Source organism: Mugil cephalus, chromosome 15 (genome assembly GCF_022458985.1).
Source record: "Mugil cephalus isolate CIBA_MC_2020 chromosome 15, CIBA_Mcephalus_1.1, whole genome shotgun sequence".
Lineage (NCBI taxonomy): Eukaryota > Metazoa > Chordata > Actinopteri > Mugiliformes > Mugilidae > Mugil > Mugil cephalus.
This window is the reverse complement of record NC_061784.1, coordinates 20,709,637-20,953,429: the sequence shown is the minus strand read 5'-3', so window position 1 is coordinate 20,953,429 and position 243,793 is coordinate 20,709,637. Positions and strand designations below refer to the sequence as shown.

Genomic DNA, 243,793 nt, shown 5'->3' with positions numbered 1-243,793 from the left:
TCTGACATGAAACAAACCAGAGTAAAGTCTAATGTAGGTAAATGTCTCAGTGCCAAAATATGCCTAAATGTACCAAAACCTTTCCGTAAAGTGGCACCCAATTTTTTTTTAAATCATGATCAGTATCAAGTTTAAACTCCACTACACATTAAGGAAGTGCAATTTACAAGTATGATAGATCTTGACAACTTTATTTGTACAAAAAAGGTGGTGAATGAGACATTTTCTTTAAGAACTACTAGACCCCTTGATGGTCTACGTCACTGTGACGTCACAACATTAGCTGGAGGCAAAACAGAGGGAAGCTCGAGGCGAACGCTGTCACTTTCAACCACGAGAATGTCGTCTTTCTGTATTTTCTGGTGTCAAAACCAAAAAATTAAAAGATTCTGGATATCATTGTGGGTTAGAATAAACTGTGAACGAAATTACATTAAGTTAATCATTATTTGGGTGATTCTTGTTACAGATTGATGCTAGTGCTAACCGCTAGCTAACACAATGTTAGTTGTAGGTCCAAGCAGAAATTGCATTTACTACGTTACCCTCCACAGTGGTTCCACTTACTTTTTGTAATATCTTTGTTGGAGAGGCTTCACTTGATAAAGACAGACCAGACTTTGTCCCCTCTATGTCCTCCTTTGGTCAAATTGTCCATCCAGTGAGTGAGAGTGTAGGGGTTGCTTCTTTTTAAGATAACACTCACAGTCTCGGGGATTGAGTGTATTTGTATATTCTGTAAAATATGTGTTTTCTTCGTCCATTGTTGCCAAAACAGTCTCTTGAAGTATGCTAACTGGTGTTAACAGGATTTTTTTTGCATCCAGCTAAGCCCCACCCCCTCAAAAAAAACGTCACACTGTTTATAAACTGTGAAGGGATCTATTTGTTGCCGTGTGTGGTTCTTGCTTGAGGCCCATTGTGTTGTTCCCAGATGTGTGTGTCCAAATCATTTGTGTTTCTTTCTGCCAAGAGAAGCTCAGTTTCTTACATTCACTGGTAAAAAAAAAAATAAATAAATTATGTAATATAACGTGGGAAGATTCCAGTTTTCTAACTATATAATTTATTAATCCTTATCCGCGTAAAGTCGAGCGGCGTTTGAAAAGGGTTTCGTAGGAGATTGCAGATTTAGCACAATACCAGAATCAGCCATGCGGAAGAATTCTTCTCCCGACGTGAAAAGATAAAAGTGGAAGAGAGAAAAAAAGCCATTGCCCTTACACTGACACCCATTTCTTCCTAATATGTACGAGCCATAAAGAGAATTCACACGATGAGCGACACGACTGTCAAGAGGCAGGAAAAGCGACAGAGAGATTACGGTTCGAGTAATTTCTGAAAACACTGTCACATCTGCAGAGAAGCTGACATGCTTCCTTTGCCGCTAATGGAGCATTATGATGATTAGTGCAAGTGGAAAAACACAGTTACACACACACACACGACGATGCAGTTCAGCCACAGACGGTAAGTATGCGGCGTTCTGACGTGAAGAGTTGCTGGTGTTTGTTTTTACAGCCTCGAGGTTTCAGTTAGTTTTCAAAAGTAGGCACATTTACAGTCGTTTATGTAATTTGACGAAACAATTCCTGAAAAACAGGAATAATGTTTAAATACAGTACAGGTCTGTTAAAAATGTATCCCTACTTCTGAAACAGGCTGCTGGGCTTTGAAATACAGAACACACACACCGATCAGGCATAACATTATGACCACCTTCCTAATATTGTGTGTGCATGCCTCGCTTGTGGTGACTCATCAGAGAACAGGGTGTATTAGCGGGGGGATTTAGAGGGTCTGGATCATCCTACGAGATACGTGAATTTGATGTTGTCTAGACGGCGAAGCATCTTTCATCTGTTACTAATTACCTCGTGAGAAGCGCCGGTCCGATTCGGAGTTTGATCTTGAGAGGATGCACAAATGCTCACAGCCAAGGAGTCGACGCCGCCTCTGTTTTGGCCTCGGCATATGGGTCAGTGTATAAGCTGGAGTCATTACCCTGAGGGAATCTGCTAAGTGGTATAAGTGGCATTTTCAGGCTTCACAGCACAAGAGCTAGTGCCGCAGGTTCGGAATAAAAGTGAGAGACAGCTGGGGACAGATTATACCGCTGCAAGAGACCGCAGAAGATGTACTTTTAATTTCTGGTGGGGCTTCCTCTGCGACCGAAAACAGCCGTTGTCGGCGGCTAATGGACCGACTGGGCTCTTTGGATAGACAATGTAAATAGAGGGAATACACATGTGCATAAAGCCAACCTCTGCCGGCATGAGAATGAAAGCGTTCAGTGGGAGAATACAGTACAATACTATGACGAGAGGCGAGTAAACGGATGGTGTCGGTAGCTTTTAAGAGGACTCAGAACACGCATACACTAAAGGCAGACAGGACAGAGAGACAGTTTGTGGTGATTATATGCAGCACTGTGAAAACGACAAACATCGTTGAGATAAACAAAAAAAAAAAAAAAATCGGAAAGCTTTTTAGTCTAAAAAAAGTGAGCATTGTGCATAGTTCATAGTTCGTTAATAACCCTCTTCAGGTACCTATTTGCTGTGATAACATGGAAGGAAGTGCAATAATGTACAATTCTGTATAGTTAAGTGCACATAGATCACTGTTGCACTGAACGGCATTGACACTTTCTCCCAATAGAAATATCACAACAAGTTTTCTTAATGTTTTCTCAATTACTCTATTTTTTTAAGTGTACTTTTGTTACAACAAACCCAGCCATGTTTCCCTCGCGCTCAGTCCCAGGGTTGAGTCCACAACTTATGTTCACATAAATCTTAATAATAGGTAATTTGGCCTTCCTCTTTTCCCCCCTAATTCTACGTCTCTTGCTCTTTTATTTTTTTAAATTTTTATTTTATTTTTTTTAATTTTTACTCATACCTCGCCAACCCAGACAACTGTGTTCCCCCTCTTGATATCTGACACCTCGCAGTGCGGCGTCCTCTGTTTGCCGTTCAGGACGAAGAGGGACTCGACCGATGGCGTCACCAGGTACTGTCCGAACAACCCGCTGGAGACCACCACCCTGTTGGGGCCTCCCCACGGCCAAGCTTGGGGGGCCAGGGGCTCTTTGAGGCTCCGGAGAACCTCGGTGCGACCCGACGACAGATCGGCAAACAGCAGGTCCGTGCCTGAGCCCGAGGTGGCCACGACCACGTGCTGGTTGGACTCCGTGAAGGAGGGCTGGAAAACCAGGTCGGAGACAGCCACGGGCTCGTCTACTTCCTGGTTCAGGCCCAGCTCCCCCTGGAACGACACTGTCTGCACCGTGAGCCTCGAGCTCCGCGGGTCCGGCGTCACGATGTAGCGGCCGTCCGGCGACACGAAGGCCTGGCCCGTGACGTTCAGGTTGGGGCCGATCACGGCGTCCGTCACGCTGTCGATGAGGAGCTGGGGCGGCGCTTGGAGGAGGCTCTTGCTCTGGCACTGGATGAAGTAAAAGCCGCTCAGGTGCGTGTAGGCCATGCTGACCGGTATGCAGCTGTAGTTCTTCAGGCTAATGGTCTTGACTCTGTGGAAGGTCTCCAGGTCAATCTTGTGCACCGCCGGCTCGTTTTTGAGGAAGACAAAGGCAAACCTGAACGGACAAAGGTCATAGGAAAGGTTAATAGCCTTTCTAAATTTTTTTGGCCGGCGATTAATACACGTCGGGGGTTCTCATTAGAATTCATTTGCACTTTTCTCGTGTACTTTGGAGAGACAGCTGAGACGAGTGACAGCGCGGTCGCCTGTGATCTGAGGTCAGAGGAGCCTGAACGTGAGCTGCTTTACCTCACGTGTGTGATGATGAGGTTGGTCGGAGGAATGAAGAAGTCGTTCACTCTCTGGAAAGTCGTGCGGATGGCGTGATGCACTTCACCCACGCTGGCTTGTGGAATCACCTGCAAAAAAAAAACGTAAAATATTAAGTCGCATACTTGAATTTCTTAAAGGGCTCCTGAGAAGGGTTTTTAGTGGAGAGAAGAAAGTCTTTAGTTAGTGACACTTCTTAATATTTCTGGTTCATTTTGTTTCATTACTATTATTTTTAATCTTTCTGTTTGTTATAAAATGTGTCTTGGTCAGTTTATCATTGAATTCTGAATTTAGAAAAGGACATTAAAAAACAAAACAAAACAAAAAAAGATATGATGATTTTCATTTTAAAATTCAAAAACTGAAATTGAAATTCAAGGCATTTTTTTCTCCAGTGACGTTTACATTTAACTGATTGTGTGATCAGTGTTTTTATATTCACACTGACGAACATACTGTATGTACCTAAATATATATATATCTATATATATATATATATATCTATATATATATATACATATATATATATATATATACATATATATGTGTGTGTATACGGGGGCATTGATGAACATTATATCACTTTGCCACATCCAAAATGGCGGCGATGTCAGCGTACGATTCAGCGCTCAGTGCGGCATCTCCATATATATGTCTATGGTTTCTGTCTTCTAACGATTTTATTTTTAGAAACATAATGAAAATCAACCACTTTTTAACGTTTTGTTTATCCCTTCTCGACGCTGATAAAGAAAAATGCCTTGAATTTCAATTTGAATTTTAAAATGAAAAAAGCTATTGTAGTTGTACTTGCAGAAATAATCAAAATAAAACATTTCAATCGAATATCTTGCAGATTAATGTGAAAAATGTTATAAAACTTCCTGTAACTACACAAAGTTAATTACAGTCCAATGTGACGCTTTCATTTCAGTTGTTTTAAGGGTCCAACATTGCACTGACACAAGACCATTAAAGACTGAAGGTAGGGACACTTCTAGTAGAGTGTTTTTTTAATATTCTTTAATGCAGAAGTAATTTTTTGTTTGTTTGTTTAAAGGATCCCTGCTTCCTGGTAGTCACCCTGTTTTTATCTTATGCTTGTTGTAGAGGCTGCAGCGTTGCGTCCCTCTAAACAGTGATATATGAACTCACGCAGGCCGAGCTGATAGAAATCTAACTACGTGACTGCATTCAGCAGGAAAACCACACGGACAAGACTTGGACTTCAGCCGTTTGCTCTGAATGTAGCTCCTTTTATTTATAGAACAAGACATAGTAGCTAGTACGAGTCTCTAGGGGCTGATTCATGGAGAATCTGCATGTTTTAAATATATCTGATTCATCTGAGCAGTTGATCTACAGGAATCTGTTTCATTATTCACAACATGATTCTATGTTTTAATTTCTTTTTACTGAGCTCTGTCGACAGATGCATAGTTATATTTTAGCTCTGATACACACACAGGATAGACACCCCTTTTTCCTTTTAAGCTAAACTACTTTCACAACAACACAAACATGCAGCAGGACTAACAAACAAGCAAACAAAATAACAACAAATAAATAAGAAATCTCCCCCACAGACAACCAGTTTTACTGGTTACTGATTCTGACTCTACATTTCTAAAACCCAAACTTTTTGTCTAAAGAGAAAATAGCATCAAATCATAAAGCTGGACACACATTTTTGTTAGTTTAGTAGACATTTGGTTTCACTTTTGCGAATGTGTAAGGGCCGGGTGGTGTGACCAAAAATGTATAATCACGTGTTCACAACATTTTCTACTGGTTGAGAGAGGAACTAATGCAGTAGATTGACTAAGGATGAACTATTTTACTGTGATGACGAGTAAATAATGCAGGGACATTTACAGCTCAAATATAATTTTTTTTTTTTTTTTTTACAATATTACGCTTGCATTGCATTTATATTGAAATTCATATTTAAAATATTTAAACTGCTATGTCTGTGGCGTAAAATTGCAGTGCGACCGGCTACCGTAATGACTGTAGTCTGTGCACAACATTTTTTTCTCATTCATAAAAAGCTAAAACTCGGGACATCTTGGTGGACAGCTTTAGCCGGGGGACAGGTCATCTAAAACTGGGACTGTCCCCAGAAATAGAGGACATCTGTTAAAAAAACAAAAACAAACAAACAACCGACACGGCACCTTTTTTCTAAACTTTCCATCTTCACCACAGTTCACAGTGACACAGTTGCACCATGTGTTTTTGGACGCACTACATTGAAAATGGTCCAGTCTGAAACAGTGTCTTGTGGTGCAGCATTCTGAACACTGTGTAATCAAATACTACTCCAAATATTAAGAATTCATATCATAATGAAACAAAATACCTGTATTCGGTATGAACCCATATACCGCCCAACCCTAGCATGAACTTCAATTTAGATTGCATACTATCACACTGATCACATCAACTGAACTGGTGAATCAGCAGCAAATGAAATCTGCATCAGCCTCGTTATTCAGCATCGGTTTGTTCGTCTAAAGATCCACCAGAACCTGACTGCTAGCTAACAAGACGTGTGCCCCTTTTAGCTCCACAAGAACAGCCTGCTGCTACATCCTGTAAGTGAAATCAACCCTCATACAGTTTGTCACATCTTAACAACGCAGGCGCTCGTTCCGGTGACGTCCCCCATTCATCCTGGAGTGGATAAACATCTACAGTATGTGACCCGAGCCCTGCCTCCCGTCTTGTTCGTTGTCTCAGGATTTGCACGGCTCAGTAAAAGCCCCATCTCTCATGTCACACCTGGCACTGAATCAGCATGTTTCATAAAGTGCAGTCATGCAGTCAGTGAAGTGCATTCGGGGCCTGTCTCTGCCCGTGACACGAGCTTCATCACGTACGGCCGCGTGATCGGGTCACGGCCAAGGACGAGGTGAGGACGTCTTAAAAGCAAACTTCTGCCACTTCCAGACTTCTTTTCTTTCTCCTTCTGCAGCCTTTTCAGGTCCTAGGTTTGTACCTAAATGTAGCAAATGTTGCAAGTGTAAAATCTGTTTTGACGTCTACGCCCACACCACTGAAGCTAAACCTCTACCTGAATAAAAAATAAAAAAACGCAATTTAAGTTGTTACTTTTGGCTGCGACGCTCCTCAGAAGTGGTCTCTCTTTTTTCCCCCACCGCTCCCGAACATCTCATCTCATTTTTAACAAAGCAGATCGGCCCGTTTCCTCCTCTCCTCTCCCGCTCGCGAGACATGAAAAGACTCCTCGTTAACAAAAAGTCATTACAACAGTTCCAGAACACAATGACGGGAAGTTAATGAGGTTCAATGCGCTATCACTCATGTATTATTAGGCAGCTGCTGTGGTCTGCAGGTGCTCTCGACAAAAAGGGGAAGCCGGCGGCATTAAGTTATCGCTCATCCTTGGGTTTCATATCCACACACTCAGCACACGAGGCCCAATTGAGTTTGGCTCTGGCCCTCACGCCTCGCTGGCCGGCCTAATACCTGAGGGGGATTTCTGTTCTCACTGAGTAGCTTTTGCCTTTCAACAGCATTCACTCCGCGCAGGGATTGAGTATTTTTTAATTTCCCATCCAGCTCCCGTACTTCAAGATGAGATGGGATTCCTCGCGCGCTCCTGTGTATTTGTCATTCAGGAAAAACCTTACAAGGCATTTTAATATGACCTCGTGCGGCGCATGATGAACGACTACGGCGATTGGCTTTTCTTATATACTCATCTCGCCGCTCCTGGGGAGCAGTAAAGCTTTTTATGGATCCCTTGGAAGACTCAGAGGCTCCAGATCAATGTCTGATGCAGAATTTAAGTGAATAATTTGTGTTTTACTCCCCAAAGCATTCATCATAAATCTGAACATGTATACCCGCTGATAAATAGACCAGAGATTCACGTCAAGTTCTTTCAATGTGAAACATCTTTTTTTTTTCAAACAGCGGCGTAAATTGAGCCGTACCAAGCATGAAATAAAGGCAAACGCCTTCTGATTTCATTCCTCCTCCCTTCAGAAGCAGAACTGTTACAAATCGCCTCTGAAAAACGTCTTTATCTTTCTCTCTTTTTCTTATTTTGGGCCGTTAATAAAACACCACCAAATGAGGAAAATCTGCAAAGTGTCACAACGTCGTCCAGGACTGATGATGTCAAATGACGCCACTTTCGAAAAAGAAACGTCAACTCAAACAGAGTCAAATTAGTTCTTAGCGTGGACATTTTGAGCTGTACAGACATAATGATTTGTCGGTTGATTTTTTGCCAGCAATTTAAGAACATAAAACAGATTCCATGTGAATGGTTGCATTCACCGTTTTTTGCATTGTTGCACTTTTTCAAATAGTGATGATGAAAGTATAAGCTGTGTAAATAGAGAGGACAGGAAATTAGAGAGGGAAGAAAAACACAAGACGTCAGAATTTCTACAGTCAGTAGCAGCTCGACATGAGTTCAACCTGGTACTTGAACAAAGACTGTATTTATTACAAAAAACCCATTGTGACGTCACGCACTGGGCCGAAGTGGGCAGAGCTTGCGGTCTCCACGTTCGATGAGCTTTGCTCCGCCCACACTCTGATACTCCAAATATGGAGATGGGGGACGTGTCATGTCAGACACTGAGACCCGCCCACCCAACTCTCCGCTACCTGTTAGCTCAGGCTAACACCTGTCACTCAAAGCTGGAACACCCTTAATTATGAAGAATTTTAAACTTCCCCTGGTACATTTGTCATGAATAGTGAAATAAACTATTGAGACCGTTTTTTGTACCAGGCTGTAAAAATGTTTAATAATGCTGTAAAGTTGGACTTTTTAACATGGGGGTCTATGGGGATTTTCTCAGCCTCTAGTGGCCACTCGATGAACTGCAGTTTTTTACACTTCTGCATAGGCTTCGACCTGGAGATTTACCGCTTGTATTTGACCAGTTTGTCAGTTTGCTACAACTCACTGGACTTTATTGACATTCTCTCTTTCCTACATTGCTGCTAGTCTCTTCCTTCCTGTACCTATGTCACTTAAAAAGAGCTAAATCTGATTAAACAAAATAGGAAATACAGGTTTTCTTAGATTCCTGTTTTGACAAACTCCCGTACTAATGTTTTAGAACATTTGGAGATGACAATGGAGAAAACAAATGGGAAACACAAAGAAAACCAATGTGAGTTAAACATCAGCTCTACGGACCGACTGTGTGAAAGGGCGCGTCTCACTCCGCCCGGACACAGATCCCTCCATTTGTCTTCTCAAACGAAAGAGACCGCGAGCCGTCCACAAACGTGCTCAAACACAACACACACAGAGGTGGAACGCACACCTACACACAGTCATACACCTACGAGCGCCCAAAGAGAGAGGCGCGCTCAGGCGCACGTAATGATCCGCTGAGGCGAAGCGAGGCCTCCGGCTGCTGCTGAACAGGTCAATTACTTTCAGTCCAAATGATGATGACATTATCAGATCATTTATTTGTGGTGTGATCCACGTGGCCTCCGATCCATTACGTGGTTTCCCCGCAATTGCATTTTTGATTGATTCATGCCCTGCTCACTAATTATTCATTACTTCTGAACGACTGCTGCAGGAAAGCGCGTGTGTGGGGTGGAGGGGGAAATGAACACAATGGAGAATATAAAAATATGTTTTCTGTCATTCACCTGCAAAAAAAAAGGGGAGAAAAAAAATAAAAACGTCATTCGGATCTACTCTAATATTACGAGGTGAAAACCATTAAACACCTTTGCGTGAAATTTTCAGAGCATAATCAACACGAGTGCGGCCATTAGCATCATTAGCTTCGACGGCTCCACAGAAGCAAATTATACACCTGTACACTGAAACCATGCAGGTTATAAATCAGCGGAAAACTGTGAAATCCCACACACACAGGTGGTCGTCTGCTCACCACTTTGTGCTGCCAAAGCCGTAGTAGTGGCGCCTTCACGTCCAAACAAATCTCTTTTAAAAAAAAAAAAAAAAAGTGTAAATAAATGATAGCGTAGCACGAACGCTTCACACCATCACCAGGAGCAAGTGTTATTTATAGAACCATTTGACCGTTAACACAAGCGCTGATTAAATATTAAAAAATCATATTAAACCACTCGTGTTCCAAACGGATACCGAGGACGTGGCGGAAAAAAAAAAAAAAAAAAAAAAAAAAAAAATCATTTAAGCATTCAATTTTCCCAATAAAAAACGGAAAAGATCCGCACTAGAATAATAAATCTAAGTGTATCATCCCTCTGCAGCGCTAATGAATAGGCGCAGCACGTAATTATAACAGGATCCTTCTTCCCTCCGCTTCCCTCCAGTGGGAGGAAGCAGAACAATAAACATGTTTGTGTCTTTACAGACATTACAATGCGATCCCTCTGTGGCGTTACTCACGGCAGCGTCCTGCACCGAATAAATACCGGCCCTTTAAAAAAAAAAACAGCATCACACGTCTCCCACGGATACCAGCTCCAGGTCCCTTCCCTCCACCCTCCATCTCCTCGCATCCTTTTTCCTCCTCCTCCTCCCTCACGTCACCCAATCCCCAAAGGTGGATTAGATACAGCCACACCTGTGATCATTTCTCATTTGTGAAGCCTCCAACACCAGCGGTCCAAAGGGACGCCGGGCGCAAGGCGACGGCGCCGCACCTGCGAATTGCTGTTTTTTTTCTGTTTTTTTTTTTTTTTTTTTTGGTAAACGCTCTAAAACATACATAGATTAGATGTTGTCACGTAAGCAGGGATGTAGGTACGGAGCTAAATTAGCTGCGAGGCGACTTTCTCCTTTCCACACATCATATAGATGAGATTCTCCCAGGAAAATAATCCCTCTTTAGAGTTCACAAATACACTCAGATGTAGAAATAAGACGATGCTAAAGAGGCGTTTTACTGCTGCTCTGAGATTATTTATGCAGATTTATGTAAAATAATCACCAGCCTGATTTGAAAAAAAAAAAAAAATGAAACCGTAAGAGACGATGTTCCTCAATCAACAAATCTGATCAGATTGTGGTGTTGGAGTTTTATGTGTAAACTCCCCAGGAAAAAAAAAATGGTTAAAGAGGTTTAAGAAACTAAACACTCAGTCGTCTTGTTTCTGTTTAGCTGTGCAGTGCAGCTTCACGGAGAACTGTTTGGCTTGTCTTTGAAAGGGAAACAAAGTGCTTCACACTTACCTGAAGCGTTGGGTGCGTTTTGTCCATATCCCCCCACGTCAGGACCCAAACCTGGTCGTGGGATTTGTCGTAGAGCATCTTCACTGGAAACGGATCTGTCGCTACTGCCTGAAGATATAAAAACATATAAAAAATACATTAGAATAAGTTTTTATTAAGTCCAGGTGGTGGTAACATGCAGAGAAATACACTGTTATTTTTGTTTTTTGGGGCCATTTATTAGATTTTTTTTTCTAAAGCCTTTAACAGGAAGAATATATCTATATATCTATATAACTGTGTTATTTGGGGCTGTTGAACCTGGAAGATTGAAAGATGGTTATGAAGCGCAGGCTATCTCCTCGTCAGCACTGTTCCAGAAAATTGCTTCTACAATTTTGGAAATGTGAGAAACCAGGGGGCTAGGAAATGTGTTAGATTTAGAAAAGAGTAGATTCCTTATGGCAAATAGAGAGCGGTCATTTTACAAAATCTGGCAACCAGTAGTAAATTATTAAGAGGCTGAAGTGATTTGGTTAATGTTTGATGTCATTCATTGTGTCTTTTCTTTTCATATTTCTTCTTTGTTTGTATATTTGTTGTTGCCGTTGCTTTATCACTAATAAAGAGGCTGAATAAATTGACTTTTCAAAGGTTTCAGGAAGTAACTCCGGCCATTTTTTAATCAGAAATAGGTTCGTTCTGAACCTAAAATGTTGGTCCCAAGAACAAGATCCCAGTTCAAACTGAACAGTAGTGGGTTGTGTGATAAACCTGCAATAAGATGTGTTTTTCCCGGCCGTCGATATAAACATTTGCTGACTTTCAACAACAAATTTCTATCCGAGAAAAGTGAATGCAGAATGGGTTTTGCCATCTACAAGATCAGGACCTGTAGTGGAAATCTGTCTGTTTGCTACAGAGGGTAGTAACACCAGTCTTGCAACGACGTTTACAACAACATGTCTCTGATTGGTTGTAGGACTATCCAATTACATGCATCTATATTGGTTAATGAAATCCAAATGGCGTGTTACTAGAGTCGTATTCTGGTCTGACTACACCAGGCTAAGAAATAAACCAAAAAAATGAATTGCCTAATAAATAAAATCAGCAGAAATCAATATTTTGGGAGTAGAAATAATACCAAATTTACAAATAACAAGTTGTAGAAATTATTTAGCATGGATTATTGTGTTTCAATAGTAGAGCTTTTATCGTATCTGATAAATATCAAGCGAAAGAGGAAAAAAAGGGTCGACAAGGAGAAGAGGGAGCAAGATGGAAGAGGTGGGCGAGGTGGGGATATACTCCGCCTCAGATCTGCTGGAATGTCAACAACAAGGAATAACACAATCCATTACCCTGCTTTTGGCCCGGTGGACCGGGGAGCTGCTGACACCCTCACCAGTGGAGCGAGACCACGAGCTCTGTGTTCAGTAATGGGAGGTCCAGCCCTCTGCTCTGCACTGGTCAGCCGAGTGTCAACTCAGCATGTGCCTATGTACGGGGCCGGGAGGCAATGGAGTTTTAAATCTAAGGTTGGAGGTGGGGGCAATGTAGGTTTTATGTATAGACTGTATATAAATATGGACAACATGTCCCCAAAAGGAGTTTAAAAAAAGACAACTGGACTTGTAGAGTTCTGAGAAGACGTTTCGCCACCCGTCTGAGTAGCTACTTGGATGAAACATCTTCTCAAAATTCAACAAGTCCATTTGCCTTTTTTTTTTTTAATGTCTTTTGGATCTGCCATGACCTGGATGACTGCAAACTACCTCCACCAGTTACAAAGAAATGTTGGTTTATACACTGTACTTGTTATTTATTATTTATTTCCCAAATTCTCACATTCCAATGGGAAAATGTCAGCTTATAAACTTACACTTTATACACTTGTTATATATATTTTTGTGTATTTTTATGTGTTTGAGTGGTTGGCATGGCAACTAGTAGCCATCATGTTGTCACACCCTGTTTATATAGTGTCAAATAACTAAAACCTCAGAATGGACACTTGAACATACAATAGCATTACATTAACTTACTAAAATGAAAAAAAAAAATTGATGTGTATTTTAGTTTGGCCCAAGTCCCGCCCACTAACATGGAGGGGGTGGAGTTTATATGACCTATGCTGCACCCCGTCACCAGGGGGAGCTCTACTTGCTTTGGCTTCACTTTTGAGAAGCTGTTACATCGTTCATCTTACTACAGTTTAGGGTTTTATGCAAGTATAAATAAACGTCTGTGTTCTTAGAGTTGTTCCTTTTTGTCCTAAGGAAAAAAAAAATCTATCAAATCACTTTCAAACCTATTTTTTGTTGAACATTTAGATCGCAAATTCTTGCCCTGGACATTCTTTTGCTGATTAAAATGACAACAACCCACAGACTGGTAGTTCATTGACTGTAATGGTGTTTCTGTTTTCTCTGGTTTTGTTGCCTTTTTGTCTCTACCCTCTCAGCACTAACCAACCAGAGACTTAACTTAAATGTGAGTTAACGTAAACCTGATTCAATTTTAATACAGAATCTACACGGGAGCTGCTGTTAAACCATAAATCCCCATCCATGTAGCTGACTACAGCTTAGTTGCGATTGGATGTTCAGGTGTCTGGTTGCCTAGGTAACCCTCTTGGTGGCGGCGTTTCTCAGCATCATCACGCTGTATTTGAGAAGAAAATAGCGTCGACTAGCTAGTTGGTTACCCTGATGCTCTAAGCCTGTTATCAGAAGATTCCTTATGTTCCTTATGTTTTAGGAAATATCAGAGTTTGTTTCATACATCATCTAGTTTCTTTCTGTACAGATGCTGTAGATATAACAGTCTGAGGTGAGCAGACATCAAAAGTACAAGAACTCTACAAAGAATTGATGATGTACTGTTTGTGTTAGCTGATCTCCTGATGTAACCTGAGAGTATTTAGCACATCGGCGCTAAGGAGGACCCATTGCATCCCTCAGGAAAACCCAGAATCTCTTTACTCCCTGGGACATTTAGCATTTTCTGAATAGTTTGCACATAAATGCTCAAATGGGCTCACTGACAAGATGAAGCACAATGAAATTCTGAATGGTGACCAGTGAATGCCACCTCTCACTGACTCACTGCAGCCTCAAAAGGAGACACAACAGTAAGTTTAAAGCGGGTACAAAACCAGAGGTTTTTGCCATCTGCCGTTCCGTTTAATTAGCTGATGTGCCGTTTGTTTTCAGACCCAGTGGGAGGCTTAGCCGGCACAGGTCACACGCATCAGAGTCAAGGTTAGAGAGATAACAAGGGTGTTGTTTCCTTTGCTTGGAACAGCATGAAAAGCCATGATAGCCTTTAATGTTGTAGCTTCTCCACGTGTTTACAGCTTTCATGACGCGTCTGCTGGGAATTACCAGAAGTACCTGAAGAGTGAAGGGTACAGAAGAGTTTGGAAGTGTTTCGGAAAAGGTGCACGCGACAGCGTTTCCCAATCGTAGGCAAAATAATGGAGTAAAATACAACAATTTGGGCTTTTCCTGGAGTCAAACATCTGTTTTAACCTCCCTGTTTTGACTAGATGATATTTAGGAGACTTCTATTCCCAACAGAGACCAAAACTTTGCTGATCATATTTTTTTTTTTTGGTAAGATGACGCTGCTGTACCGTACAAACAAAAAAAAGGTGCTTTCCTTCTTTCTTTTCTCAAAATGTGGTGATTCAGCATTATTTCTTTCACTATTAAACACAGACCTGTTCCATTTCCCTTGTTCCTGACCGCTGCGTTTCTTATCTGTGAGAATAATAAATGCATCATCACGACTCCGGCAATAATAAATTAAAGCTGCTGGGCTGTTTACGCGCTCTCTCTCTTGTCAGTCGATAAAGCGTATTCTTGCATCTTCACTCGTGTTTTAGGAGGAGCTCCTGAAAAAAAAAGGGCCTTGAGATAACAACGAAAGAAAAGTAAAGCAACAAAAAAAAACACAGATGATGCATTAACCTCCTGCACCCAGAGGCTGGAGAGGTTCTTCCAGAGAGTGAGAGGGCGATGAAGAGTGGGGGAAGCAGTTTTAAAGTGGTGGATGGAATGAAAGAGGAAAAGAGGGAAGCTGATGGGTCAAAACACTGAATGATATGACCTGAACTTTAAGTGTCGTGAGGATTTCTCCCAGTGCACTAAAACAATAACAAACAGGCATCGGTGATAAAAAATGAACAGGTAAATAATGTCAGAAATGTCTCGGTGGAATTTGTTGTATAAATATCTCATACATGTTCCCTTCCTCCTATTAAACTGTTTGTTAATAATGTTTCCACGCTGCTACGTCCACCATCTCATTCTCTCTTCTCAACACTCTTTGCTCATCTCCCGGCTCCTTCTCCTTGACTTAGGCCTATTTCCTCCCGTCCTGCTCCTCAGTATAAATGATGCTGACCCTGGGAAGGACCCCTGAGGGATTTAGTCTCTAAACAGCCGTTACAGGTAAGATAAATGGCGAGGCAGCGAGCACCCACCTGGGCACCATATTGTTTCAACTGCTTGAGGTGCATTTGATGTATTTTTTTTTCCTTTGCATGCGGCTACTTCAGAAGTGCGGATGCAAACATGAGGTGAGCCTACCTCACAGTGTGATGATGTCTGACACGCGGCCAAACACCGGGGCCTGAATGTTTATCGACGAAATGCACATTTGCGAGATGTTGATGTAAAATGTATTGGTTTTAAATGTCCTAAATGAACAGCGGGGACTTGCGCCCTCTTCTTCTGCTGAAACACCAACGTAAGAAATAAGCAGTTTTTACCCTGTCTGGCTAGCTAGCATCATAACGTAACCGACTTAATTTAACCCTTCATGGGGAGAGGAACCATATTTGGTCACTTCCATGCACATGTGCCTCTCATGGAGGTTTAGTAGCAGGTGGTTTTCTCCCAGAGAAGATCAAGGAAACATCCTCAGGTCAAATCAGCATAACTGATTTATTCTGTACCACAAAGAAGTGGCTTGATCTTGTCTAATGTGAACATGTGTTTGTTGACATGAGCCTGAATCAGCACTTATGCTTTAATGGTGTATCACTAGTAACGTTAATAGAGATATCAGACCGGGCCTTGTTGTGACCTCGTTTGGAGAGTTACACTATCTTTATTCCTGCAATTTGATGCAGTCTCAATTTGTAAAGTAGTTGGACTGACATTTCAGGCTTGTTATTTATCATTCCATTACCAAACTAACATCGCTCTTACTACCCGTGGCCTCTAGCTTGAATTAGCAGGTTTAACCCTTTAAAAGTGAACTCATTCAAACATTTGGAAATTCAAGTGTTATTGTAGTAGATGTTTTCACTTTTATGAAGAGATTAAGATTAATGAATTTACCATAAATGGTTCCTTGCACCATAAAGCTGGGGGTCTGTGGAGGTAACGCAGGGCAAGGTCGCAAAATCTTTGGTTGATTAGACATTTTTCTATGTTTATTTTTTAATTTCCCTTCACAAATTTAAATGTCTTTAAATACACATTAACATGAATCCAACATAATTTAGTAAAGGGATAAATGGAGGCATCACTTGCACACAGAGCACCACACTAGACCTGTCAATCTAAGCCTCCAGCACACAGTAGGCCCCGCCCCTATCACTGCTGAGCCAATCACCTTAGCCGAGAGCTTATTGAGTCCCCAGGTGAAATCCCAGAAGCACTCTGCAATATTAGCAGAAGAGAAGCTAACAGTACATGGCATAAATATATATATATATGTTTATGTCAGTTATTTACGAAAGTTCATTTAAAATAATAATAATAAAAAAATATTTGAACCTGTGCATTATGTGAATAGCTTAATATTGAATGCAAAATGATAATAATATATATTTATAGGCACTAGGCCGAGTTTAATATAGAACAAATATAGTAGGTGGGAGGTCCCTTTGAGCTCCTTGGTTGGACATAAAGGGTTAAAAAGACTGAAACCTACTAAACATCATCCCTTATGCAAACGGAAGATTCAAAATGTCAGCCGCTAACTTGGAAGATGAATCATTTCCGAGACGTCGTGAGACCTTTGGCGTGTCGTGACCGGCCTGCGCGATAAGCCGCTCCGCACCCACCCACCTGCACCACCTTCTGCGCCTGAATATCAACGACCAGCAGTCGACTCTGGAGGGGCTGGGTCACGTAGATGTACTTGTCCCGGACGTTCACCGCCGAGGACCACACGCAGCGCTGGGGCGACACCCCCTCACCTTTAGGGCACATCTCCTCCTGGGAAGAACCAACAGAGGAGGACGGAGGGGGATGGAGAGAGGAGGGTAAAGGGTGGAAGAGGTCGGTAAAGTTGTTGCAGTTTTTACTCCACAAATGATTAAGGATAAGAAGCAATTTATTATTAATTCTTTCTTTTTTTTCTTCTACCTTTTGTGATTAACTAAAAGCTGCCATGGACAGATGTGTGGAGAACAAATGTAGGATGATGATGAAACCACTGGCTCTTTTAATTACCGACTGTATATTTTTTTTTTGGAAAAAGCTTTAAATACGAGCCAAATTATTTTTCCACCTTTGCGCAGCTTTTCCTTGATGAAGGACTTAATTAATTACAGCTTTAAAAGCAATTCGACCAACAATTTCACCATTTGTTGCTACATATTATCATAATGTCGGGTTTGAACATATTCAATGATGATGATGCTTTCAAAGCAAAGCGTCGTACTGATATAGCTTCAGTAGGAATTAAGAGAAAACCAGCATTTCCATTCTAAATGTTTAGCTTGACTCAGACTGTGCTGACAAGACACTTACGCACGGACTTGCACTATAAAATCATTAATACACAGGCGTAGAGGTAATGCTTCAAGAGGTCTCACCTCTTCTCAATCTCACCAAAGTGCAGAAACGGTTGTTTATGTGCCTTATTGAGTTTGTATCGATCCCTAATACAATTACAGGCGCCTGTAAAAACCCAAATCCCTCAGAGGAACAAGCAACTTCTACCACGTAAAGCCCCCGGCTCCGGGATGTGGACGTTCTCCAGTGGATTAAAAGCCCCGGGGTACGTGGTATAGACCCTATACATCGTTGTTGCGAGTGGTTGACTAATGGACACGAGTAATCCCATTACATTTAGTGAGGCGAGGAGTCACACTGTGACAACAGGGAGGAGGGAGAGGAACGGGGCGAAAGGAAGGACGGCCTTGATTTTAGTGGAAATTTGCTTCCACTTTGACTGAATAACTTCAGTCTAGAGATGATTCACTCTACATTCAATGAACTGGGGTTTTAATTGATAGTTGTTTTTGTCCCCGTCACGGTTTAATTGACACCCTTTATTAGGTGAGATGCTCACAGCATTGGACCTGATGTGATGACCACACGCCACCCTTCATAATAATAATAATAGTAATAGTAATTATTCCTTTATTGATCCCTCATGGGTGAATTGTATTTTATTCTTTATGATGCTATGATTTGAAATACCACAGGTTTACCACAAAATATCGGTATCGGATCGGTATTGCCGATACCAGCCTGATTTTTACCCAGTATCGGATTACAAATGAGATCACATGGTATCGAACTAGTTTTCAACACTATTAAGTGAAACTTAAAGGGAGCTTGAAGCAGGTAACTCATTAACTAAAGGGCCTTTGTTTTGTTTTTTTTGCTTTTTTTTTTTCATTCCACTATATAATTCGCGTCCACTTACGTATGTAGCCACAATCCTCTCCGTCCGCTTCATGTGTCTCCGTATTTCGCATTCACTCGGCTGAAGAACGGTGATTCCCTCGTCAGAAAACACGTAGAACATGTTCCCCACACTCAACCCTGGAGGATGAGACGGGAGGTTAGAAGTACGTGGATAAAACGGGTTCTTATAATGCAACACGTTGAGAATATTTCCTTAGTGGGGACGGGCAGCGTATGCAAGAGGCGACACATCCACAGTCTACTGTAGCAACAGGTATTAAATTAAAAGCACTGACTGCATCAGTCAAGTAATGTCAGTATATAATCTGCTTGGTGTAAACGGCTCCTGATTTGTTAGCAGGGATCTTAGTCTCATGCTATTACTGCCGTCAGGAGATGATAAGCAAATGAAGTTTGCACAAACATTAGGAAGATGTAGACAAAAAACTGTGGCTGTTAGATATTATTTTCTGCACTGATGATGTCAGAAACGTACGGAGCCCCGAATGGGACATGGGGGAGAAAAAATAAATAAATAAATATCGATAAACTTCTGCGAGATCTCACCAAATTCTTTGTGTTTTTAACACTATCTGCTGAAAAGTCTTTTTAGATGTCTGTCACTAATATCAAAGCTGTGCCTACTATGACACAGTGTTTTAATATCTTTGTATTTTACACCCAGGACAAAATAAAACTCAGTAAACTTCTCCCACTCCGTTGTCGTGTTTGTTTTGTTTTCATTCTGAGCATGAATTACCCAGAAGAACATTGCTATTGGTGTAAAAAGTTTGTCTTTTTTTATTTATTTATGTCCCTTAGGGGGCTCCGTAGCTTGTGCACCACCCAACATACTGTGTGGTCTCTGACAAAACACTGACACATAAAGACATATGCACGAAGACAGAAAGAAGTATTTGCTTACACCGCACTCTAAACCACACCTCTGTGGTCGACTTCATGTGGAGGTGATGTATATAAACACATATTAGATTCTTATTAAACTCTAAGCAGTGAGCCAGTTACTTGTGGCCACCACTCCACGGATATGTGGTATTATACATAAAAAAAAAAAAAACTGCACAACTGTTTTCCTGCCTCAGGAGATCTGAAATAACACATAAGAGAAGCATGCAAGCAAAAGGATGAAAGACCCTGGGCATGCAAACGTGGAAAGCAGGACATAAAGAAAAGTTTTCCTGGGGACAAAAGTCGTAAACATCCAACCGCAGACCCCGGAGACTCACAAAACACGTCCACACACATTTTCTTATTCATGAAAAACACAAATGCACGTATTTATTACCTTCTTCTCTCCACAGAATGTTTGCGACTGCAGGAATCGGCCGTTGAGCAATCGTGAGGAAAATGAGGGAAAAGATTAATTCACGCTACGGAATAGAGTGCTGCGATTTCTCTCATGCCATGTCAAGACAAAACATATTTGACAGCTACAAAATGTTCCTCACTGCCGTTGACAGGTCTATATTTTCTCCAAAATCAAGAGATCACTCGTCTCGAGAGAAGACAAGGCATCGATTATTCTGTTAAATCTCCACTGGCCCGATAAGCCCCTTTCTAGGCTGCGATCGTTAGCTCGTCAAAAATGATGCAATAGGATGAAAGGCCCAATATCAAAGAAATATAACAGCAGTGGCTTAATTGTTCCAAACTTTGTGTTTCGAGACGGGTAGAAGCCTCAACACTGTTTAGCATTATGACAACAGTCAAAAAATCACAGACAGAAAGAAACCACAGGCTAAAAGAGCCTAAAACTAAAGCAAAAATGTTCCTCAGTGACAACCGTCCACCAACAACACTTTAATAATTTCTCTCAGAGACATGATTTGTGAAGTTACTGCAGGACTTACGAGTCTTCTTGGCCGAATCCTCGACAAACAGAGAGGAGATGTCCTCGTCCACCCCCACTTCGTTTTTGGCGATGCAGGTGTAAGCCCCGGTGTCTTCGTACCGGACGCTGCCGATAAAAAGCTCGCTGCCATTAGCTAGGAGACAGAAGAAGAAGAAGAAGAAGAAGAATCAGAGGAAGGTCTGCCTATGCCAGGTCTGTGGGGGAAAGACATTTGGATAAAATAACTTCCACTTGCATCTCGTGACCTCGTTTGTTCTTTCGTTATTGGCTAAAATAATTTAACTGCTAGCAGAGCAGTGAGTCCAACTCTTGTCGACCGTGACCAAGTCTGGTGTGGACATTTTTGTCCCTGGAGCCGCGATAAACTCTAGAATTGCTGCTGCTGCTTTAAGGAGACGGAGGAAAATAAACAGTGGCTCAAAGACTCAGGCTGGTTTTAGGTTGTATTTAGTTGAGTAAGAAAAGAAAAAAAAGATACAAATAGATATAAATCTTACTGCATTTCAGATAGTTGAGTTTATGTTGGAGGAAATTCGGCTGCATTATCATCAACTTGGAGGATGTAGTTTGTGGTGCGTTGTATTTAACACAGAAATTATACAAATGTGTCAGCACAACACAAAACAAATCAATAGTACTACAAACCACCGTCTCCAAAATGATGATGTTCAGCTAAAACCTTTAAAAAAAATTACTCTTTCTGTTTGGTTTCTTAACATGATTAGTAGAAAGTCTTAAAATAAAAAATAACCTTGACACATATCGATCTAAATATCGATAGTATCGATACCAAGGCCAGTATCGGTTCGATACTAGCGCGATGAGATCAGTTTCTCTTCTATACATCCAGTAAATTAATGAGCCAACATTTCTCTCTCTGAGCAGTTTTTATATTTATTATTACATTGTTGCTTATTTTTACCTTTTTAGCTGAACTGCTACTGAGTTTATGTTCCAGTGTTGTTGTGTTGTTTGCATTGTTATATTTATATTTTTGTTATATTGTTCCTTTTTCTTATCACTTTTTTTCCTCTAAAATAACTGTATTTAGAAAAAGTGAATTATTTAAGTTTTATACTGTTAAATTGTTTGATATTGTAATTTATTTGCCTAAATATTTGTCCTGTATTTTATCATAATCTACAGGGAAAATTATGAAGTTATTCAATGATCACGACGATTTCAAGAAAATTTTTTTTGGTAATGCTCGCTATGTATTTACTTGGTATCAGATCGATACCAAAATTCCCAGTATCGCCTACCCCTAGTATCAACATCGTATTTGCAAGTCTGCAAATTTTTATATTTAATTTTTTTTTTTTAGCACATGCTTTATAACAGTTGTACGTCTCAGGCTGCGGTGGCTGCAGCCGATGTCGGTCATCTGAGCCGAGCTCTCTGATGTTTGCCGTAGCGTCCAGCTCTGTGATGTACAGCTGCACTCTGATCCTCCCTGTGGAACTCCATCGACCACACGGCTCGCGTGTGTCACGTAGGAGCTCTCAAAGGTCGTCTTGTGAAGGAGGACATTAAAGAAAGATTTAGTTTTCATCCCTCTCTCTCCCTCTCTCTGTGTCTATTGGAGTAACTATAGCAACCGCGCTCTGTTACACTCATCTTCCTCCACTTTCAGACTATTGTGTGTAACATTTGTCTTGCTTTAGAACCCGTGATTATATGAACGGCTCAACTCATTTCTGCACGAAGATCTATCTCCACCTCCTAATTTACGTCGACCCTTCTTGTAAAATAACACATTACAGATGTCGACTTTTCGCATTAGCGAAATGTATTTTGGATGCTGATAATGATTCTCTTTTATCAGAGGAAGAGTGCGTAACGCTTTGAAGTGAAAACTGCCTTACAGCGGGGCCTTTATCCGACGAGACACCACTCGTAATTCATAATTACGTTCTGATCAGTGCTTATTAAAAATCTGAATCAACCGCTCATTAGTCTCGAAATGCTTTTGTTCCCTCCGTTCGTGGCACTTTCTAGACAAAGATTTCTTTTTCACGTCGAGTACAATGTATTCCCTTAAACTATTCCTCACGCCGTAGATGGATTACTGCATAGGTGAACAGGACACGTCACCTGACTCAGCAGCTCCTTTTAGCTCTCCTGAGCTTTAAAGCACATTATACCACACTGCTGTAGTACGTTTTCTCAGTCCACCACCTACACTTGGGGTTAGTGTCATGCTGCAGAATGGGTTTAGGGTTCTTTAATGTAACACACCGAACATAATCACCAACTTTAGAACTTCATATTGCATGTAGCTTAACCTCCTGAGACCTGAGCTTTTGTTTAGTATGCATTTTTAACTTTTTTAGAAGTTCTTTTATTAGGGATTAATAGAACGTAAGAAGTGTAAAAACTAAGCATCATGTTTGAACAGGAAGTGGTTTTGGGAAAAAAATTATAAGATAATGAAGTCCCAACGTCCTCAATCGAGTACTTGCTAATTAGCGAATTGTTACTATATTAAACTGGAAGAGTTAAAAAACATAAATAGAAGTTTTGTAGATTGACACACCAACTAGTATCTAGCTATGAGGATAAAGGTTTAAATGAAGTAGAATTAAGCTTCCACAAGCCTGAAACTTAACGTCCCCATATGAGGACGCGGGGTCTCAGGAGGTAAAAAATGACCAAGTATGGAAAGTATTGAAAGGCTTGGAATTTGGTCTGGAAAAGTATGGAAAACGAAAACTAGTGGATGGAAAAATATTCATGTTTCCAAGACTGAAAACTATGAATATCCAGTTTCACTGATGCTTGGACAGACAGGTGATGACCAACACGACTTTGTTTTATGATTTATTCATTTATTTTTGTATTTGACGTGTTAAAAAGTATTTTAATACTTTTTTGATGTTTACGAATGCCAGTGAGAATGCAAAGTCTTTTGTAACATCGGGTTATTTCAGCTGTTTATGTGCAACAATAAAAAAAAACAGAACTGAATTTATCTTTAACTCAGTTGTATGAGCTACATTACCTAGCTATAATCTTCTAGAAATCATTTGGTGACATAACTGCATATATATTCAGAACAGTTATTCCATAACTTATTTACATGATGCACAACTATTTACTTAAATGCCCTTTTTTTGTCTGGAAATTGGGGTCTGGAAAAAGTATGGAACTTTGAAATTTCTTTGAACGCTGGTGCTGGGAAAGGCTGCCGTCTGCCATAAGATGATTTGAAGGACTGCAAATGCAGCTTGAAGTAATCAGGTGATTAACTAGAAAAGTGACAACAAAGGTAATAAAACACGGCTTTGTAGTCAGAGAAAAGTACAGTATGACATGTCGACGTATCCCTGTTCCCCTCAGTTTATGGTTCAGCACCACAAAAAGTTTCATTTGCTGAGCAGCACAAAAAATTTTCTGCAACTTCTTGTCCTCTGGAGGACACCTAGGGGGACTGGAGTCCATCCCAGCTGTCACTGGGCAAGAGGTGGGGTGCACCCTGGACAGGTGTCCAGTCTATCTCAGGGCTAACGCAGAGGAAAACAACCATTCACACCTACGGCTGGTTTAGAATCTGTGCTGTAATGTGGGAGCCCAAGAAGGTCTGAGGATGTACCAATTGTGGAGCTCGTGGCAGAGGTGCCAGAGGTGCCAAATATCACACCTTGGGCTCCATGGGGGTCAGTTGCCATGGAGAATAATCCCCTGGTTGCTTGAGAGGAAGCATTAACATCTCGCACCTTGGGCATCATTCTTATGCGGGATTGGTGGTTTTGCACAAACTGGTCCCACCACTATTGGTCAAATGTGTAGAGAGGGGCTTATTTTACATGCATATATTATCAGTGATTATTATCAGTGCAATCAATCAGTCAAACTTTCTTTATATAGCACTACGTTGTTGTAAAACGTTTGATCAGCATTGTACGCATGTGATGTGGAAATTTGATTCAGTTTTGCGAAAAAAAAACACAACAAAAACCTGTAAATCTACACTAGTTAAGCTATTTTCTTACTCCATTGCCAAAGTGTTTTCAGGAAGTTATCGCTTTGAGGGAGGGCTCCTGCTCACTGCCCACATTAGTTGGTAAATCTGGAGCTGCAGACGCTGCAGTGTTTATGTGCTGGTGAACCTTGCAGAACCTCCCTTGTTTGAGTGTCGGCGGGTTGATAACAGGCTATTACCATAGGCAATGACCCACACATAGCCAATAAACTCTCCCTTAATGAGAACTAGGCCATAAAAAGGAAAGTCGTACTCCTTCCTGCTCCTTCTCCTATATTGAGTGCAATAACAACAACAACGAGAAAAAAAAACAAAACCTTCTTCTTGCCCAGATAAGTAGCTGCCACCTCCTGTCACACAGTATATTTCGTTTTATCTTCACTCTCTTGATCTCTTACCTCTTTCCCTTCTAAAGAATGAGTTTGTCTGAATTGCTGGAAGAGCAAAAACATGTTGAAATGTAGCAGTAAATACAGTGAGACCGGGAAAAATGTGGATTATCAGATCAAATTAAGGACAATTAGACTCGACAATGATCAATACAAACTAGTATGGATTTGTAAAAGTGGATTAACATCAGTTTCATTTAGTTTATGGTCATTTCAGTTGAATGTAGCTAAATAAAAGATGCTAATGCTAAGAGCTTTACTGAGAAGTAACGCTAGCTATACAATACTGTAGCGTTAAAACGGTGACGCTTATTGTTTTATTGTTATTTATTGTTGGAACTGAAATGGTTACTGTCGGCTGTAACTACACCAAAACAACCTCCACAAACTTATCTGACAGCCCTCCAGAACGTAACTTAAGAAGTAACTTAAGGTTTGACTTTATCAGAAGAAATACAGCATAAATTAGTATTACCTGACACTAAATGAGAACCACAACTGGATTCCAGTTGTTTCTTGTAATGCAGCGATCCACTTCTCTGTTCTTGTAAAAATATATCTCTGACTGTTTTTCAAATCTGTTGGTTCAGTCAATTGCACAACAATCTTCGCATTTTTTATGATTAATTTCACAATATAGACGCTTTTAAAGCCTATGATTCAAGCCAACGCTGCTAATCTCCATGCTCAGCTGTCACTTTTTGCCACTCAGTGGCCGTAACCATGGAGACTTCACTGGCTATGACGTCACGTGTATTATACCCTCTATAAAATGGACTGTGGAGTCCCCCAAGGTTCTATTTTAGGTCCAACACTTTTTAATCTTTACGTTCATTTCATCACTTTGGTAGCACAACCGTTGCTGAGTTTTCCAAAACAACAGACAAAAAACTACTTTAGCTTATAAAAAGACCAGCTCGATTTCAACAGTTTCATTGTTTACATGCATTGGGTTTGTATATACAGATTTATGCAGCGTCGGGCATACTGCAGGGCTGCTGGTATGTAACACTGCAATACAACAACAGCGCACCAACGAGAAGTGACACACTGTTATCTGCGAAAAAAAGGCACAGTATGCTGACAGCACTATACCCAAACTAATCAAAGAGTCCTCACCTATGAGAGAGAGCTGTTTGGAGGATCTGGGCAGCAGATCCATGCCGTTCTTCAGCCAGAGGAGTTTGGGATTGGGGATGCCGTCGGCGTGGCAGTGAAGACTGGCAGAGACGCCAGGCTCCTGGGCCTGCGTCTCTGGATAGACCAGGATCACCGGAGGGACTGGACGCACAAACACAAACAGAGAAAAAGAAAAAACAAAGAGCAGAAAGAGAGAGAGAGAGAGAGAAAAAAAATAATTACACACTGTTTCATGGTAGACTGTAAGTCCCGGGGGAATGTAACACAAACACCCACACACGCAGTGGGCAGAGAGGAATTTGTCTCACCCCAGCGTGGAATATATTCACAAATAACAAGAATCCAAGAGCTCTGTGGCAGCTTTATTATAGCTCGAGTCCTGCATGAAATAGATGTTGGACGTATCTGCCACTTACTTCCTCCTCTGGGGAGAAGGCCACATATGAAAGTGGAGAAATCGAGAGGGGAACATGAAACATGAGGTAATAGTTTACATGAACAGGTAAGATTTTTGGATTAAGATAAACAGCAACGTTGGAGCATCTGCCAAATCCTGACAGCACCTTCTTCCTGCTCCAGTGATCACCTGGTATCTCTGTTTTATTGTTTTCTTTCCCTAAAGTGAGATATTTGATCAATGTGAAATACCTGTTTACTAGGGGTGTGAAAAATATCGATATGGCAATATATCGCGATAGTTTGTCTCCCGATACAATATCGATTTTAAATGTCTTGATATTGATTTTGAAATAGAAATAAAAAGTCGTGTTTGGGGCCAATCGTGAACGACTTCCACACTTCCACCATCACTTTTTCTGTACAAGTGCAATAAATTAGAAATGGATCATTTGGATTAATATTGTTTTTTTGACTCAATTCGTGCAATGAATTATCACTGTCATCTGATGTTCATATACACAATGAGTATTTTAAGCTGCATTTCAAATTTCTCAGTGAACTATGTAGAATATTGTAATATCATAATATCATAATGTATCGTATCGTGACTCAAGTATCGTGATATGTATCGTATCGTGAAGTCCTTACCAATACTCACACTCACATTTTTTACGTATTTTTTTCAATTTCCCCCCAAATTTAAAGTCCTTTAAATACACATTAACGTGATTCCAACATGTTTTATTAAAGGGATAAATGGAAGCAGAAGACGTTATCTTTCAGTCAGCACTAGCGTTGTGGTTCACTGTCCATCAAATTTTTCAATGTCATTGTCAATTACATACACACACCAACCAGTTCGATATGTTGATGTTTACGACATATAGTACATAGCCACCGTACTGTTGCACATGAAATAAATGAAATGAAAATGAATATCTGAACCTTTATATTATTTGAATAGCTTAATAGTGAATGCAAAATGATAATGGTAATGTAAATTTATAAACAGCACTAGGCCATGTTTAGTATAGAACACGTATAGTAGGTAGGGGGTCCCTACTTAATCTTGTCATCAGTTTGGGGAGCTGAAAAACCATCTCCATTTCCATTAAGGAACAATAGATCAACCCAAGAGCTACTAATTATTCTGCTCTTACTCCAGAAACTTTGTTTTTGTATTTACACGCATTGCAAATACAAACACACACACAAACACAGATGAACCTTGTACGTCCACCTATGCTGAAAAATCTCTGTAATGCAGCAAGTGCTCCTCTCTCCTGTGTTGTGTTTATTTATTTCACATGCAACAGCACTGATATCACGCTCTAGGGTGCTATAACACCCCACGCTAGAATACTACACTGTGAGCGCGTTTACTCCACCGACACCGACACGGAAGCTGCAGCCTCCTCTCATCACGACAAAGAAAGAACGTTATTGCTTTAATGGCGCAACGGGATGCAAAAGCGGCCCACTTAGCGTAATGTGGCACTTGGCTCCTTTCCATTTCACCTTATCTCACCTCGTCCCACCTCGTCAACACAAACACGCATCTCTATCTCCTTCACGTCGCTCCTTTCTCCCTCTGCGTCTTCAGTTTCCGAGCTCTAAAAATGCAGCTGTGCTTCTTTTCAATTAGCATCTCAGACGGACGAAACAATCACCCGCATTGTGACTCGTTAATTGAAGTGAATCAAAAATGTCTCTCGCTGATTTGTGATGTTGAAAGAGGGGGCTGGTGTAAAATCTTTCCCTCTATTGATATTTTTTTTCCTATTTTTTTGGAGCGATGCCTACCAACAACTCTAAAGTAAATGGTAGTAAAATTAATGCTCTAATGTGGATGATTAATACCAGCAACGCAGCGCTGAGTCCCTGCTGATGCGTGAACGTGTTTTAGCCTAAGTAGCTTTTATCTGCTGCGTATAACATGCTGCATGCACTCACAGTTTCCTTTTTAGCCTGATGTAATGATGCGGTTGTTTCATGGTACGAGAGGAACTTTGATGCAATGCTCTCACTGCAGTGTTGTTCGCAGCTTACGGGGAGGCTCTTATCTTATCCCGGAAAGTAATCCTTTTGATTAGCAACTCCTCAGACAAAAAGGAAACTTTCCCCCGTAATTACATTATAAAAGAAGATGTACGTGATGTGGAGAGACCGCGTTATAATGAATGGATGAGTGCTGAACTGATTGGTGCATGGACAAAATTAATCAGCGGGTGTTTTTAGAAATTAATTAAACACTTCTGCTTTTCGAGTAAAAAAATAAAAAATAAATAGAGAATGGTAAAGGTTTGATGTTTTTCTTTCTCATAAATGTTAATAACCTGAAGGGTTTGATTGTTGTGGAGACAAAACGGAACAAATTATTCAAGGAAATAATGGATTAATCAATAGTTAAAAGCAGCTGTTAGATAAAACAAATTATTTAAAAGAAATGCACCACCCATCACTGCTTGTGACAAATTAATTACAAACCAACATTGTGAATATTCACTTGCAACCAGATTAAATTTGTGGCCCTAAAAGTTACAACTAGACAGTGGCTCATTGCACCACATGACACGGACCACATGGTCCGTTACCATTGATTATCATTGGGGTTTTAGTTGTTCACCTTTGTTTCGTATTGAGTCGTTTGTCTGCAGGACTCATTGCAGCTGAAGCTATTCTTCTGTGTCTCTGTCTGTATTTTTGTCTGGTCAATGTCTGTGTGCTGCATAATGGATCTGGGATCCATAATACACGCCTCTCTGATCTAAACATCTAATGTGGCTTCAGCCATTTGTATAATACTATATATAGGCATGTACTTGTGCTTTGAAGGAGACATTTCAGTTTTGCCTTAAATGCCTCTGAAACTGTTCTTTAAATTAAAGTTAATCCAATTATCACAGATGACTATCACTGACCTGTTTTCACAAGACACATAAGACATAAGTTCAGCAGAACACCACACTGCAGAATAGGGACGTAACGATTACCGGTTTCATGATAAACCGTGTCATTAAAACCGTGTCTGATTACCACATGATCACTCTCCTGGAAGGCGCAGGTAACACTTCTAATTTCATGAGCCATCTTCATCAACACCACCATGCAAGATGTGAGAATTTATGTCCTGGTTTGTCTGTCAAACTTTCCTATAGTTCGTCAATAAAGGAAACTGAAGTTACTGAAGTTTTACATTAACGTTTCTCCTGTAAAAATACATGTTATTGACACGACACGTGCAGCAGCAGAGCAACATGTGTTTCTGTTTTGTTTTGTTCTGCCACTTAATTATGAATGTTTTTTTTTTTCAAAATTTCAGACATTATTCTTACATCATTGTTTCTCCTTCTCTTTTTAAAACATGAGTCGTACATTATCAGTACAGAAAAAAAACAGGAGACAGAACTTTTTATCACCAATTTGGTGATAAAAGTCCTTGGGGATCGTTATATCAAAGACAATTTCCATAATGGCCACAATGACCATAAATTTGATACATTTCAGTATTCTCATAACAAGAAGACTTTGAACAAAAATGAAACTGAACATACAAAATTACACAGTAACAACAGTTTAACCACTCTTCTATGGTGGGAGGATCTGGTTTTAAGCACCTTCTGGAGATAGACTTTTTTTTTTTTATCTCTAAAGTCCCATCGGTCAAAAGTAATAATCCCTAAATACAAAGTGTCAAATCTATGAGGGATGTTTACCCCAAAAACAACTTCCAGATGATAGTGTATTTCTCTCCAGAATACAGTTAAGACTGGACATTCCCAAAAGATATGAAAGTGGTTTCCACAAACTCTCCAGGAACCCTTGTTTGGTGTGAGTGTTGCAAGGGTGTAATGAAAAATCTTGACAAATTTTTCCAACTACATTCTCGCCGTGTATTTGAGCGCGTTGTCCGCCACTGTAATTTACATAATCTTTTCCACTCATCTGCAGACAGTGAGAGGCCGATTATGAATGTTTGGTCTGTTTCTGCTCCACTCCCAACATGAATGTCAATATTCGAATATGCTTCGAATGGGGATCCTTAAAATATACAATGAACAAACAGAAAGTCCCACACAGATCCGGTAAAATTTTGAGCAGAAAAAGTTCTGTGTTAGCAACAAATCGTTAAAGTAAAGTAAAGTAAAGTAAAGGAGTAAAGTAACAGGAGTAAAGTTAATAATAATAATAATAGTAATAAATTTGCTTTTCCATTATTTACAGAGTGAGTGCACAGCAGGTAAACCCAGCAATGCTATGGCTGCTACATCCTCGAGTTCATTGTGTTCGTTTTTTAATTTGTTTTATTAGAATAAAATTTGATTAAATGATTTCAGTGTGTGTATAAGTATTTTTTGAACATTTTGAGCACAGAAGAGTATTAAGGCCACCCATGAGAAAAAGAATTAGAGGAGGTAGATTTTTGAGAAAAAAGTTGAAATTTCATGAAAAAAAGTTAGATTTTTTTAGGTAGATTTTTTTCTTGAGAAAAAAGTTGAAATTTCAAGAAAAAAAGTTAAATTTTTTTAGGTAGATTTTTTTTCTTGAGAAAAAAGTTGAAATTTCAAGAAAAAAGTTAGATTTTTTTAGGTAGATTTTTAGGTAGAGTTTTTTTCTTGAGAAAAGGTTGAAATTTCAAGAAAAAAGTTTAAAAAAAATCTACGTCCTCTATTTTTTTTTCTCATGGGTGATAATTTTTCATCACAGTAATCGCGATATGAAATTTTCATACCGTTACATCTCTACTGCAGAACAAACAAATCTAAAATGTTTTTTTTTTTTTTCCCACCACTGTAAGTAAAAAAAATGAGCCACTACTGACCATTCACCTGCAGCACATGTGTCTGATAGAGGTCTTCATATCCGTAGGCATGGCAACTGTAGTTCCCCATGTGGATGGTTGTCACCTTGGTGATGTAGAGGGAACCGTCGTCCCCAAAGTCCTGTAACACGGGCAAGAGATGGAAGAGGGAAATAAAGTTAGGGAAAGGAAACTCGGTAAAAGACCCCGTACAAGAAGGGAGCAGGGAAGACGGGGGGAAAGAGGAACAGGAGGTACGGGAAGGAGGGAATAGTGGTGAAGGATGGGATGCAGAAGACATCCGCAGGGAGCGAGGTTGGGAAAAATGAAGGTGGCTCGGTCAGAAAACACGGGGACGCTTAAGAGGAGGCGCACAACAGCGGGGAGTGATGGGAAAAGACATGAGAGCAAAAGAGTGATGTGAAAAGGAAGAGGGACCATGAATCAACGGTTTCCCTGTTGAGCTGAAGCAGGCGTTGGGGAATTTGATCCTCCTCTCTCCCCTCATCACGCTGCCTCAGCCTGATAAATGGCAAGGGTTAAAAATATAAAGCCCATTAGGTTGATGAATGGAGCTGGTTGTTGTTGGTGCAGCATGCGGCAGTCACCAGGGGGTTCCAGCCACAGCTTAGGGCGGATTAAGGCATTAAATAGTTTGCTGTCCCACCAAGTGGCGGAGCAGATGTCCTGACGAAGCTCTGTCTCGACACGGAGACCGCGGACGGCGGGATTCATTTCTACTCTTTACATAAATCTATAAATTCATGCCACTTGACAAGAGTTTGATTTGTGAAAAAAACAAAACAAAAAACAAAATGTGTCTTGACTAGATGAGGGAGCTTAGCTTAGTTCATAACATCGATGAGGACACTTAAAGCCAAAGTATTGACTGTAATACATCTTGAAGACTGAGCCAAGCCTGACCTCATGTTGTTCATAAACACTGATTATCTATCGATGTATAAATACAGCCAAATTCTCCATGACGTCACCAACAGGATTCCCCGAAGAGCATCCACGCTAACGCCCGACTGCTTCAAAAATGGACAAAGAGGTGGAGGTTCAGTGGAGCTCTGGCACCCAACCATCAAATAGCCTCTTTCTTATGCATAACCTAAGCCAAAATACAACTTAAACACTTTGCATTCACTTGTCAAGAACGGGAAAAACATCCAAATCCACGTTCTCTGCCAGGCTGTAAACAGGTTTATTTCTGCTGTAAATTTGGGCCTTTTTTTTTTCCATGCAGGTCTGAGGGATGGACCTGCTTTTGGTTCATTCAAGTAACGGCAGTTTTGACACTTAAATTTAACTTGGAACCAAACTGCACCAAACCAAACCAAACCAGAAGGAGGATTTGAATGGGGTTAATTTCACCGTGTGCTAATCAGATGTTTTCATTTCACCGATGATGATGATGATGAGGCTTTAATCATGTGAGTGCACTCGACGTGTTGACTCATCTTCTTGACTGTAATGCAACAAGGCGACTTCCATGTAGCTTTTATAAAAAAAATATATTATATTAAGATTGATTAAAATAATTATCTTTATCTGGTCAAGCTAACATTTCTGTATTTTGACTAAATTTGACTAATATAATGTGGACATTTTTAAGAGCAAACTAAAGACAGAAGAAACTGACTTCTGACTTCTAACTGAATTTTACTTATTTTTTTTATTATTTTTACATTTTATTCTGGTTATTAATTTATTTTTATTTGGTTATTTTATTGATTTTTCATATTTTATCTTTTTAGTGTGGCTTATTTTTAGTGTTTTTTATTTTTTGTTCTTAGCTCCTCAGTGTTTTTAAATTTTCATGTGCTCTATAAATAAGGTTTGATTGTTTGACACCACAACCTTCCCGTTCAGATTTCAGTGTCTGAATGTCAAGTTAATTTTATTTTCTATAAAGTGCCAGATTACAACATGAGTTGTTTAAGGTTAGAACCAGTCTACACTCTGTTCTTTTATCAAAAATACTAAATAGGCTCATGTTACTTATCTAATCTACACAATGGCACGTCATTACTGTCTCTTCATGACTGTGCATTCATCCCGATTGCGTGCAAACACAGACATTGTTGAGTTGTTATATTGAATGTTGTCATCTGTCCATCTACATCACAACCCCCACCTCCTCCGTCTAAACCCCAGCCTCTGAAAGTAAACCGTAAACCTCGGGTAAACACTGGATCGTGTCTGGTAGGTGCTGTTATTACTGAAAACATGAATATAAATGGGAGATTCCTGCTTCCAAAGTTCTCATTACATAAGGCTATTAATTGTTAATCTTTCAGTTTGTGCAATGTCCCCTATAATAAACCAGAAACTCCTGGGAGAAAATTACAGCCTTTTATTTTTTACTCAAGTAAAATCATGTGCTTTTTGCACCGGAAAGAGCAGTAGAAGAATTATACATGAATACAGCCAGTGGCCACGTTCAAATGAAAGAAACTTAAATCATTCATTGAAGTTTTGCTTTTCAGATGCAGAAACTAAATGAGAGTCTCCTTTGACCTGTTCTCAAACAGTAATCATCGATGCCTTTTCATGAAACACAGAAAGGCACTGATGCAGCAAACATCTGCCGGCATATACATAAGAGCCGCATTCATTATATGTTTACTGGCAATATACATGCAAATAAAAGTGGGTGCATTGTAAGAAATATACAAATATACAGTACTCATTTCCAAATTATTCATTTTCCAAGTGAATGATGTTGTGCCAGAGTGATCTAAAACGCTTTCAAAGGTCAACGCAGGTCTGAGCCGTCCTTACGTTTTGGAGTAAGTTGCTTAGTTTTGTGATTGAGAGAAAAGAAAACAAAGAGAAGGGAGTCGTGACACAGAGAGAGACAGGTGGAGAGCAGAAACAAGCAGCACTGATTGTAATGGACGCTCCGCTCTCAGGAGTTTGGAAGACTTCAATCACTCTTAAATGAATCCCGTTTCCATTCGACACAGTTCTGCCGTGAAAAACAAAACATTGCGCTGAAAGGGAATCTTAGCTTCTCTTGTTTCACTCTATCACAGATCTGACCTTAGTTGAGCTATGACGGCTTAAATATTGTTAGCCTAATAACGTAATTGCCTAAGTTATGTTTGAATGTTTTCAGAAAACAACAGTAAGTCAAAAACTGACTTAGGTAATAATGCTATTAAAATCTATCGTTCTTCGTGGTTCTTCTTCCCCTTATCGTCCTGATGTTTAGAGATAAATGTCATGATGTCTTATACACTATCTGTTGATCGGTGAACCTGCCTAAAGACACTGAAGTCGCTCCTCAATCAATAAGCATGTAAAGATTAAAAAGCGTTGGACCTAAAATAGAACCTTGAGGGACACCGCAATCCATTTTAAAGGTTCTCGATGAACGTTCTTCTAATGTAACATACAATTCTCTGTCGCTAAAAAAGGATTTAAACCAATTAAATCAATGCCAACCAGATTTTGAAGTCCGTCTAAAAGTATTGAGTGATCCACTGTGTTGACCAATGTAGATACTTTTCTCATATGAATACTGGACCTGAGGTCATTTAAAACGTTGACTAATGCCGTCTCAGTGCTATGGTTTGCCCCGAAATCCTGATTGGTATGGTTCATAAATATTGTGGTTGTTTATAAAAATCATTTAACTCATTAAAAACAAAATTTTGCGTGGGGTCTAAATTACTTCTCTTCAGAATGGGTTTAATCATGGCCGTCGTTGAAAGTGGTGGGAAAAAACACCCATCTGAAGAGAATAATTTACATTCTTTATTACGCAGGATGAGATGTTACAATCGCTTGTGCCAAGATTTCAGGCAAAACACATTTAGAAGCCCAGTCCAACTTAAAACTGACCAGCATGCTAACATGCTAGTTAGTCAGCTACTAACTAGCAACCAACAAGAAGACACCTGCTAACTAGCGTAGCCAACAGTAGTAGGCGACTTGTGGTTGTTTTGTTAAGTTAGCCCCACGACACCTCAGTAAGACTTAACAATGAGTTCCAGCATCCTGGAGTCACCCTCCTCCATGCTGCCACCACAAAACCACGTGACTTTCAACCACGTGGTTTCAACCTTAGTCTTTTTTTATTGCTATTCACCAGAATACACAGTTGTGTCTGTTGGGTGTCCAAGCTACCTTTCTCCACGGAAGGGAAGAGGTGGGATGAGGATACAAACCCTAGTTTAGGGCAGGGGAGGTACAATGTTACAATATTAAGAACGTCCTCATTTAAAAATCTGCAAATTGATTAAATAAAGAATGTGGGCATCTCAGCGTCAGCCAGGACAAACTCCTCTAGCGTTTCCTCACATATAAACAATGGTTCTACATTAATATTCTGTGGCTGATCTGATATCTGATCTGATATTCTGTGTTTTACTGCTGAAGTGGACTGCAAATTCCTCACAACTGGGGCTGGCTGACATTCTGATAGAAATTATTAAAATTATTATTAATTAGGCGATCAACTGTTGTCACCAGCTTTGAAAAGTCTGCCCGTCTTGTTTGTTTAACTGCCTTGTTGTAGATGGTTTGTTTTTCCCAGAATATTTGAAAATTGGCCACTATTAATTCGTTCTTCCTCCATCTTGTTTCTGCCACACGACAGTTTCTCTTTAGTGTTTTGGTTGCTTCGTTTCTCCAGGGAGGTCTTTTTCACTTTTAATGGGCCCACTGTGTCAAGAGCTGCTCTTAGTTTTCCTGTTAAAAACAAGCCACAATAAAATCACAGGAGGAAGGTTAAAATTCGGCCACTTCAGCAGTAAGATTGCGTTTCCTGATAGTTCGTCCTGGGAGATTTTGTAGCATAAAACTATTGACAGTAAAAAGAAATACACAGCAGTGATTAGAAATACAAATATAGATATAGGGTATGTCCTTTGTGATGCGTAGGTTGAGTGACATATAGGATAAAATTCATGCAGTTTAGTAAATTTATATTATATTAACCCCGGAAGTTACTTGACTGGATAAACAAAACTATTGCCCAACAAAATGTCCCCTATTATTTCTGGAACTAACATCAATTGTGTGCAACAAATAATCCACACACAAAGCTACAAGCAATGACGACACTAATTTAGTGATTTTTCTTTTAAAACTTTTATCTTTGATTTGACTGAAAGTCAAACGTAGCCGCAGGCTCGTCCCTCCCTCCTCCACTAAAATCACTGTGCTCTGCAGAAATTCATTATGCACGGTCAAGAGCCCCGAGGGACCTCTGGTGCCATCGCCTCCCCCACCAGTCTCCACCTTAACACTTGACATTGTTTATTGGCTCATCATCACAGCGGACCAACAAGGCCGCTCATTAACATGCAATTAGTGAATTGCGATCCGGTGGTGGATAAAGCAAGGTCCGGGGCCGCGCTGTCACCTGTGCAGATGTGTCTGAACAGGAGCATGACTGCATAGTTCATTAGGCAATGAGCTAATGTCGTAATGCTTCACGGGGGCTGCAAGACGCCCCTTGTTTCATCAGTTTGATTTCCTTCATTGAATCTTTTGTACTTTGTACTTTCTGTGCCATCCTGTACACCCTAAAAAAGTGTATTTGTGTAGTAGTTGAAGTTTTGCATGAGTCTCACTCAGTTTTCTGCTTTAGTCATGGAAGTGCACTTTTGTGGATTAGATCAATTTAAAATTACACTTTGTTCGATTAACCTGCTATTCTTATTCAAGTGTTTGAGTTAAGTTTCTTTAGGTTTCATTTTTGCGACAAGTATTTAAACGACAAGTGTAGCATATTTGCTAAATGAGTCTTCATACTTAATATGATCAGATATGATGCAAGATGTCTGTATTGTAATGTGTGTCACACAGTGAGTCTATATTTAATTAAACTGATTTTTTTTTCAAATAATAAAATGGAATTTTAAAATATGGATTGATTTATTCCATATTAGTGGTTGTTTTTGTTTTATATGTCCCTCCTTCCTTTCTTCCTTCCTTCTGTACTTCCTATTGTACTTCCTACTTTACTTCCTTACTTACTAAGTTTACTTCCTTACTTCCTTGTTTACTTCCTCACTTCCTCGTTTACTTGCTTACTTCCTCCTTTACTTCCTTATTTCCTCTTTTACTCTATCCTTTACTTCCTACTTTACTTTCTTACTTCCTCTTTTACTTCCTCCTTTACTTGCTTACTTTCTTTTTTACTTCCCTCTTGACTTCCTCCTTACTTCCAGGTTTACTTCCTTACGTCCTTGTTTACTTCCCCCTTTATTTCTTTGTTTACTTCCTTGTTTACTTCCTCCTTTACCTCTATGTTTACTTACAGGTTTACTTCCTTGTTCATTTACGGGTTTACTTCCTCACTTCCTTCTTTTCTTCCTCCTTTACTTCCTTGTTTACGTACTGTAGGTCCTTCATCCCTTCATCATACAACATCAGCCTGAGTTAACAGTAACTCACACCTGAGACTTGTCTTTGAGACCTCTTTTGTCCTTTTACAGATTCAGAACTACGTCACTGCCCAGTGTCCACATTTACTATCTTAGAAATGATTTTATATTCCAATTTATTTTTAGAATTTCTTCAATTCCCAGCTCACACTGTATATACTGACTGTCAGCGTGCTGTTATATCCTTATATATTTTGTACATTCCTTCAAATGTATTTTTATTGTTTTTTTTTCCCGCACTACTGTGTAAATAAATGTTGTCTTATGTCTTACTTTCCCTCTTCCTGTCTTTCCTCTTTAAGTTGCTGATTATCCGGATTTTAGAGTTTCTTAAAAAAGAAAAACAAAAAGCATAGGATTCTCAGCACATCTCCTGACAACTCTGCGAAAAACAACAACATTGTGCGCATAATTAGAACATGTTATAAGAAACTCCCCGAGTTAAATTTTACTACTTTTCACTCTAGCTGCGCCCGCTTGCAATATATATAGATTAATAAGACTCTTCAACATACTCACTTAGAGAACCCTTTCAAACCTTAATGTCCCAAGTGTGCGCACTGTTTGGAAAGTTTGATGGTTCCTCCGCATTTTGTGACTAAAATGCTTCACACATGATTAAGACAAATAAACAAGTGACTACTGCATAACTCTGTGTGATATGGATTGATTGGAAGGAGCCGCTCACGGCAACGGATTCTGAAAATAGAAATTTCGGTACACGCTTCACCCACTGCATTCACCTCATTTTCGGTAGCAGCGGGCAGCCAGCGAATCTTTAGACAGAAAACAAACAGAAAAGACACGGAATTTGATTTCCTCTTCACCGAGTGAGCACAAACGAAACACCAGCGGGAGATCATTTTCCCTTTTTTTGTCTTCCGATGTGTTAAATATGTAATTGCTTCCTCACAAATCAACCAGAATGGCTTGAATTCGTCCAAGCTGTGAGCCTCGCCAGGTTGCTGCTGAGCTTTTATTTCTCGCCCCTTTGTTGCATAAAGTCCTTAATTAATGGCGACATTAGTTTTCCCCAGTAATTATCACAGCCTTTTCATAAAACAAACTGATGCAGTAAACGTCTGCCGGCACACACTGACGACCTACATTCATTATGTGTTTGCCGAGTGCTAGTAATATATATATACGCAAATAAAAGTATGTGTTGTAATAAAAGAAATGTCAGCTACAGGTAAAGCAGCTATGCTAAGTGCCAATGTTTGTTGATGTTGTTCATTTCTGTTCCGCTCTCATGCAATCAAACGCTGCGACATGAAAACATTGGCACTCAAAAGACATTAGCAGTGATCTATTCCAAGATGTTTTTGTCACATGATAAGCTGTTGCGAGAAATTTCATCTGGCAGCGAAAGCTCATTTTTGAAAATTTTTGCAAATAAGCAGTTGTATTATCTCAAAGCCTTACAATATTGCTGTTAACACGGTGATAGAATACATGAAATCTCCACTTGGGAAACGAAAAGCCTCACGATTTTACAGAAGTGCTTATTCTTCCCTCAGCAGTGACTCTAACCAGATAAAAACGATGTGTCATTGGGGACCTTGGTGGAGAGATTGAAGACAATAAATGGGCAATATTTGTGGCTGTTAAGGGGTTAATTTACACAATATAACATTACACAGATACTATTACACAACATCTAGATCATAGGTCTTCAACGACCTTTAGGGGGTCCGTGGAGGTGCTGCAGGGGGGTCGCAAAATCTTTGGTTGATTAGACATTTTTCCATTTCTTTTTTTTATTATTATTTTTACCTACAGTTTTTACCAACAGTATCATGAATGTGTGCTTAGTAGATGGAGAGACGACAGGGAGGTGGGGTGAATTCTTTGGGACAGGTTTTGGGATTACTTAAAGGTGGATAATGACCCTCACTACGATTTATATATATATATGTTTGCTGTCTTATCTTGCACAGACAAGAGTCTGTCGCTAGGGTTACTTAACCTCGTGAGACCTGAGCTGCATTTTTATTTATTTGGGATTAATAGGACCTAACAACTATAAAAACTGAACATCGTCTCTGAACAGGAAGTAGATTTTAGAAAAAAATTACATCTTCATATGAGGACACAGGAATTATTTCATAGAATAATATTATAATAAATATTATATCAATGTTATGATAAAGTCATCAATATGTAACAAAATATAAAACTGTTAATTCTCATATCTGAATGTTTCTGTGCAAAAGCAGAATTGCAAATAATGAAGTCCCAGCGTTCTCACTCGAGTAGCTGCTAATTAGAGAAGTTACAGCTCGTTACTACTGATAGAATTATTAATTATAGAAAGTTAATAATCATAAATTGAATTAGTTGAGGTTTTGTACCTTGTCTGCTTATGTTGCCTGATCGCTCATGTTTTTACACCAACTAGTGTCTAGTTATGAGGATAAAAGTTTAAATGAATCAGAATAATCTGCTACAAACCTGAACCTTAACGTCCCCATATGAGGACGCAGGGTCTCAGGAGGTTAATTGTATATCATCGGTTCATGTATGGAGAAACTTACCAAGCTTGCCATGTACCAAACCTTTGAAAAACACAATAAAAACTTGCTGACTTTACATTAGCAACAATTATTCCAATTATTCATTGTGTTGAATTAAGGAACCAACAACAACTTGTACCTTGTAGCTGCAGCAACAATCCACAACAACAAACACTCACGTTGATATCCTCCAGGTCCAAGAAGTTCAGTATGATGCCGTTCCTCTTCCAGATGATCGGCGGCCGCAGCGTCCCCTGGATGGCGCAGGTGAGGACGGCGCTGAGTCCCACCGTGACCGTGGAGACGCTGATTTGCTGGTCCTCCGCCAGGCTCAGCTGGACAACCTCTGTCAGAAGGCGGGTTTGAAGGCGCGAGATAAAGAGGCAAAGAAAGGGACGACAGTAAGAAGAAAGGGGGGGTTGGGGAAAATGGAGAAGGAAGGAGAAAATCGCAAATCAGAAGGAGTTCGCTGAAGTGGAAGAACTGTAGCCAAGCTTAATACATTTCTAAAGGATCCATCTCATTACTGGTGGACCGCGGAGGATAAACAGCTGTCCGGGAGTGAAGGATACCTAGAATGAGAAAAGACCATGTGTCAGAGGACACACAGCTAGCCAAATATCATTCTTCTCATTAAGGGAAATTTATGTTCATTGAAATGGCCATCCAATTCAATTCACCTTTACGGCGAATTAAGAATTATACTCCACCGGTTCTCGTTGGCACCATAAATAGTATCTGTCGCCAAGACGCGTGGCCAGGCACAAAGTCTGAAGAGCCGCAGTTACAGACTGAAAACGTACTGATTCTCGTGCTTATTAGATCTTTAAACCCAGTCCAGCATTTTAACAAGATATTTAAGCATTTTCTTATCTGTAAAGCAGATTTTGTAACATAGCAAAGTATTAAACTATTAAATCTATCGCATGAACTTTAATGCATTGCACCATATATATAAATTTATATATATATTATATATCTTTCAATTTTGTCTGCAGACACTCTATAAAAAGAAGATGGTGTCTTTTGTATGGGGGTAAAGCGGAGGACAAGTATGATGATGACTTTGAGATATCGCATCAATGTGAGACTCAGACACCAGTGACATGATATAAGTCAGCGCGGGACCGTGTGCTGATACAGGCCGGGGCAAGAGGATGCGCTTGGTTCAATAAATAATAGTGACACAAGGACCTAAATGGAGCCCAAATAATAATAATAAAAAAAGTGTAATATAACACACATAAAGAGCATTAATCAGAATGAAACTTAGTTTATTACTGAGATATTAAAATAAATGACACGGCATTAAAGAAAATCAGTCACTATGTTTGTGAATCAACTGAGAAAATATCAGCTACACTAAAGAAAACACAAAACTAAATTTATTTATTTTACTTTTATTTTACCAGGCTGGTCCCATTGAGATCTGACCACAACAGCAGCAGCACCTGTTCCAGGTAAAAGGAGCCGAGCACTTAAAGACTTTTTTTTTTTTACTTAATTCAGTCTTCATACCTGGTACATTCAATAGGAGAACATCTTGTGATCTCAGGCTACAGCGACCACCAGTTCTCTGGATCAATCAAGGAGCAGATTATCGATGTCTAGATCGATACTGAAATATCGATACTTACGATACCAGGTCTTTATGCTCTAAAATCGATTCTCTAATCATCATATCGATACTTTGGATACTCCAGTCGTTGGAGGTAATGTAGGAACACAGTGGAAAGTAACTAAACTATCGAGTTGTGGCAACACAACAAACCTTGTGAAACACACAAGATTAAACCACAACACAGAATACGATGAGGACAGAAGAGGAGAGAACAGTTTTCATTTTATAGTAGTTCTTAATAGTTAAACAATATATATATATTTAAATAAATGTAATGGTTTTATTATTGTACTGTTTATGAATTATAATTATTGTATTCTTTATGAAGCTATGAATTGAAACACTTAACTTAGAGTGTATTTTCACACAGTATCGGTATCGGCTCAATATCGCCGACGCCAGCCTGAATTTTACTGAATTTTAGTGTGATATGAAAGGAAACGAAATCTGTGGTTTCGAACATCACTAGATATAAGAAGGAGCTTGCCTTGTGTGGCGTCCTCAGTGAGGACCAGCTAATCCTGGAATAGCACAGTGATGAGTCCGAACTGGTTGCAGGAATTAGTTTCTTTCTGACCCCAAAGGAGAAACTGTCTCTAAATTAAAACTCTAACTTCAACCTCAGCTTTTTAAGAAGCTTTTTCACCTGAGGTCTAAAAGACAAGCAGCCGTCTGTCCATACGCCTACATATTTACAGCAGGAGACTAGTTTCCTTCCTTGAGTTGTAACAATATCTAAGGTTTAGCAAAAGCAAAAGCAATTTTAGGTGAGTCTGCAATTTAGCAATGAACTTAATAACATTTGTTAGCTGTTCCCAGAGAACGACATTATGTCTTCTTGTGTAAAATCAATCCCACCATTATCACAAATATCAACTGTGCCTTTTCTAAAAATGCTCTAAGGATCAAAATCGAATTACTTACTTGAAACATAAAGTCACACTGTGTGTAAAGGAATAAAATGTACTGTATTTCTACCATTCAGGGTAAATTCAGTCGGCTCATTCTAGTGTTTTTTTTTACTTTGAATCTTATTTTATGAACAAAAAACTCTTTTTGTGTTTCAGTGGAACTTTAAAACTGTCCTTCAGTTTCTAAAACCAGCAAATAAACTTGAAACTCTCGCTGATTAAAAATGAACTACAGCGACTGTTCTATATATTTAATGGTAGATGGACGTTAAGACACAATCGTTTATAATCTACTCGTATGCTGACGCACAAATTTATAAGACGAAGGATCTGACCGCAACCTTTTTAAGATCTGTTATAACAGCGATGAGGTCGGCATCACAGTAAATCCTCATCTCCACGTGGGACACAACGCTATCGTCCAAACAGACCCGGAGTAGCGGGCGAAACAGGATTTTTGAAATGTTTGCCCGTGAACGTCTCGTCTGAATGCAGACTTTTGACGAACGCCGCTGTAAAGGACCCCTGGATATTAGCTGTCTGCTTGGCGCAGCTCTCCTGGTGACAGATACATCCGCGCTGACAGCTCGGTCTGTCGGTGATATTTCAGAACGCCCTGGGTACAGTACACTGCCAGGTCCAACAAAGTTATAATTCAGCAGATCAGTAATTTGGGTGGCAGAACAGGCTTTGAGTGCCACGTGGACAGATGAGGGGTGAAGTGCATTGATCTGACACGGCTTGGAGGTGGTGCTTTAAGGCGCTGCTGTGAATTTCAACTAGACCTTTCCTCACACTGAATTTCATACAGAGCCTGTAAAAGCAATGCGCTGTGTGTGTGTGTGTGTGTGTGCGTGTGTGTGTGTTGCGGTGTTTTTTGTCTACTCAGATGGCCATCTAACACAACTTCGTATTGATTCATTTTTAGGTATAGAGGTGAGTCCACGGCCTGGAGAGGAAAATCTTATAAGTTCCCTCTGTGCAGAAGTACAACCTCTAATTAACTACGACTACGGCAGATTAAACTCTTACTTAAGCGCTCGCTGTGAAGGACTGTGGTTCTTTTAACAGCTGGAGCCGGTGCAAACAGTAAGCATGTGCTGACGGTGTGAAGTGGCTTTGACGTGTCGTTAGCCTAATAGCATGTTGGAACATTTCTGGAAAGCAAGGAAAACATAATTGTGCTATTAGGCTAACGACATGCAAATATGCATTTATTTCTGAAGTCAAACAACTGGCTCACAACTTGCATGAAAGAAATTTGAATAGAGCAAATCATCTAAAGAGTCACGTGTCCCTCGGACGGGCTTGGACACGGTTCCCAAACATATTCTCCTCCTGAACTCAAAAGCTTTCAAGGTCTGGAGAGGTACTGCAGAGAGGGTTGCAAAATCTTTGGTTGATTACACATATTATTTCCCGAAAATTCAGGAGCTGTCTCAACAACGCACTGTTGCCACACTAGACCTGTCAATCTAAGCCTCCTGTACACAGTAGGCCACGCCCCTATACCCACTGAGCCAATCACGAGGCTGCATGTTACACGCGGACTCTGTTTAGGGTCCCTGAAATTGGCTGAAAGCATATTCAGTCCCGTTATACATACATACAGTTATATGTTTGTTAATGTCCAGTATGTTCATGTTTACGACAGTTGCATGTTTGAAATTACAAAAATGAATATTTGAACCTGTGTGTTATCTGAGTAGCTTAAGATTGAATGAAAATGATAACAGCACTAGGCAATATATATATATATATATTAACATTATATATTCCTTATTATTACTAACCTATTTATTTTTAATTGATTTATATTTCTTACTACCTGCCAACTCAGATACTTATGCTTCTTTATTGATCTGATTAGTCTGTTTATTTATTTTATTGAGTATTTATTTTTTATTTATTCATACATTAGATCTGTAATTAGAACACTATTGTTTTTCTAATATGTAAAATCCAATGAACAGACTGTTAAAATAAATAAATAAATAAACTAGTTTAATACAGGACACATACAGAAGGTGGGGGGTCCCTACTTCCTCTCATCAGTTTGCGGGTCCCATAAGATTTACACTTATACATATTCTCTCATGAGCAATATCACTGTGTCCTCATGTGCAATATTACAATGTCACTCTTAATTTAATCCATGCTTCACATATTTATTCCTGCACCAAATCTGCTATTTTATATTTTTCATATTTATTTCATATTCACCACCCAACTGTTTGTGTTACTGGCAGCAGGACTGTCATTACACACAATATGCTGCTTTTGCCCCCGTACCTTTGTGTGTTTCTTCTCTTGCTCTTTAATTGTACGTTTCGCTCTTCGCTGTCCTAACAGACCCTCAGGGATAAATAAATAAAGTTTTTCTCTGATTCTGATTTACAGGGTTTTAGAATGAAGCCTGGCTTATTCGTCACTTAGATTTCCATCAAAATGAAATTTCAGTGCAGTGGCTCAGAGCACAGCAGGAACACTAAACCGAAACAGAACATACACCCATACGGATATAAATGTAAAAACTTTGTATAAAATACCCTGAGCCAATAGAAAATGCTCCATCAAATCAAAATGGGCAGCTGGACTTTCCGCCCATATTTCTGCCAAAGCTTCAGATAAGGGCCAGTCTACAACTTTTAAACTTTCTGCTGAAAGTCCACCCTTTTAATAAGTTGGAAAAAAAAGAAAAACCTTCGACCTTCATGAAAGACGGACCATTTCAGAAATGAATCCTGACACTATGAAATTAATTCCTAGGCCTCCGAACTCCACCTGCTCAGATGAGACCAAGAAAAAAAAGGAAGAAAATGTTCTGCTTCTATATGGGATAAGAATAAAAAAAAAAATTAATTATAAAATGTGATAATTGATATCCCTTGTATCGGGAAACGGGGTCTAGGAGAAAGAGGATTTTTTTTTTTTTACTAAAACAGAGCTGAGCTGACTGAAGGGAAACCTCCTAAGCTGTGATGGTTTATGGACCCAGATGTCTGACACTCATCAGAGACGTTTACCTGTGATAGGAGATTAGGAGCTGCAAGGTGTTATTTTAAAACGGTGGAGTTTGTTATTCTGAGGAAAAACTGTTTCACTCCCTCAGAAACTCAGATTAAACCAAATACTATAATCTCCGAAACAACAGAGCGTTCATTTAACGGACACTAGTTAGGCAACAGGTTAGCATGATTGCTCTTGCAATCAGCCGCAACATTAAAACCACCGACAGGAGAAGTGAATAACATTTAAACCATCTTGTGACAATTTGATGTTCTGCTGGGAAACTTTTGGACCTGGAATTCATTCATGTGGATGTTATTTAGACATGTAGCACCCACCTAGACCAGACCAGACACCCCCACCCCCAAACCCATAGCAATGACACTCCTTGTGACACAAAAACGCTTCAGGATCAACTAAAAAAAAAAAAAAAAAAACATAACCTGGCTTCCAAATTCACTAGATCCCAAACTGACCAGGTATCTGTGGGATGATCCACCATAGAGGCCCCTCCCCTCAAAGGTCCCCCACTAACAACATTGTGTTTCCAGACACCACAGGACACCCTCAGAAGATCCACGTCCACTCTCTGATGACTTACAGAAGACTCAACAGAGACCTACACAATAAGAGGAAGGTGGTCATAATGTTATGCCTGATCTTGGCATATTTCACTGCTGTTTCTCCTTCTACCCTAATTTAGTGCATCTTCTGCTTTCCTCACCGCACTCGTCACCCCCCTGATCTCCATCCATCAATGTCCGAGGTGTGTACGAACTCCTGAATAATAGTTTCGGCTATACTGGTATACAGGTAGAATAAAGGACACAAAATTTTACAAAAAAATTCCAGATTTATTTTATGTGTTCTGAAGCCATGTGTGAACAAAGTCATCTAATTTTATGACAAACAGACAAAATAAATCTGCATTTTCCTAAGAGAGAAAACTTGAAAATCAATCATATTTGACCCAACACAATACTGAAATAGCCAATACCTGATTTAACAAAACCAAGAATTAGACTGAGCTTTCTTAATCCAGTTCCTGATACAAGTTCATCTCAACCTAATTAGCTGCACCGAGTTGAACTCATTCATAAAAATGATTTTAATGCAGAAAAAAAAAAACACGCCCCGCGTTCCGTCTTGTTCGCGGAGGAGCCCAGACAAATTATCTATCCACAGGCAGCGCTCGCTCTGCCCTGGCTGACTGGGGAAGGTTGTCATGACATTAGCTGGTTAATGATTCTTACAGTTTCCCCATTTCACCCAAAATAGCTCCAACGTGCAAGTTAGTAATTGACTCTCTGGGGAATTCAGGAGCTCCGCTGATCGATCAGCACCACTAACCGAGTTATGGAACGGACTGACAGGGCCAACGGGGAGGTTTCTTCTATTCAGGTCTGTATGGATACACTATATATACTGTAGGAGGGAGGTGGAGGAAGGAGAAGCGATTTAAAGACTTAGAAATAGAAAAAATAAACGAGTAAAACAACTGCGAAGAGAAAGGAAGACGCATCAGATGTAAGAAAAAGTCAAATGCAAGATGAGGTGTTGACTGACAACACAGGGAATAAAACAAGGAGTGGAAACGTGTGCGAATGTGAACCAGGCAGAAAGACGAATTAGATGCGGAGCACGTAGAACGTCTTGCAGGGAATAACTAATGCGCTCGGAGCTCGAGACTGCGGCTCAGAGAAGTCGTCCCCTTCGACTTGTATGAGAATGACCTCTCTCATGAGCCGGAGTGAGACGTCAAGCCACAGCGCAGAGGAGCAGAAAACCATGACTCCTTCAGAGGGTGAGACAGATAACATCCGCACTGTGGAGGAAGGAGAAGGAGGAGGAGGAGGAGCAGCGACGAGAGAGAGGTGGTGAGGGGCAGAGAGGAGCGAGGAGATAGAGACGGACACGTGGAGACGAGGTTATGGGTGAAGGAAGCAGCAAAATAAGCTGCAGCTGCAGCTCAGATATGTTGATTTGTGGGTCAGAACGTGTGTTGGGTCAATAATTGAAGTCAATTTGAAGTCTCTGCGATATATCTTAGCATATATTTTATTAAAAGTTAAAAGAAAAAAAAAGTCATGTTTTTATGTTCGTTATGATCATGTCTTTACAAAATCCATAATTATTTATTATGGAAACAACCACCTTCTAATTAGTTAAACAATAATGAAATGAGCTTATTCAAAATTAGTTTTGATTGTGTCTTTTTGTTAAGTTAAGATAGTCATGACAGATGTTTCTTTTTTGGCAATGTCTGACAAACACACCTCTCAAGGAAGTATTTTAAATCCAAATCGCACAATCTGCTCCAAGGTTTGTTCTTCCTTCTCTTTCTTCGTTATTTAATATAAAGTAGTGTGTGAGTGAAGCTTGGATTTATCCACTGACTGTTTATACTATGGACAAACCCATCGTGACGTCACCCATTGGATTCTGAACCTCAACAATGAAGTCCAAAGTGGGCGGAGCCTGCGGTCGCCATGTTGGATGAGCTTTACTCCACCCACATGCGGAAATTCCAAATATGGACATAGGAGGGTCATGTTGGACGTTGAGACCTGCCCACCCAACTCTTTGCTACCATTTAGCTCAGTTAGCTCTTTTGATTATGTAGAATTTTAATATTTTTAAATTTTTTGAGACCAAAACCATCTTTTTGCACCAGGCTGTAAACATATTTAATAATGCTGTAAAGGGCTTTTTAATATGGGGGTCTATGAGGATTTGCTCCCTTTTGGAGCCTCAAGTGGCCAGTTGATGAACTGCAGTTTTTTTGCACTTCTGCATGAGCGTCATTGCTCAGACCTGGAAGTTGCTGCTTGGATTTATCGCACTTCTGCAGTGTTACTACAATATGTTTTTAAATGGCTTTCAATTTACTCAATATTTAGAAGAATCTTTCCGTAAAAATGTCATGTGGTGATTGGTTATATGTTGGTTTTAGGCCTGAAAATAGCCAAAATGTGACCAACTATGATACCTGTCAATTATGTTAAACTCAAAAAGTCCCACAATTACAGATTTAACCCTGTGAAGATAATAAAATGGAAGTGAAAAGTCAACAAATGCATGTTGAGAATTTTAGACAGATTTAAATGCTACAAACAACAAATCCAACCAAACGTCTAAAAGCTTCTTCTTTTTTTTGAATTATTGTTATTATTTTAGTATTCAGGTTGATTAATTTCTCCACTTCACCACCTGCAAATTACCAGTGTCAAAAGAACATCATAAAAGTAGCTTGAGAGGATAATTTAATTTTAAATTACACGAAGCTGAATGTCCCAACAGAGACCCAGTATTTCATAAGAAAACACGATAATCTGGTGTAACTGGTCTCTCCTGATTGAATCTCCCTGTAATGGGATTTGGCAATATGCAAAGTAATTGTGAAGCTAAATTAAATTTGCATTTTGAGACTAAAATGAAAAGTAAACCAGGAAACCACAAGATTCCTGCTGTCTGTCCAATAATTATCTTAGAAGAAACCATTAAAATATAAATTTATTGAAAGGTGTTTCCAGTAATTCTGTTTTAAAATTCAATTGTGAAATTCAGTTTTGTGGAAACACAACCTTTTTTTGACCAATATTCACCTAATGAATAGAGGAAGACACTGTCAGCAATGTGGCCACGCTGGTATGTTAATGGAATTCAGATAGTCGTAGCGATTATAGGGAAAATAATAATAATAATACTAATAATAATAATAAGACAGAGTTTCCCCCAATATTCATCCCAAAGAAACACCATCCATGACTTTGGTTCCTACCACTAAATTCACCATAGTATTAAAGAAGGAAACCAGGGCTTGGAACGCCCACTAGCAACCAACTGTTGCTATGAAGCAATGTGAGATGAGCAAATCAATTTATATGTGTATGGGCTTTTCTATGTTTTAAAGACTTCTATTGTTTGATTTATTAGAATGCATCAACAGAAATACATGTTTCTGTCATGGTTCTGTTTGGTTTACTCTGTGTTTACTGTTTTATTTTGTAAAAGTCCCTTGGTGTTTCTTGTCTTGTGTTAATTCTTGTGTTTTTTGTTTTACCCCTTTTGATTGTTTGAATGGTTTCTCCTTGTGTTGCTGCGCCCTGTCCTACTCTGTGATGTTGCCCTGTTTGTCTTTGACCCGTATTCTTCTTCTTCTGTTCTTGGATTACCCTGCCTCTCAAATACAACGTCTTTACTTCAATGTTTTTTGTAAGTTTTCATTAAATGCATTTTGTTTCCAGCTCCTGCCTCATCCCGCTGTGTGTCTGGAGGGTCGTTTGGGTCCCATTTCCATCACCGTCACCAATCGTGACAGTTTCATTCATGACATTTTTCACTGGTTTCAGATGAAAACTTCAGTTTACTACTAAACAGAGAAGATTGTTGTGGGTTTTATTACGACTGGGTGAAACGTGCATTAAAAGTTACTGTTAAAATCATTTTTACTTCCAAGATGACACCGTGGTAATGATGTTTTGTTTACTTCTACCTTGTTATCTGGATTAAGGGTGGTTTACACCACTTCAGGATATAGATGGCTTAAGCTACACATGTAGCCAATGCTGGTGTGAGATATTTTCAGTTGTGCACTTGTCAGTCCATAAACTAGTTGTTAATCAGTGCGTTAACATGCATCTGACTTTAACTGGACAACTTAAGTGCATCTAAACACATCACTGTGACTAAAATTGGAGTTTTCCTTATATTAAGACACCCAGATAATGTGACTAGAAATTGATTTTCTCTGGCATGTATATGCCTTAATCTGACTTTAACCGGACAACTGCTGTGCTGGCATATGAACCCTGAACAAAAACAAGAAAACTAGTCGCAGAAGAAGAAGAAGGTAAACAGAGTCAGTAGAAGAACCACCCGAGAGATAGCACCATCTTATCTGCATCTGAAGTAGCGCAAACATTACGTACAAGATTAAAAATCTGAACTATTATCCATCTGGTTGTTGCTGTAATAGGTCAACCGGAGAAGGGGCCAGAAGGTTATTGACCGGCTAAAAAGACACATATCACCACCTTGTGTGGAGGAGGAGGGCATGTTCACATGTATGTGCATGTCAACGCACAAACTGTGTCAGGTTAATTATTGCTTCACATTCAACAATGGCGACTGAAATTTTCACCGAAGACGAGTCATACAATTGTTTGTATCCCCGAACCTCCTCATTTAACCTTTCGTAGACGCATTTGAATATTGCAGAGATGGCGAAGCAGCTAGAAATACTAAAGTGGCAACATGCTACTACAAAGCGAACCAATCACACCTACTGCGGTCTGTGTTGACATGACTCGTGGTTTGATTTCTGTGGAAGTGTACATCAGGCTACGCCGTTAGGGTCTGAGTACAGTCTACAAATTGGTGCAGAGGTTCTGTATAAACTGTGTCAGTGTTTTGTTTTTTTTTTACCCGAAGGAGGAAGACACACAGGAAGAACCACACACTGGATCACTCTGCGCATTAAATCTTCACTGCCTTGGGTTATGACACCTTAGACACCTCATAGTAGAAAATCAAAGTGCTCTCTCTCAGTATATTTATGAGCCTCGGTGAGGGGAATGGTTGTGTGTCACTTGTGTGACAAGTACATCCACCTTCCTTCACGTGTCACGTATGCAAATAGATACACACTCGATTATTCATATTTGACCCTCATGAAAGAAATATCCTCATTCAGCCTCATTTGGTAAATTAAGATTCAGGCATTAATCATTAAGCTGACAGCAGAGTGAAAAGCAGCTGCTGGGGTAAGTGGACTTGAATCACTAGCCTTTGCACTTCCAACATGCAAACCCAACCTCCACTAATATCACATTGTTATAAGGCAACGACATAGACTTTCTCATTCATTGTTGCTATAAAGTGACCAGTGTGGGCAGTGCTGCACATCAGACTGATGCAGTATTGCCCACACTGGTCAAAAAGACCACAAATGCTACACTAGATAACTGCATCAATAGACACTAGTCTTCACCATAAGTTAAAATAACTGCTGGGTCAATATTTCATTGGATGACTTTTGAAGTCCCTGTGATTTATCTTAGCATATATTTATATGTAAAATAAAAAGACTCATGTTTTAATGTTCCTTATGATCACATCTTTACAAAATCCATAATTATTTATTATAGAAAAATGAGTAGATATCACCAAAATAAAATTAGTGTTGATTGTGTTCTTTTTTGCTTAGTTCAGATAATCATGACAGATGATGACATGACAGATCTTTTTTGACAATTTATATGGAAAACAGCAAATTGTGTTCTCGAGAAATGCCTTTCAGTTAAGTTACTCATTACAAACACATGACACTACACCTCTTAAGGAAGTGAGTTAAATCCAAATCACACGACCTGCTCCAAGGTTTGTTCTTCCTCCTCTTCATTAATTATTTAATACAAAGTAGTGAGTGAGTCAAGTGTGGATTTATCACATGTCAACAATGATACTACAATGTATTTATAAATAACTTTCAATTTTAATTTACTCAGTTGTATATATAATATTTAGAAGAATCTTTGCGTAAAAATGCCGTGTGGTGACTGGTTATATGTAGATCTTAGGAATGATGATGAATGATGATGCCTGTCAACTATGTTAAACTCCCACAATTATATATTGACCATTCACTCCTAATCATTTGGAGATGTGATGAGTTTGCAGGAAGGATGGAAACATGGCGACATCAAAATAAGGAACTGTTCAAGCATTTGAAAAGATGCACTAAGCTAGAATCGATGCTGGAAACACAGATCCTCCTCGACTCAGTTTTTCTATTGTATGTTATTTTCAGTACGATGTGGTCTGTGTTACATTTCTGATAGATTCTAAACTTTGTGGTACAAAATGTACATTCTGCCCAGTGTTTGTTGCATGTAAACACACATGTCTTATCAGATCATCTTATTTAGGATTCATGTGAACGGCTCAGTTGTCCGTACAGACGTATCCTATGTCAACTGTACATAACTGAACATAACGACACCGGTGGGGTTGTACGTGCAGGGAGACAGGAGTTCCTGCTGCGAGCCCACGGTGCTCACAAATGATCTTGGCGTGTCACTGCGTTCGGTCTCCGCAGGTGAGCTGCAGCTGTTAGCAAATACATCATCCACGTGTCAAACACACTGACACGCTGAATTAATGTCACGCTCTGCATCGCGCCGTACTCACCGAGTTTGTTAATTCTATGCATGCACTCCATGCCACAACCGCGTAATGAACACGCTGCTCACACACTGCGTCCCGTGCACCAGGACTCTTCGCTTTTCTCCATCTCTTATGTGCACGCAAACATTTATTCTCTTTCTCCCACACACGCCCAGAAATGAATGCTTTTTCTTTGAGACTGCTGTCCTGGTGATTATTCATGGGAGGAAGAGTGGGGATGAGCAATCAGCGGCCAGCTCATTAATCACTCTGGATGCAGACCCTTAATCTCCTCTACAGGTACAGAGGAATCTTCTGCTGCCACTCCTCACTGCCTTCCCCCCTTCCCTCCCCCATCCTCCTTCTCTCTTCCACCCACAGTCTCATTTTCTCTCTGATGCTGTGTTTGCATCTTCGGCTGTTTCCCTCCGTCCTCCGCTGAGCCTCTAACCCTCGTGATATCTCGGCGACTCTCCCGCTATCTGTCAGTCTTTTCCCTCCACCTCTCTTTCACGTTTTCCTTCTCTCTATGGTTTTAATTTGCCTCTCTCCCTCTCCGCCCTCGTTCTGCTTAAAGTGTCTTCTTCTCTGGCTGTCACTCAACCGGCTAGCAAAGCCATAATGGCTCTTTTTTTTTTTTTTTTCCCAGCAGGACCCCTTAACCAGGCAGCGAACAAGCCTGGTAAGGATTTGCAAAGAAATGGCCGAGAGTGAAGTAAGAAATGTACGGAGGAAGGAGTATTTTAAAACATTACAATTAGCTCCACATAGGCTGGGACAGAGGCACAGTTCATATTAGTGGTGGGCGATATCGATCCGATACCAAGTTAATACATGGCTGGTATCGCCGATATCGATACTTTTACTTGAAATATCATGATCATTGAATAACTTTGTAATTTCCCCTTTAGTTAGTTGATTATGACAAAACACAAGATGAAATATTTTATTCAAATCAACATATTTCCATTAACTAGTTAAGCATATAAGTAAACAAAAGCAACAATGTAATAATAAATATAAAAACTGCTCAGAGAGGGAAATGTTGGCTCATTCATTTTCCACCAAAGAAGTGGATCCTGTGTGATTCTCTTCCGAGTACCGACTCTATTTCAATAACAGCATCAGTTCCAGATGTGTGATGCTGCTATGAAGCTGCTAATGCTACGATTTGAGTGTTAAACTCTGTTTATATCCACCTTTTGCTACAGGTGAAGGTGGAGAAGTTCCTGACGCACACACACTTGCAGAGAAGCTGCACTAACATTAACTCTGTGAGGAGTAATTTACTGGACGTATAGAAGAGAAACTGTAACAAAAATATCGATCTGCAGTTCACCTTATACTTATAGTGCAAACCAACTCTTTGACAGTATTGAAAGAACATCTCATATCGGACCATTAAAAAGCTTTTGAGCCTCTGAAAATAAGAAACCGGGAAGGAAAATGGTTGTAATTCCCAAATGGTTCCTCCGAAAAATCTCAAATGAGTATCTGGCAGTACGAACCCTACTGTCATTACTTTAATTAAAAAAAAAAAAGAGGTTGGGGATACCTCATGTCGTTACCTTGTTCAGAAGTTTATTGGAACCACATGTGCTGCTCTATATCAAATCAAAAATAATAATAGATATTTATTGATGAGTGCATGTTAATTTCAAATACCTCTTGCTGTATTTAAAAACAACTTAGAGTAGAATACAAAAGCACAGATAAAGGACAGATAAAACACACCTCTGTCTTTTGGGTTAACAACACCTTTGTGGGAGTATAATATGACACCTCCTCATGGCGTTGACTAAAAATAATGCCGCTGTTGTCAAGGGTGTACATTACTCAAGAAATCTACCGAAGCCTGCCTCCTGGAACAGCGTGCTTCTCAGGCCATTTAAAGAGAACAGTTGTCTCCCCCACATTATTTAATGACCAATTTTGCAGGGACAGGCTGCTCACAACAAGAGCCTTTTTCTTGGTGTTGCTACTAAGCTACCTGAGTGCAGTGCAAGGCGACAAGCTGCTATGCAGAGGCTGAAGCTCAATAATAAAACTGGCATCAGGTCGGTGTAGTAATGACAGGGCAGAGTTTCTTTGATGCTTACTTCTAAGGCGGCGCTAACCTGTCAGGAAAAGAGACGGATTAACTGCCTGACTGAAGGTTAGCGCTCACAATCCACGCGTACAACTTTGATCGCGTTACTGTACGCTCAGGGTTTGGTTGCTTATGATCAAATTTGTCATTGGTAACACATTTGCTAACTAAGTTTTGTTGACATTAAGTGCCACACACTCTAAAAGGGGCGGACAGTGTGGACACTGTTCTCCCTGTGTCTGCATGGGTTCTGCATGAGTTCTCTCCTGGTCCTGTCCCAACAAGTGGTCCTTAGGTTAATTGGTGATTCTGAATTGTCTGGAGGTGTGAGGTAGGTTATAGGAAATTAATAAATAAATTAATTTGTCTTAACTTCATGATGATTTTGTAAACAAATATGTCAGTATATTTAAGTGTATTTTTTTATAATACTGACAATACCATATGTTATGTAGATTATTATATGTATTATCTGGATTACCGCCGATAGCGGCGAATGTTAGCATTAGCATATACATGCATTTTTCCATTGACGTTAGCCGGAAGCTAACGCATCTTTGCATATCGGTATTTTCCGGTATATAAAACTAATTTGTATATTTTGCTTGTCCAGTTTTACAGTGTCTCTCAAGTAAAGACTCTCTGCCCAACTGTGGTAGTGGGGGCAGAATAATAAGATTAACATAAAAGCATGAAAAATAAGCATCATGTTTGAGCTGGAAGTTGTTTTTGAAAGAAATTACGTGAACACAGGGATTATTTGAGTATATATGACAATTTAAGTCACCAACGCATAAAAAAATATAAAACTGGAAATGATGAAATACCAATGTCCTCAAACGAGTACTTGTTAATTTGTTACATGTGCATATCATATCAACCTAGAAAAGTTAATAAATAGAAATTTCTACCAGTACATGGCAGACAAAAGTCTGTCAGGTCCAAATTAAGCAGAATAAGCTGGCACAAACGTAAAACGTTTCTCAGGAGGTTAAGCGATATCAACATTTGACAGCAAGCCAAAAATATTTTCCATTGGTCTGACAACTGTGTGGTATATGGGGAGTATGATTTGTGTTTTCACTTGTTCCTGCTCCAAACTAATAAATATCATTATTGTATTTGCAGGTTTTATGCCACCATAACAGTTTTATCTGCTTGCAGGCAAAAGCAAAAAGTGGTTGACATCACTTCTTTGCTTGTTTCGCCCATCCAAATTCACCGTTTGAGAAAAGAAGAACTCAAGTGCAGGATAAAACTTAAAAATGATCTTTTATTAATATGCTTTGGTTTAACAAGGCAGGACATTTAAAGTCTCATAGCCCGCCCCCCCACCAAAAAAAGTCAGCCCGCTTCAAAAGGCTTAATGGAAACAGTCTGGAGCTAATCTCCCATACTTCATTTGGTCGGATGAAACCCAATTCATTAAAGTCATGCTCTCATCTGATAGTAGCATAAGATCTGACAATCGGAGTAATCTTTCATCTTCATGGAAAGAAAGAAACACCCCTTCACCCCCCCTCTTCCCAGTATGCCTCCGACTGTAGAGTGCATATTCTGACAGAGTTTGCTAAAGTGCTCCTTCTCTTTTTAAAGCCTTTTTAGCCTTGTGGAGGAGGAGGGTAAGAGAGATTAGCGACCTGCAGCAGAACTCTGCACCGCAGGAGCTGCAGTTTGACCTGACCTGAGGGTCCAGCTCGACAGAGACAGAATGAACAATGAGTTCTACTCAGAGTGGGATGTGTGGGCAAAACATGAGCCAAAAAAAAAATGCATTCGAGTATATCCTTAATGCATGCAAACACTAACTAGAAATGCTCTGACAAGAGGTCCAGGATGGAGGAAAAGAAAAACCAATAATTGTCTTACTGGAACTCCCATGAGGGTATTTTCCTAGTGAAACCACTCCAAGGTTAAAGAGGTCAATGTACTCTTGAATTCAGACTGCCGGACTGGAGAGAGCACAACAGTGGATATTGTGTTTTGTATTTGACATGTAATAATTTGAAGAGGTTATATAGGGTTTTTCTTCTTCTTCAGGGAGAAAGAAAGAGGTCAGTGTTAGATAGAATTTAATATAAAAAAGTAACCCACTGTAATAAGACTCAACATCTACAGAGACAAAGGAAACAAATAACAAAGCATTTTCCTCTTTTATTTATCTCGTCTCTGTCTTCAATTAAGTACCGTTACTGTATGCGCTCTCTTTGACTTAATCTTGTTTTACAGTTATGACAAATTGGAAACACTTACCCGGCATTACGCTGCTGCACGTATGACTAAATTTGTTAAATCGATGAATTTTCGCTCCAGGATTCCAGTGTTACCCTACTTTGGTGAAGCAGGATGGTCCCACAGCCTTAAAGTACAAGATCTAATAACCAGTGACAATTTTGACTTGGAAATTCTGCTGGAGCCATGTAGGAAACTACAAATACAAAATGCAATACATAAACACCACAATCAATGAAACTGAAAAAAATTGCAGCTGAATAAAACCATCAGTATCAGAAAAATCTTAATTTATACCTGAGTGGCACACAAACAATGCCAATCTGACGACATATATTGTCATACCAATAGCGCCACCATTCGGCAGTGTTCAAGATCTCACTATATCAAAAATTCAAGATAAAAACAATAACGTGACAACAATAGAAACACATCGCACCACTCATGGCGTGAACGGCGCACAACCAATACACAGCAATCAATATACAAAGTCACCAAACACATGACCACACATCAGATTTATAAACTATCAGTTCCATTTAGATTAAAAAAATAAATCACCAAGCACCTTTTTGACAAGCTCCCTGTTAACCGAGTTTCCTCCTTAAACCACTCCTGGTTGAATGTCCACTCTAAATGGAGAAATGCTGCAATCGAGGATGGATTGGTTCACCTTCGTCTCTCACCTCTTCGTTTTATGTGCTTAAATGCGATATGAATATGTTCTTTGTTTACATTTTTGTGTAGCTGCTGCACTGCAGGCCTTTGAGGAAGATCATTTCAATCCTGCATTGTGTTGCACATGTCAGAATTGTCAATTAAATTGCCTTGACTTGAATTTTTCCTGTATGTGCCATGTGTGCAGAGTGTGAAGCAAATTTCCCCCCAGGCACAATACAGCATGAATCTGACTCTGAAAAACCTGGAGCATACCATATCTCCAGCGGATGTCTTCAGACTTTAGGATCACTTTCCAGAGCTCACTCAAAACACAAGTCTTTCCAATTACTCAGGCAGCTCTCTCATCCCAAAACAAAGTCGACATTTTCGATTCATAGTGAAAAGAAGTGGAAGTATTTCTAGGTTACACATCTGCCCTTCGTTTTATTATATTATTAAAAACGAATGTGTTTGTTTTAAGTTTCAAACTGACTTTGTGATCTAAGGTTCCGCCAAGTAAGGAAAGAAAAGATGACTTTAAATAGGGACAAATTGCTATCTTTAAAAGTAGGAGACATCTGTGATGCAAATGCAGCCACTGAGGCAGGTCGTCTCCATATGATGTAAAGTTTGACTCTGATTCATTCTTTTTCCTTTCATTTCAAATCATTGCTGAGCATACATTTTCCTTTTCAGCAGTGCTATACATCACATTTACACAGCTCTGCATGTGTTCACGCATGGGACAGACTTTGGTGGAAGAGTGGATGACCTGAATTGGCTTGCTTTGGATGCCATGCTCTACAGAAGTACATAGGAAGAAAAATACCTCCAGGCTGACTGTAGCTGACACAGTAGTGATTTTAAAAGGATTTAAGTAAGTTTCGGTCATATACGTTAGGGTATCGCTGTGTTTGGATGCCATGGGTTGGTTAGTTTGAGATCTAGAGTATCTGGGGGTCAGGGCAACACCTTATGCTGTCATTCATGTTTTTTGAGTTGTTCGTAAACTGGGAACTGGGGTGGGGGTGCCTGGTCTGGCCTAGGTGGGTGCTACATTTCTAAGTAGCATCCATGTTAATAAATGCCAGGTCCAAGTTTCCCAGCAAAAAATTGGCACAAGATGGCCATAATGTTACTGACTTCACCTGTCAGTGGTCATAATATTGTGGCAGATCAGCATAACTCTGCAGAAGTTGGATTTTTATTAAATACTGTAATAGCAAACTAAAACGTATAAATATATCTGCTTCTATTATGTAGAGACCTACCTGATGCTTAATATGTATCTCTCAGTAGATGCATCCTTGTGATTGTAAAAGTGCTTTGATTACTAAAGAGAGTAAAAATAACCCTAATGCTTTCATAACTAAAAAAATGTTTTTTTTCAAATTGAGATGTACGTATGTGATTCCCTGGTCTAACCCCCCTATAAGTAAATGTTTCTCTCACATAATTTATTCCTAACATATATACAATTTTTTTTACACTTAAATATTAATTAGCGGAAAAGTGAAGGAAGTAAGCATTGCTACACAGCTCCATTATAACCACTAACGGTTTTTAAAAAGATGCTGATGAGTTGATGAAGTTGATTAATTGCTCCTTCTCTCCCCACGGAGTACAGCCTCTCTGCTGTCTCTCCCCGAGTACTTTCTACTGTGTAATAAATTACATGAGAATAAACTTTGTCTACACCACCACACTACGTACACTACACTACACTACCAAATTATTATGGACCCTCCAAGCATGACAGGAGTTTTGGAAACAACCAGCAAATGTTTCAGGCTAAATTCCTGCACGCTTAATGATTAAACTATATGTTGCCAGCGCTGATGCTGGAAGGTAGAAATGTCAGCGTAAGGTGAGAATGACATGGATGTGAACCCTGGCTGGACCTTTTCTGACCTCAAGTGACCTGTGTGTTTACAGGAGATAGCGGGCTAATTTTGGCCCATACAGTCTGTCACATTAATAATGCAGGTGGCTAAAGGCGTATGTTGAAAAAGGAGTGACGGCACCAAAGCTCAGGCTCTTATTGATTCAAACCATTTTTATGACAAATTTAGGCGCAGATGAATTTATCCGGAATTGTGTCAGACCTTCATCAGACAATGAGCAAATAGGGAAATTTGTTTTAAATCTGTTTCCAAGTTGCAGTGTCCAAGTAGTGATGTTTTATTTTTATTATTATTATTATTTTTAACTTCAAACAGGAGGTGAACGTCTAGCCAAAAGCAACTGGCAGCATGATGAAGAAATAGGTTGCAAATGTTACTTTGGTTCTACATATTCACTTGCATTGGCAGCTGGGTAGAATAAAACAGAAGCTGGGAAGCGCCCAAGAGGCTCTAGATTAAAAGGAAACTTCCTGTTCAAAAAATGAATCATAGCCTTAAAAAAAAAAAAAAAGAATGACGGCAAGGACAAACATGGATCACCACTGGTGCATTTAATTGTTTTAGACAGTCTTTGTGGAATTATCTTTATCTGCAGAAGATTCAGATTCAGAAAGCTTTATGAAAAATTGAAAAATGCAGCGTGCGGTGCAAAAACAGGAGCCGTGGGCGGGTCTATTTAATCCTGCCATGAACCCGTGAACCTTAAGTCTTTATTGTCACTCAATGACAAGCTGGCTATGCTTGAAAATTCAACTTTACATGAAAAGGAGAAAATCAAATAACAAACAGGAACGTGTCCTCCTCCTCCCCACTAGGTGGCGATATGTGTCTTGTCAGTGGGTTAATACCATCTTAATACAACCCCCCTTTCTGGCAGACCGGCATTTCGAACAACAACCAGATGCATAATAGTTGATCTTTTTTAATCTCATACGTAATGTGTTTGCTACTTATGGTGCAGATGAGATGGTGCTGTCCCTCAGGTATTTCTTCTGCAAACGGCTTTCTAGGAAGTTTTTGTTCTGGGGGTGTTGTGGATCATGCACACACAAGCGTTTCCAGTTAAAGTCCATTTAAGGTGTATACATGTCGCAGAAACTCATTATCTGAGTCTTAATCGGAAGCTGTCCAGTTAAAGTTGGATTAAGGTAATAATTTGTTTTTTTTTCACATGCATGTAACTGACTGCAATTTGCCAATTGTGGGACACATAAATGTATTCCATTCTATTCTTCCCATCACGTACCGAAAAAAGCTACACACTGAGGATTTAAATATAGACATGACATTCTACATTAATGTATCAAAAAACATGTTTAAAAGTCAATAGAGGCACAAAATCGAGGTAATCACAAGAAAAAATTGTGGTTTAAAAATCTGAACATGTATAAAATAACGGTGATAATGATAATCAGTTTTGTGTTCATGTAACGCTTATCCTATTTGCATTCAAAGTGCTTTGCAGTCACAATGACACATTCCTTCACACAAGTGCACACACATTCATACAACGGTCCCACTCAAGGTTCAGTGTCTTCGTCAAGGACGCTGAAGCATGTGGTGAGCCGCCCCTTCAGGTCTAAGGTGATGTGTACAACATTTATGTAAAATCCAGTCGGATAGTGATGTAACGGGTAATGCTGATTGTCACAGCTCCGCTCTGCGATATCAAAGCCTCAAACTGAAAAGCTTTCTCTGGGTTTCAGATGAGCAGTACATCCCCACATCAAGGTGTTCCATCTGCATGCAGCTTGTAACGGGGATTTAACCTGGCAAACCCACAACACAGCTGCATCACCGTGGAGCGAAGGGGCCTCCGAGCTCTAACCCTGGAGCCAGCTTGGCGCATGTTGTCTTAGAAGTCTGGGTTATACAAGAGCTTGTTGCCACAGGAGATGCTGTGTACAAACACTCAGCTGGGAGCGCGCAACGTCGAGCCGAGCCAGAGAATCAGACCGTACTCCGGAGAATAAAGACTTGGGAGATTTGGGATTACTCGCTCCCCATCTTCGCCCTCTCTCGTATGCACACTTCAAAACCGTTTGGGCTTTCTGAGGCCGTCAAGGCTGCACTTTCAAGGTCTGCTGAACAAAAACTTTGACTCCAGAGTTTTCTGAAAGCCACTAAATGATATCGGCTCCTGGTGTGAGTTATTCTTTCGAAACAGCCTCCGTGTGTAAAGACTAGAAGAAAAACTAATCAAAACTTTCTCCATAAAACAAGAAACTAATCTGCCAGCTTTGGTGTATTCTTCCACCAAATCACCTTCTACTCAAACACACCAACACTGACACTGTCTCAATGACACAAGGTGATATCTATAAATAATGTCAGGGAGACGTCGCATTAATAAAATCTTCCTTTGTGCAACAAATTTGTTGCGTTTGGCATCATTAACCTCCTGAGTCCAAAGCTTTTTGTTGTGCATTTTTAATTTCTCCGAGGCATTTGGCCTTATTGGGACCGAAGACGAATAAAAACTGAGCATCATTCTTCTGTTTCTCGTCACCTATGATCTTTCATACACTCCACTCCACTTCTTCCTCCAGTATTCACTGCTTCTCCAAACTCTGCTAAACATGTGTATTACCTCCGTGTTCCTCCTCTCCCATTGTCCTCCACAAAGTACCTGATTACTCCTTACTCTTGCCTCGCTCCTGTGCTCTTCTTGAAATTGAAGAACGTGTGCAGACATCTAATTATGCATCACCTGCACTTCTAAATCCTCTCATTTTGCCTCTTCCCTAAAACCCATTCTCTCCTTCCTCCCGGTTAAACACACGTGGACAGGCAGAAACGTGGCGTTAACATCAGCATCTTTCAGCTGTTCCTGCACAACTCATCAAAACGGGAACTTCGTTCACCGCCTGAGGTGGTTGTTTGAGGTCTGAATATGTGCATTTCAGCTGCGAGCCCACACATCCAGTTACTTATCCTTTAATTCTCCACTTGTTTTACCATGTTCCACTCCCTCTCATCCCTCCATAAGATCAAAATGCGTTTGCATCGTGTGTCGAGTTCAGCTTGGTGACGTCAGCGCTGGCCTCAGTTCACATCTAAACAGAGGAGAAAGCAACTCTTCTATTAAAACCCGATCACTGCAGCCATCTGGACCGAGTTGCCGATGATTTACACAGAACAGATGTTTGCCCAGAGAAAACAACAATCCTTCTGTGTGCATCTATGGAAAAAAAAAATACATAAAATAAATCTTACTTTCTCACACGGAAACACTGTAATGCAGGGGTCTGCAACGTTTTTCAGGCCATGGACCCTCAAACTGATGGAGAGATTAAGAAGGAACCCATTACTTAATATATTAAACTCGGCCTAAACTCGGAAAATGATATATATACGTTGGTATTATTATCATTCTGCATTAAAATATGTTGGATTCATGTTAATATGTATGTAAAGAAATTTAAATTAAAAAAATATATATAAAAATATGTAATCAACCAAAGAAGAAGCCAGGGTGGATTACGTGTTTGTGCTCTCTTGTACTATCTTGCTCGGTAGTCTTATATTCGATAAATCTGCTGCCATATTCTTTTCTTTTTTTTCTCCTCCTTCGTGCTAAAAACTTCTTCTTCCTCTTCGTCTTCTTCTTCTTCTTGCCCTTCTCCGCTGTGTTTATCTCCTTTTGTTCTGAAAGCTGATGAAGGTGGACGCTGGAGGGGATTCTGTTGAGGAGATGAGACGAGGAAAGAGCACCACTCCCATGCAAGCAAGTAAGCACACACTAACACACACACTAACCCACACACACACAAGGATGCACACTTGTTTGAAATTGCAGAAGGGGTGTTAAAATAAGAAAAAAAAAAATGGGGGGAAGTGGGGCGGGGAGGGGATTGTTCCACCGAAGAGGCAGGAGAAAGAGCAAATCAATGGAGGAATGATAATGAATTATATCCTCACAAGAAGGGGGAGTTATAAGAGAGAGATAAAAGCAGACCACATGCTGTGCCGCTAACAGCCTGGGGCCCGCTGCCTGTGAATTATTGTGCAGTGAAACACACTTGCCGCCCCCGGGACCCACTGGTTGAAACGAAAGACAAAGAGGGGGGAAAAAAAAAATAGAAATAACAACGTCACGGAGTGATGGGTGGTGGTGGTGGTGGGAGCGAAAAGGAAAATGTCGGAGAGGCTACTAGGTCAAATCAAAGCTCCTCGAGGCGCCGCGAAGCGCAGATTTACATCTCTACGGCTAATTAGAGACATAACGATGAAATTAAAGTGGAGGAAATGAAAGAAGGGTAGATAGATGAGGGACTTTCAGAAGCGAGGAGGGCAGCGCTGGATGGGATTATTCAGCGCCTGTAATTATAAGAGAGACGTCTTGTAGAACAGTCAGCGTGTCACCAGTGAGAAGTCATGTCTTAATGGTCCTGATACGATGTTCCCGATGTACTGAGACTTTTACAAGTGTATTTCGCCCCCGTTACAACATTACCAGCACTTAAGATTCATCATCATCACTTTATTTAAAAAAATAAATAAAAAAGACAGTGTACTGTCTAACTACACAGACACAGATGAATTACTAGCAGAAGTTAAAGCCGGGCGGTATTACCGAAAATCTATGTCACTGTATTTTTTTGTTTTGTTTTTTCATACATAATCACAGTTTAACAACATTTTCTACTGTTGAGTAGGTTGAGAGGAATTAATGCAGTAGATTGGACTATTTTACTGTGATGATGAGTAAATATTGCAGAATAATCCCACACTAGTAGGAAAACAGGTTAGCGCTACCTGCTGATGTGGAAGTCCAGAGACATTTACAGCCTGGAGATTTAAAAAAATGTATTAAATGTTATCAAGATGAAATGAGGAAACAGGGACAATTACATTTTCATTTACTTTGACATATTTAATCATATTTTTTCATATTTAAACTATGTCTGTAATGTCAAAAGCAGCACAAGCGGCTACTGTAATAATTTTAACTTTTTTCCCCCTCATTCATAAAAAGCTGAACTTGGGGACACTTTCAGGGACAGCTATAGCCGGAGGACATGTCATCCAAAACGGGGAGTGTCCACAGAAATCAGGGACCTAAAAAAACCCAAACAACCGACGCGGCACCTTTTATTTTTGGCACAAGTCTTCTCGTTCTCGTGCTTCATTTTTCAGACATTTCCATCTTCACCACTCCTCACAGTGACTCAGTCACTGGGATTCCAGTATATTGAAAATTCATATCGTAACGGGAAAAAATACCGGCATTCGGTATGAAACGGCCCTAGTAGAGGTGCCATTTTTCTTTATTGCTCCATGTTTCGCACATCTAAAGCAGACATTAATCTATTTCCTTTGTTCTTCTCCAACAAAGACATCCTGCTGAGGTAGTCCAAATTTACCTTGTTAAGATTAAACTCTTACAGTTAAAAATGTGTTTTCAGGGAAGTATATTACGGTTCAGTTTTGAATTATGGGGGAGGCTGCAATCTGTTCGTGTGAGATATTTTTGTGAAAGCATGAGAAGTGCAACAGTAACCTAAACTGCACTTGTTATTTAATTAATATACTTCTTTAAAAAAATAATTTTCTACTGCAAATTTTTACATCTTTTACATCATCTGTGATCTTAACTTATTATTCTGTTTTGCTTTACTCATTTTTTTCATTCATATTTGAGTATTTCTTTCAGCTTGCCTCATCTGTTTCATGTATTAATTCACTTCGTTTCCTAAAATTAGCTTCAACATCCCTCAGAGAATCTCTGTGAATTTGATACATTTTTTTCTTTTTTTTATGTCTACATGCAATAGTGCAATAAGAGCGACAGAAGCGAGGTTTGAGGTGTGAGTCGTCTCTGTTCCCCGAAATGTTTTTTTTTTTTCTCCAGGACAAAAAGTTCTACAGTGAAGCAGTGGTTTTATGAAACATGTATTCCTTGTAAGGTCGGTGGTGTAGATGGTGATTCTGACCCCGGACAGATTTGGCTGGTGTCTAGTTGCAGCTGGACTAAAATCCACATACAACATTTAAAGAAGAGGTGTCAAACATGTGGCCTGTGGTCCAGAACCGGCCCGCCGGAGGGTCCAATCTGGGCCGTGGGATTCATTTGCAAAGGAGAAGAAGAAGAAGGAAGGAAGGAGGAAAGAGGATGAGGAGAAGGAAATGGAGAAGGGGAATGAAGGTAGAAGAGGAAAAGGAACATAAGATGAAGGAGGAGAGATTTTACACAAATGATCACCTATTAATTTGTCAACTAAGAGTAGGAGACATAACACAAACCTGGGCGACCCAGAACTGAACAGCAGACGGTACCAATGAGGCAAAAGTGCACTTGTTTCCAAAATGTTTGTTTTCTATATTACAACATTTTTTGTTTTGTAAAAGACTTATTGGCACTGAAGTACAAAAAAATATATATTTTATTTAAATTTAATGTATTTCCAGGTTATTATGCTACACAGTTTGAGAGCCCTGACTTAATGTAACCGAAAACATCAGCTGAATGGTGTGGATTTAAATACTAAAGCATGAACTGGGACTTTGTTTGTGTTGCAACATGTGCAGTAAATGCAGGTTTTCTTCACAGTCATCATAAGCATGATTGGTTCTGTAACAGTAATAATAATAAATGTCAATGAATGCAAAAACTTTTTTATAATCATCATAATTTATTTTTTTATTTTTTAAAGGAATTGTTTTTTGTGTCTTTTTTTAAATCTTTTTGCACATTCATGGACAAACACTGTTTTTATACACAACCAGTCAAAAGTTTGGATGCACCTTCTTACTGAATTGAACGATTGTGATTTTACATTTTTGTCTGTATGTAGATTAACGTTTTCATTTAATTTGCCATCTTTTTTTTTTTTTTTTTTTTTTGCATCCTGACTCCAGCTACATTAAATAACATATAAAGTAGAGACATGATAATGATCTTCCATGAACTTCTTCTCTAACTTTTCAAAGACAAGCAAAATGTCATGGTGGACCATTCGGACATATACTGAGAGCAAAGTGTAGGGACGGAGGTGACTGGAATGACACAACCACAGCAGGACGGTGTGATTACATGGTGCCACTATGGTGGTGTGATTCATTTTCAAGGAACATAGAGAAGTGCATCACACATATATAAGGGCAGATAATGGAAAGGATCAGATTAATTTTTTTCCGGTTAACAAGACAAGATAACACCAACATCACTCCGACAAAGTCAACCTTTCTACTGCTTTTGTGTGATTTTTTTTTTCTCCCTCCCAGAGGTGCCACAATCCAAACACCGCACAAAATAGTAAGTGTGTCAAGCCTGGCAGATGGGTACAAAGCGACAGTGCTTGGGCTGAGGGTTTCACTGAAGAGTGCTTCACAGTGCCTCAGATGCTGCACACATTAAGTGTATTTGCAATACCATAAAATAAACTGATGGCCCGCTATCTCTCGCCCTCCACTGAGGGCAGCACTCGTGTTTGTTTGTTTGGAGCCGCCACTTTACTGGTTTTTGGATTAAAGAGCCTCGACAGACTCTGTCAGAATGTCTTTCCCTCCCGCTCTTGCTCTCCTCACGTTTTCCCCTGATGTACGGTTAAGATGTCCACCTCTCTCTGCTGTGTTTGCACTTAGGGATAATAGAGTCCTGTATCTCACACCCCACACGTCTTTAATCCTTAATTGTTGCGCGTGCGCCGGGCTCATATTGCTTACTTTACTGTACCTCCGGCTTGATGTTTCCTCCCGTCTCCTCCCCTCTCTCCCCCCTTGGGGAATTAGCAGCATCGGTAAGTGTTGCACCAAATAAATGATTTCGAGATTAAACAGACAGCCACTGTTGCCGTGGCAACGTGCTGGCCATCTCTCACTGTTGCGCTCAGAACGGTGCCTTCTGACCGACCGACGGCCGTGAGGCTTGCACGCGTTTTTTTTTTTGTGTGCATTTCACCGGATGCGAAACGCATATTAATGTCTACACGAGCGTGTACACGAGTGAGGTAATTAGGCAGACCCAAAAAATTAACTGGCTCATGGCTCTGCGGTGTTTCGTGCTGGCAAGATACAGAATAATTAAGAGGAAGCTGATGAATTAAATGCATGATGAAAGCTGAGAAAAAAAAATGAAGGTTTAAAATACACATTTTGCTTCTATTTATAACCGATTCATGTAGAACCTATTGTCAGTCATTGGCAGATGTTAATACACAGCTTCATTGCAACTAATTCCAACCCAAATAGAAAAAAAAAAAAAAAAACGACCTAATACCTGCCTAATCGGATACAGAACCTGTACAAAACCATAAATCTCCCTCTCACCTCAGCATGTAAGAACTTGGACCTAAGCCTCAACAGTCCCTTACCTGTTACCGCGGCTACCTGGCACCGGGTAATTACCCAGGAATAGAGATGACACTTGGAAGAAGCTGGAAATCCCCTTATACACACCGGCAATTAGCAGTAAAGGTCCATTGAGTGGTAATGAGGCACCTGGCACTAGCTGGGGGAGCGTGGGCAGAGGAAAGGAAAGGAAAGGAAAGGAAAGGAAAGGAAAGGAAAGGAAAGGAAAGGAAAGGAAAGGAAAGGATTTGTAAAATGATTGATGAGAGGAAAATACAAATCGGAAAGTTGGAGTGGAGAAAAGGCAACAATATGTGTAGAGATAACATAGACATGAAACAATGCGAAGCCGAGGGGAGCAGTAGGTGGAGGGAATGCTTTGTGTGGGTGCAGAAGGAAACTCCAAGACCTTAGGTTCAAAGTCACTTTTGCTGTTGACAGCTTAGCTGGAGGTCTCTCACCCACTTGGCTGTCAGAGAACAACAGGCTCCCCTTGTAAAAGTGATATCTGATCTCAGCAAGATCATTTGTGCAGATTAAGGGCAAACTCGGCTAACGTAAAAGAACAAACCTTGACAGCAACTGCCGGGCAGCAACACCCAGATATTATCTTGCAACGCAGGCATCGGGACTCATGTAGAGCTCCTCTGTACCTACAATCTGTACAAGGCGTAGCATGGAGGCAGAACCCAGCGGGGGAACATCTATGTTTAAAAAGGCACGGGAATACATTTAAGGCAGAAACAAACTCCTTTTTCAAGGATAATTAAAGGAAAATACTCATCTGAAAATGAAAGATTTGAAAACAGACGGGTTCATATTAACAATTAGAAAGTACAAAACAGTATATGAACAGAAAGAAATGGTTTGTACAAAACTGCCTGCCTCTCCTCTGTGCTTCCCCTCATATCTACCATCATTTACTCATCACCCAACACTAGAATTGTTTCATCATACCCCAAAACTGCAGCCATCACCCCAATCATTAAAAAAAAGGCTTTGATCCTAAACAGCTACAATAATTTCCGCCCCCTCCCCATCTTACCTTTCATATCCAAAATACTTGAGAAAGTAGTTGCCACACAGCTACATACACACTTAAGACAAAACTTCCTCTATAACACTTTCCAGTCTGTTTTCCACCACATTACCAAAACTGCCTTCATAAAAATTACCAACGAATCTCCTTATTGCAGCTGACTCCGGTTCACTCTCCATCCTCATTCTCCTCGACCTTAGTGCATCCTCCTCAGTAGACTCTCCTCTATCGGCATCACTCACACCACTCCTATCGCTCAGACCACACCCAGTTCATCCGGCTCAAATCTTTCAAAACCGACCCCTCCCCATTCACTACAGGTGTCCCCCAGGGCTCTATCCTGGGACCCCTTCTCTTCATCATTTATTTCCTCCCATTTGGCACTGTTTTTTCATAAATTTAACATTAACTATCACTGCTATGCCGATGACATCCAGCTCTACCTCTCTGGTGAACCTAACTCCCCACCAACTTCCAACTTCCCGAAATTAAACAGTGGTAAAACTGAAATTCTTGTAATTCCCATCGCACCCAAATCATCACCAAAACCCCTTCTTTCCCTTCTGTACACCTTCAAAGCGATCCATAACCTCGCCCCTCCATATCTGTCTGATCCTCCTCCACATTGCTCCCTCAGATCCTCCTCCCTGTTTTCAAAACCAGACTCAGAACCCACCTGTTCAGAATCGGTGGCGGGACAATCCCCACGTTACCTCCTCAGGTTTTTCATTTATTAATTGCTTAATATTGGGGGTAATAAAGAACCTCAAACTATTTTTTCTCTCCACAGATGTGAACTAGAGGTAGTAGACTGTGTTTTACATATATTTAACCATTCTTCTTCAGCTAACTTTATATATATATATATATTGTGATTTTAGCTATTATTTGACACATACATATTTATTAATTATATAGAACAAAAAATAACTTGGAATACGTGTTCAGACGGGTTTGTTTTAATTAAACCCTTTGGAGCTGCGCTTCATTTAGAAAACACAGGCTGTAAAGGAGTCCAGTGTAGTTTCACATAAATAAAAACAAATCAAATCCCACGTGAAAATCCCACATCCATGTGGTTTGTTTCTCCACAACCCATCACCATACCTATTCTTTATCTATCACCTGCTGACCAATCACAGCCTCCTGCTTTTCTCCCCTCTATTCTCACTTCGACTCATTTCCAGGAGTTTTGTCTCCCTTCTTCACAGAATTCTTACTTCTCCCTATGATACTCTCATTGCAACCCATCACTCCTGTATCCCATTACCTCCTCCCTCCTTGTCTGCACTTCATTCTCCTGATTAATTAGTCAGAGCTGCTGAGTGGCGCTGCCCCTGCAGCCCAGCATCTCCATATAATTCCACTCTTAACTAGAGTCGTGGAAAACAAATAGACTCAGAGTGCACGGTGAGCTTAGCAGAGAAGAACTGCTTGTGGGAGCCTGGTCCTAATTAGATGCGTGCCAGCTGTGTGATTTTGAAATAATTAAGAAAATGGCACCATTGCACTCCACCTTAAAAAACGAAAGACTCCTTTTTAAATATACAGCAGCAGCCTTTAACTGTGTAGTCAGATGCCAACACAGAATCTGTAAAAATGAAGTTAGACTGCTCCACGATCAATAACTTTCGAGGTCCATTATACATGTTAGAAACTAAAACTTCTTAGACAGCAATGTCAGCACTGGATGATGCAAGCAAAGAGGAGGAACAAAAGAATAAAAAGTTATCTCTTTCACTTTTCTTTCGAAACCTTCCTGCTGTCTCTGCTGCCGCCCTGCTGCTTCCTTCTCGCATGTCATCACTCTTCCACTGTTTTCCTCCCTCCCTCCTCCTCCCGGTGCTCTCCTGATTGGTTAGCTTGATGACCCAGAGTCAATCAAGAAGATTTAGAGGAGTAAACAAGCCAGTGGGCTGACATCGGAACATATGTGGCCATCAGTGTTTGTCTTTGTTCTGCTGCAGGCATGCTGGCCTCGGCAGGATCTGGACGGTTTCCAGCTGTCCCGAAGATTTTACCGCCTTTAAGTCAACTTTTTAAGTTGCACTTAATCCCCTCGTTTCATAGCAGGAAAATAGTGGCCGATCCTAAAGTGGTTGTGAATAATACAAATTTTTTATTCCATCGAAGGTTAACATTCATTCTGCCTTAATCTTATTAGGAAAGGTTGTTTACTTGTCTACGAAATGATGATTGTCATCTGTAAAAATTGTCACTTAAAGAGTAACATAAATGGAAATATATGTTGCTTAGTTTCTAATTTATAGTCTATTTGTGGCTTAAAAAATGCTCACAACGTGCACTGGAAAGTAGCATCCCCCCTCTACTCTCCGGACATTTGTGTACTGTACATGGGCTATGTCATATTTCTCTTTTTAGGCTACTTTGTATATACACAATATATTTTTATATTTCATGCATTCTCAACTGTTGCACATTTTGTTTGTTTAATTGCTGCACCGTAGGCCTCTGAGGAAGATCATTTCAATCCTGTATTGTGTTGCACATGTCAGAATCGACAATAAAGTTGACTTGTCTTGAATTTATAGTCATGAAGACCTGAGCTAAGACTTCCTGACTGACTTCTTGTTTGCAACCCAACAGAAAAGGACACATATTTGTCCTGCTGTCTTTTTCGTCTTGGCGTCTGAAAGTCCTGGGACGTTCTTTATTTTGTGCTTAATACCGTGTATTGTGTTGTGCTGCGAGCAACAGTTGCACAACTGTGGGAATGAATATAAACATTGCGACACATGTTCCATGCAAGCCAACAAATTCACACATTTAATATAACTCATTCTGTCCATGCAGCCCCAGTGATTATGACTTTCCCCTCGATGTTCACCTTTAAACAAAGCAGGTGCATCTGTGACACAAAACTAGACACGTCTGTTCACCTGATGAACCGAAATATAGACTAAAATATAGACTAAAATACAGCCGTCCCTGTAAAACATATTGAAATCGTGTGTGAAAAACACAAATGGAACATTTCTTGTAGCTTGAAGCATAAAATTTAAATATTTTTTCACCTTTGAAAAGCTTAAATTTTCCTTATTGTTAAGAACACAGCGAGACATCCATTCATTATTTCCTGTCTCTTCTCCCTTTGCAGCCAAAAAGCTACAAGGACGCAGTCAATTATGAAAAATCCAAATATGTAAAATCTTGCACATATATCCCCAGATTTACAAAAAGGTTACGCACCGAAACAGAGCGCACATGCAGATCAGGTATCACCACGGGGGAGCTTTCTATACTACTCACACTACTCATGTACTCACAGAGGAGTTCTGACCTTGTGCGACCGTATATGTATTATATCCGCGGGCTACACATGACTCTCCATCAGCCTTCTCACTCATCAGCTTTGATTCTAATGCTCTGTTGCCTTTTACCGAGCACGATTCATGTGAATCACTTCAGCTCCGGCATCAATGGGAATGTCTGCGGGGCAGATTCCTGCACATTTATTATTGCGTGATTACAGTGGTTTTAATTCAGACACAAAGGGCGCACATGCGAGTCATCCGCTCCTACACAGTGTTGACACTGAGACATTTAGGAGAGAGGGAACCAGATGAAACCATGATTCACATCATTAGGAAACTACAGAGCCCTCGAAGCTCTTAAGCAGCTACCTCTGCCCTGTTCTATGGAAACGTTGATTATTCTTTATCTGGCTTTACTGAGCAAACCCTGAAAACCACATAGAGACACTCCACTACCTCGGATTAGATGTCCTCTATTCTTCTACTGATGTGCGGATTGATACTGAAATACACCAGGTCTTTACGCTCTAAAATCGATTCTCAAATCAAAATATCGATACTTTGGATACTTCAGTCATTTGATGTAATGTACATCATTAACAGGAACACAGAAGATAATAACTAAACTGCTGAGTTGTGGCAACAACGATGAATTGTGTACAAGGCATTTATGATGCAAGTTTTAACTTTAGTTCTTATTATACTTATTTCTTTTTCAGTGTTTGAAACAGCATTTTCATATATTTTGTATGATTGTGTATGTTTGGTTTTTCTGATGTCGTATTAGCTCGGCTATATAGTAAACCAGGCCACTACCTCAATATACTTCAGAGTTTAAAATACATAAATAAATTACGCTGATGTCCTGTATTCTTTAGTTATTTAGACACATTAGTGTATATTTACACAAAGTATTGGTATCAAATCGCCGATACCAGCCTGAATTTTACTTGGTATCGCATCAGACATGAAATCTGTGGTATCGAACATCACTACTGGACATGCAAATGGAAATGTGACTGTGTCGCTCCAAGAAATCACCAATTATCAGTGAGAATACGTTGGTCGGATGCAGTGTGACGACCACAGCAGTTGTCCACCACCAGTATCAGTATTTTGTTCTCAGTGGTTTCAAATGACACTTTATTCCATTTACAGTTTGTTGATTTGCCGTTCTGTTCATGGTCTTTAAGTTATGTGTTGATGCTTACCTTCTTTTTTGTTTGAGCTCCTCTGGCAAAATAAAAACTATATACCTGAAGCCTGGCTGAGACGGCCTCCTAAAGGACAGTCCAGAGGAAGTGGAGGAAACTAAACGCTGGAAGAAAAGGGGAATGGACTGGAAACGCCTTAAAGTTTCCTTTAGAGAGATTTTTTTGTGTTACGATGATCTCTTTTGTGTATATATTTGTATATAGTTTCTCTTTTCATTCTCTGCACTTATGCTTAGTTTAAGTATGTTAGTTGTTTTATGTTAATTGTTAAGTTTTCCCCTGAGTCGGTTTTATAACCTGTGTGTCATTTGTCAGGGAGGTTAGGTTTTGTTTCCTTATTGGTCAGCTGACCTTTGACTTTAGGGCCCTATGTTTCTAGAATTTGTTAGGTCTTTATATTAGAGGGCGTCCTGCAGGGACTCGGTCTTTGGTTGATTAGACATTTTTTATATATATTTTTATATATTTTTTTTTAATTTCCCCTGCAAATTTAAATTTCTTTAATAACATATTTTAGTAAGGGAATAAGGGCTAGCTTAATATTGAATGCAAAACGATAATAATAACGTATACTTATAAAAGGCACTGGGCCGAGTTTAATATAAAACACATATAATACTAGGCGGGGGTCCTTATTTAATCTCTCCATTACTTTGAGGTCATTGGCCTGAAAAGTTGATGACTTGAAGACCTGTACTAGACTTCATTATTTTTGTAATTTTCTCATATTTTTGAAACTTAAATATTGAAATTATTTTTTAAACCTTTGTCCTCTGCTTTTCTGTTTGATTGCTAACAGAAGGTTAGCCTTATTTTAATTACAAATCCATATCCTCTGAGAAAGAAATGAGTATTTAAGTGTGTGCCAAAGAGGGAGCCAACTAAAAAAAAAAAAAAAGAATGAATAGTCGACAATAACAACCTGCTGGCCTCGTAAAAAAAAAAAAAAAGTGTGTGTGTGTGCAGCGGGGTCAATAAGAACGTAATCACCTCAGGAGTATTCTCCAAGCATATTCCTCTCTATTCAATTTGTGGTACAGAATAAAAAATAGATTGAGGTGGCAACAGAACAAAGCTTTGTAAAGCGGCGCGCTTGTCAAGATTTATACCTTAAATAAGGTAAACACAACACAGGGAGGGGGGCACAATTAGAAAATCAATATATCAGAACAACAACACAGAGCACACGTTCTTTGACTGCGGTAACAAAAGTGAAGCTGGAAGTAGCAGCCTGGTTATCTGCCTGGGAACCGGCCAAAGGGTTTTGATTCTTAGATCAAAGCTGCAGAATAGAAAGATAATCTCAACACGGTGGAAGCATGAAAACCCCAAGCGCTGAGGAAGTGCTGAGGATGCTTTCTAAACTAAACCACGCACGTTGAGTCAAAGGATCTTTAAAGCATGCCTGAGATCAGGTGAACACTGACGGACGAATGCAGCATCTTCCGGGGGAATAATACCCTTTCACATCATTTTCACCTATTATGCCTTTTTTCTGTTTTCCAAGCTTATGTCCATATTGTAAATTTCCACCCTGCTACACACACCTGCGATTCCTGGCTGCTCTGTTTCCCCTGGAAGCTCACTGGAGATGGCACTGGCTACGTCCCAGGAAAACACACATGCACTCACACACACACACACACACGAGGAAACTTACACAATTCAACACCATCAACATTATGCAGAGCACCAGATGTGCCACTTAAACATAACTACTCCCCCTTGGTGCTGCCTTCCTGCAGCTTAACAGTTAACCTTGAGCATCATCTGATCAATAGCTTGTGTTATTGGTCCCAGCCCACTCCTTCAGCTGTTTGTCCAACATAAAAATGCATTGATGAACGCGTCCTAAACCCGTGCAGGTAGACAAATGCCACGCAGCGTCCACTCGGTGCCCATCTGCAAGGCGAAGGCGGCGTAACGGAGTAATGGCAGGACGGCTCCCACTAAAACCAGTCACCAGGAGGCTAAATGAATAGATACGACTTAATTGACCAGCACGGGCTGAAGGTAAAGCCTTGGAAATGGACACCTGCCATAGCTAACTGCTGGATTCATCACCTTTATTGGACTTTATCGCCACTTTTGAATCCAACCAAGGGTATTTCCCATGCTTGACAGTACATATGGGCAAAGAAAAAGAACAAAAGAATGAGATTGGCATCAAAAAGGTTTAGTAGGCAGCCATGATGTCCAGCAATTTTGATGCGGCAACAGGAACATTAGCGATGGAATTGTGATTATTGGTCTTAATAGGGTGGAACCTGCCTAGGCTCTCAGCTATGCCAGAACTCGAAAGGCTATTACAGCTATTCCAGATGCTCTAATCGAGGCCGGGCACATGGGCTAGTGTGCAATTATCAATTTATCTGTGGCTTTTATCCACTCTAGCTGCTGTGGAGGGGCCGACTGGATGAAAGGTCGTCAGGTCCAGGGTTGCAGCGATGTTACGTTGTGTTTTTACATTATGGAGGATATTCACAACTATCCAAATTAACCCAAAGGCTGCACAAATGCAAGCCGGGCATTGTGTTTCTTTGGACACGGACATACACAGGGACGTTGGGATTACACATTTACACTTTACAAAATAGGCTTTATTCACGATTCAGCTGCTTTTCCTTGTGCCGTGGAATAAGGAGGAGGAGAATATAAGGACTCACGGAAAGCTGTGTAGAACTCGTGTAGGCTGAGGTGACCGTCGTTGTTGTAGTCGTCGTAACGTAGCAAGTCTTGCATGGTGCACTCCAGCAGACTGTCCTCCAGGTGCTCCTTCATCGAGATCTAACACGCAAACACAGGGAATACATCAAAAAAACTGCGTGGAGAACATGTGGCAAGTATCACAAGAAGGTATAAAAGTCGAACACATTATCACAGTCTTTGTTTGTGTCTTTTTTTCCATTCAAAACTATGTGCAGAACCACATTATGCACATATGGTATGAATGTAAATATGTAATTTTCAAAAATACATATAATTTCAGTAACATTATATTTAAAAATAAGCAGCACAGAATCTTTTATTTAATAAAAACTATACATTCCTACAGTTGATGTTGTTCATGTCAGCTTCCCATTTCCCAAGAGATAAGGTTTGATTTCCAGTATGAGCAATGGTCATTAGAAATAGATTACCAGCAGAATATGGCCACCATCATAACCAGTGCTGAGGATGCATCATTCTATCAATAATTAGAAACGATTTCCCTTCAAAAGGAAATGGCTCGTGTACATAAACACATTACGCTTTCTGGGGTTATTTTCATTCCTCTGGGTTAAATGTGTAATCTGTTGTGCTGGTGCTTTTCTGATTGCTTCCCATTTTAAAACTCTCCTCTCCTGCATACCTGAGGTAATTCAAAGATGTTCCTCCCCCCCTCCTGGGAAGACACACCACTCGCTCCTGCATCGTTTGTCATTTGCGAGTCGTCTCTTTCGCAACAGTTGTGCGCTTTTCTCAGGGGAACCATCTTTAGATTTGCGATGTTAAGTATTTTTCAGAGAGATAAACAGAGGGCTCGGGTTGTGTTCAATAACTCCGGTTGCAGTACGTTCTTTTAAACAAAAGGATAGCGACGCCTCTCAGAGCAAGTTTATATTTGTCAAAAAGCTGCTCATGCTGGAAAGCTGGGATTCTGCGTTTAGGTACTGATGGAGCATTTAAGCAACAGTTAGTGCACATATGTCTCTATTGAGGAAAATAAACATGGCATGTTCATATTTTTTTAGCAAACATCTGAAGAGATCTCTACAAAGATACAGACTATAGTTTGCATTCAACAGTCAACACTCTAGTCACCTCGATTGAATTTATTATTTAAATGTTTGTAGCCAAACTTTCAGAAGCAACACAAAAGATAAAAAAAAGTAAATGTAACTTAGATGTGTTTCCATTAACTGGCTCTACTGAAATATTATTATTTTCTTCTACTTCCACTTTCACTTCACTACATGTTTTCGTTGAGTTTAAGACTTTTACCGATGTATTGTTTATGTGCTGCATCGTTACTTGTTACCTTTTGCAAAACTCCACCCCCAAGCAGTCATTGTCCTAGCAACCGTTACTATGTAAACAAGGCCCACTGAGCTGCCGACCTCCGACAAGCTAAATGGTGAAGCGGTCAATGGGTCAAACACTAGGTACCCCAACAGTTTGGCTTTTGTCGTGTTGTATCAAACAGTTTTGTAAGGCCCCACTTCAGCTAAATCTGAAGAAAATAAACAAGCATTCATACGTCTGCTCCGAGGTAAGGCTAGAATGGGCTAAAGCCATAGGGATAGCTAGCTAGCTAACGTCAAGCTAACAAGATGCTCATATATACAAAACTGAATAAAGTTATGGTTACTATTGGCGAATATTAGTAATATTGGTGCCTAACTAATGTTAGTTAACTTAATGTTAGCTTGCTAGCTAGCGAGTTCGCCAGCTACTTGTTGCGTCGGGTCTCGATGCTGGGAGCTCTCTCTAACATTATGTTTGGTCATTTTACATCCAAGTTGGAAATAACATGCCAACAGGCAATTTATACTTATTTCATTATCATCTTTCATGTAGTATTTTGTGAATGGACAGTCTACTCCTGAGGCCACTGACTATACATGCACATGTACACGTACTCTATCTTGTACATTCCTGTCCTTGTACTGCGGCTACAGCTAAATGAATTGTGAGTGTCCTTCAGGCTTAAATAATATAAACAATGATATACAAACTTTTGACCTCTTTCTTTAATACATAACACAATACTTGTACTTTCACTTTCAGTACTTGAGTAGTAAATATTAAAACAAACTACTTGCAATATTTACACTTTTTCTCAAGTCACTTTTTTGGATATAGCACTTGTACTTTTACTCAAGTCTGGGTCTCTGGTACTTTATACATGTGTGGCTATCGGCTACGTTACACACGGCTGTAATAAACAGACTGGATGGAGTAGAGGTTAAAATGTTTTAAAGACATTTTGATTTCAGTATGTTGTAGTGACATACATGTTGTACTTGTTATTCATTCATTTGTTGAATCAGAATTTAAAGACATTTTTCCTTTTTACTTATCATATTTCTGCTAGTCAGCATTGAGAGAGCAATGAGCCTTGTAGGCAGACAGTGAGTCATTATTAAAGACTGTATATAAAAAGACTGATGCTACCGGTGCATCACCTTATCCAAAAAATATATTGACCATGCATCAATATTATATTAACTACCTAAAATGACAGATGAAAAAATATATTTGACGTGCATTTTAGTGTTTAGTTCCAAGTCCCATCCACTAACATGGAGGGGGTGGAGCTTATGACCTATACTGCAGCCAGCCACTAGGGGGAGCTCTACTTTCTAATATTACGATAAACTACACCCGTTACACGTATGAAAATACTAGCTAGTGTACCGTAAGAGCGTTTTTAGTCATAAAGTTTTTTTATAATCTGTGAAAAATATAGTTTTCTGTTTATTAATGTAAAATGTTTCTTTTTTTAGGTCAAAATGCTAACAAGACAGCAACTTGGTAAGTTATGTGTTTAAGTCCTGCAGCCGTCCAAGTCTGAAAATACCATCGTCTCCAACTGATTCTGTATGGAGCTGCACATGTGACATGGCAGATTAGAGGACGCGTTATAGGAAATGTCCTCTTTTTTCGGTCCTTCTTCTCATGTCGCTGCCCCCAGACGAGTGCTGTCATGTATCCACTGTGACAGACTGATCTGTCCCGGGGCATTTGAATAAAATATTTCAAACACTAAGTACCGGACTTTACCCTCCAACACCATCTGTGACGGTAGACAGATCCCAGTCTGGTTGGATGACTGGAATCCATCTTTGATCCCTCACTAGCATCATCTCTGTGAAACTGAGTTTATGATATGATATCCCACTAGCACAGAGTGGGTTATCTAAAGATTTCCTGGTAACATTTCAACATTATTAATTATGCAGTGTTTTTTAGTTGTTGTTTTTTTGAAATACGGCTTTGCAAGAGAACAACTAAACCTTTTTCATTTTAAAAGCCTAGTTAAAATTTACAATCCCAGTGAGATAAAAAAGGATTAATTACTGTGGCATTTTCAAGAATATATTTACTTTATGACTTATAAATGGCCGGTGTCTGATGAGCTTATTTTTCCTTTGGCATCATTCAGCCAGTATCCACATTATGATAAAGAGCTGCGGTACATTTAATCATTAAGACCATATAGAATTTGCTCTTCGTGTAGCAGTCTGCAGTCGGCTGTGGCTGTAACATGGTTCACTGCGTCCTGGCAGAATCACAGTCACTGAGATCATAGCGTTGGCTGGGAGGAGCCTAATTAACACCCATCTCAGATGCCCATTTCCTGATACCAGATGATGCTCATCATAATTTAATTTCCTCACCGTGAAAATGTCAATGCCAATTCTTGCTACAGTTCCCCGTTCCCCATCAGAGCGTGATGGGAAAATAACCTCAGCAAACATTTTTCATGGTTAAACAAGATGACAAAAAGTTCCAGCCACATGCAAGCGCTCTCCTCCTCCCTGTATAACTTGACCACATGGTCTTAAACAGTCAGTAATAACATTTTAAAGTTACAGATGCATCAAACTACTGGCAACAAGCAGCGCCGTTACGTCGCCGTTATGTCTCGTGCTCTGGTGTCGTAATCTGATCAGATTGTTGAAACATCTGAAAAGCTGCCAGCAGGGGTCCAACTAGTCTCAAGGGTTCACCAAAAACTAGGACCACAGACGACCGAGGGCTGCAGCGCTGGTTTATCAGAAGTTCTAATTAAAACCAAACAATTTCTTTGCCATATTCTTCCATAAATTACTTTTGATAATATATTTAGTGCTTTAAGTTTCAGATTTTATTTGAAACATGTAGTTTCTTTCAAACACTCAATCAATTTAAGCCAGTGGTTCCCAATCTTTTTTCCTTGGAGCCCTCCCCCCAACCCAAAAATTTACATCCTAACATTTAATATTAGTTATTATTATTGTCACATTCTCCTAGCTTCATAAGTTTACTCTCAATGTTTCCGACAACAGTGAAAAAATTACACGTAGATGATGCATTAATGAAAACTTGGAAATTCTAATTTCCAACTTGGAAATTTCCGACTTCCGATATCATAGAGTTCATGTTACAGGTTAACTGTAAGAAAAAAATAAGTTTGGTTTATTGTCACTGTTGCTGAACAATGAAATATGCGTGGCAGCCATTTTTATTTTACTTTGGAAGCAGTCATTTCTGAGTTTGATAACTCAAGGCTCATTCAAGTTGTCTTGAATGCAGCAATGAATTAGCTGCAACTGGATCTCAACCGAGTTCTATTTCATCCTTACTGACCGCCAGAGGCGGTGCTTCAAGCACTGAATGCATCCATCTCGCGCATGCGCAGGTCGAGTATTATACAAAGTCACCTGTGACCCCTGATGACCCCGGTCACCTATATCTTCCGGTGACATCAGAGGATCGGTTCCTTTTCATCTTCTCGCTTCGCAGGTAACTGCACGCCACTACGCTAGCTAAAGCTAAGTGGCTATTGCTTCGTTGCCGGTAGCCTTGCGACGTTTCGTCGGAGCCGCGAGCTGCTCGCCCCTCCAAAGGCTGCAACGGACTCCGCCGAGAGGTTTGTGGTTTGCCGCGGACACATCCGCATCGGCTTTTCATCCTCGGTTGGATAAGTTTATTTCGTTCTATTATATACATTCTTAAGTGCAACCGGTTACTCGTTGGTTGTATTTGTTTGTTTGTTGGTGGAGGTAGTGTTCCCGCTCCCTCTCCCGGCATAATATTATGTGAATCAGCTGTTGGCATTGCGTGTGCTTGCCATTAGTGCTGACTATCGGTGCAACCCTTTTGCATTCGCTTTGTTTTGTTGTTTCGTTTGCTGGTGAAGGCAGTGGCCTCGCTCCCTCTCCCGGCATTCGTACCGGTATATGGTTGTATTATATATTTGTATTATATTTTCAATTGTTGGTGAAGGCAGTGGCCTCGCTCCCTCTCCCGACATTTGTACCGCTATATATTTGTATTATTTTTCAGTTGCTGGTGAAGGCAGTGACCTCGCTCCCTCTCCCAGCATCTGTACCGCTAATGTTTGCCAATTAGCTGTAGGCATTGCGTGTGCTTGCCGTTGACTATCGGTGCAACCGATTGTACTCGTTTTGTGTTGCATTTTTCACTTGTTGGTGACGGTAGTGATTTCGCTCCCTCTCCCGGCATTTGCATTGCACTTGGTATTTCAGTTGATTGATGTGCATCAGCGGTCATTTTCTTGACCGTTTGATACTTTTCTTTCCCTATTAATTATTACCGGCGTTTTTCGCTCGGCCTACCTTAGTTTGTGTATTGTGGTGCCATTTTGACTGTGCCCGTTTTGTGCAAATACCCCTAACTGGTGAAGGCAGTGCTTACGCTCCCGCTCCCAGCATAGGTGTGATTTTGTAGTTGGTAGCAGTGTTCCCGCTGAGGCTAACTCATCTCCTGCAACATTTATCTGGTGACGGCGGCGGTTTCGCTCCCTCTCCCACTGTCTGTTGCTTTCTGTTTGTTTTCCTGGTTGTCACCATGTTTGGCAACCATTCTTGTTCGGCCTGTATGGCTTCTCTGCAGCCTGAAGATGGCCATGATTTGTGTCCCTCATGCCTCGGCCTTGAGCATCTGAAGGAGGCTCTTTCAGATGACGCCTGCATGAACTGCAGCTTCATGCCCCGGGCAGTGAGGGCTGCCAGACTAGCTGAGGTAGAACAACTGTTGACCCTCAGCCCATCAGCTGAACAGCTGACCCCAGCACAGGGAGTGGTTCCAACTCGGTCTGGCAGGCCCAAACGTCGTGCTGCCGAGACAGCAGTCCCCACTTCCAGGAAGAGGGTTAAGGAGTCCAGCCTTGCTTCCAAGGTGGACCAGTTAACAACAGAAATTAATAATATGAAATCCCTCTTCCTAACCTTCCAGTCTGGGACTAGTGCAGGGGAGCCAGCTGCTTCAGTGCCTCCAGCGGCCACCTTGGAGCCGGAGGAAGATGTGCTTTCCATGGCGGCGTCAGCCACTCAATTTGCTGAATATGAGCCGGAAGTGGTTGCGCAGGATGTAACCTCCCGTGCTTCCGCGGCAGGCTCCTGCTCATCGACCCACAGCTCCGCTGGTGGTTCTGATGATGGCTCAATGGGAGCCATCATTCGTATGGCCCTGGCCCGTTTGCAGTTAGACCTACCGCAAGCTCAGTCGGCTCCAGCCAGTGCTTTCTTCAGGCGTGGTCCATCCCACACTAACTTTACTGTCCCCCCATCAGAAGAGTATCTGAGGGAGTTGCATGCATGTTGGAGGGATTCTAGAACTCTCTCTCATGCAACATCTGATGGCCGCACCCTGGCAGCCATGCAGGATGCACCCAGATTTGGCTTGGGCCGCATGCCAGCAATTGAGCCCCCTATAGCTGCTCTGATTGTCTCGCCTGATGAGGCTCTGAGGCCAGATGCGAGGTGTCCTCGTCCCCAGTGTCGGGTTACGGATGACCTACTCTGTAAAGCCTATGACGCAGCGGCACGCATGGGACGCATAGGTAATTCTATGTCCCACCTGCTGCTCGCGCTATCAGCATCCCTGCAGGAGACTACAGTGGATGCTCCCGTCCACAATTTCAGCGACGCTTCCCTGCAGGCATTCGCGCTGATGTCTAGAGAGCTGGGGCGATTGATGTCCACTCTCGTCCAGGCTCGCCGTCAGGTTTGGCTGGCGCAATCTCCTCTGACTGATGCATGTAGGAGAACTCTCCGCAGTGTTCCGGTGGAACCTGGGGAGCTATTTGGGTCTGCGGCTCTAGAGGCGCTTAACCGCACAGTTCAAGCCAGACAGACTCGATTTCAGCTGTCTGAGCTTCAAAGGAATATGCCCCCTCCTAGCGGCCCTAGGAGCTCTTCAGTTGCCCCCCAGCGCCGGCCTCATCCACAGGCTTATCCCAGTAGCTATCGCAGGTCTCAGCGCACACCTTCACTGCCTGCCCACCAGCAGGCACGGGGTTTTCGGGCCTCTGAGCAGCTGCCCTCTAGGCAACCTCAGGCCTCTCATGCTGCCCGTCGTGCCCCCAGAGCCTCTAGAGGCCGGGGGACCCGGCGCTGAGGCCCAGGGGCCGGTCGTCGGCTGTTTTTCCCAGCAGCAGCTCAGTTACTGGGCTGCTTCCACCAGGGACCCCTGGGTGCTTTCCACCTTGACCCACGGGTACAAACTTCAGTTCCGACGCCGGCCCCCAGCCTATGGCCGGGTCAAGATGACCATCATACGCGACCCGGCAAAAGCCCAAGCCCTCAGCCAGGAGTTGTCCGTCCTCCTGGACAAAGGTGCCATCGAGCCAGTAGATCCCCTGTTGCAACCAGGGGGATTCTACTCCACTTACTTTCTAGTAACAAAGAAAGACGGCGGACTCCGTCCCATCCTCGACCTGAGGGGTCTCAACAGATTCCTGAAGGTCTTGAGGTTCCACATGCTCAGCAATGCAGAGGTTCTGCGCACTGTGGCCAGAGAGGAGTGGTTTACATCAATAGACCTGAAGGATGCCTACTTTCATGTCCCCATAGCTCCAAACCACAGACAGTTTCTGCGGTTCGCTTTTCACGGGCGTCATTACCAGTTCAGGGTGCTCCCGTTTGGCCTCTCCCTTTCCCCACGGGTTTTCACCAGGTGCATGATGGCAGCCCTCTCACCCCTGCAGTCGCAGGGCATGAAGGTCCTCCCATATCTGGACGACTGGCTCATCTGTGCACCGTCCCAATCTCAGGTGGCCCTGGACACGACACATCTTCTGTCCCACGTGGCCCGACTGGGCCTGAAGGTAAATTTTACCAAGAGTTGCCTGGTTCCCTCGCAGAGCACACTCTTTCTCGGAATGACTCTCGATTCAGTCGCCATGAAGGCCTGTCCGTCACCACAGCGGGTGGACGACATTCTCCGCCTCCTTCTCTTGTTTCAGGAAGGCAGGTGGTTGCGCTATGTGGAGTTTTTGCGCCTCCTCGGGAAACTGACGGCTGCTGCCAATGTGGTTCCTCTGGGACTGCTGTCGCTACGTCCTCTTCAGAGGTGGCTGCACAGCTTTCATTTCGATGTTCGATGGCACAGGCACAGGAGACTCAGAGTGTCACGCTGTTGCCTTCTTGCTCTGGCCCCATGGAGAGAGAGATCATTTCTCCTTCAGGGCATGCCCTTGGGTTCCATTGCATCCCGTCGGGAAGCCATCACAACAGATGCCTCCCTCTCAGGGTGGGGCGCCGTGTGGCAGAACCGGACAGCTCAGGGGCTGTGGTCTGCTCGAGACCGCTCGGTGCATATCAATGTTCTAGAACTGTGGGCTGTGCACAGGGCACTGCTTTTCTTCCTTCCCTTCCTGAGAGGCCGACATGTGCTTATACGGTCGGACAATGTCTCAACCGTCTCCCACATAAACCACCAGGGGGGCACCAGGTCTGCCCAACTGTTGCAGGCATCCCGGGACCTGCTGTTGTGGGCAGCCCCACGTCTGGCCAGCCTGAGAGCAATGTATTTGCCCGGGGAAAAGAACCAGGCTGCCGACTTCCTCTCTCGTTACAAACCGCCGCCAGGGGAGTGGCGGCTTCATCCAGAGGTCGTTCTCAAAATCTGGGAGGTCTTTGGCAAGGCAGAGGTGGATCTGTTTGCCACGGAGGAGTCGACCCATTGCCCTCTCTGGTTCTCTTTGACAGAAGAGAGCAGCCCTCTGGGTCAGGACGCTCTTGCCCACGATTGGCCAGACAGTCTTCTCTATGCGTTTCCGCCAATCCCTCTGATTTTTCCAACGCTACAGAGGGTCCTCCAGCAGGGCCACAGACTGCTGTTGGTAGCCCCCTTTTGGCCAGGCAGGACGTGGTTCCCATTGCTGAGCAGGCTCTGCCGCAGCTCACCATGGCGCCTCCCCGACAGGAAAGATCTCCTGTCTCAGTTACAGGGCCAGATTTAGCATCCCGACCCTCCTCGCCTGCAGCTATGGGTCTGACCGCTGCAGGGCCCAACCCCCTACTGACAGAGTGTTCAAATTCTGTCTGTAATACCATATTGAATGCCAGGGCGCCTTCTACCCGGTTGCAATATGAAAATAGGTGGCAGCTGTTCACTGAGTGGTGTTCAGACAGGGGTGAGGACCCTGTGAACTGTTCAATCCCTAAGATTTTGGAGTTCCTCCAGTCACTCTTGGATAAGGGTCGGTCCCCGGCTACTCTGAGGGTGTATGTGGCAGCCATTTCCTCTCGACATGCTCGGGTGGAAAATGACACAGTAGGGTGCCACAGATTGGTGTCACTTTTTCTGAAGGGGGCGTGGCGGTTGCGACCCCCACGAGCACAGCGTGCCCCAGCATGGGATCTGCACCTGGTGCTAGATGCTCTGTGTTTGCCTCCCTTTGAACCCCTGGAACAGGCAGAGCTGAAGTGGGTCTCTGTTAAGACTGCCTTTCTCCTTGCCATTGCTTCAGCAAAGCGGGTCGGAGAGCTACATGCTCTATCCGTCAGTGATTCATGTCTGAGGTGGAACTCGGATGGTTCAGGGGTTACTCTTTGGCCAAACACAGCCTTTCTCCCGAAGGTTCTGTCGTCATTGAACCTCAATCGACCTATCCACCTAGCACAACTTGTCCCCCCAGCAGGGAGGACAGGTTAAGACTGCTGTGTCCTGTGCGGGCTCTGAGAACCTATGTAACTGCGACCGCAGGTATAAGACGGTCAGACCAGCTCTTCCTCTGCTATGGTGGTCCTAGGAAAGGCTGTGCTCTCTCCAAACAACGACTGTCTCATTGGGTTGTTGACGTCATCACCCACGCATATAAAGGAGGTGGTCATCCCCTGCCGTCAGGGGTGAGGTGCCACTCTACCAGGGCCGTCTCAACATCATGGGCGGCCCTGCGTGGTGTGCCCCTGGAAGACATCTGTGATGCAGCATCATGGGCATCACCAAGTACCTTCTCCAGGTTCTATCGGGTGAATGTTGCCACCCCCCATCCGATGGGTGTGGTCCTGTTGCCTGACTCTGCTGTTTCCTCTCAATGAGGTATGCATTGGAATTCTTCGTGACTTTGTTGTTATGGGTCATCCAGTGCTTGAAGCACCGCCTCTGGCGGTCAGTAAGGATGAAATAGAACGAAAGTTACGTATGTAACTACGGTTCTATGAATCCTGGATGACCGCCAGAGCGTTCCGTCACTCAGAATCCTCGTGCACTCGCGAGAAGATTCTGCAGGAACCGATCCTCTGATGTCACCGGAAGATATAGGTGACCGGGGTCATCAGGGGTCACAGGTGACTTTGTTGGTATAATACTCGACCTGCGCATGCGCGAGATGGATGCATTCAGTGCTTGAAGCACCGCCTCTGGCGGTCATCCAGGATTCATAGAACCGTAGTTACATACGTAACTTTCGTTTTCCCACCCCCACGCTACTTCTGATTGGCTAGTGATGCTAGTTTGTAGAGGGAAAACTGATCTTTTTTTTTAAAAAATTGCGATCAAACGTCAAACACCACTGGTGAAACGGATGAAAACTGATGAGACCAGTTGTTGGTGCACCTCCTGTGATCTCTGGCGCCCAGGTTGGGAACCACTGATCTAAGCTAATGAAGTTGCTCTGTAATTCAGATACAGAAACATTAGAAGCACGGATGATGTTTATATGCCCTCTTTAGTTCCCCAGCTTCAGACCCACCTTGTCCAGTTCATCGCTCACCAGCCGTCCATCCTGGTTCACATCCAGGTATTTAAACATGGTGTCCACCAGCGACCGCTTCTCGTCCATGTCTCTCTTCTGGTTCTTTTCTCCAATCTTCAGCACTCTGGGCTGCATTTCCAGCAGCATGTTCTTCAGCTTGTTGTACTCTGACATAGTGCACGCATTGCCTACAAGAGTAAACACACAGATATGGAAGAAAAGACATTGCATTAACCTCAGTTACACAAACCGTAGCCTGTGGATTGTAGCTGTAAATTGGATTTATTGTGCTTGCGTGTTTTATAGTGGGAGGAGAGGAAAAGAGGGCATTAGAAATAGATAATGTGTGCGTTTGTTCATGCGTGTGTGGGAGTCCTTGAGTGTTTACTCATTTAAAAAATGTTAGTTTTTTTGTTATGCATAATTTGTCTGACAGCTTTTCGGTGCAGGGGGTCCAATTAATTACGAGTAATCCTTGAATCCACATGAAAACAAAAGGTAAACATCCTCATTTGGATCCTCTCATGCTTCTTGTCCTGCTCCGCTGCGGGATTAGAGCTCGCGTTTCAAACCAGGCCGGGCGCCTCGCTCACGATTTTCTTGCGAGGCTCCGCGTGATGAGGAAGGGAGGAAACCGGAGACCACAAATTAATCACGGGCGGCACTCGCTCGTTTATTTTTCACACTTGAAATCAGTGATTATGCAAAACACGTCTGTCACATGCTGTGAGGGACTTGATAATAATGGAGAGTGGGTGAGGAAGTAAGCGGCAGAAACTGGCCTTTTCTTTTTCCCCTTTCTTTTCCCTGTGTCTTCTTCGGCGAGCTATCGCCTGAACTCGGCCGGTTGGCAGCATGACAGAGGCTGGAGGGAGGGAGGGAGGGAGAGAGGGAGGCCTGCGTGCAAGTCAGAAGCAAGGTGACGTGAGAACAAAATATGAAAAAAACTCTCTCGTATGAATAAACCATGAGGTGACATCCCTCCACAATCATTGCAGAGCAAGAGACCCCCCTCCGAGGATACACGGCAATGGATCTCATTGCCAAAATGTTCTCTGACAACTCAACTAACATGAAAGCGAATGAATGCAAAAATCGGGGAGACGTCGCGGGCTTTAACAGACTCTCGAACTTTAGTCCCGGCGTCTACTTTTGATTCCAAACCCGTAGCGGGGGGGAGCGCTGTCAAAGCGCATCTACATTTGTTAGCACCAGTGTCCCTACAGCAAAGTCAGTGAAGGTTCAGCCGAGCTACGGCAGAAGGACAGTGTCCCTCCTGTTGTACTCAGTACGTATTAACGATGCACATATTTTTATTTTTATGCATATGTATACGTGCGCAAACAAACAGTGGGTTTCCTGGAGAGCGAAATGTCTCAGGGTGACCCCGCGATTAAGTCCTCAGCAACCCTCTATCGTTCAGACAGAAAAGAGACACCTCGCCACCGGCCTCCCCGAAGACTGACACGCCCGCACGGCGAAGACGACATGCACTCCTCTCTACGAGCAGGCAGTCACGTCAAGGTCTCGGCTAAATCCCCGTTCAATGTTATTCCTGCGAAGGGAATGAGGCGTGAGATGCCTCCGACATGAGGGATCATCACCCGACTGTCATCTCTGTCCCTTCGCTGGAAGGACGGAAATAAATTCACGCCCTGACTGTGATTTACATCTCGTCATATATGGAGAGAACAATCCTCTCTTTGCTTAGATTTACTCTGGGCCCACGAGAATCTGCGCCGAGGAAAGAAAAACACGGAAAGGACACTTAAAAGGAGGTTTTACCGTTGTACGCGCTGTATTCATGCATTTATATTTCATGTTGCTGACTGAGGTTGATTAAAGTCATACATTATTTCAACGGCTTAACCAGATACAGCGCGGCTTTTGTGAATTTCTTGCGGAGGGAACGTGAGCGCTACGTGCGGAGGTTTAATCCTTTCCTCCTTTGCTTCGGTGACTGTCCTTTGATTCACTCGTTTTCATTCTGCTGAGTGCAGCAGCTGCAGCGGTGGCAGAGAAATATCTGTCTGTACCGCAGCGCATCCACCCCTGACTCTAACACTGTTTTATTGTTCTAGAGGGACGAGGACTCTCTTTATTGCCCGTTTGAAGTGTTAGCTGCTTAAGTGAGTGATCCGAAGCTGCTCGCACCACGGACGCCCAATGTCCCGGAGACGGCAGCTTCTTTTCCAGCATCTTCCGAGCTCCCGCTTTGTAAATGTCAGGCAGCGGAAAACAAACAGAGGAACCAGAGATGAACTTCTCCGTTGATAAGATAAGATAAATCTTTATTTTTTTTTGCTGTAGGAAGTCAATAACCTACTAAACTAAAAGTTAATTTCAATTTTTTTTAACACATATCTTTATTGAATTTTAACTTTTAACACTTTTAACACCTCCACCACGCACCTGCCCACCCCAGGACCACCTATGAATCCTGCAATAGCAGTCAAAATAAATCACAAAGCAACAATAATTCAGAGACGATATAACTGATGATGGCTTGAATATTTGCCTTCATTCATTTTTGTATGTCTGACACATAAACATTAAAAGAAAAGCAGCCATGATCTCACTTTCTGAGTTACATCCTAAACTGATGAAATATCAGGCCTTGTTTCTAATAAATTGAGGAGTGAACTCCAACTATCCTGTGGAAGATACGACTTTTCAATACACTGCAAAAAAGGAATTTCAAGAAAGCCAAACATCCTATATTTTCCGATATTTTGAGGCAAGAACTTTGCGCTTATTTTTAAGAATTTTTGCTTAAACCCATTGGCAGATGTTTTTTTTTTCTTGACACAAGGTGATTTGATTGAATGTAAGAATCATTTGCTTCTTACTAGTAATATTTGGACAGTGCAGCTATGCAGGATGAATCCACGAATTCAACGATGGACAATGAATTCTTCCAAAGTCTAGCAATAAGACGTATGTGTTAGACAGGGGTTAGACAGATGTTCACCAGCTTCGATTCAGTTCAGTTTCATGAGTTCTAAGTGCTACAAGTTTCAGGAATAAGACCCAGAATATAAATGCACAATTTTTTTTTAAATGTGTCCTTGAATCGTTTCAACGATATGGACTAACCAGCAGCTCCTGCACACGCTTCACGTTTCTTCATCTGAACAGAATTCCGCTGCGTATGAATGAACACACCTAAAAGAATTTCTCCTCTTGGCTCCGGCTGAAACACAGAGGGGGTGGGGGCCAGGCATCAATCCCTCAGATGATGAAACCTCCCCACAATGCCCTCCAGGACGTAAAACTGCTCCGGTTTAAATTTATGTCCGTCTGACCTCCTCCGGGCTGAAATGATGGGATTATTTACTGCCGTGCGTGTCTGTGTGCTGCTAATCTGCAATAGTGATGGACTTCCCCTCCAGATAATTATGGATATGATGGACACTCTTTGCTCCTGGGGGGCAGCGAGGTCTTGGAGAGCAGAGCCAATCTTGGAAGGGTGACACAAGTCACAGGAGAGCCTCATATTGCATAATCTCTCTTGGCAGCTGTTTAAATCGGCTTACTGTGAGTCTATCCAGCATTTCTCCTGTGACTGTAAATGCCTAAAACCTTTAACTTTCCCAGTGTTCAGTATCACTATACTGTATGGTTTCGTATTTATAAATTGAGGCAACCTCAAAGAGTCCTATACTGACTCATGATAACCACTAAATCAGTGGTGGAATCGCTTCTGTTTTTATGCTGCACGCTGGATCTGGTTACCTCACTGGAAAGTTGGGTGTGTGCAGCCAGTGTCATTCACATAATGGCATTCGTGTGGATGTTACTTAGACATGTAGCACCCACCTAGACCAGACCAGGGCCCCCCACCCCATAGCAATGCAGGATGCAGCCTGACGCACAGACACACACAAAAACACTTTAGGAACAACTCAAAAAAAACATGAATAACAGCACAAGGTGTTGACCTGGCCCCCAAACTCACCAGATCCCAAACTGATCCCAAGTACCTGTGGGATGATCCACACAGGCCCCTCCACTCAACCCATAGGACCCAAAGGCCCCCCACTACCATCATCCTGTTACACCTGTTCTGATCCTACACAATAATGTTATACCTCATCAGTGAAAATGGTCAATAAAATGACATTAGCTGGATTTAAAAACTATTAATAAGTCAACTGGTTTCTCACGTGGAAGAATGTTGTTTTTGTATCACTGTAAATTGAATACTTTTTCTTTTGGTTTCTGGGTATTTGAGTGAGACTAACTGTGAAAGGCTAAAGATTAGACGCAAAGCAAAAAAAAAATCTGGATATTTTTCAACGAATGCAGCAGTTATTATTACAATAAATAGCAGACAGAATCCTGCTCCTGGTGGCGCTCACAATATGAACCCATGCGGCATGAGAGTGAGACATTCCACACAAAGTACACCTAGAAAAAACAACATATTTTTCCATAAATACACTAGGAAACATGGCACAATACCAGCCATTATTCAGAAACAGCTTGCACAGCATCCATCTACACAGAACAGCAGGAGGAGGAGGAGGAGGTGGTGGAGGAGGAGGGGGAGGAGGAGGAGGTGGAGGGAATTTGCAGCAACCTGGGTCAACAGCAACAGCAGCATAAATGAACAGCGGAGGGTTTTGCGCGAGCTGTCAAGTCATAAAGAACTCACCGACTGCTGGAATATGATCGGGGACCGGAGGAGTCGGCGGATAGGATCAGCTGTGAGCTGTCACAGCTGATCGTAAATGACACGTCATAGTCCGGAGTGATGGATTAAACAGCGCCCCCCCCCACCCCCCCCCTCCCTCGCTTTCTGAATTAATATCTGGCGCGGGGCCGTTCTCGGGAACTTGTTAGAGCGGTAATCCCCTATCAGAGAAGTAAAAAAAGAGAGGCCGCATAGTTTAAAGCGACTCCCACTTTTCTCAGCATAACGCGTAACTCGCGTTGATTTGAAATGACGCCTCTAGATTTCCTGAGCACGGAGAAGCTGTCTGAACAGTGCGCCTCTCGCCGTACATTCAGCGGGGCGGATCAGTGTGCGCTCAGGAAGCCTTATCAGAGTCTGTGCAGCTTGGCACCGGCTAAATGAGAAACCCATCGCAACACCCAAGTTATTGGCTAAGCAGCGAGGGAGAAATAGTACAGTAGCTTTTCCGTCTTCGCCCGTCTGTCTGTCTGTCTGCGAGCCTATCGTCTAGAACTGGCTTCTCAAACTGCACATCAGCACTATACTCATCGCCCCTATATATCTTCCTCTCTCCCCCGACTCCCTTTCAACGTTACAGTCGCTCAGAGAATCCCATCAGTCTGAAGAAGGCTACGACTTACAGGTACAAGCTAAGTTTAGCACCTAAAACATTTCCTCTTTTTAGTTTTCAATCAAATAAATACTCACTACAGCAAATGTTACTTTAGGCGTTGTTGTTTTAATAATTAGTGTTTTGTGAAACCCTAATCTAGCAGTATGGCACATTTTTGCTGTATTTTGCTCGAATGCGACAGCAGGTACAGCTGCCTTGTGATATTTTCCCTGAAATCAAGGTTGTGGTTGTAATTACTCACTTAATTAGCATGGAGCTGGAGCGCGCTGCACGGAGGCTGTTTGTAGATTAGGTCATGTGAATTGTTTGTTTTGAGGCATTTGAGTGATTATTTCAGTAGAGGAGTTAATAGGGCGTACCGTCGTATCAGATATGTCAGCGCGGGTAAGTAAGGCTTCATACTCTGTGCTGCAAACTGCTCACGGTGATGATGGTCGCAGAGAGAGATCTCACTTCAAAGGAGCAGAATGCACAACAGCTGAGTCATTAGGACTGCACATTCAGCAGCACATTTATATCCAATAACTTGGAGGGGAAAGGGGGGGATTCACAGCAGTTGTGTGGATGCACAAGTACTTATTTTGTATCAAATGAGTCCACGCTTGTCCATGATTGTCTGTCAGGCTAAAAGGCGGTTTAGACTTATGCGTCAGTTTGACCACGTAGCTATGGCGACAGCGTGGAGCCTGAGGTGCACGTCCCAGAAATGTAACTGCAAGAGCTGCGATTGGTCCCCTTGATAGTGGCGAGTTTCCCCTTTAGTATTTCTACCTACTTCTCCTTCAGGGGCGTCACTAGGTTTTTAAGGACGGGGGAGGCTTAGCCCCCCAGGACATGTGCAGGATGTGAGCTAACGTAGCTTCTGAGCACAAGATTTCACAAACAGCTTACAAAGTTTACTTATGTGACTAAAATGGTTGCAATTTCAAGCCCTAAAAAATATTACTTAATTACTTAAATTAAATTAATATTAATGAGTGGATTGGATAAGGACGCAGTGAAGGGGCTCGCTCTATCTTACACTATGAAGTGAATGGAAATGGACAGATTTATGATCATATTTAAGTGATTGTATATTATTATTATTTAAACTCATATTCTGGACATTTTATATTGAATTTGTCAACGTTTTTGCAAAAAATATATACTGTATATAATGTATACTATATATACTAGTCCAGACAGTAGCTGCTGGTTGCCAGCCTTAACCAGACTTTCTTGTACCAGTGCTCCCTGTAATTTTTAAATGACTGATAAACTGGAAGGCAAACAACTCTATCTGTCTATAGATCTGCGGTAACTTACACGTTTGACCATGCATGCTGGGAGAGATTTCTCAATCTCAGACTGGTCGTTTATCAATCCGTCCTTGTATTGTACGTCAACCAAGTGTCAAATGCCATATTGAGGACAGACGATAAACTCATATTTAAAATGTCATTATTATTTTATTTTTAATGGCACGTAATCTACCCGCACCATCATGGGATCCACCAGTCGATGGCGAACCAACGTATTGGGCGCCCCTGCACTACGGCGTCATGAGAACCAACAGAGACAGAAGACAAAGCTCTAAAAATACAAAACCTGCGCTTGTTACAAAGTCATTTCCACACGTAAGCATCATAGTCATAAATGAAACTAGTATATATTACACCCCACACATATTTCCTTTTTCATTTTCTGCAAGGACGTGGAGAATGAAGAACACAGTACATTCACTCATTCCGTGCCTCCATTAGCTTGAATCGCCTAAGCTTTCAAGCTATTTCCTTTAAAACCGTCTCTGGAGAAATGTGATATACCTGTAGTTCTTAAACTCTTAGGAGGCACGACCACTTCTGAGGATGATGATAGCTTGTGAATGGCTGAAGGCACTTTTATGCAAGTATGCGTTTTGATTTTGGTTTGGTTTGGCTCATACAGTCTCTGATAGTGATGGACGGACAGATAGAGGAGTAAGTACTGTTAACTGACTGTCATCTGCTTCCTTTTAAACACCATATTTAACAATATGCTGCACTCTGTACTCAACACAAGACAAGAAGGTCACACTCTGATGAGATGTTACGTCAGTTTGTACGGTTTCTAGCTCTTTGAGTGTCGTTGTGTGTGAGTGATCATCAGGTTCGTCCTTGCTCATCTGTCTCAAAGCCAACCCACCTCCACATATCTCGATCGAAAAGAAAACAGACAGAACATTTTGTTTGTTATAGGGTCAACAGCACAAATGATAGATCCTCAATGGCACAGATGAAATATAAACACAGTTGCACTCGCACCCTCAGCCCTAGTGAAGCGGATTTAGTCCGAAAATAATTACCAAGCCCCCTCTGCCGCTAATAGGTTGAGGCTGGGAACAAGCTCAGGGGTTGATTACACTTCTAGCATTCATCCTCCTCTCGCCCCTACACCTGCAGTGCAACTTACAGTAATCTCAAGTCCTTTCACAACCCTTTTCTGAGGCTCGCATGCTGCTGCTGCTGCTGCACAAAGATCCCATGGGTATACAGATTTTAAATTGCCTGAATGAGGGGACTGGAGGAAATGGCCGCCTCTGGCTGTGTGCGCCCTAACTGAACCCCGCTAACAACAGACAACCCCCTAGCCTAACATCCTACATCACCCTCCCTCCCCACCCAAAATGCTGCAGTGACCTTGTGGGGAGAGTTTTAGACATCCAGACCAAACAGTGGAAAAAGTGTGACGCAGACTGAAAGTCGTTAAACAAATAAACTCTTCACAGTTCATTTTATTGTCCTGTTTGTGTCCTCAATGCACATGGATGATTATCAGAACCTTAATATTTGATCCAGACGCTTCTTCAGTTTTGTGCTGCTAATAACAACTATTGTGTAAGAAAGCTCAAATGTCTGTTGGTTGGTTTCAAGAGAGTCCTTGGTAACTGACTGAACCAAGATCCGCTGGGTCAACGAGTTTGTTTGAGCATACACCAGTTTGTTTAACCACTTATGTGTTGCAATATTTTACTTATTAGACTGGATTCACTGACTGGAGTGAAGCTGAATCTGAGCCTGTGGTGTTTCCAGGGAGCCCGCTAACTCACTTTGTGTACTTAGGAGCAGCTACTGATGGGAAGTACGACTCTTTTCAAAAAATTTGACCCCTCTGGCTCAGCTCCGTTAGAAGAGCCAGTTCTTATGGCTCCTAAATGGTTCTTCATTTAGTCACACTCAGATCCTTCTATTTTATCCTAATTTAGCCATTTTGGATAATTTCACCAGTGTTGTTTTCATAAAAGCCTTATTTAGTTTGCTTTTGTTACAAAAAAACATAGTAAGACCCCCGTCCTTTTTTTTTTTTTTTTTTTTGACATAATGCTATGATTAAAGTCTGTCCTCATCATAATAAAGTCCCACATGGATTTGAAGAACCCACTGAAGCTTCGGCTCTCCCCTCAATCGCTATAAAGAATTGGTTTTTAGAGCTGGTTCGTTTGTGAACGACACATCAACAGCAGCAACCAGCCAAAGGACTCAGTGGATCCAGACCTTGGTGTTAATGAATGATTGATGATTAGTTTTACAGCAAAATGGCTGCGATTGGTCCTAGGACCAACCATTCGCATATCGTGGTATTTTTTTTTTTTCTTTGGATGAGCAGAAACCCAAACCCTAGTGAAATCCCAATGCTGTGTCACCAAATACCAGGCTACAGGTAATAAAACCTCACTACATCTACGAGAGACAAGACACAGTCCTGCTTCTGGAGGTCACGTCGATGATCGTGCATCATTTGTGGGATTCCTGCATAAAGTAAATAAATAAATAACAGTACTACACTTATTGTATCTCAAATATATATATGAGTCTTTTCTAAATGGTGTCTCCTTTTAATGAGCGTTCTAAAGTATGTAGGAGAGTGTGGGATGAGGACTAAGGATTCTGGGCATGTTTCTGTTCTTTATAGTCCTTATATCATCTTCAACACTTTATCATCAAGCACTTGCGAGAGAATCAAATTTAATAGAAGCCCTGGCTCTGTGACTCAATAACAAGCAAGCCAGACTTCTCAATGCCGCTGACTCACATCGCGGGATATCATTACAAAAATTAACTTTTCACATTCAAGGGTAACCCAGGATTTAGTGGCAGGGAAAACGCTTTAAATGACATCCAGTGTGTGTAAAATAATGAGGGCGCGTTGCATTTTTCGCAGAAATTCTACCCGATACTGACACTTAAAAAACAACAAAAAAAAAGGGAACGACAGGGATGTAAGACAAAAATGACGTTTTATTCTTTCTCCTGGTTCATCCCTTTAATCTGAGTCTTTCTTTCATCTGAATGCTGTCTCTGGATGTATGTTTTTAGAAGCCTTCATCTTCCATTCTTCGTTTTTTCCCTCTACAGGTCAAAACCTTGCTTCAGTGGCAAAGGCTGAAGCATTTCATGTGGAAGTCTCTTCTGACAAGAGACGCACCTTTTTTTATTTATTTTTTTTTATTTTTCTTCTCCACCCAAAATGTGGCAGCTTCAGAACTTAACTACGCATCAACTGCAGCTCAAAGTGCAACAATGACACTTAAGTGGAATCTAACTTATAGTTTTGTTGTACTTCTTTGTCAGTGAGGAAAAACTTATCACACTTTTCAGTGGTTATAAAATGAGGCTCTGAATGTAATAACAATATTCAGGGGATTAGCTGTCGTTCAAAGTTACACAACATAGAAGTAATTCAGCCTGTGATGTTTTTCCCGTGGGGCAAGATGAATTGGTCGGCAAGATATGAGACTCCATTAGCATCAGATGAAGCAAACATGGGGAACTAATTTGAACTTTTTGACAGCCCTCAGTTATGATGAGGGCTTACGTTGAGAAGTAATGCACGGTCTGTGCTTCTGCATCGAGACCCTAACCACGTAGCCTGACGTGCACCTCCCCAGAAATGTAACTACGCGTCACAACGATGCAGACCGCAAGAGATTCGTCTTATTGGTGGTAGCGTGTTTCTGCTTTAGTGTTTAAAGCTGCTTCTTCATCTCCACGATTGATTGAACTGGTTGTTTTGGATCAATAAAGATGGACGACGTCGAGTAAAGGTTAACTGAGGAAGTTCAGAGATACAAACTTTAGCATGACCCATCTTCAGGGGAAATCTTAGCGAAATTTCAGCAAACTTTTGTTGAACTTTGGTGAACAAAGGTAGCTAGTAGAAACAAAAATGAATCCAACTGGTTAACTGGGTAGGTGAACATTTTTATAGGGCATCGTTTACATGCGTAAATTACGCCATCTATGTCCCTCAGAGGTATAAACTGCATGTCATTGTGTGTAGTTTAGTAATTGTAGAATTAGTATTTCTACAGTTGTTCTCAAAAGGCACTGGTTTCCCACATGGTTTGCTTAACAAACTTGACTCTTAAAATGTTCTTTCATTTGCAACAAATTAGGAAATTAGCAAACGTATTTCAAATGGTACATCGAGCAGATTTGCAGACTGTCCACCGTGATCATTTGTTTTCGTCTTTGCGGATGGTATTTGATCAAAACCGCGTCTCAACCCTTTATTGACGACACCGAACTGTGATGTGAAGCCGGGCTAGTCGCCTGCAGTCCTATGCAGCTCCCCGTGCGACTGCTTTTGCTTTTAAAATTCCTCCCTGCCGTATTTAATATTGATCCACTGACCAAAATGACCAGATTATATCCAGATTTGATTTGATAGACCTTTCTTTTATTGAAGGACAGCGCCGATAATAACTCCCTGCCGGCTCTGTCATAAACAAATTGCATTTTCATTAAAGCTCTTCCAAATAAAGACTTAATGCCCTTGGAAGGTTTGTACAGTGGATCAGCAATAGCAGGAGATGTCCTGTGCATTATTTAAGACTGCTCCAATATGGTTGACAGTAGAAGACCACTACAAGGTAAAATAAGGCTGATGTGAAGAGAAGCAGAAGTTAACTCTTAGACATTCAGAAAAAAGCTACAGAGAAAGAACAGAGCTCCCTCGCTTTGGGATGTTTTGTGATTTACCCTCAGGCATCTCTTTAATTTACTACCCTCTAGTAACCTCAGCAGACAAAAACGTCCATGTCCAAAAACTGCTGTAAAAACGGATTAATATTTTTTTCAGATTTTTTCTGTATAAATCTCAGAGCCTGCTAGGCTCAATAACACAAGCATAAAAACGAATTAAATAACAAACATTTTTTGCATAGTCCCTATAATGGGGAAATTGCTGATTTTAGTGTTGAAAAATGACAAACTTGACCATTTTTTCTTATAAATAAAACCCTAATATTGCAGAATAAATTATTTTAATCGTGTCATGGCTGAGTGATTGAAAAATCTAGTTTTGATGGAAGTCAATGGGACATTTTCGTCTGCTAAGGTCACAAGAAAGGAGTAAATTTTAAATCTGATGCTACACAAAAACTAATAATGCAATCAAGTCGATATTTTAGGTAATCTCTGTCATACCCAAGACGGATTTGAATAAAAGAAAGAAAGTCCCAGCCTCCCAACATTGGTTTTATGGAAAATAGCTAATTTTTCATGTTTTTTCGTAAAACCAACAGTGACTTGAGGTAATCAAACTGGGATTTAAAGGGTTCAAATTCTTCAAAACAATTGAATTTTTGGTAGTTTTGTAAAGTGTCGAAGTGGTTTAAGAGATTTATGCAGAAAGAAAATCTGAAAAAAATATTAATCAGTTAAGTATTTATAGCAGTTTTTAGACATGGATGTTTTTTTCCACTAACGTCACAAGAAGGTGGCAAAAAAAAAAAAAAATTCACAGTTTTCTGTTGACCCATTAAAAATATTACTATTATTATTATTTTTTGTTAAAAAACTAATTGTGCCATATGTACTAATAAAAATGACAGCCAAATAAAGAGGAACATTTTGCCTAAATGGACAAAAATGTCCATTGACTGAGTGTGAACATTCGTTGATGGTTAATGACTTATTGTTCTGAACCAAACGTGTTCCCTTTTTGGTAGGTAAATAAATAAAACCGAGTAAGACATCACAGTACATTTGACTGCAGTGTGTGCATAATTATTTGCCCCAAGGTACAGTGGCAACAGTGGACTGATATTGACTCATTAGAGGTTTACAACCAGAGCCCTTCTCTCTGCCACCAGGTAGAAATAGTAGCAGAGCAGGTCATTAAGCAGAAAGCGAAAGTAATGAAGGGGGAAATTAAAGAAACAACACGTGTATTTCTGAATTCCCTCCCTGGTTTCCGTTGATATGATTTTCTTGTTTGCACACGGCATTTTCCTCCTCATTACGACAAAAATATCTGGGTCACACACATCTGCCATCATTGGGGAAAGCTGTCAAAACCAAGAAGGAAAAAAAAACAAAAAAAACAGAAACACATTTTGAGGAAGTTGTAGTTTACGGTTAATAATGAGGTGACCTGGATGGACTAAGAGTTATTAAGACCTTTCTGGCAGCGAGCTATTTATGGAAATGACCAGAGTGCAAACGTAGAACAAGTCGATTTATCACCGGGGCAGTTAAGAAACACATTTCAACTCTGTATCCCCTCGGAGAAACGCTTCTGCAATTGTTGAATTTCTGTCTAGTTTTGATATTTTATTCATTCTTTTTTTTTATTATTATTATTAAATCATTTCTTAACTGTCCTTTTCAAGAATTCAACACACTGTCAGGGCTGACGGGCCGTCTGACAACTATTTTATAACAGTGGGGAGATGGTACTTCAGTCGGCAGCTTGTCAACTGGAATGACATGTTTCAAAGCCCTGGATCCTCAGCTATTTAAATACCCACTGGCTTTCTGTTCCCTCCGGATCCAGGGCCAAGCCTCCATATCCCTCCCCTCATGCCCAAGACTGTCACTCACCAACAGGCAAACAGGATGAGCCGCCTTTGAGCTACCATGCACAGATTTATTTCATGTCATGCCATGCCATGCAGTTCTCAAATAAATCTCTGCTCCGGTCCAGTGATGTACTGATGCGTTTCTCTTTCACAGAATTCATTAGAATACATTTACGAGGGAAGACACAGCGGGGCTGAATGCAGGCAGTCGCGTCCAGTGCTACGTTAGTACTCATTTCAAGCTTAAAATGTCTTTAAAATACGTAGAAGCTCTGGATTTTTCAAGGGAGTTTTCAAGCCATCTGCAAAGTTTATTGGTGAGAACGCGGTATACACTCTCACTGTGTGAATGAATAAATTAATGCATACGTGTTCCACTTGATAAACAGATGCTTGTAATAGACTTAAAAAAGGAAGGGGGGGTAATTAAGTGGCAGAATATATTATAACATGGGGAGGCGGTGGAGCAAATTTAGGCCAGTTGGTCACATGTACAGTACAGTCTAGTGTAACACTTTGTACCCTGGAGTACTCCTGCTTGTAGCTTTGACTAATCTGAGAGCATTAGGGAAACATAGTTCATCACTGTACTCTCTTTAATTACCAAAGCCCCGCTTCCCTCCTGTGTATGATGAATTATAGTTGGTAAGCTCAGCTTCTCCATAATCATGTCAAACTCAATCCTATCAACATTATTCCGCTTTAAAATGAAGAAATTGGTTTAAAGCCTTAAGCCTTAATGGAGAACCTACCTACGACTTTGGTCACAAACTACATACTTGGACATATATTAAAATAGTGCCTCTAAACAAGTCTTTGTAAGAGCAGATAAACTGTATATCGTTGCATTATGCATGGCTTTAATAAACAGAACAGACAAATAAAATGAAACCAAAACCAGCTGTTTGCCAAACACTGGAAAAGAAGACAGGAAACCCGTCACATTGGCCGTTTATCAGTCAGACGAATGGCAGCTGCTATGGAGCATGTTCGTGCCCAGATGATCCTAATGCACGAAGCCAGTACTGTGCTACTGGTGCAAATACACACACAGGACACACTCTTCTTCTTCTTCTTCTTCTTTTTCTTCTGCACGAATCGGGAAAAATACTTCCACCTTCCATTAAGCGGGCTAAATTTATCCAAATGTAAAACCACCACAAATGGAGCGCAGAAACGTTTCAAGTGCGCACATATGTCCATAAACACTGGAGACGCTGGTGGAAACGTAACTGCTGAATATAGCTCAGTGTTTTTACTTTTGCATTATTAAAACAGTTTGATGTCAGTGGGTCAGTCCTTGGATTCATGCTTAAGGCCTGCGATGGACTTTTCCAGGGTGGACCCGCCTCTCGCCCAATGAGTCTATATGGCTCTATTTTTAAATGACTGTTTTACAACCTGGAGACACGCAAAAGAAAGTCCAGTAAAACCTATCAAGTCTCTCTTTAAGAAGGCAGTTAAACATTTTTAGACAGGAAACATCTTTAATTTCATTATTGTAATGTCCTAAAAAAGTATAATATTCTTGATCTAGACAGCTACCACGTCTTTATGGATGTCTGTCTAATTTTCAAAGTTTTACATGCTCTGAGAAAATACACTGAAGACGAAGAACGAGAGTTCTTACTGGAGGCGACTGTAATGCACTGAGGCGTAGAACTAAATTCACCCAAATGGTCTCATCTGTAAGAGGAACACATTCCTGGGACAAGTTACCACCAAACATCCGAAACTACTTACTTTAAAAATCTCAAACACTGGTTAAAAGTAAAGCAGACATTGTCTGTTTGTGTCTACTTCTGTGTCTCTGTTGTGTACCTGTCTTGGGACTGTGGCTTTATACTGCAGGCTAATTCATAGCATGTTTGTTCATGGATACTATACCAACAGACAGAGTAAAGGTAATTATACAATAAATTCAACTTTCTTTTATCTATATGGAATAATTAGTTAATCTACACAGAACAATTAATGCATAATGCAGAAAGAAAAAAGCCAAGTTGTTTAGCCAAAACTGCGGATTAAGCGCCATCTTCCTTATGGGTGGAGAACAGAAGTACATTTCAATTATCTGTCTAAAAGCTCCAGTACGTCTTCAGTATGTCTTCACTCTCCTTTTAAGCCACTGGCACATCTCAGACTCCCAGTTAAACATATCTATTAACTACTTAATTAACAACAGCGTGCATCACATTGATGTTATGTGGTACACAGAGAAGAATCTGTAGCGCATGTTCGTGGCAGCTCAAGCAATCAACACATCCACTGTCACATATGATTAATCGTACTGGCTTGTGAAAACACCATTGTTTCATGTAAAAAAAAAAAAAAAAGAAACAAGAAGAAAAAAGAGCTGGTAAATGTTTATAGTTTGTTCTTCCACTAATCGATTCGAATTCTAAGCCAGTTTTTTCTTTTTGCGCCAGCATCTATCTTGATACTGTGTTAATTAAGTACCCGAAAATTGAATTAAAGAGTTGTTCTAAATTTGATCTACTTTCCACCGCATCCAACACTGACAGACATTTACAGATGTCTGCGTCTATGCTGTCAATACTTAGACGCTCTCAGCAGCTCTAGTTAAATTAGAGCCTTACTCAGCAGAGCTTTATTTAGCAGGTCAATACAAATTAAAAGTGTACTTATTTCAGCTTTTTTTTCAAAAATGATTGTTTCTCAATGCACTTAACTGCATGCACTTAATTGTATTTTTCTCCTCTCTCTCTCTCTACAGTCTTTGCTTAAATTTATGCAGTGTCAAGCTTGGAAAAATCTTTCATTTTCCGCAATCAGATATTAAGTGCCTGTGCAGATGAACGTAGGGTGTTTTTACTATGCAAGATAAATCAACGCAGCGAGGTTCACAGTTGGACAGGCTTAATATTCGAAAATGAGGGTGACAGACTTGTTACATGCGGCAAAGGAAGTGAAAGAAAAGTTCAGCAAAGTGAGAAAATCTCATTGCCTAAGATCTGTGGAAATTTTGCTGACACCAGTTGAAACCTAATTGGCAGAACTCTGCCTCCTGAACCATATTTTACATGAAGTGGGAAGTCAGACGTGTAATTTTTGTTGCATATCAATTTTGCTTCCTGCAGAGAAGCCTCTCATCCGAGAGAATAAATGAATGTGCTAACAGTGCTATCTGGAGCAAAGCAAAATAGCAACACTGTTGAAGATGTTCTGTAGTCTAACCTCATTAGAAATGACAAACACAGTGTCTAAACACACACACACACAAACACGCACAGTACTAACACTCTGGCAGGACTAAGATCAACAGGAGGTAATCCTGCCAGCGCCAGGTGTTTCAGAACAGGGAAGGTTGATCAGGACACCAACATGAGCCTTGTGTACGAACCAGACCTCGTAAAATAACGCTCTACGACATTTTAATGACAGTTAACATCAGTGTTCCTGTTATTACCTCTGGAGGGTACGGCACATGCCGCCCATGCTAATCACTCTCCGACATAGCAGGCGATTCAGCCTCCGCTCCAGTCGTCAAACTCTTCTCTCTTTTATTTTTTTGTTTGTGCATTCTCCCGTTAATACTCGTCAGCCACAAAAAAAAAATGATACATTTTGATTTAATTTTTTCTGCAGCTTTTTGTTTGGAATGCACCCAACAAGAACTGGCTGCTAGCCGGAGCAGAAGGACCCATCATGACTAAGATGATTAAGATTAAGGATGGTGAGCTTCATGAACCAAAAAAGAAATGGTAATATTTATTGTACCGCAATGATCTGCTTATACCCGTAACATTTTTGTAACCTTGAACATATTGGATTGATGCCCTAATTATGATCGAAATCTGGTTATATTCACTAACCGCTGAAAATGAACTATATGGGACAAGAGAAATTTCTTCTTCATGTACAAAAGATTCCGGGAAAACGATTACAGCTGTAACAGGCTTTGACCTTCATGTCAACAAGTCTGTGCCCACCCATGGAGACAATTTGGATTTAAAATTGGGTTTGAAGTAAGCCTTTCACTGCCTTTATTAAGCATGTTACGTACTCCACAAGAAGCAAAAATTTGTTCTCGTTCTCGGGGGGTGAGCAGGTCCTCATAGGGCCCTCCCACTGCAGCATGCATCACAAATGCACTAAGCATTGTGGGAGATATGGAAGATGGACGGGTATTTTAGGACGCCGGCCAGTCATTTTGACAACCGCGTCTGTCGGATCACGCTGTTCATTCACCACGCGCCCACACACAGTATGTCGATCTCTACCCAGAAGAGATTAGTGGTCACACTGTGAATATTAGCATCTGGGAGCTCAAAGTAGTGGCTCATAGTGTTTCTGCATTAACCACGCCCACTTCCAATTAATGACCAGTCATTCAATGTAAAGAAAACGGCTTTAGTCTCTATAGAGGGTATGCATGTGACATCACAGTGGAAGTTTCCGTGGTTACGGCCACTGAGTGGCAAAAAGTGACAGTTGATCATGGAGATTAGCAACATTAGCTTGAATCATAGGCTTTAATAGCGTCTAAATGGTAAAATTGATTGAACCAACAGATTTAAAAGAGCAGTCAGAGATATATTTTGACAGATAGAATTACAGATACATTCTGGACGGCTGTCAGATAAGTTTGTGGATGTTGTTGTTTCCACGTAGTTACAGCCGACAGTAACTATTTCAGTTCCAACAATAAATAACAGTAAAACAATAAACAGAATATTTGCGACCATTCCTCGTCATCCTTTTAATGTCTGGTCAGACGCTACAGTATTGTATGGCTAATGTTACTTCTCAGTAAAGCTCTTAGCGTTAGCATCTTTTATTTAGCTACATTTATCATAACTGAAATGAACTAAAACTAACTTAAACTAATTGAAACCGAGGCTAATCCTCTTTTACAAATAAGGGGTACTCTAGTACACCGTAAGTAAGAATTACAAAAGAAATATACAGTCCAATCTACAGTCCTATTTACCTGGAATATACAGTATTTATGTACAGATATGGAATATGTCGACATTTTAAAGTGTATTTATATATTTGGCCACATGTCAAAGTTCGTGGACCATTTGGTAGTTCGTTTGGATCGTTGTCGAGCCCAATTGTCCTTAATTTGATCTGATAATCCACATTTTTCCCAGTCTCACGGTATTTACCACAACATTTCACCATGTTTTTGCCACTCAGGGGGGCGTGGCCTATTGACAACTGTGTGTCTGTGGTTTTTTTTTTATACAAGTCCCACATCTTTGCTCATTTTTGAGTTAGTAGTTGGAGTCAGGCACTGCCAAGATGGCGACGACCAAAGTATGCCATTGGAAAATATATCAAACCAGGTAAACACAAAGGTACACGATCCTTGTCTAGTAACACTCCAAACTCTCTACTGAAGCATTCACAAGGTCAGGTGGGGAATCAAACCCAATGACAAACTGCTACAAGATTTCCTGTTCCGCAGCGCCTCTGATTCCATAATGTCCTTGAAGGCACCGGCAAGGACAGCCTGTTTACAACAGGAGAAAAGACTGGACCTTTGAACACCTGTTGCGATTTTTAGCACCTCATAAAAATCACAATTCTCCTGAGGGAGCGTAAACATATGTCTACAAGTGTGTCTGGAAGTGTGCACCTAAGCACAGTCTGGAGAAATGAAGCCGCTCGTGGCAGTCGTCAAAAGCTGGATCCCAATCCCGTTCTGGTTGGGACTTTCCAGGCAAGAGACCAAATGAGAAATGATATTGTGATGAGAGAGTTTTTTAGTTTAAATTCCCTGGACAGAGCTCCTTTCTTCAACCAGCACTATCAAGGTGTCCTTGTCCAAGGCGCTTAAGCACCTACGAGTTTCACTGGAACTGGACAGCGGATTGGACGGAGATCTTACCCTGAACGTCCCGGGGGGGGGAAGAGAGTGTAATGATGAATTAAGGTTAAAAAGAAAATGTTCAAAAAGGCACACATTTTAGAGATGTGAGCCACTGCAGATACAGGGATGCACACATTACTTTAACGGTGCATTCTTGTTTTGCCTGTTTGTCCAATTCGGTGGTTAAAAAAATTTAATAAAATGATGTATAAAAGATGCACAACCTCATAAATTACTCTAGGATTTAATTGCCACAACAAATAGTCAAAGATCTCCTTCAGTGACTTCAAGATAAATAAAATAATACTGTAGCTTTTAATAAGTGTGTGTCGTCAAAATGGAAATGTGCCGTCGCTGTTCACAGTTTTTGGGATGTGACTGAGATGAGACGGAAAATAAATCAGCTTCTGTTTGTTTGCCTTTGATGGAGTGCCACTTTAGCAGACGAGAGACTGGAGATCAGACCTATAAAGGCACACACACACACACACTCATTTCGCAGCTTTTGCGTATTTATCAGTCTCCCTCCCACTTCTAATTTCCTCTGCTAAAGCGTCTGTGATTTCTTTTTCCTTGGAGTGCTGTAGTATCAGCCTGTGATTGGACATATGCCTGCAACTGCTGCTGCTGCTGCTACTGCAGCCACTTCATGATTTAATCAGGATGAGACACACTCTGCCATTGTTTCCCACTTTGGTCCTCTGCTCTCCTTCCAGCACCCCCCCCCCCCCCTCAAAAAATGTTTCATCCTGTTGCTTCCTTCCCCAAACTCCATCTGTGTGCTTTAGTACGGAGACTGGTGACAGAATTATTCTCAGCGGCTTCTTGTAAATAATGCAAATCAGCGTCACTGTACACAGAGGATAGCACAAACACACACACACATACACACACACAACGTCATACACGTTTCTCTAACCCATAAGGGAATCTCACAGATGTCTGGGCACCTGGCGATCCTTTCTAAATGCTGCCAGTTGTCGTGCCCAGGATCAAATTTACAGCCTAGGTAAACAGTTTCAATCCCACTTTGCTGGGGAAACTGACATCAATCTCGGGTTAATTGTTTGCTCTTTCCTCGAGGAGTCCAGAGCAGTGTTTGGGGGCCGTCTGTGTTTACGCTCAAAGACAACTGTGTAACCGTGGACAGCTGAAGCATCACCCGGCAGCACAGTATTTTGCAGCATGTTGTCTGCGGAGGTTATCAGTCATCCAGGTAGACGCCATATTCCAAGACGACAATGCCAGGATTCATCAGGCTCAAATAGTGAAAGAGTGGTTCAAGGAGCATGAGACATCACTTTCACACATGGATTCGCCTCCACAGAGTCCAGACCCATTCAGAATCTTTGGGATGTGCTGGAGGAGGCTTTGTGTGTCAGACTCTCCCATCATCAATACAAGATCGTTGGTTTTTGGCCACGCAATGTACTACTGTACAAACTTGGAACCTGATCCAAAACAAACCAGAAATCAAAAGATGAAATTGAAATATGCTTTTTTTTTCTTCATCTGACTATCTTTAATGAACATAATATTTGAAGAACGAGCGCTTCACCTGAAACTTTTCCACATGTGCTACTTCTACTTCACCACCACATCTTAGAGGGAAATATTTTACTTAACTACATCAATCTGAAATCACAAGTTACTAGTTACTTTACAAAAGAACAAACGTCTGACCACTACCTTCAACCACTGGTTTTAAGGAGTTTTGATCAAGCATTGCTTTGACCTCCTGAGATCCTGTGTCCTCATATGTGGACACTAAGTTTTCATTTAGACCAGTTGTGCTCATAAGTGGACGCTTTAGTCTGCCATCTAGTGGTAGCAAAGGGTCTATACGCAAGTCGGTGTCAGAACAGGATAGCGGCCTGATTTATTCCTCAGCCGATCACGGTAATTAGCAGGAACTCGTTTGAGGACGTTGAAGTTTGTTTGCAATTCTGTCTAAGGTATTAAAATAACACTAAGTTTTATGTATTGTTGTTACATATTGGTGACTTTTATGTAATGTTCCGAGAAATGTCCACATATGAGGACATTCATAGGTTCTGCTAATCCCAACATACACACCAAAGTGAAGCTGAGGTTAAAGACAACATGATTTCAAAAATGTTAATTGTGATACGAAAGACTTCAATGGACCACTTTTCTTTTTTTCTGACCAACCAGCTCTTCTATTTGCCTGTTTAAAGGATTTAATGAGGAATTATATCAAGTCTGAACAACAAAATGCAAAATTTGAAAGACTATATAACTAGATCTACTCATTTTTTTTTTTACCATTTCCAAGTTTTCAAAAAGCAGATAATTGTGAATTGTGGCCTTTGTGTTGCTAGGTGAGAAAAAAAGAAAGAAATGACACCTAAATGGACATATCCCAAAAACTAAATGTCTCTTTCCAGATGAATCCATGCTTGTGCAAACCAGTATGCACAAATGAATAATCTGTACTGCACGTTTTACAACGGAATCTGAATTTTAACGACACGCATAACGTGAATGGTAGGCTTCCCTCTTCAATTACCATATGATTGGCATGAATTTATGCAGATTGATCTGTCTGAGAATCACACATCCAACGTCTTACGGGGGAAACAATGATACTAAATGTCATCAAATTGGTCTTTCAAGCTTATTTTCCATTCACACTTCAGGTGTGAGGCTGTCAGCTATTAAAGTGAAGCAGCTACCTTTTAGCCCAGGAGCAACATGCAGCTAGAAGGATTCAAGGATTTTTATTTGTCATTCGCAACCAAACAAAAACATGAGATGGAATGCATTCAGGTCCTGGATTATTTCCCATAGTAACAATAATATATAGATACTAAGTAAAACAGTATAGATGTAAATAAACAGTGTAGATAACGTTAAAGATGAATAAAGTGGAAATGTCGATTAAAACGGAAACAAAGCAGCATGAATTTGTGCAAGGAAATTTGTGCAAAGCAGCATGAGTTGTGCAATTCACACAGCTCCACCCGAGAAGAATCACTGTCCACTTTTATATTCTTTTTATTTAACTTTCTTTTTGTTTATATTTGTTTGAGTTTAACAATGATTAAATTCTAGTTTAGCGTATTTTTTATATTATACATATGAGGAAAAGCTTTGTAACTGCTTCAGCTTTCAGTAAAGGTGCATCACTACTTCACTTACTTTGTGAACATAGAATAACATGTTAAGAAATAAAATGTCTTATGTAAAGGAACATATTCACTAGATAAACACAATTTGAAGAGGAAAGGAGATAACAAGAGGGATAAGAACTTTTAATTTGCTGGTTAAAGTGGAGGAGGTCGTGGCAGTTTCATTGGAGACTGAAGGTTATTTGAGCTTTGGGAACTGGGTTATGTGGCGACAGGTCTTTGTACTGATGGGATGGTTGAGATGCCAGGGGTGACAGCAGTAAAAAATTTGAGGATGGCAACACATTACCAATTACCATCAGGAAAGAAAGACTATTTATTTTTACAGACTGAATTATAGGGCTCATTTTATGGAGCAATAATACTTTACCCTTCATTTGGTTAATTTAGGCAGGTGAAAACAAAGTCATTTGAACTTGCACAGAGTTGATGAAAATCTTTTCGTTCAAGTTGCGACCAGGCTGTTTAAATATGGAAAATGTGTCGCCGCTTCCTTGCATCGGTTTGCATTGAGTTTGGATCCCAGTTTGTAAACAATGTGACGTTTTTCGAGGGGGCGGGGCTTAACTGGAGGCAAAACATCTCAAACTCTATAGCCTGTAAACAGCAGTTAGCATATTTCAACGGACTGTTTTGGCAAGAATGGATGAGGAAAACACATGTTTTACAGAATATACTAATACACTCACTCTCTGAGACCGTGAGTGTTATTTGAAAAAGCTGACTCTGACTGATGGGACTATATTCACCGACCCCTACACTCTCACTCATGGATGGACGATTTGACCAAAGGAGGACACAGAGGAGATAACGTCTGGTCTGTCTTTATCAAGTGAAGCCTCTTCTACAAAGATATTACAAGAAGTAAGTGGAACCACTGTGGACGGTAACGTAGCAAATGCAACTTCTGCTTGGACACCCCTAAAACACTAAACTAACTACTGTGTTAGCATTAGCATTAACAAGAATCCCCTAAATAAGCATTAACAGGACCTATTCTGCATCCAGTCACCAGGGGGAGCTCTACTTGCTTTGTTCTCACGTTTGAGAAGCAGTTCCATCTTTATGCTATCGATGGTTGCAATCGACGCCATGACGTTGCTCCAAAACCTCTTCAAATGCTAACCTGAACATGCAAGTTCTTTCTGCAGATGTTTCACAATAAGAGCATTATTAAGAAATTAATGCTGTATTCCCACTGAAACAGTACGAGCCTCATAATTTGTGTTAAGTTTGTCTCAACAGCATCATGCAGTAACTTTGAACAATGCAACTGGGAGCGAAATCTCTTAATATAATACAGTAAATTAAAATTCCCCTCTGTAGTTTAGGCAAATAAAGGTGTCAGTCACATATAGTAAATATAGTAAAATAATCCTACTTCTATAAATGTCATATGATCTATTTAATGCAATTACACCATGGACCACTGGGGGTCCACTGACCCCACAGTTGAGAATCACTGATGTAGGTGATGTCAGAGAGAGGGTTCGTTCATCTTTACATACAGCCAGTGGTCTAGATCCAATCTGAACCAACCACTGGGAATAAACACTAAAACACCGGATGAAAAGGCTTGAAAACGACACGAACTGAGGTTAAATTTCAAGGCGAGTGGAAGACAACATTTTAAATTTTAGACATTACCGCAGGGAGTGCAGACAACATCTTGCTCGTATGACTTTCCCTTCATTTAGAAGCACATGTACTTTAAGAAGGACAAAGTCAATTGGTTTCACCACAGCTGCTTTCAGTATCAGTATCTTTAAATTCAGCCAATGCTGGATGAGTAAGGGAATAAATTTGCTAAAGTAGCCTCACATTTAAATCATTACACTTGGTAAGAAATATGACTCTAAAAGCAACATTAAGCCGGTGCTATTACTGTACCCTATCACAGCTTAATGACTTTGATCAAACGGTAATTATAATGAAAGATTCTCAAATGTCACATTGGATCGCTGAGGAAATCAAAACTGAGGAAAACGTGGCCGGGAAGTGCGAGTTGAACTTTAAAAGAAATGTCACTCATTTAAAAGTGACTCAGTTTCTGTAATGAACAAAAAAAAAACAAAACAAAACGTGATTAGATCCAAGACAAAACAATAAAAGTGAAACAGGAGGAGATGGTTTTAATAGCATGGCGAACACACGCCTGAACCACACATAAACAAAAGGCTTTAGAACATCAAAGCCATGTCTCAGTGTTTTCATCATGTGGAGAGCCAGCTGCTATCCTATAACACAACCACTGTTCTTTGTTCACTGAAAAGCACGGGGCCCGAGATGCAGTAGGGAAGCAACCCGGGAGGCATAATAAGACAACAGTATCCTTCAGAAACTATCCATCTGAACAGGTCATTTTTTGAGAGTTGAGTGGTTAAGAGTGCGCCTCTTGAAAAGAATACGTTTCCCTGCCAACCTGAGATTTAATCCTCCCAGAGCATTGACTCGCTGCTACATCCACACTGTCTGAATAGACGATACCTATAGCAAGAAACGAGTGGCCACCGACACAAGGAACAGAAAACGAAACGGACTTTTGAGATCCAGAAGATCAGTACACTTTGTTTTGTATGTAAACTCTGTGTAGGAATTATAAAAGTTGAGAATTATAACACGACTCCTGAATGTTCTCCACTGAGGATGAGCTGTGGGCCAAACAGGAACACAAATGACACCAGCGTATACAGCAACCCTCTGGGAGAGACACACATACAAGAACATGCATACGCAAACAAGCCTTTTCTCATTTCCACACGCTCACGTAGCCAGAACAACACTTTCCAAATATTACCCGGGTCCTTTATCAGCTTGCCGGCGGGTGTATCGTGATGAACGGTGTTTGCCTAGTTGGAGGCCATCATCCGCTACCTGGGGAGGTGTTTCGGAGCTACGAGAGGCTTGCGTCCTGGAGTCCCACCCGCCCTTTGAGAGGGGACATCCTCAGGCAGGAACCGCCACCACTGCCTCCCTCTTCCACCCAAGCGGAAATCTATTCATCAGCTGCTATAATGAGCTCAAGGCAGTGCCATGTCTACTGTATGTGTGAGCCGCTAAATCCAGAGATTAATGCATTCAGACCAGATTCAATGGACAGTCATTGTGGTTTTTGACGGGGGGGTAAAAAAAATGTCCACAGCTGGTCTTTTTATTTTTTTTTTGTAGTCAGCTGCCATGTTTGCTTGTCGCCTCGCATAATTATTGGCTACACAGTGTAGACACTGTAAAAATGATATTTTTTGATCAGTTTTAAAATCAGTAAAATCAATAAATTTTAGAGAGTCTGGAACGTCTGATCTGTCCCTCTATGCTGATTGGTTCTGGGCTGGTCACGTGTTTCATGGGCGCCATGTTTGCTACATCTAACCAATATTCACCCATAGAGAAGTGGCAATAATAGAGAATAAAGTTGGATTAAAAGTTAAAATATGCCACAGTTCTCAGACTACGGCTCCAGCACAGGATCAGGAAAACACGGAGGAAACTTCACTGTTTTCCCAGTGAACAAAAACAGAGAAAGTTATGGAGCAGAAGATTAAAAGGAAGAACTGGATGTCAGCTGATTTCTCTCTATTATGTGATGAGGTAAATGTCAATGTCTCTCTTTGATGTCTGTTAATATTTTATTTAGGAAAAATAAGGTCATACCATTATTAATGTGAACCTTGATCTTAAAAACAGCCAACACCACTTTACAAATGAAGTTTGAAGTTAACCTAGCCTTATGCTAACCTTATGCTAGCTAGTTATCTAGACTAAAGGCTTAGAAAAAAAGAAAAATAGCAGCTAGCGTCATATATACTGTGAAACCCATGCGTGCATGTTATTTATGTCCATGTAGATAGACACATTTATTTGACACATAACTTTGCCTCGGTTACTACTAAGATAATATGGCTAGCGTGCTAACGTTACAAAGACTATACTAATGATAATAGTAAATAACAGTAAGACTAGTTTAATTTTCACTATTTCTAAGTATTTATATTTTTTTTTCTGAGTAATTTCAACCTTTTAACAGTGATCGATGAACACGGGAGACTGAGGAGAAGGTAAACACAGCTTCGTGACTGATGAGGTGATTGGGCTACAAAGCTTTTTACAGGCTCATTTGAAATATTTAAAGTAAGTAGATGCTGGGACATTTAAGTGAGGACCTTTCACATATTGACAGACGTTGATAAATAACATTTATAGGCCCGTTAATGGTGAAAATAAGACATTTATTTCAACATAGCACATCCGCCCCATAGGGTTACACTGTAGAATCCTCCTTCCCATGTAGCAAACATGGCGCCCATGAGTTGAATTGGCCTGACTCTCTCTAAGATACATCTCTGGTTTAGAGCATTGACTGGTCCACAGGATTTCTGAAGAACCGTTTTGAGGCTCAATGTGGATGCCTCTAACCGGCGCCATCTTGAGGTTAATTCCAAAATGGGCCGAAAGTTGAAGTAAATTGAGTAAAAGTAGGTTAGACAGACGACAAGCAGCATGAGGCGGACCCACCTGTCACTAAAAGTAATTTAGTTGCATTAACTTAATAAGTAATAAATAAAACTAGACCGATTAAGAACCAGACAACAGCCATTTCATAATATTGGAAATCAATCCAAAAGTGCATTAAGATGAGTTTACAGAACTTGACAGGATCTTAATTATGTTTCTTTGAGCTACCACAACTGTATGAATCCTTAATTTAAAAAAATAAATAAAAAAGACTGGTGTAATCGTATATCAAAGGAAGGTTTCAAGAAATACTTCATGTTTGAATCAAAGGCTCTGCATCTTTAAATCTTTAAATTCTTTAAATCTGACCAGGAAGGGCTTTGCAGCGCAGCAGCCTAAATTCAGAGAGTCCTTTTTAATGATTACAGTACAGGATGCTGGTGGGGAAAAGTGAGAAAAGGTGGATCAAAAGCGTCGAGGTAGATAAATAAGAAATCAATGCACGGGTTCACTCACAGAAAAGATGAGTAACTTCAGGCAGAGAGAGAGAAAGAGAAAAAAACTACTGGAGTTGGCTCTAAAGGACAATAAGAAAAAGGACCACATGAGGAAATCATAAAAAAAAGATACGAATCATCCAGAGACTTGACATTATTCAGTCCGGACGTCGGTTTTCAAAGAGCATCCCCGCATGCCGAGCGACCTCTGGTCCCTATTCTCTCGTAGGTTTCTCGGGTCAAGCGGGGCTCCATGTGTGGTGTTCACAACTTTTGTGGAGGAGGTCACTGCACTGTAGCCCCGCAGTGTCCTTCTCAGACGGGACAAAAAAGACAGAAACCGTTTCCTTATGTGCAGTAAAGACAAAAATAACGCTGGACGGTCGACACTTGACTCGAAAGATTATTTGCACAACACCCTAATGGAGTCGAAACACTTTAAGATGATATATTTTTAATTGAAAAAGAATCTAAAATGATCGATTAACAAGTCTTAGGAAAAAATGCCCCCCTCGTGTTTGGCACATGCTGGAAAAGTCCTCCTCATAACTTTGGACTCCTGCAGAGACGGACCGATGATTAGGCTGATGCCACATATCAAAAAAAAAGTCTTGGCCTAATTTGAGACCCGCAAAGTTCAGCAAAGAACTGCAAAGAGCATAGAAGTGAAGTTAATGCGATCGGTTCCTGATTTCTCTTTCACCCGCCCATTTTCTGCTCCTCCATTTTTAATTTCGAGCGCCTCCAGAAAATTCCTTATGTTGCAGAGTTTAAATGGAATCTATTTGATCTACGCTGCAGAAACGAGGTAGACGTCTTTGGCATGTCTTAAATGGTCGGCGCGCTCTCTCCCCTCGCTCTCTTGGTCTCTCTTCCTTCTTTCCCTTCCCCCTGTGGCCTTGATGAATTGGTATTTAAAACACAATGTTTCATGCAATAATTTGCCATTTCAGGGGGGAAATTAACATTCCTTACGTAATGACAAGTTTGGCCTTTCGCAATAATTGAGGCTTTGGGGAAGGTAGAAGTGGAGTAAAGAAATGTGAGAAAGCCCTTCTAGACAAAAGAGAATTTAGTCTTATTTCTAACAAGTGGGGGAAAAAACAAAAACAAAACAAAACAGTAAACAGCCACAACATTATGACCACTGACCAGAGAAGTTAATAACATTTTGACTATTTTCTGACAGTTCCATGTTCTGCTGGGAAACTTTTGGACCTGACATTCATTCATGTGGATGTTACTTAGACATGAAGCACCCACCCAGACCAGACCCACCTCAGATCAAAAAAATTAGTGTGTTTCAAATCATAGATTCATAAAGAATACAAGACATCAGAGTAATTCATTTATTTACTTTAAACTCTGAAGTATATGGAGGTAGTGGCCTCATTTAATATATAGCCAAGCTAATACGACAACAAAAAAACCAAACAGACACAGTAAAATAAATGATTGTTTAACTAATAAGAACTACTATAAAATGAAAACTTGCATTAATTGTGACCCTGTTCTCTCCTCTTCTGTCCTCATCATCATAAATGCCTCGTATTGTTTGTTGTGGTTTAACCTGAGGAGTTTCACAAGATTTGTTGTGTTGCCACAACTCAGTAGTTTAGTTACTTTCCACTGTGTTACTACATTATTACCTCCAATGACTGAAGTATCAAAAGTATCGATATTTTGATTTAAGAATCGATTTTAGAGCATAAAGATCTGGTATCATTAGTATTGATATTTCAGTATGGATCCTCACATCACTAGTAGACACCACAGGACGCCCTCAGAAGGTCCATGTCCATTCTCTGATGAGTCACAACTATTCTGGAGACACATGGGAGACGAACACAATACTAATGTTACGCCTGATCTGTACATAGTGGCATGAAATACATTTACAACGTATGGAACGTTACTAAAGTCACATACGTATGGAGGCCTTGACTCCAGAATACTGTGATGTAAGAAGAGAAATGAACTTTGTAACACAACACACCAGTATTACATTCAAGATGTTCTTGATTATACTGTAATACTGGAGTGCATTAGCAAAGCAAAGAAGCATCCTTGTAAGTATGTATGACTGTTAAACCATGCAGGCGTCCGTCTCTGAAGAAAAGCAAGTGTCTCACACTTCCATCAGACCTCACGCACACACACATGAGGTGTTCTCGTGAGGAGGCAAACAGAACAACAGGTTCGTTAACAGCAAAACTCCACAGGGTGCATTTAGGGCGCGAGCGCAATTTAACCGTTCACTACACAGCAAACTGTTTTAGAGTTATTACATATACAGCAGTCAACGAGCAAACGAGGGTCTGTGACACAGCCGGTGTAACGTCCCCCACTTTTTAAATTTAATTCACACAGTCAGCTAAAATTACAATGCCTCTGTGTGATTATTAAGCTCTGCCACAGTTTTCACTGTTACATGCAGAGCAATGATAGTAAACATATTCACTCACACGTACGTTTATGTGCTGCATGTGGCAAAAAACAAAACAAAACAAAAAAAAAAAAAACAGTCTTTGGGGGTTTACTGTGAGTGTGAGTGTGTGTTCCTACCTCTTCCATCCACCAGGTATGTATGTTTTTCTGGAAACACAAGGTGTTCTTTCCTATTTGTCATTTGCATCTGTTTCCATGGCAACGTGCCTATAGCAGCCCCCCCCCCAACGAGAGCGCGTCAGGAGTTCGGTGACGTCACGAGCGAGCGTTTTTTTTTATGCCGTCGCCATTAAACTCTGCGTCTGCAAATAGTGGACGCGCTAATTCCACATAATTGCTGTTGTGACAGCCGCGGCTCGAGCTTCAGCATAGGTGTAAGTAGAACGAAGGCGCCTGCGACGACTTGAAAGATCTATTGTTATACGTCTGTCACGGGGTCTGTCAGCGAGCTGTCTCCCAGGCACGCCTCCCCGCTAAAACCTCCGCTTTATCTCAGTTAATCACATTTCTGCCTCACGGAAAAGTTGCAGCCCCGCGGAGTCTGAGCCTGAATATCGACACCGGTCATTTTGTCTGTACAAGCTGTCAGGAAAGAAGACTCATTTTTTCGAGTGGGGGATATTTGAGAACAAAAAAAAAAAAAAAAAAGAAAGACTGGTGTCCACATTAATAACCACTTTCATCTCTCTGAGGTGGGAGCTCTGGATCTGCCAGGCAGCAGATCTATGGTTCACACCAGCAGGGGGGCAGCACCATGAGGCCGGGCTTTTCCAGAAGAAGGTCCAATGACAGGGGAAGGCCGGGCTTTAGGGTGTAGGCTCCTGGTGCGGCAGATCAAAGTCCCGTAGTTAAAGGGGGCTCTGCAGCCCCCTCTGCAGGGGCGGTGACGGGGTTAGAGATTGGATTTTCGGTTGAGGCATCAAGGTCTTAATCAGAGGAAAACCCCGCGTTGGTAAATCTGCAGAGAACGTAGAGCGGTTTCTCATGGAAAACCGGAGAAGTGGCTTCTGTTGGAGTTTTTGGACACATCTAACTTTTTTCTTTTCTTTTTTTTAATGAAATGTTGAGTGATGTGCAAATGTTACGACATGCCAGCTCATTCCGAACTCCATCTGCTAACAATTTAACAGCTGATACCAGATGGAGCTTGAACTGAGCCGCTTTCGTCTTTCGTTTGTTAAGAATGAATCAAATGCTCCGCCTTTATCGACTCTCCTCACTCTTGCTTCAAAGTAGCCGTATGTAGTTGGTGGAAAATATATATTTTTTAATTCCTCTGTACCTTTTCATGGCACAGAGGAATTCCGGTTTGATACGAACATACTTTTGTCGCTGCTCTATAAAATAATAACGGCAAACACTCATCAACGGAGAGGAACCTTGAGAAACCCCGCGAGAACACAGTAAATACGTCCCTCCCGTGAGTAATCCAGAAACAGTTGTCTCCGCGAAGCCACCACGCCGTCCCACAGCACATCACGTTGAATTGTTACCGATACGGAACCTGGAGGGCACTTAGTTTTTCCTCCATTAGCTGTTTAGCCTAAGAAAAATTGACTTGCACGCTGTCAGACAGAGCTGCGCCTCCCACACACATAAATCTGACAAATGTCAGCAGCGGTTTATTGCAGCCATGTAGCCAGGTGGCTCGGCTTACCGGGAGATTTGTCGAGCTCGGTTTTTATTTTGGTCGGAGATTTCATGGAGGAAAAAAGATTGTTCAAAGGTTGCGTCGGGATTTTTATCACCTTCCAGAGTAATTGGTTTAGAAAATGAGTTTGTCCACGGCCCAGGTTTAATTGGAATTAAACACAAATATATGGAATGGTGTTAGATTAACAGAGTCTATAAAGGTCTGCTGAGGTAATCGCATTAAAAAATAAATAAATAAATAAAAAATTGTGTGTGTTTGTGCATCGGTACGTGAAGACGTGTAAGTCTGCTGGCAACTCAAATTTACCCATTCGGCAGGAAGTCGGCGCAAACATATAATTACCGTCAGGAAACAACATCATAAGCTCATTTCTCTCCATACCTGCTTAAGTCGGGGGATTGTCTATCACGCGGCTGCACCCTCAGGAGAGACATGGACCCTATTACCTGTTAATGCGGTATGAATTGCTCGTTTAAGCCCCAGCCACGGACCGGCAACCGAGCAAAAGTGCACGGAGTTGTTGTCATCCTGAGAATATGCAATAAAGTAATTACGCCAGATGCTCACATTTATTTCTGATGTCCCTGCCTTCTTGTAAATCTCTAATTAACACTGTTGATCCCTGTGTGTTGCTAAATTAAATCAGAGAAGATCTGAGGGATGTTTCACAGGCTGTTATTGATAATGGGCTTCAATTAATTGAGTGCTCTTGAAGCATCAATCCCGCCTCAGTGGCAGGCACCTGTTTGAGTAATTAAGCGTCTTGTGCATTCAGTCGGAGGCGCGGCTCCCCTGCTGACTGCATCGGATATAAGAATTAAACACTGATGTTAGTAAAGGTCGGATCTCTGGCTCCTAACAAAACACATAAAATACACTTTAAAAAATGCATAAAGCAGCCATGGTCTAAATAACTGGAGTGCAAAGAGTAAATGTTAATTAATTAAATGTTAGTTGTGTCTAAATAAGGGTGATTTTGTGTGTAGGAATGAGAAACAAGAAGTAGAAAGTCCATTTTCAGAGCTATTACAAGGGCAGAGTAAAGCATCAGTTGATCTAGGGATTTAAAGCCAGAGCTCCAGAGTTCTCTCCACTGAGTGAATCCCTGTCCAGTGTTTGTCCAGTGTTTAGACCTTTTTTTATTCCATCCCTCTGCTTGTCTGCCTCCTCCACACCGGTCTGGAGGATATAAATCAAGACTGAAGTATTCAGATTTAAGCCAATTACTTGTGTCATTAACCAGCTCCAATTTCTAGTCAGAACGTGTTAAACAGTACCACATCCACTGCGCCGCGGCGTTTCAGTGACAGCATCCACCTCGAGGCAAAAAAATGTCATCCACCGCGCTACCTCACATCTACGCCGCTGCCTGATACGATTCCTTAAAAGCTGGTGCACTTTAATCCGCGGAGCACGGATTGGCTCTGCAGCATGTCACGTCGTTACGAATGTATCTGCACCGTGTCGTTTCCCTCGTGCAGCAAAAGTTCCACTTCTCCCCGAAGCCCGAGCTAAAACCACTGTGAGACAGCGGCTTTACGGTTTACATGCATATTCACGCTCGGTGTAATGACTCGATGCGCGACTCAAACGGGCGGATATTTTATTAGCTGTGAAGCATTTCGGAGAAGCGGTGGCCCTGAATCACCGTCGGAAAAGCTCGGGAGACGGAGAGCGTCTCTTTGTGTTGGACAGGTGATCTCGGGCTGGTCGGAGGACAGATTGGGACGTAACAGAGGGACGGTCTTATTAAGATGCGTTGCATGCGATGCACCAAGTGACTACAGACGACTCGCCTTCAGGGTAGGAGAAGAAAGGGGCAAAGTAATAAAATCATTGGCTGTATAAACTATTGACAAACCCATCGTGACGTCACCCATTGGATTCTGAACCTCAAAAGTGAAGCACAAAGTGGGCGGAGACCACGGTCGCCATGTTGGATGAGCTTTACTCCGCCCATATTCGGGTACTTTGGATACTCCAAATATGGACATGGGGGGAACGGCCTTAATTATTCAGAATTTTAAACCTTAATAAAAAATAAAAACCCGTACAATTGTTGTGTATAGCGAAATAAACCATTGAGACCAAAACCAGTTTTTATACCAGGCTGTAAACATGTTTAATAATGCTGTAAAGTTGGGCTTTTTAACATGGGGGTCTATGGGGATTTGCTCCCTTTTGGAGCCTCAAGTGGCCACTCAATGAACTGCAGCTTTTTGCTCTTACATATGGGCTTCATCGCTCAGACCTGGAGGTTGGCACTTGGATAAAGTGCAGAAAGTATCGTTAGTTTGAAAGGACAGAGTTGAAATACTGTAGGATAAGATGGCAGTAGAAGAAACCAACACAAAAAAAGCGTATTCCAATAAAGAAAGGGGGTAAAAATTTTAAGCAATGCAAACATATGTTGAAAACAAAGTTGCAAGAAGAGTAGAAACGATATCAGTGGGCGATTTTCCTGAATAAAAAAAATCTAAAATGTCACGTGTTGAAGAAATGCCAGTAAGGTTTGAGTCAAACTGATTAAACCCTTGGCTTGGTATAAAGGAGAGAATGGAGAACGAAGAGGAGGACGTGGAGGGTGGTGCTTCAGGGACGAAGAGTGAAGTGGATGAGTGAATAACTAGTGGGGGCAGAAGGAGAGAGGAGTGGGGATAGAGGAGAGGATGGAGCAGAGGAGCAGGGGGGAAAGAAGGAGAGGAGAGGGTGGAGGGGCTCGGAGAGGTAGGTTGAGACTCTGGGGGAAACGTGAGCGAAGAGGCTGAGAGAGACACGGGTGTAGCTGCAGGGATGGTTGCTCCGTTGGAGAAGGAGGTGGAGATGGAAGTCGCTCTGTGAGCTTTGGGGCCTACAATCCAGTGTGTGCGTCGGTAAAGGGAGCAGGGAGTGTATTTGCTCTGTCATTGAAGCTCCCAGCCCGACCACGAGTGCATCGTTCCACGACAAATGACCCTGCAGGAGAGAGAGCCGCATTTGGATTTGTTCTTCATGTGTATTCAAAGCGTGCTCTTTTTTTTTTTCTTTCTTTCCAAGCGTATTTCCCCCAAAATACCACTGTAGCCTCTCTTGAAAAGCAATTACTGAAGCTCAAGTATGCAGTGTTTGTTTACCATGAAAGTGACCTGCCACTCAGGATTTCAATTATCGTCCTCTCTGGCTGTGAACCGAAGCTCACGCGCACGGCGCCGGAGAGACACACAGACAGAAGAGTAACGTTGCGCGTCTTTCACTGATAAGAAGCGCAAACTACATTTAACTAGATGATAAGAGGAACATTAAAACAGTTCAACTGTTCCCGTAGATGCGCTGCTGTTATCCGTCAGATAAGCTGCCTTCTTTGTCTGATGTGCCGACAAGAAATGGAAAAAACAAAACAATGGGTAAAGTTTTGGTATATGGGTAAGTATTGTGAAATGCTCGTATTTCTCACTCTTAACTTTATTCACCTAAATTTGCCTTTATCCAAATCATTGCTCTAAATGTGGTGTTTAGTTTGTCTCTGTGTTCTTAACACGGTGGTGACAACAACAGAGCTGGAGTTGGAGCGAATAACTCGTTACGTTTACATGCACATGAAAAAAAATTAAAAATGATTGCCTTAATCCGACTTTAACTGGACAATTTAAGTGTAAACACGTCACTCCAACTAAAATCTAAGTTCTCCTTACCCAATTAAGACACCCACATAGTGCAGTTGGAAATAGATTTTCTCCAGCATGCATACGCCTTAATCAGACTTTAACTGGACAACATATGTGCGCATGCTCCACAACTGATGGCATATGACCCCAGAACAAAAAATATCCAAGAATGCCGTGCGCAGAAGAAGAAGAAGAAGAAGAAGAAGAAGAAGAAGGTAAACAGAGCCAGTAGAAGAGCCACCTGAGGGATAGCGCCATCTAATCTGCACCAGAAGAAACATGCACATTACGTACGAGATTTAAAAAGCTGAACTATTATCCATCTGGTTGTATTTTGAAATGCTGGTCTGCTGCATGAACAGCTCTTGTTTATTATATGACGTAATAGATGAAACTGAAAGGGGGCTGTATAAACCCGCTTAAAAGTCACATATCGCCACCTAGTGTGGAGGAGGAGGACATGTTCCTGTCAGTTATTCGATTTACTCCGTTGCATGTAAACTTTTGCAGAAGTCATCATAGGAGAGAGGAATTGGAGAATTGTGGAATTTTCCTGTGATTTTGCAGACATGGAGATGTGAAAAAAGGGAATGCATTTAGGATCAGTTACACTTCCTCTCATAACCTGATTAAAAATTCATTCTGATTAGGTCTGACTAATTGTTCAGAGATGGTTGAGATGGTTACATGACGCATTATTGTCCTGACTGAGTTATTATACTGATTAATGATGAAATTACATGTAAATGTAGCCAGTGTCCAGCCAGAACCACAGCTATGGAAATATTTTTATTTTTTTTATGTGCAAATAATTTAACTTAAATTAAGTCAGACACTTTGCAAACATCAATAGTGAACTTCATGTTATCAATACTAGACCCTACACACGTTTTAAGTTTTCTTGTTTGAAAGGAATCTTATTCTTACAACTAGCTGTCTGATCGCACTAGAAGTAGGCCACATTTTCAGGAAACGGTGAAGACGGTACTTAGCTGCACACAGAACACACACAATGAGAAGCATGTAGAGCTAGTAGCCTACAAACAAAGGCTCTGCAGCAAACAAAAGAGTTTTGCAGTGAACTGTGTGGAGCAGTCGTTCAGTCATTAGACGGCCATTTATCACAGTCAGGTCACGGGTTGACCACTCGAGCAGACGAATGTCCTACAAAGTGGCCTTTAGTGAGACAAGGAGCCTCCAATCACTCGCCCAGACAAAATGCTTAAAATGCAGAAAACGATTGCAGAAACGAGTGAGCGGCAAAATGGGCGAAGCAAACAAAGTGCGGAATTAGTATCATGAGTAATAAGCAGCCCTCGCCTTCCACACAGCTGTAAGTAATTCACTTCAAGTGCAGCGACTAATTCACGTGAAATGACATCCATCACTGAGGAGATCTTACACTGCGCCGCGCAGCACACTTGAAGGATGCAACTGTTTTTCCATGATAATGAGCGAGGCTAAGGATCACGCTTCAGTCATCTGCAAACTAAACAGTTTACATAAATTAAAGAATGTAAAAGATTGTGGACCAAATGAGCTGAAAGTATTTAGAGGAGTGGAGTCAAGTCTAAAGCAAACAACATGCAACAAGACACATGTTCAAAAGTGTTGTTTCAATATTTGAGTTGATTTAGAAGATAAACTGTCTCCACCTCTTACAGTTTGAGAAAGACTCAACCGTGAACTTTTAAGTCAGCTGACTTAAAAAAGCAGAAAACTGGAAGGACTCCTCTGGGGACGAGTGGAGAGTTATCTGCATACGCCATAATACAGGCTTTTAATGGAAGGAGTAATAATCTGTTGGACGTTCGTACACCAATGCCCCCAGGGGACTAAATGGTTGTCGTACTGTGTTTTAAATCTCTAAGCTTGTTTCCACATCCACTATAAGAACCTAACACTATGATTATATGAACCATAATTCTTTACCCCGACTGAAATCATTCTTAATTATTGGATTATACACTGTACTTATTTATTTATTTTTTTTTAAATATTTTCTCTCAAGGCCTCACAGGTCGCCATGGCAACTGGTAGTCCCCCTCCATTGTGTCACATCCTATTTCTAGAGAGTCAAACTAAAACTTATCCAGAAGAAGTGACGCTCAGACGTGCATCAACATTATATTCACTACCTAAAAAGACAGAAACCTGGCTTGAAAAAATATATTTGATGTGTATTTTAATGTTTTAGTTCGGCTGAGCTTATGAACTATACTGCAATGGAGGAAAAGGGGCAAACATGGGCTTAATGAAGGTGATTATTTCAACCAGAGAGACAATCAAGAATGTAGTTTCTATGGTTTATGTGGCACCACTGCATGAATTGTCAATGATGAAGCCCACTACTTATACACCTGAGGACCCTCTCGGTCAGATGGGACCAAATTGAGCAAATCTGCTGCAACTGAGGTAGTTACACATTTTTATTCTGATTGAGATATTATTTCGATTCCTCTTGGCATACTACTGTATGTCCATGTAATCATCAGCAGTGTCTCAATCATCCTGAGGTCATTTGATGAGAAGTTCTTTTATGAAAAATCTTATCTTTTATATAAAAAAAATGTCTGAAAGTTAAAATTACACAGAGCATCCTGGGTATAAACCTTCGTCATGCACACCACTGAACTAGAAGCGTTAGGATAATATACAGAAGTTCACATGTAAAGAGAGTAGCAGAGTCCATATGTGTACATGAGTCTTAATATTACTGTGTAGTTGAAGGAATTTGTCATTTGTTACTTGAACTTTTTTAAAAACATGCTATGAAAAGAAAGTGAATACAAAAGAATCATAAAAATATGACTAGAGTAACTGAGTTTGATTTGTTCTTTTTATATGTAATTGAGGATCCAAAATTGGACAATAAAAAAGACAATTTATATAGTAAATTATTGACCTAACAAAAAAGTTACTAATTTCTGCTTTTCATTTTGTGTTTAAAGTAAAAAATAGGAAAAAATAAGTTTATTAATTTATAGAAGTTAAAAATAGGAAAAAATAAGAATGTAAAAAGTAAAAAAAAAAAAAAAGGGTAGAATTATAAAGCAAATAAAAGCACACAGAGCAAAATGCATTTAAGATACAAAATAAGGTGTTTCAGTGTTTTAAAGCATCAGAACCAGCGCCTGGTGGACTAGTTTACATTGTAGCAGCAGTTGTTTTAGCAGCAGTGATATTAAGTCCCCACGGTTGATACGACACATGATGCTGAAAATGATATTGCACGTGATTGGGTGGAAGTTAGCAGGTCTCTCCAGTGTCAAATCAAATGTAACAATCTAATTTGTTCTGTTGCGTTCGTCTCGAATATAAAGCGCAGTTACTATAAATATCTGGACGCCGTCAGTGTTTTGTTTATTTTGTTTCTTTAGCCCTCAGGTACAAACACTCAATCTAATTAAAGAGAAAATAGTAAATAACAGCCGCTGAATAGTCGGCGTCGCTGTGCATCACGCCAGCAGGCACGGCTGCAGCGCCGGGACTGAAAGCAGATGGAGTCCCACCTCAAGAGGAAGCTCTCGGTCCCTGCTAGCGTCCGTGACACCTGTAACACAGGCGCCGAAACAAAAAGGTCAGCAGCATCCATCCGTGCTGCTCAGGTTTTCTCCGCGCAAATCTTGTGGGATGAGCTCGAAAACAATAACACGGACTGATAACTTCCCCCCGAAGCAGCTGTTTGGGTCGTTACTCCCCTCGGATCTTAGAATTAGAGCACACCTCCGCAGTCAGCGACTTATGGTAGAGCGGTGACTCAATGATGTAAATAGGCCCTGAAGGAACCGAGATGCTAATAATGAGCGCCAAGGGCACGATGTCACTCAACGTATCAGGGCGGCGGCGGCGGCTTCCCGTGTTGTGTCGGTGTCCGTGAGATGTGAGAGGAAAGAGAACGTTCCCAGGACAATATGATGTGAAGGCTACGCGGTACGTACACGTGCATGCTCTTTGTTGCTGTTCATAAGCACAAACCTTAGTGTCAGCAGTTGTGTTTAGTCGGCACAACAAAAGCCAAATGAAAATGCTTCACATTTGCATGTGCAACTAGAAATTAAATCCCTATTTCTTGCACATTTGTGCACTATTTTCTATTTTATTTTATCTTTCTTTTTTACTTAAGAGTGTTTCTTTTATGTGCAACTAAGCTACTGACCAAGCAATTTCCCTTGAGGATCATTAAAGTCTATCAGGGATGACATTGGTCAAATGAAAGCAAACACTGTCTAAAGCAATTTACATATAAGTGAATCACATATTTTATGGATTCGTGACCAGTCAACCGAGTTTCCACGGGAAGAAAGGGAAGTTTTTTTTTTCCACATTCTTTGGTGAGAGTGTTGTTCGAAATGTAAGTGGCACAAGTGCTCTGGTCAAATAGAGGTCTGCGTGAGGAGCCGGGCAGTCATTCGCCTGAGCGTTCAGTCAGCTAGAGAGCCGGCAAATCGGCTGCTGCAGCACATTGAGCCGCGCTGGTTGTCACTCCGGGCTCGTTCTTTGCCCCTCTGGTCAAACCGTTTGCCTGGCAGAGTGGAAATATATAGTCTGACAAGTCGCATTACACAGGACAGTGGAGGGACCGGCTCGCTATCTCTTCCCGGCGAGTTCAGGTGGAAATAAAAAATTTAAAAAAAGAGTGAGAGAGGGAGAGAGAGAGGGAGAGATGTGACGATGTGAGCGGAGTCTGTTTACACCGACTTTATGAGAAGCGGCTGAGCGTCGTTGAACTTGTGGGATTCCCTGAGCACAAAGTGATGAAACCAAATGCGTTACTGTAATTGTTATTCGCCATGATTAAAATCCTAATCAGCCAGTGATTTCATTAATGCATTAAGAACTGTGAGGCCGACCGAAGCGTGATCTTTGGGATGTGATCAATGAGACTTTTCATGCAAAAAGTTGCACAAACTATTTACAATGATCCCCAACCCTGTCCTCCAACACAGACACACACCCACACATGCACAGACAGACATACGACTAAAAAACTCATAATGTAGAACAAATAAAAACGTTTTTCATTAGAACAGGAGCAGGAACTGTGGAAACGCTATCGTAGGTGAGGAGACACTGGGCTGGACAAAAACGACACCTTAAAAACCCTAAAAATAGTTTATAGATCTAAGTAAGAAAAATAAATAAGTACATTTTAAGATCATTAAAAATACTATAAAAATACTAACTACAGAGACAGTAAAAGACATTTTAAAATTAACTAGTAAAATAGTAAATAAATAAGATTTAATTAAAAGCCAAACTAAAAAGGTAAGTCTTGAGCTTCCCTTTAAAAAATGTCACTGTCACTTGAAAATTATCGTATTTTGACTCAAACTATCGTACGTACTTAAACAACTTGAAACATATCACACACTAGGACGTTTAAAATCAAAGCTGTTCTATGTGCATGAACCTTATAAATACAATAACTATCGTATATCTGGCAACGCTCTTTTATTGTGAAGGATTCTTGCAAAAAGTCCAAACTGAAGGATTTTGAACTCAAGTCTTCCTAAATTATAACATTTATATTTCTATTAATATTTGAGGATCTGTTCTGTGTGCAGGTCATTTTTAAAAGTTGAAGAGTCATGACACACTAAGCCATGCAACAGGGGGTCCGCAACCCCTAGGGGTCTGCAGAGGTACTGCAGGGAGGGGGGTCACAAAATGTTTGGTTGATTAGACATTGTTATACGTATTTTTTTAATTTTCCCCCACAGATTAAAATTTCTTTAAATACACAGCTTAATATTGAATGCAAAATGATAATAATAATGTATACTGACATGTAGCGCCACACTAGCCGAGACCTGTCAATTTAAGAGGCATGCACACGCATACAGATGCATTCTCAGTCAAAATCAGCACAAGTCATTTAAGCAAATTCACACTCAACACCGTCTTTGCTAATTAAGGGCAGACTATAGTAAACAACATCTCGCTAATTACATCAAGACTGAAAAAAAATTCAAAATAGTAATAATTTATAGTTTAATGAACTGTAAGAATAATGATTTGTGGCAGTAATACACCAAATATTTCACAGCTGAATGCACCATTAAGGACTTTGACTGAAACAAAAGAAGCGGCACTTTCCTTTCTGTAACTGTATATACAGGAAAGTGACATGTTAAGATTCTTATCCGTTGCATGACACCATCAGGGACCAATCTGACTGGTTACAAAAACTAACTTTGTGTCATGACAACAATCCTACACTCCGGATAAGTCGGCCGCACATTCCTCCGGCCATAGATACATACATTACACTCCAAGGTTGAAAACGTGCATGTGTTTGTGTGTAAGTGTTTGTCGGGGGGGGACATACAGAAGTGTGTGTATAAGATTTATTTTTTTTTCCTACCCAGGGTCACTTTGCCTCGAGGTGCTGATTGTATTTTTATTTATTTATTTTTCCTTTCTCCAGGCTCGCACTCCACTTAAGCTCTGAACCAATTTAACGCAGACCGGGAATGTAGAGAGAAGCTTGACAGAGTCACTCAAATCCCCGTCTGCACGATATTGGGGGCACAGCGAGAGAAAAATGAGGGTGAAAGATAGAGGAGAGGAAAGTGGTCTGTAACGGGAGAGGGAATGGTGGGTTCAGGGGAAAGAAGTAGATAAAGGGAAGGGAGGTGCACCTGGCACAAAGAGAATTAAATACTTGATTACAGGCTGTAAAAGACACGAAGGATCTCACTCATTAGTAACTGGAACCCACTTTTGACGAAAACACATTTGCAGTGATGTGTATTTTCTTTTATTGAACTGATGGAAAGATCAGAGGAATTGAATTGGGGGGAGATGAGCCAAATGAAATTCATTACTTCTCCCTTGTTCAGACTCTGGCTCCAACATCTTTTAAACAGCGGGGTTAAGAACAGTTGTAATACCAGAGAGTGTTGATGAGATGAGACGACGAGCTCCAAAAATCAGGCGGCGCCACCTGTTAACTCTACGAGAGACGATGCAGAACGCCAAAAAAACGGCTTCGCCCGAACAAAGTCAACGTCGGGGATTTGTTAATTACTCAAGAGGAGCGATGTTTGTGTGCGCCGCGTAGATGGGAAGACAAATAAAAAGACGCCGAATTCCATTTCATCTTGTTTACTCGTTTCTCACGTTTTAATTTAAAATCGTATCCATACGTGCCGAGCTGAGCGGCTCACATCCGGAGATAAAGACGATCCGAGAGGCCCATTGTGTCGATGTGAAGCACAGTTCACCGCCGCTGTAAAGGCGAAGCCAGTGCTGTGACAAGCATGTCAAGCTCTCTTAGGCGCGAGTAAACACTCTCTTTCAAAAGAGATTAGTTAGTTCTGTGTCACGACAGAAGCGTGCGTCGTGATTTCTGAGAAACGTGAGAGACTGTGTGTGTGTGTTGTGTGTGTGCTTGTTTAGGCTAAGATGAGGATGAAAAGGCTGCCTGTGTTGCCGAGGTGAAGAATAAAAACCAGAGTGCGAAGTGAGTGAGAAAAACTGAAAGCTTCGACAGTTTCGATGCAAATAATAAAAATAGAATTTTGTAGTCAGGCGTGAATGTCCTTGGATAAAGGTAACAACCAGTACAGAGAAGTTTATCCTGAGCTGAACCACAGACTGTATCCACCTCATTCCTAGCTCCCATGAGCCCTCTGCATGAATTACGGACGGGACTTCTGGTACGAATGTATGTTAACTGTTCGCAATAAATCCACTTTATATGAGCGAACCACGTAAAAACACCAGGTCAAACAGGGCAACGTTACAATCCCGCTGCCTGCTAATATAGAGGGGCAGGAGGATGACATGAAAAGAGGCCAAAGATAACATACAGTAGCATTTTTAGCTACTTAAAATTATGTCTGGCATAAATGTATTAAACATACTGAGTGCACATTCAACAGAATGTTTTACATTAAACCCAAAAGTGTAAAAATAATAACACACATGTATTTGCCAGGAAGACATAAGAAAGAAAGAAGAAAGGCCAAAAACAGGCTACATTTTACACATGCAAGCTGCAGTATAGACCCCTTCACAGCTTGTAAACAGTGTGACTTTTTTGGGGGGCGGGGCTTATCTGGAGGCAAACATTTCAAACACTGTAGCTTGTAAACGACAGTTAGTATTAGCTCGCGGTTAACATTGGCATGTATCAAGAATCCTCCAAATAATGATTAACTTAACGTTATTTCAGTCACAATTTAGTCTAACCCATAACGTTAGATATTAATCTTATCTGATATCAAATGTGCGCCGCAAACAGAGTTGTTGATGGCTCCATTCTTTTCTTTTAATCGCGTTCAACTAATCTTGACTGGCACTGGCTGGTATGAAATAAATCTTCAAGTTTTGGCACCAAAAAATACAGAAAGACATGTTCGTCTCAAGCTTCTCTCTGTTTTGCCTCCAGCTAATACCATGACGTCACTGTGACGTAGGCAATGAAGGGGTCTATAGATCATAAGCTCCACCCCCTCCATGTTAGTGGAGGGGACTTGGGACGAAGCAAAACATGTCAAAAAAAAAAGCATGGTTTGCTTATTATAATACTTATTATAATGCTGATGCATTTTTTTTTTCTTAAAATTTTTTGTTTTAGTTATTTAACGCTATAGAAACAGGACGTGACATCATGATAACTACATGTTTCCATGGCAACCACTCCCTGGAGAGGCCCTAGCACCGTCGCGGTAGGAAAAAATAAATAAGAATAGTGTTTAATCCAACATATCTTTGTAACTGATGGATGTAAAGCAGAGTGTAGTATAAATTAAACAAAAATGTGAGTGAGTCTGGAGAAAGTGTGATTGGATATCCGTCATTTAAAAGGACCGACTCAGTTTCGTCATTAAAATAGCTGGAAATTAACTAGCCGTCACTTAAACATTTGCTCTTCTTGTTTTCAATTACGCCAGCATTTAATCTACAACCCATTTCTTACCTTCGAGAAATCAAAACAGTGACGCGTCTCATTAGTCACCCAGCGTATCCTGCAAACCACACCAGGTGCAGCTCGATTCAACGCGCAGGCCGGACGCAGGAAAGCGTCACACATTTGGTGCAGTATCCTTGACAATGCCCCAATACCACAGCAGTAAGGGGATGCCAGTGGCCAAAAGAGAGCTTTCTATTTTCATGGGGGAGAATGATGTTTATGAGGCAAGGGACCGGAGCCGGACCAGGGGACATCTCTATCTGGGACAGGTCATCCATTTCGCACGGCAAATACTTCCGATGTAATGAATCTGTGGGGAGGATAACAACTTAATGAGGTAAGACCCACGTGACGGCCGAGGAGGGAAAAGGAGGAGAAAAGGTGTCGGGGAAGAAAAAAAAACACACAAAAACAAGGAGTGGGATAGTTGGTGCTCGTTAATAAGCCCAGTGTAACAAATAAAGGGTGTTACGGTGTGTGTGTGTGTGTGTGTGGCTTTTAGTTCTTGTTAACTTGACAGAGAGTTTGATGGAAACTTCTGAGGCAGTGATGCATTATGACCCGGACAACTCCCAGCTGCTAAAATGTGTCACTGCAGTGCACAGGTGACTTAAACGGTGGCAGCGGAATGAATATGAAATGTAACTTTACACGAAACGAAAAGTCTGCTTCCCTCAAGGAGGTCGCGCTTTAATTACACAGTAGACGTGCTTTCATTTTACACTAAAAAGTGTAACTCTGTAATTTGTAGAAAATGACTAGTCCTCAGACTAGAAGTTAACAGTAGTGTTACCGTTCTTGCACTACAAGCGCAAACACACACGGCTGGTGTGGCTTTAAAAAGCATCCTCCTGTGACCCGACACAACCTCCGCGCACACAAACTAAGTAGCGGGGCTTGAACTTAAGCCCGAGCTGATCCGCGTTATGAGGACGGCCTGTGTCTGTGTGACTGAGTTAACGGTCGGCGTCACCGGAAGGGGGGTGGGGGGGGGCAGAGGGTTTGGTGAGCAATAAGATGGACGACGGTGGCAGAGTGCTGCTGCCGCCGCCGGGGGAAAGACGAGAGGGGAAGGACGAGAGGGGGCAGCTTTGATGGCTAATGCAATAACCGCCGCTGCCACCGAACGAACGAGGCGGCGAGATAAAGACTAATCAGAGCGGTTGAGGCAGCTCTTAAAGCCGGAGACGCAGCGAATATGGGTCGACGACGGAGGGATGAAGCAGGGAACGCTGTACCCGTCATGTTTACCGACACAATATCCGGATACCAAGAAGACTTATGATGCATAAAGCATCAATCGGTCAGACCCTGTTATAGTCAACTGGTTTTTATTTGATCTAAAACTCCAAAGTATATACAATACTGTTGATCACTTTCTCTTTCCTCTATTAGTCATGATTATAGATTTAATTTCTGATCCTGTAACTGGGTAAAATTCAGGCTGGTATCGGCGATACCGATCCGACACCGATATTTTGGGTAAATACACCCTAAAAAAACTAGTGTATACAAGTATGATAAGGTAGTGACCTCATTTACTATATCGCTGAGCTAATACATATAGGATATATATAGGATAGGACACAATCATACTAAATATGTGAAAATGCTGATTCAAACACTTAAATAAGTAAAATAGTAACACATCCAAAGTAAATAATTGTTTAACTATTAAAAACTACTATAAAATTAAAACTTTAATTCTGACCCTGTTCTCTCCGCATCATAAATGTCTCGTATTCTGTGTTGTGGTTCAACCTGAGGTGTTTCACAAGGTTTGTTGTGTTGCCGCAGCTCAATAGTTTACTTACTTCACACTGTGTTCCTGCATTACCTCAAAAGACTGAAGTATCTAAAGAATCGATATTTTGATTTGAGAATCAATTTTAGAGCATAAAGACCCGGTATCAATATTTCAGTATCGATCCTCACATCACTGTCCTCTATAGTTAAGCTTATCCTGGCTGGGTTCTTCCGACTCGGGACTACAAGATAAATCACATATGATTAAATAAAAAAAAAAAAGCAGAAACACTCACAAATTCCACCTGTGCAATTCCGGGAGATGTTTATTCCCTCGGTGGAGTTTACGATCAAACATGTTTGATATTTAGAACTTAAAATCTGGAACTCGTCAGTATTTTTTCCCGAAACCACGGACGCAGAAGAGCTGCCGGTGTTGCAGCTATAAATATTTTAACCACCTAAGTTAACGTTAGCCTGCATGCTTTCCTTGTGCTCTCTCACCACATGCTAACTAATCCACTCTCATTAAGCCTTTTTGCTTTGTGTTTATGTTTTTTGCTTTTTCCACACTAATGTTTGGCCATGGATCTAACCTGATCTGATAACACCTGGATATTGCTCTCACTCCGCTGTGTAAAACTAAAAATCCTTTAATTCTCAGTGACGATCGATAATTTCGATTAATCCCATTTTTCAAATTAAAAAACTGAGAATAAACTTTGTGACTGAACTTTCTATTTGATTATCGGTCCCCTGGCACCAGGGTGGAGCTTCGTAATTACTACGACATCGACAGTTTTTATTTGAATGATCAATATCAGTGATCGTTGCTAATAACCATGTTTTCTCCTACAAACCCCAGCAGTAAAGTGTTTAAAGATTTCTTCTTCTTCTTCTTTACTTTATTTCGCATTGATGGGCAGCTGGAAACAGGTTCTGGACCAGAGAGTGGATCAGTCGAAGCTGTGTCTGTTAGGTTTACATCACTCTAGGAGCTATAAGTAGTATTATATCAATTTCAAATCTAAAGACGATGTGTGATGCGGGTAGACTTTAAAACTCTCGTGGTCTAGCTCATCCTTTCAGTTCCCATTCCTGTCTGGATTAAAGCCCCTCACACAGCCCAGTGGAAACAGCCAGCTCTCTGGGCTGCCTTTGCTGGGAGCTTCCCACTCATCAGGAAGATGAAAGCCATTAATCAAGTGAGTTAGTCCTCTTTCGATAGGGGAGGGGTTGTAATCAGAGATGGGGTCAGACGTGGTTCGACTCGCCGCCCACTGCTCACCGCCAGAGAGGGGAGAGGAAAACATCTCTGCCCGCGATGCTAATTTTTACAAATTAGGAGAGTGATTGCTAAAATTAACACTGGAATTTATTATAGAAATGACGTCCTCCTCGAAGGGTTTAGGCTAGTAAGAAGTACAAATCAAAATTTGGACAAACTAGCTCATCCTCAGCACATTTCCGTCCCCAGATAATACTTTTTGTCAAATTTGAGGTTCAGTGACCCCTGGGGGTCAGCAGAGGTACTGCTAGGTTAGTTAGACATTTTTATATATATGTGTTTTCTTTAAATACACATCAACATGAATCCAGCAGTGCACCGTTTGCACAGAGCGCCACGCTAGCTAACACCTGTCAATCAAAGCCTCCTGTACACAGTAGGCCCCACCCCTATTAGTGCTGAGCCAATCATGAGGCTGGATGTTACACACCGACCCAAGCCTCTTCAGTCCCCTGGTGAAATCCCACCAGGGTACACGCTGCAATATTAGCAGAAGAGAAGCTAACAGTGCAGCTAGCTCCTAACTACTGAGGCCAAAATGACTGATGATTCACTGACCCTACTACATTTAACTAAATTTAAAGTTAAAACTCAAGTCTGTCAATTATTTCCTTAATTTGTAATAATAAAAATTAAAAAAAATGAATATCTGAACCTGTGTATTATTTGAATAGCTTAATATTGAATGCAAAATGATGTATATATATGCTGATGATATATTTATTTATAAATAGCAATAGGCAGAGTCTAATGTAGAGCACATATAGTAAGTAGGGGGTCCCTATTTAATTTCTCCATCAGTTTTAGGTCCTTGGCCTGAAAAAAGAGCGAGTTAAAAGTACAAGACACACAGATGACGACGATGTGTGGTTGAGGAGTGGCACTACCTCTCCATTAAAAACCATTATCATTTTTATGGCACCAATTATTTGGCAAGGGGGAGTGTAATTTCTCACATGGTGGACAAAAAAAACCCCGACATCCTCAAAATCTGTTTTATGACTTTTGGCAATTGTGATCTGAATGGGTTATTAGTTTTAAGTGCGGTGGGTATATTAATCATTTTTTTTTTATTGATGTGCCCCCTCTGAAGCTGTTGGGGGTCAAATAACTCTGAGGCTGATCGTACCATTCTTGAGGAGACTTTCAGACTTGAGCGTATTAGACATTTCGGTTTCTGTGGTTGTTATTAAGCCTTTGTGGAGTGGAAAGCTTAAGCAAGCTCAGAGTAATCTTCAAAGTGAAAACGGAATTAAACTTACTGAATTGGCACAACAACACAAAAAAAAAACATTTATTCTGTTTTGCTTCCAATTGTGTCCCCTTTACGAGTGTTTAATAGTTATCAATTGACTCGTGAATGTGGTATTTTAGGACAATTTTTATCCTAATGTCACTCTACGCCAATGTGGATTGAAATATCAGCGAAACACAAAGAAGCCAGTGACAAAGCAAACAAAGAGTTCCATCCGGAGGCTGTTAGTCGTCTTCTCGACACTATATGCAATCGCTAAACCTAACCCTGTCTTTAGCGAACACATTTAAGTCCTGTTCAGTCAGAAGAGCATCAAAGCGAACAGACTAGTGGTAAACTCCTTCAACAGGTTCAGAGCGCCGGGTGTGAACCATTAAAGTCTTTCACCCCACTACTACCTGAGGAAATAACAAACTGAAATCGTAAAACTAGAGGAAAGCTGCCTGTTCTCCTTGAAAGCAGTCAAGTAAAGCTCTTAGTTAAACCTTGTGTTAAGTACATACATACGTTGCTGTTTCCACAAAGAAGTGCTGGTCCTTACTCTCTCCATTCATAAGATAATGTGTTGATTTCTGTTCCATAGGCCCATATTGAATAGACCTTTTCGCATTTTGTAAATGATGTTTTTTGAGGGGGCGGGGCTTCGGTGGAGGCAAAACATTACACTATAGCTTGTAAACGGCGGTTAGCATATTTCAACGGACTGTTTTGGCAAGATTGGACGAGGAAAACACATATTTTAGAGAATATATTAATAGACTCACCCTCTGAGATTGTGAGTGTTATTTTAAAAAGCTGATTCTGACTGATGGCTGACTACATTCACCGACCTCTACACTCTGACTCACTGGATGGACGATTTGACCAAAGGAGGACACAGAAGAGACGAAGTCTGGTCTGTCTTTATTAAGTGAAGCCTCTCCAACAAAGATAGTAAAAGAATTAAGTGGAACCACTGTGGAGGGTAACATAGTAAATGCAACTTCTACTTGGACACCTATGGAACATACAACTAATGTTGCGTTAACTAGCAGTTAGCATTAGCATCAACTTGTAACAACAATCCCCCAAATAATGATCAACTAGGGTCCTTGTCCTCTTTTTGAGAGATTTAAAAATGAGCGTTGTTGATGACTGACTCAATCCAATCTTTTCTTTTAATTGCAATTAATTCATTGGTTATGTGATAAAAGTTAATGTTTTTGTCTTTTCGAAACATTTTCACGGTTGACAGTGACAATTTTGCCTCAAGCGTCTTCTGTTTTGCCTCCAGCTAACGACGTGACGTCACAGTGTCGTAGGCCACGAAAGGGTCTGTGGGATATAAAGGTCTTTTTCCGCTCTGCACCTTTTTCGTGGAATATGTTGCAGAATAACTGGAGTTAATTTGACTGGAGAGGACTTGAGGCCGACTCCACAATATGCCCTTGTTTTTTTTTATTTCTCTAATCTGCTTGTTAATTTGTCTTTTTTAAAAAAAATTTAAACTGTATAACTGTGTGTGACTGCCTTGAAATATAGGTCCTTGGCATCAGTGGGATCTTTCTGGTCAAATAATGGTGATAAAGGTTTAGCTTAAAGCACCATTTGGTCTGATGTCCAGAGTGATGTCCTAGTGCATTCAAGGCTGTATGCATGCAGGAAACTCAACAAAGCTGTGAAAGTGGGAGCTGGTTTGGGAAGGTCAGCATTAGAGAAATGTTCTTATTTCCTCTGCCTAAGTGGAGAGTTTTGGACTGAGCAGAATGAATCACAATAATCCAGGTATGATGAAACGAAAGCCTGCGTAACTACTAGCCAAATTTGACACTGTGACTTTAGCTGTAGGCCTGAGCTGAAGGAAAATGGGATTTTAGAGCTGAGCTTTTAGGTTTATCAGTTTTAAAAGCAAATTTACCCCCCAAAAAAAGATTTTTGGTATGTGGCTTAATACACAGCTCCAGGGATCTAAAGAGATACATTTGTGTCTATGAGGGTTTGGTCGCAGCCACAAACTTCTAGAGTCTGAATAATCTGAATAACAAACAATCCTAGAGGGAGGGAGTGCACACGACATTCTTTGTTCATTTTGTTTTAATGTGAAACAACACTGCGAGGGAACAACAACACGCCACTGTGTATAATTCCCTCAACAAATTTGAAGCGAACTTTTGAAACGTTACCAGAGAAAACGCCAATTTAATCCCATCAAATGAACTGAAGCGAATAAAGAAGGTCAGAAAATAACACAAACCTCATACAGAAAGAAAGAAGATGGTGGAGAAGGAGAAACAACGCTTTGACCATTAAGAGAAAAATGGAAAGGAGGATTCAGGTGAGACTGCTCATCTGTGACATGTTTTTAATCTTCGCTGTGTAAAAAAGACGTCCAATGTCCCATTAATGGAGTTAAGATTTATATATATATGAAGTCAAATAACACCTCAAATAACTAAAATAACAGTCACCCCAGTGGGATAATCAGAAAAAATATATTTTTTTTTCTACATTCCTATTGATTGCAAGGAAGATTATCACCTTATCCACCCACAATACAACAATGGAATAAGAACATTCCATATACTTCACAGAAAAAACAATAATCAAAATAAAATTAAAATATGAAATAGTTTTGACAAAATGGAGCCCTGTAATTGATTATTTTAAATTGTCAATCTGACAACTAGTCACTTTTGTTTGTTTGAAGTTAAATATGTGATGCTCTACCTCCTTTTTACCTTTTTTTTTATTATTTATTTATTTTTTTACTCATTTTCTGAGTGAATTGGTTGCATATAGAGTCCTGGTTTCACTGTTGCTATGCAACTGGCCAAACAACTGCATCACCTGAGACACTGTTTTACCAACTACTTTTGTGTATTTGTTCATAATCCTAATTCTGTAAATTTTTGGATTACACTGTTTATTTTATTATTATTTTATTTTATCTTACCTGTGGTTTTTGAGGGTGTTTACTTTTACGTGAAACGAAGCTACTGTGAAAAAAAAGTATTTTCCCTCGTGGATCATTAAAGTGTGTCTAAGACTCTAAAATAACTTTTACTTCCTACTGCGGTTTCTGTGACAGTCTTTCGTGTTGACATGTTCGGTGGTTTAACAGTGCATTTAGGTTACTGGACTACCTGTGACGCGACGTCCCATTCTGCCTCCAGGAGTGTTTGGATGAGTTCCATGGCTTCAAACCAGGATTATTTTCAAGTTTTCAAGTTTTTGGAGCGAGACTGTAAATATGCAGCCGGATAAACGCAAAGCGCCATGTGGCACTTCCACAGACGTCTCAACCACCTCCGCACTTCCCCTGCTATTTATACCAACAGACAGCGATCGCCAGTAATAATTCTGGAAGCGCCACTGTGAGACGTGCCCTCCAATCACGTCATTGTATGTCAGGTGCAATAATTACTTCCTATTTACATAGACACACACACAGACACACACACACACACGCATGATTCCCATGACATCTGACTGATTTCCAGCATTTCCATCTCCCGCTGGTTTGCATTCAGACATCAAGTTTAAGCCTAATGTGCCGACTGAACGTCCCTAATGTGGATTAGCTATGCATGGTGGTGTCTGCCAGGAATCCATCCCTCCCTAATGTGATATGACTAAAAGTGCTGCCGTGTTGGTGTCGAGTATGTGTGCGTCTGCGTTTCCGCGCCTCGCTGACATGAAACCATGCGCTCTAAATAACTATAGCTTCACTTTTCTATTTTAGCATAAACACCCGGAGGGATTATACAGCATGTTTAATACTAGTCTGACCTGGAAAACAACATTTAAAGAAGAGCTGGTGCCAACAAGTTAACTGTACATTTGTGTGCAGTCGGAAACTGCACAGAGATTTAAAAAAAAAAAAAGGAATATTTGTGTGGAAATACATGCAATTAATAGTTGGAAAAAAGCTCTACAAAGCTAAGTTACCTTTAAATCGAAGTCATGATGAAGTGGGGGCTGTTTGGTGGATAATAATGCTGACTGTTGGCGCTGAGAGAGCAGTTTTGCTAATGAGTGATAGTAAAGGAGTGAAGATTTTAATGATTTACTATAGAGAGCTGGTGATCCTTAGTAACCCAGAGGTGATTTGTGTACCAGGATATTGACAACGTGGAGGCAGTGGATGGGACACATACTATGCAAATTAATATGTAAAAAGTGCAAGTCAGCCGATAAAAGATCAGAAAGTCATAGTACGGGAGGATTTACCATCTGACAGCAAAATAAAACATACCTGAGCACAGAAATAAATCCTGCAAGGCCCCAAAATGTTTTCAGACCGGAGTCGTGTTGGTGCCTCTGCATTGTGAGGTATCTTTCTGTTTCTATGTGAGTATTTTACAGAGGCTGCAAAAAATATAAGCAGTAAAATATCTGCAGGATACGGAGCCCAAATAGTGCTCAAAGGAACAAACACCATAAAAACACTGTTTTTTGTTTTGTTTTGTTTTTTTACAGTTCAGGTTGTGGACTTGATTTTGCAGCGAGGAACAAGCCCACAGTGGGTAAAAATGACACTCACAAACACACAAAAAACATTAATGTGTGGTTTTCCATTAATTTGACGCCCTACACAGACCCTAGCCCAAACTATAACATGTAAATATGCGTCACTGTTGTGATCGGTCCACTTGGTTGTAGATTGTTTCCGCTATAAAGATGGAAGACCTTGAGGAAAGGTTAACTGCGGAGACGCAAACATTACTGTGACTCGTCTCAGATGCAACTTCAGCCAAAGTTTCAGTCATCATTGGTGAAACCGAAGCAGGAAGTGGAAACAAAAATTAACCCAACTCGCAAAAACGACAAGGGTCAGTGCATAAGTTGTGAGGTCTATTTCCATAAATGAGCCTTTAATGGTGTAGCCTGACATGCAGTTGTCCAGAAATGTAACCTAGCATCATGCAGAGTTGTGATTGGTCCTCTTGGTATTAGCATGTTTCCTTTTTAGTGTTACTGCACAGCTATAAACCACACCAGGTCTCAGGTGCCTCTTCACATGGTTTAAATCCCAGTGATTGTGATGAGGCTGATTGTTCAGTAAGTATAAATGAGTAGCACAGTTGACTTCACGGTGACGGTCTACGTTTCTAGACATCAGACAAACTCGACCCTGAACCACAGCCTTCAACATCAAACTACAGATCACTTTGTTCTTTCACCTCAGCTGAACAGGTGGCTGATCCAAGGCATGATTTGATTTTACAACGACTGATGCTTGTGACTTCAGTTCCCTGGTCCATACAACCCTGGCTGTGCTTTAATGTTTTAATATTTTTTAAAAATATATTTAATATGATTTAATATTTAAAAGGTAAAGTCTTAGTAAAGTCTTTGCTAACACTACACCTCAAAAAGCATCAAAAGTATCGAATTTAGTGATGCATAAAATAAATCCTGAAAGTTATTAAATACTTCAAACTGTCTAAAATATGAAAATCTGAATCCACTGATACGAACTACAACTTAGGCAACTATTTTTATTAAAGCATTTTAACCTCCCGAGACCCGAGCTTTTATTTGGTATGAATTTTTAATTTCTCCAAGGTATATATTTGGGATTAGTAAGACCTAAGATGTATAAAAAACTAAGCATCATCTTTAAACAGCAAATTTTGAAAATTTTTGAAAAAAAAAAAAATAAATAAAATAAAACATCCTCATATGTGGACACGGGGATTATTTCAAGTCCCAGCGTCCTCAAACAAGTACTTGATAATTAGCAACGTAGTAGCTCATTGCAACTGATTTTTTTTTAAAATTTGCGCATCATATCAAACATTAATAAGCATAAATAAGTTTCAACCGTAAAATGTAATGAGATACTTGTCGCACACAATTTTTATGTTGTTTACTTTTATGTGCAACGAATACGGTGACAAAGTAATTTCCCTCGTGGATCATTAAAGTCTCTCTAAGTTAAAGTTCACACTGACTAGTGTATTGACCCTTTGCTACCACTAGATGGCAGACTAAAGCGTCCACTAATGAGGACAACGGGTTTAAATGAAGCAGAATAAGCTGCAGTATAACCTAAAAGTTAATGTCCCCATATGAGGACGCAGGGTCTCAGGTGGATAACGTCAATGCATAAAAACACACACACGTGTTTCCTTTAAGGCTCCTACTGAATGAACATCGTACTGTTATTGACAGAAACGAGGCCAGTTTTCATTAAAATGCAACAGAGAAACTCATTGCTTTCAGAGTTCACAAGTGACAACAGATGGCGATATAAATGAGGGACAGAATGTAAAAAAAGCCTCATTCTAACACCTGATGAAATTGCAGGGAGGAATAACAGCAGCATGCTGTTTGAAAGCAAACTTCGTCTGAAACTGTCTTTATGTTGACAACCACCTGCAGGGACTGCAGCACGACTATGACATGCATGTCTGCTCTGTGTCATCTATCGCTGTAACTGTGAGAAGTTATCTGAGCTTAACTGGACTTTTGAAATGCTGTTGATAAAAAAATAATTAGCTGAGCTCTTAGTTATAGTGTGTGAGCCGCACCTTTGAAGAAGCAGTCCTTGCTGTGCACCACGTAGATCCGCCTCCTCTCCAGGCAGGCGGTGCGGTAAACCTCGCAGTGGTTCTCGTAGAACCGGCCGTCCGAGCCGCACACCGGCACGAAGGAGGGCCGGCATTTCTCCTGGCAAACGCACTCGGCGCGCCCCGTCTCCGCCATCAGCACGCACTGTCGACCCCGTCCACAGTAGGTCCTCCGACAGGGGTCCCCGTCCGGATCAGAGAGGGCTGGGAGAGCAAGCGGGGGAGACGGCATTTATTTTTCATGAAGTAAGCAAGTTCTTTACGTGACTCTGCACAGACCACATATTTATGCAATATATAGGTATACATGTATAGTCAAAGACATCTTCGTCCTGAGCAACACAACAAAGTTAAAAGAAAAGCAACATAACAGGCACCATTCTTCATGTCCACGTCCGGAAAAGAACAAAAGAAAATCACCATATGGTTTTAAAAACGGGATCTTTCAAAACATTTCTCCCTTTGTACGTTTCAGTGCAGCAGATAAAAACAAAAGAACTGCACAAACTCTGAAGCGCTTTACACAAACCCCTTTCCCAGAGATTAATGCGGTCGCTGCGTGAACACAAATCCATTTTCAAACATGTCCCGCTCCGTGGAAATTCAGAACAACAATTCATCCGATTGAGACCGGAGTTGCCTGCCGCGCGCTCACACCGAAAACATGGAAAAACATATCACAGCGCAGCACAGAAGCATTCAATTATACAGCACGCTTCACATTTAGAAAAAGCGTAAACTCAAGGCGAACACCTCCAGCCCTGATTGCAGTTGGAAGACGGCGCTAACGAGCAGCAGAAACCTTCCATGAAAACCTCTCCAGGTGTTCTTATTAACACCTGCACCTATTCGCAGACACCCTGTGTACACAAACACACACAAGGAAATATATACCTGAATATACGCACACAGTTCTTCTTCTCTGGCTTCTTCAAACTCCTGCCCGACGCACGCACAACCACCTCCATCATTTCAGCTCACTACCTATGACACTTTGCTCCTTCCACCTGATTTAATCCATTTGCACCTAAATCTAGTCTGAAAGCTGCTGATCCAGCCGCTCGCTAGACCTTGGATTGATCTTCCCCGACTCAATGAGCTTTGACCTTTGACCCGAGAGCCTCGATGTTATCACAGTGAAAACTAGCAAAGGGTACGAGCAGGGAAAATTCGGTGTCTCTCAACCCAAATGTCAGTGGCAATAAAGTAGAAATAAATCAAACCTGATCTCGGATATGATCTGGAGGATCAATAATATATGTTAATTGCTTCCTGTCACAGTTTGTCATGAATTTGGTTATTTTTGTTTTGTTTTTGTGCTGTAAGGAGACCATGTCGGCCAATGCAAAGTGTGCAGGTAAAAAAGTTAAGCTTGTGACATAAGCAGAAGGGAGTTATTCTTTATTATGATCTCCATTAGCTTCCATCAAGTGGTTGCTAGTCTTCCTGGTATCCACACAACAAATTCAGCAACGAAGACAAAGACAGGTTGAACGTACACTACATATATAACTAAAACAGAAAAAAATGAAAACAGATAAAATATAATAATTCAACAAATACGTAAAGTAACTCTGAGTGTAAATCAAACAACAACAACCAACAACAACAAACATAGTCTCAAAAATACAGCGTATTAAATATAAATCTATACAGGTACTTTCCATGTACTTATCTATATAGAAATTTTTTTAAAATAAAATCTATATGACCTGATGTGTCTGATATAACATGGGAGCATATTCCAAGCCAAACGTTTATGTATCATAAGGCTGCGTTCAGAACATTGCGCCGTCAGACATTGTTTCAGACCGGACCATTTCCAATGTAGAGCTTCTAAACACTTATTGGTGCAACTGTGTCACTGGGAGGTGGTGAAGATGGGAAGGTCTGAAAAATGAAGCAGCAGAACAAGAAGACCAAAAAAAGATGCCGTGTCTGGTTGTTTTTTTTTGTTGTTGTTGTTGTTGTTGTTTTTTTTAGGGTGACCAGGGTGTTTTGTATGACCTGTCCCCCGGCTAAAGCTGTCCCCAAAAATGTCCCCAATTTTAGCTTTTTATGAATGAGAAAAAAAACTGTTGCGCGCAGACTACAATCATTACGGTAGACGGTCGCGCTGCTATTGACATTAGAAACATAGCAGTTTAACTATGTTTAAATATGAATAAATATGTCAAAACAAATAAATTGTCCCTGTTTCTTCATTTAATCTTGATAAACTTTAATTCATTTATTTATTTACTTTGTCTCTGCGCTGTCAGTGCTAACACAGGGTCATGCAAACCTGTTTTACTACTAGTGTGGGATTATTCTACAATATTTACTCATCATCACAGTAAAATAGTCCATCCTTAGTCAATCTACTGCATTAATTCCTCCCTATGACATACATATGGCTATACATGAAATAATTATAAAAAAAGAAATACCGTAATATACTGTCAGAAATTTCAAAAACACCATGATAATTGTGACATTTTTGGTCACACCATCCAGCCCTAATGTATCTCACTTACATTAGCATGGAGAGAACAATGGAGAACTAATCAGGCTGCTCTATTCTGTGCAATTTGAAGTTTTTTTTTTATGTTAATTGAAGTACTCAAGCTTATATTGCCGTTCTTGACTTTGGTTCCTATCACCGTAATCATCATGCTGGTAATGGACTTATTTTCTCGTCAAACAGAGAGTGATGACGACTAACAGAAGAGTCCTCACATGAGTAAGATTTTTGTTTGTTTTGGGGGTATGTGAACGGGACTTACAGTGTAGGTCAGAACCTCTGAACTCTCCACAGCCTCAGTCCACGCTCTTAAACAATAAACGTCAAAACCTGGAGCCATTAGCGGACTAGGGCTTCATGTTTTACAATTAGAGAAAAAAGTTTGTGTATAAAGCCATCTCACAGTACTTTCAGTATGTTTTTGTTTTCTTTTAAAAAGTGAAGCACTCTACCTGTCTCTTTGTTTACCCCTGATGTCAACAAGCAGGCTGTTGTTGGCTGCAGCTCTACGAGAAACAAACTGAACCAACAGACTCAGTATGAAGATGGAAAAGATTATAGAATTATTACAAGGAAAAAGTGCACCAAAGAAGAAAGTCGCTCCTCGTCAGTTCTAGGACACTGTGAAGGATGAATTACTATTACAATAAACTAAACACACGTCCCACAGGGACTCGGTAGCCATTGTGTTCATGCTGTTTTGAGGTCGAGTCAGTTAAGAAGCTGCGAAGGGGTCGGCTCCGTTATGCCTCCGCGGAATAAGGCTAAAAATCATATTGGCTTAACTTAACAAAGCCCGGTCCATGTTCTCGTAATCAAACTGCTGAAAACAGAAATTGAATTTGCCTGGACTATAATTATATCTCAGCTCTCGGCATATTCAATAACAGAGGTAATGCACTGTTTGTCGGCGGACAAAAAAAAGGTCCCGTAATTGCATAAAGGTAATTTGAGAGCCGGCGCACAGAGGCACAACGAAAACACATACATTGATATACCCCCTGGTCGCGATGAGGTGTTAGACTCTAGCGTTCAGTCGGAGTTTAATACAATCATCCGCACGCAGACGCTCCTAAACTAATTAGTCGAATATTTTACCGGGAGCCACTTTCTACAAATGCCAAGTCAATGTGAAGACATCAAATTAATAGTTAGAAACTTCTGACTCATGCTGTATGTGGCATACTAACAGACTGAAGAATGATAGAAACACATTGTCTGGTTACTTTGTTCAAATATTTGACTATTTTATTTGGCTGATTTGAGGATTCGTTGTATTAAATTTGTTGTAATGGAATTATGTGAAACTGCCATTGATTTAACCTCCTGAGACCCTATAGGTTTTATTGCAGCTCATTCTGCTTCATTTAAACCCGTTGTCCTCATTAGTGGACATTAGTCTGCCATCTAGTGGTAAACACATGATAGCGGGCAATTTATCGGATTCATCCTGACGATCACAGGAGAAAAGTGGACGAGGAACAAAACTTCATCAAATTCTGAGGTTAAAACGTATTTATTTATGCTTATTAATATTTGTCGTGTGATATAACCCGCACATTTAACAAATTTTATCAATAGCAACGAGCTACAATGTCGCTAATTAGCAAGAACACGTTTGAAGATGTTGGGGCTTTATTGTCTTGTTTTTCTCAGCTATGTTCAGGTATTAAAATTAACAGTTTTAGATTAGACATTAGTGACTTTATCATATTATAAATAATGGAATAATCCCAGTGTCCACATATGAGGACATTGTTTTTTCCTTCTTCCTGTTAAAGGACAATGCTTAGTTTTTATACGTCTTAGGTCCTACTGATCCCAAATACATCGGAGAAATTAAAAATAAACATCAAATAAAAGCTCAGGTCTCAGGAGCTGAAGAATAACCGGCAATGAGCCACTTGACGGTGTTTGCGTTTTTGGGGAAAAAAGGCTCAAGACTCATGTTTTTAATGAGGCTTTTACATGATTCCTATTAACTCCACTTTATCACATTTGGTTTTTATTTATCTCATTAGTGTTTTACATGGTTCGTTTACTTACTTTAATAACATATTTTTATTGGGTAAAGAGTGTTTTGACTTTTCATTTATTATTATAAATTTCTTCTTGTAATGTTTTATGTTTTTATTTGTGTGAAGCACTTTGCAACACATTTTTGGTAGGAAAAGTGCTACATAAATGATTGATAATTTCATTTACATCAGATTTTTCTTTGATAATTATACATATTAACCATAACCAAGGTCATACAGGAAATGTGTAGCAGAACAATAGAGTCAATGACAGTTCTATAAACATCTTGGGTTCATTGGATTGAAGTTGATATTTCTTGGCACAATTCACACATAGACAGCAAAGTTTAACAGTGATTCACTTTGGTAAATTTAAGTATTCACGTATCAGAGCCCAGTTTATCTGGAAAATGTCCAAATTAAGATGAAGGTTTGCTGTTGTCTTCCCCATTACATAAACCGTCTTCACTCTCCAATGCCACTGATGTATAGTAGGAGGAAACAGTTTCAACCATGACAGAGTCGTCATCTTCAATTCACTTTAATTTTCTTTATATAGCGTCATTAACAATACAAACTGTCTTAAGACGCTTTACAAAAAATGGCCTGAAACCTCCAGTAGCAAAGAAAAGCTCCTTTTTTTCCCTGTTTCCCGACTTAACGGGCATTTTCTACATACATTAAATATTTGATCAGTCGTTTAAAATGATGACTGGTTGAGCGTAAACAGCAGCAGAAAACTAAATAAATAAACGAATTAAATACCGCAGCCCACGGGTTTGTGCAGTCTGACCTCACTTGGTGGCTCAGCCTGCTTCTTTATCATAATTAAGTGTTAGGAATCAAAGAAAGCTGTGGTCTGGGAACGTGCCAGGAAAGTGGCCCGACGGGCTCGTGGCAGCGATGGAGGAGGATGCAGGGAATAAGACAGACTCAATTTCTTTTCTCCTGTTTTTCTTTTTTTTTGCCAGTTTACTAATTGTTCGGCGTGTCTCGGCCGGGGCATCTGTGGGAAATGCAAAACAGCCCCGGCTCCCTCGCGACCTTGCTGTTTCGTGTCAAGGTCGGGGACGATTACAAGATCGTTTGTATTCTCCGAGCGCGAGAGATTAAACGCTTAGCAACAACCGTCCGGTGGCAGCTATCCACCGGCGGCGGCGGCGGCGGCTCTTCCTTCCTCATCGCCCTCCTCTTGTTTTCCTCCTCCCCTCCTCTCCGTCAACTCGCCGCCCTGTTCGCCCTCTCCCCTTTCTGATTTCCTCTTTGAAAACAAAACAATACTCCACCGCTCCAACAACACAAAGTTACGTTTCACAATACACGAGCCGCGTGACATTTGAGCCGAGTCCTTGTGCTCGCTCTCATCCTCGCTCCGAGCCCCTTTTGTCTCTCACCCTCTTGGACCGTGTTTGGCCGCGGTCGTGTCTTGTTTAAGAGGCTAAAAGTGTCGTCTGATAATCCTTCCCCGTCTAAGCTGCTGGCACATGAACGGCTCTTCCCAGACCAAAACCCACGGCGGGATGACCACGCAGCGTCGAGCCTTCATCCCGTCCCTCCAGCTCTTCCTCTTTTATTCTTCTCCTTCGCTGGGTCCTAATTACGAGGGCGGACCCCCCCCCCCCCCCCCCGCGTCTTTGGCCAAACATGGCCCACTATGATCAGAGATTTACAGGAACTTTTCAAAAGAAAACTGTCACTAATTACACGACAACAACACGAGGGGCCGGGGGTGAAGCGCCCTCTGCTTATCTCGCTGACATTTTCTGTTTTCATTCTCGTTTTTTCAGTGGAACTTGAAGCGCCGCCTCCGACTAGAGAGGAGCCACGACGTCAGCTCTCACCGAGTCATCACGACGAAGCCGCACATAAGTTTTAAAAGCGAAGAGAGGCGAGCGATCTGGCGCACATTCACACAAGCGTCGCATATATATATATATATATAAAGGACACGGCGCACACAATCAGGCAGAGACAGAATATGTCACTTCTCCCGGGAAGAAAAGCACTTATGTTTAAACCCTCGCTCTATTTAGCAACTAAAACACGCCTCGGTATATTTATACCTGAGGCTAGACTCTCAAGCTCCTTAAATCCCTTTAACATTTAAAGGCAATCATAACAAACTTTATTTATTTTGCATTTAATCCAGCTCCAGAGACGCGCGGTTTGTTGTTTTTTGATATGTTCTCCTCAGAGAGGGAGACGGAGGGAGGGAGGGGGGGAGGGAGGGAGGGGACGCCGCCGAGCTTCTCGCTAATTAGACTGGAAGCACATTTGCCCCGCTGATGTGGGAGTCGATGCTCGCAGCTTATGCCTGGATGCGTGGACGTGTTGGAAGCTGCGTGTGTGACATTTACAGGAACACAACGGGGGGAGTGTTTTTCTTTTCTTTTCGAGCTGACAGCGTTTGTTAGACGTGGCCCCCAAAGTGTCGCCTCTTCTCCTCACACGTCCGTGGCGTACGCAGCGTATGCACGGAGCTCTTGTTTATTTGAGTGTGTTTTTTTTTTTTTTTCGCTGCCCAAGAACAAACCCAGTCACATCTGCTGATCCGACAGATCATTCTGTTTGCGCCGGAGCAGCTGTAGATAATTAAATACTGAGACACGCCGTCAAACACTGTCTCCCCTCGTGCCCGCGCAGTCGGACAAAGCACTTCTGACACGCACACGGCGCTGGAATATCAATGGACGACGGCGTCTCTTTGGTGCGAGGTGAGGCAGGCTGTGGCCTGCGCCCAGATAAGAGCCAACCGTCGGCTTTGTCGCATCGTGCCCCAAATGATATTTAGTCTTTGTTCCGAGCAAACGGAGGACGGAATACAATTAACCAATTAGCTGAATATTTAATTTTTTGTTACTTGCCAATAACAAGCAGCTGATTCCAGCAACATCCGTGACAAACTGGCAGAAAAGAAAAGGTGGCTTCAGGTAAACACCTAGGCACCTTTTTTTTTTTTTTTGATGTGAACGCTGTAGATATTGTGAAGCTGGGGCAACAGAGAATTCATCTTCTCCACAAACTGAATTCTCTCTCGGCCGGCCTTGTTGTCCTCTGTCGTTGTTATCAGTCTTTTATTGAAAGTCTCCCGTGTTTCTCTCTCATCTGCTGGTTTCCCGGACTTACGCTCACATAACATTATAAAAACATGTTCCAAGAACGCAGGAGTGAAGTGAAGCTCAGGGACTCGACCAGCTTTTGTGACCAACATCTTGTCTTGCCCTGGTCATGTGATTGCCAGTGAATTTTCTCTGTTGCCCTCTGATTGTCGGTATCCTCCACCTGTCTGTAAGACAAACCGTCCTTTAAAATCTTTTATTTCCTCTGCCATTCGTCTCTTAAATTCTATAGAGGGTATGCAAGTGACGTCACAGCATATGGACGTCTCCATGCTGTTGTGCGATTGACTGAACCAACAGATTTGATTTGGTTTAGTTAAACTTTAGTTAGTTTAGTTTCATTCTATCTATCTATCTATCTATCTATCTATCTATCTATCTATCTATCTATCTATCTATCTATTGACCATTGATTCCACTGTGTTCCTTGTCGTTTTACTTGCTCCATTCTGCTTTTTTATTTTTAAATTCTACTTTTATCTGCTCCTATCTTTTGTGCATTGTGTGATAATATGCAAACTGACCAAACCAATCGCCCCTGGTAGGATCAATAAAGTTATATAGCATCAATAACAACACAAATTGTCTAACGTCTGACGCTTTATAAAACCTGGTTTGAAACCCCCAGAACAAGCATCAAGGCAAAGGAAGAATCGTCTGCTTGAGGCCAGGTTGGCTACAGACAGAAAAAGGCAGAAAGGACAGCGAGAGGAGGAGGAAATGTAGAGTCTGATTGATCATAATACATACAGAAGACATAGCGGATTCATGTTACATGACACTTTGACACTGAATATAAAGAATGGGTCCTATTGTTAGGGGACTCAGGAAGATCAGAGTGCTTTTTATTTTGTATTCCTGCTCCTGTACATGATGCCGACTGTCCCGGTTAGTATTATTTTAATTCATCCCAGCACAGCTCCGAGCGCGGGGGCTAAATCCGTCCTGAGGCCAGTGTAATATATTTATAATTGACCCAATGACAGCAATCTGTGTCCAGGCTTTGATGTGCCAATATCCTGGCTGGATTTAAACATTGCCCCAAAAATATTAAAAAAAAGAGGGACAGCATTCCAAATGAGGAATATAGGTTGTCACGGGATGAAACCAGGAAACCGTCCTGCGTGGCTGAACCATCACGAAAGAAGAAAACGGGACCCGAGGACAACGCTCGATGAAAAGTCATTTGATTACAGCACGAATATCTTAATAACACTAAACCAAGCAACTGTTGATGTATCTGAGTCTGGAATAAAAATCCAAAAGAACTCGGCAGGAAGTAACTTTAAAACATTCTGTCTATTTCTGACTCTGGATGCTGGACACAACTACAGAAACACCACTATGTGAAGTAACATCATTATATTTAATATTAACTCGCTACCAGAGTAACTCTTCTCCATTAAGTGCACAAAATGACCTATTGACTATTTCTTAATGCTGCGTTAGTCATTACCTTAGTGTCCCAGCCACCCAGTCCTATGTTTTAGTGATACGTGAAGACAATGACGGTACTTTAAGCTAAGTCTTAACCCTTCAACCCATAGAAGACACAATTCAGTAAAGCTTGACGATGCTGTGGACATAGCTACTAAAGAGACGTGGCTGACGGTAAGAGTCAAGAAAGTGGTCCTAGCTGATTAACTGTACGTGTCAGGTGCCTTGTTAACACTCATGCTTACTCATGTGCCTCTACTTCCTACGGGCGTCTGGGGGAGGGCTTCGCTCATGAACACCATGATACTCTCAAACCTTTGCAGAGCGTCCTGGCTGGGAACATCGCCGCCTGGTACGGCAGCTGCACCGCCCCTCGAAGGCGGAGCGCTACAGAGGGTGGTAAAAAAAATCAACCCAGCGCATCACCAGGTCTGAGCCGCCAGCCATCCAAGACATTTACAGCCGGCGCTGCAGGACGGAGGCACAGCAGAGCCTCTGTGAACCCAGCCCCCCCCCAGGTGTAGTCTATTTGCACTCCGTGGTTCTGGGGGCACCCAGCAGGTTCAGGGACAGGTTTTATCCACAACTGCTAAATTGCCTCACACACACTCACGCACACATGCGCAATTCCACTTTTATTCTGTTTCTATTTTATATATTTCATCCTATTTTGTCACATTTTTTTTGATCATGCACCAATGATGCTGCATTGTTACAGACAATAAAGAATCTTGAAGTTTTTTATTCCCATTCCTTCTTTCTATTTTCAGTGAAACAAACCGGGTGTTCTTCTTTGGCATCAGTGCCGTGAGCGCCGAGGTTTGCGCACATTGCCTCTTGCAGGAAACAGTGACAGTGGCTTAAGCCCTATTCGCATGGGATTAGCTTTACCTGAGGACGTCCTGTGATTAACCCCTATGTCCGTGTTTCATCTGGCGCATTCACACGGGATAAACAAACTCCGTGTTTTACTCAAATTTACGATCCACAGTTATGGCTCTGCTACTTTCCACCTAAACCCCACTGCGTGTCAGAGACAGTTTTAATTACTCTGCAAATTATAATTGATAATAAAAATATATTTTTCATGACGGGGAAGAAATTACCAGCGACCTGGTAGTATTTAAATCAGCTCCACCTTTTACAGATGAACACATGGTTGATTTAATGACTTCATCCATCTAAACCGGCGAATAGTTCAGGGACATCTTTGCGACTTTGCGCTGCATCTGTCCGGACTTTGATTTATAGCACATTCTTCATGATTCTTAAATGACAAGAGGCAGAAAAAAAAGCTGCAAAAAGTAAAAACTCACCCCCAAAATCACAGAGATGCTGATTTACACTGGATTAGTATTAGGACGTCTCTGTTACGAGAATTGGTTCAGGTAATTTGTGGTAATTCGCACGAGATAAAGATCACAGACGACCTCAGTGATTATTAGAAATTACCAGAGGTCCCCAGGTAAAACTAATTGTGTGCAAATAGGGCTGTTCGATTTCAGTTCAGTTCCGTCTTCAGTTACATTCATCACCGTTAGGTTTAGGTACCAGAACTACTTGGTAAAGTGTAGGTACTTTTGTTAGGTTTAGGCACCAAAGGCAGCACAGGAGGTCTAGCTATGGTCTAATGGTGTAAAACATTTACTCTGGTGCTGTAAGTCAACACTGGAGTCAGCTGTAAACCCATGAGCCACAGAAATGTAGGCCTTAAGCCCATCTCTGCAACACCAACAACTTTAACAAAACGTCCATATTCAGCATCATGGTAATGAAGGCGTAGCCTCCTCTTGATGTTCCCTTTTGCAGATCATTGGCTGAGAAATGATGCTCATTGAACATCTCTGCTGTTTATGAGGTTTTAGTATACAATAACACTCTATGCTTGACATTTAGAATTTCCAAACTTTCTGGACGTGCTCACCAATGCACCATTTCTGGAGAGAAGTAACGACCACCACATTATCTCAATTTACTGGCTCTAACATTCCACTTTCAACCGTCCATATGCATACTTTGAAAATCTGGACACACTCAACACAGGCTCAAAACTAATCATAACACCAAAACTTGTAGCCCTGACTATCGCCTACTACTCAACTGGCAAAAAACAGATATCACTTGAAAAACAGTCACTTTTACAAACAAATCAATGTGAATAATGCAATAATGCCACATTCCACTTAGCGCCAAAACCATCCACCCATCCAAAATTCAGAACCCAACCATGCTATCTACGTTTCTTTTTTTTCTATGAATACTCTTTGTTTTACTATTATTATTACTTTACTCACTTTACTTAGTGGTATTGTCCTTTTTTGTATATATCTTCTGTATGTCGTTATGTGTTTACAAGAAAAAGAAAGAAAGAAAACAGAATTTCCAAGAATTTCAATGAGTGCCCTATAAAGGGTTAATAATTTTTTCCAAGTGAACATACATTTTACCACTACAGTTCTTCAGGTAGGGTTATATTATACTGTATATGCGTAAAATATACGCAAAAAATACCTTTCAAAGAGGCACGAACTTTTAACTTCCGCCGTGAAACACATCTGACAAATATTCCACCATTTTAATAAAACAACCTAATTGAATTCAGAGTGTAATTAACTAACATGTTAAGCTGGATGTAGGAATATGTTTTTGCATCAATATTCATGCTCTCAAACGTTCATACAGCAGCAATCCACGCGGAATACAAACTAGCCCGAGTGTCATGCTTTGTTCATGGAAAACGAACGACACTTCCATCCATATGCTGCCTGGGCACCATCTGCTCCGACTTCCTGAGGGCGCTTTGCCGCTCCTCACCTGACTTTGTGCAGGTGCGCAATGCGAGGACGCATACCTGTTTTACATGTCCTCGCGTCTCCCCTTAAAAACACGACCCACATTGCTCAGCCTGATTGATATGTCAGAGAAGCTGGTTCAGGCTACCTGCGACATCACTTACTGCAGTTTTACCACTGCAGCACCTACAGCCCCGGTCTACGGCAACATCAGTCTCCAGCATCGGCCCTCCGTAGCTGCTTAAATTTTCCACATTAACGCCAACACAGCCAAGGATGAAATAAGCTACTAAAATGTATTTTCCCCCGTGTAGTTTTGAGCAAGCGCATTACCTGTCCGGGGAGGAAAAAAAACAAAATCTGCTCACATCTCACTCGCTGCTACACAAATAGAAAGAGGTCGTAAAAAGAAAGATCATCCGGCCTGTGTTCCCGATTCTTTGGAGCCATACGATCACAATCTTCAAGGAGTAAATTAAATTTTCACCCGTGTCTGCGCGCCTTCAAGAGCGGCGCGGCGGATCTTGCAGTGTGCTTCACTTTGTGTGTGTGTGTGTGTGTGAAAATGTTTGTTTGTCCTTGTTAAAAAATACATTTTCCATACGAGCTTTTCCCATGTTACGCTTGCTCTACGCATCCCATCATTATCAACAACATCTTAATCCCTCTGATCCATCCTCTGTCTCATATCGCTCTCTCCTCTCACCATTTATCTCTCTATTTATACATCTCTCCACAATACATAGCGCATTTCTGCTGACACCACACCTGCACCACCCCCCTCCCCCCCTGCAGGACTCTGAGAGAACAGAGACCAAGCACCCACCACGGCCTCGCTCCTGCAGCCGAGATGACTAATAACCCCCGCAGGGCGAGGAGCTGCAGAGTTGAGGCACGAAAGGTGCATCCTCTGTTGGGTGGGCTTTGACTGCTTGATGCTGCTTTCGTGGGATAAATCCTTTGTGTCCATTTGGAGGGTGGGCGAACATTTCTGGCAACAACTGTGTTCTTATCAAAGAGCAGCGAGTCATCAGATAAAGGCAATTGATTATCTTTACCCTCTGTTGAGAACAGCTGCAGCCTTGTTCCACGCGTGGCTCCATTGTGTATTAAAGATGTGCTGATGGGAGTTTATAATGACTGGGTGTGCATGTTGTATTTTCCTTTGAATACAAGGGGTTTCTGTGTAACTAGAGAACATGTCAAACAAAAAGAAATGTTTCCCCAGATGTTTTGTATAGTGTTTTTAGAGGACAATTTATTCTGTTATGTATTTAAAAAGGTGTAATTGATTTGGCCTCCTCCTACCGATAACAATGAAGCAACAAGATGCACCTTTAACCCTCCTATTATTAATGTTTGGGTCAATTTTACCCCATTCAGTGTTAACTGTCTCTAAATATATGATTTACTTTTTTTTCTTTGTATTTTGCTTCATATTTAATGTCTTTTCCTTACTGTGACGGGGACTGTGACACGGGACACTGGCCCAACATAACATGTGTTATTATTGTTGATCATACTTGTGATAATAGTAGAAGAATATGTACTTATAAATGATGCAAAGCCACTTAAATGCACCTCTTTCTAATTTAAGGTCAATCAGTGAGATTTTTTAGTGATCTGCATATTTCTCCACAGTCGTGTTAACAGCTATTCTGGATGGATATGTGGGGTTATTTCTATTTAAAGAGCTAATTAGATAGTCAACAAACAAATAGAGAGCACTTGACACATAACATTGGGAAAATGTTTTGTCATCGTTTTTTGGAGGTAACCCCGAGGAAGAACGTGTTAGAAAACTTGGGGGTAATGGGGGGAACAAAGGACTGAAGCTCGGTTTAAACTCCCTAAAGATCCAGCACCTGACCCGTGCCTGTGTAAGCATTTATACTCATCAGTAATTACGCTGCTTAGATGCTAGTCTGCGTCTACTCAGCATGTTGTTGAGTTGGAGCTGAGACATTTTCCAACAGTTACTTCAAATGTAAACCAATATCGTGCGTCTCCCTTGTGCCTCCAAAACAGTTGTGGGACCATGATAATGTTGTGTGTGATTGGTGTATTTTTAAAATGTCACTCTTACCCACTCGTTCATATGAGCATATTCACACACTATGCGTGACACCCAGTGCAGTAGGGAGGAGGATGGAACAGGTAACCCTCTGGTTCTACCTACTGAGCCACAGTTGCAATTATAATATCATTAAATACAGTCAGGTTTTAAGCAATAATCACTCTATATTAGAATTAAACTGTGATACAACATTACTGCATTAGAAACCGTTCAGATATTTACTGCTTTATATTCTAACGCAAAGATGAGAACTAATGTGCAACACTCCAGTTAAATAAAGTATTAATAGAAATGTATAAACTCCAGGTCTGACTTTGCTATATTCAGATTTCTTTCTTTAAATTGCAAATGACATTTGAAATTGTGCGGCATACACACACACAGTTGTGTGTAAGCGCATTGATATTCCAGCGTGTCTTTAAAAGTGTGTGTATTCAGTTTGTTCTCAGGTCGTGATACGTCAGATTCACTGCTGGTGCTACCAAGGTGAGCACTCGATCAGGCTGCAGGCACAGAGCTGCTTTTACTTCCTGTGTTCTGTCATTATCACTTAAGAAAGAGATTATGAAACACACGAATGTGCAGCGAACAAATCAAAGCTGAGCTGTCCAATGATATGAGACTGACAGGATGTTTGAGTATGTTCTTCTGCTCTAATTACAACTATCTGTATAACATGTGCAGATTGTAGCAACAGTTTAATTAAGATTACTCCGGTTTATCTTTCAGAGGTCACTGCCGTAAATAACGTTGATGTAATCAATTGTGCATTAGACCCAGGATCAAAGTAGAACACATTACATGCCTCAACACCCTGACCAGCACACAGAGACATGCACACACTGACCCACACTGTACGCTGCTCGATTCTTACTGAACCCACTGTATGAAGACACAGATAAGAAACGCTTTCTTTTCTTAAGCATGAGTGCAAGACAATGCAATGACACATACACACCGATCAGGCACAACATTATGACCATCTTGTTACAATTCAGTTGTTCTTCTGGGAAACTTTTGGACCTGGTATTCATTAATTTATAGGTATGTTATTTAGACATGTAGCACCCACCTAGACCAGACCAGACCTAGACCAGAGGCCCCTCAACCCAAACTAACAACAGAAGTTCAACGTCCATTCTCTGATGAGTCGTTTTGGAGGCACAAGCGAGAACCTTTTATTAAGGTGGTCATAATGTTGTGCCTGATCGGTGTATCATTATTACATGGGAGTCATGAGTGGCAGCAGCTTAATGCACATAATTTGCTGCTGTCTCACTCATGGCTACTTACATATCATACTATTTCCTGAGCCTTCAGAACAGTTGGTCTCAGACCAGCGAGAAATTAATAAACTTCATATGTATAAAAACTGAAAAAGATTAAGAAACGATAGCGGGAAAGATACCTCATGTCTGAGGGCGGCATTTGAATGAGATTAGCGCTATCAAGGGACCTTCTATCAAGGCCGACATAGGAGATTCAGGAAAGATTAGAATCCCAAATGTTCTGTGCCATTATTACAAATCGCTAGTCGTCCCCCAGCTGATATTAGTCCTGCATGAGAGGAGACGCAGACTGTTGATGGAGTGCAGGATGTACGCACACGCCGACTTACTGCGTGAGAAATGTGTGCGTACACAAACACGGTGCATCTCCTATTGATTTCTTTATTCCTTTTGCGCTTGCATAAAAAGATGAAGAATATGTTTTCAGCAACGACTGCCAACCCCCTCTTATTTTTATTTATTTACACCGTTTAAGCAGATGTACTGTATGTGCATCACGTACGCACAACTTCATCCAGTTTCCCCGTGTTAACATTAAGCTTTAAGGGTAAGCAAGACTCAAATCCGCTGAAGAAACTCCAATACGCGGCGACGCCGTCACCGAGCTGCAGCGCTTTCAGACCGGCGCGCATCGTCTGAACGCTAAACAGAGGCAATAAAATAAAAAAACAACTACGGGGATCGAGCCGCAGAGAAAACTTGGCTTCCGTTCCTACACAATTACCGAGGCCGCATTATTCGGATGGTAATGGTATTGGACTGCAGTCGCAATGTAACTGACAACGTATAAACAAGCGGGAGTCGGTTCCCGTTTGCATGGACCTGTTGTTAAGAGCGTTGTTACAATTATGTTTACTGAATTGTGACACCGAACATTCAATTGCCTGCAGGTTCGCACTCTTAAACCGACAGCCCCGTGTAGCCTTATGTGAATATCTGTAACGCTGAGGATCCTGAAATACACACAGTTAAAGGCTATGGATGTGACTTGTGTGTATCACATTGTGTGTGTGTGTATTTTATGGCACTGTGACAATGTATCTCAAAGTTTAATGGCACAACCAGAAACCAATCAAATGAAGCGTAAACTGGCTGGACCTAAAGCATAAGCGTTCAACAGGTGGCCAGTGGAGGTACTGCAGGGGAGTCGCATGATATTTGGTTGATTAGGCCTTTTATATATGTATTTATTTAAATTTTCCCCCACAAATTTAAATTTCTTTCATGCAAACATTAACATGACACCAAGATGTTTTAGTAAAGGGATAAACGGAGGCAGAAGAGGTTATCTTTCGGTCGGCACTTCACCTATTAAGCGATACAGGAGCTAGCTGTCTCAACAGCGCACTACTTCACAAAGAGTACCACACTACACTTCCTGTACACAGTAGGCCACGCCCCTATCCCTGCTGAGCCAATCACAAGGCCGCATATTACACACTGACTCTGTCAGGTTCCCCGCAATTGGCCGAGAGCCCGTTCAGTCCCCAGGTTAAATCCCAGATGCACGCTACAACATTAGCAGAAGAGAAGCTAACAGTGCAGCTAGCTCCCATTAGCCAACTACCGAGGCCAAAATGGATATTGATAATTGATATATATTGACTGCAAAACGATGATGATAATAATGTATATTTATAAACAGCACTAGGCCAAGTTTAATATAGAAGACACATGTATAGTAGGTCCTTACTTAATCTTTCATCAGTTTGTGGATCCTTGGCCTGAAAAACGTTAAAAACCTCTGACCTAAAGTGTTAATAAAGACCAGCTGCAATTAAGGAGGGAACTAGGATCAACAGATTCTGCACAAACGAGGCTTCAACTTGCTCGAGTTGTGTTAAATTTAATTAGACTGAGAACGAGATCACCGAGAGGGCCTTCCTCAAAAGTAAATCAGAGCCACACAGATGTGTTTTCTGCTAATGCTGCAACCACCGGGGGGAGATACAGAGGGTGAACGAAACAACAGGATGAGACTGAGGGAGAGAGTGTACAACTTCAGAATGCTAAGGGCGATATGAAGGCCTTTATAGACCATCTCTTTGAAACATAAAATACGATTTAGAAAAAAAAAAAAGAAGCAGCGCGACCAGCAGTGCTAAAAGCTAGACTTTTTTTTTTTAAAAGCGTGGCTCTGTAAGGCTTTCAACACCGAGGGCCGAAGGGAGGGCAGTGGCCTGAGCTAACTGAGCCATGGTGTTTGGGAAGGAACTCCTCACTTCACCAAAAGTTTACTTCAGAAAATAAAGCACAAACAGATACAACAACTGGGACTAAAATATGTCATCTGCACAAGCTCCTTTACACAAGTAAAGGCAGCTCTGATACCACTTGGAAAATTAGCTAAGGACCAACAACAGGACCAGCATTAGCAAGAGATAAGTAGATAAAAAACAACATGTGTCACAATTTGTTGGCGTCATTAATGACATAAACAGGTCGGTTTGTGTTGAATACATTAATGGGTCACAACATTTACATCCACCTCATCAAGGACGTTCAACGCCTTGTAAAAATGAGACAAGCTCAGCGGACAGCATGTGTGAGCACCACAACAACCAGAATCAGAACGGACTTTATTACCAAGTATGTTTGTACATACAAGGAATGTGCCTCAGTGTTTTGTTGCAAGGAAAAAATAGAATAAAACAAAAAAATATAAAATAAAAGGCACATATATATATATATACATATACAGTATATGTCCAACAATGGAGCATTTACAATGGGATGGTGGTGGGGTTAGGTTGTTCATGGGAGACCCTGGTATTGTTCTTGTTCAACAGATACAGTGTGGATGGGAAACAAATGGGGAAAAAAATAAAATCTACAGCATTGGTATCACACATAAGGCCCGGGGGCCAAAACTGGCCCATCAGACGGTCCCATCTGGCCCGTAGGATGAAACTTGTAAAGCGCAAAAGTTGCAGTTAATGTCTTCAAAGTAACTGCTATTCACAGGGTTTACATAATTGTATTTCTGCAACAAATGTGAAGTTGCTCACGACATGTTCTGTAATAGTACAGTAGTACAGTTGACTTATTGGCTTTTCAACCTCAAAACAACAAGACAGCAAGTCAGCACATGGACTATTATGACCTGGACCATTGCATCCTTACCTTAACTCAACAAAGAGTCAATGTTCATGGGATATATGAGGACACTGCACAACACACAAGTTATAAGCACATGGGCCTATAAAACTAAAGTTCATTTAAGCAACATTTTAAAGATAAATAATATAGGTGCACGATCAGCACAGGTCATTAAAGTTAAATTGACAGCATCTTTGATAATTAATGGCAGAATGTGGTAAACAACATGTTGCCTAAGTAGGTCAGCACTGAATAAATGGAGACTTGTTGAATAGTAGAAATAGGCCGACGTTAAAGTTTAAAAAAATCGGGGCCTTTCGCTGATAAGACATCAAAAATGATTCTACGTTTGTAAATGTATTGTCGTAATGAACAATAACCTCAGGTGATCCCTGGTAGAGACAATACCAAACGAGGCAGGTAAAAAAACGGAGCCACGAACGGAACACACCAGAATTAGACATCCTGAATAATACATCAACACTTATTCCCTCTTACACAACTGACAGGTCTAATGTTTAAATGATGATTCGCCTCAAGGTACCCAAAAGGCATCGGGGAGAAAATAGTCAGATATTTCTTTTCTTCCTGAATTTTAGTTACCAAGAGAAAAAGAAAATAAATAAATAAAACAAACAAATAAGACTCAGGCATGTGCACATGAATAAACACAAAAAAAAACGACACAAGACATAACCAAAACCAGAAAAAAAGAAGAAGCTAATGAATAAATAAAACAGAAACGCCACCATTTAAAATAGCATCTGACCGAGCTCTGCCCGAAGAGATATGTTGAGCGAGCGATCCCATCAGCGCTGCTGTCGGGTCTGCTCGGTGGTCAGGAGAGGCAGCGCGGCGCTGACAGCTGGCTGTCATTACTCCAGGAGTGAGGGGAGGCAGCCGGACAGGAGAGGGAAGGAGAGGGCGAATGGAGGAAGCCAGCGAGAAAGAACGAGTGGTGAGAGGAGGGAGGGAGGTCGACAAAGGCGAGTGGCGCATAGAGCGACCTCTTGAACCCTGTGAGTTCACTGGGAATCTCAGAACTTGACAGGTTTCGCCAACATAAAAATTCTGCAGGTGCAAATGGATTAAATAAATAACGTTGCAGCATTGTAACGCGTTTTGCTTTGATTCCACTTGCGCGCAACAAACACTCTGATCCACGAACGCATTGTGATGAAGATCTGGGCCGAGAAGCTGAATTGGAACGAGGCCCCGTGCAGCCTTTGCAGAATTGTAAACCCATCTGAACGACTAAGCTGCTTTCCATTTCATTAGCTGTTACATTTTATCATCTGAACATCTTTTCCACATTTGTTTTGATTCAAATGAAGCGCCTTCTTTTGAGCCCGCACATATTTTTGCAGTTTAGAGGGTAAATACAGCGAGACCAGGAAAAATGTGGATTATCAGATCAAAACTAAGGACGACTGGACTCAACAATGATCCATACAAACTAGCGTTTTAATAAGTTCACACGCTCTCACGCCGCACACGACTTTTACCACGGCCAAAAAATGATAAAACTCACCGCACATAGACTTCAAGAGAGACTAGTAATTTATAGTGGTGGACGGATCGATCCAAATATCGACAGTATTGATACCGAGTCGGTATCGGATCGATACTAGCCTGGTGAGATCGATTCTTTACTTTAAGTTCTGCTCTTGTTTGCAATGCTGCGATTTCGGCAAAGAGGAGCAATGACACTGTTCTTGAACAAAAACCTGTAACCAAAACATTTGTTCTGCACAGACTAACTAAAGGCTTTGGAGATTGTTAAGTTGTTTACATATTATTTATATTTTCACCAGTTGTTGTTTTTGTTCTTGAGAAGTTTAATTCAATTTTTGTATTTCTCAACAGTACTTGTTTGTTTTAATTTGTTAACTGGTTTGCATGCACTTTTTATTTAAGATTTTTCAGAAAAAACAATTGATAATAAAGCTTTTTCTATTTAATTATAAACTCAGTCCTAATTCTGTCCTGGGTTTTAACTATTTGATAATAAAAAAGGAAACATCACCAGAAACACTTAGCGATTTAGCATTTCACCACCTTATTTATTGAAAAGAACCGGTATCGGCGATACTAGCCCGTATTTACTTGATATCGGATTGATACCAAAATATCGCACACCACTAGTAATTTATGAATAGCTGAGGAGAAGGCAGGCTGCTCCGCTTCAATCAGCGACCAATCAGAAAATATCAGCGGACAATCAGCCAATCGGAAAATAGCATTTGTCGTTGCCAGGTGAAATTGGAGCGACCTAACCACGCGTTACACAAATGCACAAAAATGTGCACTCGTCAAAGAAGAACTGGAAGTGGAAGTCCGTGATCTGGTAATCACTTGATCACTTAATTTATTATTATTGTTATTTTTTATAATAGTTGCTTAATACAGTCTAGGAACTATGCAGGATATTTGCTTATGAATCATGCTAGGTCATCTTTAAACAGCGCACGCCCCTTGAGAGCCCTTACACTAACTATGACCTTTACATACTTTACGCAACATGGCTCCAACGGTACTAGAGTATCCTCTTATTTATCCTTATTTATCCTCTCCGACTGCTTTTCAAATCTGTTGGTAAAGTGATGCTCTTCCCCATTTTTTTCTAAATTAATTTTACAGTTTAGACACTATTAAATCCCATGATTCAAACTAATGCTGCTAATCTCAATGCTCAACTGTGACTTTTAACCACTCATTGGCCGTTACCATGGAGACTCCGCTTGCTGTGACGTCACGTACATACCCTCTATCTTACATTAATTCCGGAAACATCTGCAAGATAAATAGCGCCCAGCAATATTCACTGTACTATGTATATGGGTTCACTGCGACAAATACTGCAAGTAGTGTATTTTACTAAATTACTGATCATCAATTATTTACTTCCTTATTTAAACGCTCAACTCCAAAACCAGGGTTGCATCTAAATCTTCTTTAAACTGCAAAATGAAGAGGTTAAAAGGAGGACAGTAAAAATTAGGCACAGGAACGATGGACGGAGATGTATTAAAAGCGGTGAAGTTGAAGAGAATACGTGACGGAGAGGGAGAGGAGAGGTGTGAAGGAGGATGGAGGACGAAAAGAGAAAAGATGGAGAGAACAGAGGACATCAGACGGAAAGTGGAAAGGGGGGAGGAGGGGGGGGGTGGCTGGAGGGCAGCTGGTGAAATGAATGGAGGCCAAGCATCGGAGGGACGGCCACTGAGCGGTCAGTGTGTGCGTCCGCGTGGGCGTTCGACCATGTTTGTGAGCACAAAGCACAATGTGGTGACAGACAGAGATAGCGAGGGGGGGGACAAGAGAGTTTGAGAAGAAAAAAAAAAGGAGAATTTTTAAAAGAGAAAGAGATAGAGAGGTGGATGTGGCCCAATGTGCACTGGATTAGGGATTTAGGGCTTGTTGGCTGCGTGTGTTTACACGCAGCCAGAAATATGCCTCTTGCCTGGAGATGTGGATATTTTTTGCGAATCCAAGTTGGATTTAGATGTTAAATCTGAAGGAGGGAACACAAACAGCAAGCTCCACTGGAGTCGTTGTCGGTGGAAGTGCTGAGGGTAGCATTTGTGACTTAAGATGCTGCACACGAGCGTGACAGAGCTGCATTTACTGCACACCATAAAATTAAGAATACGACTCCGGGATTGTGTTTTGTTTTTATCATTTTTTTTTTTTTTTTCAAGCTGTGCAAACAGAAGAAAATGTATTAAATACAACCCAATGCACAAAGCAAAAAATATAAAAATAAAAATATGGAACGCTGTAACTTTAACATTTCAGTTTTTAGGAGATGAGGCTGAATCCAGTTTCTTTAAAACCTGCCGAGTTCACAGAGGGGGCAAGATGGGAACACTCAGCTTCAATCAGATCACAATCCATAATAGATGGCCATGTAAATATCTTATGAGGACAGCAATGGAGAAAATGACTTGTACTCAACACACACACACATGCACACACACAAAGAACCGCAAGCGCAGACATCTCTCACAGACGGGCAACAAAAAAAAAAAAAAAAAAAAAGAGTAATAGGATGTATTTATCTAATATTTATGCAAGATCTTAATGGATCTTTTGTGTGAATGCTTTCGTGTTTTTGACGTTGTCTGAGTGCATGCTCGACACAAAGGGAGCCGTAAAAGACCTGAGCGTGTCTCTGTATGTGATAAAATAACACATATAGGACAAATGTTCTGTGGATCATACTTTACTGGTGCAAAAAAAAAAAAAAAAAAAAGGAGAAGGAGAAGGCAGTGATAAAACAACAAAAAAAGTAAATATTGTTGGCAGTAAAGTCGCTGAACATAGTAGCGAGCAAACTGTGTAACACTTTGTTGGAGGCTGCAAATGGAGGAATTCATGAATATACGCCTACACAAATAATCTGCCTGTGTTCCTGGAGAAAGTTTGCTTCTTTTCTTAAGGTCACATGAATCTACAAGTCACTGCTTGGCAAAAAACCTGCTAGGAAATTTCTACCGAAAGAAAACGAGCCTCGCTGAACAGAAAATATTCATAGAAATACTTTTAAACACAGTTAATTCAACACCCGGCTCTGAAAAATAGGATATTAATATAGAAACGTCCGAGCATATTTACATAAACGTTTCATGCAGATGTAGACGAGATGCTACAATGTATGATTTTTTTTTTCCCCATAAAAAAACCTTGGAAAAACGATTCACCCAGTTTAGCTTCTTTTTAGACACAAGTAAAGTAAATAAATAAAAGTTTATGCTATCATAAACACTTTAGAGACACACAAACTAACCACTGACTGTTTATACTAAGGACAAACCCATTGTAACATCACCCATTGGTTTCTGAATCTCGTAAATGAAGCTCCCAGTGGGCGGTTCCACGGTCGCCATGTTGGATTTACTTTACTCCGCCCACACTCGGATGCTCCAAATATGGACATGGGGGTCATGTTGGGGTGGAGCTAAATGCAACCTGGACGTTGAGACACGCCCATCCAACTCTTCGCTACCAGTTAGCTCAGGTTACGGTCTGTCACTCAAAGCGGGAACGCCCTTAATGATGCAGAACTTTAAACCTTATTAAAAAAAAAAAAAAAAAATTGAATTAATTAGAAAAAAATCAATGCCGTACAGTTGAATAGCGAACAGGCTGTTTTAACATGGGGGTCTATGGGAATTTGCTCCCTTTTAGAGCCTCTAGTGGCCACTAGATGAACTGCACTTCCACATAAGCTTCATCATTCAGACCCAAAGGTTATCGCCTGAACCCAACAGGTAAAAAGCATGTTGTTTCAAGATGAAATGTGAATAGACAACTGCTCAGATTTACAAAAACTGAAAATGAGTTTTCCTCAAAAAAACACTACAATGTCGTCCATACGTGCAAAATTGAAATGACGTGTGCACATCACCCCACAAAGTCCAACTGTCCGCTTGCCCGCCCATTACTTCATGGCATGGAAGTTGCTTTTGAGAGCATGTCCTGTGCCGTCTGGGTGGTGATGATATTATGAGTGCAGAGGCAGCGCTAGGGCCCTGCAGTGCCCCACAGGGGGCCACTAAAAGCAAATCCTGACCCTGTTGATCATTAATAATGCAGCAGAAATCAGGGTTAGAATAAGTGCAGCGCCAAATGACACATCATTTCTGCACCGCGCCGAAGAGACAACGGCCTCCGCCGTCATAAAGTTTGCATAAAGCCCAGGCTTCTCCGTGAGCCGTCCACAAGGCTGAACATTAGCTCCATTACGCTGGCTTAAAAAAAAAAAAAAAAAAAGGACTGACGGGAGGCAAATGCGGGGAGAAAGTGACGATGTGTCATCAACCATTCTGGGTCTCTACTGAGACCCACCTGGCATGGAGGAAATACAGCTTGGATGCTGTAGTTGACTGGCCTGTTGGTTATGTCAGTATGGAGATAAACTGAATAGTCTGAGATCAAATGACAAATAAAAAGGAAAGAGGAAAAGAGAAGGGAGCACAAATAACGCTTAAAACAAAGAAATGCCACAGATCAAGGACCAGTATGATGAATCATTTAACCTGAGTTCTGGGATGAGATTTCAGGTCACACTGTAGCGTGGAGAAAACACCATCCCAGAGAGTCTGAGGACCTGAAGAAGAGACTCCTATTCATGTTGATTTTAAAAATAAGAGATTCAGACAAGGAAAAGCCAATGTGTTTTGGCCAGTTCGGTTCATTTTTGTTTCCACTTTCTGCTTCACACACACGCAAACTATGGAGACTGAAACTTTTGCCGAAATTTTGCCAAACACGAGTCGTTTGCAACTCCAAATCTCAGTTAACCTTTCCTCGATGTGCTCCATCTTTATTGATCCAAAACAATAAACCTGAAAATAGAGAAGCGGGCGTAAATATCAAATCAGAAACACGGGCCAATCACAGCTGCTGACGATGCACAGTTAGACTTCAGGTGCACGTCATGGTACGGCCTCAGGGTCTGCTCTGCAACGGCGTCAAATTGATGCAGAAGCCTGAACTGCCTTTTAGTCGATCACTTTAAATACAACCTTATTTCCAAACATGTGGTGGAAATGGAAATGCTTCTATGGTTGAATGAAAAGCTGGCATGTGTCTGCAGATATGTAATAACATTACTGTTAGGCAGCGGCAACGTACAAAGCCATTTGGTGAAATGATTATCTATTCAGTGTGGCTTAGATGGTTCAGTTCAGAGAAGAACACAGCAACCTGATTTGGAAGTAATAATAGACCTGTCTGGTCTTTTAATCTTTGTAAATATGTACTATGTATATATACTGTATATCGTAACAAATTATAACAAGTAAAATAAAATATGCAGATTTAGTAGGGGCTTAAATCAAACCAGATACAGGTCCTCCTCTGCAGTGATCTGCTTTGTAACAGGTGACTGAGATTTGCATTTTTATGGAGTTCCCGTGGCCTTCTTTTGCCCTTAACTCTCTTTGAACATTCGAGGCAGGAGATAGGGATGTTAATTATAGACCACAAGGACCACAATGGGAATAATCTCAATGGCTTTATTGTGTTATCCCAGACAGGTTTTAATTGAATTATGGACACGGACGTGGGAAGTGGAGGGAAGGGTAATGCTGAATGTGGCGGCCCTTTTAAACAAATGAACCCAATCAATTATATAAAGTGTTCATGCAGTCGTTGTGGAATTCGTGTACGGTGTGAAATGTGTTTGAAACGGTGAGGTCTGCGTTCAAGGTTACAGGCTGCAAGTTTCGGTGAATCTCCACACATTTTCAGGTCTTCTTTCTCCTGGATTAGCATTGTTAACTAAACCAACAAATAAACTTTATGAAGTTCATTGAATAGTTCCCACGTTACTGACAAATTAATTCTGCTAATACTCATGCACTGATAGCAGCGAGTAGATCCGGTTTTAATTTCTTTGATTTAATATTCCTTGTCGATTTTATATATCAATTATAGCTGTTGGAGGGAGGAGATAAAAGAGTCCTCAAAGGGAATCCCACCAATTTTTAAACAATAATTTAATTTTCAAAACTGCTGTAAAGTGGTGGAGAAAGAAGAGGAAGGGAATGAAATAAATCCCAATCTCTGTAGTACGAACCCCACACATAATCACACATGTACTGAATGCACAATACTGGGCAACTGACGCCTGCAAAGTTAATACCAAGAACAAATAACATGGACTAGCCTAAACTTTGGTAGCAGCACTGACAGGATGGTTACTTCCAACCAGCTCAGGGAGCTTGTGTGTCCTGCAGGACTTCATGTACTTTCTGTCCCTGAAGCTCATTCTCTGGAAGTTTCTCATAAGTTTCTTCACTGAATTTGTGACTGATCAAAGAATCTTAACATAAAAAAAAGTCTCAAAGCCTTTTGCGCAGTCCTCAAGATAAATACTTAAAACATAATATACATATATGCACCAAACCAGGGCATAACATTATGACCTGAGAAGGCCAGGTCCAAACGTTGCTGAGAAACGTTTGGACCTGGCATTCATTAGCGTGGATGTTACTCACCCATCTAGACCAGACCAGGCACCCCAACCCCATAGCAATGACACTCCTTGATGGATGCAGCCATCCACAGACACACAAAAACACTTTAGGAACAACTAAAAAAATCGTGAAGAACAGTACAAGGTGTTGACCTGACCTCCAAATCGACTAGATCCCCTCAAATGTCCCCACTAAAAACATCCTGTTTCAGGTCACAACTGTTCTGGAGGCACAAGTGAGACCTACGCAATATTAGGAAGGTGGTCATAATGTTGTGCCGTGCTGTGAAAAACTAAGATAACCACCGGGCCTCCTCGTTGTCTACAATCATCTCTTATTTCTCAGTTGTGCATCTGGTCCTTCCCAGTCGTCACAGTTTTACCCGCTCGCTTTCCACCCTTGTCTCTGCAGGCCACTGCTGGCAGAGAGACACAGTGGAATGAACTCGTGCATGCACAAAGACATTAACTGTTTTCTCTGTCTCTTTGTCATCAACTGACAACAACAGCCTGAGAGAGAGAGAGAGAGAGCGAGCTCACGGGCATAGGTGAGAAAATGATTCACTGCTTTAAATAAAACCAAAGTGACGCGATACTCGATTGGAATCGGTGGGGGTAAAAGAACTATAGCTGTTAATTGATGGTGACAGCTTTTGTCACAGCAAAGCAGTGCGGCTGCTAAAAACACTCTGGCACGACGAGGATGAAATGACAGATCGATTCCAGCCCATCGCCAAAGATCGCGTGGGCTTTTACGGCACGACGACTTCCAGAGGCAGCAAAATAGCACATCTGAACAAATACAGTGCGTATGCATGGACTGGATGAACGGTCTCGTTCATTCGGATGTACAATGTCAAGGCTGTAGTAGTAGTAAAATATATATATATATGATTCTTGTATTTTTATAGTTCTTTTTTTATGTTGTCCTGTATTAATTTGTCATGGGAAAAGCTGTAGGTGTGTTTCTATTCACTCATATTTGGTGAATTTGGTATGAAGCACACTGAAAGAAGGGCAGACATTTATAATGTCAAAAACCATTCAGATTGTCTCAAGACATTTTACATAACCCAGAAACCGAGGCACGGTGCCATGGGCATTGCCATTTCTGCCCTATCAGTTCTCAGGTGTTCAGATTTCCCTCCGCTGTCAACCACTCATGGCCACGGCCCTTTGGTGGATATATTGGTTGGGGTTCGTATTTAAATGTCATGCTGATATCACTCTGGAAACGAACCCGACACTAAGGTATCGTTAGTACAAAGTACCATAGAAATATTTGGGTTGGGATCTGCTTTTTAAGTGTTCAGGGAACCTCAAACCAGTGAATTTATAGCCCCAAATACCTTCTAATCTACAGCCGAGTCAATATCGTTATTTCAACGATTCTCCAGAACAGAAGGAATAATGTTCATCGGCTGTTGAAGGGATTAACGTTGCAACAAATAACTATGGGTTGAGAGTTATGTGCTGAGTCCTGCCTAAGTTGTGAAGACGTGGTTTTTCCTGAGCCTGAAGGAGAGTGATTTGCTCATGTTAAGAGAGATCAAGTGTTAAGCTTGTTTTCCTGACATCTCAGATTTGCTTGATTTTCAGTCGACAAGTAAGTTGCAGAAACAGTTGCTTGAATCCGTTACCCTTCCACAAGAGTTTGAAACCGAAATGTGTTTAGGTTGATCAGCGTCTACACAGTTCAATATTGATTAATATTGTGTAGGTCTCCCTTGTGCCTCCAAAACAGTTGTGACTCACCAAAGAGTGGATATGGGCCTTCTGGACCCACCATTGCGGGGATCTGGTACCAGAATGTTGTTAGTGGGGAGGGGCCTCTGTGCATCATCCCACAGATACTTGATTGGTTTGTGATCTAGTGAATTTGGAGGCCAGGTCATTGCTATGGGATGGGGGTTGTCTGGTCTGGTGTTGATGGGTGCAACATATCTAAGTAACATCAACACGAATGTCAGGTCCAAAACCTTCCCAGCAGCATATTGAATTGCCTCTTAGTGGTCATAATGTTATGGCATACATCATTTCATGCTGGTTCTTAAGCTGAGGGGTTCACCAGATTGTGTTTTCTTTTCTAGCCAGTGAGACAGTATTTGAAGCTCAAGACAGACACATGTTCTTACATTTCCACCTGAAGAATCTGCGATCGTACCGGGCGCAAACATAAAATATAACACAGTGTCCTTTAAATGCGAGGTCGTCTTGCTTCTTTTACCAAGTGGGGAACAGACGCAGTTCATTTGACACTTCAAAATTCTGAGAGACGGTGCGGTATTAAATACTTAGAAAAACCTTCACATTCTCCAACAAATCGGCTGTTGAAATATTGAACATCAAGGCACGTATAAAGAGAGACTCATTTTATATATGTATGCACTGCAAACTTCACAATTTGGGCATTATGTTCTATTCATAAAGACGCAGTTACTTACGGTGAGGATGTGACAATCTCTCCATTAGACAGTTTGTAAAGAGGTGGGGAGGATGTCTGAGCAAAAGAGTTGAGTAATAAGGTTAAATAAGTTCAGTGGGAATTTGTTCAGTTTTTTAACTTCCTCGTATTCAGTGGTACAACTTCTAAAGCTGCACGTTTTTCACCTGTAACTAAAGTCTTGATCCCTGCTTTCACAAGTAGCTGAGCAACAACAACGTCTTCCATCTTTCATACCATGTCTTTCCTCACATAAAATCCCAAGGCCTCCGCAACTTCCTTCAACCAAAGTCCTGTCTTGTCACATGCGTGATGCTAAAAAGTGAGACAGCTCTGTTAATTGGGATGGCAGCCAGCGTCTCTTCACAGCGTGGCTTCGTCTCAGGTACTAAAACGGGTTTTGGTGTTGTAATTTGTTCTTCTTGTGGCAGCCTTTTTTTTTGCAAATTATGTACAGCACACCGGGGCTGTTTGATCGCTGAAGGCTAATTTTATCATTGTACGCCTCACGTATCACTAGCTGCGTATTTCACCTTCAGTTTCGACTCAAAATAACCGCACGCATCGTTCATCCTCCCCTGGTTTTAGCCCTGTTCCAAACGATCGGTTTCAGTGTCTGCGTCTGATATAAATGCCCCTTTCTGGAAGAAGACTCTCCGCATCAATTCTGTAAAGCACTGGGCAGAGAGAGCAGCAGCAGCAGCAGCAGCAAAAGACTGCACAGCGGACATTGGGTCACTTCATGCTTTCTCAGAGGGATCGTTTTACATACAAATAGTTTTTTGGTAATTTTGTCAGACAGCATTGCAGTTAAAACAGGATTCTTAACAGGCTGGGTTTCAGTCTCTGTTCTAAAAGTCGCTTTGTTTCCTGACGACAGAAATAGAGAAATATGCTTCTAACAGCTTTTAATCTGGAATTCAGCCGTACAGTGTACGTGACAACGAAGTGAGACAGATGCACTTGCAAAGGCTGACATGTTGTAGATGTGAATGACTGTGCAAGAGAAAGACGTTCTGAGTTGAGGCTGCACTGAAGCAAAAAAAAAAAAAAAAGGCGACATATTAACCTATATTTAGCCCCATTCTATTGGTTTAAACTCAGACTCTGCAATGCCATTTGTTTCCGTGCATCTTTTGGAGTGTGCCCTGTGTCAAAGCAGAATGCCCTAATGTGGATTTTATCGTGGATTTAGTGTTTCGGTTCTTTAACAGGATGTTTTTTTTCACAATTATTCTTAAATTCATCCACAGCACATGTCTTTGTTTCCTGCAAAGCTGCAGAGATATGCACCACTATTTCCTGTACACACGAAATTCATACATTTTCATGCACTCAACATGTACAGTGCGATTACTCTTGCCTTTTTCTCAAACATTATAAAAAATACTACCCCACGCAGATATGAGCACACTAATTTTATTTTTTTAATTGCATCAAAACACCTCCACATAACTCTGTCTCTGCAGCTTCATATTAAAGAAACACACACTTGCAGGAGCAAATAATTGGAATGTTCAATTACTGAATATGCAGCGTACACACACACACACACACACACACACACACACACACACACACACATGCAGCGCTCATAACTTCCCTCTCTCCAGCAGTATCATCTCTCCCGCTGGCTGACTTGTGTTTTGTGATACAATGGCCCAGACATCCACAGAGAATAATTAATTGACTCCCAGCACTTTTTGCTCCTCATAATGGCTAATCTAAAGATCATTAGTAACAGTACACGCATGACTTGTGTTATTTATTAAGCTGTTCTGTTTCCTATTAAAAACTCTGGCTGGAGCGTGATTGATGACGAGGTGCCTCCATGCGAGCGCGTTGTCCACGCGGGCCTTCGCCTTTTTTTTTCGCTGCGTGCGATTTCCGCCAGTCAAGGATCTCGCTCGCGGATGAAATTGCATTCGTGTGTTGTGGTTAGCCATCACAACTGGCACGTTATGAAAACTCAAGGTTGACTTTCAGCCACGGGAAGCAAAGAAAGCAACTTCGCCTCCTCCTCCCGTTGTGAGGACATTAATCTGGAGGGCTCGTATACACGTGCTTCATTTTTTGTTGCCTCAGTTATAGCCTCTCAGAAAAGTGGCCCCCTGTGCATGCTGCACTTTATTGTACCAGATCACTAATAATTAATTCTTTTTTTTTATTTCAAGATAAAATAAAGCTCTTCCCTTTTGGTGCTCCCTTCAAAGAAGAGAAGACAAAAGGTTTTTAATGTATAAGAGAAGTTATTGTATGCTGCGTAAAATGGGTTAATCTCCTGAGACCCTGCGTCCTCATACGGGGACATTCAAGTATCGGTTTTATTGCAGCTTATTCTGCTTCATTTAAACCCATTGTCCTCGTTAGTGGACACTTTGGTCTGCCATCTAGTGGTAGCAAAGGGTCGATACACTAGTCGGTAAAAATACGATAGCGGGCGTTTCATCGGATTCATTCTACAGGACAAAATCCCATCAAATTCTACAGTTAAAACTTATTTATTTACGCTTATTAACGTTTCTAGTTTGATATGACCCAAAAAAATACAATTTTATCAATAGCAAAGAGCCACAACCTCCCAAATTAGCAAGAGCTCGTTTGAGGGATTAATTGTTCCCAATTCTGGTTTTGCTCAGCCACATTCAGGTATTAAAATAAACAGTTTTATATTTTGTCACACACTTTATTATAATATAAATATTGAAATAATCCCAGTGTCCACGTACGAGGACATTGTGTTTTTGCAAAAACCACTACTGCCTTTTGAGAGATGACGCTTAGTTTTTATACGCCTTAGGTCCTACTGATCCCAAATACCTTGGAGAAATTAAAGATTTATTTCTCATAAATCATGAACCCTTGAACGTCGATTTTAAAAAATTGGACAAAAACAGCGTTTTGTTGAGTTAGTTTTACAAACGCTAAAAATATATTAATCCTGCAGCGAGACAGATGTACAGTATTAATCAGCGTTTTAGTTCCTAAAAAGAAAACCTTGTTAAACACTGAAGGTGCATCTGCATATTCCACCAAAGCCTGATAATAAAACAGATTTCCACGGATTAATCCGCAGACTGGGCGCACAGGTAATCATTCATTTGTTTGGAATAAAATCAGCTACCATCCCGTAGTGACAGCTACCATTACTCATCACACATAATGGTGCCAACTTTAAAAACTCCAACTTGGGGAAAACACACACACACACATCTGAAGTGCAAAGACATGAAATTATCACTTTCCCGGCTTGCTCTTGGTAATGCCTTTTAAGAACCCACTTGCCAAATGACTTGACAGTACACACAGTATCAAAAACATCAACAAAACCAACTCATGCAAATGCTCTTCTTAAATGTCTTTTTTTTTTTTATTCCCTCTCACTAGGACATTTCTTTCTGTAGAAAACTCCCAAAACAAAGACATTTTAACAATTGCAGAAGGAAAAGAACAGCGTGAGAGAAAGTACAATAACAGCAGCAATTCCAAAAAAAGGTAAATGGCCAACCAAATCACCCTGACATTTCACGCTGATACTCTCTCCCTGATCCATAGAGCTGCCTACTGTATGAAAGCCAATGGAGATGGATGGGTCTGCAAGTCCCTGAACAATATAGGATGCAGTCAACCATACAACTAGTGATAAAAGCCGATGTTATCACCCTCCAGGCTTTTCCTCAGGGGGAAGGCCTCGTGGTGCCGACTTATTTTTTTCCCCCCATCTCAGGCCACCTCAATATGCTCCTGCTTCTCGTATGCTCTAAAAACACAGCAGTTCTGTCAGAAATGTTGTCTTGAATGATGAATACATGGGGAAAATGTCAAAGGGTGGCGTTGGCGTGTCAATTTCTATACGACACATAGAGCTGTCACCGTAACTACGCAACATATGCCGCACTCTTTTTACTCAGGCTATGTCGTCTGGGTTATTTTTTAAATCCTTATTTTTTAAAATACAGTTCAAAGCCAGTTTTAAACTCTTTACAAGTATATTGAGGTAGTGGCCTCATTTACTATATAGCCGAGCTAATACAATTTAACACAATCTTACAAAATACGTGAAAAAACGAAGACCATTGGAATAAATTATTGTTTAACTATTAAGAAGTACTATAAAATGAAAACTTGCATCTTAATTCTGACTCTGTTCTCTCCTCTTCTGTCCTCCTCATCATAAATGCCTCATATCCTGTGTTGTGGTTTAACCTTAGGTTTGTTGTGATGCCACAACTCAATAGTTTACCTCCAATGCAGATATTAGTTTGACTCAAGTATCAAAAGTAGCGATATTTTGATGAGGATCAATTTTAGAGCATAAAGACCTGGTATCAGAAGTATTGATATTCCAGTATCTGTCCGCACATCAGTAGGAAAAACACAACGCAAACACAATGCTCTTTGAGATGTAAATAAAAATAAATGGCGGAGTAAACTGGACCCTGGCGGTCGTCATAGTGTTAACACTGTGTAGGAAACCCTCTAAATTCAATAGTCGCTGCAGCCTTAAAACTAGAAGTACTGAATCATCACTAAAATCCGATGAAGATGCCTGAAACGTTTGCCCCTGTAATAAGTTTCACAACATCAGCTTCATGTAAAGCTCAGTTCAGAGTGCCAACCTTGCTTGTTGCTGTTGCATCCCACATCCACGTACTCGATACACTAAGCCAGGACAAACAATAACTACACCTACTCTTTGTGTTTAAAGTTATGTAAGCCTTGTTCTGACAAACCTAAAGTGTGCGCTCTTAGATTTTTTTTAAAATATAACCTATACAGCCATGTCTTTGTGTGAATACAAATGTATGATACAAACTGAGGACATAAAGTCAGGAGTTTTCAAGAGTTGAATATATCAAAGCCAAAGCATACACTGCATATCATCTGCTACTTCTATTACTTGAACAAAACTACTCTAATTGGTGTAGTTGAACCTTTGACTGCATCCCTCCTCGAAGAATGAGAAAATGTAGAAGACGTTCACATCAAAATGCAGATTGTGCTATTCACTACAATTGGCACACACTCTATTAGGCTGTATGCAGTCATCCCTCAGGGCATAACTTTCAGTTATTGGCAAGAAATATATATAAAGCCTTATGACAGTGTTTATCACTCTGCCATGCTATGAGCTCTGTGGTACAGATTTTAGTTTGTTTTCCCATCTCACAAACTGTGTGGGTCAGCATAAGTGGCTTGCGAGCGAAATGTAGATGTGGTGAAATCACCCTCATCCAGCGTGGCGCCGACTCTCTGAAGTCTCGAGGGCTGAACTAAGTGAAGACAAGAGAGTGCAAATTGTTCCGTTGGTTTAAAATGCCTCCTTTTTAATCTCTTTTCCAGTTTAACTTAACATGCATTTACGTGACTGTACATTTAATTTGACAACCGTTTCAATTCAGCATACGGGTGGAACCAATCGCCCTGGGTGTAATTATCATAAAATATGTAGCAAAGATGGCAGAAATAGATCCGGCACATACAGTAAAGACACCAAAACCAAAAGGAAAAAGCACATTTATTCAAATTTGTAGGTGGAAAAGATACTTTTACTTGATTAACATTGATCATTCTTTATTCGACCCCTCAATCACTGACAATTAATCTGACCAGCACGAGCCCATTTCGACAAATGATAGCTGGAAGTACAGCTTCTGGTCTGAAAGCCATCTAGTACACATCATGTCTGAAATGGAAGACAGTTGGACAACAAAGCGCGTGTTAATCCGTAAATGAGCAGATATTATCGCGCCATATGTGAGACAAACACTGCATGAAATGACTTGATCAGAATACTGATGTTACCGAGACAGCAAGGGACGGAGTAAAAGCTGAGAGTATCTTTGTTGCACATGAAATTACCATATTAGACTGAGTGAAATTAGCTTTGCGAAGGGATATGAGACTCTCACTCATTTGGGAAGGTTATATTCCGCAGGGATAAAGGAACCGGGGGCATTTGGGAGCAGTAAGCCTGAGGCAGGCAGACTACAATGTGCATTTCAAGGACACCTGAGAGTGCTGGAAAAAAAAAAAGAAAGAAAGATAGTTTTCACATTCTGCCTTTATTCGCATTCAACAAAATGTTAGCGGCGCCTGCCTGAGAACAAAGAAACTGAATGAAAGGGTGTTTTAATTTATTTTTTTTTCTGCATTGTTTATTCTGCATGTGTCCCTGCTCTCACGGGGGAATAGCACCTATTTATCTTGATGAATATATGGCATGTTTGTTTTATTCTGCAAACAGAGTGAATTAAACTAATGCACTTAAGTTTTTTTTTTGCAGTTTTTATGTGATTCTTTTTCAGTAGTCAGCAGGAGCTCATGCACGATGATGCCCACAAAGCACATGACTAATATTAACATCTATCAGATAACATGCTGTCTTGTGACACAGTCGTCGTGATAAACAATTTATGCCGTTATTAGCTGGAAAACCTTTTAACTTGTGTTGCAGCCGTTCCGTAGTGTGCACTGGCATCTCTTGTGCACTGGCTTCAAAACCTAAAGCCAGTTTTCGGCTCTGTGGGAGACAGCCTGTCTTTTCAGTATTCAACTGATGCACTCGATATAAATGCACAGCACAGGAGGGTGCATGTGTTTGCTATACTAACTGTCCTGGTCTTACAAGGTTAACTCTTAACACTCCTTACCAAAAGGGTGTTATGTTATTGTGAGATACTTAATGTAACATAAAAACACGGTAAATGCATGAAAAATAAAAATCTAATTCATCTTGCTTTTAGTTTATGTACCAGTGTGGAATCATGTTGTCTTTAACAATCAACACACAGTGTGTCTAAGCGTAGTTAGAAAACACCTAGTGCTTCTAGTATTCATTTCAAGTGTTTGTTCAGCCGGTCTTCCTCCTCCCACTCCTCGACATGGCTAGTTGCACACCTGATAATGAAACCCAGCAATAAGTTATGCTGTGCAAGCAGACAGAGAAGAGCCGGAAATACAAATATGATCAGCAGAGTAATTGATTATAGATGGGGAAACGGGGCGGTCTCAGGCACCAGTGAAGCCAAACATTGCCAACATTATTAAGCTACATTATTGACGGTGCTAGATACGGGGGGGCTGTGTAAGACGGAATCTCAATAATGGAAGACACGGGGAGATGATTTCTGAGTACACGGTATGGAAAAAGTATTAAATACATTACACTAAGTGCTACTTGAAATATACAAGTAGTTCCCACCCTTGTTCTGATTGATATTCTTTTTTTTTTTTGTCAGATTTATTCAATTCTTGAGACAAAATAACAACCATGCAGGTCCACGTCCAGCAGCAGCAATGCAAAAAACAAAAGCAATTAGCACAAAGTCAGGAGCCACACAGGAAAATCCAAGTGCAAAAAAGGAGCAAGTCACAAGAAGCAGTCGCTCTGGGATAGTACGAAACACCAAACCGTCCACATGTGCAAAGAAAGGACCCCGACTTTTATCAAATTTAGCAAGAAAACCATTTTATCTACGTCTTATTTTCCTCCACTTTAACATAACGGAGTATATCTTTGATCCAGTAAGAGTGGGAAGTGGGGGGAGGGTGATTTCCATCTCATTAGTTTTAGATGCCGGGGCCAATAAAGTGTCACAAAATCTGCTTTGTGTTTTGGAATGGATAGGGTAGAGGGCCAAACCCCAAACAGTACAGTAAGACCTGTTCGGTCAAATGGAGCTGTGATACATATTGATATGGAGTTAAAACGTTCAACCAATTGGTGCGTAATGAGGGGCACGACCACAACATGTGAATATAGGAAGCAGATGCTTGATGACATCCGTCACTTATATACATGCTTTATAAATCTTAGACAGCCTGACTTTGATAAAATGTGCAGAACCTTACACTGGGTCAGTGTCTCCCCCATGTCATTTTACCATTGAGTTCTTAGCTGGGTTAGAGAAACTGGAAGCATGGATGAGTGAGTAAGGTTTCATAAACATGACAACATACTCTTAGTGGAAGGGAGAGGAGATAAGAAAAGGTCAAGTGGTGAGGCTGCTGGGAGATTTGGAAAATGGGAATTAAGATTCCGAACAAAACTGCGAATCTGCAGAAGCTTAAAAAATTGCGAATTTGGTAATGAAAAGAACAGCTGCTGGAACGATCCATATGCCTACATTTTACCAGATAGAAAAATGGATGAAAAATAGGGTTGGCCGATATGGGAGCTAAAAAATTCTGATTGATAATCAAGCAGATTATCAGCGAGTGAACACACAAATGGATTTATTTTAGTTTCCAACCAATGAAATTCAAAAGGCATCTGAAGAAAGGCAACTGGACTTGTAGAAATTTGTTGAAGATATTTTGCCACTTATCTGAGTCTTCAGTTCTGAGAGACTGGTGGGAAGTTGAGGTTTAAATAGGAAAACTCTGGTGCCACTGGTGCTTAAGCTACTTACTCTATGAATGGTGCTCTAACAAAACTAGGAGCCTCCGGTCTCAAGGTGTTGAAACTTCTCGGGGACAGAAGTTAAGACTGAATTGTAAATTGATGGCAGATTAATCTCTAATTCTCCTCGGTTTAGAGAAGGTTTCTCCAATTTGACATTGACTAAACAGAAGAGGTGGACTGGGATTTAATCTGCCATCAATTTACAATACATAGCAATTAATGGCATCAGTTTCAGAAACGAGTCAAGCAAGTTTCTGATTGGTTTTACCCACAGAGTTTTCCTATTTAGGGTTAGAGGTTAGGGTTAGTTAAAGTTTCCAATTTTAAACCTCAACTTCCAACCAGTCTCTCAGAATTGAAGAAGCTTCTTCAAGAAATTTCCATTCCATGACCCGGATGACTGAGGACCTTCACAGAAAACCATTGAAACTCTCAATGAGAACAACTTACTATGCTTTCTGACCTCCTGCACCACGGGATCTCCGTTTGCACACCAAGTGCCTGATGTTATCTGTGTCCTGTGTTCACTGGGTCTGCATGATGCATGCAGCGCTTATCTTGACATGCCGGCTCTATTTGTGCCAGACCAGCCTGCGTCCTTAACTGATGATAGGAAAGATACCCGCTTTAACTTCACTGACACACACCGGGAGAAGGAGGGGGGAGGAGGACCAAGAGGTTGCGGCAGACAAAGCCAATTATGATGACTCACTATGACACAATAATAACTACGTGTCCTGCAAAAACGAACAAGGACGCAGGTTGGTGACAGGATCTATACTGTGAGATGAGCTTTAGCGATGGCTAAAGATTAGTAGTTAATGTAAATATAGAATCTAGATGCAGCTTAGATTGAAGTAGGACTTCTTGTTCAAAAGCAACAAACGAATGTAGAATAAATTTCCTCGAAAACTGGATTTTTTTATATTTGATTATGAATAGCCCCATCCCGTATCCTTGGACCCTTGCCATTCTAACGTACGCTTCTTTCTTTTCTCCTTATCTAGTTCAAGTGGCTGTATTAAGTAAAAATCCTCACAATTGCCGGGTGCCCTCAGGTATTTCAAACGATCAAAAGTGAGCCACCAGCGCTGCAGCCCCAGCAGAACCTCAGTTATTATCATTATCAGACTCCTATGTCATCATCAGGCCCGGGCCATCATTTCAGGTGATCCATTATCTTCAATCAAACCTTATGATTGCTCCTGATTAGAGGTGTAGTCAGCCAATCAGTTGCTACCAGCAATCAAGATGGCCCAAGTGGCCTCCACTTCCTTTGACCTGAAAAAAAAAAAAAAAAAAAAAAAAAAATTCTCCCTCTTAACTCCCAGACAAAATAGCACGCTGGCAGTGAAAACACTTTCCCGTAATATTTTCCACACAGAGGACATTTCAGAGAAGCGATAGCAGCAGTCAGCCACATATTTGCCCTTCAAGCCGGAACCGAGGAGTTTGTGTGTGTGCGCGAGACAGAGCAAAAGAGAGACTGCGGAAGAGTGGACGAGGGGCAGTGACAACGAAAGCAATTAAAGAAAACAAAGCCCCGATTCCCAGATGCATTTGCAGCCGTCCACTCTGCTGATCTGTCCCCACGTTTTTTATGCTGTGCATGCGGTCGCCGGCTGCCATCAAGGCTATAAATATCACTTATCACACTAACTGACTTCTCTCTTGAGAGGCAAGAGAGAATAAATGTGGTCGAAAATACTGGCACAGGTATGATTGCTTCCCAAGACAAATGGCATCCATCAACCTTAGCTGAGCTCCATATTCATCCGCAATTGGAATCCAGCCATGCATGTACAGGGAGCGGAGGGAGATGATAGCCGGTCTGGTTCGGTCAAGCGTCCGACCGCCATCTCTAAACACGCTGGATGGAGACGCTGTGTTTTCAACACTTCTTCTTCTTCTTCTTCTTCTTCTGTGTTGATTTTTAACGTCGCTTCTGGCTAACGAGAGCCGAGTGGAAACTTGTATCCTTAGTCACGAAGCTCAAACGGCTCTGACGCAGACATTTTTTTGAACTTTAAAACCTCGAAAAAAAGAAAAAAAAAGAAAGAAAAGATTTAAATAGCCATGACAGATGCGTAATGATATAAACACTGGCAGGGTGTTGATTTTAACACTCTCAAAAGTTAAATTAACATTGATGAGTTTGCTCAATGGAGCCTTGCGGTGCTGATCAATGCAAGTGCTGAGAGAGCCAGAGGCATGGTGTGTGCATCTAGTGTGTGCGCACGCAGGCGTGTGTGGTGTCTGTGTGCGAAGCTTTGCCCTTCAGCCCGCACACAAACGTGTTGTGAGCTCGCACGCACGAACGCCGAGCATCTTTTTTCCTGTGGTGGCGTGTCGCTCCGATGGCTGCGGCTACAGAGCGGGTGCCTAAGTCTCTGGCTCGTCTCCGGGAACAAAGTCAGGCTGCGCAGGCACCTCCCTGGCCTACCCATCATGGCTCAGCGTGGCACAGCAGGGCCCCGGCAACTCTGCTGCGCCCTGAAGGTAAGCATACCTCCGCACGGGTCCAGAGATAAACCCAGCTGTAAATCTGGCTTCGGCTGCCGCATCACAGGTGGCCATCAGTGGGGGACTGAGCTCGAACCCCCACTTTCTCTGGCAGTCCATCTCAGCTTTGTATCCCTAAGAATATTCCCTGTCCTGTGCTGCAGATTGACTGCACCCCCATTGTTTGTGTGTGTTCCTGCCTTTCCAAGCTCACGTCGGCTCTTTTTTCATTTCGTTGGTTGGTCAGAATTGAGCAGCAAAGTCAAAAAATGGGACACTTAGCAGCAGAGTTCATATGAAGGCTACAGCCACAGATGGAGGAAGCTCTGCAGAACAGGATGCCACTTTATTAGGTACACCTGTACTATTGTTTGTTAACACAAATGGCTAATCAGCCAATCACATGGCTGCGATTCAATGCATTTATTCGTGTAGAGGTGACAACTTGCTGTAGTTCAAACCGAGCATCAGAATGGAGAAGAAAGGGGATTTAAGAGAATTTGAACGTGGTCTGGTTGTTGGTCTGAGTGTTACAGAAACTGCTGATCTACTGGGATTTTAACTCACAACCATCTCTAGAGTTTACAGAGAATGGTCCGAAAAAGAGGAATTATCCAGTGAGCGGCAGTTGTTGATGTGAGAGGTCGGAGGAGAATGGGCAGACTGGTTGGAGATGATAGAAAGGCACTTGTTACAACCAAGGAATGCAGAATACCATCTCTGAACACACAACAACCTTGAAGAAGATGGGCTACAGCAGCAGAAGACCACACCGGGGGCCACTCCTGTCAGCTAAGAACAGGAAACTGAGACTACAGTTCACACAGGCTCACCAACACTGGACAATAGAAGACTGGAAAAACGTTGCCATGTCAGGGTCAGAATTTGGCGTAAACAACATGAAAGCATGGATCCATCCTGCCTTGTATCAACAGTTCAGGCTGGTGGTGGTGGTGTAATGGTGTGGAGGATATTTTCTTGGCACACTTTGGGCCCCTTAGTACAAACTAAGCATGGTTTAAATGAAGCCTCCCTGAGTATTGTTGCTGACCATGTCCATCCCTTTATGCCCACAGTGTAACCATCTTCTGACGGCTACTTCCAGCAGGATAATGCACCATGTCACAAAGCTCAAATCATCTCAAACTGGTTTCTGGAACATGACAATGAGTTCACTGTGCTCCAATGGCCTCCACAGTCACCACATCTCAATCCAATAGAGGAACTTTTGGGATGTGGCGGAACAGGAGATTCTCATCTTAGATGTGCAGCCGACAAATCTGCGGCAACTGTGTGATGTTATCATGTCAATATGGACCAAAATCCGTGAGGAATGTTTCCAGCACCTTGTTGAAAGACGAATTAAGGCAGTTCTGGAGGCAAAAGGGGGTCCAACCTTTTACTAGCAAGGTGTACCTAATGCTGCCCAAACAACACAAAGATCAGATTTCTTCTCGTGGTGGTTTATTAAGGCAAAGAGCGACTTAAACGGCTTATTAAGTGATAAAACTTTGCACCGGGACAGAATGACTTGCATCTGAACACACCTATTAGATTACCAGCAGTGATTACAAAGGCACTTTTTCTGAATGGTAAAATCAATATATATGTAGCTGTATCTGTCTAAATTTAAGGAAGCTCTGTGAAATAACTGGTATTCCACTGTGTGTCAGTGTTATTCTACACTTATTGCTCAGTTCTGTTTTTTCGTGGGTTTGTTTCATTACCTCTTAAACTTCCATAGAATAACTCTTGCAAAGACGGATGGAAAAACAGGAGTCCGTGCTTTAGAAGTGATTTGGCTAAGGCTGAAGTTACCTTTGGGCTCTGAGTGAACCATGCCTCATTCGTTCTCCTCGCGTGGAAGAGTCACCATAAACTTCAGAGAGTCTCTAAGGTGCCTTTGGGGGTTAACCTCAGCGTTAGGTGAGAGCATGTTGCGGACCAAATCCAATAGAGATCAATACAGCTTAGCGGTAGAGCTGAAGCAAGCAACGAGCCTTTCTCTTTTCGCTATTTTCTCCTCTCCATGTGGCAGGGCCGCCATAATCAACACAAAAGCCAAGGAAGGGTTATCCAAGTGTGCTGAACTGTGAAAGAAATTGTGGTGTTTTAAGTAACCAAAGCTCGCTAGTTCACGAAATCTGACACATTTTTTTCCTCCATTAAAAACCTTTTAAAAATAAGAGTCACAGGTCCCTGCACTGTCTTACAACTCAAGGTCAATGATAAGTTAAAAAGAAATATTCAAAACATTTTTTTTTGGAAGTTGTTTAGAGACGTTTCAGCCCTTGTTTTCATGGAGAGAGGCAAGAAGTGATGCACTGAGATAGAGGGGAAGATGAGCAGGAGAGGCTGGAATTGGAGCAGTAGTTTTAGTTCTTACTGTAGATACTGTAGATTTCTTTTTCTTGTGTAATCTCTAGCTGTGTCCATAAATAATAGAAAGCTTTGATTTTTTTATGCCGTTATGAAATTTAAAATGAATTAGGTATATTCACAAAAATAAATAAATTAATAAATAAAATACAGACATATTGCAGAGTTAAGTGTTACGAAATAAAGTCCTTGGTTGGTTAAAGTTATATATTCGTAAGAAATTAACCACAAAAGAGCAGGAAAATGAATCTGATCCTGCAGCAAAACATGCAGACATTCATGATATTCAGCACATGTGCAATGTGTCCCAGGTTCAGGGCTCTTCCTCCATTGATAATGAGGAATCAATGAAAACATGGAACGTACAGAAAAAGGTTGCACCTAACAAAACAGGAGCACGGTTTCAGTTATGTTAATTGCGACGATGCAATAGATGGATTACTAACGAATTCCCTATGGTTTAAAAATACGGCAAATTTTGGTAATTTAAGAGAGAAAGACGTATTCTAAACAGCTGCTCCTACATTGATAATCCTGAGAAAAACAACGAATAGCCACAGCAGAGACAGCGTATATGTTTCAGACCGACTCCTTTCCACACTAACGATCTCAGGTTACTGTTTGCACAGTGAAATCAAAAAGCCTTATGAATACTAAGCGTGAAGACGGCGCAGATCCGGATGCAGACGTATCCCGTAATCCTCGATAAGAATGGCTTTGCTAGAATAAAACAAGGATTTCCTTTTCTTAACTGCAAATAATGGAAGATGACAGATGTTATTCCATTATCTCCTGCGGCTTAGAACATCACTATCCTCTTTCTCGGGGGCTAAAAATTTAAAAGTACGCACAACTTCATCGCGAGATTCGTCACATGCAATCTGTTGGCAGAGCACTCAGCGGGGGCACGGGTCCATAATTTCCAAATAACGCAGAGATATGCTATTAATGGCACATGAATGTAATTACATTTCCAAGAGTGTTTGCCTAATACGCGAAATGAATGGAGACAGACAATGATGAGTACACAGCGGGCTTTAATTAGCCTCATCCATGAGAAACAGAGCGTCTATTTTGCAGAGAAAGTCGATACAAACTGAGACTGGTGCAAATAAGTTTCTTCACAATGCTTTCTGACTGTCGCATTTAGCACAATTTAATGTCTCCTCCCAGTGCAGGCAAAGGAAGACTCATTAAGTTATTTAACTCTCTGTCACGCTGAGTGGAAGGCAGTCTGCCAGAACGGAGTCTGCGATGCCAGAAGAGCATGTAATGAATGTCAAAAAGCGCCAATGTACTGCATATATATATATATGTGTGTGCATATATGTGTTGACTGACAATAACCAAGCAGTCACGCTCTCGTCTCGACGACAAGAAACTGCGACTTGTCCGAGAACGCGCCGTCACCGCTCTCGTGCCCCAGAGCGAAGGGATGTAGTCGACGCTGCTGATTGCACTGTTCAACCGCTCTAATAAAATAAAGATCTACACCAGGCCCTTTTTTCTCTCCGCTCGGTATTAAAGAAATCCGCCTCTTTCTTCTGTAATGAAGAATTAAATCACAATGACCACTGGAGTGGAACCTCATTATCAAAATTTCTAACATCTTAACCGAATGAGCATAATGAATCAAAGTGGTTTATGTAACGGGATAACGTAGGAGAGCTGCCGTCTTAACTAAGGCTCTTATAGCATTGATTAAAGCTAGTCTCCGGCGTCCCGCCTTAAAAAACAAAGATTTGTAACGCAACCCATTTTATTGCAAGAGAACCGAAGAAAATATACGATAAAATCTCAAAATATGTAAATTGTGAATAACGTATGGCTCCGAAAAGTCACAGGAAATATTTCACCCAGTCAACGTGTTTGAGGGAGTCGTCACGTAGAGATTCACAGCAACACGAAACGGGAGCTTTTCGCGTTTGCGTGGCCACTGGCAGCGTCCGACTGGAATAAATCAAACAGCCGAGACACATTAAGGACAAATGTGAGAAGAAAACAAAAAAGCATATGATAAAATATGCAACGGATGCTGTATCGTCCCGGTGTTCCACGCTGTCCTTTCCATTCATCGGTTGTGTCTATTGACATCACTCCTGATGCAGCTGGAAGCATCTCTGGGGAGGACTTAATACGGATGCATACATATTTTATCAGTTCGACTGCCTGTCTACATACATGTGCCATCAAACACACACACACACACACAGGTTAAAAGATGCAACGTTGCCACGCTTGAATAATTGTACCTTCCACAGAGACAGAGATTAGACGGCTGCATCCCTAAGCCTATTTAGGCGAGAGTATAAATATTTAATATTTCCCTAAAATCACTTTACTGGCATGAGACTAAACAATGCAGCCATACAGAGATTAACCCCTCACTAGGCACAGAAAACATGATGAAACAGGGTTTTGTTAAAAGTCTGAGAAAACGGGGAAAAAAACTTGATTACGCTATAACATTTATTCACATTTTTTGAGCAAGAACATGTAAAAATACATCCAGATTCTTCTTCTTGAACATCCTCCACATGTTTAGACACAGTGCTTAGTATCGCACTTCACTAGTTTGAGTATGAAAATGACATGAATGATGCACCGTGGCTGCTACAGTTAACGGTCATATGAAACCACCATGAACAAAACACCAAATAAGTAAAGCTCTTTAGGAGGAAATTGTCTTCATAGGCCATAAGCGCCGTCAAAACAATCTGCTAAACTCAGGCTTCATGGCCCCATAATTAATACGCAAAAACTTGCACTCAGAATGGAGTGAATAAAATCACTCAATAAATGTTGCACAGTGATTTATGAAGGCGGACAAATATTGATTTCATTTAAATGCTAAAAAAACGGCACAGAGATGGATAAAGTACGTTCTGGTGCTGAGTCTGAAGCGAACGCCTTGACCTGCATCATCTGGCGTATTGTGTCTCCACATGACGCAAAACACTATATGATTAAAAATTGCAAAATATGTAATTCTGGCAAAACGACTTACCAACTTTGTGTTGGTGCTACTGTGAAAATAAAAGTTAAGTCATGATGATGGTCAGGGCTCTGAACAGACAAACTCTGGATAACGAGGGCCTGTGTAATTAGGTTCCTTACTGTCGCAAACCTGGTAGCAGACGACTTTCATTCCTACAGCTGGTGATCACACTATCCACTTGCGACAGATGCAAATTAGACTCGGTGCCTGTACCCATGCTGATTTTTCTCAAATTATTGATGCGAACTGAACTGTACACTCACTGAGTACGAACACTAATTGAATGCCTTCTATTGAAATGATTCAGAAATGTGTCCTTAGGTGTGCAGTTTGGTTTTCTTTCCCTTGTGCCACCAAGACAATTCAGTGACTCGTCAGAGGAGTGGACATAATCTGAGGGCTTTGGTGTCCTGTGGGTTGAGGGGAGGGGCCTCTGTGGATTATCCCACGGATACTTGATCAGTTTGGGATCTTGTGAATTTGGTGGTCAACACCTTGTGCTGCACCCTGCTGAGGACGGCTGCATTTCTGAGTAACATCCACATGAATACCAGCAGAACATCACAAGACGATCAACGATATTTACTACTTCTGTCAGTGGTCGTAATGTTATGGCTGATCAGTGCAAATCCAGCTGCTTTTTTGTTTTTATCAACACGTTTCAGGAGTCTCTACGATCTCATTTCCAGGTCACGTTGGCAAAGTTCAGGGTTCTGTTTGTGTAAAACGATCCAGGTTTGCCCTCCTATGCTGCCCTCTCTATCATTCACTGTCGTATCTGTTTTCCCTGCCGTCACTGTGGCAGTGTCTCACTGTAATGCATCACCAGGCCGCCTACCCTGAGGGATTATTAATCTTCTCCCATTTCCCTTATGTTTTGGGTACAGCTGCATAAACACGATGGCCCAGCAGAACATTGTATTGTCGCAAGATGTTATTCACTTCTCCTGTCCGTGGTCATAATGTTACGCCTGATCAGCTCGATCAGTGGATTATGACGTGAATGTAAAATGATTTGACTAGATCTACAGAGTTGTTAATGTGTATTTAAATACACATATATATAAAAAAAATGTTGAATCAACCAAAGATTATGCAATCATCCTGCAGTACCTCAGTGGACCCCTAGGGGTCGTGGACTCCCTATTGAAAACATATGGATTATTAGGTAATATTCTGGGTCAATAAAATAACAGGTCAGCACTGGTTTAACTCCTGTATCAGAACCGCAAAACATTGATTTAAAACTCGTTTAAAATGTAGATTTAAAGCCCCAGAATCCATTTTTGAAAGCGCGCTGCCTTATTTTAAACATGAGTCATCTCTAAACCTACAGCAGAATGTTAATGACACACGGGTTCTTTCAGGAGTAGATGGCATGCAGGTGCAAGTCTGTCATTAATTTTTCTTTAATTAGTGCTGGAAGAAAGCGAGGCTTGGATTGATTACTCTGATCTCTGCCCTCCTTCAACCGTTTGACAAAGTCGCTGCCATCGCCTTCCCCCTTCAGAATGACAGCTGAATTATCACTTAGCTCACAAAGAGACGGCTCATTCCAACATGTCAAAACAGGCGCAGCCCCGGCATCGGCCGATTTCACACTATACTTGCCGCACCTGCTTAGTATGGCAAGTAGCTTTTTCATCACGAAGCTTTCTGTCCAGCGTTCTCTCTTTCTTCTCGCTGATGTCCTTAACCAATGACACCCTAATTCATTTGCTGCCCTATTTCGGCGGGCCTGAGTTTTTCGTGGCCGATGAATTGAGGGTGAAGAGCTCTCTCGTCCAGGGACCGGTCCGTCGCTCACACACCTGGGAGTCTGGCCCTGCTATTACACATGCTATTTGCACAAATTGCTCCATTTCTGCTTGAATGTGAAATACATTTCCAGAATATGACTGGAGACCGCGTCTATTCCCTGAGAGGGTTATTTTATCCTTAAGTAAGATTCATCTCCTCTTTGTCATTAACCGGGATGAAAGTGTGGAGAATTTTTTTATGTGTCAGAATGTATGACAAAAAAATATAAAAAAATAAAATAAAATAAAGCTGTTGATGCCAGATTGCGATTTCTCAGTCAGTGGATTTCAACTGATAGCAGGAAAGAAAAATCCAAAATGCCATGTAAGAGCTCACCGAGCACTTAAGTTATTGATGTGATGGAAATAATGGCAGTAAAGAAAAAGAACTGAATTCCCTTTTTTTGAAAATTAAATCACTTAGACGTTCTAAACTCAATCCTACATCCCTCATTGTTTGGTTGTGACGTCAAAAATGCAACGATGCAGATTTGTGACTAAGAACAGAAGCCACCTCAAAACAACAGCTCAGTTCACGGACCGTTCAGAACGGGACAAAAGTGTACAGGTGCAGAATGAGAGCGATACAGCAGAAAGCATTCGCAACCTGGGGAGAAAAAAAAAAATGAAAATGAAAATAAAAAAATAAGGACGGCTATCATTAATTTTGCAAAAGAACACAGGAACAGAGAACAGGAAGACAGCAGCTTTCAGAGAAGTTATTTTGGGATGTGTCTGCATTCATCCTACATGAATCCGACGGTAGAAAGTTCATGTGGAAATAGTAGGAGGAGGTTTTTCAACCAGACTTGACTAATGCTACGCTAAAACTAGAGGTGAGCACATGAGTTTTTTTTCTGATGGTTTATTACACAGGATGACGATGTTACAATCCCTTGTGCCAAGATCGGAGGCAAAACGCATTTAGAAGAACAGTCCAAATGAACCGCAACCGAACAGCAGGCTAGCTGCCACTAGCCTTAGACACCAGCTAACTAGCCTAGCCAGCAGCAGTAAGTAAGACGTGATGGGATATGCGACTACATATCAACCAACACATCTCCTCTCTGCAAAACACAATTAGAAACCCAGTCCAACTGAAAAAAAAAAAATAAATAAAAAAAACACAACCAGCAGGCTAGCCGTTAACTACCACTAGCAACCAACAAGGTTCAACCAGACCTGACTAATGCTACGCTAAAACTAGAGGTGAGCACATGAGTTTTTTTTTGTTTTGTTTTGTTTTCTGATGGTTTATTAGACAGGATGAAGATGTTACAATCTCTTGTGCCAAGATCGGAGGCAAAACGCATTTAGAAGAACAGTCCAACTGAACCGCAACCAAACAGCAGGCTAGCAGTTAGCTGCCACTAGCCTTAGACACCAGCTAACTAGCCTAGCCAGCAGCAGTAGGTAAGACGTGATGGGATATGCGACTACATGTCAACCAACACATCTCCTCTCTGCAAAACACAATTAGAAACCCAGTCCAACTGAACAAATAAAAATAAAAACAACACAACCAGCCGGCTAGCCGTTAACTACCACTAGCAACCAACAAGGTTCAACCAGACCTGACTAATGCTACGCTAAAACTAGAGGTGAGCACATGAGTTTTTTTTTGTTTTGTTTTGTTTTCTGATGGTTTATTAGACAGGATGAAGATGTTACAATCTCTTGTGCCAAGATCGGAGGCAAAACGCATTTAGAAGAACAGTCCAACTGAACCGCAACCAAACAGCAGGCTAGCAGTTAGCTGCCACTAGCCTTAGACACCAGCTAACTAGCCTAGCCAGCAGCAGTAGGTAAGACGTGATGGGATATGTGACTACATGTCAACCAACACATCTCCTCTCTGCAAAACACAATTAGAAACCCAGTCCAACTAAAAAAACAACAACCAGCAGGCTAGCCGTGAGCTACCACTAGCAACCAACAAGGAGACACCAGCTAACTAGCAAAGAGTGTACAGCTTTCAGCAGAATAATGATCCAGATCATGCAAGTCACCCGCTGAGACAAAGTACCCGCCCAGAGCGCTGACCTCAATCCTAAATCCTACCATGGAGAAAAAAAAAAACAACCATCCCTCCAGCCCTCTAGTGTGGGAAATCTAAAAGCTCTGCTGGCTAAAACATGGAGGAAACTTTCCCCACAGCCTTTATGGAAACTGTTTGATTCCATGCCCAGGCACTGCCCAGTTCAGCTAGATAAATAATAAACATGCAAATGTGATATTTAGTGAGGCCACAGTCTGGTATCCAAATAATCCCTGTCTTCATCCGTTGTTTCTGGAAGCTAACAAACCAGCTTTTTTTGTGGAATGTTTTGTTTTCACAAAAGTGCTTGTGCCATCTTTTCTCAAAGTAAATGTCATTTCCTTTTCAATTTTATTATCTAGTTCAATGAAATTCACACATTTTGTGTGCAAATCCTTTTGGGGGGGGGGGACACTGTGCAGGAAGGCTTGCTTTTCTGTCATTGTGTTTATGCAGCTATGCCCAAAACATAAGGGAAATAGGAGAAGATTAATAATCCCTCAGGGTAGGCGGCCTGGTGATGCATTACAGTGAGACACTGCCACAGTGACGGCAGGGAAAACAGATACGACAGTGAATGATAGAGAGGGCGGCATAGGAGGGCAAACCTGGATCGTTTTAACACAAACAGAACCCCCGAACTTTGGCAACGTGACCTAAACTCCTGAAGCGCGTTGATAAAAACCAAAAGCAGCTGAGTTTACAGTGATCAGCCATAACATTAAAACCACTGACAGGAGAAGCGAATAACATCTTGAGACAGTTCAGTGTTCTGCTGGGAAACTTTTGGACCTGGCATTCATTCGTGTAGATGTTACTTAGACATGTAGCACCCACCTAGACCAGACCAGACACACCCACCCCATAGAAATGACACTTCATGATGGTTTAGAGCAGGAAACGACTAAAAAAGCATCAAGAACAGCACAAGGTGTTGACCTGGCCTCCAAATTCACTAAATCCCAAACTGATCAAGTACTTGTGGGATGATTCAGAGGCCCCTCCCCTCAACCCATAGGACCCAAAGGACCTAACAACATCCTGTTATCAGACCCCCTCAGAAGGCCCATGTCCATTCTCTGGTTTTCCTACACAATATTAGGAATGTGGTCATAATGTTATGCCTGATCGTTGTATTTTTGCACTTCTACTACTATGAATTTGATATTTCGACAAGTTCAAATGTTACATCCTAACCTGACGATTGTTGAACTGTATTACTTTTAATTACAGAACTGCAGGTGGCACCATCCAGCGACGACACAACGACTTGGACATTAATTTCCAATTAGGTGACTAATGAAGCAGGTCTCGCCAGCCCGTTGGTTTGAGAACTCCATGTATGATTAACCCATCTAAAGTCATAATTAATCTCGCCGTGCTGGTAATATACCATAAATGCCCATTGGCCTTTGACCTGTTTTCCATTCCGTCGGCGCCCATGACCTGACTCTATAATAAATGCATGATTCTAGTCACCTTTTTTGTAAACCAGCGCAATCCTCATCCCACTGTGGAAAGAGGAAATTCCCCTGCTTGTTAAGTTTGCCATTACTGCAGCTGCCGTACCACCCTGCGTCTTCCTGCCCGAGCCATTTTACATTTAAATGTGTCGAACAATAAATTATTCAGCGATTTAATTTGAAAGGAAATATTTCTGAAAACAAGCAAAACCACCTACCTAGCCACGGGTGCCATTACCCCACCGACTCGTTCTTTTAAATTACATCCGCGACGGGGTTGTCATTAATCTTGGCGCGTTTTCGCCAAGGCTTCGGGGTTCATAACGTATTTTAAAAATAGATTCCCTACCTAGACGACGTTGAGTGTGATCAAACAGTCACGTGTGGTTATTTCAGGAGGCTTTTATTTCTGCGGGATGCAGTAGTTTGTCGAGATCGCAAAGTCTGTCAACGGCAACGGCTTTTATGTGTCGTCTTGACGCTGACACACACACACACACAAAAAAAAAAAAAATAGAGGAGTGGATGTGGACAAAGAGCTTCAGAGAAACCTCAAATTGCATATTGAATTCTAAAAAGCACACCCTCAAAGGCAGAATCCTGGCACAGGCCTCTCACTCACGCTGCTGCCAAAACCCACACAATGGTAATTGCTTGTCATATTTAGGAAAATTATGTAGAAAATACAAATGCCTTATAAAAAAGTCCCTAAAAATCTATTCAAGCCAATTTGATTCATTTTCAGCTCACTCCATCCTGGCAAGGTGCGGCGATGCCGATGCGGCCGCCGCCGTGATTCCTTTCAGAAACACACACACTGCGGCTTTTCAGTGTTCTCTCATTTATCGCATCTGAGCCCCAAAGCTTTCAAACCCACCCACACACACACACGAGCATCTCAAATGTTTTCCTTTGTTGTTTGAGGATCTTTCTTCCAAACTGACAAATCAAATGTTAACTCCGAGAGACGCTGTAAAACACGTCTCGCTGATGGGACTCGATTAATGAGGCATAAAGGGCGCCGCGCCGTGCTTTTTTTAAGTCCTGGCGATCTCTACAGTAGGTCTTTATTGTCGTCACTGTGACATTTATTATGCGTTTTTTTTCTCTGAGCTTGAAGGTTTAAGCGGAGGAAAGTGTTCAGCTGCTTCTCGCGGCCTCGTTCTGCGGATGAAGACCTCATGCCGGCTCTCTTTGTAGCAGCGTGCGAACATCACACTCATCTTTACGTCCTTAAGGTAAAACCGTCACATGAAATGCAAAAGGCGGGTTTCCCACACGGTCGAAGAGATTAAAAGCCGGTTAACATCTCATCTGATGAAAGGCTGCGAGTGCGTGGACAGGACTGCGCGAAAGGCTCGGGATCAGGATCAGGGGAAAATGATGGATGGAGGCCACACGGAGAAGCACGAACACGAAGGATCCTGCCTCGAAAAGGTCTTCGGGCATTTATGATTCATGAGAGGCTATCGGGGACGTCGCGAGAACACACAAGTCTGACATTGTACACGGGAATAAGATGTGCAGCACAACTAGTCAAGGTAAATACACCAAGAGTTGCGTGAGGGGAGATATTTTGTTTGCATTTGATTGCAATCAAATTTTAGAAGACGTAGAAGTTATAGAGGGTTTGCACGTGACCTCACCGTGAGCTAAGTCTCCGTGGTTACGGAGAGTTGACTCTATATTGGCATGTGGATACGGGATAATTCCTTTGGAGCACAAGGAAACCAGACACAGAACACAACAGAAACCATAGTTTTGTCCCGCCCACTAACATTGGGGGGGGGGTGGAGCTTATGACACATACATGCAGCCAGACACCAGAGGGAGCTGTACTTGCTTCAGTTTTCTGCTTCAGTCACCTTTATGCTGTTTATGTTTGAAACTAAAGTGTTTTACTGGATGCACGTACGGTGAAGGTTAAGGAGAGTTGATTTTTTGTAGTTACTGTTAACCTTCCGCGGAGCATATTTGTTGAACAGTTAATTTTCCATTTTTACTTCTGCCTGGAAGCAACACTTTCTCCGGATGACCCGCGGATTGCAAATTATACTGTCTAATGCACATCGGCCACGATGACTTATAGTCCGTGCTGCAGCTACTGTAACACTCATTTATCATCCAAGTTCATATTCACTGATCTGATGGTAAACCAACAGATGAGCTCAATGCTACTTTTTTTTTTTTTTTTTCCCCACTGAGGGATTTATGCAAACAAACAACAAGCCTCTTTATCACAAAAAACTCAAGAGCAAACTGGGTACCTCGGCTTTCGAGACTAATCCATCAAAGTGCACCACTTTTTATCTTTTATAATTACTTTTCATATTTTGGAACAGAGGGTCCTCTCTTCTGGTTGCCAATGTCTCTGGCGGTAATACGCTTCTTGTCTCGTGGTAATCACAGCGTCTGAATAACTATTTGTTCAATTATTTTTTTTTTCAAATTAAAAAGCTTTTAATGAACTATTGTGTGTGTGTGTTAAACGGACACGGTGCCAGTTTGCGTGCCTGAAAAATAAGAGCATCATCAGCTCCAATCATGTTTGTCAGTTTTCTGTGAAGTCAGGAAACTACGAAAAATTAAGAGCAACTTTCACACATGTGCGCATGTAAGACTGTGTGCGCTCGAGGAGCACGTTGACGACGTGGAAGTGAAGGAGTGGATGTGTTTATTCGGTTTTAGAAGTGTGACCTGACAGGGGCTTATTATTATTTTCACTTCTCCAGGGGTATGCAAATGCACCTTGTCCTCTGCAAAGTGTTACTGAAGACCTTGCTGGTTGGGATCCACATCACAATAACTCATCAGCACACATGTCTGTGTGTGTATATATATATACACACATATAATATATATGTACTGTATGTGTGTGATAGAGGTAGGGAAGAGCGCAGGAGAACGGAGAGACGGGAGAAGACGGAGCTGAGAGCAACGGCATATAATCTGAATTCAAAAGCAATCATTTTTGTTCTCAGCTCATAAAGCCGTCTGTGGTTGATGGGTAAGGCTGTAAAAATCACGGGGATGAAGGTAAAGGATAGATCAGAAGGGGGCTCGCAGCGATGCTTGCACTCACACGGGAGCAGCTGTACTCGGCCGAGGTTTGACCTCCACAGGGTAAAAAAAGAAAAAAAATTTAAAAATAATATGTCAGGAGCAGAATCCCAGACGCAGTAATTAGACTGAAGCAAACGATAACGAGGCCGGCGTCAGATTTTGGTTATTGTTTGGAGAAACTCCCGGGAAAAAGACTGAGAGTGTGTGAATGCAAGAGTAATTTATACCACACAAACTGTGACTTAATTAACTGATAAACAAAATATGCGACTACAAAGGTCAACCTGGGCACTGAAAGGAGTGAAAGTCTGTTTAATTTAAGTCCATGTAATTAATCAGGTAAGAAAGAAATAATTGTTTATTCATGAAATAAAGTCATTTGTTACATATCAGTGTGACATTGACGACAGAGGTGAGTTCAGGTCGCCAGAGAACTGTAGGAAAACACATTATCAGCCCCAATATGAACCTAAAACGCAAATTTTGAGATGCTTTAAATTATAGGTCTTCAACAGGGGGTCCGCGGCCATTAGAGGGTCCACAGAGGTGCTGCAGAGGGGTCGCAAAATCTTTGGTTGATTAGCCATTTTTTATATGTATTTTTAAAATTTTAATTTCTTTAAATCCACATTAGCATGAATCCAACATATTTTAGTAAAGGGATAAGGGATAGCTTAATACTGAATGCAAAATGATATAATAATATATATTTATAAATAGCACTAGACAGAGTTTAATATAGAACAGATGTAGTAGGCAGGGGGCCGCTACTTAATCTCTCCATCAGTTTGGGTCCTTGGCCCTTAAAAATGTTGAAGACCTTTGGTTTAAATACATCAAGACATTTTTTTTGTGGGTCAGAGTTTTAGGTCTATAATTCAACCTCTTGGAACACGAGTTGTTCGTTTTTGTTTTCTCTTTGGATCTATGCAAATAGTCGTCACATAGGTTGTGTTTTCATGAACGAAACAGTGATACGCTGATCAGGCGTAACATTATGACCACCTTCCTAATATTGTGCCAGTCTCCCTTGTGCCTCCAAAGTAATACAGTTAAAAATCATCAGGTTAGGATATAACATTTGAACTTGTCGAAATATCAAATCATAGTAGCAGAAGTGCAAAAATGCACCGATCAGCCATAACATTATGATGATGTTCATCATGATTTCCTAATGTTGTGTAGGCCTCGAAAACCAGTTGTGACTCATCAGAGAATGGACATGTGAGGGCGTCCTGTGGTGTCTGGGAACACAGTGTTATTAGTGGGGGTCCTTTGAGGGGAGGGGCCTCTGTGGATCATCCCACAGATACTTGATCAGTTTGGGATGTAGTGAATTTGCAGGCCAGGTCAACACCTTGTGCTGTTCTTCATGTATTTTTGAGTTGTTTCTGCCCGGGGTGGCTGCTGCCATCAAGGAGTGTCATTACTATAGGGTGGAGGGGTCTGGTCTGGTCTAGGCAAACGCCAGGTCCAGACGTTTCCCAGCAGAATTTGGTCAATTTACTTCTCCTCTCAGTGGTTTTAATGTTGTGGCAGATCGGTGTATGGCTCATGCTCAGTGAAGATCAGAGGGAGCTGTGAGGATGCTCCCACGTCTTTAAATAAATGTCTACCTTTGCCGGTTGCTTTTTTCCTATATGTCTTTCCGCAGTGTGTTTTTTTTTTTTTTCTCCAGTGTGCGTGTGTGTGTGTGTGTGTGCGTTTGTGTGCAGGCCCACTGGTGCAGCTTGCCCCAGTCACAGCAAAGTGTTATTCAGAGTGCCACTGTCAGTCCCTGGAGAGGTCGTGTGCCCTCCTTAAGCCCTTCAGCAGAGTCTGCAGGCACGCTCAAGATGGAGCTCGCACTGCCAGCACAATTCCCCTTTGTCTTTGACTTTCAGACATTTCTCGGTAAAAAAAAGAAAAAAAAAAAGAAAAATCACAGCACGAAACTTTGTCTGCCCGTAAATTAGATCAGAAAGTAAATGAGCCGTAATTCCTGGCTCAATCAAATTTAGATTCGTGGCGAATGTGAAATATGTGAGATTCATGATATAAATCATAACTTTGAACTTTCAGATATTCAAATTCTGTCTCAATGTCTGATTTTAACAATTTGGTTTCATTTCACCATTCTGATTAAGTCCTCGATGACTCAATGAACTTTTCGCTTTGCAGTCTTTATTGCTGCCGCGGCTTTAATGAAATCATATTTCACAGAGATTTACAATCGGTGACTTACAACTTCCAGCCGTGAAACTTGGGAGTATTTTTGCACGTTGTGACTCTGTAGGACGACGCTGGGAGAGTCGTACGCGTGCGACAGCGTCTTAATATAACAGGCTGTAATTTTTTTTATTTCTTTTTGCACATTGAGTATGAATGTAAGGCTTTTGAAACACTTTGAAACTCCGAAAGTAAAGAAATTTTTTTTTTTTGTTTTTTTTTTTAGCAAGAAAATCTGTAAACTATCATTTATCTTTCAACTTACATTCGCGCCCACATCTCGACAAGGGAACAGTAGCAATGCTCTAAAATATCCCACAGATCAATATGTGCTGCTGCACAGCCGCGTTAACCGTTGGCACTGACAGTTGTATTTACTGTTAAGGTAGAAGATGACGATGAAATATAATCACTAATAAGAAAGTGTGAGATAAAAAAGTTATAAACAGCTTCTTTTTTAAGGTTCCTGTCAAAGACTGAGGAGAGACAAACCAATCAAAAGCATAGTTAGCTTGACTGCTAATGCTAACAGTCTGATAGCACAAACGTGGCTTTTTTTTACACACATGCCAGAAAAGGTTTGTGTTTCTAATCTCTGTCAATAATCTTGTTGTTACATATTACAAATTTTAAGAGGAAGAAACGTTGAGCATATGTGGAGGGAAACAGAAAAAAGAAAGAGGAGAGAGCAGCAGGGGGAATGAGACGAACATGCACCTGTCACTGATCAATACGTCCCCGATCTCGTCCGCCTTGTTTCCTCCCTGTGTAACATTGTTGCCGCATGTCGACTGTAAGTGACTCACTGTGAAGTTTACATAAGCACGAGGCGCTTTAATAAGCACTCAAACTGAGCAAAGCATCTAAAATTAATGCGACTGAAGTGTTTGAGATACCGCACAGCACCAGTGTTGCTCTTTTAATTTATGTTGTGTACGCTAATGCACGGAGGAGGTTTGCATCAGTATTATCACCGAAGCCGCGGCTCCAACTATATATCTTCTCCTTAATCTCGTTTCCTCGTTGCCTCCCTTACGTTTCCTAAAAACATGCAAACCATGTAAAAACTCATCATCTCGATTGCAGAGCATGCTTTCTTTATTTTTTTTTGCAGTGTATTTATATTGTTAAGTGCAGCAGAAAGAAAAAGAAATACCCAGGGATTGAATTACTTTTTGGATCAGTAATGTATTCAATGATAAATGACATAAACAAAAAAAGGGTTTATTTAATTCCTTAAAAACTTTGATGAGTAGACATTAATTCAGAGTAATACAGCCTTTCTTTCATTTAAAGAAGTTCGTTTCCTTTAAGCATCTGGATAATTGCTAACTTGGCAAGAACAACTGAAAAACTTTACTCAGAAGCAAACGAACTAAATGAAATTCTGCGTTAACTGGCACATACGATGCTGATGTAGCTACGGGACATTTCTGGACTGCAGGAACTTCTGCACAGGTTTACATCTATTAAAGACCTAATGCAGTTCATCAGAAATAAAAAACCTATAAGAAGCATCGTTCTTAGGACTCAGTCTTTCCTGTATTTATATATTTTGCAGATCTTTGTTCCATTATCCTGATGAATTTGTGCCTATTGTACCAACCATCATAACAAATTCCTCATGTGTGCGAACATACGTGGCAATAAAGACAGTTGTGATTCTGATTAAGGTTTTGGAGGTAGGTACTTGCTTTCTTACCATAAGAGGAACCTTGAGTCGCCCAAGTGTAGGCAGCTCCTCTATGGTTGGTTATCCTCATAAGTTTGCTTTCTTTCTTTCCAAAAACACGTTGTACTGTCAGTATCAAAGCAACCCAAATGTTCCTGGTGATCCTAGTGCTTCACATTGTTTGGTTATGCTTGTTTACAGTAAAGGAACTGGAACAATCTTTACTATACGTCTTCTTAGCTGAATGGTTTGAGTAGAAATTCGAATCTTCTTACTGAATCTCAGAATCATAAATCCGAGGTCTCGATTAACCCTAAAATCTATAACTTTGACCGTACACAAGGACACAAGACGCGTTAGTGGACTCACCGGATACACTGTGAACTCAGAAAACAGCAGAAACAACGGCTTCGCTCCAGACAGTGAGTCTAAGTAACAGGTTAAATATTGCAACGACACTCAGTATCCTCTGGTATAGTTGGTCAGAGCTTCATACTACAGCAAGTTAATGACCCAACACTTTAGTCCAAGCTCTACCAGAACTACCTCAGGATAAAAACAAGGTGGAAAGCTTGGAAACATGGAGTGAACCATGGCCCAGTCTCTAGACTTTAACCCCATGGAGCTGGTTTGTGATGAGCGAAAGTAAAGCTCCCTATTCAGGGACGTTCTGCACATGCTATGATGACATGAAACATTTTTTTTTTAGCTTTCCACCACTGCCACATTGAATTTCCACCAGTTGAATTGGTCCAACACTGCTAAACAGTCACATTATCAACAACAGCTGCCATACAACATTAGCCTGCTGTTAAATACACGGGCGACCGTACCGGTAACTGGGTTAAGAGTAATACTAAGCTCACAAACGCGTCGACAGCTGTCTTACATTAGATATCACATCAGCTAGAATTTCACTTCACCGCTAAGTTGACAAGGCATTAAGAAAGTGCTGATAGTAAATATTAATCTCAGTTCTGTCTCTCTGCGTGTTCTCTGTCTAATTGGAATACAGCAATTAAATATCTCCAATGAGGTAAAAAGAATTTTAACACTTCCTTCCACACCAGGGAACATTTTCACCCCGTCTTCTCCAGTCTCCTTTAGACAACAGGTTGGCTAACAGGAGGCAGCTTGTCTATAGGTGACTCACTAAAGTCCAGGTGGCGATGTTGTTAACGCGCCCACACATCCGAGGCACTGTCGGACAATATATTGTAGATGTTGTCTAGGAGGACGATCAAAGTGCAACTGTACCAAGTCCCAATGAGGAACACGTACACGAAGATTGCAAATAAACCATTTCCAGATTTCCATTGTTTTTTTTATTCCGTTTCTATGAAGGACAGTTTTTCTAATCAGTCATCTAAATGCAACAAAGCAGAGATTTAGTTTTCAGGAAGCTAAAATAGCCTCATACAGTCTCAAAAACAAAAATACTGTACACAGACCGAGTTATTTACCCGGACGATGACTTTGAATCAGGTCCCTCCCTCCACCCTCTCCATGCCGTTTTCCCTCCTCCCCAGTCATTTGCCGCTTATTAGCGAGTCTCTCTGTCAACCTTGTCCCATCTAATCCTCACCCAATTACAATCTAAATGAACCACAGGACTGCTTAACTTGCTTTGCCTCTTCCCATTGTTTAATTTGTGACGGTAACAAACCCTGATTAGGCCTCTGCAAAGGTTCGTAAATTAGACACTCAAGACCGAATTAATCACTATTCCCTGGGAAGATAAATGGGCAATATTCAATTTTGCCATATGGATCCCACTGACAAGAATAACTCAGAAAAGAACACTAAGGTGGCGACATGTTGACCAGGTGGGGTTTGTGCATCAACGAGCAATGTGTAATTTGTTAAAAGAGTCTGTCTGAGCCTTTCGTAAAAAAAAAACCTTCACATACATTGTTTGCGCCAAAGCAATTTTGACAAGTAGGATCTGCATTCAGGCAGAAGAACTGGGTCAATTTGATTAATGTCAGCATCTCAATGCAAGACTGTGGACACCATAATAAAGACCAGCCAAAGAATGAGAAGAGGAGTGGAAAGGGGAGTCGAGATATAGGAAAAATACGGCATGGTGACTCAGAGGTAGAAAAGGGGGTTTAGAAAAAAAAAAAAAAAAGGAAGTGACAATAAGAATGAAACAAAGAAAATGAGACAAGCGGGCAGCCGGCAGCAGCGGAAACAGACAATCACAAAGAGCTCGGCTGATCATCACCCAAGGAGAAGGAGAGCAAAACAAGAAAATGAAATGCAATTGCCCGATTTTGACAGTGGGTCCAGTTTAGCATACAAACAGGCAGCAGATAATTAGTCTCAAGAGGGAAATCAGAAAACTCTGAGCGGGAAGAAAAGGACAAAATATTCAGGCGGCTGTCCTCAGATGACAGGGGCAGCCACTTCACGGGCCTGCCGCCTGTCGGAGAATCCCTTTACTTTACCGTTACATCACTTTTATCTTATAAGTGAAATAATTAAGTATGTCAGAAAATATTCATTATCAAAGTTTGCAAGTAGCTTATCTTGTTTTGCTGACTGGGTACAAGGTACCCTCTACTCCTACTATGCTACCTCTGAATTAAATAACCTGCCATCAAGAATTTAGTTGTTTTTCATCGCCCACAGTATTTTTAAGGTAGTACTTTAGATGGGAACCGATTATGTCCTGACAATTAGATCTGACGGGCCAATCAAATCGTTTAATTGAGCTTTATGTGGCAAAGGACAGAAGAGCAACAGCGGCAAAGTCTTAGACATCATCTACAAAATAGCATTGATTAGTCGTATCATGATCCAGTTGATGTATTTCTTCTCTGTATTGGTTGAAACCATAGACTGTATATAAATATGGACAACTTCCTTACACTGGAGGGTCACGTTGCAATAGTCACATGTTGATAATGTAGTGTCAAATATCTAATTAAAATGAAATTTATCCAAAACTTGAACATCAGAGTTATATTAACTACTGAAAATGACAGAAAGCATCCTTGAAAAATATTTACTTGATGTGTATTTTAGTGTTTTATTTCCCATAAGCTAACTTGGAGGGGGCGGAGCTTATGACCTATACTGCAACTAATCACCAGGGGGAGCTCTACTTGCTGTGGCTTCAACATCCACAATAAAACCAGATAAATCAGAAAACAAGGCTCAACACAATGTGTTTTCATTTTATCTTGTTAAAGCTCTGCAACCACAGTGAGATGTGTGTCAAGTGAACAAAATCTTTTCTTGTTCCGCTACGGCTCAGAAAACTATTCACTGTTCACCTCACCAACAAAAAGTTCAACAACCGTTACCTCTGTATGCAGTCGACACCACGGTGTGTTAGCAGGTAACTGCTGACTGGTAAATCCTGCTCCGCTGATATGAGAAGAAGGAGCTCAGACTGAACCAGGTATTAAGTCCACATTAAATGTTGCTGGTTGTAAAATAGTATTTGTGTCAATAGCAGTAAAGTTTGTCTGCAGAGCCATTCACGGAGCATTACACATGTTGTCAATACTGATGCTGTCATCCAGTCAAACACAAAAAGACGGAAACTAAACAGAACAAGCGATGAAATTAATACCACAGAAAAGCACAAACATTAATATATACTATACAAATTAGTGATTGACCGATATGGATTTTTTAGGGTCGATACCGATATGTTTATTTCAGCATTAGCTGATTTTTCTGAGCCGATATTTGGAGCTGATACTGCCTTTTCTCCCCAAATTTACATGATAAAAGTGACACAACCAATAAATATGTATATATGTATCCGCTAATGCACCCACGTATCGGCCGATATCGATACCAGCACATTGATATACTGTATCGGCTGACCGATATATCGATATATCTGTGATACAAATTGTTCTGTATCTGTATTACGTTGTTTTTAAGATGATATAGGTAGAGATCTATCTATCTATCTATCTATCTATCTGTCTGTCTGTCTGTCTGTCTGTCTATCTATCTATCTACCTATCTACCTATCTATCTTAAACAGGGCCAAAAGAAGCAACTAAAGTGCGACCTTAAATGCATTCCTGATATCACCAGTTATCATGTACGTCATTAACGCATTTCAAAGTGCTGATATAAAGTTTTCCCTGTCAGCCACATAACTTCCCCGCTATCCTGTTATCACCTTCTCCACTGTAATGACTGGCTGCAAGAAGGACGTGAATCCGATGACACGGAGGCGACATCGGCGTCACAGAAGTGAAACGGGGCTTGAAAAGTTTGAATAACTGCGGCGATGTTTGCAAAATCTCCTCCTCCTCTGTTGGCGGCAAGAGAGGAGCCGGAGAGAAAAGCACTAAACCCTAATCATTGTTGTTCAACGGTCATCAGCATGGGTGATTGTAAAGAGCAATTTGCACATTTAGACAAACACACTGACATTCAGATCAAATGGAAATAACTCGCGTAGACACAGGAAGAAACTAAATGCAGAGATAAAGACCGCAATCCATCATCGCGGCATCACGGCACAGCTACAAATGAACATGCCTAAATTATTTATGCTCTTCTGGTGCCCCCATAAACTTCCAGTAACTGCATACTAAATGTTGCCTGTCAATACCCGTTTTATATGAAGCTGTACGGGAAAAGGCGCTGCACATTCACTGAGCTGCTATAAAATGCTTACAGCTCGCCGAGATGTGGCCGCGCCAGAGAGCCGCCGCGTCTCTGCTGTAGTCATGAGCCAACTCCGTCGTGTTGTGAGTTTATCTGCATGTACATACTGTCAGCGTTCACATCTCCGAAGAGACGCGGGTTGTGTATGGAAACATCTGACGTGGAACGAGCTCAGAGCGCGTTTCACCACCAGCAGAACCAGAAAAAGCGGCAAAGCACACACGGCGAGGAAAGCAATTACTCCACATAATGTAACGTTAAAGGAAATCAACTAACACACATTCGAGGTAAAACAAAAAAAAGCAGATGCTAAATAACAAACAGGAACCAAAGAAATCCTTTGAGTCATTCGGGTCAAAGAGAAGCAGAGACACAGCACTTTACTCAAGAGATGAGGCGGGTAGTGTGCACACAACAACTCATGAGCCGCACAAATGGGTTGAATTAGTAGACAGTAAAGGCATCAAGAGTGTGGAGAAAAACAAACCTCTCCAGTAATAAAATGCACCTGTAACAGCCGAGGACTGAAACTCTTTTGTGGCACCCCTGGTCCTCCAGTAAAAAAAAAAAAAAAAAAAACCACAATAATAATTTCTGTTTTTTATCTGAGACATTTTATGAGGCTGCCAAACATACAACAACAACACTACATTGACAATTACTGCAACCGCGTAAATATGGAGGATTGCACAAAAGAACTCAGTGTTGGTAATAGGGGTGGGTACTGGCAAGGACTTTTCATAATACTTGAGTCACGATACGATACGCATCACGATACTTGAGTCACGATACGATACGTATCACGATACTTGAGTCACGATACGATACATTATTGCAATATTCTACATAGTTTACTGTGAAATTTTAAATGCAGCTTAAAATACACGTTGTATATCCGTACATCAGATGCCAGTGACAATTCATCGGACAAACTGATTGGCCCAAAACACAACTTTTTCCTTTTCTTTTTAAATCGATAGACATTCAAAGACATTCAAAATTAACATTGTATCAGAAGAAAAAGTATCGTGATATATTGATATTTTTTGCCCACCCCTAGTAAGTTGGTAGTGTCATAACTATGGTCATGGCAGGTTTGCTCATCTTACAGCCACACTAGCAAGTGGGGAGGAGCAGAAGGAGGTCAGGAATAAATATCGACCTGGCAATATATCGCAATACTTTTTCTTCCGACACGATATCAATTATAAATGACTTAATATCGATTTTAAAATTCCCGTTTTAGGGCTTGTATTTCAAGCTGCATTTAAAATTTCTCCGTGAACTATGTAGAATAGCGCAATAATAATGTATCGTATCGTGACTCAAGTATCGTGATACGTATCGTATCGCGTGGTCCTTGCCAACACCCACCCCTAGTCAGGAATGTGAAAAAATCTTCACAAGGCATCTGATCAATCACTGTGTAAAACAGGTGACTTGTGAGGCCCAAGTCAAACAAAGATCCGTTTCTCCGCTCTGACATCTGGTTGGCAGCTGAATAATTATTCACCTGACACATACATTTTTCAGCTTATAGGCAGGTTGTCACTTTGAATGAGTGATATAAAAAGTCTGCGCTGTTTGTCTAGGAGAAGGACGGCAGGAGTGGAGAATTACACCATAAACGCAAACTCTATTTGAAACTACACTTTTCTTTCTCAAGTGGTGTCGGATGCCATAAATGAATGGGTGCCAGTCTAATATCTAGTTGGTAAATTATCTCTCGTCATAGAGACATGCTTTCAGGTGCTTTCAAAATTCAAATCTGAAACGCTTCCAAGCACTTTTTTTTTTTCCCCCAGTGGACGGTGCCACCACAAATGCTATGCAGTGGAATTTTTCATATTGTCGCAGTTATATGATTATCTGAGTCTTTCTCATAAAAGGCTGTGTGGTCCATTTTATGGGAGCCATTTAGATTTGGATTACTTTCCAGCAGCATTCCCCCAGTAATCAGAAAACCAAAGTGTATGCCAGAATAACAGCAGAAGAAAAAAAGATTCCGTAATGGAGCACAACATGGCATATTTTGAAAAATGCTGCTTGGTTTGAACACAGTAAGTGTACTCACATTGATCGATGTTCCCGTCCGCTTTCCCCTTCCCCTGCAAACAGAGAACACACACAAAAGTGGTTATTACAGGCTTGGAGGAGTGAGACAAAAAACAGACCTTTCTGCAGCTTTTTCGCCGGCCATTCGTTACTGTGCCTTTTTCCTCTATTCTGGGCCGGGAGACGAAAGGCTGAAAACAAAAGTGAACAGATGGAAAAAAGAATGAATAGAAACGACAAAGAGCGAGTGACAGGGAATATATCGCAGATGACAGCGGAGAAACAAGAGGGACTTTTACAAAAACCGCGTCTCAGAGTCAATACAGTCGCCCCCTAATTTGAAACGGTCTTGTCAACGGGAGGCGAGATGGCAGGTGTTGCCATATTTTACTGAAAAGTTTAACAGGGCGTCAAACAATTGACTGATTTGTCTTTGAATGTGTGCCTGGACGATGGATGGTGTCCAGCAGATAAGTAGATGGAAAAAGAAAAAGTAAATCACTGAGCAGCGTCGTGGAGCAGCAAATAAAATATGAGCCTAAATTCTGACTTCATGTTCCGACACACAGTGTGCGAACTACTAACCTCTGCATAAATTATTAGCTTGAAAGGAGTGGTTTGTAAAAGTTACGCATTTATTTCTGAACCTCGAGTTCTTGCCTGTAGAAGCGACATGGAACAGGAACATCTCTGTATTTAATGATGAAGATATTTGCGAATTTAAGACGCACACATGAAGTATCTAAGAATCCAGACCAACACACTTAGAAGGTGGCATCTCTAGGAAAATCATTTCCTCTCCCAACTGTGTCCATCAGTGTACAGGGGTTCTTTATGCACTGGGAACACCCAGATGTGGAAAGATTCTGGATCTCTGACTTTAGATGACACTCTGGGGGTTCTCACTGACCAGCCACAACATTATGACCACTGAGAGGAGACGTAAATGACATTAACCATCGTGTGACAACTCAGTGTTCCTCTGGGAAACCTTTGGACCTGGCATTCATTCATGTGGCTGTTACTTGGAGCATGAAGAACATCACAAGGTGTTGACCTGGCCTCCACATTCACTATCTAAGTAAGTGTGAGATGATCCACAGACGCCCCTCCCTTTAAAGTTCCCCACTAACAACAGCTGTGTTACCAGACACCAGAGGACACCCTCATGTCCATTCTCTGATGAGTCACAACTGGTTTGGAGGCACAAGGGAAACCTTCACAATATTAGAAAGGTGGTCATAATGTTATGCCTGATCGGTGAATCACTGTTTCGTACATGAAAACGCAACCTGTGTGACAACTATTTGCAAACATCCAAAGAGAAAACAAAAACAAACAACTCGTGTTCCAAGGGGCTGATGATTAGACCTTATATTCTGACCCACTTTGCACTTTTCTATCCTTCAACCATCTTAATATATTTAAAGCATCTCAACATTAGTGTTCGACAATCACAGAGCTGATGAAGAATTTTTCCTAACAACACTGTGTTGCCACATGACACCCTGAGAAGGCCCAGGTCCACTCTCTGATGAGTCACAACGGTTTTAGAGGCACAAAGGAGACCTGCACAATATTAGGAAGGCATCCCAACAGGATGCAGTCTGACACAGACACACACAAAACAGTTTAGCAACAACTTAAAAAACAAAATAACAGCATAAGGCGTTGACCTCCCCAACGAGTCACAACTGTTTTGTTGCAAACATTGTGCAAGGGAGACCTGCACAATATTAGGAAGGTGGTCATAATGTTATGCCTGATCACGTAAGGTCCCACTCTCTCTCCGCTTTTAGTTCTACTTAATGGCGATTCCCCATCTGGATCTTTTGTATTTCATGGTCTGGTCTAACTGCAGCCAAAAAAAATAAAAACTAGATGGCTCTGAAATGGCTAACACCACATTCCCTGACCTGGCAGTGGACTGGCTCTTTTCACGAAATAGCTTTGAATAGTGTTCTGTAGCCAGAAGGCATGAAGCCAGTCCTAAAAACCCTCTGGGCCGGGATGAGGCCCTACAGGCTGCTTAAATAAAGAGAGCCACATGACACTTGTTTAAAACATATATTGTATGTGAGCGTATTTGTATCTGATATCTAATAATAAATGAAGCGGGGAAACTGTGAAATAGCAATGACATAAAGGGAGATAATCTGGATAATCCAAAGCTTTTTATGCACAAGTTGTTAACCGGCAATTTAACATGCAGCGGGCAAAAACAAAGCATCGACGTGCCGCTCAAAAATAGACCAGAAAAAGAAAAAGTCCTCCGATGTATCGCCACTTATCAGAAGAAGCCGATATGTGGCGGCGAATTGAAATGCTGTGACATTTTGCATCGCTGTCCCTCAGTGTGGATGTCACCGGTAATGAGGCTCGGTGATAAAAAAAAAAAAAAAAAAACACGCGTGCGTCTTCCCGGTCTCCTCTCGGCTTCCCCCCCGGAGACCGGGAGCCTCACGAGAAGCACGGTGCAGCTCCGGTGCCTCCTGTCACTGCCTCCCGTCTTCGCTCCTACATCTCTCTTCCCCTGCGCCATCTGTCCGTCTTAATTGCAGACGTGCTTCCTCATGATGGCCGGATAAAATTGAGTGCGCTCATCAGCGCCGCCCTCCATCATCTTGAGTGCCGCTGTTTGATCAATTGATTAGAGAATCAAACCAAGCATAGAGGTGAAAGAGAGGCTGTGTGTTTCTTTCTAAAAATACTTGCTCCCCCCCCCCCTCCTTGCTGTGACTCCCCCACCCCCCCTCCGGCTACATCTCTTCTCTATACTTTTGGCATAAGACATTATTTTCGTAGTAACTCAAGACAACAACCGCAGTGTGACTTATGAAGCTAGGATTTGAAATCTATTTGCACAAATCAGTATCGGTTAATTTTACTCAGTATCGTATCGGAAAGAAAACCTATGGAATCTCTCTCTCTATCTTAAGTTGCTTTCAGTGGGCGGAGAAATTTAAATAATTACCAGCAGAATTTCATTCGAGCAAATAGGCTAAACCCACCGGGGTCTTCAATTAGGGAGGATCCGACGCTTCCCTCCACCGTGTTTCCTCTGTGAAGAGAGGCTGATTATATCGGTGTATTTTTACATGCGAGTCCCGCGGATCGTGTCACAGGTAACGACAAAGCTGAGAGATACGCACGAACGGGAGGAGAGGAAGATTAAACAGCTTTTAGCCTCTCGAGATCGAGGCTGTTTGCTTGACTTCAGCCCCCTTCAGCCTAGGCTTACATCTCTGGCGATAAATAAGTAAGACGTACAAAAATGATGTTTTGCCATGTGTGAGACACGTTATTTTTCAGAGTGGATTTTGGGGGGGTTTCATGTTGAAGGAGCGGAGTTTTCTCAATGTTCTTTTTGAATGCAGAGTGTGAGGAAATGGTTTTCACGTTAGAAAACTTCTGCTGCCGTCATGGAGGAAAGAATCACGTTGGCTAGTGACGAGGTCATTCTGTAGCGACTCTCAACGTCTTCACATCTACAGGAAAACCAAGGAGGAGGCTCAGGGATGTGGTGAAGGTAGTTGGTGTGAGAGAAGAGGATACAGAGTGGTGATGCTCGATACCACCGATTTCCGATACGATATCTGCAATACCGATCCGATACCGATACTTTGTGTAAATACACCATAATGTGTCTGTTAGCGTGTTAGTTACTTTCCACTGTGCTCCTACATTAACTCCAATTACTAAAGTATCAAAAGTATCGACATTTTGATGTCTGGTATCGGAAGTATCGATATTTCAGTATAGTTATATAGGGGTGAAATGGAAGCAGATGATTCGTTGTGACGACCCCTGAAGGGAACAGCAGAGCAGAGCGAAAATGAAGAACCTTCTGAGCTTAGGTGTGGAAGTTAATACACGTGTTGATGGCATCGAAGGAAAGTAAGTGTGAAATATCAATTATTACCACAGGTGCGAACCACAGGAACCTGGAGGTAACATAAATACTGCCAACGGGAAACACGTATCTGATTCATGTCCAAAAAAAACAAAAAAAGTTAAAGCATGACACGGAGCCTACAGTCTTTTTTGTAAAGAGCAATGTTTGTTCCTTACAAAAAAAAAATAATAATAATAATGACATATCGGTGCCATCTTTTTAATTAAGAGCAACTCCACAGACTAATAACAGCAATCACTTTTACACTTCACCACTTTCTACTTCCGCAAACTACATCACAGAGATGTGTTTTTTAATTGGTTTTGGATTGCAGTGGAGCTCTACGCCACAGAGGAAAACAACATATTCTTTGTCGCTGTTGGTCTTTTAACCAGCTTTGGCGACTTTGACGAACTTACACTTAATTGCAACATGGGGGGGATGTTACATGACACAGCAGATCAGAAACTAATAGATTTTCTGGGTCGGGCGGTACTTCTGTTGTGACTTCATATCTTAAAGTAGCACTCAAGACTCCAAATGTCATGGTAGTGTAATGTTATTGACGTTAAGGCCTGGTTCCACATTAGCCAGTCTTATTAGGTTTGTGAAACTGCAAACTCGATAAGATGGCTGTTGAAAAAAAGTATGGTTGAACCTTGAAACGCCTAAACACCCGCACAGAACAAGAATCTGACATTGCTGCACAGAGACTGACATTTTGAGGGAATCCAATGTGAACAACAGGGCATTTCAAGCCAAGCTGTGTCTCTTATGAAGTCTCCTCGCTCCGTTAAATGAGCTGCTATGCCTTTCACTCAAAGGGCCCATTTGGCTGTACTGCATGTGCCCACTTACTCTCACTGCGTCTCCCTTCAGTTCTTAATTCTAGGCAGTAACAAAGCCTTTTTGCTTGTGCGCCAGTTCACCATTGCTGTACGTATATATAGTGTGTTGCGGTTTGAGAGGATTTGATCATGTTGATGATATTGCCTGATTAGGACAAGGAGGCATTCCCAAGATGTAAACCTCAGATTCAGACGGAAAGAACACAGAATAGTGCAACTTTCAACCATACAGTGAATGTACACCGACCAGCCACAACATTATGGCGGCAGCAGCCATGCTCAACTCAGGATGCAGTCTGACACAGACACACACAAAACAGTTTAGCAACAACTTAAAAAACAAAATAACAGCACAAGGCATTGACCTCCCCAACGAGTCACAACTGTTTTGTTGCAAATATTGTGCAAGGGAGACCTGCACAATATTAGGAAGGTGGTTTTAATGTTATGCCTGATTGGTGTTGACTGCTGTTTATTGATACAGGCTGACTGGAGTCAATATCATTAATGACACGTATACCAGAGTGAGCATTATTTAGGCTATGGTGGGTGGATATAGTCCCATCAGTCAACTTTTTGAAATAACGCTCATAGTCTTGGGGAGTGAGTGTATTAATATATTCTCTTAAATATTAGTTTTCCTCGTCCATTCCAGTTAAAAAAGTCTGTTAAAATATGCTTACCCACATTTATGTTAGAGATGTTTTGCCTCCAGCTAAGCCCCGCCCCTCAAAATAGTCACATTGTTTACAATCTGTGAATGGGTCTATTGATATAATAGTATATTAATAATAATAACAGCCACATACTCCATTATGCCGTGTTTTTTATCCTTTCCAGCTCTATCTTATGAAGCAGAGGAAGCTCAAATAGATGTGTGATGTTTTATAGTTTTTATGGACTTACTTCTTAGAACTGGAGACAATTACACTTTCTATCACACCTGTCCTAAAATTGGAATTTTCTAAATCTCTCTTCTTTTTTTTTTTTTCATCTGCACTAATGACTAATGACTAAATACAGTTACAAAGAGTTAATTTAGCAACAGTGACTTTCCGTGCCCACATTTATCGCGTGTTACACGGTTGCTTTCTCATGATCCCAACACACGCTACATGTCCCCAGTGCAGCACATTGTCTCAAACAGAAAAATCTCTCATTACGGAAGACTGACACATCCAAAATGGCTTAATCTCCCAGCTACGATTATCACACCACATTGTGCCAGATGGTTGCTCCGAGCTAAGCCAGTGTTCCTACCATTACAATTATAGTAGAGAAGAGTATTATTGCTTCACATCGTGGTAACCACTGCATATGCTCCGTCTCACTCAAACTTATTTTTCAGCTTTGAGAACAAATTATCAAGAGGCAACGAGGAAAAAAATCGAGAGCCAACCCTCTGGGGACTGAGACGAAGTAAAAAAGTAAAGCTTTAAAGGTCCAAGTCATGATCAAAATGTGAATGCACTGGGGATAGATAGCCTCACTACTGAAAATTAAAGTGCAGGAGAAGAATTTGCCGTCATGGAGGGATGGTCTTTTTCATTTCATTGTTCCTGCAGTTAGTCTTTATTCATTCAATGTATAGCCCTCTTATGCCTAAACCTTTAATCCAATGAGCACAATTATGTCTTTCTTTGAGCTTTCGGAAAAATCACTTAACCGCTTCATATAGAGGCCAGTCCCAACCCTAACTACGCTGTCAAATGTGGAGCGCATAAAAACTTGATATCAAAAGGTTTGACTTCTCCTAGTCCCTATTCTTTTATTCTTCATTTTTTCACTTTAGTTTCTTCAGTCTGCTGCACATCCTCAGAGATTCCACTTCCGCTCTGTTTACATGTTTTGTATTGTTTCAGGGGATTTTAGGTCCTAAAAAAAAAATATATATATATATATATATATAAAAAAAATGGCACGACTTGTTCTCTCCCAAAGGCTTTTGCAAATGCATCCTGCATAATGTGAATTCATGGATTTGCACGCTTCGCCCCAGGGTTGACTTTAAATTCTGCCGCCAATTGACAGCTTTTAAAGTTCCAATCCTGGCCAGAGAGAAGGATGGTGCAATGCCTGGGATTTTTTTATTTATTTATTTATTTTTTTTTTGCATCAAGGGATTTCATGGGACAGAACCACCAGAGCAAAATGGCATTCCAAAGCAGGCTGCCAAATTGGCAAGGCCCAAAGTGAGTGAGATTTAGAACAGACCAGGGGGGTGTACATGCTTCATTTTGCACAGAATTAGAACAACCACAGGGCTGTGTCTTTGTATGCATCTGTCTGTCCGTCTGTGTGTGTCTTGTGGACTCTCCCTATTAGTATTTTTTTTACCTTCTTGCAGGTAAGGGCCCCACATCCCCAGAGGGCCAGTCTAGTATATTCCTTTCTTTAATCCTCTCGTAAACCGTTGCGACACATGCAACTAAGTGAGCTTATTCAGCACTTCAGCCCAATGAATGTTCATGCAAATATCTCAGAACTAAATTCACTGCAGAGATGTGAAATGGTTCGGCTCTGAAAGGCCGACAAAAAAGAGGACCGAGCTCATCATTTCCCCCGGTCAAGAGATGTCTCTGCAGTATTTTCTCCTTCTGATTTATATTATATTTTTAGTAACAATCTGCAGTCAACTACTTCACATCCACGAGAAACAATGGAAGGAGGAGATGTAAGGAAACTCAAACTTAGAGGCTGAGATTATTATACAGAATCATATCTAATATTAAATGCAAGGAGAGGTCAGAGGTGGTATATGAGTTTTTTGTAATTTTGATGTTGCTGAAGATGATTTTTTTGTTTCATTGCCCATTAAACAACGAACTGAGGACGTCCTTGTTCTTAAAAGTTCAGGTAAGATTTATTTTGTGCGTCTGAGCACGATATGTTACGATGGTGTTTAAGCCAGATTTATTGAAAAAGCATGGACGTTAAGACAGACAACACTGTATCCCACATACAAATTTTCTTTGTTGTTGTAGGAGTTGATGGATGCATGATTTAAAAAATGAATTGTCACAAGATGCTCAGTGTTATTTACTTCTCCTGTCAGTGGTTTTAACGCCGTGTCTTTTACCATAAATCAACCACTTTGCGCTCCCATTTCCATCCTTCAGCCTTAAGCAGTCTCGCAAAATCCTCCATCTCCACCGTCTACGCGCCTGCTGCCGCTCCTGGAGTCAAACCCGAGCCGGGTCTGCTCCTGCGAGGCTAACAGCTGAAGCTTGAAATTCACTTGTAAACGTATAAATAACAAATGCCTGCAATTATCGAATGTTAACTTCAAATAATTTCTCAATTATGCAGTTCATTTGTCACTGGATAAATCTTAACACGTATGGATCATAAATTTTTTCGGGTGTGTAATTACACAGAGAGAGAGAGAGAGACACGTACACGGAGACGTGGCGAAGGAAGGAGGGATAAGTCTCCTTTCAGCAAAACAAACGCACCGGCCGAGATGTAATCGCCGTCTGATAACGTGTAGGTTAATGACAGCAGCTGTGAGATCGGGGAGAAAATTAATTATGACTGATGATAAAGTTGCATCCGTGGTGGCGCCGAGCTGCCCTGAGTGGGATTTGTGAACATACAGAATCCCATAAATGAATTAAGGTAAACATTTGGATGCTGCACTTAAAGCAGACGTCGGTTCATGGTGGTAAATGTCTCCGGATATAACAGCTGAATGATTTATAGGTCTATTAACATTTGCAGAAACTTTTCATTTCGATATCATGAGCATCCATTGGTTCTGTTCTCGTAGCTTTCGTAGCCTCTATAGATCTGATCTACACTGAGAGAAAAAGAAAACGTTCATCAGGTGTGAAGCTGCTTTACACGACAGCACCGTAAATTTAAACGTTAAATACACGAGCGCTGTGAAGGTTAAACCACAAAAATCACAATGAAGGCCTGACCTATCAAATATAATTTACACCTGCACTGGGGTGAATGGATTAGTGCAGGGATCTTCAATGTTTTACAGGCCTAGGACCCCAAACTGATGGAGAGATAAAGTAGGGACCCCCCTAAGGACCCCCATTAGGGATCAATAAAGCAATTATTATTATTATTATTATTATCATTATTATTTACAGGTGTTGCACGGATGCATCAGTTCTTTACATTCTCAAACTTGTGGACTGTTCTACATGAATTCTACATAAACCTTAATGGTCAGTATATAGACCCCTTCATGGTTTGTAAACAATGTGACGTATTTTTGAGGGGCGGGGCTTAGCTGGAAGCAACACATCACAAACATTACAGCCTGTAAACGGCAGTTAGCATATTTCAAGAGACTTGTTTTGGCAAGAATGGACGAAGGAAACACGTATTTTAGAGAATATACTAATACATTCACTCTCTGAGACCGTGTGTTATTTTAATATGTTGACTCTGAGTGATGGAGGAAGGACACAAAGGGGACGAAGTCTGGTCTGTCTTTATCAAGTGAAGCCTCTCCAACAAAGTTACCAAGTTGGAACCACTGTGGAGGTTAATGTAGTAAATGTAACTTCTGCTTGGACACCCATGGAACACACAACTAGTGTTGTGTTAGCTAGCGGTTAGCATTAGCATTAATCTGTAACAAGAATCCTCTAAATAATGATTAACTTAATGTAATTTCAGTCACAGTTTATTCTAACCCATAACATTGTCCAGGCTAAAACTGATGATGCATTTCACATTAATCTTATCTGACATGAAGTGCGTTTTGCAAGCATTGCTGATGAATGTCTCACTCCAATCCTTTTCTTTCATCCGAAGTCATCAACGACTGGCAGTGGCTGGTATGCAATAAAACTTCAACTAAGTGTTTTTGACGACATTTTCATGGTTGAAAGCGACAGTGTTCACCTCCAGCTTCCCTCTGTTCCACCTCCAGCCAACGTCGTGACATCACAGTGACCATCACGTTTTGTCAGATCACTTTTTGATTCATTTTTCTGTGCGACCTTGATTCGATTCATTGTTGACATGATTGTTTTACCGTACATCACTGGGAGCGTTTCTTTAGCTCGACAGTGAGTGAAGGCGATGGCCTCAGTGTGTGTGTCTGTGTGTGTGATGGAAGGCGAGGGAGGCCGCGTAGGATATTTACCACGGAGTGCGGTTCCTGAAAGGAGGTACGTGACATCCTGGCTGTATCCGCGCCGCCTCGCCTGCTGCTCTTGTGCCCTTCAGCCAGCCAGCTCCCCGACATCCCCAGCAGAGCGGCCACGGCCACGGCCCAAACACCCACGCTGCCCATGAGTGCTATCTGAGAGGGAAAACACACAAAGCACACAAAAAGACCTTAGACCGACTCCGGCGCACAAAGTGCAGCTACAGAATAAATAAATAAATAAATAAATAAAACATAATTACAGCTTCTTTTAATAGCCTGTGTTCAAATATAACAGCTGATCATTAAATAAAACCGTAACATGCTCTGGTGCGTTCTGCAACTTGAACTGCAAATCTTCGCACCTTAGCTGTGATTTTTTTTTTTCCATGCAAATGAGTTTTGATGATTTCATTTGACAAAAAAAAAAATAATAATAATTGTGTTCTTCTCATGGGAGATTTTTTGGTCTATGTGTCTGTGCAATCATGAGTCCGGAATTAATTAACTGCAAAAATACTGTAGAAGGTGCAACCATGATTGCAAAGCAGGTTGTTATCATTTGCTAGTAGAGCATTTTTCTTTATAAATATAATATATGTATATATGTATATATAATGACAGGTCCTCTTATTTAAATAACAAATGTTTTTCTAGTGCTTCCAATTCATTTGCAGGTACCTGGATTTTAATATATTTAGCGCGTGCACCGATAAAATACCTGAAATTATGCTAATGCTCACAGACCAAATGGAACCAGGATTATACAACGACACCATGGGCCGACACGCACATGCACACACAACATAATGCAGCGATGTACACATCAAAGCCCCCACTGATGGGGATAATTATCTGTTTTACAAAGGACACAGAAAAAATCTTTTGAAGTCTACAAAGAGACGACCCTCAGATGTCGCAAATGGTGGAAGCGCCATGAAAGCTTAAAATATGAAGTCACAAGATCTGGTTCAGCACAGCAGCACTCACGCACAACACACACAAAAAAAATAAATAATTAAAAGTCTCCTGGAAATAACAAACTGAGGATCACCGCTGTGCAACGCCAGAGAGCAACTGAGCATAAAATAAATAAAAAATGATGGATCTTTGGGCGAACCTCATCCCAGGAAAGAATGAACCAAACAGCTTTTCATTTCGTTTCTAATCAGATGATTAAAATATATAGTTTTATAGTATGGCCTCATGTATAAATAAAGTACAGGAAGAAGACGACTCATTAAATTGCTCACAGACAAAACTTATTTCTTCCTCTTAGACCGCTTATCTAACAGTGGCAGTATTTAATGTGGGGATATTACACTGAGTTTATAGTGCATTGTGATGGTGCGCTGCCTTTTTGTCCACCCCTGTGTTTACCCTGCGGAGGAAACCGGAGTTGCGCGCTGATGAGAAATATTTATTGGACTCCATCAACGTGCTAACGTCTCATCGGGTCTTATCATGCAGGGCTTTACAGTTGTACTGCGTGACAGGGCAGTTTGTTATGTGCGTTATTGCACTTTCAGGTAATGGGTTTATTGTTTTTATTGCGGTCTTATACTTTATAATGTGGCTTTATCGCGAGTTTTACTGCAGAGGCAGCCTGAAAACAAATTTCCCTTAGGGGCCCGTAAACTTTGCAGTCGAAACCACAACAAGGGCACAAAAACACATGATGCATCTCAAAGCGTGGAGGTGTTTGTGGTGTTAAATGTCTGCAGCCGCCTGTTGAATATTCCAAGAGAGGCATTTTCACCTTGACCTTCCCTGCCCCCGGTTCTACCGGCTGAAAGTTTATTCACCGTTTGTAATTGAGCAACAAACAAATAAACGAGGAACGTGTTAGCCAGAATAATTTTTTGCTTAAATTACATTCAGCTGTAAACATGATACAAACAGTTCACACGAGCTGAAGTTGGCTGCGCATCTAAGATGAGAATCTCCCGTTCCACCACATCCCAAAGGTTCTTCCATTGGTTTGAGTTGTGGTGACTGTGGAGGCCATTGGAGGACAGTGAACTCATTGTCATGTTCCAGATGATTTGAGCTTTGTGACATGGTGCATTATCCTGCTGGAAGTAGCCGTCAGAAGATGGTCCACTGTGGTCATAAAGGGATGGACATGGTCAGCAACAATACTCAGGGAGGCTGTGGCATTTAAACCATGCTTAGTTTGTACTAAGGGGCCCAAAGTGTGCCAAGAAAATGTCCCCCACACCATTACACCAGCACCAGCCTGAACCGTTGATACAAGGCAGGATGGATCCATGCTTTCACGTTGTTTACGCCAATTTCTGACCCTGCCCTCCGAATATCGGACCTGGCAACGTTTTTTCAATCTTCTATTGTCCAGTGTTGGTGAACCTGTGTGAACTCTCAGTTTCCTGTTCTTAGCTGACAGGAGTGGCCCCCGGTGTGGTCTTCTGCTGCTGTAGCCCATCTTCTTCAAGGTTGTTGTGTGTTCAGAGATGGTATTCTGCATTCCTTGGTTGTAACAAGTACCTTTCTATCATCTCCAACCAGTCTGCCCATTCTCCTCTGACCTCTCACATCAACAACTGCCGCTCACTGGATATTTCCTCTTTTTCAGACCATTCTCTGTAAACTCTAGAGATGGTTGTGCGTGAAAATCCCAGTAGATCAGCAGTTTCTAAAATACTCAGACCAACAACCGTACCATGTTCAAATCCCCTTTCTTCTCCATTCTGATGCTCGGTTTGAACTCCAGCAAGTTGCCTCTACATGCTTTGAATTGCAGCCATGTGATTGGCTGATTAACAGGTGTGCCTAATAAAGTGGCAGGTGAGTGTGCACATGCATGCACTAGATTGGGTTTTGTCATATCTGACACTAAACGCACCATATGCTCATCAACAAGCTGTCGGCCGCTGTTCGTCTGTCTACTGTTTGATGCTGGGCTGCAGGTTGTGAACAGTGAGCTTCGCGGGAGGCTTTGCATTAAAAAACAGCTGCTTGCTGCATCTGGAACTGACGCTCACGAAAAAGGAGAGACCCAGAAAACCTGCCGCTGACGAAAAGCAGCGCTCAGTAGAATTTCCCGGAACTGAAGAATGGGTTGAGGATTTATTACTTGATTGACTGGTATTACGAAAACGCTGATTAGTGCAGCTGCAATTTTGAAAAATGCACATAAACTAACAAACGTGAAGAATTGCCCCGTCCTTTGTGTATGTCATTGCATCAGATACTGTCTGTTTCATCGTTGACAGACCATGAAATGTAGCAGAAAGGCAAAAAAAACTAAAAAAACAAGATACTTGAGTTGCGATTATTGTCTCCGTAGCAAACTACACACAGCCTGGAAAATAACACAAGTCCTGTCAGCGTCGGCATCACTTGAAGGAACCGCCAACATTATTCAGCCAGCTAGCCGGGGGCTAATGGGACCCTCGTAGATGAGAGCTCACCCTTATGAAATTAAACACCAAATGAGATCTGCCAGTCACCGTCTTAATGTGCTGCCTGCCGCCCTCCCGGCGCTTGGCCCACACGCCGCAACACACACTCGCACAGGAGGAGCGCACACGAGCGGACACACACACACACACACACACACACACACACACACAAACAGAGCGCTGGAATCGAGGACTGAATGGTCCGTTTTGAAATTCATCAGGAGGGACACGGTCTATGAGGAAGCCATTATTTGACCAGAATACTAACAGGCTTAAAGAGACAGACACTTTAAAAACTAGAGCACCCTTTGCTCATCGTCGGACTCGTTCAGACACTTCCCATAAAGAGCGACTCATTGGGCTCAAAGTTAAACACGTCTGTTCACGTCCCAGCTAGCTAACAGCGGACGGCCTGTCTCGCTTTTTTATGTTGCTTACCGTCTGGAAATGTAGTGCTGTTTTCTCTTTCTTTCGTGGGTTTCGGTGAAATAGCCCAGAGGTTTTTTTTTTTTTTTTTAAAAAAAACAATATACTGGTCGAACAGAAACATTGGCTTTGAATAATAGATTTATAAAGAAAGGTGCGAAATTGGGAAAAAAAACAGGTGTGAAAATGAAACGACGAGCTAACCCGTCCCCTGCTGCACTCAGATACTGAATTAGCTCCACTTTGTACTGCGAATCATGTTTGAGATCACTTTGAAAACATGACTTTAACAGCCTGAATCTGTGCCTTAGTACAAAGGTGGAGAGGAGCAGGAGATGCGATGCTAAACTGTGCTAAAGGCTACACCAGCACACTTTACAGAAAGAGCAATGTCCACCTGTTATTTCAGGACACACTCCTAATATTATTATTAGTGTTATTAAACCATTTAGGTTTTTAGGTGAGTCAATTGAGAACAATTCCTCATTTAAAACGATGACCTGGAGATAAATGAAAAAACAGCATTATTGTCTGGGAACATAGACTTTTTATGAGCCTTTCTAAGCAGTAAAGACTGCAGATAAACCCTTGGTTGTGCTTTACGTGTTTTCACAGTTTGAGTGATATTGCTGATATTTTGCTACCTCACAGTCCCAACGCTGCAATATTACAACGTTCCTCCGTGCAGAAAGTTACTGAAACATCAAACACTGATTTCTGCATCATCACAGGCCTCCATCAACAACATCTAAGAGGTAAAACTTTCTGTTGTTGTTGTTGTTTTACATTTAACTTCTATATGAGCCTCCAGAATGGGACGATGCACGTGTCCTCTACTCTACTCTCTCTTGCATTTAGCTCCTTTCCTCTAATTTCTTTTCTCTGACGCTCATGCAACTCACCAATACTATCATATCGCATGTTTCCCTGGGATTCCCAGGGCCCATGTTGGGGTGGGCTAGGGGCCTCCCTCCCTCCCTCCCTCCCTCTTTAACACCCGTATTTGTATATATTTATGTGTACATAAAGAAAAGAAGGACTGTCGCTTCCCTCGAGGGGAGTGGAGCTGGGGTGGGGTGGCCCTGCTGAATCTGGCCAGGCCTCCTGGTTGCATTGCTGGGGGACACGTGCTTCTCTCTCTGGGACCTGGTCTGGCCCCACCCCTCATTCTGGGAATTTACCCACATATCATTCAGTCGTACTAAGACATCATCCATCTAAGATACACACACGTACACGTGCATACATGCATATATATATATATATATATTGCATGTCAACTGCTGTATGTCCCCCTTCCCTCCCTCTCCCTTTCTCCTCCATCTTCTTGTGTCCTGGTCTCATCAACCTGCCCAGTCTTCCCGGCCTCCTGCAGTTTTCCACAGCATTCTCCAACCTGCCTACGATAGCGCTTATATTAAAATCATTACAGCCACTAATACACCTGTGATAGAACAACCGCTGTCACTGACACCTTATCATCACACTGTCATAGTTAAATCTTGTATTTGTATCACCAGCAGATTCTGCGTGTAGTCAGACATGTGCTTATCTCTCTCCTCTCTGGCACCGAGCTCTGTTCCTCCTCTCGTTTCTTCCCTGTTACTACTCATGCAATTCTCTGGCGCTAACGTACAGCATGTCAACATCTGTGTGTCCTTCTCCCTCCTTGCATTTGCATCCACGTGTACGCTGTATTTATGACAGATGCTTATCTCGTCCCTCTTTTTCTGTCTCTGTCCAGTCGGCCTCAAGCAGACGTCTCCCTCCGTACGAGCTGGGTTCTGCTGGAGAGTTTTTCCAGGCTCGTTTTGAGGGTTTTGACACAATCTAAATAAAACTGGACTGAATTGAATGAAAAGACATGAGCTTATCACGTCAGTGCGATTCATCGTGAAAATCAAATAAATATCATCCCTGAACTTACATTTTAGATTCCAGCGCTTTGTTGGCTGCGGATGCAGGTCTATAGAAACGGTGAACGCTCAGCCGAGCGCCTTTAACGCACAGTGCTGATGTGAACGAATGAGCCGCCTGCACGCCGCCATATTCTGAAATGAGCCATTCATTTCATGCACCTTCGAAGTGCACGAAGCCAATTCAACAATGGCCTCCGTTTTTTTTTTTTAAGTTTGAGATAAAATATTTATTTTCGCTAAGTGCTAAATTTTGAATGGCTTCAAACGTTTCTTAATGCATGCATGGAAAAAAAAAAAAAAAACATATGCAAGGCTCAAAGCAAGTATGGGACGCATTTAAATGAAGGACAATCACAACAGAATATTGTAAAAGCATGGTTCACTACACTCCGTAATGAGTTTGTTTTAAGCGAGCACATGCACGTTTGCACAGAACTCGAGTTCGGTTAAAAATAGGGATCTAGGCCTGATGCTGGTGTTACATAACAGGTCGTCAGACTATATCTTGCAGACCAATTATATATATTTATATATTTATATATGTATATATCGATGAATGAGAAGGTGCGTCCAAGCTTTTGTCTGATAATGCATATATATATATATATATATATACAGAGATGCAACTTTGTAAATGTTTTCATAAAGTAAAAGGTGACAGACATTCTACTGTATATTCATTCAAAACAAACAAACTGAATGCACATCCAGCAGAATCACCGAAGGAAAAGCACAGTCGGAGGCAAATATACCGACGCCGGCAGATTACCTCTATTAATTTGGATATCAGCACACAACTTGCTGATCACGAGTCTCAGTACTTTCCCAAAAAAATATATATATAATTGCACACGGGCAAAACAAACATCAAGAAACCAATTTGGCCTAAATTAGAACCAGTGTTGATCTTGAGCCAGGGAGAGCGACTCAGTCTTTTTGTGCAAATTGCGTGATTATGTGATTATGTCTGAGACTTCTAATCGTATGGCACAAAAGACCACATCCCACCCCCCACTTCTAAACCAGTTTGAGAAACTACAGCGACATCTGACATCTCACACGATCTGTGAGGCCGCAGCGAATGGGGACGTTTGTCAGCAACATCATGCACGGATCAGAGAAAATGTACTATTCTACCAAGACGCAAGAGTCTTTTAGCTGCAATTCCTTTTTTTCTTTTACAGTGTTCAGCACATTTCTAAGTTGCAGATTAAATTATCTATAACGTCCACTCATCTTAATGCATTGATGGGACAAATTATAGTTGGGTACAAGACTAGAGCCAGACAAGAATCTTAATAACACGCTGTGAGAAATGAAATGCACACACTCAAGCTCATGTTTACACCAGAGACTGTATAAATATGGACAACACGTCCCCACATTTTCCTGGGGACACAGGAAGCACCGTCCTGTTGAGTTTGGACCGCACTTCATACAGACTCTGCCCTACCTGCCCTACCTCTACCTCCACCAAGTACAAGGAAACACTGCACTCATTACAAAAACAAAAAATACAACTCTCAGGGTCCCACAGGACTGCTTCATGGAGCGGTTGGCATGGCAACTGGTGGTTGCTATTATGTCACATCCTGTTTCTTATAATAAAATAAAAAAAAAGGCATCAATATAATGTTAATTACCTAAAATGGCAAACCATACTTGAAAAAAATAAAAAAATTTGACTTGTTTGTTTTAGTTTGGCCCAACTCCCATTCACTAACATGAAGGGGGTGGAGCTTATGATCTATACTGCAGCCAGGCACCAGGGGGCGCTCTACTTGCTTCGGCTTCACATTTGAGGAGCAGTTCCATCGTCCATCTTCATACTATCCATGATACACAGTCACTTTTACGTTTGTTGGCGTATATAAGAATAATGTCTGAGAACATTAAGAGCTCAGTGCTGACGATCAATTCCCTTCATCGTAATTGTTGGGAAAATTAAATCAATTCCAGCTCTAAATCTAATATATGGTATAATTTATACAACTAATAGTGTAGGAAATCTGTTTTGACAACAGCAGAAGAACCGTCCAGGAGACAACAATTATACCAATAATGCATTGTTTACTCATCCACAGCAGTTACAGTAATAACTTAAATGTGACAAATATAAAAATCTCCCAACAAAGGTGTTTGAAATAAATATATAAAATCCAATGATGATGCCGAGCAAAAACACCCTCTCTAGTTTGTAGTTAAGTTTTAGCTTTTCACACTAGACCTGTCAATCTAAGCTTCCTGTACACAGTAGGCCCCGCCCACATTGCTGCTGAGCCAATCACAAGGCAGCATGATATATTTAGGTATGTTCATGCACAACCTACTGTTGCACATGTTTGAAATAAATATTCGAACCTGTGTATTATCTGAATAGCTTAATATTGAATGCAAAATGATAATAATAATGTATATTTATAAGTAGCACTAGGCCGAGTTTAATATAGAACACATATCGTAGGTAGGGGGTCCCGACTGTTTTACTGTGTAAACAGCAACACCAAATCTAAATCACTCCTCTGAAATCCACTGCGGCTGAAATGGCACGAGACCAAGACGAGAGCCAAACCGAGAGGCGGCATGTAAACGATCGCTGCATGCGGCTCCACGGCCTCCGTGTCGCTCTGTGCGCCGGCAGCAGGGGAAGGAAAGGAAAGGAAAGGAAAGGCCTCTAGCTGAGCTCTGAGACAAATTCAAGTGATCGGGGGCCGAGAGCTCCTTCCTGCTCTCTGAACGTCCCGGCTCTGCACCACATCAGGCAGGTTCGCTGTCACGGCCCCGCAAAGATGCTGAGTATTTATAAAGATTACAAAGGGGTAAAAATGACATGCAAAATTCTGCACACAGCATCCTAAAGAAAAATCTAATCCCTTTGGCTTTTTTTGAAATCGTCATCCCACGTGTCAGACTACTTAACCCGCTCCCTTTTAAAGTCGAAGGCAGCGACAAACATCCCGTCAGCTCTTTGATGAAAGCAGGTGCCACTTCCCCCCCCATTTTGGAGACAAGCCTCTGCGCTCAGTGTTACGCTGAGTGCAGCCTCAGACCGATTCTCCACTTCACTAAAATCTCCGCTATCACCCCCGCATCTGCCGGCCCGTCTGCCCGCCTGCCTGCACTCACGGTTCAAACAACGCCTGCTTCAGACAGATGTCTCATGTAGCATGAAATGGAACCACCGAGAGAATCGCCGTTTGCCCAGAAATGTTTTTTCACGACTCGCTCGTCTAACGTTTCAACCCCGCTCCTGTGAGGTTGGAGGAGATACTGCCGGGGGGGGGGGTCAATCCGTCAGCCAGGATCACACCTGCTAACCCTAGTTATCTCCCAGACGCTGCAGGTGAACGGCGCGCGCATCCTTCCAGGTTTTTCTTATTTTTACGACGGGAGATGTGATAAACGTCAGGACGCTCTGGAGTGGTGTTTCCGGAAAAAGGATTTATAGAGCACATTAGCCTGTAAAGATGAGGTTGTGAACTGTCATTCACGGTAATGTAAAAGACTTATAAGCGCCGCGTCTCAGCGAGGGAGTTCGGTGGGGGGGGGTTTGAGTCGGCGCGCCGGTTTTTACACGCTTATCATCCTCAGATCCAGATAACTCAGAGTTAAAAAGATTTTCCTCCAATAGACGCGTCAGGCCTAATTACGAGAGAAATGATTCTAATTAAAGATGACTTAGCAGCTACATCAAGAAAGGGAATATTTGATCCCATATCTGTCTGGTAAGGTTAAACAGCCAACCTCATGTTCGTTTCATAAAACAGTTCGGGGCTCCGTCACGAGCCCACGCTGCCGACCTTACAGACCGTCACCGAGCGAGCGCATCGGGTCCTCCCCTCGTTTAAATCTTTTTCTATTCAAGTGGAAGTCGTGTACATAAAGAAATCATGTGGTAAAATCAGCTCAACTCAGCCCAGTTTGATCTCAGCTGACCACAACACAACCTATAAATGATAAGAAGTCCTTTGTTTTAGTGCAAAGAAGCTGTCACATTAAAAAACATGTAATGAACAACCGACATTTCATAAGAATAAGATGTGCAATTTCTGTACAGTTCTGTATAGTCTTAGTGTTATGTCTGGTCAGTATAAAGATAGATAGTATAAAGAAGGATGGAGAAACAGGTCCTCTAAAGTGAAGCCAAAGCAAGTAGAGCTCCCCCTGGTGGCTGGTTGCAGCATAGGTCATAAGCTCCACTCTCTCCATGTTAGTAGATGGGACTTGAGCCTAAAAACACTAAAATAAGTCACTTTATGTAGGTAATATAATGATCATCCAGTGTCAATTGTTTGGATAAGTTTGGTTTTAGTTTGTTATTGACACTACAGAGGCCGTAAAGCAGTCATCGTGAGAGTTAAAAACAGGTAAAAAGGTAACTTAATGAAGTTATTTCTGAAAAAGTCAGCATGTGAATCCATACGGCCTTTTCTCATAAACACTATTTGGAGGCAGTGTATTTGATATTCGTTGCAACTGTTTTCAAAAAAAATAAAAAAAGTTCTCCTAACTTTTATTTATTTATATACCTGCGCAACATCAGCTCACCTCAGGGGACGGTTGGCTGCTAGCTAGTGATCATAGCTGACACAGTTAACACAGTATATATAAAGTATGCATTTGTCATAAATGGAAAACAGCAGAGACTGAGCTCCAGAGAAACGCTGATGTTGGTCTGTGCCTGTTAGATGTAAAAACAGCCAAACACGCTCACCACAGCAACTCAGAGCAGCAGGAGTTTCCAGTCATTACCGAGATGAAAATCCATCCGTGACACTTTTTAAAAAAAATTAATATAAACAAATTCTGCATAGAAACAAGAAGCAATGGTTTGACTTTCCTCTCTAGGAGCCATTTCTTTTTACACAAAGTGATTCATTAGACGTGATGTAGTCATGATTTTATGTTCACACATAGCGACGCACAAACACTGTGATCATGGTAATAAAGTAGCCAAACCATGTGATTTGCTGACATCATGGATACGGGGAAATAAATCAAATCAGACTTTGGATTCACAGCTGATACATGTTAGTAGAATCCATTATTAACTTTAACACTTTGATGGGATTTGTTGATATTGGGAACAATGTAGAATAAAGGAAAGGTTGAGGAGCTTTCTAGTTTCCAGTTTTCATTCTGTATTTGTATTAGAACGGAAACAAGCTGAGGACATTTCATCTGCAACATCCCAACAAGAGCAGACGTCTGCTTCGGTTAAAAGAGGAGAAATCACACCAGCGGAGAACAGAGTAAAAACACAGATAATTCTTTGAAGAAAAAAAAAAACAACATGAAAAACGGCAAACAGCCGAGCAACAATAAGGGCGCCATCAGAGCAGTTAAAGCATGCGACTCAAACATATGGCGTCGGCCACAGGGGAAGTTAATGTATTCGTTCTGCAGAGAAACGCCTGCACATACGCATTTTCACATTGCGCTGAAACGTAGCCCCAGAGAGGAAAATGATGCGTCTCGCTGCAAAGCTGCAGGGGTCTCAGGGAGAATACAATGCAGGTTGTGCTGCTTTAGCGTCACATAGCCTTATCAGCTGGGCTTCTCCTGCACTGCCTCCAAATTAATTATTGTCTGACACTCTCTCTTCGCCGCTCTCTATCTCTACAGAAGAGACAGAGCCGCAGGCTGTTAGGTAGTAATAAGACCCCATCTTGAGACTAGTGAGAGGGAGCTGCTCCTTCTTCTGTGTCATACTCTATTCTCTTCCTGTCCCACTTTGCTTTTCTGATATTGACTTCCCGAGTTTTTTTCGCTGACAAGTTTCCGTGACCAGATCGGCAGCCCCTTTGGGCGTTAAAGCCCACATCCTGCTTGTCAGGTGTGTCTGAGAGAGACACACAAACAGAGAGTGACTTGTTAAATCTATAAATCCCTGCAGGCTCTATGACACAGCTGCAAGAGCGAAAAAAAGGATATGTGGTGGATCTGCAGCGGCGAAGGCGGGATGGTCCACTCGGCTAACGGGCCCGCGTCTGCTAATTATACAGCAGCGGCCTGTAGTAGTGTTTGCAAACAACATGAAAGAGATGTGCATTGGAAATGGAGAGAAAAAACACGTTCTAAAGTGCAAAGGGCTCCAAAGAGGCACTTTGTGGTTTGTGTATATAATTATCCGCGGACTGAAGAACAACCGGAGCCTGTAAATAGCCACGTGCTCTCGTTTGAAGCCTCGGTCTTGGCTGCAACAGCCAGAGATCAATGAACGGGCAAATATCATGAAACATCAACATTCTTCAATTAGTTTCTTTAGACTTTAAGTGACTTTGTGTGCTTTGTTGACGCGCTGCCATACAGGACGAGGATTCAGGACATATATTAGTAGAAGAAGAAGAAGATTTCTTGCCGCGCAGCCTCCTTTAATTGAAGCATCATCGTCTCACTCGTACGTTCTGCAGCAGCTTTGCAGCGCGTGTGTCTTCGTGACCCCGACGAGAGGCCACGAGCTGAGACACATCCGTCCAATAAAGGTGCTCCACATACTACTGGTCTCTTGACCTTTCCACGGTTTATTTTCATCCTCCGTGGACCTTGCTACTTGGCGAAGTCGAACCAGAAATCCCTTTTCTTTTTCTACAATTCTACTATTTTGAAAAGCTTTGCTCTGAAACATCAAGGTCACCTCTCGAGCGCGACCTCTTTCGCGATCACCAAAGCAGACTCGGTGGCACTTAAGTGGTAAAGTGCGCTTAAACAGGAGTTTCATTTGTTCGCAGACATTACCGACATCATTTATTACATTGCTTTTGCTCATTTAAGGCGAGACACGGTGGGCAAAAGAAACCACTGCAACGGCTCATCGTTCATGCTTCACGCTCGAAGGAACTTATTGAAAATGGATGCTGATGTGATTATACGATATGTTCTGAAGGATGTGAGTAGATCTGGTTCTGGTACATGGTGGGTTCCAATAAAAATATGCATGATTTTACAATGTGAAACTTTAAAGGCCGTGTTCTCAAAATGAGTTTTGCTGCATAGTCTGAGCCAGAAATCTCCACTTCAGTAGCTCTTACTCACACCAAACTTTCCAGATTTATTCCTAACTACATTCTGTGGGTATTTACAGAGGGGATTTTTCATATATCATTCAGAGCCTGATTTATACAACATTTTACCCCTGAAAACCTGTCAACGATTGATTTATTTTATTTGTTTATTTTTTGGACTGCAGACTGCAGTATTTGGTGATTTATGGAGTGATAAAAGGAGATTTCCAAAATTCACCCTGTGAACACCTGGAAATCTAATATGTTAAGAAAATGAAACAAGAACTTTGAACCTCACTTTAGCCGTTATTCAGAGTCCGGTTCTCAAAATTCATGCAAATTAGCGCATATTTAAGAAGATAACTCCTCATTTGCATATTTAAATATAAATTCACAGAAAAAAAAAACTGTATTTATGTAAGTAATCAAGTGGGGAAGTTTCATGGTGATATCTACTTGTTAAAAATTTGACCCTATTCACCTGCAGTGTCTCATGCAAACTAATGGAAAAATATCAAATGGAAAAGTTGAGCATAGAGTTCAATCTTTAACCTAGAAACGGCGTATGTGACAAAAAAAAATGAATGAATGAAATAAAATAAATAAAACCCAAAGGTCTGCTTCCTCACATTTATGATGCTTTCATTTCTACGAATCTACATGAGATCTGGCAGGTTAGAGTCATCTTCATCACTCATTACATCGCAAACCGGTCACTAATGTTTTCAGTCAACAGCAACTCTTTGGCCATTTTAAAGAGGGAAGTTGGGATGAATTGCATTAAAAATCGACAGGCAGAAATCTGCCCAAATTCCACGCTGAAAACCGGTATTTCCGGGTGACCTTTCCGTAACCCCCCGTCCGCCGACTCTTCTCGTCGGTTCCCTCCGTTCAGGCGGAGAGGTGAGCGAGCGCTGTTTGCTCAGAGCTGCTGATACTCTGAGCTCAAGCTGCTGCGTTCATACGGGATGTAGCCGGTAAAGGTCATTTCTAGAAGTTCAACATTAGTGATCGGAATTTCAAGTGAACCCCGCGTCGCCCACGTTTCGCAGTCCTGACTGAACTCTACTGGGAGGAAGAAGGGAGGACTTATCAGGACAGCCGGCGGCCACCGTGAAAAAAAAAATTAAAAAAAAACGTACAGAATCTAATGGTTCCCATCCCACCTCAGCTTCTGTGTCATTCATATTAAACGCTTCCCATTGTAACAGGCCCTCGTTTTAATCAGTTATATTTCTCTAGGTATGAGAGTACGCGTGTCCCTGTCAGACCCACAAGGAAGAGTTTCATCAGTTCAATTTAAAACTAATCTTGTCAGCTTCATCTGAACGCCAGTGTATAGGAAAAGGAGCCGGTCCACGAGAGTGAGACTCACTACATAATGAGTTTTTACCTTGGTTTTGGAACACGCCTTATTATATTACTATGTGGGGATTTGCAAAGCAAAGTCACCACGTGTATATAGAGTATTTTTTTTTTTTTACCTGAGGGGACAGCTTTGTTGAGCTGAAATAAATCCTGCTGCTGATTAGACGAGGAGCTCTACATGGGGTTCAGGCGAAGTGATGCCAAGCATTTAAACTGTTCACGAGTGGGGAGTTATAATTGATATGAAAAATGTAATTTATTCTAATTTAATCTCAAGCAATTTTTTTACAAGCAGGGCGTTTTATGTTTGGATTCTTCTTTAAAGTCTGCAGCAGCTACCTTAATAATAATAATAAAAAAAAAAGATACGAGGAACTAACCAACCCCAAACATGACCGTTTGCGTCGATACACTCAATGAACCTCTCTAGCTGCTACTTTCTAGGAAATGATTGTGTTGAAAGAGGTGTTGTCCTGCAGCCAACCAACAGATTCAAACCAGCGCATCAAGAATTCACCTGCTGTAAAACGTCTTCTATAAGCCCGGCATTTATTTTCAGCGAGAAGGCTGGAGCAGTCCGTCTTATTTGAAATATCGGCAGCCAAGAGGTCAAGTGGGTAGAGACACTGTGCTTCTACTAAAACTACCTGTATTCAGCCTCTTGTAAATAGAAGCACCCACTCAGCCGAAATGTCCGGGAGCAAGACACCGAACTCAAACTCGCTGTTTCCAGGTCTGAACTCTGACCTTCTAGGAGTCGAACAATCCTCTGCATTGGATGAAGGAAAATGTCACATTCACCCTGCTATTAAATTGGTTTCAAACCAAAGAGGAAGGTGAGGTTAACGGCACTATTTAAAACCGTATCCGTCCATGAACGAGCAACGCTCACAAAACTCAAAGTCCAGTTATTCATTTTGGACCAACAGCCAGAAAACAACAGCGATATTGACACAGTCTAACAGTTTACTGGGGGGAAGGAAAGCAGAGCTCCGGCTTATACTTTTCCTGGTGTCACTCATAAAGTCAATTACATGCTCATGATGATGCAGTCTGGAGACACGGGTAAATAGTCTGCCAGAATCATGCAAAACCTGTAGAAGCGTGTCAAAGCTCTCATTACACAACAGCAGATTACACCTCAAACCACAATCCTTGAATTAATTTTTTTTTGTTGTTGCTTTAACCAGCCAACATGCCCAACACGTTGATGCTCCTGCATGGTTTATGTAGCTAGCATGAGCGGACTCAGTATGCAGAATTCAACTCTAATGACTGGAGTGTTGCTGTGAAGATTTCTACGTGTGTGAACGCACTGTGTGTGTTATCGTATGCTACTGCATCTTCAGCGCCAGCGAAGCGTGTGAGTCATCTCACTATTAGGCCGTCTCTGAAGTGCAACAACCAGCCATAATCTGCTGGACACTGAGCTGTAATGGCTCTCTCCAGATTGCAAACTACAACATACCCGACTGAGTGACTATTCTGAACTGCATCATTATTTCTCGAGCCATGCCAGGGTGGGCTGCTCTGACAGGGTCCGGGACAGCCTCTGGGGGCTAATATATTTCTCCAATGAATTGTCTGAGCTTAAATTATCAGAATTCCTGTTATTCTTGCCCCCGTGCCGTTCTGAGTTTTTCCTGACTCGGCGTGTAAACATTCTGACATGTTTCCTCGTGTCCAAAGGTTGTACGTTACTGCAAATTATGAGTTCACCAAGGAAGCTCTGGTGCAAACAGATCCCGCCGAGAACCACTGCCATTAAATGCCTCTTCCATTCATAATCGAATGGCAGAGACTGGTCCTGGTTTGTGTATACGCGTGTGTGGGTCCGTGTGTGGGGCTACGTGCCTCACCGAGAGTTGCATGGTTTGTTGGCGCGCACAGACCTTAATGGTCTAAGATGATTTCAAACCATTATTTTTTGCTTGCTGGGTGTCGGTTCCGTGCAGAGATGAGACCAAAACTAACCAAGTAAAGAGGCGAAGATAGCGGCGGCCGGAGCGGGGTTCAGCACCACGGAGAGCTCCGTGCGCAGGAGACGCTGTTACCACGACAGCGTGCGCGCCGACCAATCCTCATTTCCCACTCCGCTGGCTGTCACGGAGGCTTTGCTGCCGCTGTGCCAGCTCTCTAGTGACACTGATAGGATTTCCCCATGAGAGCGCGCTGAAGCAGCTCATTTAACACAATCAGACGAGAAAATCTCACCCCGTTAAAGACTGTCCCCGCTCTGACTCTAAAGAGTTTTCTTGCATGCTGGCGAGTAGATCAAGTCTGCGTGTGTGGTCGGTGAGATCGGGGATAAATGAAGTCTCGCCAGCGTCCTGGCAAACATATTGGAAGGACCGGGTGAGAAGGAGTAGGGGAGTTGAGGGGTGGGTGTTGGGACCGGGGATCCACGCAGGAGTGCCCTGCGAGGGATGTGCGTGTCTCGCTGTGCAACGATTCCAGTCCCTCCGCTTGCTTGAGCAAACCTGGCGCATCCGGGCACAGGAGTCCTCCTGGAGCGATTTATCAAACACTGCCCTGTTGTTTCCGAGCAGGTAGAGCCGCTGCTTTAAGGCTACCAACGCTGGCATCTGGTCATATATTGAATGATTAATCACAGTCCGCGTTTCGCCAGACAAAAGGCGACATACCAAGCAGTGTAGTTAAACACCGCCACTGATTGTCATTGACATCGCCCTGCGCTACGAGGCGGCTGCACCTCACACAAACGTCCCCCCCATCTGTAACTGCTGTGTTTCTCCTCACCTAAAACAAAATCAAAATTAAAGCGCACCGATGCCTCCCTCGTTTTCACAGTTCCCCATCCACTCCTCATGCAAAGTGTGCGGAGAAAGCAGCGCCATGCACCCAACACAGCCAAACTTGTGAAAAGAACAAAATAAATGCACCTTTAAGCGACACCGGAGCTTATTCCAGCCTCAGCAAACACATCTCCCAGCTTACCTGTGGTACTCCAAGGCAACGGGGCAGAAAGAAAGGAAAATTCGTGCAAACGTGCCACAGATTTTCCTCGCAGCGACTCGTCCAAACTGCGCCCCTTTTAGTCCCACTCCTGTAACCCTCCCCGGTTCGGCGCGGGGGTTTTACGCGGATTTAATTGGCAGGCTCGGTGTCTCGGAAGCAGCTGCGTTAGTAGCAAACGAGTAGCGCGTCCCCAACTCTCAGCAGCGGCTCGCCGTCCTCCGGCTCCTCCGGCTGGTTTTCCTCTCAGCGCTGCGCTCCTGCTCTGCCCTATTTCAACTCCCTCTCACTCCGCTCCTCTCCTGACGTCAGCCGCTGCACGCCGAATGCGGTGAGGCTGCATCTGCAGATTCATCGCGCTGGAAAGCGACACCTGTGTGTGCATGCGTGTAAATGTTTGTGTGTGCGTGTGTGTGTTTGCGTGTGCGCGCTGATATCAGTGAGGGCGCTGACAGCAACAAAGGATCGAGCAGAATAAAATCAAAACTTGAAGATGCTTTACTACAGTAGTTTCCTGCGTAGGTCGATGAGTTTGGTTTTGGTTTAAACGTTACGCACAATTTAGACCTATTTGATTTAGAATTTAGAAAATTAATAAGTGCATAGTACCATAAAATATAACCAAACTAACTAAACTTCTATGTTAATACTAAATGCACAAAGAGGAGAACATGGTGCCAACATGCTTGGATCATCCAGCCACATGTTGACAAAAGTGTCAAATGCATTTTTTATTTTTTTCGCCAACAACGCGTCAATCCATCAGACGTGCAGGGGACAGGCAGGTAAAAACGTCACCTTCACAGGCCACACAACAGGTCTGCGCTCATCTTCATCCTTCTCTCGGTCTTTTTTGGATTTGGGAGAGAAAAAAAAATGGAGGAGGATAAACTGCGCATGGCTCAATTAGGCCTACATACTGTATTCTAAAAAGACACGAGGATAGTGGCACCGCCATGAAAATTTCATGTGGCACTGAAACATTTATGCCCGATGGAACATTTTTCAAGAAAAGAAGGAGGCAAAAAAATAAGAATCAAAGAAAGAGAAATGAACAAGGAGGAGGGTAATGTACAGACTGGGAGGGAGGGAAAGTAAAGAAATGAATTTTTGTCATGAATATGCGACCATGGATTTGTTACGGTGGTAAAGGAGAAAAGACATAAACTGAAAGAAAGAAGGAAAACCTACCACTTTTTGTGATTCTATATAGTTATGAATTGGATTATATTCCTTAGATAATCTTCCAAATTTATCGAGCCCTTTGAATAAAAAATCATTGGCCTTTTGTTTCAGATGTGATGATGGCATTTGTAAATGAATGTTATATTACAGACTGAAGGAGTTTCAGATCGGGAGAAGTCCTCACGATGCACATTTTCACTATTGTGTTTTGATTAACGCTCTTTGTGTGGAATCTATTAAAAATTCAAAAGTGAATCACTTAGATGGTGTCATGTGTGATTGGACGACACGTACGTGTCCTATATATTCTTTGGGATGTGAGACGATTTACATGTTCTGTAACCACTTAACCAGGTTTACATGGAGACTTTATTCTTATTCAGACTGAAGGTTTCCAGTCGGACATGTCGCTCTACTTTTAATCAGAACGGCCGTCAAATGCACAGGTCAATGAAAACATCACGTGACTGATCAAAGATGCTCAGTAGCAGCTATTATGCTAATCAGCAGAGTAGCTGCTATTGTTTTTACACTTTTATTATTAAAGCATCAGCTTGATTCGGAAAGTTTGTGGGGTCATATTCACCTTTGCTATTGTGTTGTTTTAGCCTTATAATAGCTGGTCTACAACATTCTCTATCCATCCTGGCTTTAATTCATTTTTGATGGACCTTTTTAAACAGTTCAATATTCTAAACATCTCTATCTCTTTCAGAGTTGTTATTAAATACAAGTTCTCCAGTTGAGGAACCGTCACCCAAACGTCACTGCACATTTACATCCCGACAGAGCACGCTCAGACAGAACTGATTGTTTACGTGACTTTAGATCAGTTTGGGAAAAGGAATCTTCTACTCCTGTGAAAACTGAATGAAATTCCATTCTGTTTGGGTTTATTCTGACTGAGGAGTTTCTATGAAGCATTTTCATTTGGTTTGGGCTTCTAACCCGATTGTAATCTGAATGTATGGCTCCATGTAAACCCATCTTATCTCAGGTCTAACACACAGAGAGAAAGGCAACTATTCACACTCACAACTTAGAATCACTAATGAACCTAACGAGCATGTCCTCCTCACAACTCCACACAGAAAGGCCCAGTCGGCCGGTGAATTCAAACCCAGAACTAGAACCTGGTTTGTTCTTCCTGCAAAAAAAATACAAATGCTGTTTACATGGACCACATGAAGGAGAGAAATGAAAGTTTCTCAAGTACAGTTATATTGTTTCCAAGGTAGAAACAAACCGTCTCGCTGCAGACGACTTTAATGATAAAAAAATATTGTTTTCATATTTTCCTTTGGCAGCACAGCGCTGGCTCCAAACCCAATGAACTAATTAGTGAACTTTCAAAGATCCCACACGCACTCAAGCAGCAAAGATGAAGCTTTTTAAAAATAGCTCGTCCTCCATATACATTGGCCGTGATGTACAGCAGCGTGTTCAGCATACGGATCTAATGAACTCCTCGCTGAATGCAAACCCTATGTGACAGACTCCTACGTGCTTATGCAAAAAGAAACAAACACAAACAATAAATATGAAAGCGCTTAAAAATGTTCACATTTCCACTTCCTAATACGAGGACACCCTCTTCCATTACATAGAACAACCGACAACACGCACATGCACACGTACATGCGAGCTACACACGTACTCACATTCCTTAACCCATCTCAGAGCCAGTGAAGTGGAAATGTTCCGATCCATATTATTGACAAATGCACACGAGATCTATTCATAAAACCAACAGCTCTCCTGGCGCTGCAGAGGTGATCTCAGAGCGCTGTAGGCGTACCCCGGCCAGCGAATCAATCACACCTAAACAGTACAAATATGAATTAACCCTCGAGGGGCTCGTACCGACGGCGGCTCGTGTGCGCGGCGTCGCAAAATGGAACATCACGCGCATTTTAACCCCGACGGGTAAACTTTCAAACTAGCACGCGAGCATCGAGCGGTCGTCATTATTTCCCGTTATCATTTAGAGTGTTTTTACTAGCGGTCATACGTCTGAAGCGCGATATCTTCTCCCCGCGACCTTAAAGGCACTGAGGCATGTGTCAGCACTAAAAGGTCTCTCTCTCAGAGACAGGAACACCAGGAGATAGAGCCATTACTCTCCTTTATGTTTCTTTTTTTATATCCAGCTCCACCGCTGCAAGTTACGCACACATGCTGTACACACAAGCCGACATCACTCACAGCAGAAACTGTGCAAGGATTGATAAAGCGTGTATGTAAATGTATGTAGAGTTATGTATGCATGTGGAAAAATTGCCAGGAGCAGTCAGCATACCAATACGGTTACTTTTTATTTTTCCCATTTAATAACAACTTTTAAATACTCACTAAAATATAGTTACAGGTTTGGAAATTGTAGGTTTCACATAATTAAGCTTTTTAATTTTATTTTACAATTTGCAAAGACGTGAAATGTCTTATATGTGGTTATATTGAATAAAAACAAGGTCAATTGTAGTTGTGTGACAACATTAAGATAAAAACCATGTCCTTCTGCATGAATGATGTCCTATATACGGAACAGTATTAGTGCCACCCAAAAAAAAAAAATATGAGAGGATGCAGATTTTTTTTTCCCCATCATGCCCTTTGAGTAAAAAGTTGAAATGCACAAAAAAAGTTGAAACAAAATTCGCCAAAAAAAGTAGAAATTTCATCAAAAAAGTCGAAATACAGAAGAAAAAAGTTGAAACGTTAGAAATAAAGTCGAAGACCACACATTCGCCATGAGTACAGATTTATAGTCGGACTGTATTTGGACTTTTTTCTCTAAGTGCATGATGAAAAAAAAATGTACCTCCTCTCATTTTTTATTTTTTTTTTCTCATGGGCGGCCCTAATACTTTTCCATACCTATAGGCTGCAGGCATTCACTGCACTGATGTCCACAACCTTATTCTCCGCCTCACTGAGTAAAGGACACACTACCACCACTCTGAGGCTGCCCTTCGTGGCGTCCGACCGGTTAAGACCATAGACTTTATAAAGATGGACGGTGCAACTGCTCCTCAAAAAGTGAAGCCAAAGCAAGAAAAGCCACTGACTATAAACCTCAATATTCTTTGTCTGTGTCCACCAGGAGACTTTTGTTGCATGTCACTTACCCAGTTTCCCCCTGTTCACTTCCAATACACTTATATAAATTAGTTTTTGTGCTGTAGCATGTTTTTAGCATACGTTAAATGATCAAATGACACCACATCCGACAGAAGTGGCTCTTTTTCTAAATCAAGTCACAGCAGCTGCTATGATTTTTTTGCCTCCCGCCGAGGTCTGAATCGTATCAGATACTTGTTAATGTGGTTTGCGTATCCGAACGGAGGTGTCAGAGAAACCATATCAGCCGCGGTGCTGTTCAATGAAACAACTCGCCACTGGAGAGGAATGGGCAGTGCAGGCAAAGTGTTGCACTGGCTTTGTGCTTTGTAGCCTCGAGCTTCTCACGGACGAAACCAGAGCTTTTGATTTGTTATGCCGCCTCTCTCGCGCACGTGCGCGCCCACATAAGCAGCAGCGTGCGCTCTGGCGCTTGCACAGAACTACATTTCTCAGCGCTGGTCCCACGCCGGCGCCCACGCGCCCACACACACACACATGCACACACCTTGTATAATGGTCTTTGTTTCCTCCTCCTGCCCTGCTCCAATTTGATGGCAGCGCGGCCGCCAGGTTCCCCAGATGACCATTGAGATAGAGCTAACAGATGAAAGCAGCAGTAAGACGCTGGCGGTAATGGCGCTACAGCTCCGGCTTACAGCCCATATTTCTCGCTGATGGCTGTGCTGCCCTGCCTCCCTCTGACACCTGCAGGAGTGAGCTGCTTTGGAAGATCTGTTAGTATTAGAGAGGCAGAGACTTGTTTAAAGAAAAAGAAGCTTGTAGGCAACGTGCACGGAGGCTCACAAAGGTATGCATGGGGTTTTTAACTTATGCAGACATTTATCGTCTCCGTTTAGGTCCAAAAGCTAAATGAAGCTTTGTAATGCAAAACCAACCAGCCACATTCAGTCAAAATGTCTTTCTGCTGATATCTCATCTCATCTTCTACTACCGCTTATCCTCAGTGAGGTGGCGGGAGCCCGTCCCAGCTGTGGAGAGAGGAGGGGTGCAACCTGGACAACTACGGCGGCCCTGAGGCGCAAATTACAACAGCAAATCAGAAAACACAACGACAAAAGAGAAAACACAACGACGAAAAGAGAAAACACAACGACAAAAGAGAAAACACAACAACAAAAAGAGAAAACACAACGACGAAAAGAGAAAACACAACAACAAAAGAGAAAACACAACAACAAAAAGAGAAAACACAACAGCAAAAGAGAAAACACAATGATAAAAAGAGAAAACACGACAAAAAGAGAAAACACAACAACAAAAGAGAAAACACGACAACAAAAGAGAAAACACGACAACAAAAGAGAAAACACAACGACAAAAAGAGAAAACACAACAACAAAAGAGAAAACACAACAACAAAAAGAGAAAACACAATGACAAAAAGAGAAAACACAACGACAAAAAGAGAAAACACAATGACAAAAAGAGAAAACACGACAACAAAAGAGAAAACACAATGACAAAAAGAGAAAACACAATGACAAAAAGAGAAAACACAACAACAAAAGAGAAAACACAACAACAAAAAGAGAAAACACAACAACAAAAGAGAAAACACAACAACAAAAAGAGAAAACACAACAACAAAAGAGAAAACACAATGACAAAAAGAGAAAACACAACGGCAAAAGAGAAAACACAACGACAAAAAGAGAAAACACAACAAAAGAGAAAACACAACAACAAAAAGAGAAAACACAACGGCAAAAGAGAAAACACAACAACAAAAAGAGAAAACACAACAACAAAAGAGAAAACACAACAACAAAAAGAGAAAACACAACGACAAAAAGAGAAAACACAACGACAAAAAGAGAAAACACAACGGCAAAAAAGAAAACACAACGGCAAAAAAGAAAACACAACGACAAAAAAGAAAACACAACGACAAAAAGAGAAAACACAACGGCAAAAGAGAAAACACAACACAAAGGATATTGTTTATTCTATTGTATTTTTTTTATCTTTTACACAGTCCACTCTTTATTCCTGGTTTTTTTCTGCCCCTATATGTGCTGTTGTAAACTGCAATTTCCCCCATCGTGGCACAAGTACAGGTTTTTCCATTCTATTCTGTTCTAAAAATATTTCTTCCCCCACCATGACCACAGCCCTCCTCCTTTGATCTTAGCTAAGCAGCTAAATTAAGCTCACTTTCAAACACTGCATATTATCTATACAGCGCTGTCCCGTGTGCTGATGCCTTTCAACCATTACGTTCATGCAACTCAGGCAACAGACAGATACTTCATCTGATATCATGGTTCAAAATGAACACACACACACACACACACACACATCTCTATGGATGATGGAGAGTTTGTCAGCGACAGATCTCAAACACGCTCTTTCTCAGAAGTGAGTTATGCCCTTGCTGTCTCTGCGTCACCATGAATTATGATTGTTATCACTTATTTCCAGCAATTCTTTCTGTGGATTTTTCCAGCCCGTAAATGATCATTATGGTCTGGTTTATGAATGTAGGGCTAAATACCTCGGGGGTTAGCATTGCAATATACTACACAAGTCAAATCAATCCTTCCTTCCTTCACAATGAAGCTGATTAACAAACAATTCTGTAAAGATTAATAAAGTTTTCTGATTCTGAATCTAATCTATGCTCCTCGGTGGCCTGCTGACACCCAGCAAATCTACACGTTGATTAGAGTTTGTCCTTTTTGTTAAAACTCAATCAGACGCATGGTGCTTCTTACATTCTTCTTTCATTCCAGACTATTGACTCGAAATATTACTGAAATAAAACCAGCGACTCATTACACAGATTCTTTTGCTGAAAAAATCAATTATGTCGCTGTAGGAAACAATGACCTAAACCTGACAATACTGTACCACTGTGTATCACCTCAGTCCTCACAGACAGAGTCTCTATCAGGATAATGAGCCACAGAGAAAAATCCGAGTCTTTGTGTTGTCATTTAGCAACATGATTCCCAGGAAACGACAATCTGCCCAAGAGGATTTGGTTAAAATACATTAATAAATAAATAAATAAGACTGCAATCCCAAACAGTGAGGGCAGAGCTACATAAATGACATGCTCTTCACATGCATGACTGGTGAGGAAATCAATATTGGTAAAAAAAAAAAAAAATAAATAAATATACAGATTGTTCAAAATGTGCGAAAAGTTGACACCAACTATTTAAAGTGCTAAAAACAAGTAGCACATAACAGCAGGACCCACAGTTCCAACCCCCTGGTTTAATCCACGTTTCCCCGCTCGTCTGACCTGAATATTAAATAATTAAATAAACAAAGGCTATAAGTAAAAAAAATAAATAAAAAAGCATCATATGGCTCCATTCAAGACTAGAAGGCACTTGGCATCTGCATCTGTGAAATGAGCTCATACATGCTTAGACTGAGCCTTTGTGTCCATTTAAATACTTACGAGCATGCACACAATATACTAGATACACATCTTGTGTTATTACAACAAGCCAGCGACTTAAAAATCTACACTTAAATTAATAATTATGCTAAGATATAAACAGATCAGGCATAACATTATGACCACCTGCCCTAATATTGTGTTGGTCTCCCTTGTGCCTCCAAAAAAGACTCATCAGCGAATGGACACGGGCCTTCTGAGGGTGTCCTGTGATGTCACAGTGTTGTTAGTGGGGGGGAACAGGGGGGGGGGGGGGCTTTGGGTCCTATGGGTTGAGGGGAGGGGTATCTGTAAATCATCACACAGACTGAGATGTTCCTAAAGCGTTCTTGTCACAAGATGATCAATTATTATTCAGTTCTCCTGTTCTGTGGTCATAATGTTATGCCTGATCGCCTCCATTAAGCTCTTTTAACACTTACATCACATATGCAGCTTAACGAATTAATACATGCAACTCTTTTTCTTTTCTTTTTTCTAAACCGTACAGTCGCCTGTTAGAGCAGATGAAAGACTGAACCGTCCCCAGTGGCCTCTCAGTTTGTCAGTCGTGACTTCCTTTGGTTTCTGTCAGATCCGGAGAAATTATAATGAGCTCTGGCCAGAACACGCTGCACAGTACCGAGCGGTACAGTGCTCACAATGCTTGTAACCAACTGTGAGCTCTGATCTGTTAATTATTTCACTTATCAAATTTGCCTCATTCACAACGGCGGCGTGTAATGCCTGGGAGGAAAAAGGTCATGTGAGGTGTTTTTTTATTATTTTATTTGTTTTAAGCGGTGCGATAACTAATTGGTGGACTGATTGCAAACAGGGTTAACATAAGGCCGAATAGCAGGATCAGCAGGATATCCAAAACGGACAAATGGCTGATGCGGTAAAAGATCTGTGAAAATGGCCGACGTCCATCTCTGCCACGGGCTAAAACAAACGGTATAAAGAGCGGACAGCACAACATGGATCGGAATTAAAGAGTCAACGCGGCCCGCTGGACCTCATAAGAGATCAAAGGTTCACAGAGAGAACTAGAGGTCAGTCCGTGCAACGCTTTGAGAGGCATCAATAACCAACTGTCGGGCTTTTGATTCAGCTTATCTGAATGAATGAAACCAGAATGATGCAGAAGCTGTGGTTATAGAAGCCGCTTTGGGACCAAAGGGTCACGGGTTCCCCCCCGTATCCACGGCCTTACCCCAAAACTGCTCCCCAAGCGCTGCACAGGTGACAGCGCATTGCTTCGGGCATACACAGTACTAATGCATAGGTCACATGCAGAAAATGATTTCACCATGTGGGATCGATACAGTATAGTGTATTTTTACAAAATGTATAAATAGTATTCTCACTTAATGCAACACCAGTAGGTTTCCTCAGTGCCTACATAAAATTATCTGATAATTTACTGCACACGTGTGAACTTGCCTCGAAAACGTCAAGAGAAGAGAGATATTTTAACATGCCCAAAATGATTCTGCTTGGCTGTGGAGCATCATTTACAACAACAACAACAATAAAAAAAGAAGAAGAAGAATGAGTTTATTGACAACAATGAACTCATTTAAGAGCATTCAAGTAGGTGCCCAAGACAAGGTATTTTAACAACTCGTCACATCCTCTGATGTTTACTATTGTGATTATAGAGGATATGATAGAGGGGTACACACGTGACGTCACAGCCGGTGAAGTCTCCATGGTTACGGCCACTGAGTGGCAGAAAATGGCAGTTGAACATGGAGATTAGCAGCATTAGATTGAATCATGGGCTTTAATAGCGTCTAAATTGTAAAATTAATATTATTATTTATTTATTTTTTAAAAGGTGAATGGCTGTTTTGCGATTGACTGAACCAACAGACTTGATAAGCAGTCAGAGATTTATTTTTTACAGATATCTCCGACTCCCAAAGAAAAGTAAATGTATCGCTGCGTTACGAAGAAACATCTGGAATCCTGGTGTTGTGGTTCACATTTAGTGTCAGGTAATATTAATTTATGCTGTATTTTTTGATGAAGTCAAACCTTAAGTTACTTTTTAAGCTAGGTTCTGGAGGGCTGTCAGATAAGTTTGTCGATGTCGTTGTTTTGTCGTAGTTACGACCCAGAGTAACGTCAACTATTTCAGTTCCAACAATTAATAACGATAAAATAATAAACGTAATACTTGCCATCGCTCCTCGTCATCTTTTTAACGTCCGGTCTGACGCTACAGTATTGTACGGCTAACGTTAGCGTTAGCATCTTTTATTTAGCTAAATTTATCACAATGAAATGAACTAAAACTAACTTAAACTACCTGAAACTGAGACTAATCCACTTTTCCAAATTCATACTAGCTCGTATGTCTCACCGTTTGAGTCCAATTGTCCTTAATCTGATTTGATAATCCACATTTTTCCCGGTCTCGCGATACATTACACTGTGTTTTTGCCACTCGTGGGGAGGGGGCGTGGCCACAGGCGACAGTGACGTCATATCATAGGTAAGGGATAATACATACAGCAATCAACCAGAACATTATGACCACTGAAAGGAGAAGTAAATAACATCGATCACCTTGTGACAATTCAATGTTCTGCTGGGAAACGTTTAACATCCATTTAAAAACAACTCAAAAACAACTCAAAAAACATGAAGAACAACACAAGGTGTTAACCTGGCCTCCAAATTCACTAGATCCCAACCTGATCAAGTATCTGTGGGATGATCCTCTCATGGATCAAAGCTGTTTTGTAGGCACAGGAGAGACCCACACAATATTCTCTAAACACAAACCACGAAAATTCATCTAAAGTTATATACAGTGAGAAATATGTTCTTTTCAGATTATGGATTTAGGCTTTTGGCAGAACTCTGCAAAGTAGATATAAGTGTTTAAGAGCAATACATCGCTATCTGCCTTGCACATAATCAAAGATGGTGAATAGTGATAAATGACGGTAAATACCGTAAAGCTTCTGTGATGTTAACAACAAACAGCCATGTCCTTGAGGAGAACGCCTGGAAAAATGTATTATTCTTTGTTTAATCAGAGCTTTCTATCACGTTCACTGATACAGAGCATTTACCACTTTAGTTTAAGTAGATTCTGCAGCTGATGCTAATACACAAGCAACTTATAATAAGACCAAATACAAAGATTTTCATCCTTTTAAGATAGAAATCAATTAAGGACAATGTATGGCACAATATATGTAAGTGATAAAATGCTGCACACCAGTGTGGTTTAGATAAGTCATTTCTGATTTAATAGGTAG

General features: G+C 41.3%; 1 protein-coding gene across 1 annotated transcript; it reads right to left on the bottom strand.

The window, feature by feature from the left end:
* Positions 1 to 649: 649 nt before the first annotated feature.
* Positions 650 to 233,154, bottom strand: fstl4 (follistatin-like 4). Its single transcript, XM_047607542.1, has 16 exons — positions 232,778 to 233,154; positions 215,678 to 215,836; positions 205,844 to 205,877; positions 141,797 to 142,039; positions 87,244 to 87,434; positions 76,220 to 76,340; positions 40,320 to 40,486; positions 31,242 to 31,362; positions 26,000 to 26,161; positions 20,508 to 20,642; positions 19,943 to 19,969; positions 18,656 to 18,774; positions 17,065 to 17,214; positions 10,997 to 11,104; positions 3,796 to 3,905; positions 650 to 3,601 (listed from the first exon to the last, which is right to left on the bottom strand). The coding sequence occupies exons 2-16, from the start codon at positions 215,825 to 215,827 to the stop codon at positions 2,899 to 2,901; spliced, it is 2,541 nt and encodes an 846-aa protein (XP_047463498.1). The 5' UTR covers positions 215,828 to 215,836; positions 232,778 to 233,154; the 3' UTR covers positions 650 to 2,898.
* Between the last annotated feature and the right edge of the window lie 10,639 nt (positions 233,155 to 243,793).

What these genes read in the sequence shown, in the direction of transcription:
- fstl4 (XM_047607542.1), bottom strand. Translation starts at nt 215,827, where the DNA reads ATGGGCAGCGTGGGTGTTTGGGCCGTGGCCGTGGCCGCTCTGCTGGGG. An exon ending in TGGACCTGGAGGATATCAAC is followed by an intron (nt 31,363 to 40,319) that starts GTGAGTGTTTGT and finishes CCCGTGTTACAG; the next exon opens with GACTTTGGGGACGACGGTTC. An exon ending in AAACGCACCCAACGCTTCAG is followed by an intron (nt 3,906 to 10,996) that starts GTAAGTGTGAAG and finishes TTTTTTTTGCAG; the next exon opens with GTGATTCCACAAGCCAGCGT.